Genomic DNA, 288,358 nt, shown 5'->3' on the forward strand with positions numbered 1-288,358 from the left:
TGTACAGGACTTCGTGACATCAGCTGATGTAAGAATGGCTTTAGAAATTGATTGATTGGTGTTTTTTTTATCAGTGTCAACGTCAACAGTGAAGAGGTGACTCCGGGATGCTGGCCTTCTAGGCAGAGTTGCAAAGAAAAAGCCATATCTCAGACTGGCCAATAAAAAGAAAAGATTAAGATGAAAAAAAGAACACAGACACTGGACAGAGGAACTCTGCTTAGAAGGCCAGAATCCCGGAGTCGCCTCTTCACTGTTGACGTTGAGACTGGTGTTTTGCAGGTGCTATGTAATGAATGAAGCTGCCAGTTGAGGACTTGTGAGGCGTCTGTTTCTCAAACTAGACACTCTAATGTACTTGTCCTCTTGCTCAGTTGTGCACCCGGGCCTCCCACTCCTCTTTCTGTTCTGTGAAGGGAGTAATACACAGCGTTGTACTGTACAAGATCTTCAGTTTCTTGGCAATTTCTCGCATGGAATAGCCTTCATTTCTCAGAACAAGAATAGACTGACTAGTTTCAGAATTAAGTTCTTTGTTTCTGGCCATTATGAGCCTGTAATCAAACCCACAAATGCTGATGCTCCAGATACTCAACTAGTCTAAAGAAGGCCAGTTTTATTGCTTCTTTAAATCAGAACAACAGTTTTCAGCTGTGCTAACATTAGGGTTTTCTAATGATCAATTAGCCTTTTAAAACGATAAACTTGGATTAGCTAACACAACATGCCATTGGAACATGGTCGCTGATAATGGGCCTCTGTACACCTATATAGATTATCCATAAAAATAAAACAAAATCAGCCGTTTCCAGCTACAGTAGTCATTTAATACATTAACAATGTCTACACTGTATTTCTGATCAATTTCATGTTATTTTAATGGACAAAGAATGTGCTTTTCTTTCAAAAACAAGGACATTTCTAAGTGACCCCAAACTTTTGAATGGTAGTGTCCATTTGCTTCCATCCCAGTATTTTTGTCAGCCATCTTTGCTGAAGAAAGTCTCCAGCCTTGGGTCGATTAGCGTCAAATTCATCATGGGAACCACTCAATATGATTGGTCATCGCCTAGCAGTCGCTACTGGTGATTTGCATAAAGTTGGGAAATGTTGAACTTTTTCACCGCCTCCCACGCCACGTTCGCGCCTCCCAACGGTCCCCACCCTCTAAGCTTCTCATCACTTTCCTTCCATTGAAAATGAATGGGAAGTGGTGTGTCACGTCACATTAACGTTAGCTGACGTTAATAATGGACAAACTTTGACAACAACCATGACCAGTCCAGAAATGAAGCTAGATGCAATGTCACAAAGTATTTAGCGACTACGACAAACTACACTGAAACAAATACAATAACTACAATTACCAATTTTGAACTTTTTGGTATTTTCTCCAGCTGGCCTCGACTGTTAACCAACTGACTGATTTTCACAACGACCGCTGGAAAGACAGGCACTGTGTTCGACTCGAGCAGCAGCTACCGCTGCTGGATCGTGTATTTCTTGTTCCTTTAGAGCAGTGGTTCCTAAACTTTTTATAGTCCCGTACCCCTTCAAACATTCAACCTCCAGCTTTGTACCCGCTCTAGCAACAGGGTCAGCGCAATTTCAATCATTGTAAGCCTGCCACACACACACAATCCGATACATTTATTAAACATAATAATGTGTGTGAGTTTTTGTCACAACCCGGCTTGATAATACTAATCAATAATTTTGCTCTTTATTTAGCCATCTTACATATAAAACCTTATTTGTTCATCAAAAATGGTGAATAACTCACCACAGGTTAAAGAGAAGGCTGTGCTTGAAAGGATGCAAATAAGTCTGCAATGTTGGGTTTTATTGGAGAGAGTCTCAGTCTAAAATAATTTTCCACCCACAGTCTGTGCCGGTATGTAGTTTCATGCTAGTGAGGGCCAAGAATCCACTCTCACATAGGTACGTGATTGCAAAGGGCATCCGTGTCTTAACTAGTGATGTACCGATATGACATTTGTGGCCGATACCAATATCCAATATTTTCCTTGCCAAAAAAAAACTAAACCGATAACCAATATTTAAAATGTTTGCGTCCTTTTAAACATTCTAGTTAAATAGTTAACATACATGGACGCAGCGGTCTAAGGCACTGCATCTCAGTGCAAGAGGCATCACTGCAGTCCCTGGTTCGAATCCAGGCTGTGTCACATCCGGACGTGATTGAAGTCCCATAGGGCGGAGCACAATTGGCCCAGCGCTGTCCGAGTTTTGCCCGAGTAGGCTGTCATTGTAAATAAGAATTTGTTCTTAACTGACTTGCCTAGTTAAATAAAAGGTTGCACACACACACACCAAAAAAGTTATTTTGTTGTCATTTACGTATGTCCCCATTACCAGTAAAACATAATCAAAACCTATTTCTTTCACTGACTTGCAGTGCTGTTTCGTTGTTCATTTGTTCAGTCGTTTCATTCTCAACCAGGATTTCTATGGAACGCCGTTTGGGTCTTTGCATGTCAAAAAAGATACATATCAAATAACACTTTGCTGCAGATCACAAAATAATTAAATGCCTTAATACATTTTTTACGTAGTTATTAAACATTGATTACACTATCACTCGTATTTCATATGTCACAACGATTCGTCGATACGTATGCTATGATGATGGTAAAGTTGTCTAGCGCACCTACAGTGCTGGTCATTAAAAAAAGCTAGCTAGCTCATGGATGCAAACAATGTTCTTCCCCAAAAACATAGCAAAGTGACATATCTGTTTCAGTAGCTATCGTTAGCTAGCTAACTATATAGCTAGGTGTCATCATCTAAAATAACCCTAATTTATAAGACAGTTATTTTAAGTGTGGCCGGACCCATCTATGTGAAGCTAGCCACAATAAGGATTAGCCACAAGTGGACTTTGCAGTTAGCCTTCAAAATAAAAGTATGTCATTGACAGTGATGCAAATGAATACAAATAGTATAATTATGCCATAATTGAATAGATCATGCTAAACGATGTTGGAATGTTATATAAATTCAACAAAAGACAATAATTAGTTAATTTGACAAAAATTGGTTGAAATCACAATGGATGTATTATACTTTAGAATTGCATTGGGGGCATACTTATTTCACTGTACAGCCTTACCTATGGATTGTGGATCAATGACAAGGGGTACGAGTCTACTCAGTGACACCCAGAGAACATTAGCATCGTAGCTCTTATTGCGGGACTCTGAAACAACTGAATTGAGCCACATTTATGTCAACCTATGTGTATTGAACACTATTCCAGAGGAAAAACAATACTGTGTGGATGTTTTGGAGTCTGATAACTCTGAGGACGTGGGGAAAAAATATATTGGGTATTGAGTAGACTGTTACCCCATTTCATTGATCCCCAATCCTTAGGTAAAGCTGTACAGTGCAATATGAATGTCAATACACACAAAAGGCTGTCTGGGGAGGTGATTTCACACAGTCACAGTCCCGCGATAAGAGCTACAACACTAATAATGGTGTAAACTCTTCACAGTTGTGTTCTGTGGGTGTCACCGAGTAGACTCATACCCTATTTCATTGCTTCACATTCCAACCTTGTTTAACATTATCTAGTCTAAATATGTCATGATTCCACCAATTGTAACCTTCTGCATCACTTTGAAAAGAGGTACTTTTATTTTGAAGGCAAACCACAAATTCCACTATTGTGCCTAATCCTTATTGTGGCTAGCTTCACGACACATAACCCAGTCAGGTCGAGTCTCACTAGCCAGATGAAGCTAGCTGGCTGCTTATAACGTTAGCTTTGGGCACAGGGTTAAGTAGCTGGCTAGCTATCTATTTTCATGAACTGAAGTTCAATTTCAATAGGCGAACAACAAGTGGCTACCTAGCTAATACTTACTCACAAGGATTCCTAAATCATTGCTAAGAACAGTGAAAATGACTGCAGTTTCGACTGGTCATTGTTTTCAGGCTGGTTGTATTGGTCCTAACTAGGTACCAAGCTAAAGCTAGCTAGCTACCGCAGAAGTTGCGGTCGATCAAATAATGCTTTATTACCAATGCGGTATTGTAAACACATGGTTCATGGCCTGTGTTTGCAGACTTTTTGTACAGCTTTGACAGTGCTACTGATAGTAGTGGTGGGGCTTGGCTTGCACACGCAAATTCACAACACACAACATTCTATAATAGAACTGTGTTATTTGATGTGTCAAATTAAAAGCTTATTTAACGCGCCACATAGTGTTATTTGACGTGCATCTTTTTTGACACGCAAAGACCCAAACGGCATTCCATAGTATGTCATGAAGCTAATAGCACTGATGCTACTAGTGTGTAACTACGATAGGGCAACATCTGAACAATAGCGCACTTGGTAACATTAGCGTGTACCGGTGCTCGACCAGTTGCGAAAGCCAACATCACCCACAACAGAGAACGGTTGATTGTCAAGGGCAATGAATTCCATTATCTTGGCGTTAATGGATTTCGCCTTTGAGTTGTCTCGCTAAAATGTTCTTACTCTTTCAAATGACTGCTCGACTTGTTGACTGCTCGATCCACACAGCAGACATTGTGGGCTAGGTTAGGAATGCTGTGTTGCATGTGTAGCGCTAAATGTTATGTGGTGTCATTACGTCACGTACCAATGTTATATAGGTATGCATGTCAGCTTTGATATCGGTTTTTCACATCGGCGTTAAACTAGACATCGGGCTGATACCAATGTTGGCATTTTTAGCTAATATCGGCCGATTCCGATATGTTCACCGGTATATCGTGCATCCCTAGTCTTAACAGCGCGATTTTGCCAAGGCAAGAAACTCTTGCAGCCCTATCCAGAAATCTGGCAGTGGCTTCTGATTAAATTCAAATTTTCACAGAAACGCTTGTTGCAATTTCAATGAGGCTCTCTTGTTCAGATATCGGTAAGTGGAATGGAGGCAGGGCATGAAAGGGATAATGAATCCAGTTGTTTGTGTCATCTGTTTCGGGAAAGTACCTGCGTAATTGCGCACCCAGCTCACTCAGGTGCTTCGCTATATCACATTTGACATTGTCCGTAAGCTTGAGTTCATTTGCACACAAAAAATCATACAATGATGGAAAGACCTGTGTGTTGTCCTTGTTAATGCAGACAGAAAAGAGCTCCAACTTCTTAACCATAGCCTCAATTTTGTCCCGCACATTGAACATAGTTGCGGAGAGTCCCTGTAATCCTGTAAACTTGTCTGGAGGTTAGTTAACCTCACTAGGGTAGGGGGCACTATTTTCACCTCCGGATGAAAAGCGTGCCCAAAGTAAACTGCCTGCTACTCAGGCCCAGAAGCTAGGATATGCATATAATTGGTAGATTTGGATAGAAAACACTCTAAAGTTTTCAAAACTGTTAAAATAATGTCTGTGAGTATAAAATAAGTGATATGGAGGAAAATCCATCCAGGAAGTGCCATTATTTTTAAATAGCTGTTTTTCCAATGAAAGCCTATCCACCATTTAAAGGGATAGGACCCAGATTCCATTCCCTATGGCTTCCACTACTTGTGAACAGTCTAAAGACATTGTTTCAGGTTTTTATTCTGAAAAATGAGGGAGAATGACCACTTTGAGTGAGTGGATTGTCAGAGTGTGTGCAACTGGTCGAAGGAAGTCAGGTGCAGGAGAGCAGAGATGAGTGAACAGGCACACTTTATTCAGGCAGAGGAAAACAGCCGGACGCAACTGCGTCACAACACTCTGGCGCGAGGCAAAAAGCGATAGCGCACAAATTACACGAAATGGTACAAATAACAAAACCACAGGTTACAACAATACCCGGCGCAAAACCAGCCTGTAGCGTCACACACGTAACGAACGAACAATACCACACACAGACATGGGGGGGAACAGAGGATAATATACACATAGAGTAATGAGGGGATGTAAACCAGGTGTGCGGGACAACAAGACAAAACAAATGGAAAATGAATGGTGGAGCGGCGATGGCTAGAAGATCGGTGACGTCGACCGCCGAACGCCGCCCGAACAAGGAGAGGGACCGACTTCGGCGGGAGTCGTGACGTGGGATGTCCCCAGAGCTGTTTCCTGTTTTTCTTTTATATTGACGACGCTATTGTCCGGTTGAAATATTATCGATTATTTAGGCTAAAAACAACCTGAGGATTGATTCTAAACATCGTTTGACATGTTTCTACGAACTTTACGGATACTATTTGGAATTTTCGTCTGCCTGTTGTGACTGCATTTGAGCCATTGAATTACTGAACAAAACGCGCCAACAAAATGGAGGTTTTTGGATATAAAGAGGGACTTTATCGAACAAGACAAACATTTATTGTGTAACTGGGAGTCTTGTGAGTGCAACCATATGAAGAGCATCAAAGGTAAGTGATTAATTTTATTGCCATTTCTGACTTTTGTGACTAATCTACTTGGCTGGTAACTGTATGTAATGTTTTGTGTGCTGGGCGCTGTCCTCGGATAATCGCATGGTTTGCTTTCACCGTAAAGCCTTTTTGTAATCTGACAAGGCGGCTGGATTAACAAAAAGTTACTCTTTATTTTGATGTATTACACTTGTGATTTCATGAAAGTTAAATATTTATTGTAATTTAATTTGAATTTGGCGCTCTGCAATTTCACCGGAGGTTAGCCAGGTGGGACAGTAGCGTCCCACACCCCCTAGAAAAGTTAAGTGTCCAAAGAAGGGCCAGAAGTATCCAGAATGGTGTCGTCTGTGTAAAGTTGGATCAGAGACTCACCAGAAGCAAGAGCAACATCATTGATGTATACAGAGAAGAGAGTTGGCCCGAGAATTGAACCCTGTGGCACCCCCATAGAGACTACCAGAGGTCCGGACAACAGGCCCTCTGATTTGACACACTGAACTCTATCAGAGAAGTAGTTGGTGAACCAGGCGAGGCAATCATTTGAGAAACCAAGGCTGTTGAGTCTGCCAATAAGAATGTGGTGATTGACAGAGTCAAAAGCCTTGGCCAGGTCAATGAATACAGCTGCACAGTAATGTCTCTTATCGATGGTGGTTATGATATCATTTAGGACCTTGAGCGTGGCTGCACCCATGACCAGCTCTGAAACCAGATTGCATAGCAGAGAAAGTGAGGTGGGATTCTAAATTGTCAGTAATCTGTTTGTTAACTTGGCTTTCGAAGACCTTAGAAAGACACGGTACGATAGATATATGTCTGTAGCAGTTTGCGTCTAGAGTGTCTCCCCCTTTGAAGACGGGGATGACTGCGGCAGCTTTTCAATCTTTGGGAATCTCACACGATACAAAAGCGAGGTTGAACAGGCTAGTGATAGGGGTTGCAACAATTTCGACAGATAATTTTAGAGAGAGAGGGTCCAGATTCTCTAGCCCGGCTGATTTGTAGGGGTCCAGATTTTGCAGCTCTTTCAGAACATCAGCTATCTGGATTTGGGTGAAGGAGAAATGGGGAGGCTGGGGCGAGTTGCTGTGGGGAGTGCAGGGCTGTTGACCGGGGTAGGGGGAGCCAGGTGGAAAGCATGGCCAGCCGTAGAAAAATGCTTATGGAAATTCTCAATTATAGTGGATTTATCGGTGGTGACAGAGTTTCCCATCCTCAGTGCAGTGGGCAGCTGGGAGGAGGTGCTCTTATTCTCCATGGACTTTAGTGTCCCAGAACTTTTGAGTTTGTGCTACAGGATGCAAATTTCTGCTTGAAAAAGCTAGTCTTAGCTTTCCTAACTGCCTGTATATTGGTTCCTAACCTCCCTGAAAAGTTGCATATCACGGGGGCTATTCAATGCTAATGCACAATGCCACAAAATTCAAAATGTCATGTTTTGTTTCTAAATGTCTGCGCAAGAGTGATGGTTCCCTGGAGAGAGTAACGATTAATGTGATTGGATGTTAATTATTTGACTTGGCTACCTGTATTTAACATTGTGTTGTTATTTCGATGAACACTAGATGGTTAAATTTTAGGCAGTGAAACGAGGCTACTCAGGCGAGAAAAAAACCTCACCCAATTGTATTGCCACGTTGGAAAATATAAAAGTGTACTGTTTGAAAATGTGAATTCTTTTAATTTTTTATGTGAATCACATTTTTATTTGGCGTACCCCCGACGGCATTGCCAGTTTGGGAATAAATCAAATCAAATTTCAAATCAAATGTATTTATATAGCCCTTCTTACATCAGCTGATATTTCAAAGTGCTGTACAGAAACCCAGCCTAAAACCCCAAACAGCAAGCAATGCAGGTGTAGAAGCATGGTGGCTAGGAAAAACTCCCTAGAAAGGCCAAAACCTAGGAAGAAACCTAGAGAGGAACCAGGCTATGAGGGGTGGCCAGTCCTCTTCTGGCTGTGCCGGGTGGAGATTATAACAGCACATGGCCAAGATGTTCAAATGTTCATAAATGACCAGCATGGTCAAATAATAATAATCATAGTAGTTGTCGAGGGTGCAACAAGTCAGTAACACAAGAGTAAGTGTCAGTTGGCTTTTTCATAGCCGATCTTTGAGAGTATCTCTACCGCTCCTGCTGTCTCTAGAGAGTTGAAAACAGCAGGTCTGGGACAGGTAGAACGTCCTGTGAACAGGTCAGGGTTCCAGCAGGTCTGGGACAGCAGGTCTGGGACAGGTAGCACGTCCGGTGAACAGGTCAGGGTTCCATAGCCGCAGGCAGAACAGTTGGAACTGGAGCAGCAGCACGGCCAGTTGAGCTGGGGACAGCAAGGAGTCATCAAGCCAGGTAGTCCTGAGGCATGGTCCTAGGGCTCAGGTCCTCCGAGAGAGAGAAAGAAAGAGAGAAAGAGAGAATTAGAAAGAGCATATTTAAATTCACACAGGACACCGGAAAAGACAAGACAAATACTCCAGATGTGACAGACTGAACCTAGCCCCCCGACACAAACTACTGCAGCATAAATACTGGAGGCTGAGACAGGAGGGGTCAGGAGACACTGTGGCCCCAATAACTGCTTTAGAGGTAATGCTAGCTTCCTATTAAAGATACTTCAGCAAGCTATGATGTTGGCAATTGATGATACATGTATGCTGCTATTTGCTATGTTGAAAATTACAATCACAGATTTGTAAAACAGACAGGAAATAGTAGCATCTTGGTTATGTGAGGGCTCAATCTTGAATTAAACTTTGTTTTGGTTCAGCAAAAATATGGCATGCAACCTTGGGTTATGACAAATAAACACTATGACCAAGTTACACAGTTGGTGATAGAATTATTAATTTACCCAGTTTAGATATGCCGTTTTATTTTCTTCTGTCTTCTCAGAATGGGAAGGCAGCCCATAGCTACAGGAAAATGTTCGATGTCTCACAAATATGAGGTGTGCAAAAATAATGAATGTGACATTAAGCAGACTTTTTTTCTAAAGCGGCAGTATGCATGGGTTCATTTTCAGTTTATGGCACCGGGAATCGAACCCAAAATCATGACGTTTCGAGCACCATGATTTTTTCTATTGATTGTTATGGTCGTTATTTATTTAGCTATTTTGATAGGCCATAGACTACATCTGTAATAGTTTAATAGCCTACTGCAATAATTCAACATACAGGGTTGTAGGCTGCATCACTCCTTCAGCCTAAATAGCAGATTATCAAAGGGAAGATATAGGCTAGGCCTTTGCGTTCCTCCAGGCTGCGCTCTGCGGGCTCCGGGCACGCGCCACTATTGATAGGCCTACGTTTTTAGAAAATATAATTATTATACCTCTAGGCTACAACAACACAGTGCGATGAGTAATGTATTATTATTAGTACACAAATATTGTCTAAGGTGTAAACTGCAGTGATGTAGGATCATTTGAATTAACGCTCAAACGTCATTTTGTGTTTTATGCCTGAATAAAGCCCCGATCAGCTATGGGTTTATTCTCAACAGTTTACAAAGTCCAGAAAATGACATCAGGCCACTCATATGGTGTATTTTGTCAGGATGTATCGGCGTTTAACGATAGGCCTACTATAGAAAAATAGTAGCCTATGAGAGTGAGATGTAGTCTGTCGTGGATCATGTATTCCAAGTCGTCCTAATATTCACATGGCCACCAGTATATGCCTACAAATCGTTAATGCCATTATATTAGGCCAGAATTGTCCGAAGGACTGAAATTAATAGAATTAGTGAGAGTGACGTTCCCCCAAGAAATCTGTAGTAAAATCTAATGAATTTATAGCATAGATTCTCTACGGTCCTTCTCCATGTAATAGCCTAATGGGCCGAATTTTAGCATGCAAATGACCCAGCATATTCTTGGTGAAATTATTACATTAAATCGTTTTTTTCTTTATTCTTCCATCACCTGCCTAATAGAAACCTCATATGGCCTACTTCTGAAAAAGTTAATCGGTCCAGATATGATGAAGTGTACTCAGCCCGAGTACCATTAGCCAGAACCCCAGTAGCCTAATATGATTCCGCCGGACTCGGGAAGAGCTCGGCCCGTATGAAGTCCCCCGAGTCTGAGTCGATGCCGAGTCGGAATAGGCCCGAATCCACAGTGTTGACTATCAGACCCAGAGAACACCAGCAAAGACCAAGATTGAAGTAGTCTAACACAATAGAACACTGAAAACCCATTGAAGAACTCACATGTACAGATTTACAATGTATTTATAAAAATGATCTCCATATTAATTTCAGGGTCAACACCTTGGGATTCTTGTGGCAACATCGCCATCTGGTGTATTCAAAGTGCAATTACAGCCGTCGAAGATAAGCGCAACCAAGGACAGCACTGTAGCAGACAGCGTAGGAAATTCGTTCCAGCAAAGCTTTCCTGTAGTCCAGTGTAAGCATTTTGTTCGAAGACTATTACAACGAAATTAAATTAATAAGAAATTCAGTACTTTTAAAATAGATTTCAGGCCTTCATCTAGGTAAGGACTAAAGAAGTCTTAACCATAGACCGTATATAAACCATAGACATTTAGGGTGTTTTCACACATAGGCCTCTTTAATATAACCGACCTCAGTCCTGTTTCAAGTGAACTCTGGGGTAGAAAAAAAAGGCAAAGTTCTCAGTTCTCTTTGTATTCACACCGCCCTTACCTTTGAACGAGGACTGAAACTCTTTTGCCAATGTACTTCACCTATTTTGTGGTCCGAGTCCCCTTTGCATTCACATTGCTATGTTTAGAAAGGAACCAAGATCTTTTTCCAACATTCAATCAATGCACTGTGGGTTTTTACAAAGTGCAGAACAAGCCATTCCATCAGACTGTATTATCAGACAGCTAGATATACCTTATACCTACTTACATTTTGGAAGCTAATATATTGATTGCATTTATTTCAAAAGTGACACATCATAATTGTAATCAGAAGATACTATTAACATGTAAATATTATTGGTAACAGAATAAATAGAAGAATAACTGCAGATTAAATAATGCTGTAATTGACAATTTTACAGCCAATTTAGGCTACTGCCCCTTTAAGAGCTAGAATATATTTTTTTACCATATGTTGCGATTCTTACCAAACATGTTGTCGTCTACTCACACTATTCAAACGCCACAATCGAATTAACAGTTAATGAAGCTCTCTTAGCCTATAGATCACATATTGCAAACAAATAATCTGAACTAAAATCGGAATTTTGTGGCACTAATGTGAGGGGCTATGGCAGGGGTTAATGGTGTTGCAGTAGTGTAGTGCGGGAATAATGACAAGAGAACCTGGGGAGTTTTGTGTTCACAATGACCTAAAAAAGGGAACCGGACAGCGGAATTCAAGCCAACCGAACTCAGTCAACCTCTCATGATGTTTTTCACTTAGGCTCGTTTCAGGGTCTGAGTTCCTTTGGAGTGTTCACACTGCACACAAAAAACTAAGCCAACCGCACTGAGTTCACACAAATTGTCTGTAAGGGACCATGTGATAACACCCTTAGTTAAACTGAGGACATTCATGCTGCCATGGGAGTCGCCATATATTGTTGCATAAACCATCACATACATATATCTAAACATTCGTGGACATTATGTGTAAAGAAACGAAAATATCATAATTACCTAGTGTCATAGCAGGTCTGTATTTGTTTTATAACAACAACAAAAAAAAGCAAACCACATAACTTCCGACGAGACGTCCATCACGTGAGTAGACTTGATTCACCAATCACCGCGTTATATGGACGTCACACGCAAGCAGTAAAAAAAAAAAAAACACGTGAGCTGGTTATGAAAGTTATATCACCGGGGCAAGAGAGTCGATTACTTTGTTTAACGTAAGCATTTTATTCACTTCAACGAGACAAGGGTCCTCAAAGGCAATTCAGAAAAGGGTTGGTAAGGAAATCAAGCTTGAATTTAAAGCAGTTTAAATTCAGTACGGAACTAGCTACTCATTCAACGAGGACAGCATTGTTACCTGCATTGCAACATTGTTGATGTCATGTTAGATCATATACTTATCATTATTATGTCAATTATGAATTTCCTGGTCATTGGTCTAGTTTCAAGTTACTTTGTGTAAGGCATTGTTTTTCTGTATAGTTTTGTTAGTTAAAAAATATGGCAACTGCCATCAATGGAGAATGTGACGATTCAAGATATTTATATGGATTAACTAAATACATCTGTATTAAAACTGTTGGATCTGTCTGAATTTACAGAAGTGAAACAGGGTGGTTTCTTTCTAACCATTTCCTTCCCAACCACCATGTTTCACTTCTGTAAATTCAAACAGATCCAACAGTTTTAAGACAGATTTATTTAGTTAATCCATATAAATATTTAGAATCGTCAAATTCTCCATTGATGGCAGTTGCCATATTTTTTAACTAACAAAACTATACAGAAAAACATTGCTGTGTTCCTTCGAATCTCTGTCCAGAACTTGTCTTGGGTCTTTATGCAGAGTGCACAGTTGATAAGCTCTGACTCCATCTCTTTGCAGTCAGACATGTTTGGTTCAGTGGTGGTTGGCATTGGGACGGCAGGCTTGGTGAGGATCAGGGACATGCTAGCCCCTCTGCCCTCCAGCGCAGCTGAGAAGCTCAGTGTCAAAGGCTTCATATCCAGGTGAGGCACCAAGACTCATCTCATAGTTTTTTTGGACACGCTGTGCACAGCAGTGTGTCTAGGTCCATGTGCTGGTTTTGGCAGGAACAACTGGTGTTAAAAAAACAATGGTAAAATTCGCACACTGAAATAATACCTTGATTTTAGTGCTTTTTTATTATATGTGCAGTGCAATTAACTTTGTTGCACTGCACATATTAAATAGATATATAGTCACTGTCCTGTGACCTGTACTCGGTCACAGAATCAGCAGCTCGGTCCTGCATACTGTAGCAAACAATGTGACTCTATTTCAAAGCAATTTTTCCGTAGTGAATATGACTCTGGTGTTGTCTTTCCATAGGAGGATCCTGGAGGAGCAGCAGGGAGTGAAACAAATCACTGTTGAGGATGCCCTGAGCCGGGACGACATAAAGGTGGCTTTCGTGTGCACCGAAAACGCTGCCCATGAGGAAAACATCAGGTAAAATGCTTTCTATCTCTCACTGACCACATATCTCTATTATAGTCCTCTGTGGTAGTTGTTTAGCTATCCCTTCGTCAGTTTTGTTTCTATCTGAAATGCTCGTACACAAGAGCTATATTTTCACCATGTTACAAATCACCACTAGGAGACAGCACTAGAACACGTATATTGTCTGTATCAATCCTCAGTACACTATTTTCTTTCTTTCTCAGTCCACTGAGGCTCCATCTCGGTGTAAAAACTGTACGTTAATTAACCATTCATTGAACCTGGCCCATTTACTAAACCCTCAGACAAACTGTTGGAGCTAGGAACACAAGCATTTCGCTACACCCGCAATAACATCAGCTAAATATGTGTATGTGATCAATACAATTTGATTAGATTTAACAGTTCTAGTTTATAAGCTATATATTATACAGCATTGAGACATATTGTGACACAGTAAATTCAATGTTATATTACATGTACAATCCACATAAAATCAACAGTGTAATGTTTGGATTCAATCTTGTCAGGTGAACTGTTGTGTCCTCACCTTTAGTCTAATAATTTTACCATAATTTTCAAACTTCCCTTTGAATTATTGTCACCCACTTCCCTTGAAAAACAGTTTGCCCTACAGCTAATTCTGCCAAATCAAAAGAATGTGCAAAAAACTATCAGATTTCGACAGAAATATGACTGAGACGCAAATAAAATTCAAGGAGAGGGGGTACAAAAATGGTCAGATTAATACTGCCATTGAGAAAATTCAAAATAAAACAAGACATTACCTTTTTCAAGGTCAGTCTCGCAAAAAGAAGCATTCTTGCGTTCTAACTACCCGATATTCAAAGTGCTCTGAACAAATTAAGGGAATCGTTCACAAACATTGGCACGTTCTAAGATCCGATGACAGTATCGGTAATGTGTTTTCGGACCCTCTCTTGGTCGTATTCTCGTGGGGCAGAAATCTCAGAGATCAACTGGTAAAGTCTGATTTACCACCCCAAGATGTCCCTGCACAAAGTCTATTTGCGCCCCTACTGGATGGAAACTACCAGTGTAATGGCTATGCTCAATGCAATGGCACTTATAAATGTAGATCCTTCAAACACCCCCAAACAAGGAAACAGATCCAAATCAAAGTTGTTATCACGTGCTCCACTAAGGCAGTTATTTATCTTATAACTTGTCCTTATGGTAAAAATTATGTGGGTAAAACAAAGTGCGAATTAAAAGTACGAATCTCGGAGCATCGTAGCACCATTGGGTGCAAAAACTCGACTTACCCAATTGCGGCCCACTTTTTTGGAAGCAAACCACTCGATTTTGTCCCTACGTTATATTGGCATCAAACATGTCACCCTCCCTAGGAGAGGGGGTGACCTCGACAATTTATTGTTAAAACGAGAGGCTGCCTGGATCTTTCATTTAAAGACCCCTGCTCCCTTCAGTCTCAACGTAGACTTTGACCTGAAGCCATACTTGTGATTATTGTGATTTTGCTATTGTAAATGTTTGTAGGCTTATGTAGCCAAATTGTATATATGATCGTATGCTATTAATTTAAGTTTTTTGAATGCTATTTTAATATATGAGAATGAACCAATGATATCAGGCCACACCCGGCCGTGATTACAGACACCTGTGTGTGTCCTTTGACACTATATAAACTAGTCACCCCGCAGAGTTTGTCATTATACCCTAATGAAGACAGCTTGTCTGTCGAAACGTTGGTTATTAAATTATTGCATCTGAGCTCCTAGAGTGTGCGGCTCTCCTTTAATTTTTCAAAAACCCTTTTAATTGCTACCATGCTTATGCGTCATATGCATTTCATATTTCTTCTGTAAGAAACATTTCCGTGTAGCTGTTTTGATGTACAGCACTCAAACCCTGGAGAGGACCACCAAGGCTACAGCTCTCTAATGGCTCTCTTTATGACTGCGAACTGTAGCGAAAAAACACAGAAATTGTTTTTTTTTTCTCTCTCTCACTGCTAAATGTACAGAGTGTGCAGAGATGGGCTATTAAAGAATGGAGAGTTATTTTAGGCTGGTTAATGAGGGTGTTTAGAACATGGCCATCATGTTTCACTGGTAGACAGTTCCAGGCTAATTGTCTAAATGGAACAGCAGGAACTGCCCTTCATACTGTAAAGGGAAAAAAGCCATGAAATGTTATTGAGAACAGCTTTTTCATAGAGGATACAGTGAGGGAAAAAATTATTTGATCCTCTGCTGATTTTGTATGTTTGCCCACTGACAAAGAAATGATCAGTCTATAATTTTAATGGTAGGTTTATTTGAACAGTGAGAGACAAGAATAACAACAAAAAAATCCAGAAAAACGCATGCCAAAAATGTTATAAATTGATTAGCATTTTAATGAGGTAAATAATTATTTGACCCCCTCTCAATCAGAAAGATTTCTGGCTCTCAGGTGTCTTTAATACAGGTAACGAGCTGAGATTAGGAGCACACTCTTAAAGGGAGTGCTCCTAATCTCAGTTTGCTTCTGTGGACAGTTGTCTTTTATACAGGTAACAATCAATCAATCAGATTCCAAACTCTTCACCATGGCCAAGACCAAAGAGCTCTCCAAGGATGTCAGGGACAAGATTGTAGAACTACACAAGGTTGGAATGGGCTACAAGACCATCGCCAAGCAGCTTGGTGAGAAGGTGACAACAGTTGGTGGGATTATTCGCAAATGGAAGAAACACAAAAGAACTGTCAATCTCCCTCGGCCTGGGGCTCCATGCAAGATCTCACCTCGTGGAGTTGCAATGATCATGAGAACGGTGAGGAATCAGCCCAGAACTACACGGGAGGATCTTGTCAATGATCTCAAGGCAGCTGGGACCATAGTCACCAAGAAAACAATTGGTAACACACTACGCCGTGAAGGACTGAAATCCTGCAGCGCCCGCAAGGTCCCCCTGCTCAAGAAAGCACATATACATGCCCGTCTAAAGTTTGCCAATGAACATCTGAATGATTCAGAGGACAACTGGGTGAAAGTGTTGTGGTCAGATGAGACCAAAATGGAGCTCTTTGGCATCAACTCAACTCACCGTGTTTGGAGGAGGAGGAATGCTGCCTATGACCCCAAGAACCATCCCCACCGTCAAACATGGAGGTGGAAACATTATGCTTTGGGGGTGTTTTTCTGCTAAGGGGACAGGACAACTTCACTGCATCAAAGGGACGATGGACGGGGCCATGTACCGTCAAATCTTGGGTGAGAACCTCCTTCCCTCAGCCAGGGCATTGAAAATGGGTTGTAGATGGGTATTCCAGCATGACAATGACCCAAAACACACAGCCAAGGCAACAAAGGAGTGGCTCAAGTAGAAGCACATTAAGGTCTCCAGACCTTAATCCCATAGAAAATCTGTGGAGGGAGCTGAAGGTTAGAGTTGCCAAACATCAGCCTCGAAACCTTAATGACTTGGAGAAGATCTGCAAAGAGGAGTGGGACAGAATCCCTCCTGAGATGTGTGCAAACCTGGTGGCCAACTACAAGAAACGTCTGACCTCTGTGATTGCCAACATGGGTTTTGCCACCAAGTACTAAGTCATGTTTTGCAGAGGGGTCAAATACTTATTTCCCTCATTAAAATGCAAATCAATTTATTACATTTTTGACATGCGTTTTTCAGGATTTTTGTTGTTGTTATTCTGTCTTTCACTGTTCAAATAAACCTACCATTAAAATTATAGACTGATCATTTCTTTGTCAGTGGGCAAACGTACAAAATCAGCAGGGGATCAAATACTTTTTTCCCTCACTGTACTTCATTGTCTTTATTTTGTGTCAATTTAATTTGAAGGAACATTTTGAGAAAGTTACAAGAAGTTTTAAGAGTGGTCAATGTGAAGTTTTCCCAACTCTTAGCTCGATGGGTTGTTGAATCATTGACCAATGGCTCTTTTTTTAATTTTTTATATATATATATTTTTTTTATTTCAACTTTATTTACTAGGCAAGTCGGTTAAGAACACATTCTTATTTACAATGATGGCTAAGCCCTAACCCGGACGATGCCGGGACGATTGTGCGCCGCCCTATGGGACTCCCAATCACGGGCTGGTTGTGATACAGCCTGGAATCGAACCAGGTCTGTAGTGACGCCTCTAGCACTGAGATGCAGCGCCTTATACCGCTGCGCTACTCGGGAGCCCTTGCTGGTCAGTTTGGTTTACAAAGTTACATTTCAGTTGTGCAACTCCCTAGTACAGGACAGTCTTTGAAATCGAATTTATGTTCGTTTCAAGCACTGTCTCTTGGAAACCCTTCTTGGATACTGTAAAAAAAGGAATTTCTCCTATAATATGTTTTATGTTCTAATGGACCATAGGATGTTTCTGGAAGCTGGGAAGCATGTCTGTGTGGAATATCCAATGGCCATGACACACAAAACTGCTGTGGACCTCTGGGACCTGGCTCAGGAAAAAGGTGAGCTGGACAGAATCATTGGAATATATTTTATAGAGAAGACATGGTGAAGTCTTGATGACATGGTGATGATGATGTAGTAGACGTGTATCTGTGTCAGGGTTTCCGTTTGGAAAATATGGCGCCGGACATTTGACCGGCAGCATTTTAATTGACAGGACATTTGAGGAATTTAACGGCCCCGTATGCATTGGGTGTGTAACAAGATTAGGGCGTCTACACACGGTGCTCAGAATGACAGAAATCACATTTAGATTATGGTAATTCATGTTTACACTGTACATGCAACTCACTGGACAATGAAAGAAAGTTGATTTGAAAGCCAATAGAACATAGTGGTTTCAATGGCATTGAAATTAGATTTTGGCTCAGCTACTTTGAAGCAAGGTAAGACATGCCTCATAATATGAAGTAAAACGTTCAGGTTTCACACAATTAAGTATGTTTTCAAAATGCATACTACCTCCAGCTCACATTGTAAAGTGTGATGCGCTGAAGCCTGACTACCGTTGCACATGAATGACGAATGGGAGGCGCGCTTCAATTACCAGTTGAGAAATAAAAATAGTAGCTCTTTTTAATCATGGCCATCAAAACAGTTTGTAACATGCAATTTCATTTTAGAATTGTTGCACAATGATTGGGCTTATAAAAGCACATTTTACTCCAGCAGAAACAGGAGCTGTAGCAGCAGCTCTTGCGCTGTCTGACAGACTTTCTGCTTAAACTAGGCTCTGTATCTGTATGCTGTCTGCGATAAGCATAGACCAATAAGCATGACTGGTTAAATGTATTTACATCGACTGGTATTTTTTATCAATGAATAGGATAAAAAGCATTATTTCACAATTCCATTTTTTTTCTCCCGGACAATTGGCCAGCACCAATTTTATTTATTGGCTTTTCATATTTTTGGGGGGGTGGCCAAAAGCCTGGCTATTACCGGCTAATGGAAACCCTGATCTGTGTATCTTAACAACTACTGATCACCTACGTATTTAATGTTCTATGTCTTCTATGTTCCTAGGAGTGGTCCTGCATGAGGAGCACATAGAACTCCTGACAGCTGACTTCAAGCAGCTGAAGAAGGACGTAGCAGGGAAAAGGCTGGAGGAGGGATTCCTTCACTTCACAGGTGAGACGGAGACCGGAATTGAGAATATAGCACAAATCCCAGGTGAAAACACAACCGTGATACACGAAGGCCCCAGCACTACTGATACAGACATCACCTCAATATAATATTTGCTACAGAAACTAACTGCATAGCATGTATCAAATTGATGTGCATCATCCAGGTAACAGGCTTTGGGATGAATATTTCATTCCAGAGCTTTTGATATAATGAAGGCTCCCATCAAAGCGACTTGTGAAATGTTGTTTTCATTCTCCACAGTACACTTGTTGAGGTTGATGTGAAAGAGAGCCTGCCTGTGGAGTGTGGCAGGCAGACTGGTCTCTGGTATGAAACACAGAAGGGTGTTGTTGATGAAATCTAGAGGTGTGTGTCAAATGGTACTGTATTTCCTACATAGTGCTATACTTTTGTCATTAGTAGTGCGCTACATAGGGAATAGGGTGCCATTTGGGATGTTGACTAGCTCTGTCCTATTTCATCAGAGCCTCGTCGCTGGGGAAGAAGCAAGTTAATGCATATGAATGGACTTCTCCTAAAGCACCCATGATTGAATAATAAATAATAGTTATCAACTCCACACGCTCCACATAACCTCAGATGACAGACAGTATTTTATAGCAGCTGCCTGTTGACCAAGAATGGAAGTCAGAGCTTAGTGGAGAGAATGGAGTAGTTTTTCTTAAATTTGAGTCGGGGCAGTTTTCGTAGTTCGACTGTAGGAGGCAGCAAGCGCAAAATGAAATGAATCATCTGTTGGGAGATTCACTTCAATGGTTCATTCATTTTATGCATAATGGTGACATATACTGCAACAGCACCACACCAGTTTATGTACTGTCGGAATGTGATGAAATACAAAATCAATACAAAGGGCATAATGTGTCCGGATCTTAAATGTGAGCAGAGGATGATTAACATGAGCCATTTGGATTACATGTCCCATTACAACTACTTCTGACTGTAGTTTTCCTGTGTGTCTCACAATAGGAGGTCCTCTGAAGCCGGGCTTTGGTTTCCCAGCTTTCAGTGGCATCGCCCGGCTCACCTGGCTGGTGGATCTGTTTGGAGAGCTGTCTGTCACCGCTGCCAGCATGGAGGAAGACAAGGAGAACAAGTACATGAAGATGACCGCTCAACTCATAACCAAAGAACAGAAGTATGTACTCTGTACTCCATTGGAATAATCAAGTAGTCATATCAGATATTAAGTCCTTTCACAACGTCTCAAACCTAGCTATTCTGCCAGCACAAAACGTAATTGCCTTTATTACATCTAGATATACTGGTAGTCCACGCTGAAACGTTGGGTTAACTATACTCCTCTATCTCTTCTATTATGGATTTAATACAGACCTCTCACGTGGATTGAGGAGTGGGCTCCCGGCCTGCCCAGGGCCAAAGACATCAACTTCCGCTTTGACTCATGCACCATCACCCAGCTTCCCCCAGCCACCAGGGAGCCGGTGGGTATCTTTATGCAGGACCTGGTGCTCTTCAGTCAGAAGCTGCTGGGCCAGGTGCCCCGTGACCAGCTCCATGCAGAGCGCCGCAGAGTCCTCCACTGTCTAGAGCTGGCCGACCGCATCCAGCAGCTGAGCCTGAAGGGCTCAGCCCAAGACGCCTAGTAACCAGCAGCCTACCGAGGGGCCCCAGCAGCCTACCGAGGGACCCCAGCAGTCTACCGAGGGTTGTGAAATTACAGTAACTTTCCAAAAATTCCCATGTTTTACAGAAATTTGCAACGCTTAACCTACTGGTGGATGTCCAAGCGCACAAGATCCATCCATAAGCCTTCTACAGTAAAGCTACTGTAACACGCTGTACTGTAGACATATGCTCGGCGCATCTTTGAAATGTTAAGGGATTTTATGTGTTTCAGAAACAAATTGGTTTCAGAGGCTGCATTTACACAGCAGCCTCATTCTGATATTTGTTCCACTAATTGGTCTTTTGATCTTGCCTGACGACTGAATTTTTCCACTGCTCTATGTTTGCTATATACTTCAGTCTGAGACTGCCGTCGTTGAAGTCGTTTGTGGGGACATCAAAATGAGGGGTGTTGTACAAAGCAAAGTAATAAGTGATTGGATCATCTTTAGCCAATGACACATTTTCAAAACGCCACTTTACCCACGTGTGTTCTGGCTGGGTAGATACTCCGATCCTGACTCATTGTGGAAAAGAAGCTAACATCCGTGGGTGTGGCATACTGTAGAATTTGACCTGAGCAAGGAGTTTGGGTAGCAAGGAAACGTTTGACCAATCACATCAGATCTTTTCACATCAATCTTTTTCAGAGGTGATCTGATTGGTCAAAAGATCAATTAGACATTTTTAATTTTTATTTTATTTCACCTTTATTTAAACAGGTAGGCCAGTTGAGAACAAGTTCTCATTTACAACTGCGACCTGGCCAAGATAAAGCAAAGCAGTGCGACAAAAAACAACAACACAGAGTTACACATGGGATAAACAAACGCACAGTCAACAACAATAGAAAAATCTGTATACAGTGTGTGCAAATGAAGTAAGGAGACCAATAGTGGCGAAGTAATTACAATTGAGCAATTTACATTGGAGTGATATATGTGCAGATGAGGATGTGCAAGTAGAAATACTGGTGTGCAAAAGAGCAGAAAAACAAATATGGGGATGAGGTAGGTAGTTGGTTGGATGGGCTATTTACAGATGGGCTGTGTACATCTGCAGCGATCGGTAAGCTGCTCTGACAGCTGACGCTTAAAGTTAGCGAGGGAGATAATGGGCTGCCTGTGTAAACTCAGCCTAAGGCATGTCGGCTTATTATCTTAGGGTTAGGCTGTTACTACAGACTACGCCTTAACATTGATGGAAGGTCAGTTGATATATAGTTTGATGTTTGCATTGTGTTACTTATTGAAGTTAATCTACATTACAGTTGAATATACTGTAACATTCCTCTGGTTGATCACAGCTCATGGTGCTTTATCATTGGCTGGTGTGCTTTACTTATCTCATATGACATTTTAATATTGACATGTTGTATAGCTATTGTGCGCACAGAAGTGTAAGGCAAAACAGTGACACTGATCGTTGCATTTAATTTGTATTTTTTTTATTTAACCTTTTTATTTAACCAGTCAAGTCAGTTAAGAACAAATTCTTATTTACAATGACGGCCTGCATGTTCAAATCGTTAACACCCTACAATAGGTGTTATCATTTACCTGAGGTATCATGCAATCTCAGATAGCTCAGGCAGAGGAAAGTGTGTTATTTACACCGCAACTGGAACATTGTCAGTAGACTGCAATTGACACATCTGTTTAGTTGTTTTAAAGTAGCAATCCAGCCTCCTTTTTACCTAATTTAACACCTGATTTACTTAACAAAAGGCATATCTCAATAGGTGGTCCAGGCAAGTCCTGACATAGCACAAGTGGGGGGTGGGCCTTTCCTCTTTTGTTCTCTATTGTTCCTCAAGCAAGGGGGAGGCCGATGACATCACGGATTCCCATCAGACCGACTCTTTGAATGCCCTACCCCTTGATGTTTGCAGTTGTCTAAAAAACACTATTTTGCTCTTTTTTTCTAATCTTTAGTTGGTGTACTTTATTGTATTTATACATGGACATCGCTTTTCAACAGTACAAGTTCAAAAATCACCGGAGGACATATTTCAGTGTTTGATTAAAGGGGCATTGCAGTTAACTTGATTTAGATGTTTTTGTAATGTCTGGAATTGCAGGCTGTTCAGGTGGGATGGAACTTTTGGACCGCATCATGACTTCACACCGCTTCCCTGGTTTTAGCACTAAATCATTCACTAGCTTGTTGCCTTAGTTGTAATTTGTGCAATGCGCTTCCTTTCCTTTTTCTGTTTCAAACCAGTATTTCAAGGGTCTCAAAATTAGCTGTTCACCATACAATATAAGTTTTCTACTTAATTCTGGGATGCTGACAGACTGAATTTGTGCCTTGGCCTGCTCAGTTCCCTCTCCCATTGTTATCCATTCATGTCAGTCCCATCTAATGATGTATATGTCTACCATGTCGTAAGTATTCACTACCCAGTGAATGCAGTTTGGCCACTTTAACTGTCACTAGTGTTATTAGCAATTTATATGGAGAGAAAATTACATTCTTTAACAGTTTAAGAGGGAGAATTGTACTGTTATATTGAATTATAATGCCTGAATGTTTTAATAATTTGTGTGTATTGTAACTGTGTATAATTTGCAGTTTCCCATATTAACAGGCCATATGTGTGCTTGATTGATCATCTTCCTGTTTGATTCTGGCAATGATGAAAGAAGTAGGCAACCATCAATAATAAGCATTGCAGAATCCTGCACGAGAAATATTATTGTTTTTTTCACAAGCAAATAGGTAGCTGTTGCACCCTGGCCCAGGGTCATAATACTGGTCTGATCTGCAGGCTATGGTTACCAGTCGATGGACATGAGTGTTGCTCCTGCCTGTACCATCTGCTTCTGTTTATAGACTCACAGAGTAGAGCTGATGGGGATCAGAGAGAACACTGGGTTACTCCTGAAACCGGGTAAATCCACACCAATAAGATCATTAAGCGAAAAATGAATACATTTATGAGTTACTCATTACTTTTACAAATGACAAAACCTATATTGCATTGCCTATACTGCATATGATTTGTGTGATCTAAATGTTGTGACACTGAAGTTGTGACAGTGTGGACTCATAGCCTGTCCTGGGTTTAAAAAAAGCTCAAAATGTTCAATGGTCTGCGATTGCTTTCAAGCAGTGCTTCTGTGTCCTTGATTGCAGTGTTCCTAGAGATACTGTGGGGGCGTGTCGCGTTATCATCATCTTTATGCGTGTGAAAAGAATAGGCTACGTTCTATACAATTTAATGCAAAAGATAGTGACAAACTGAACTGTGACGAAGAGATCAACTCCGATTGCTTGATGGTCTGAAGCCGTATCGACTAATGGCACCGACAGTCGACCAAACATCGGACAGTCGTGGCCGGTGGCTCACCAAACACACTATGCGGCGAGATGGACGAAAAATGATTTCTTAACATGTCTGATTAATTTTGGACTATCACGGTATTTAGGTGGAGGCTACTGCCCGTGAGCGGAGTTGACATTTCGTGAATGATGCCAGTTCTATGTGGAATCATATTTCTGTTTTGGTTAGTGGATGAGGTGAGTCTGATATTCATAGTCAGAAATTCAATTCAGTGTTAAAGTGAATAACTGTTGCCATGAGTCCTCTTTTTGTTTCCATTAAAAGGTTTAGGCCTTGGTAGGACGGGCTTCGGAACTGTCTCGTTGGTCTCTGAAATATCATAGCCTTGGGGTTTATTGAAAGTCAACAAAACAATGCGCCCTGCTGCTGCAGAAGTTGTGAGCTATTGAGAGCTATTTAGGCCTATGAACGCTAGGCATTTATGTAAGGTCACATAAATCCGTGGTATATTGAATGATATTCTGTACATAATGTATTAAAATCTATATTCTTGAAATGAAACAATATTTCGAAACTCACCATTCATTAAAGTCTTACTGGACTCATATTTACATCAGCCTGGATAATATCATATGTACCACAATTTGTTTGGCCTTGTCTTGCCTCTGACCATTTGGTTCCATCCAATAAGATACAATAAATAGATCGCACAATACCATTTTACAAAGCTGACTGCACATACAAACAGACACATGCACTCACACACACCTACAGTTCACTCATTCGAACACACACACAGGCATCTCTTCTTCTGCTAATCGTTGTTAATTGTGACAGAACTGAAGCAGTGACAAACAGCTCTTTGTGGTATTGTTTGTGAGCCCAGCTCCTCTGCTGATGACCAAAAGCAGGCTCCAGTCCTGCTCAGGGACTGCTTTGTCCCCTTGCCATGAGTGTAAATGGAAGGGACACGCTGCAATTGACCGTGGACACACATCCACCTGGCAGATCTAGGCTGGAGTTTTTCTCACAATGACTTCCATCCAATAAGGGCCGAGGCTAGCCGGCTCACCTCACAGCTCACACATGCCTTACATGGACATCAAACAAAAATGGATGCCTCATCATCATAGAAGCCAGAGCCATAGAAAATAACACAGGGGAATAGTGTGATTATGTCTGGGCAGATAGTGAGAGTCCACAGACAATTTTTCTCTAGTATCTCATTTTAGAGGCTTGTTATACATTAGGTGCTGGGCCTGGTAGGACAGAGGGTGCATTGAACTGTATGTGTGCATAGTGGGTTCTGGACTGGACTTTGCAGTCACCGGTTCACAATCATCTTGAGTTGGCCTCTGAACATAGAGCATTGCATGAAATAGAAGTTTGGTTCATCAAATATAAACGTTGCTTACAGTAAGTGATTTTTATATCACTTGTGTTAATGAAAAGCCAACCAAGTCCTGTTTGGTGGTCACATCTGGCACATCACAGAGAAATAAAACTACAAGGTATTCACATGGTTGACAAGTTTCCTACTTAAATGCCGAACACTTCATTTTCCCTCTGACTTGGCCTCTGATCTCATACCAGCAAATATAAATCAATGACTAGTTTTCTTCTTCTCATTGACAGTGCACAGCTTCCAAGAACTACTGCTGGTATTTTGAAGGAGGCTACCCCATCTATTTCATGTAAGTATACTGTACACACACATGGGTAACAAAATGATCTGGACACAGACAACATTTAATTGTAGCATACATACATTGTTAAGACATTCATATTTTACAACACATCTTCATTTAACCAGGTAAGTTGACTGAGAACACATTCTCATTTACAGCAACGACCTGGGGAATAGTTACAGGGGAGAGGAATGAGCCAATTGTAAGCTGGGGATGATTAGGTGACTGTGATGGTATGAGGGCCAGATTGGGAATTTAGCCAGGACACCGGGGTTAACACCCCTACTCTTACGATAAGTGTCATGTGATCTTTAGTGACCACAGAAAATCAGGACACCAATTTAACATCCCATCTGAAAGACAGCACCCTACACAGGGGAATGTCCCCAATCACTGCCTTGAGAATTGGGATATTTTTTTTAGACCAGAGGAAAGTGTGCCTCCTACTGGCCCTCCAACACCACCTCGAGCAGTATCTGGTCGCCCACCCAGAGACTGACCAGGACCAACGCTGCTTAGCTTCAGAAGCAAGCTAGCAGTGGGATGCAGGGTGGTATGCTGCTGATTGAACTGTTTGTGAACTTAAAGAGTGCAGTCTATTGATTCCCTCTGGCTTGTTTAAAGGCCGGTTTGTGTTTGATTAAAGAAAATGGTCCCTGGATGTGGATGAATACAGCGAGATCACCAGATTGGTAAAGTTCTAATGAGTCAATACCGGCCTATGACTGCACTTTAATAGAAGATTGATTTTGTCTGTCATTCAAATAGGATGCCGTCGAAGCGGCGAGGGGAAAGAAAGAATAAGCTGTAACTTTTCCCAATCCAATCATCAAATCCCACACAGCATCCACTGGGTTGAGAAATCACCCCGTAGAAGATCTTTGATTTCGATCTAAATCATTGAACTAATGAGCTAAGTATTAGTCTTCAGACCAAGTCTTTGAAATTATAAAGACATGTTGGCCACTAAGCTGGCCACTATGCTTTTAGAAATGCATTACAGTGGTGATACATCAGTAGGAGTTGAAGTAATGGTGGTAGAGAGAGGAGATCTTTACCGCATTGACTTTGAGATTTGGATTGCATTGCCTCTGTAAAAAAGTGCACACACAGATCTATTGAAATAGAGTATAGTGCAGACAGACTATGTGGAATTATAGTGCACTACTAGGAGACTGCTGGCTCAGCTCTATGCCCTTTCCTAGGCCCCAAATCCGACACAAGTGTAAATGGAACATTATTCCCTTTAAGAAATCTAAGAAATGAAGGTGTGGTGGAGGTGTGTTTACAAATACGCTGTAATCTGACCTTGACTTAATTCCCTCATAATTCCACCAGTTTTACCCGAGAGTAAAACATGAATAAGGTCGAGAGAACCTACCGGTTCCAAGTGGAAAATGCATCTTCTTAATTTCTTTTGATAGAAATAACAGTATTCTCCATGCACTGTAATTCACAACTTGATAAGAACTATTGAATGGAGCTAGATAAATGAGTAATTTGTTTGGATAAGGGAATTGTAAATATAAATTACACTTGTTTTAGATCTGTTTTAGAAAAAAAACACATAGGCAGTGGTGACCCGTCATTCAGGGCCTGTTTAGAGCCCTACATTTGTAGAGGGGGGGATTTTAGTTATTTGGATTTTTACGAATTATCTTTGAAAGACAGGGTCCTGAAAAAGGGACATTTATTTTTTTGCTGAGTTATATATATATATATATATATATATATATATATATATATATATAATAAACTCATATATATATAGCTAGATTTTTTTGGGGGGGGACTTTCCTGTTTTGCATGTTATTTTGGCATTAATACGTGTCACATATTTGTTTCATCCAACTCGGAATTGTACATTTGGAACTCAGGCCTCTTTTTAGAGCTACAACCTGAAGATCACTGACATCATCATGATTAAACAATTTTTTTTCTCGAGTTCCCAGTTGTCTTGAAAGCACCATGAATCCAGAGAATGGCAGACTTTGATGACAAAGTTTGATGACAAAATTTGCCCACGAAGGACCGCCGCACCACCTTCCTGTTCAAGTGAGCACAGCACAACAAGGTGAGTCCAAAAATGTCTTGTATGCTGCTGCATGAATTATGTAATATGCCAGGGAGATATGTATAATGTAGCTAAGAAAGTAATACTAAGTGTATGTTGTGTAGTAACCTGTAATTAGCCAATGTGCCTCACCCTAATAATTTGGTATATTTTCCTCTTAATTTCGCCTACTGTTCTGACTTGGTGGTGCATATGTAGCCTATAACCTGTTTTTGAGAAATGTAATCATCGAATATTGTAAGAGCTTTCATTGTCTTCTTACAGTATATGCCCCCTTTATTTATCCTACGGTTCTGACTTGGTGTACAGGGAGAACACTGTAAGAACGGCCCATGTTCTGAATTATGTTGCTGTACATTTCAAAGGTGCTGAACAAATAGTTAAATAGACTACGTCTGTCCTAGCTCGCTCATTGATGTCTTAATCGAAATTACAGATGGCCTCTTATCTGCTTGTCGTCCCCTTATGGCATAGTTTGTACATCTCATTTGTCCGTAGAAACCACATTTGTTTAAGCAAGTCAGCCATATCAGCTATGTTTTTTTTAAAAGGCAGTAAATGAGGCTGAATGAACTGTTTCGCTGCCAGTCAAGGCTCCGCTAATAGCCAGGTGTAGCAGTGGTTAGGTGTTGGGACTCTGCTGTTGGGACAGCTTTATGTAGGCCCTAACAGTTTGTGGGTACCATTTGTCACCGTTATAGTGCAATTAATGTATAGTTTAGTGTTGTGTTGTGGCTTTGCTGGCATGCATCCCACATTTTAGTTTTTTTTGGCCCCACCCGTAGCATGCGCTCCAGCAGGTATATCTCACTGGTCACCCCCAAAGCCAATTCTTCTTTTGGCCGCCTCTCCTTCCAGTTCTCTGCTGGCAATGACTGGAACGAACTGCAAAAATCACTAAAGCTGGAGACTCTTACCTCCCTCTCTAGCTTTAAGCACCAGCTGTCAGAGCAGCTCACAGATCTCCATGCAGATCTCCATGCACTGCATAGCTCATCTGTAAATTAGCCCATCCAATCTACCTCATCCCCATACTGTATTTATTTATTTATCTTGCTCCTTTGCACCCCAGCATCTCTACTTGCACATACATCTTCTGCACATTCCACCATTCCAGTGTTTAATTGCTATATTGTAATTACTTCACCACCATGGCCTATTTATTGCCTTACCTCTCTTATCCTACCTCATTTGCACATGCTGTATATAGATTTTTCTACTGTATTATTGATTGTATGTTTGTTTATTCCATGTGTAACTCTGTGTTGTTGTATGTGTCAAACTGCTTTGCTTTATCTTGGCCAAGTCGCAGTTGGAAATGAGAACTTGTTCTCAACTAGCCTACCTGGTTAAATAAATGTGAAAAAAATACAAATAAAACATGCTAAAATTGCCACTGCATGTATGCTAATTCAATCGTTATGGAGCAGAGTGCAGACCAAGCTGTACAGTTTGAACCCAACGCATGGCACAATACTTAGCTGTGTCATCACACAGTTCCATGGTTAGCGTAGGCAATAGAGGAAGATATAGCCTACTAATGTACACTATTCTCCCTATTATAATTCTATATAGACTAATCTTCCAACATTACCATGGGTTAAAGAACTGAATGTGGCAATTTTCAGAATGACTCAAACCACTGTATTTTTTTATTCATCAATATATTTCATCCCTAAAGTCTCTCCAAACCAGCATTTTTTATATGATTCATACATACATTCCTAACCCTAAAATTTGCATAAATAATCTACAAGATCTGAGTATTTTTAAATCTACTAGTTGGTGTCGAAACGGAGACGAATATGTATATATTTAGATGGCTTTCTTTCATTGATCTCTATTTTCTGAACCTATTCTCTCAATGTATTCTAGTCTGTCAACAAAATTAACGTACACCGTATTTTTATTTATTTCACCTTTATTTAACCAGGTAGGCAAGTTGAGAACAAGTTGTCATTTACAATTGCGACCTGACCAAGATAAAGCAAAGCAATTTGACACATACAACACAGAGTTACACATGGAGTAAAACAAACATACAGTCAATAATACAGGTGAAAGATAAGTCTATATACAATGTGAGCAAATGAGGTGAGATAAGGGAGGTAAAGGCAAAAAAAAGGCCATGGTGGCGAAGTACATATGATATACCAAGTAAAACACTGGAATGGTAGATTTGCAGTGGATGAAAGTGCAAAGTAGAAATAGAAATAATGGGGTGCAAAGGAGCAAAATAAATAAATACAGTAGGGGAAGCAGTAGTTGTTTGGGCTAAATTATAGATGGGCTATGTACAGGTGCAGTAATCTGTGAGCTGCTCTGACAGCTGGTGCTTAAAGCTAGTGAGGGAGATAAGTGTTTCCAGTTTCAGAGATTTTTGTAGTTTGTTCCAGTCATTGGCAGGGCTATATCTGTTCCTGGTTCTAAATTTCTTGAATGGGGCATGCTTATTTAAGATGGTGAGGAAGGCATTTAAAAAAATAACCAGGCATCCTCTACTGACGGGATGAGGTCAATATCCTTCCAGGATACCCGGGCCAGGTCGATTAGGAAGGCCTGCTCGCTGAAGTGTTTCAGGGAGCGTTTGACAGTGATGAGTGGAGGTCGTTTGACCGCTGACCCATTACAGATGCAGGCAATGAGGCAGTGATCGCTGAGATCTTGGTTGAAAACAGCAGAGGTGTATTTAGAGGGCAAGTTGGTTAGGATGATATCTATGAGGGTGCCGGTGTTTACGGCTTTGGGATGGTACCTGGTAGGTTCATTGATAATTTGTGTGAGATTGAGGGCCTCAAGCTTAGATTGTAGGATGGTGGGGTGTTAAGGATGTCCCAGTTTAGGTCACCTAGCAGCACGAGCTCTGAAGATAGATGGGGGGCAATCAGTTCACATATGGTGTCCAGAGCACAGTTGGGGGCAGAGGATGGTCTATAGCAGGCGGCAACGTTGAGACTTATTTTTAGAGAGGTGGATTTTTAAAAGTAGAAGTTCAAATTGTTTGGGTACAGACCTGGATAGTAGGACAGAACTCTAAAGGTTATCTCTGCAGTAGATTGCAACACCGCCCCCTTTGGCCATTCTATCTTGTCTGAAAATGTTGTAGTTAGGGATGGAGATTTCAGAGTTTTTGGTGGTCTTCCTAAGCCAGGATTCAGACACGGCTAGGACATCCGGGTTTAAAGGGATTTAAAGGGGTGGATTAACATAAATGTACTGAAAACCATATTGAATGAAAACGGCATGAGAAAATCTGTTGGCCAGCAAGTGGGAGAGTTTTCAGCAGTTGAATTACATTTATTCAGCGCGCGCAAGGGAACCACGCCTGCAAAGCCTGTTACACACCTTAATAAGGTAAGTCTGAATACCGATTACTGAGAAGTGCGTAAGAAAGGCATACTTTCCCAAATCGAAATCGGGCCCCTAGCGATGTGCTGCTAATGACTTGTGTAATGGATGGCCCTCAAAGGATACTTCGGGATTTTGACAATGATGTCCTTTATCTACTTCTCCAGAGTCAGAAGAACTAGTGGATACAATTTTTATGTCTCTGTGTCCAGTGCCGTGGAATATTTCTGATTCAAAGGAGCGAGACTTTGTCATTTCTTGTCATCTTTATTTAATATCGATTCATTATTGCAATGAAGCGGGTGGATTCCACACTCTGAAATGTGATGCCGAGAACTCAACGAGCAGAACCGAGCCACAGTATTTTATAGTTAAGACACATACTCCTGAATACGTGACAAACAACAGATGTCTGGAATAGTTTGTATGAATCATAAAGGTTAGGATTTGTATGTGAGAAAGAGTATCCCCCAGCAGATAGCATTTACTGTGAAGACTGTTCGAATTGTATAGAAACAAGGGTTTGGCCCCTAAGACAAGGTTCCTCCTATCAGCCGTCCAGACCAGAGACATCTCCTCCCTGGTACCTCACAGTATACAAACACCAACTCATTCTATGGAATGCAGGCTGTAGATTTTATCACCAAGGCATCATAAATCAATTGCTATCGCCAAGGCCCAGAGGCCCAACCCCAGTCCCACAGGCACAGATGAGAGTACTCATCAAACCTTATTTGATGCATAAACAGTATTATAACATCATCTTGTAATTTTTCTACCATACCAGTATGAAGGAAGTTAAGAGTATCTGCTAGAATGCTAGCAGATACCTATAAACTTCGTCATTGCACTAGTGCAGTTGTGATTTTAGCATGTAAATCTTAGTGGGGGAAAAAACAAAAATGTGGGATGCATGCCAGTAAAGCCACTACACAAGACTAAACAATACATTAATTGCACTATAACGGTGACCACAAACTGTTAGGGCCTACATAAAGCTGTCCCAACAGCAGCATTTCTGAAATGTACAGTGACAGAATTCAGAACATGGGCCGTTCTTACAGTATACTCCTTGTACAACAAGTTAGAACCTCAGGATAAATAAAGGGGGCATATAAAACAGACAATGAAAGCTCATATAATATTCAATGATTACATTGCTCTAAAACAGGTTATAGGCTACATGTGCACCACCAAGTTAGAACAGTAGGCGAAATTAAGAGGTGAAAGTAGAGCAAATTATTAGGGTGAGGCACATGGAACGCCGTTTGGTTCTTTGTGTCTCAAAAAAGATACACATCATATAACACTATTTGATGCGTTAAAGAAGCTTTTAATTTGACACGTGAAATAACACAATTATATTATTGAATGTTGTGTGTGCTGAATTTGCATGTGTGGCCACGAACGATATGTTTACAATACTGAATACTGAATTAGGGTGAGGCACATGGGCTACTAACAGCTTACTACACAACATACACTTAGTATTACTTTCTTAGCTACGGCATACAGTTGAAGTCGGAAGTTACATACACCTTAGCCAAATACATTTAAACTCAGTTTTTCACAATTCCTGACATTTAATCCTAGTAAATATACCGTGTCCTAGGTCAGTTAGGATCACCACATTATTTTAAGAATGTGAAATTTCAGAATAATAGTGGAGAGAATGATTTATTTAAGCTTTTATTTCTTTCATCACATTCCTAGTGGGTCAGAAGTTTACATACACTATATTAGTATTTGGTAGCATTGCCTTTAAATTGTGTAACTTGGGTCAAACGTTTCGGGTAGCCTCCACAAGCTTCCCACAATAAGTTGGGTGAATTTTGGCCCATTCCTCCTGAAAGTTCTGCTTACAAATTTTCTATAGGATTGAGGTCAGGGCTTTGTGATGGCCACTCCAATACCTTGACTTTGCTGTCCTTAAGCCATTTTTCCCCAAATTTGGAAGTATGCTTGGGGGCATTGTCCATTTGGAAGACCCATTTGCGACCAAGCTTTAACTTCCTGACTGATGTCTTGAGATGTTGCTTCAATATATCCACATAATTTTCCTACCTCATGATGCCATCTATTTTGTGAAATGCACCAGTCCCTCCTGCAGCAAAGCACCCCCACAACATGATGCTGCCACCCCCGTGCTTCACGGTTGGGATGGTGTTCTTCGGCTTGCAAGGCTCCCCCATTTTCCTCCAAACATAACGATGGTCATTATGGCCAAACAGTTCTATTTTTGTTTCATCAGACCAGAGGACATTTCTCCAAAAAGTACGATCTTTGTCCCCATGTGCAGTTGCAAACCGTAGTCTGGCTTTTTTATGGCGGTTTTGGAGCAGTGGCTTCTTCCTTGCTGAGCGGCCTTTTCAGGTTATGTCGATATAGGACTCGTTTTACTGTGGATATAGATACTTTTGTACCTCTTTCCTCCAACATCTTCACAAGGTCATTTGCTGTTGTTCTGGGATTGATTTGCAATTTTTGCACCAAAGTACGTTCATCTCTAGGAGACAGAACGCGTCTCCTTCCTGAGCAGTATGACGGCTGCGTGGTCCCATGGTGTTTATACTTGCGTACTATTGTTTGTACAGATGAACGCGGTACCTTCAGGCGTTTGGAAATTGCTCCCAAGGATGAACCAGACTTGTGGAGATCTACAATCCTTTTTCTGAGGTCTTGGCTGATTTCTTTTGATTTTCCCATGATGTCAAGCAAAGAGGCACCGGGTTTGAAGGTAGGCCTTGAAATACATCCACAGGTACACCTACAATTGACTCAAATGATGTCAATTAGCCTATCAGAAGCTTCTGAAGCCATGATATCATTTTCTGGAATTTTCCAAGCTGTTTAAAGGCACAGTCAACTTAGTGTATGTAAACTTCTGACCCACTGGAATTGTGATACAGTGAATTATAAATTCATCTGAATCTGGGGAAGTAAATAAAAGGTCTCATTGCCAAAATCCTGAAGTATCACTTTAATGCTGAAAGCTGGTAATTTAGCTCTTACCCTTCTAGTACGGCTTGTGTTGAAATACAGTACAAAATATTTATAGTAGGAGAGGGAGCATTTTAAATGTTGAGGAGGATTTGTCATGGAAGTGGTTTGCCGTCTATTTAGCCAGAGGATTTAACGTTCAGTGCAGCTCAGTGGATGATGAACATTTCTCTGAAATCTGTAATGATTCCATAAATAATCTCTCCTCCATGTTTAAAACTGAAGCTGCTATATGCCCTTGAATAACATCAGACACTGCTGCTCTCTGTGCAGGGTAGATCTGAAGCCTGGAACTGCCAAATCACATCTCTGCCTGACACAATTAGCCCCACCCCATCAACAGAAAAAGAAACATCACACTGTATCAAACATATTATTCTACATTAATATTTTTAACTAAGCATGAATAATTGTTAACTTTCAAAAAAAATATACAAAAATGAAATAAATGGCTACCTAAAAGTTCCAATATTTGACGTAGAAAACTTTTTGTATCTGGGTGAGGGTAGGGTGTGTGTGTGTGTGTGTGTGTGTGTGTGTGTGTGTGTGTGTGTGTGTGTGTGTGTGTGTGTGTGTGTGTGTGTGTGTGTGTGTGTGTGTGGCGCACACACAGTAGTCAAGTCACAGAGAACAATTCATCATAAGATTTCCTCTATACAGATGCTGACAATTGATCTGCAGGGGGTTCAGATAGCTATCCAATTTCAGCTCAGGGACTCAAGACAAACTGAAATGAATGGACGTGGAACTAAACTCAGTGTACCCTCAATAGTTTCTCAATATTCATCTTAGACCGCAGAGCAGTTTTCATCTGCTTGACGTGTCTATTTTACTGGGACACTTGGTATTTTTCTCAGACTTTTCCCTCAGTATTGTAAATTGTACTGTGCCTATGAGAACTGCCATTTGTTAATGTGTTTTGATAGGGATGTTGGAAGACTATACTGTTTGCACAAAAGCCTTCTCTTAGTCAGTATTCTAGATGCTGGTGATTGGAATAACCTTTTCCTCTGTGTGTGTGTGTGTGTGTGTGTGTGTGTGTGTGTGTGTGTGTGTGTGTGTGTGTGTGTGTGTGTGTGTGTATGTGTGTGTGTATATTGTAGATGCCGGTCGTATGAGAACTGTTGTGGGACGAGGTGCTGTGTCCGAGCCCTCTCCATCCAGAAACTATGGTACTTCTGGTGAGTTCCCCCAATACTAGCCTGCCAGTCTTACTTCTCTCCTCCCTCCTCTCTCTCTCTTTTTCTCAATCTTCTTTCTGTCTCGCTCTGTACTTTTCGCTCTCTCTCGCTCCCCTCTCTATCTCTCTCATCAACTTGCTCCCTGCATGTACTTGTGTGCATTTATGCATAAGACATTGGTTTGTTCATAGAGTTTATGGTCCTTTGGGAACTCCTTTGTTTCTACTTAGACCATGCCCCTCATGCGAGGGCTTCTTGCTGTAGCTTAAAATAGCTACACTGGCTCACAGTGAAATGCTTAATTGTTATGACATGATCCTAATATGCAATTCAGTCAGAAACTGCTCTCTCTCTCTCTCTCTCTCTCTCTGTGTGTGTACCACAGGAGGCTGCTGAGGGGAGGAATTCTCATAATGGCTGGAATGAAGTAAATGGAATGGTCTTCAATAACATTCCATTCACTCCGTTCCAGCCATTACTATGAGCCCATCTGTTTCAGTATGATATATTGGATAAAGTAATAAAGACAGACACCAATGTCTAGTTCAATAGCCTTGTTCATGCATTGTACAAATCCTTGCACGCGGAGTCCGGGGAACAGTCCGGCTAGTCGATTACCTATCAACTAGACTCCGTAACATCATCCTTTTCAATAGAAAGTGCAAACATAACAGCATAACATTAAATTGTTAACAATCAAGTCACAACAATTGAAAAACCATGACATTTTCTTTTTACTTCAGTTGTCATCTTCCTTTCTTTTTCTTTTTTTTTTATAAACAGAGGACAAGTTAACACAGTCTCTTGCTTACAGAGTAAGCCTGTCCGGTGGCTTGCACAGCCGACCCACCCGTGAGTAAGTATGGGCTCTGACAGGGGTAGGATTAGGGCCACGAGCTGGAGAGCTTGGTGGGGTAGAAGCCTCACCTTCAGTTGGCTCATATCTCAATTCTGCGCCTCTTACCCTTGGGCCTGGACTGTGATCCAGCTCATCTAGGTGAGTGTATGGCGTGTTCTGGTTTGTCTGCTCTGCCACGCGCAGATCCACCCGATTGCGACGATAGAGGGAGCCACCAACATCCACCAGGTAAGAATGTGGTGCAACTCTCTGTAGGCACGTGCCCAGCCTCCAAAGTCCTGTGTGGTCTCCCGGCAGCAGTTTCATCCTTATCGTTTCACCCACCTCCAGCTCTGGTAGGTCTCGAGCAGTCCGGTCGTAGAAGCACTTAGCGAGCTGCTTTCTGTGACGTAGTTTGTCCGTGACGCCAACCATGACGCAGGGCTCAAGTAGCTTGTTAGCTACGGGGATGGTAGTCTTCAGACGTCTGGACAGAAGGCGTTGTGCTGGGCTGCTGTCCATGTTTTCGGTGGGTGTGTTCCTCCACTGTAAGATCGCTTTCCACGGGTCGTTGCTGTCGCGCACGGCCCTGCTTAACAGGTTTTTTGCAATCTTGACAGCTGACTCTGCCTTGCATTTGCTTTTGGGTGTCTTGGAGAGGAGGTCACGTGGTCAAACTCCCATTCTGAGGCGAAACGCTTGAACTGTGCAGTGAATTGTGGGCCATTGTCCGTGATTACCTTGTCAGGCTGACCTTGCCTTGCAAACTGCGCCTTGCAGCGCTTTATGACCGTCTCTGCAGACAAGTCAGGGAGCAGTTCAATTTCCCAAAAGTCAGAGTAGTGGTCAACAATGAGAAGATAATCCTTTTGTCTGTGGCTGAATAAGTCCATGCTGACGATTTGCCAGGCCCTTGTGGGCAGTTCGTGTGACATCATGGTTTCCTTTTGCTGTTCATGAGCGTACTCGTTGCATGTGGTACAGTTGCTGACAAAGTCTTTAATTTCTGCTTGCATGTTTGGCCAGTATAATGTTTCACGAGCCTGGCGGTAGCATGCGTCACCTCCAACATGACTGGAGTGTATGCGGGTAAGCATCTCTGGACATAGTGATTTGGGAATAATGACCTTCTGACCTCTGAACAAGACGCCATTTTGCATGCTGATCTCATCTCGAAAGGTCCAGTATTCTCTCACTGTGAAAGGTGTCTCCTCTTTCAGGTATGGCCAACCTGCGAGTGCCATGGACTTCAGTGATTGTAGGTGTTCGTCCTTGTCAGTGTGTTGCCTGATCTGGGCTAGGCGGTGATCTGTGACGTTTAAGTAGTCTGCCTGATTGATCTGTTGAACATCTTGTTCCTGCTGTAGCGAACAGATGGCCTGCTGCTGATAGGAAGTGCCTCTGCCTGTACATTGTGCTGTTGCCCTGCTCAGTGTGTCGCTGATGTACAGTGGGGGGAAAAAGTATTTGATCCCCTGCTGATTTTGTACATTTGCCCTCTCATAAAGAAAGGATCAGTCTATAATTTTAATGGTAGGTTTATTTGAACAGTGAGAGACAGAATAACAACAAAAATATCCAGAAAAACGCATGTCACAAATGTTATAAATTGATTTGCATTTTAATGAGGGAAATAAGTATTTGACCCCCTCTCAATCAGAAAGATTTCTGGCTCCCAGGTGTCTTTTATACAGGTAAAAAGCTGAGATTAGGAGCACACTCTTAAATGAGTGCTCCTAACCGCAGCTTGTTACCTGTAAAAAAGACACCTGTCCACAGAAGCAATCAATCAATCAGATTAAAAACTCTCCACCATGGCCAAGACCAAAGAGCTCTCCAAGGATGTCAGGGACAAGATTGTAGACCTACACAAGGCTGGAATGGGCTACAAGACCATTGCCAAGCAGCTTGGTGAGAAGGTGACAACATTTGGTGCAATTATTCGCAAATGGAAGAAACACAAAAGAACTGTCAATATCCCTCGGCCTGGGGCTCCATACAAGATTTCAACTCGTGGGGTTGCAATGATCATAAGAACGGTGAGGAATCAGCCCAGAACTACACGGGAGGATCTTGTCAATGATCTCAAGGCAGCTGGGACCATAGTCACCAAGAAAACAATTGGTAACACACTACGCCGTGAAGGACTGAAATCCTGCAGAGCCCGCAAGGTCCCCCTGCTCAAGAAAGCACATATACATGCCCGTCTGAAGTTTGCCAATGAACAACTGGTGAAAGTGTTGTGGTCAGATGAGACCAAAATGGAGCTCTTTGGCATCAACTCAACTCGCTGTGTTTGGAGGAGGAGGAATGCTGCCTATGACCCCAAGAACACCATCTCCACCGTCAAACATGGAGGTGGAAACATTATGCTTTGGGGGTGTTTTTCTGCTAAGGGGACAGGACAACTTCACTGCATCAAAGGGACGATAGACGGGGCCATGTACCGTCAAATCTTGGGTGAGAACCTCCTCCCCTCAGCCAGGGCATTGAAAATGGGTCATGGATGGGTATTCCAGCATGACAATGACCCAAAACACACGGCCAAGGCAACAAAGGAGTGGCTCAAGAAGAAGCACATTAAGGTCCTGGAGTGGCCTAGCCAGTCTCCAGACCTTAATCCCATAGAAAATGTGTGGAGGGAGCTGAAGGTTCGAGTTGCCAAACGTCAGCCTCGAAACCTTAATGACTTGGAGAAGATCTGCAAAGAGGAGTGGGACAAAATCCCTCCTGAGATGTGTGCAAACTTGGTGGCCAACTTCAAGAAATGTCTGACCTCTGTGATTGCCAACAAGGGTTTTGCCACCAAGTACTAAGTCATGTTTTACAGAGGGGTCAAATACTTATTTCCCTCATTAAAATGCAAATCATTTTATAACATTTTTGACATGCGTTTTTCAGGATTTTTGTTGTTGTTGTTATTCTGTCTCTCACTGTTCAAATAAACCTACCATTAAAATTATAGACTGATCATTTCTTTGTAAGTGGGCAAACGTACAAAATCAGCAGGGGATCAAATACTTTTCCCCCCCCACTGTACATCTCTGGTCCTGGCTTGTAAATTTCCTTCAGGCTGTAGTTTTGCAGAGTCAGGAGCATGCTTTGAAGCCTCTTGGGTGCGTTGAGGAGAGGTTAGCCTTCCCTGTAGCTCAGTTGGTAGAGCATGGTGTTTGCAACGCCAGGGTTGTGGGTTCGATTCCCACGGGGGGCCAGCACAGAAAAAAAAATGTATGAAATGTATGCATTCACTACTGTAAGTCGCTCTGGATAAGAGCGTCTGCTAAATGACTAAAATGTAAAATGTAAATGTTTACTGAATATGGCAATGAGTGGTTTGTGGTCAGTTTCAGCGGTGACCAGCTCTCGACCATATAAGTAGTGATGGAATCGCTGGCAGGAGAAGACGATGCTGAGGCACTCTTTCTCAATTTGTGCATAGTTCTGTTCAGTGGGGGTGAGCGCTCTCGAGGCAAACGCAACGGGCTGGCCTTCCTGCATAAGGCAGCATCCAAGTCCCCTTTGGCTGGAGTCGCTCTGGATTGTGACAGGCTTCGTGACGTCGTAGTAGTGCAACACAGGCATGGATGAAGCCAGAGATTTCATCTCTGGCACTGCGGCCTCGTGTTTGGGTAGCCAGTGCCATGGTGTGTCTTTGTCCAGCAACCGGTGCAGAGGCTCACAGACTGCTGATAGGTGTGGCATGAACTTACCAAGATAGTTTGCAAAACCGATGAGACGCTGTACTCCTTTTGCATCAGACGGGTTTTGCATGTCGAGGATCGCTCGAAACCTTGTCTGGGTCCGGCTTCAGGCCTTTTTCCGAGAGAATGTGGCCATGGAAGTGGACGTCTTTCACCTTGAACTGCAGCTTCTTCAGGCCAAGACAAAGCTTAACTGATTGACAGCGCTCCATCAGTGCCAGGAGCTTCACATCGTGGTCGCGTTCTGCTTCTTCGTCTGTGTCACCACAGCCTACGATCAGGACATCATCGGCGATGGGTTCAATGCCCTTGAGCCCAGCCAGTAACTCGTGCTGCTTGCGTTGGTATACCTCAGGCGCCACTGAGACACCAAACGGGAGCTTGAGCCAGCGTTTCCGACCCCAGGGGGTCCAGAAGGTAGTCATGAAGCTGCTTTCTTCGTCCAGCTTGCATTAAAGGAATGCATCTCGGGCATCCACCAAGGTGAAAATCCTGGCCTTGGGAAGCTTGTAGAGGACATCCTCTAGTGTCGGCATGATGTAGTGGGATCGTTTCAGTGCTTGGTTCAGATGCTTTGGGACGATGCAGACCCTCAGCTTCTCTGGTTTTTTCACTATGACCATATTGCTGATCCAGTCAGTTGGTTCGGTCACAGATGTCATGTGGCCATTGGCCTCATACTTGTCCAGCTGGGCCTTCAGAGCCACTTTGATTGCAATGGGCACATTGCATGGAGCACACTGGACTGGAGTGATCCACTTCAAAGTGTACCTCCCCAGGCACTGATTCAACGGGCATGTTGAATACATCGTCATATCTGCTGACTAGTTGTTCTTTGGACAGGGGTCCATGCTGGACATGATCCACAATGTGCAGGTCATTTGGTACAGTGAACTGCACCAGTCCCAGGCGTTTGCATGTAGAGCCTGAGAGGAGAGGATGTTGACTAGTTTTCACAATCTCAAACTCCAGCTTGTGTTTGCGTCCCCGAATAACACATTCGGTCTCAAAGGTGCCCATGGAGCTCATTAGCTCTCCTGAGTACAGCTTTAGTCTAGTGTCGCTGGGCAATAGATGTGTCAGGTGCCAGATTGATTTTGTCTTTGTAGCTCATTACTTTGCATGTAGCACCGGAATCCAGTTAACATTGTTGTTGCTTGTTGTGTAATCGTAGTGTCACAAACCATTTCTTCCCTCTTGAGTGTACAGCCCCAATGGATTCATGCATGTAAATGTCACTTTCACTGTTCAGCTCTGAACATTGAGTGACATCATCAACACAGTGAATCTTGCCCTCACTCACCCTTCTTTTGCTTTTGAGACACACTTTTGCAAAGTGATTATTAGTTCCACAAGCTCTGCATGGTTTTCCACAGGCAGGGCAGTGCTCTTTGCCACGTGTGTGTGTGTATTCCCACAGTATTTACATGCTACGGGGCTCTCTGTGTTCACCGTTCGTGGTGAATTACTCTGCCTCGATTGGTTTTGTCTGAATGTCTGCCTAGCAACAGCGTGAACCGTATCAACGTCGGAGCGTGGGGTTTCGATTTCCATTGCTCTCATTCGCATGTCAGTGACTTCAGCAGTGCGGCACATTTCGATGGCAGTTACTAATGTTAAGCCTCTCTCAGTAGACGCCGGCGCGTATCCTCATTTGCAATTCCCAGTACTATTTTGTCACGAATCAATTCATCCTTCAATCCCCCGTATTCACAAGTGGCGGATTTTTATCTCACACGGGTTACAAAGTTGTGTACTGACTCACCCTCTTCCTGTTTGCAGCTTCCGAAAACGAACCGCTCGTAAATGACGTTTCTGGCGGGTTTGAAGTAATTCTCCAATGCATCCGATATAGCCTTTGCATCACACTGTTGTCGCGCTGTGAGGGTGAGATTGTGCCGGTAGATATGCCTGCATTCGCTGCCCATTAAACTCCTGAGAGTTGCCGCTTGTACCTCGTTGGGTTTCCCATGTAGACCGGCCGCCAGCGCATAGTCCTCGAATTCATCCCTGAAATTGTCCCAATTAGTATTCCAGTCCCCTGTGAGAACCATGGGATTTGGTGGCGGAATGTTCGCTGCCATAGCGATGGAATAGGAGATTTCTTTGCCTTCAGTCATTGAGGTAGGTAGTGATGCTAGCTAGCCAGCTAACAACAAGTTGATCAGTGTTGTGACTAGGAGTAGGAAACGGCATGTGTTCGCATATGGAACGTAACTGTGCCTATACTGTACTTAGCTACAAAAATAACAAACGTGTGGTTTTTGAGCCACTTCTGATACCATGTTTCAGTATGATATATTGGATAAAGTAATAAAGACAGACACCAATGTCTAGTTCAATAGCCTTGTTCATGCATTGTACAAATCCCTACACGCGGAGTCCGGGGAACAGTACGGCTAGTCGATTACCTATCAACTAGACTCCGTAACACCATCCTCCCCAATATAGGTGCCACCGGCCGCCTGTGGTGTGTGTGTGGGTTTCTTTACTTTACATTACAAATTTTGTTGCAGTGTCATGTACACGTTTAAAGTGGCGTTTAAATAACAAAACAAATTGACAATACAACTTTCATAACAGTTACATACCAATAAAGAGAGAGTAGCCTGCTGGCCTTACTGGGTCGGTAGGAACATTAGCCCGAGCTATTTAGGAGGGATATCACACCTGGCACAAATGATTGTCTAGTTCTGTTTTTCCTGCTGAGGGGTGCCCTATACCAGTGCCCAGAGGGGAGTAGTTCAAAGTCCGAGTACAGGGGGTGGCTTGGGTCTAAAATTATTTTTCATACTTCAGCATTGAAGTTCCTTTTGACCTCAATTTTTGGGGAGAACTGAGCAAATTTTAGGTCTTGTAAGCGGAAACTTGAACATTGTGAGATTTTTGTGCAACTCGTGGCACGCGTTTACAGTGAACACTGAGGCTGTACCCTTACAGTTTTAGACAGTAGCCAATAAGCTATTGTGGCTATTTGAGCATAATGTAGACCTACCAACAAAACCAATGGAGCAAATCTCATAAAATTTTCACATGGAAATAGCTTTCGATTTCTATGATAGGCCTACAGTAACCTATATGTAGTGTTCAATGCAGGCCTACATTGCATGAGACCTTTAAAAACGTTTTTACCTTATGAAGGGCTTGATATTAACTCATGATTTTTTACTTTGTCTTTAACACCATGGGCCAAATAGGTGACTGTAAATTGCTTTGTATTGTGTTGTATGACCAAGAAACCACTTTACAAAACAAAATGTATTATTATTACAATGTAGGTTGCTTGTTTGCATATTCAAGTCTGTCTCAAAATACTACACTGCCCCTTTAATTAAGACATACGTTTTTTACCTGACTGACTTTTCAAAGAAAACTTGAAATGTAGCATACACGTTTTGTGCTCTTGTATGAAGAAGTATCTCCCTGTTGCTGACCTATACTTATCTATAACTTGGTTAATAACTCGCTCACTAGCAATGAATAGCAACATGTGCACACGCGCTGCTGTACGCTCTGAACTGGGTGATTGAAAGACCGCTCGTGGGCTTCCCCGGCCAATAGAATACTACCCCATTGCGCTCTGGCTCTCCCTACAACAAAATCACAGACTTACTCTTGCAAAGTTTGGTTTGTTTTGGTTTGTTTAATTGAAAAGGGGCTGATATAATGTTGATCAGAGAAAAAGAAAAAACATTTATCTATATAGTGCAAACTAATGGGACGAACTCAGTGAAATTCAGTCTCGTCTCTGCGCGTCGTGGTATTTCTTCAGCGCAGCAGTCCTTCAGGAGGGAACATTGATCATGACTTTAGTTTGTTCTTCAGTTCAGTACACCAGTTTGAAAGAAATGTCCCTGTACTATATTTACACAATAAGGCATGGGGGTGTGTGGTATATGGCCAATATACCACGGCTAAGGGCTGTTCTTATGCACGACTCAACGGGGAGCCCCTGGATACAGCTCTTAGCCATGGTATATTGGCCATATACCATAAACCCCCGAGGTGCCTTATTGCTATTATGAACTGCTTACCAACGTAATTAGAGCAGTAAAAATATATATTTTTTGTCATACCTGTGGTATAACTTCTGTTATAAACTTAGTGATTCGTGCCTTGAATGCTGATTGTCTGACAGCCTTATACCAGGGGTATGGCTAAATATTTATTTTAACTGGTCTAATTATGTTGGTAACCAGTTGATAATAACAATTGTGGTATATGGCCAATAGGGCTGTAGCCAGGCACTCCTTATACACAACACAACACGAACAGCCCTTAGCCGTGGTATATTGGGCATATCCCTTTAATGACACCCAATGACAGCTCCAGGTGAGTCCCATATGCATTTCCTCCTCCTCTATTCCCTCTCCCACTCTTTCTCCTCTCACTCAATATCCCAGTCCACCTCCTCCCTTTTCTTTCTCAATACCCCACTACCACATCCTCTCTCCAGATCTTCTCTATTTTATCCCCACCCCATCAAGTTATTTCCTTTTATCTCCCACTATTCCAGACTCAGTACAGTCATTTATACATAGCAGAGTACAAACAACCTTTTCTCAGTTTACTATAATAATCTGGTCAGAAAGGACCAGTCTCTGATCTCATACAGTACAGTGATTGACTCTCTTTTTCTGGTTCTGGATCCAAAATGGCACACTAGTCCCTGTATAGTCCACTACAAATAGGGTTTGGGCCAAAAGTAGTGCACTATGAAGGGAATAGGGTGCAATTTGGGACTAACACTGGGTCGGCTTCTTGGATCCATTCTGGCTGATGTCACTCTGAACACATTCTTGCTATTTTGACACACACCCCATACCACCTCCACTCATTGACCTGGAACTATGGGTATTCCTATTTCATGTTCTGGCTCTGGAGGGAAGAAGAGTAAAATATAATAGTGCTATTATTCCATGTGTTTTCTGTGTTGAGGTTTAAAATGTGATGTATTCTAGTTCAGTGCTGCACCAAGATCTGTCCCTGAGTGGACCAATTGAAACTGAGCTGTTGGAGAGAAATGCTGCTTATTCATATTTATGCCTTTAACACGTGCTCAGATTCTGACCTCTCTCACACCAAATGTCACTCAGTTCAGCTCTCACTGTAGCAGTCAGGCAGTGTAGCAGACAAGTCTGGACGACAGTGGTATTTTCGTGAAATGCCCTGTATTGCTGACCACATTATTTACGTCAACCTTACGAAACAAAATACAGTGCGTAGATGGTGAACTACGTGAGTTTTCATTCATTTATCTACTCTCTTTGTCCTCCAGGACTGCAGCATGCAGAACTATGGGGACCCAGGAGGGCTGATCTTCACCCCTACCTTCCCCTACAGCCCCCATCCCTACCCCTCCCACTTGGCAACCCTACCCTCCTGCAACCTCCCTCCTCCACCCTATGAACAGGTGCTGCAGGCCTCAGAGAAGAGGTAACCTGGAGGAAAGACATTGGAATTAATACAATTATTTCAAACCCTTCAGAGTTCCCAACACCGCCACAACTGGCAGCAGAGCGAGTTAGAGTTCTCTGCACATCAATAGGGAAGGGTCACTATCCTACGTTTTGACTCATGAGTAAAAAGCGAGTCTGATATTGTAGACTACTAGAAATGGAATAGCATCTCTACATTAAAAACATCTCATTAAGGGACGCTTTCCCGGACCAAAAAGCATGCATGGAAGCATGCATTTAAATAGCTTTTTAGTCCGGGAATAGGCTTAATCTGTGTCTGAGAAACCAGCCCTGAAAGTAGCTTCAAATCTGTACCACAATGAATCGGTGTCAAAGTGTTTGTTTTGACGTCACCTCTCGAAGAGACTCAACAGGATCAAAACAGACATAGATCCAGAAAGAGAGGTGCTCTGTCAGTGTGTCAGCTGGAAGAGCAGCATCTGAGCACAACTCACTCAGGACACGGTATTATCGCCCACTGTCTGGTATGTGTTTAATATCACTGCCGTTGGAGCATTTAGTATCTCTAGTTGAGGCACAAGTTTACTGTAGATCAGAAGCCTGTAATGCTGTGGACATACTATAGTCATGGCAAATCAGTTTAGCTTTGTCTCTTAAAATTCATTTTGGTGCATGACTTTCCTCTATATTTTATTAAGGTAGTGTAGCCTATAATCTAATGAATTCAGGTATAGAGTGTGGTCATTGTTTCAACAACAACAACAAAAATCACAGTATCCTGAATTAACAGAGGGTAAATATATCACCAGCTTGCCTAATAAAGTGATTTAGTCTGGAAATAAATTGTGTTCCTTCCAAATATTACAAGTTAAGGTCGCTACAATGCTCTTTGCCCAGAATCCCAATGTAATATGTCTTACCACAACCTTACAGTGCTCCCTTTTCCCATTCAACAGGAATACTGATACATCATGGAAGACTTTAAACCACTAGGTGTCAGTATAATGTTCAACATGCAGCCAGCTGTGTTGCAGTATGTGCTCTGGAGGCAAGCTGCTGGGCTGTACAACACAAACCATTGATTTTCTATATCACATTAGTTCTCATTCATTTCCAATGGATTTGATCAGTTTTGATCTTCACCTATTTCCTTGAATTGTAAGTGTGCCACATTAAATCCTGGAAATGGGTGTTTTGTACACATCCTTCACACAACAGGTACAGTGCATTCGGAAGGTATTCAGACCCCTTGACTTTTTCCCCATTTTGTTACGTTACAGCCTTATTCTAAAATGGCTGAAATAATTGTTTCCCCCTCATCAATCTACACACAATACCCCATAATGAAAACAGGTTTCTACAAATGTTAGCAAATGTATATATTTTTTTAAACAGAGATACCTTATTTACATAGGTATTCAGACCCTTTGCTATGAGACTCGAAATTGAGCTCAGGTGCATCCTGTTTCTATTGAGCATTGAGATGTTTCTACAACTTGGAGTCAACCTGTGGTAAATTCAATTGATTGGACATGATTAGGAAAGGCACACACCTGTCTATATAAGCTTTTTTCAGAGAAAAAAACAAAGCCACGAGGTCAAAGGAATTGTCCGTAGAGCTCAAACAAGATTGTGTCGAGGTTCAGATCTGGGGAAGGGTACCAAAACTTTTCTGCAGCATTGAAGGTCCCCAAGAACACAGTGGCCTCAATCATTCTTAAATAGAAGAAGTTTGGAACCACCAAGACTCTTTCTAGAGCTGGCTGCCCGGCCAAACAGAGCAATCGGGGGAGAAGGGCCTTGGTCAGGGAGGTGACCAAGAACCTGATGGTCACTCTGACAGAGCTCCAGAGGTCCTCTGTGGAGATTTGATAACCTTCCAGAAGGACAACCATCTCTGCAGTATTCCATCAATCAGGCCATTATGGTAGAGCCCGGGACTTGAACCCAATTTAACATCTCTGGAGAGACCTGAAAAGCTGTGCAGCGAGGCTCCCCATCCAACCTGACAGAGCTTGAGAGGATCTGCAGAGAAGAATGGGAGAAACTCCCCAAATACAGTTGTGCAAAGCTTGCAGCGTCAAACCCAAGAAGACTCGAGGCTGGAATCGCTGCCAAAAGTGCATCAACAAAGTACTGAGTAAAGGGTCTGAGTAGTTATGTAAATGTGATATAAGGTTATTAATACATTTGCAAAACAATTCTAAAAACCTGGTATTGCTTTGTCATTATGGGGTAAAGGTATTGTGTGTAAATTGAGGGGGGGGGGCAATTTAATTAATTTTAGAATAAGGCTGTAACGTAACGTGGAAAAAGTCAAGGGGTTTGAATACCTTCTGAATGCACTGTAAATACAGAACATTAAATAACTGTAAGCCACACTCATTACAGAGAACAGTTCTCTGAATGCAGAACTAGTGAGCCGTACAGACATTACAACTGCAGGCAGGCTGACTTTCTAGAGATATAGATTTCTTAGTAAACAGCTCTACATTTGCAGCAGCAGCAGTCAGTGACTCAGAGGATTACTCCCAAACCCCTGCAGCTATTTGCATAATGCCACCAATAGCTTAATGATGCGATTACATGCCATTTACCCAGCACCCTGAATGTAATCTTCTGATTCCAAATATTTGTTCACAGTAGGAACCATCTGTATCAAAGGAATAAGACACTGTTGCATCTACAACACAACCAAGTTCAGTAGTCCATACAGCTTGTGTGCGTGCGTGCTAGTGTATGCATTTGTGTGTCTGTGTGTACCTGCACTACATGCTTTCTCTCATTCACTTTCAAAACTTACTAGAAAAATTTGCTCTAGGACTGTTTTCCAACTCCAGTCCTCGAGTCCCCCTCAACTGCACACATTTTTGTTGTAGGAGACTGACTGAGTCAACCTTGAATCTAGATCCACTGGTTCAATCTAGTTCTGTTTTCTGAGTAAGCTATAATTTTTCTTTATAAAGTACTGCTACTGTATAATTAAGAAAAGGCCCGAGGGGGTGTGGTATATGGCCAATATACCACGGTTAAGGGCTGTTCTTTAACACGACGCAACGCGGAGTGCCTGGATACAGACCTTAGTCGTAGTATATTGGCCATGTATCAAACCCCAGAGGTGCCTTATTGCTATTATAAAACGGGATACCAACATAATTAAAGCAGTAAAAGAAAGTTGTGTCATACCCGTGGTATATGGTTTGATATACCATGGCTGTCAGCCAATCAGCATTCAGGGCTCTAACCACCCAGTTTATAATACCGTTTAGAGTATAAAAATAGTCTTTACTCATGCCTTTGGACATATCTGTCAGTGCACAGTAAAAACAGTGTTCGTTCATGCGTCATCTAGTACGTATAATATTACCCAGGTTACTGAATTGGTTACTGAAAAAACAGAACTCAATGAGAAACAGCAAGATAATTGAATAATGGCACAAAATCACAACTGAAAATAGCTTGGATGGAACTTTACAAATCCTGCTGTATTGGGGAAAGGGATAACAGTATGGTAGCTTTCCAGTATGATTGGAATTGCCTAGTCTCACAAACCTCTATACAATGGGACAGTTGCTGGTTGAAAAGTGTGAATGAAAACCACCCTGCACTCTGCCAATTCAGGAACTGAATCAAACCTTGTGGCAAAAAGAGATTGAATCTCGACCCTGGGATTTTTCTCATTAGATTGGACCCCAGAGTACTAAGGGTCTGTGATGCACAGTGGGTACATGCATGGCTGCACAGATGTGGGATACAACATGGCAGAGGGAATACCAAACACATCCTTGGCTTGCATCTTACGCAACCACTCAATGTCTAGACTGCGCAGTTAAAAATGTGGGTGGCATGTACATCAAGCATTAATCACTACCATCAAAGCCTTTACGAAACACGCTGGATAAGTTGAGGAGAAATAGAGATGGTGTCATGGAGAGAGAATAATGAGAGGCAAGGACAGAGCTCCCTGAATGAACAGTGAAACAAGTGGAGTGGAAATGTAAGGCTGGTCTTTAACCACAGTGGGCTGGAGGTGAACACATGACGTGACAGGTGGATTGACTGCAAGTAAATTATTTGTCATCAAGGGGAACAGAGACCAAAGTATTTTGAAAAATAACTACGAGGTATATGTTGTTATAAAACCAGTGGAAGTAGGCCAAGGCATGGAGAACTAGAACTAACCTGAGGGGAAATCTGACTTTTCCCCAACTGTCAGAACATAACTCTCCCCAGAATGGGAATAAAGCACAAAATAGGATCCCAGAAGTGAATTACCTCTGGGAATGATCATATAACCAGAGTTTGTATCAGCACCGTTTTTTTTAAGGTGATAAATGTTTCTCCCTGCTCTCACTATTCCTACTGACCCCCATTATCATGCTCGCCAGAAATATGGCTATGAGAAAAATGACCACGACTGAAGTTAGGCTGGGAGAGAGGGAGGGATAGATTTGACTAGTTAAGTGCAGAATTATTTCAAATCAGAACTTTCGATTGATTATTTCCACCTTTTGAAAATAATCTCCCTTTTCAAATAGCATGCAGACATAGTTACATTGAACAGCTCAAATTAAATTTCTCAACATGGAATCCAATCATGCTGATATCTTCACCCTTCAAGAGTCCAATCATTGATGATAGAGTATCAAACCAGAACACACCCTCTTGGAGCCCTGTTGGCTTTGAGAAATGAAGGAACACTGCATGGACGTCTGGATAGCCAAAACTCAAGAGATGACGATGAACTGTCAAGAGATGGGTTGATGTTTGGCCAGGCCAATAGCTTCTCAGCCTGACTACAGTGAGTCAGAACAAAGGGATCTCCAGACAGACAGGGTCTACAGGGAATCTCTAGACTCTAAAGAGACCCTGATAGAGCCTCCCCATTTGCCCCTGAGTACTTATAACGTATTTACGTTCCAGACATCATAAAAAAGTTTGAACACCTGAGGGGGTCAACTGATATAGAGTGGAATAAACACTGAAACAAAACACTCCTTATGGCATACTAAATGTAGTCAAAGTCAAATGGATGCATTTACAGTACTAGAATTGTTGAATGTGCATTAGCAATAATCCCTGTGGCCATCATGTTGGTGGGGGGAACATGTAAAGGGGAAATGTGGTTGACAGAATAATTTGATAACAAAGCTATACTATTTAGATTTATAGAAAGCATTTAAATTCTAGTTTGTCTGGATACTTCAATATCTTGCAGTACAATGTGAATGACTTGAACCTGAATGACTAGTGATTTTTTTTATGTATACACTCACAGAAGATGGGTTCTTTCAAAGAGAAGAAGAAAAAAAACAAATGTGACAAGGTAAGAAAATGTGTATATATTTATTCACAAAACATCCTACTTCACTATACATGAACTTGAAATAATAGTCAATGTCCTCTGAATTCCTATGTCGAGCGCTCGTTCTTTTAAACACTTTACAACATACATGTACTTTATCTCAGGGAGGAGAAAATACGCACCTCTGAAAAGGTGTGTGGTGTAACATGACCCTCCAAACAAATGGTATATATGAAACTGTACAGGGGCTTTCTCTACAACTTGACAGGGTTCTAAAGAGATTAAAAGCATTCTTCAAATATCAACAATTCTCAAATAAGAGATTGTTCAAACCGAGCCAGTAGGACAACTTCCTAAACATATGGGCACAACAAACACCGTATATGGAGTACCACTGACAAAGAAATGTGCATTAATATTATTTCAATTAGACATTTCATAGAAATAGAATGGCAAAAGTGGAAAATAATAGTATTATGTACATTGAGGTAAATTATAATAATACAAAATTAAAAACATTGGTGTGCCGAGGAGGTATCGTTTCCATTTTTTGATTGTGTTTCAAATCAAACTTTGTTTCATTTTCTTTTCAGCAGAACATGTGGTGGGCTTTGAACATGGTTCCATATAATAGAAGTCAAACATAGGCACTGGGAGAAATAAGAAGGCTTTCTTCTGCTGGAGCCAGTATGTAATAGCACATACTGCAGCTACTTTACAGCTACTGTGCAATATGTGATAAAGATGACCAGGGAATCTTCATATTTTCCCTCAAATACTGTACGTTTCAGAATGGCTTGCTTACCAGAAGCGGTTTTTTAAATTTTATTTTATTCTGTTTCACAATCTGTACTACACAGCAGAGCTTAATACCAATTTCCAATTTTGTGGTTGCATCAGAAGCCCACTACTAAATATGTATACTTCGCTGCCTGCCTCACTGGTCTTTTTCCCCTTCTGCTAATCAGATCATCTCATTCAGTACATACTGCCGCAGGGCTCTTCTCCTTTAGCAAATGAGTGCTTGAGTTCAGGTCAATGAGAGGTGACGACCGTAATCATGTATGTGTAATGATGGCTACATACTGCATTACTGGTAATTGGGAGATTCAATTCCACTCATTGAAAATAATGGGGAGTGCTTCAGAAAGTATTCATACCCCTTGGCTTATTCCACATTTTGATGTTACAGTCCAAATTCAAAATAAGGACTTTGTTTTTTCTCACCTCCCTGACCAAAGTAATCCATTTTGAAAACAGGCTGTAACACAAAATGTGGAATAAGTCAAAGGGTATGAATACTTTCTGAAGGCACTCTACATACAGGTATAAAACACAGTACAATTCACAGCACATTTATAGATTACAGAACAATTGGGAAAGGAAATATCAAAATGTAAAACAGTTTTGACACTGGGAGGGGGCAAATGCAAGGTTCCTGGTGAAAGCTAGACTAGCAGATAATGATCATAGTTAGTGGAGTCCTTGCTGGTAAGGACTCAGAGGCTGTTTATGTTGCCGAGATAAATACCTGGATGTTTCTATGAGAGTCAGAAAAGAAAAAGGCTGCTGATGAGACAGAGGAATGACGTAGAAAATAAAATTGTTGGATTAGTCATGACAACAGTTGCATTTCTTGTTCCACTGTAAAATACTACTTTTTTTGGTTTAACATACACTGTATATCGTAGCAGCAATATCCATCACCTCAAGTCTGACAAATGTGAAAAAAACACCACATTGTTTTTCCATCCACAACACTGTTCTGTAATGACCAGTTGACCAATTATGCATTCCATGCATGGCACAATAGTTCAAGGGCGTTTTGATTTGGTTTAAGCAGGTTGATGTAAACTTGCTAAAAGACAAAAACAAATAACACAGTAGCAGATATGAATACAGCATGCACCTCCGGTTTTGCAAAAAAATAAAAATAAAAAAAGAACCCTACAGGTCAAATCTAAATGCCATGGCATTGACAAGCGTTTATCTGACCTCTCCTCACAGTACTTTATAGTCGATTATATTATTGTAGATTATATTTTTTAAATGTAATTATGCAGCAATGCTCAGAAGTGCACTTATTGCTACTGAAGCGATATGATACAATGTCTACTTCAGATGACCTACAGAATTTCCTTGACTCGTTTAATTATCCTTTCTGTGTTCTGTCCTACTGGAAAATAATAAGGGAGGTCACATGATCACATCTGTATGTTTAGCAGCATAATGAATCTCCAACTAGTAAAGTAAAATGTTCTGTCTTTCATTCATGCAACAAATGAAAGATCGACTACAGGACCTGTATAGGTCTCATGGGGCTTTCTCACTGTAAAGGTAGAGCTGTACACAAATCTAAGACATCCAAATGTACATTCTTGTTCGAAATGTTATGCCCCTAGATGTGAAAACTCATTCACATAAAAGCAATACAAATATACAGAAAATAGTGTATATAATGCAGCTCCATCAATGCTTTCCCTTAAGGATTGATTCCTACTGAGAAGATTTAAAGGTAAACTGGTATCACGGTGATGCTTAATTGTATTCATTAGTGCACATCGTAGCACTACTCGGTGGAATACAAAAACAAGAAGGTCTTATTGGATAAATCCAGGTAATCCGTTTGGTGCCTAATGAATATGACCCTGACTTCCACTGCATTTTTTTCCTATGGCAGTGGGAGGACCCATTCCTTCAGAGAACCTCCTTGATTCAGAGCACTTCATGGTTATGGTTGAAAGAATGAAGAGTGCTTTGTATAAAATAGAGGTATACTATACTGAACAAAAAGATAAATGCAACATGTAGAACATGTGAAAGTGTTGGTCGCATGTTTCATGAACTAAAATAAAAGAGCCCCTGCCCAGTCATGTGAAATCCATAGATTAGGACGTAATTAATTAATTTTAATTAACTGATTTCCTTGTATGAACTGTAACTCAGTAAAATCTTAGAAATTGTTGCATGTTGTGTTATAAGTTTGTTCAGTATATCTATCAGCTTAGGTGTACTGTATGTACACATAGAATGTACACCTGTATACACACACGAATAGAGTACAGCATACACACCCACTCCAGAGGGGGCTGGTGGGAGGAGCTATAGAAAGGACCGGCTCACTGTAATGGCTGGAATGGAATTAATGGAACGGAGCCAAACATGGTTTCCATATGTTTGATAGTTCAATTAATTCCATTCCAGCCATTACATTGAGTCTCTTCATAGCTCCTCCCACCAGCCTCCTCTGACCGACTCATATTTACACTAAGAAATACATTTACAGGTGACTGCCAAAATAAAGGAAACACCAACATAAAAGTGTCTTAACAGGGCGTTGGGCCACCATGAGTCCCAGAACAGCTTCAATGTGCCTTGGCATAGATTTTACAAGTGTCTGGAACTCTATTGGAGTGATGCGACAATATTCTTCCACGAGAAATTCCATCATTTAGTGGTTTGATGATGGGAGGTGGAAAACGCAGTCTCAGGCGCCACTCCAGAATCTCCCATAACTGTTCAATTAGGTTGAGATCTGGTCACACACACTCACAAACCCTTTAAACCCCCTATGCTCCTTTGAGACCCCTCTTTCAAAGGCAGATCTCTTCTACTAGCCATGGTAGTCAAAATAATGGGAAACTGGACATTTTTATACATAACCCCAAGCATGATGGGATGTTAATTAACTCAGGAACCACACCTATGTTAAAGTACCTGCTTTCAATATACTTTGTATTTATTCAAGTGTTTCCTTTATTTTGTCAGTTACCGGTACATAGCAATGAATAAAATACTGCATATTTCACTGCATATTTGACAAGTCTTGATAGAGGTCATATCCAGTTTTTCTTGACAAAAGTATACACAATTATGGAACTGGCATCTGTAAAATAAATGTTAAAGGTACAAAATGTTGAGTGAAAGAAATAAATGCATATGAGTAACACTCAATCCTGTTTGAATGAAATGCTTAAATAGACACATACCGCGGTACTTTGAGAAATAACCAGACAGAGGTATTTGAAAATGTATATTTTCTTTCAATGCAAGTCATTTCTTTGATTCAGAATATTTTCAATGGAATTCCTACCAGCGGTAGGAATAGTCAAGTAGTGTCTGTTGGGGGTAAGAAAAAGGGCTTGTTGCAACCAGTCAGGCAAACCGGTGGGAGGGTCAGGGGGTTGTGTCTCTGCATCCAGAGTCCAGACAGAGTATTATCCAGGTTATCCACTGGAATCAACCCATGTTTTAATGCCATATTAGAGAGCAGAGAAACAATCTCTCCAATCAGCCTTAAAGGAATGAGTCATAGAAGGGTAAACACACCCACCTGATTGTACCATCACCTCCCTCCCTCCTTCTTCAGAGAAAGAGGAGTCGAGGAGAACAGCACATAGATGGGGACCGATATTCCAGACATTCAGGTGGCGTTGTCTCTAGTTTACATCTTGATGCCTTCCTGCTGGCTGAGCTGGGACAGGGACTTCTTGATGCGCAACGCGGTGAGGCGGGCCGCCCCGTTGGAGTACCAGCACTCCCTCATGATCTTAGCCATCACCCGCAAAACCTGGGGATGGGACAGAGACAGGGGAGATGGCGTCAACATCACAGGACAGCAATTACACATCCATATTTTGTTTTGCACGTTGTTGAGCACTGAGATATACATATGGATTGGTCTAGCTGCCCCCACCAATCGTAGAGTAAACACCATGACTGCGGCAATTGCAATGTCACAATGTCATTCTTCAAGTGGAAAAAGTAATGGAATCACTGCGGTTGTGAAAGAACTCAAGAGCGAGCGAAAGAGAGAAACAGCAATAGAGAGACGCTACTCATAGACATGGTGTTGAATCTGCAACCGCAGTCTGAATTAAGACTTAAACCCCTGGTCTGCGGCCCAGCAAAGACAATGGAGACACAGAGGAGCTCCAGCGTTCTGACCTTGAAAAGGCTGGTCAGACTTACAACATCCAGGCCACAGGTCTGAATACCAATCCATTGCATCCCTATTCCTCAATCTCACGAGGGCTGCCGAAGGTCTTTGTCAGTGAGTCTCGTGTCGAATGCAGGGCTGTATTGAGCAGTATGCCCTCTGGCAGATCGGACAGGATGTTCTGCTGGTCCCCTCTTAGAGGCTTTTTTTCTTCTTTTTTTTCTCAATATTAGGTGTATTATGCATTTGACCTAACTGATTTGAACTGAACACTTTCATATTCTCATTTTAGCCAAATACATTTAAACTCAGTTTCACAATTCCTGACATTTAATCCTAGTAAAAATTCCCTGTCTTAGGTCAGTTAGGATCACCACTTTATTTTAAGAATGTGAAATGTCAGCATAATAGTTGAGAGAATGATTTATTTCAGCTTTATTTCTTTCATCACATTCCCAGTGGGTCAGAAGTTTACATATACTCAATTAGTATTTGGTAGCATTGCCTTTAAATTGTTTAACTTGGGTCAAATGTTTCAGGTAGCCTTCCACAAGCTTCCCACAATAAGTTGGGTGAATTTTGGCCCATTCCTCCTGACAGAGCTGGTGTGACAGTTAGGTTTGTAGGCCTCCTTGCTCGCACACGCTTTTTCAGTTCTGCCTACACATTTTCTACAGGATTGAGGTCAGGGCTTTGTGATGGCCACTCCAATACCTTGACTTTGTTGTCCTTAAGCCATTTTGCCACAACTTTGGAAGTATGCTTGGGGTCATTGTCCATTTGGAAGACCCATTTGCGACCAAGCTTCAACTTCCTAACTGATGCCTTGAGATGTTGTTTCCATATATCCACAATTTTCCTACCTCATGATGCCATCTATTTTGTGAAGTGCACCAGTCCCTCCTGCAGCAAAGCACCCAGATAACATGTGATCACATCCATTTTGTGAAGTGCTCCAGTCCCTCTTGCAGCAAAGCACCCCCACAACATGATGCTGCCACCCCTGTGCTTCACGGTTGGGATGGTGGTCTTTGGCTTGCAAGCCTCCCCCTTTTTCCTCCAAACATAACGATGGTCATTATGGCCAAACAGTTCAATTTTTGTTTCATCAGACCAGAGAACATTTCTCCAAAAGGTACGATCTTTCTCCCCATGTGCAGTTGCAAACCGTAGTCTGGCTTTTTTAATGGCGGTTTTGGAGCAGTGGCTTCTTCCTTGCTGAGCGGCCTTTCAGGTTATGACGATATAGGACTCGTTTTACTGTGGATATAGATACTTTTGTACCCGTTTCCTCCAGAATCTTCACAAGATCCTTTGCTGTTGTTCTGGGATTGATTTGCACTTTTCGCACCAAAGTACGTTCATCTCTAGGACACAGAACGCGTCTCCTTCCTGAGCGGTATAACGGCTACGTGGTCCCATGGTGTTTATACTTGCGTACTATTGTTTGTACAGATGAATGTGGGGCCTTCAGGCATTTGGAAATTGCTCCCAAGGATGAACCAGACTTGTGGAGATCTACAATTTTCTTTCTGAGCTCTTGGCTGATTTCTTTTGATTTTCCCATGATGTCAAGCAAAGAGGCACTGAGTTTGAAGGTAGGCCTTGAAATACATCCACAGGTACACCTCCAATTGACTCAAATGATGTCAATTAGCCTATCAGTGGGTTTGATGTTGCACTTCTTCAGCTGGTCCTTGTAGTGCTTCATCTGCCCCCATACAGACCGCCGGCCAAGATGTAGCTGGCCATACATGATCTTCCGTGGCAAGCGCTGCTGAGACATTCTAATGACATGCCAAAGCTAGCGCAGTTGGTGTTGGGTGACCATGGCCTCCATACTCTTGCAGTTGGGTCTTAGCAAGTATTTCAGTATGGGGCACACAGTGGCAGCAGGTGATTCCCAGGATGCGCTGCAGGCATCTTATGTGGAATCGCTCGAGCTGCTTGTTGTGGCATCTGTAATTGACCCAGGCTTCACAGCTGTAAAGAAGTATGGTGATGCAGATGGCAATTTGTGTGGAGGTGGAGATCCCTGTTTTGGAAGACCCTATATTTGAGTTTCCCGAAGGCAGCTGATGCTTGCTTGATCCTATTTTGAATTGAGGTTGATGATGCAGTCCTCCGAGAGTATGCTGCCCAGGTATATGAAGGACAGAACAATTGCCAGTGATTTGTGTTCAATGGTGAGGACAGGCATGGTGGATGGAGGGCTTGATCTCCATTGGCAGACCACCTGTCTTGGTGGTGTTGATAGACAGTCCCATCCTGCTAGACCCTCACAGCCGCTACAAGGATGGACTGAAGGGCTTTCAGAGTGTGGGCCACAAGAGCACAGTCATCAGCATACTGCAGCTCAAGAACCTGCTCTATCAAAATGTTGGTGTTTGCTTGGAGCCTCCTGATGTTGAATAGGTTTCCATCCAGCCTGAAGTTCACCGCAACACCGCTGCTGTCTTCAAGCTCCTTGTGGAAAAGCTGGGTGACACATAGGAGGAAGTTCCCTGCTCACAGTGTTGAAGGCCTTGGAGAGGTCGACGAAGGCCATGAAAAAGGTCCGGATGTTGTTCACGGCACTTCTCCTGGAGTTGCCGTACCGTGAATATCATGTCGACCGTACTCCTGTTCTTTCTGAAGCCGCATTGTGACTCTGGCAGCAGTTCCTCTGTGATGTTGTTCACCAGCCTGTGTAGCATCACCTTGGACAGGACCTTGCCGGCAACAGCCAGAAGGGGTATCCCCCGGCTGTTGTCGCAGATGGACTTGTCACCAATTGTTCTTATAGATGGTGACAATGTTTGCAACCCGCCGCTGTTGGGGGACGATCTCCCCATCCCAAACCTCAGTGATGTACTGGTGGAGCGTTCTGGTGCAGAAGTAACCTCCCTTCTTAAGTAGCTCTGCCGGGATGCTGTCAGCACCAGGAGTCTTGTTGTTCTTGAGGGAACAGATAGCTGATAACACCTCTTGGAAGGTTGGAAAATGGTTGAGGTCTGGAATGGGTGGACAGACAGGCAGTTCTTTCAGGATGGAGTGGTCTGTAGAAGAATGCTAATTGAGTAGTGCTTAAAAGTGGTCAGCCCACCTCATCAGGATCTGGTTTTGGTCCTTCAAGAGAGTCAGACCATCAGCTGTTTTCATGGTGGTGATTGAGCGACTTCTAGGGCCATAGATATCTTTAGTTGAGTTGTAGAAATTGTGCATGTCGTTTTTGTCTGCATAAATGTGGATTTCCTGTGCCTTATTCGTCCACCATTCATTTTTTTCAGAGCGTGCAAGATTGTTTGCACTTCCTTGCGCAATGCATGCCATTGCTTGCGAAGGATAGCAAATGTGGGACTGTTGAGAGTAGCCCTGTACGCTTTGTGCATATTGTCCAGTAAGGCTGTGATGGTGTCAGAGGCTGGGTAGAAGGCTGTTCTTAATTGCCAGTCCCACACCGTGCTTATGTTGTCCACCCGGAGGGTAACCTTTCCAGAAGAAGGTGTAACCTTCTCCCTCTTATTTCTGGGAACCTTCATCCAGGAACTTGGTCTCACTCAGGGCAGCAATGTCAATGTTGTAGCGCCTTAGTTCTGCAGCAATAAAAGCTGTTCTCCGATGGGGTCTATTGCTATTATCGCCAGTGTCCAAAAGAGGTCCGATGTTCTTTCTCACTAATTTCAGGGGAATTATTTTCTTTAGCATTTTTCGACCGCTGAGTGGAACTCCCGATAGGTGCGGTAGTCTATCCAGGATGGAGTGCGTGGGCAATTTTTAGGTCACCTTTTCTAGGCCTCTCCCCAGCTGTGGTGAGCAGTGTGGCTCCTAAATAGGGCTGCTCAGTCACACAGGGGTCTGCCGAGAGCAGCTGCCACTCAAGTCACAGCTGCTGGCAACCATAATAGCCCTGTGCCGCTGGCACTGATTAAGGGCTCCCGGTGCATTCACTCCTGCCCCCGTCACCAAACACCCCAACGTCGCCAGACTTTAGTCCGGTTTCCAGTTGATGGCTTCACCAAGGCCAGAAGTGGATACCTGCGCAAAGGAAGTTATTTAAAGTGCCGCTGAGGGTGCGCAATCCCCAACAGCACTACTTCACTGTAGGAAGGTGAAATTCCAGTGGCAAGGGGGAAACCCAGGATGACCAGAATCTTCCACAGCTGCCGGAGCCCCAGTCTGTCAGCGTCCACCTATCACGCACCACCAGCACGCTGCTTCTCTCTCAGGGTGTGCTCCCCTAGCCTTTGTCGTACCAGACTAACCCACAAGGCAGCGGGACAGTGGTTGATAGCTGCCAGGATGTGTCCACAAAGAGGTGGGCCTGTACAGATGCATCTCTGGGGCCCACAGCTGCTCCGAGATCCCCTGCCAGTTAGCCTGGAGTTTCAAGACAACCAGTAAACATGTGCCGTCGCGAGGAGGCCCGACAGGAGTCTTGGTCATGGAGAGGCTTTGTACCAACAAGGGGAGACTTGTAGTGAATTTGGGAGCGGCTTCATGCACAAGGGCTTGCCGGCGGCAGCGAGCTGTAAGCGAGAGTATGCAAGCGGGCATGCAACTAACCTCTACCTAGGCACTACTGCACTAGATGCGTCACATGCACGCTGCGGTTGCCTGCCAACACACACAAAAAAAAGAATTAACATAGATTGTTCCATTATACAATACATAGCCTACTGCATATATGCATGGCAGAAAAACATAAATCAAAACTGATTTAAGATGTCTTTGATACATAATTAATTGGTCTGGCCTTTGAGTGTGTACTGTTATTATGCATCCTGGATGGACTGGTTACCTTATGCTACGCTTCAAAATGTATATTCATGAGTCTGGGAGAAAAAGTATAGTCCTAGGCGATGCTGTTGGTTCATTGATTGTGCAGGGCAGATTACAGTTAGCCTACAATTAGTGAATTTGTTTTTGATTTTCAATAACCTGGTTATAGGGAATTTTTATATTTTCATAATTAATTGGGTGACACATTACCTTTAGCTATACAGAATCTCTCACCACCATACGTTTCCATCTCCTCCTCTCTCTCCTTTATTCCTTTCTCAAGCGTGCAGAGGGGCTGTGAACAGTTTAGTGAAATATGTTTAGTTGCGAAACGTTACTAATCGATGTTCCCAAACAGATTTCACTTGGTTCCCCAAATTAAGCACTGGGTAGCTGCAAGAACAAGGTTGGAGAGCCTATGGCAATACAGCGTTTGGGTGGAATATCACCTGTTGGGCAGCCAAAGCATACTCCTCAAACAGTGGTTGATGCAAGGAATGAAAAAAGTGTTCTTGTATTTCTTTATCAGCGGCTCATATTAAGCACATGCTCCACTATAAAACTGAAGTAGCCTACAAAATAGACCAACGTTCCATATTCGAGTGCATACAGATGACATGTATTTTCCCCCCTGCCCCTTTGATAATGGCCAATTCTAAACCTCGACAAATTTTGCATATTAGTAAAGACAAGATTAAATTGAGAGTAGTCTGATGAGAAAACAGCTGTGCAGCCTGAGGAAAGGAACAGAGTGCAAGCTTTTTTGCTGCTTTGTCAAATCATCAATAGCCTATAGTCGTACCTTGCAGCTCATATAGTGTATGTCTTGATTTCTAAGACATTCTATGGTTTGTATCATTCACAAATAAAGTTGGTCACTCTGACAGAGCTCCCGAGTACCGCTGTGGAGATGGGAGAACCTTCCAGAAGGACAACCATCTCTGCAGCACTCCACCAATCAGGCCTTTATGGTAGAGTGACCAGACGGAAGCCACTCCTCAGTAAAAGGCACAGGAGGAAACCAGGCACTGCTCATCACCTATCCAATACCATCCCTATGGTGAAGCACGGTGGTGGCAGCATCATTCTGTGGGGATGTTTTTCAATGGTAGGGAGTGTAGGGCTAGTCAAGATCGAAGGGAATGATGAACGGAGCAAAGTACCGAGAGATCCTTGATGAAAGCCTGCTCCAGAGCGTTGAGGACCACAGACTCACCTTCCAACAGGAAAATGACCTTGAGCACACAGCCAAGACAACACAGGTGTGGCTTCAGGACAAGTCTCAATGTCCTTGAGTGGCCCAGCCAGAGCCTGGGCTTGAACCCGATTGAACATCTCTGGAGAAACCTGAAAATAGCTGTGAAGCGACACTCCCCATCCAACCTGACAGAGCTTGAGAGGATCTGCAGAGAAGAACGGGAGAAACTCTCCAAATACAGATGTGCCAAGCTTTTAGCGTCATACCCAAGAAGACTTAAGGCTGTAATTGCTGCCAAAGGTGCGTCAAAAAAGTACTGAGTAAAGGGTCTGAATACCTACAGTACCAGTCAAAAGTTTGGGCAAACCTACTCATTCAAGGGTTTAATTTATTTATTTTTTCCATTTTCTACATTGTAGAATAATTGTGAAGACATCAAAACTATGAAGTAACACATATAGAATCATGTAGTAATCAAAAAAGTGTTAAACAAATAAAATATATTTTAGATTCTTCAAAGTAACCACCCTTTGCCTTGATGACAGCTTTGCACACTCTTGGCATTCTTTCAACCAGATTCATGAGGTAGTCATCTGGAAAGCTTTTCTAAGTCTTGAAGGAGTTCCCACATTTGCTGAGCACTTGTTGGCATCTTTTTCTTCTCTCTGCGGTCCAACTCATCCCAAACCATCTCAATTGGGTTGATGTCAGGTGATTGTGGAGGCCAGGTCATCTGATACAGCACTCCATCACTCTCCTTCTTGGTCAAATAACCCTTACAGTCTGGAGGTGTTTTTGGGTCATTGCCCTGTTGAAAAACAAATGATAGTCCCACTAAGCACAAACCAGATGGAATGGCTTATCACTGCAGATGCTGTGATAGCCATGCTGGTTAAGTGTGCCTTGAATTCTAAATAAATCACTGACGGTGTTACCAGCAAAGCATCTGTAAGAATATTTTAAGACATAATGCAGAGGACTAAAAGGTCAAGAGGGAATTAACGATCAATGGAAATAGTTGTTTTTCAGCAATAGGGAATTAATGAGTAATGGGTCAGAGACATGGGAGGAATTTCAGTCCGTGACTCATAGCTACATGTGGCAAGTTCTCATTGGTTCAAATTGTCTATAGATTCAGCCTGAAACAGGATACATTAGCAAAATTTTATTGCCAGGAATTAAAATTGGTCAACCACAGGCTAGGGTTGGGGGTTATAAATTACATCCTGTCCCTTTGTTCAAGGGAAGAATCAGTGAGGACAGGGAAGAAGGACCATCTACTTCCCAGCATAACAACTATGATTTGTTCTCTTTGAATAAACCTATTTTTCTCCCCCTGATTTGCTTTGGAGTCTGTGTTATTGATGAATAACATCAACTCCTAACACATCCCACACCATCACACCTCCTCCTCCATGCTTCACGGTGGGAACCACACATGCGGAGGTCATCAGTTCACCTACTCTGCGTCTCACAAAGACAAGGCGGTTGGAACCAAAAATCTGGACTCATCAGACCAAAGGAAAGATTTCCACCGGTCTAATGTCCATTGCTTGTGTTTCTTGGCCCAATCAAGTTTCCTCTTCTTATTGGTGTCCTTTAGTAGTGGTTTCTTTTCATGAAGGCCTGATTCACACAGTCTCCTCTGAACAGTTGATACTTTTTCCAACCTACACTCTGAATGTTTAAATGATGCATACAATAGTGTTCTTAAACTATGTCTATAAAAATAAAATAATGGATTAATTGTGATGGTGTATATTTAATGATTTATTAGACTTTTTTTAATGGCGATGTTCCAAAGGTGCGCATCAGCGGCTTGTATGTGTCAAGGCCTGGAGATGCGTGTTTGTTATTTAATGGTCAATTACCGTGAGACCGGCAGACTTTTGCATGACAACATTTCATGACTGCTACAGCCCCTCCCGAGACAAAAAAATAAAAAATAGTAACACAAGGCTTTATCATTGTTTTTTTTTACAGAAATGTTTGGTGATCGACTAGGAATACCTTGGAGATAAACTGGTTGGTGACCACTGGTCTAGAAAGTTGAGTGAAGTGGGCTGATATATTTCTGCGCGGTAATCCCGGGGAGCTGCGCCGCAGTCGGGGCTACTGCGCACGCAGCTTAGAGGGAACATTGCTTGTATCATTGCACATCCTGCAAATCACCAGCAGAGGGCAACAATTTTGAATCCATTTTCCCATTCACTCTATTGGTAATGCTTACCAATTGGATCACAACTGTAGAATTTGCAGAGATCCCTCTCTGGAACTTTGATATGCCCGTAGAGTATATTATGTTCAACAAAAAAATATACAAATAAATTGCATATATTCAATATTCATGCTTATTTTTAAATATTAATTTAAGAATTGTTATTGAAATCAAAATACTACTCATATTACAGTGCAAGCAGTAAAGCTTCACATGACACCAATTTTTGCTTTGTAGCACCTACATATGAAACATTATGGAGTCTTAAAAGGAGGTCATAAATATGCCAATTGATTATTTTTAGATACAAATGTCAATAATCCTTCCTCCAAAAGGACCATTCTATGGATTTACATTTTGTGAAAATCCATAAAATCATGGTATTTTTTGTGGCCTGGTTTCATGAGGAATCACTCCATGGCTCTACTATTGCCAATCTGTTAACTGCCCAACCTGCTCTCTCTCAGGATAAGGCCAAATTAGCACCTAAATACGCTTTCCAGGAACCCCTTTCCATTAGGAATGTTCCAAACAATAGGTCAAAAATACATTTTAACCATAACTTCTTATTTAACCAATAAATATTCTTCATTGACTCACACATTTTTGTCATGAAAACCGTATACCATGGGCATGACAAAACATGTATTTTTACTGCTCTAGGTTTTCAATGGGGTTCAAGTCTGGAGACTGAGTTGCCATTGCAAAATGTTGATTGTGGTCAATTAAGTTGTTTCAAGTTGTATTAGTCGTATGTATGGGATACATATGTATACACTGTCCAACAAAATCCTTACTTGCAGGTTCCTTCGACAATGCAACAATACGAAATAAAATAAACAAAGTAAAATGGCTCAGTAGAATAGAATAAACATTTTAGTATCAGTATAATACAGGAAGGCACAATTTATAATCCAATATTTTACACGCTTTGGGGACGGGGGGATTAGGGGGCAAGTGTTTAAATTGTGCAGTATTTAGCAATCATAATACGAGTCTGGTAGCAGCAGTTGTGTCACGTCTGCTCCTGCTCCTCCACGCCAGAATACTAACCACCGGTCCTGGGATTCATCATTACGCACACCTGTGAACCATTATGATTCACACCTGGACTCCATTACCTTCATTTCCTCCCCTTTATATGTCACTCTTCAGTTGGTATTGTTTTGTTGTTTTATTAAAACGTTTCACCTGCACCACGCTTCCGACTCAACGCCCCATCATTACAAGTTGTGATGTGTGTGTGTGTAGCGTACATTTATACGTACGTGGGTATGTGCTAAGGGGTGCAGAGTCAGTGTAGGTGGTCAGTCCAGTTCAAGTGTTCAGCAGTTTGATGGCTTGTAGAATGAAACTTCTCTGACCCTGTTGGTATCAGACCTCAAACTCCGATACCGTCTGCCCGATGGTAAGGGAGAGAGAACAGCTCATGGCTGGGGTTTCTAGGGTCCTCGATAGTACTGCGGGCCTTCCTCAGGTGTCCTGGATGGGTGGGAGCACGGTCCCAGTGATGTATTGGGCCATCTTCACAGCCCACTGGAGGGCCTTGCGGTCGTGGAAGGAGCAATTCCCATACCAGGTCGTGAAGCAACCGGTCAGGACCTTCGATGGTGCAGCAGTAGTATTTGGAGAGAACCTGGGTGGCATGCCGAATTTCTTCAGCCGCCTTAGGAAGTAGAAATGCTTTTGCGGCCTCTCGACAAGATTGGTTGTGTTATTGGTCCATGTCAAGTCCTCAGTGATGTGTACACCGAGGAACTTAAAACGGCAGACTCTCTACCGCAGTCCTGTTGATATGGATGGGGCCATGTTCCCTCCTCTGCTTCCTGAAGTCAATAATCAATTCCTTTGTTTTGCTGATGTTGAGGGAGTTTGTCCTGGCACTACAATGCCAGTTCACTTACTTCCTCCCTATAGGCTGACTCGTCATTGATGGTTATCAGGCCTACAATCGCGGTGTCGTCAGAAAACCTGATGGACTTGGTGTCGTGCAAAGCCACGCAGGGGTGGGTGAACAGGGAGAACAGCAGAGGGCTGAGGACACACCCCTGGGAGTCGTTGTGGAGGAGGTGTTGTTGCCAATCATCACATCCTGTGGTCTGCCTGTCTGGAACACCAGGATCCAGTTGCAGAGGGTGGTGTCCTTTTTTTAATTTTTTTTTTTTTTTAAGGCATCTCCGATCAACAGACGCATATCTGTATTCCCAGTCATGTGAAATCCATAGATTAGGGCCTAATGAATTGAATTGATTGATTTCCTTATAAGAACTGTAACTCAGTAAAATCTTGGAAATTGTTACATGTTGCGCTTCTATGAAGAGCTGGAACAAGAGTTCGTGAAGAGCTGGAACAAAAATCTGTAAACTCCTGTCCTGTCTATTAAATTTGCCCTCATGTACTGAACAAGTTTATGAATGTTGGAGGTTCATCTCCTGGATATCCCTCACTTGGGAATTACTTCTTCGACAATGGACTGTGCTTTAAGGACTCAGATAGAGGAAAACCAATAAAAAATGTAACATTTATTCAAAGTGTTGATGTCCACATGTTTCTAGTTTAGAGGCTTGGGCATCTGGTGACTGCAGTTAATCTGTCTAATCCCCTGCAAGGAGAGAGAAAGTCATCAATAATATTACAATTCATTCTACTGAACATTTATTCCTGTTTAATATGCATTTATATTGGATATGTTATCTTGTTATCACATGCCAGTATTTGTTTTGTATCCAATGCATTTAGTTTCCATTAGGATGAAGTAGCCTAGGCCTTCTAATCTAGTTAGATTGCATCATATTACCTTTCAATATTAGTTATCGACAAATATAAAAGCATGTTATCTTGAACATCTGTGTCATGTAATAATATGCAAGGGTGTGATAGTTGTATGAATTAAAAATCACAATTCAAGACTACTCATTAGAAAAAACATCAGCTCTAATGCAATATTAGCTTCACAGTGAAACTCCACTATTCTGGCTATTGATCATTCTTAAACAGTCAGTAAAATAGCTTATTTAGCTATCACAAACGATGGAGCAGCAGACCAAGCAATATGCGAGAGGAGGACCCTATACTGTAGGATAATTATTCTGGTCGGTGTCAATTTCATTCACTAACAGGTACTGAGGAGATCAATTCTGTTACTTGTTATTCGTATCAGATATTTCCATTTTGGGCTTGGTCACTGAATTGCTAGCACTAGTTGCTCACGCTGCTACAGTGGCTACAAACATCTCGCCCCTCGTCGAATGCGAATGCGTTATCACGTGATGCTGCCTTTGAATCCCTTCCCAAGTGGCAGTAACCTAATAGAAAAGATTTGGAGGTAGGCAGCTGCCTTTGGATTGGTTAAATAATAAGAGTAGGCTACGTCAACATTAGTTTCCACTCATAACAAAGTTTCAAAACGATTGCCCAGCAATGGGCGTGAACTCCTGATGCTCCGAGCCGAAGTGTGCTGATCAGACCACTGCGTTACGGCAGTTCACAATGCTCTAGCAAGCCGTACAAATATTTGATGGTGTGAGGTTCGTTGGTTTGCAGAGCCTTCCCCAAACCATAGCCCCTTAGGTATGGTACGACAGTGCATTGTATAGCCTACAAAAACCACTTCCAGTTGCCCCCAGGCGGCGATTCTAAATATATATAAAAAAAAAACATTTCTCCTGCTTCAGTATTATTTTTCTCCTGCGAAGAAATGGGTCATATTAAGATCCGGCATCTGTATGTATGCACTCACGCAGCCGAGTTGGGAAATAGCTTTCAAGATTTTTAGAATTGGTAATACTGTCAGGTGGGGGGGAAGAAAGAAAGAGAGCAGCACTGCTGAAAGAACACCAGTCCATCTATAGATTTTAAAGTGAGGAGCAGCAGAGACAGGTAGAAAGATGGGTCTTTTAGTCATCTCTCCGAATGTGTACCTGATGTGCTCATGTTAATTTAGCGAATTAGCTTTGAGTGATTTAAAACCGCACATTTTTTGCCTCTTTTCTCCAACCGCAGACAGAGTGAAACAAATAGACTGATGGGACATTTAATATTCACCAGCCTGGCCATCAATTCAGGGGTTTGCTTTACAGCTGGCCTGGGATGCCTAGGCTCTGGCAGGAGCCATTGTAACCTTGCAGGGGATGATGATCAGATTACGATGCTTTATGACTGCAAATTGGATGTAATCTAATTGTCTGTTTCCAAGCAATAAAAATTGCATCAATAAAGACAGAGAGAAAGTGGATCTGGTGATGAAGTGGGAAGGCTGCTGGCAGGAGACCAAAGAGGGAGAGTAATAGAGGAAACAAAAAAAACCAAAAAAGAGAGGGAGAGAAAGTGAGAGACAGAGGCGAGGCAGACAGTTAAGAGACTGACCAAGAAACAGAGAGAAACAAACTGATGATATTCCCAAGGGAAGCGAAGCAAGACAAGAAGCACATAGTATGTCATACCTCGCAGCTCTGCCACCTGTTGGGGATGTTGGCCCGTAGTTTCTGGTCACACACCACCCTCCTCATCTCTTCCACCGAGGGATCTGACTGGACCAGGTCATAGTAGGGCAGCTGGTAGTCCTCGTGGATACCTGGGGAGCAACAGACATGGGATGGGATTAGACACAAGGCCAATGGCAATCTAGGAACAAATTCTGACAAAGTGTTGAAAATATCAGAGAAAGGCAAATGATGACTCCAAGCCTTAGAGGGACAGACTAAACTAGAGTCAGAGTGAGTCCCACAATATATCCCAAACCTTGGGCCTTGTGTCAGTGGCAGGCTGCACTGTGTAACAGACATGAGGCTTTCAGAAATTAGCCGCGGTCCTTGGGGCCAAAACAACTCACTGTGTGATAAGAGCTAAAAGGAGCGTAGTGTTATCTCCAGTGGTGGGTAAAGTACTCATTGTCATACTTGAGTAAAAGTAAAGATACCTTAATAGGAAATGACTCAAGTAAAAGTTACCCAATAAAATACCACTTGAGTAAGTCAAAGTATTTGGTTTTAAATATACTTAAGTATTAAAAGTAAATAGAATTGCTAAGATGTACTTATGTATCAAAAGTACATTATTTTCTTTAGGAATGTAGAGAAGTAAAAGTAGGCAAAAATAAAAATAGTAAAGTAAACTACAGATACCTAAACAAAACTACTTAAGTAGTAATTTAAAGTATTTTTACTTAAGTACACTACACCACTGGTTCTCACCTCCTATTGAGCATCTCCGTGCGATCTCCCAGAACACCAGGCCCATGGCGTAGATGTCTGCCCGCTTGAACGACTCAAAATGCTTCATATTGATTGAGTCATCCAGGACTTCAGGGGCCATGTACCTGAGGAGACATTCACCAGACAGTTCTCTTTAGCCTTTCAAACACAGGGTCGACAACATGAGCTCTTTATTCACTCTTCATTCTCAAAGAGTATCCTGAGTGACCAGGGCGAACAAGTGTCCTCCCAGTTAAGAGGTACTGAATGTACTATGCTGATTTAAACATGAACGTTCTAAAGATGAATATTCTACGCTGACCTTTTCTGATCCAAAGCTCCAATGACGGTCTAAAATCTTGATTTAAACATCCCTGTACAGTCTCAGTCTATTGTCTAATCCTTTACTAGGTGATGATCTGATCAAGGCGAGCCTTGCAATGTCGTCAGGAGAGTGGGAGAGTAAAGGGCAGGAGCAAGAGAGAAGGGCTGTAGTAGGTTAGAGGTCACAAGAAAGGCCAAACCCAGACAACACTCAGGATTTTTATTAGCCCGTCACACTGTCACTGACTGCAGTGCGTTGTGGGAGGCCCGCGTGCGAGTGCACAGGTGTGTGTGTGCATGCGTGTGTTCATGTGTGTGTTCCTGCGTTGAAGGGATGGTTGGCAGACGCAGAGCAACATCAGTGAAAGGGATTGGCTGTGACATGCTCCTGCCCAATGCTTGCTAGTGTCTGCTGAGACCAGCCAAGCCTCCCAGCACTGCTCTTCACGCCCCATAATGCAACACATCACGATCAACATTCCTCCCTCACACTCCTATCCATCCCTCTGTATAGCCTTAGCTTGACGCAGGTAACCATTTTCACACCCTCATCTATTCTTTTACACATCAAATCTCATATCCTTGCTAATTCCTTTTAGCACTGGAAACCACATTGGAGTGGACACATTATTTCTGTGTTATAATTAAGAGGACAATGTACATTTGTAAGAAATGGCATTAGTGTAGCAAATAGAAGTAATGCAGGCAATATTTGAAAGACATGCTCCGGAACTCTGGTGACTACTAAGTATATTTTAAATGTGTAGTTCATACAAACATAATCTATGAGCAGAATTATTGTCGTACCTTAAAAATTCCCTAGTTTGAAAGCAAATTTTTCTGGAACCTGTGCTGCGCAATTTCCCCTACATTTCCCCCCCCCATGCGAGCCAGCCCCCTAGTGATTCGAGTCCTAGCCAATGAGTTTTGGCGCCTTGTCATTTGAGTGACGTCTAGCAAGATGCACACAGAAGAGCGAGAGAGAGCGCAATGATGTGGTGCCCATACAGTACCAGTCAAAAGTTTGGACACACCTACTCATTCAAGGGTTTTTCCTTTATTTTTACATTGTAGAATAATAGTGAAGACATCACAACTATGAAATAACACATATGGAATCATGTAACCAAGAAAAAAAAGTGTTAAACAAATCAAAATATATTTTATATATTTGAGATTCTTCAAAGTAGCCACCCTTTGCCTTGATGACAGCTTTGCACACTCTTGGCATTCTCTCAATCAGCTTCACCTGGAATGCTTTTACAACAGTCTTGAAGGACCTCAACCATCTCAATTGGGTTGAGGTTGGGTGATTGTGGAGGCCAGGTCATCTGATGCAGCACTACATCACTCTTCATCTTAGTCAAATAGCTCTTACACAGCCTGGAGGTGTTGGGACATTGTCCTGTTGAAAAACAAATTAAATCCCATCTGGTTTCCTAAATAAAATCACTGACAGTGTCACCAGCAAAGCACCCCCACACCACCTCCTCCATGCTTCACGGTGGGAACCACACATAAGGAGATCATCAGTTCACCTACTCTGCGTCTTACAAAGACACGGCGGTTGGAACCAAAAATCTCAAATTTGGACCAAAGGACAGATTTCCACCGGTCTAATGTCCATTGCTCGTGTTTCTTGGCCCAAGCAAGTCTCTTCTTCTTATTGGTGCCCTTTAGTAGTGGTTTCTTTGCAGCAATTTGACATGACGGCCTGATTTACAGTGTCCTCTAAACAGTTGATGTTGAGATGTGTCTGTTACTTGAACTTCTCCTCTGCAGCAGATATAACTCTTGGTCTTCCTTGCCTATGGTGGTTCTCATGAGAGCCAGTTTCATCATAGAGTTTGATGGTTTTTGCAACTGCACTTGAAGAAACTTTCAAAGTTCTTGACTGACCTTCATGTCTTAAAGTAATGATGGACTGTCGTTTCTCTTTGCTAATTTGAGATGTTCTTGCCATAATATGGACTTGGTCTTTAACCTCTCTTGGGTAGGGGGCAGTATTTTGACGTTTGGATGAAAAGCGTGCCCGTAGTAAGCTGCCTGCTACTCAGGCCCAGAAGATAAGATATGTATATTATTAGTAGATTTGGATAGAAAACAGCCTGAAGTTTCTAAAACTGTTTGAATGATGTCTGTGAGTATAACAGAACTGATATGACAGGCAAAAACCTGAGAAAAAATCCAACCAGGAAGTGTGGAAATCTGAGGTTTGTAGTTTTTCAAGTGATTGCCTATCTAATATACAGTATCTGTGGGGTCATTTTGCACTTCCTAAAGCTTCCACTAGATGTCAAGTATTTAGAACCTTGTTTCATGCTTCTACTGTGAATGGGGAGAGAATAAGAGCTCTTGGAATCAGATGACTGAGAAAATGACATGAGCTCAATCACGCGCATTCCAGTGAGAGTTAGGTGTGTTCCTTTTCATTTCTGAAGACAAATGAATCGTCCGGTTGGAATATAATGGAAGATTTATGATAAAAACATCCTAAAGATTGATTCTATACATCGTTTGACATGTTTCTACGAACTGTAATAGAACCTTTGACTTTTTGTCTGAACTTACTGCACGCGCACAGTGCATTTGGATTACTCGACTGAACGCACGAACAAAATGGAGGTATTTGGACATAAATATGGACTTTATCGAAACAAAACAAACATTTATTGTGGAACTGGGATTCCTAGGAGTGCATTCCGATGAAGATCATCAAAGGTAAGTGAATATTTATAATGCTATTTGTGACTTCTGTTGACTCCAAAATGGCGGGTATCTGTATGGCTTGTTTTGATGTCTGAGCGCTGTACTCAGATTATTGCAAAGTTTGCTTTCGCCGTAAAGCTTTTTTGAAATCTGACACAGCGGTTGCATGAAGGAGAAGTTTATCTATAATTCTGTGCACAACACTTGTATCTTTTATCAAAGTTTATGATGAGTGTTTCTGTAAATTGATGTGCTCATTCACCAGAAGTTTTGGAGGCAAAACATTTCTGAACATTACACGCCAATGTAACGGGATTCACACTTAAGGGATCCATAAGACATTTTAAGAAGGAAAGAAATTCCACAAATTAACTTAACCTCTATGGGCTAGGTGGGACGCTAGCGTGCCACCCGTGGTGCACTCCATCAACAGCAGGTGCATTTCAAGAGCGGCAAATTTGAATCCAAATAAATGTCAAAATTCAAATTTTTCAAACATACAACTATTTTACACCCTTTGAAAGATAAACATCTCCTTAATCTAACCACGTTTTACGATTTCAAAAAGGTTTTACGGCGAAAGCATAAATTTAGAGTATGTTAGGACAGTACATTTACAAGAGTTGTGTGTAATGTTTTGTCAAGTCAAAGACAGGGTCACCAAAACCATAAAACCAGCTAAAATGATGCACTAACCTTTTACAATCTCCATCAGATGACACTCCTAGGACATTATGTTAGACAATGCATGCATTTTTAGTTCTATCAAGTTCATATTTATATCCAAAAACAGCGTTTTACTATGGCATTGATGTTGAGGAAATCGTTTCCCTCCAATAACCGGCAGTCAAGTCAGCGTCACAAATTAAATAATTAAAATTAGAAAACATTGGTAAAATATTATATTGTCATTTAAAGAATTATAGATTTACATCTCTTGAAAGCAATCAACTTGGCAGATTTAAAAATAACCTTACTGGGAAATCACACTTTGCAATAATCTGAGCACTGCGCCCAGAAAAATACGCGTTGCGATACAGACTAGACGTCATGTTGGGGAGATCTAAAATCGAAAATACTATGGAAATAATCCATTACCTTTGATTCTCTTCATCAGATGTCACTTCCAGGTATCACAGGTCCATAACAAATGTAGTTTTGTTCAAAAAAGCTCATCATTTATGTCCAAAAATCTCCGTCTTGTTAGCACATGATCTAAGCCAGCCGGACTTCTCGTCATGAACGAGGGGAAAAAATATATTTACGTTCGTTCAAACATGTCAAACGTTGTATAGCATAAATCATTAGGGCCTTTTTTAACCAGAACATGAATAATATTCAAGGTGGACGAATGCATACTCTTTTATAACGTATTGGAACGAGGGTACCCAACATGAACTCGCGCGCCAGGTGTCTAATGGGACATCATCGTTCCATGGCTCTTGTTCGGTCAGATCTCCCTCCAGAAGACTCAAAACACTTTGTAAAGGCTGGTGACATCTAGTGGAAGCAATAGGAAGTGCCAAAATATTCCTCAGCCCCTGTGTTTTTCAATGGGATAGGTTTAAAGGTAATACAACACATCAGGTTTCCACTTCCTGTCAGAAAATGTCTCAGGGTTTTGCCTGCCAAATGAGTTCTGTTATACTCACAGACACCATTCAAACAGTTTTAGAAACTTTAGAGTGTTTTCTATCCATATATAATAAGTATATGCATATTCTAGTTACTGGGTAGGATTAGTAACCAGATTAAATCGGGTACATTTTTTTATCCAGACGTGCAAATGCTGCCCCCTAGCCCTAACAGGTTAACAAGGCACACCTGTTAATTTAAATGCATTCCAGGTGACTACCTCATGAAGCTGGTTGAGAGAATACCAAGAGTGTGCAAAGCTATCATCAAGGGAAAGGGTGGCTACTTTAAATAATTTCACATATATTTTGATTTAACACTTTTTTGGTTACTACATGATTCCATATGTGTTATTTCATAGTTTTGATGTCTTCACTATTATTCTACAATGTAGAAAATAGTAAAAATATATAAAAACCCTTGAGTGAGTAGGTGTCCAAACTTTTGACTGGTACTGTATCTGCACATGTGACATACTACACCATTTTCAGGGACCACTTTTAGCTCGTGAGCTCTAATTTCATAACTACTGGCTAAAAAGTATAAAAAAGTACCGGAGAATCTTTAAACTTCTCCCTGAGAAGAGTACTGGACCAAACAGATCAGATTTCAATCCTTTGCCAACACATGCTCCGTCTATGGAGCCGTTTAAGATTTCAGAGATAAAGCTGTATCTACTCCTCAGCACTCTCTCTCCCCCCCTTCATCACTCCTCAGCTCTCCCACTATCACCCAGAGGCATCTAATATCAACAGGCTCTATGACTAAGATGTGATTTTCCCTGAGCGCAAGCCACAGACACAGTTAATACTGACGGCACACTAGTAAGGGCATACACAGCCGTGTGGATTAAGGCATCAGAGAAAAACAATGTGACCTGCACTCAAGTAGAGTTATGGCTAATCCAAATAAGATTTCAAATGACGTTAAATATACGTCTGTGTTTCTATATGTGTTCTTGTGTTTCAAGTTTTATTACTCGTATTTACGGGATACACATGGTATACACTGTCCAATGAAATGCTTACTTGCAGGTTCCTTCAACAATGCAACAATAACAAATAAAATATAAGAATACAAACAAAGTAAATGGCTCAGTGGAATAGAATAAAACATTGTCATAAGAATAAACATTTTAGCATAAGTATAATACATGAAGGCATGTGTGTGTGTGGATGTATCACCCCAGACAATGGTTTCCCTGTGCAGTAGGGCTGTCCCTGACAACAACAAAAAATCTTGGTCGACCGAGAGTCTGTTCTTCCTTTCAAATTTTAAAATGTGTATATGGAAAAATACACACCATATGTGTTTGAATAAAATCAACTATACTGAACAAAAATATAAAAACGCAACGATTTCAAAGATTTTACTGAGTTAGTTCATAAGGAAATCAGTCAATTGAAATAAATAAATTAGGCCCTAATCAATGGGCAAGGTTTTAGCCATGGGTGGGCCTTGGAGGGCATAGGCTCACCCACTTGGCAGCCAGGCCTACCACCTGGAGGTAGGCCCTGCCAATCAGAATTCGTTTTTCTCCCAGGGCTTAATTACAGATAGAAATACTCCTCAGCATCCCCCACACAGATGATCCCCGCAGGTGAAGAAGCAGGATGTGGAGGTCCTGAGCTGTTGTGGTTACACATGGTCTGCAGTTGTGAGCATGCTTGAACATCCTGCTAAATTCTGTAAAAGGACATTGGAGGCAGCTTACGGTACAAATTAACATTCAATTCTCTGGCAACAGCGCTGGTGGACATTCCTGCAGTCAGCATGCCAATTGTACGATTCCTCAAAACACGAGACATCTGTGGCATTGCGTTTTGTGACAAAACTGCATATTTTAGAGTGGCCTTTTATTGCCCCCCAGCTCAAGGTGCACCTGTGTAATGATCATGCTATTTAACCTCACTAGGGTAGGGGGCAGCATTCAGAATTTTTGATGAAAAGTGTGCTCAAAGTAAACTTCCTGCTACTCAGGCCCAGAAGCTAGGATATGCATATAATATATTTGGATAGAAAACACTAAAGTTTCTATAACCGTTAAAATAATGTCTGTGAGTATAACAGAACTGAAATGGCAGGCGAAACCCAGAGGAAAAACCATTAAAAAAAAAAAAATTCAGCATACCACTGATTTCAATACCTGCCACTTTTATAATAGGGCGAAATCGTCCCCGATTGCAGTTCCTAGGGCTTCCACTAGATGTCAACAGTCTTTAGAAAGAGTTTCAGGCTGTTTTTCATCCAGACGTCAAAATACCGCCCCCTATCCCAAAGAAGATAAGGACAACAAAGTCAAGGTATTGGAGTGGCCATCACAAAGCCCTGACCTCAATGCTATAGAAAATGTGTGGGCAGAACTGAAAAAGTGTGTGCGAGCAAGGAGGCCTACAAAACCTGACTCAGTTACACCAGCTCTGTCAGGAGGAATGGGCCAAAATTCACCCAACTTATTGTGGGAAGCTTGTGGAAGGCTACTCGAAACGTTTGACCTAAGTTAAACAATTTAAAGGCAATGCTACCAAATACTAATTGAGCGTATGTAAAACTTCTGACCCACTGGGAATATGATGAAAGAAAGAAAAATCTGAAATAAGTCAGTCATTCTCTCCACTATTATTCTGACATTTCACATTCTTAAAATAAAGTGGTGATCCTAACTGACCTAAGACAGGGAATCTTTACTAGGATTAAATGTCAGGAATTGTGAAAAACTGAGTTTAAATGTATTTGGCTAAGGTGTATGTAAACTTCCGACTTCAACTGTGTATGTATGTATGCATGTATGTATGCATGTATGCATGTATGCATGTATGCATGTATGCATGTATGTGACACGCATACAAAAGTGTTAAACAGATGAAAATATATTTTATATGTGAGACTCAAAGTAACCACCCTTAAATTCTAACAACAATTACTGTCAGTGTCACCAGGAAACACCCCCACAACATCACACCACCTCTTCCATAATTCTCGGTGGGAACCACACATGCAGAGATCATCCGTTCACCTACTCCGCATCTCACAAAGACACGGCGGTTGGAACCAAAAATCTCAAACTTTGGACTCCACTGGTCTAATGTCCATTGCTCATGTTTCTTGGCCCAAGCAAGTCTCTTCTCAACCCAATTGGGATGGTTTGGAATGAGTTGGACCGCAGAGTGAAGGAAAAGCAGCCAACAAGTGCTCAGCATATGTGGGAACTCCTTCAAGACGGTTAGAAAAGCCTTCCAGGTGAAGCTGGTTGAAAGAATGCCAAGTGTGTACAACGCTGCCATCAAGGCAAAGGGTGGCTACTTTGAAGAATCTCAAATACATTTTGATTTGTTTAACACTTTTTGGGGGGTTTCATGATTCCATGTGTTATTTCATAGTTTGGATGTCTTCACTATTATTCTACTATGCAGAAAATAGTAAAAATAAAATAAGAGCCCTTGTACAAGTAGGTGTGTCTAAACTTTTGACTGGTAACAGTCCATTACTTTAAGACATGAAACAAACTCCAAGCGGGCAGTCATGTGCCTTCTACTGTAGAATGGCTTCCATCAAGCCACTCTACCATAAAGGCCTGATTGGTGGAGTGCTGCAGATATAGTTGTCCTTCTGGAAGGTTCTCCCATCTCCACAGATTAACTCTAGAGCTCTGTCAAAGTGACCATCGGGTTCTTGGTCACCTCCCTGACCAAGGCCCTTCTCCCCCGATTGCTCAGTTTGGCTGGGCGGACAGATTTAGGAAGATCCTTGGTGGTTCCAAACTTCATCATTCTTGAATGATGGAGGCCACTGTGTTCTTGGAGACATTTAATGCTGCAGACATTTTTTGGTACCCTTCCCCAGATCTGTGCCGCGACACAATCCTGTCTCGGAGCTCTATGGACAATTCCTTCGACCTCATGGCTTGATTTTCACTCTGACATGCACTGTCAACTGTGGAACCTTATATAGACAGGTGTGTACCTTTCCAAATCATCTCCAATCAATTGAATTTACCACAGGTGGACTCCAATCAAGTTGTAGAAACATCAAGGATTATCAATGGAAACAGGATGCACCGGAGCTCAATTTCAAGTCTCATAGTAAAGGATCTGAATACTTATGTAAATAAGGTATCTGCAAACATTTCTAAAAACCTGTTTTCGCTTTGTCATTATGGGGTATTGTGTGTAGATTGAGAAGGAAAAACATGTATTTAATCCATTTAAGAATAAAGCTGTAACGTAACAAAATGTGGAAAAAGTCAAGAGGCCTGAATACTTTCCGAATGCACTGTATATGGATGATGTATAAAGCCAGGCACATTTAACAGCTAGGCTATTGATTATAGACCTAATTATGTTGGTTTCCTCTTTCCTACATTTTCTGAAGACAATTAAGGCAAGGGCCGTTTTCTCACTCCGCTGCTGCCTCTGCTGCATTGTTCTCAAGACCAATATGCTGGTTAACCTCTTGACGGTCGCCTAGGATAGGGGGCGCCACAGCGCATTTTGAAAAAAATGTGTGCCCATTTTAAACGGCCTACTACTCAAACTCAGAAGCTAGGATATGCATATAATTAATACTTGTTGATAGAAAACACCCTAAAGTTTCTAAAACTGTTTGAATGGTGTCTGTGAGTATAACAGAACTCATATGGCAGTCAAAACCCCGAGACAGATCGAAACAGGAAGTGGAATTCTGAATTGCGAACTCAACTTCATCACATTGCCTATTAATCACACCGTGAGCTATGGTTCATTGAGCACTTCCTATTGCTTCCACTAGATGTCCCCAGTCTTTACAAAGTGATTTGAGCCTTCTACTGTGAAAACTGAATGAATGAGACGCAGTGGAACGTGGTCACACGGAGAGGGCCATCACCATTATGACGCCGGCGCCCCTGGTTACCCTCCCCTTTCGAAACGTTTTGAAACACAATGCAATCGTCCCCCTCGAATCTTATTGGCTCTCTTGTTGAAAAACGCCCTGAAGATTTATGTTATACAACGTTTGACATGTTTGAACGAACCTAAATGGGAAAAAAATGCATTTTCTCGAAATGGCTGTCCCGCGGCCGACGGAGCATTTGGATCAGCCTTCAGACGCGCTAACAAGAACAAGCTCTTGGAACATAAAGGAGTAATTTTTTAGAACGAAAATACATTTGTTGTGGACCTGGGATTCCTGGAAGTGCTTTCTGATGAAGACAACCAAAGGTAAGGGATTATTGACAATAGTATACAAGACTAGATGTGATATGCGATTGTTCCAAGATGGCGCTGACCTGTAACGTTAGCCTATTTTTCAGAGTAACGCATCCCCTTTCATCGCAAAGTATGATTACCCAGTAAAGTTAATTTTAAATCTGGCATTACAGGTGCTTTCAAGAGATATTCATCTATAAATCTTAGAATGACAATATTACATTTTAAAAAATGTTTTCGAATAGTAATTTAGTAAATTGTAGCTCTGTTTCATCGGATGCATTTGAGGGAAAATAGTTAGTCAACGTTACGCACCGATGTAAAATGCTGTTTTTATATATAAATATGAACTTTATCGAACAAAAGAATGCATGTATTGTGTAACATGATGTCCTAGGTGTGTCATCTGATGAAGATTGGCAAAGGTTAGTGCTGCATTTAGCTGTTTTTTGGTTATTTGTGATGCATGTGGTTGGTCGGAAAATGGCTATGTGGCTACTTTTACGATATACTCCTCTAACATAATCTAATGTTTTGCTTTTGCTGTAAAGCCTTTTTGAAATCGGACAACGTGGTTCGATTCAGGAGAGGTGTATCTATAAAACGATATAATTTGAAAAAAAAATAGAACAATTTTTTTCTAACATTTTGTTATGCTAATGCCGATATGATTTTTCGCTGGATGTCCGTCCCACACAGGGGTTAACGTTAATATTATGCACATATGAACATAGGAAAACAATTCAAAGGGGCACTGAAGATGTTTCAGAACCTCGGACAGCTACCGCTATCGAACGCAGGAGAAAGCACAATTGTTATAAAATAATATATTTGTGTTGTACAAATATTTTTACATAACCTGTCTTATACCCAATGTCCACCAGATGCATACATTGTTTTTGCCGGACGCCTAGCCCATATTTTCCGTACAATAAAGCAAGGCACGAGTTGAAAAAATTGAACGCATGCGGTATGCGTGCTGCTCCATTGACAATGAATGACTTCCACCGGAGCGCCATGAGTTTGATGCATCTGGTGGACATGAGGCCTTAGAGTGATGGACCGTGCCATCCTAGGGGGCTCCGCAATGGATTAGTCCACTGAGACTGGCGCATATCAGACAGGTGTCTTGCGCACCAACTGCTCGACTAAAGAAATTTAGGTCGACCAACAGCCTATCGACCAATCCTCTAAATGGAGTCAGCCCTACTGTGCAGCCAGTCACCTCTTGGTTCCCACTCTGTGATTGGGGGCGATGTCGATGGTGTCGGTGGCGGAGTCGTGGCGGACAGCCAATCCCAGGTCAGCGATGCAGCAGGTACCATTCTTCTTCACCAGGATGTTCTTAGACTTCAGGTCGCGGTGGGCGATGGCTGGTTTACCTGGGGGGAGGGGGAGATGGTAATGAGTAAAAAGAGAGGGAGGGAGAGAGAGAGAGAAGTGGAAAAGGAAAAGAGCTATACAGAGAAAGGAAAAGCTGAGTGCAGAGTAAAACCACCACATTTCATAACTATACATGTACGTTATGTGGATACATGTGCCCCATTTGATTGGTCCTCCTCACCTTGCGTGCCGACAATCTCCATGTGCAGGTGAGCCAGGCCACTGGAGGTGGACAAGGACAGCTTGATCATGCCCTCCACTGTCACCGTGTACCTGTTCAAGTAGTCAAACAGGGAGCCGTGCTCATGGTAATCTGATACCAGCCACAGCTGGGTCCACGTGCCATTATCTTCGAGGAGAGCAAGGACAGCGAGAGGGGCAGAGTGAGGAGTGTGTGAAAGAGAGAGTGAGCTACCGTATCCTATTCCACAGGGAAACACTTTACATAATGATTGCATTTACAACAGATTATCCCATCAGTGAAAGGCTGCCTGCTAGCATCCTGACAATACTGCCTGGGTCCCAGCCAAATACACAGTTCTCACTGCTTGTCAGCTGATTTAGGCATGTGTGGCTTCTACGTACACTACACACAATTAAGAGCATTATAGAAGTCATAGAAAATAGAACCAGTACTGGGTCATGCTCAGTAGGGCACACTGTAAAGTATTTTACAACAGAAAATAAAAACTTGGCCACTTATTGGACAAGTTCAGAAAGTACCTTCCTGTTTCTAAATGTTTTCTCCCTAATGAACACAACCATGGCCCAATGTGCCCTCTGACCTTTGTTGTCAGCGGCGATGAAGCCCAGGATGTTCTCATGGCGCAGCATGACCGTCTGGTAAATCTCAGCCTCGCGGAACCACGAGCGCTCCTCCCGAGATGAGAAGATCTTAACGGCCACCTCCTCTCCTCGCCAGCGGCCCCGCCACACCTCCCCGAACCTCCCCTTCCCAATGCTCTCCTGCAGGATAATAGTCCTTGCTATGGTCCTCTGCACCAGCAGGGGCAGGCCTGCAGAAGTGGATGGAGAGAGAGCACAGTTATCATGAGGCAAGGGTTTTAGGATAAGTTTGAAAGCAGTTCAGGCAGACCTTGAGTAAAAAAAACAAGCCATTAGATCCAAAATGTGTCTTTCTGTTGATGAATCCAATGTGTGCTCAAGGCCAAATTTTAAGAACATTGAGGGAGACAGATGTACAGTCGTGGCCAAAAGTTGAGAGAATGACACAAATATTAATTTTCACAAAGTCTGCTGCCTCAGTTTGTATGACGTCAATTTGCATTTACTCCAGAATGTTATGAAGAGTGATCAGACTAAAGTCCCTCTTTGCCATGCAAATGAACTGAATCCCCCAAAAACATTTCCACTACATTTCAACCCTGCCAAAAAAAGGACCAGCTGACATCATGTCAGTGATTCTCTCGTTAACACAGGTGTGAGTGTTGACGAGGACAAGCCTGGAGATCACTCTGTCATGCTGATTGAGTTCGAATAACAGACTGGAAGCCTCAAAAGGAGGGTGGCGCTTGGAATCATTGTTCTTCCTCTGTCAATCATGGTTATCTGCAAAGGAAACACGTGCCGTCATCATTGCTTTGCACAAAAAGGGCTTCGCAGGCAAGGATATTGCTACCAGTAAGATTGCACCTAAATCAACCATTTATCGGATCATCAAGAACTTAAAGGAGAGCGGTTGAATTGTTGTGAAGAAGGCTTCACGGCGCTCAAGAAAGTCCAGCAAGCGCCAGGACCGTCTCCTAAAGTTGATTCAGCTGCGGGATCGGGGCACCACCAGTACAGAGCTTGCTCAGAAATGGCAGCAGGCAGGTGTGAGTGCATCTGCACACACAGTGAGGCAAAGACTTGGAGGATGGCCTGGTGTCAAAAAGGGCAGCAAAGAAGCCACTTCTCTCCAGGAAAAACATCAGGGACAGACTGATATTCTGCAAAAAGTACAGGGATTGAACTGCTGAGGACTGGGGTAAAGTCATTTTCTCTGATGAATCCCCTTTCCGATTGTTTGGGGCATCCGGAAAAAAAGCTTGTCCGGAGAAGACAAGGTGAGCGCTACCATCAGTCCTGTGTCATGCCAACAGTAAAGCATCCTGAGACCATTAATGTGTGGGGATGCTTCTCAGCCAAGGGAGTGGGCTCACTCACAATTTTGCCTAAGAACACAGCCATGAATAAAGAATGGTACCAACACAGGAGTTGTTCAATTTGATAAACTCTTAGAGCAACTTCTCCCAACCAGCCAGGAACAGTTTGATGACGAACAATGCCTTTTCCAGCATGATGGAGCACCTTGCCATAAGGCAATAGTGATAACTAAGTGGCTCGGGGAACAAAACATCGATATTTTGGGTCCATGGCCAGGAATCTCCCCAGACCTTAATCCCATTGAGAACTTGTGGTCAATCCTCAAGAGGCGGTTGGACAAACAAAAACCCACAAATTCTGACAAACTCCAAGCATTGATTATGCAAGAATGGTCTGCCATCAGTCAGGATGTGGCCCAGAAGTTAATTGACAGCATGCCAGGGCGGATTGCAGAGGTCTTGAAAAAGAAGGGTCAACAATGCAAATATTGACTCTTTGCATCAACTTCATGTAATTGTCAATAAAAGCCTTTGACACTTATGAAATGCTTGTAATTATACTTCAGTATTCCATAGTAACATCTGACAAAAATATCTAAAGACACTGAAGCAGCAAACTTTGTGGAAATTAATATTTGTGTCATTCTCAAAACTTTTGGCCACGACTGTGCAGTAAGAAAACATCAACAGTCAGATCTGCAGATATTCTGTTTCAAAGACGTAGAACAAACAGTATCTGAGAATAGAACAAATGAACACTGTCTGAAGAGTGACGGTCTTCAATGTTCTCTCATTCTCTAATTTGGAGGTCCTCTGTCTGTCTGGTTTCATCTGGTGTATGTGTACATAAAACAATCTAGAGCGTGCTTCTGCCCACATTCCGTCTGGTCTGCATTCTTTCCATTCTCTTAAACCTGGGCATTAAAACTCAATGAGCGGAGAGAATAGCCAGCAAGTTCGTGCCAGTTCGAAGGGCAGAGAAAAACAAATACTGTCCCAACTTCGCTTCAACAGAGGGTTCATTTTTTAAGCAAACTTCCATTGCCCTAACAAGAGTTACTAAATAACTTTTAATCTCCAGTTCTATGGACAGTTAACGTAAAAGCCCTGAGGATGATGGCCACACATGAGATGTTGACACATCAAAAGGGTTGGCTGTAAGAGTGTGTGATGAGGCTATGATGATAGTTTTGACCTATGTGATTGGAAACATGAATTAGATGATATTTCTCTGATTGAATGATGGTCCTCGTCTGGTAGCAGTATGTCACAGCCTAGCCGGCTGCTAAGCTGATGTATTAATGAACACACGTCTCCTTTTCATTCACTGAATCAGTCATAGCGAAGATCATTTCCAGCAGCATATTGGCTCTCATCTCGCAAACCACTCTATTGGAATTTAACAATTGAAGAGTATTGAACAACTTCTTCAATACAACCCACTGAGTATATGAGAAACTAAGAGCTCGCAAGGTCAGTATTGCAGCTCTATGGAAACAACTTCTAAGCCTTTTCAGAACAACTTACATAAGCGGTCAGTTAATGACATTGGAAAGTGTCTACAGACAGACTTGTCCATTGGGCTGATATAACTATGACAGAAATCCTCAAAGTATCCCCCCACCTCTACATGGAATACTTTAATCAATCCTAAGGGAGATTATAACACTCCAAGGTGTGAAACCTGTATTGGTAAAGAGATGAGACGCCATTATGTTAGCTTCAGGAACATCTTGATGAAGATAAAACTGGACATATTGTACAGAGCATTATGGGTACTGTAATAGATCATGCTACACCTCTAAGCTCAGCAATCTGTTGAAAATGTATCTCCCAAAGAGTGTGATAATGTACAGTACATCAAACTACAAAACCCACCTGATCCGGAGCCGGAGGTGGTCATGTCATAGATGAGGTCTTTGAGGGTGTGGCCGTCGGCCAGGAAGGGGTGGTCCATGGTAGGGTCTTCCTCGTTGGGCACGCGGCGGTGGACAACAGAGCGGCTGTGGCACACGTAGAGCACCAGCAGCAGCACAAAGCACAGCACACACACCGGCCCTGCGATGACAGCCGCCAGGGCTACTGGGCTCAGGGGAGGCGTACGGGCTGTGGGGACTAAGAAGGGGTGGGGGGTGGGGGTGGGGGTGGGGGGGGGGTGATCCAGTCGCTGATTACTTTTTTGTATAACACCCCTCATTTTGATGTCCCCACAAACGACTTCAACAATAGGCCGTCTCAGTCTGAAGTATGTAGCAAACATAGAGCAGGGGGGAAATTATGTTTGAGTCATCAGGCAACCGGCTATCACCAATTGCAGGAAATCAGTCAGTCATACTCATTTCTGGATGTTTAGTCTGTCCATAAGAGACAGTTTCAATCAAAATAACTTCCTTACATAATACACACAGCTTTTTTGGGAGTGATAACAAAGCAGGAACTGATAGGATTCCTTTGAAAACATTGCAACAGCCTTGTTGAAACAACAAAAGCATTTCCCAATACTGGCTAGAGTTTCTCATGTTGACTTGCTGAGAGTCAGAAAAGTGTAATCTGCACACAGCGCTGAGACGTGAGAGTGATCAAATATTAAAATGGTACTTTAAGTCAGGCGCTTTCTTTTCTCAGAATAAGGGCCGTCGTGGGACTTCATTACGAAGAATCAAAACATGCTTCTGGAGCTTTTAAACCGTTCAACTGCCTGGCCACTGCCTGTCAAATCTTTCCAATATTCACAGCTGCACACATACAGAGGAAGGCTTACTAATGGCTCTGCTACTGCTGTGACACAGCTGAATGACAGTAGTGTATGGTGAGACAGAGGACATCTGCTGACTATCATACTGAAAAGGACAGCATGGAGGCAGTTTCAGACCCATGACCAAGAATGGCAGCACTGAGGTACTACTTTCTGACCACAAGAGCTAAACCTGACATCGTGTCCAGGCAGGGACATTGCCTCAGACATAAACAATATTCAGTGACATATAGGGCCAGTTTTCTTATCAAAGATTAACCCTCTAGAGTCTAAGCTGGTGGCTAATTTGATGAAACATTTGGCATTACTGCTATTAGCCCAAAGAAATGCATTGAAAAACAGATTCACTACATGGAACAACAGATAGTCAAAAAGGAAGTTTGTTCTGAAGCGTCTGTCCTATATCTGAGCGATATAAGAAAGATAGGGGAACACAGACATGAATTTAAACCCTTATTTTAGGTACTAAACTATCTCCATATATACTTCCATTCATTTTTTAAACTAGTACTGGGAACCTTCAGACAAATTTTGTGAGCAAACCAACCGGCAAGCACGTGTTTGTGAGAGTCATCTTGCCAGAGAGGTCATAATAGTTTTTAGGCCAAACCGTTCGGATGTAACAGTAGTTTTCATGAGAAGACCAATTTTTGTGATGTCTCTGTCTGACTAACACCCTTCTAGCTCTGCCACCTTTCACCGCAGATGCAGAAGGGCGATATCGGCGGATGTGGTGGATTGAGACGCATCCCATGCAAAAAAAAAACATCTCCAGCTTAAAACAGACAGATTTTGATGGGGATTCTTTTGGTCGACTGGTCAATAGGCTGTTGGTTGGCCGAGATTCTTTTAGTCGAGCAGTGGCAAATATATATTAAAAACATTTATGGCACATGAGGAGGCCGCGGGGATGGCACACCAGTATCACATTTACCTCAAATTACCATCAATTCTAATTTAAAATGTTTATTTGATTACGCTAATTTCTGTTAATGCATTCAATATATTATTATTACAGTCTTACTTTTGTCATTGTTGGAGTGGACATGTTGTTTGCAGAGTGTACAACCTAGGCTACACTTGTGAGAAAGGTTTGAGTTTATTTTTATTCTAGGAGTTGTCAATTTATTAATTGTCTTTTGTTTGGAGCGCTCCTATCAATCTTGAGTAAGCACACACACACACACACACACACCTGATTACGCATAGCAGTAGGCTTAGGCTACCTGGCTTGCGTGAAAATGTAGAGACTTATAAATACCCATTTGGGGGTCTCATACTATTTCTGATTGTCTTAACTCACCATCACTGTGTAGCTTCTCAAAGTATTTTTTTCTTTGCCTCAAACAAAGTAAACAAGGTCTGTTTTCACATCCATTGAGAATGAAAATAGTTAAACGTAGCCCATTTGAAAAATCTTTCCTGCTCTCTCCCTTTCAATAACCACTCAGAGTGAAAGGGGGAAAAAATATCATGCTCTGATTCGGTGGAATCATCATAAAATAGGCCTACCTGATTACTTCTTATCCCTTACGCGACTAGCCCACAGTTGTCTTTCCGGAGCTCACTGGCCCAGGAAATTGAGGGCCCATAATATTTTGTTAAATGTTGCAAGTTTGCTAGCACCAGCTTCAAGCCAGACAAAGTTATTAGTTAATACGTTTCAAGTTCCTTGCACACAGGCCATGCGTAGCCGATGTTATTTATAGGATATTTTCTACCTACAGGCTGCAATGTTTTTATTCGAGTGGCTTTATGTATGCTATTGTTACATATATTGGCAATGGAAGTTACTTTTAGATTTGTATAAGTTTCATTTGATAGAATTTGGATGAACCACATGACATTGATTTTGAGATATGAACACTACTATTAATTAAATGAAACTGTTCCACCAAAATGTGCACATGAAAATCCTAACTGGCACGCAGATCAGTAGAAATTATATTGTAGGAGAAGGGTTCAGACTAAAAAGCATGTTCAATGGAAATCGAATTTGCCTCGGTGTCCAGCAAGGTTTCTGTTGTGCGGCCTGACAACGTGAATTTTTACCCATATGCATTAGTATGTGTGTAACTCATTACCCACTGTGCTCAGAATGACAGAAATAACATTTAGATTATGGTAACTCATCTTAACAGAACATGCAACTTCTGTAATGAAGCAGTCAATAAAATGTCATTTTCAAACATTTGCCAAAATGCAATTCGCGGGAAAACATCATTCTAAAACAGCGCACCTGATACCAGTGCTTCCATGTGACCGAGATGATAGGCGATGCGTGAGTCAAGTTTGGGGAAGCACATTTTCACTATAAAAATGTACCTTTATTATAAAGTATTCCATGCATCATCGCATTTGCAGACTTACGTAAGATAGCCTACTATTCCTTATGTGACGAGTAAATTGGATAGTCATAGCTATAGGTTCACATTTCACAAAGCAAGCGACAAACTGAAAGAGCAGCAGAATGGCGGAAAGATTCAATTGAACGAATGCAGAGCGCAGGTGACATTTGTGCAGGTGATATACTGGTATTCTACTGTAGAATAGCGAGTGGAGGATCTTCAAACATGCTTTACAAATAATTGTGTCACCATCAGTTCTCTGCATCACTGTTTAGAGTGCGTCACACAATACCAAATCAATTCGGATAATTCTACTAACAGACTCAGATTTTTCACTTTAAAACTTCAAAACCACAAATTGGTCTCAGAGAATTTCATTATTCTGTACATGTGACCTGTTACATTTGGTAAGGTTACATATAATGTGAACGTCAAAGAATGAGAGTTCAAATCACATCATGGACAAGTTTAGCATTTTAGCAACTTTTCAATTACTTAGCATTGTTGGAGTCGGGATAAGCTTTGAACATTGAGATATTAAATAAATGATAGATCAGAAGCATAGAATGTGTTGGGTGGATGGGACATCACAGGATTGCTATAGGGGAACGGATGAACATCTGTGTATTAGGCGAAGGAGGGTTTGAGGTCAGAAGGTAAGGTTAGATCCCCTGAATGGAGTAATAAGGGTTTATTACGCTATTACCCTCTTCCTGTGGAACCATAAACTGTAAGGATTGGAGAGGAGGAGTGTCTAAAGTGGGGTATACAGTTGAAGTCGGAGGTTTACATACACTTAGGTTGGAGTCATTAAAACTTGTTTTTCAACCACTCCACAAATTTCTTGTTAACAAACTATAGTTTTGGCAAGTCGGTTAGGATATCTACTTTGTGCATGACACAAGTCATTTTTCCAACAATTGTTTACAGATTATTTCATTTATAATTCACTGTATCACAATTACAGTGGGTCAGAAGTTTACATACACTAAGTTGACTGTGCCTTTAAACAGCTTGGAAAATTCCAGAAAATGATGCCATGGCTTTAGAAGCTTCTGATAGGCTAATTGACATCCTTTGAGTGAATTGGAGGTGTACTTGTGGATGTATTTCAAGGCCTACCTTCAAACCCAGTTCCTCTTTGCTTGACATCATGGGAAAATCAAAAGAAATCAGCCAAGACTTCAGAAAAATTGTAGACCTCCACAAGTCTGTTTCATCCTTGGGAACAATTTCCAAACTCCTGAAGGTACCACGTTCATCTGTACAAACAATAGTACGCAAGTATAAACACCATGGGACCACGCAGCAGTCATGCCGCTCAGGAAGAAGTCCTAGAGATGAAGGTACTTTGGTGCAAGAAGTGCAAATCGATCCCAGAACAACAGCAAAGGACCTTGTTTCCTCCAGCATCTTCACAGGTACAAAAGTATCTATATCCACAGTAAAAACAAGTCCTATAGCGACATAACCTGAAAGGCCGCTCAGCAAGGAAGAAGCCACTGCTCCAAAACCGCCAGAAAAAAGCCAGACTACGGTTTGCAACTGCATATGGGGACAAAGATCGTACTTTTTGGAGAAATGTCCTCTGTTCTGATTAAACAAAAATAGAACTGTTTGGACATAATGACCATCGTTATGTTTGGATGAAAAAGGGGGAGGCTTGCAAGCCAAAGAACACCATCCCAACCGTAAAGCACGGGGGTGGCAGCATCATGTTGTGGGGGTGCTTTGCTGCAGGAGGGACTGGTGCACTTCACGAAATAGATGGCATTATGATGAGGGAGAATTATGTTGATATATTGAAGCAACATCAAGACATCAGTCAGGAAGTTAAAGCTTGGTCGCAAATGGGTCTTCCAAATGGACAATGACCCCAAGCATACTTCCAAAGTTGTGGCAAAATGGCTTTAGGACAACAAAGTCAAGGTATTGGAGTGGCCATCACAAAGCCCTGACCTCAATCCTATAGAAAATGTGTGGGCAGAACTGAAAAAGCATGTGAGAGCAAGGAGGCCTACAAACCTGACTCAGTTACACCAGCTCTGTCAGGAGGAATGGGCCAAAATTCACCCAACTTATTGTGGGAAGCTTGTGGAAGGCTACCCGACCCAAGTTAAACAATTTAAAGACAATGCTACCAAATACCAATTGAGTGTATGTAAACTTCTGACCCACTGGGAATGTGATGAAAGAAATAAAAGCTGAAATAAATCATCCTCTCTACTATTATTCTGACATTTGACATTCTTAAAATAAAGTGGTGATCCTAACTGACCTAAGACAGGGGATTTTTACTAGGATTACATGTCAGGAATTGTGAAAAACGGAGTTTAAATGTAAATGTATGTATGTAAATTTCCGACTTCAACTGTATATACTTATGATCAGAAATGTTTTTTTTTGTCTGAATACGGCTGTGTCGACCCTTTGGGAAGAATTAAACTTGGTTAAACTTCTCTAGTGTCCGCGAGTTATTTACTCTGAAAAATAAGAACCTAACAGCATGTAAGATAACCCTTCTAGCTAACCCCTAGCCTAGCTAATGTTAGCTAGCTAGAATTCGTAACATTTTGTACGTTTTTCTAAGTCGTGAAATATTGTATGTTTTGCAAATTCGTAACATATAAAACATTAAAATGTTTTGCAAATTATTAACATACTGTATAATAGAAATTGTAATTCATAACATATATGAAATGGGTGATGGACATCCACAAATTAATACATACCACACGAAACATAACATTTCATACTAAAATGGAGGGTCCCGAATTTATGTACTGAATAATACGAAATGCTCTGAGACCAAGTTGAAAACCAATTACTGCAAAGTTAAACAAACCAATCTAATAAAAACAAACAAATTATTTTCTATCTGAAAATGATCCAGTTTCACTCGTTTCTGGGCAAAGTAAAACAGTTCTTTCCTCCTCCATGACGAGATGTCATGTCCATGTTGGGTCATTCATTTTACACACAAGACTACATTCAACAATTTCCACTGAACACAAAAAAAAAATCGATTTACTCGAAGAACAGTGCAGATGCAAAGTTTGGTAACAGAATGACGGTTTGTGCGGTCATTTTGTTACCAAACTTTGCATCTGCACTGTTCTTCGAGTAAATGTGTTTTGTAAAAATGTATGTGGAAACTGTCAAAAGTTGTCCTTGTGCATAGAATTGTATGGTTTAACTTTGCAGTCAGTGGTTTTTGTTCGACATGTATTCTTAAGTGAAAAATCGGAGTCTCCATGTCATTGTTACCGTGTTGTTGCCCATTCATAATCCCTACTCCAAAGCATTTTTGTATATCTGAAATGATTGGGAAAGTATAAGCAATATGGTAATATGATGAGCGGTATGGTAATATGTTTGGCAACATTTTCACCATACCACTTCCTTCTATTTACTCCCTTCAGATCTACTGTACACAGTTGCACTGCAATTGCCTATGAACTAGTGGTGGATTTGGGACTGGGCATGCGAGTGTGTGAGAGATGAGACTCGAGCCATATCAGACACTTACATGTCAACGAGTAGTCGCCCGGATTGGGGTCTTTGTTACACATGTCTGTGTTGCAGCAGACAGGGACCACCCCAGTGTTCTCTGTTTTCGATGGGGCGCAGACAAATGGCCTGTCCTTAGGGATGAGGTCTGCCTCAGGTAAACACATGCTCCCCTGTGCCACCATCTTACTGCCTGACTTCACGAAGGACACAAAGCACAGGCCGTCCGTGTAGCAGGTGCTGTTACTACACCACTGGCAGTGGCACTGCAATGCTAAAGCAGGAAAGAGAGAAAGGTTGTTAGTGATTACACATAACACAGAAAAAGAAGGGACATGGGTCTTTCTATAAACTAAGGTATCCGTGAGCATTTCTTGTAGTGGACAACTGTTTGGAGCTGATACAAAGTAATTAATGACCATTTGCCTTTTTTTGTGTCAAAATATTAAGCTGTAAAAGGGGGGAACATCGATACTTTCAATATAATTCATGAGTTGAATCAAAACCTGTTTAAACAAGGGGTGGTAACATTTAAATGTTAAAAACGAAGTTGGGATCTTTAACGTTAAGAAGAAAAACAAACGCTAACCAAAAAGAACAATGTTACCCATTTAATTACAATCACATTGCAGTGATCACAAAACATTATTTTCTGTGTCATAGCGAATAGGTGAATTTGCAAGGCATGCAAGACATTGCAAGATGAAGATTACCAAAAAACATACAGTGCATTCGGAAAGTACTCAGACACTAAGCACATTTTATTACGTTACAGCCGTATTCTAAAATGGATTAAAAAAAATATAACATCTACACACAATACCCCATAATGAAAAAGCCAAAAAACAGGTTTAGAAATTTTAGCAAATTTATTTAACTTCTCTAGGGCCAGTGGGACGATTTCGTCCCACCTACGTGACAGCCAGTGGAATCCCGTGGCGCGTTATTCAAATACCTTAGAAATGCTATTACTTCAATTTCTCAAACATATGACTATTTTACACCATTTTAAAGACAAGACTCTCGTTATTCTAACCACACTGTCCGATTTCAAAAAGGCTTTACAATGAAAGCAAAACATTAGATTATGTCAGCAGAGTACCCAGCCAGAAATAATCAGACACCCATTTTTCAAGCTAGCATATAATGTCACAAAAACCCAGAAGACAGCTAAATGCAGCACTAACCTTTGATGATCTTCATCAGATGACACACCTAGGACATTATGTTATACAATACATGCATGTTTTGTTCAATCAAGTTCATATTTATATCAAAAACCAGCTTTTTACATTAGCATGTGACGTTCAGAACTAGCATACCCCCCGCAAACCTCCGGTGAATTTACTAAATTACTCACGATAAACGTTCACAAAAAACATAACAATTATTTTAAGAATTATAGATACAGAACTCCTTTGTGCAATCGAGGTGTCCGATTTTAAAATAGCTTTTCGGTGAAAGCACATTTTGCAATATTCTGAGTACATAGCCCAGCCATCACGGCTAGCTATTTAGACACCCACCAAGTTTAGCCCTGACCAAACTCAGATTTACTATTACAAATGTTTGATTACCTTTGGTGTTCTTCGTCAGAATGCACTCCCAGGACTGCTACTTCAATAACAAATGTTGGTTTGGTCCAAAATAATCCATCGTTATATCCAAATAGCGGCGTTTTGTTCGTGCGTTCAAGACACTATCCGAAGTGTAAATAAGGGTCACGAGCATGGCGCAATTCGTGACAAAAATCTTCTAAATATTCCATTACCGTACTTTGAAGCATGTCAACCGCTGTTTAAAATCCATTTTTTGGCCATTTTTCTTGTAAAAAAGCGATAATATTCCGACCGGGAATCTGCGTTTAGGTAAACAGACGAAAGAAAACAAAGCATTCTGTCGACGCGGGCACGCGCCTGAGACTCACAGTACTGTAACCAGCCACTACCCAAACGCGCTACTTTTTTTCAACCAGAGCCTGCAAAGCCACGATTCAGCTTTTTGCCGCCTTCTGAGAGCCCATGGGAGCCGTAGGAAGTGTCACGTAACAGCAGAGATCCTCTGTAATGGATAGAGATAATCAAGAAGGGCAAGAAATTGTCAGACAGGCCACTTCCTGCATGGAATCTTCTCAGGTTTTGGCCTGCTATATGAGTTCTGTTATACTCACAGACACCATTCAAACAGTTTTGGAAACTTTAGGGTGTTTTCTATCCAAAGCCAATAATTATATGCATATTCTAGTTACTGGGCAGGAGTAGTAACCAGATTAAATCGGGTACGTTTTTTATCCAGCCGTGTCAATACTGCCCCCTAGCCCTAACAGGTTAAAATAATGTCTGAGTATAACAGAACTGATATGGCAGGCGAAACCCAGAGGACAAACCATCCAAAAAAATAATAATTTCAGCCTACCACTGTTTTCAATGGCTGTCATGTTTATTATGAGGCGTAACCCTCCACGATTGCAGTTCCTAGGGCTTCCAATAGATGTCAACAGTCTTGTTCTTAGAAAAACTACAAATTGTAGCTAATTTTTCCAAGTGGCTCCCATTTTGGCTGTAGTGTTTTCATGCACGTGGATGAGAGCGCGTTCTTTGTTGTTTATCTCCGGTAAAGACAATAATGATTCTCCGTCTTAAATTCTAATTTTTATTTACGTATTAGGGTAGCTGAGGTTTGATTATAAACGCTGTTTGACTTGTTTGGAGAAGTTTATTAGTAACTTTGGGATTCATTTTGAAGGAGGGAAACCGGTGGATTATTGAATGAAGCCCGCCAGCTAAACTGAGTTTTTGGGGTTATAATTAAGGACTTTATCGAACAAAAGGACCATTTGTGATGTAGCTGGGAACTTTTGGAGTGCAAACAGAAGAAGATCTTCAAAGGTAAGGCTTTTATTCTATCGCTATTTCTGACTTTCGTGGCACAACTGCCTGGTTGAAAAATGTTTTTCATGCTTTTGTATGCGGGGCGCTGTCCTCAGATAATCGCATGGTGTGCTTTCACCGTAAAGCCGTTTTGAAAATCTGACACAGCGGCTGGATTAACAAGAAGTTAAGCTTTATTTTGATGTATGACACTTGTATTTTCATGAATGTTAAATATTTCTATTTCTGTAATTTGAATTTCGCGCTCTGCAATTTCACTGGATGTTGTCGAGGTGGGTGGCTAGCGGAACGCCTGCGAAAGAAAGATTAAACCCTTTCTCATGCTTGGAATCTTAACACATTTGGCAAAAATTGTGACAAATGTAAGGAAAGAAAGTTTGTATTTTATGAGCAGTTTGTCGTTATATCTTACTATTGAATTACACATTGAACTTGATTCTGTAAAATTCCTGAATATTGCTGTCGGACACTTTTTACATGGAGATTTGGGAAGTGCACCGTAATATTTTGTATCTCCCTATATTATAGTGTGAAAACAGTTTATGGTCATACATATCCAACATAATGTATGGATTGCAAAATCAAATGCTTTTAACCTGTTGGGGCTAGGGGGCAGTATTTGCACGGCCGGATAAAAAACGTACCCAATTTAAACTGGTTACTACTCTTGCCCAGAAATGAGAATATGCATATAATTAGTAGATTTGGATAGAAAACACTCTATTTTAAAACTGTTTGAATGGTGTCTGTGAGTATAACAGAACTCATATGGCAGGCCAAAACCTGAGAAGATTCCATACAGGAAGTGCCTTGTCTGACAATTTATTGTCCTTCTGTAGCCTCTCTATCGAAAATACAGCATCTGTGCTGTAACGTGACATTTTCTAAGGCTTCCATTGGCTCTCAGAAGGCGCCAAAAAGTGGAAAGATGTCTGCAGTCTCTGGGTTAAGTACAGCAGCTCTGTTTGTTACTGGCCTGCCTGGGGACAGTGAGACTGAGATGCGCGTTCACGAGACTTCTCAATTGTTTTTCTTTCAGTCTTTGAATGAATACAACGTCGCCCGGTTGGAATATTATCGCTATTTTGCGAGAAAAATTGCATAAAAATGTATTTCAAACAGCGTTTGACATGCTTCGAAGTACGGTAATGGAATATTTTGCCATTTTTTGTCACGAAATGCGCTCGCGCGCCACCCTTCGGATTATGACCTGAACGCACAAACAAAACGGAGCTATTTCAATATAACTATGGATTATTTGGAACCAAAACAGCATTTGTTGTTGAAGTAGAAGTCCTGGGAGTGCATTCTGACGAAGAACAGCAAAGGTAATGCAATTTTTCTTATAGTAAATCTGAGTTTGGTGAGGGCCAAACTTGCTGGGTGTCAAATTAGCTAGCCGTGATGGCCAGGCTATCTACTCAGAATATTGCAAAATGTGCTTTCGCCGAAAAGCCATTTTAAAATCTCACACCGCGATTGCATAAAGGAGTTCTGTATCTATAATTCTTAAAATAATTGTTATGCTTTTTGGGAACGTTTATCGTGAGTAATTTAGTAAATTCACCGGACGTTTTCGGTAGGTATGCTAGTTCTGAACATCACATGCTAATGTAAAAAGCTGGTTTTTGATATAAATATGAACTTGATTGAACAAAACATGCACGTATTTTATAACATAATGTCCTAGGAGTGTCATCTGATGAAGATCATCAAAGGTTAGTGCTGCATTTAGCTGTGGTTTTGGTTTTTGTGACATATATGCTTGCTTTGAAAATGGCTGTGTGATTATTTTTGGCAGGGTAGTCTCCTGACATAATCTAATGTTTTGCCATCGCTGTAAAGCCTTTTTGAAATCGGACAATGTGGTTAGATTAACGAGAGTCTTGTCTTTAAAATGGTGTAAAATAGTGATGTTTGAGAAATTGAAGTTATAGCATTTTTGAGGTAATTGTATTTCGCGCCACGCGATTCCACTGGCTGTTGACTAGCAAGCGCAAGCATCCCACCTTGCCCAGGGAGGTTAACAGAAAGAGTCACTTAACTTCTATGGGCTAGCAAACGTCCCACCCTAGTCAACAGCCAGTGGAATCGCATGGCGCGAAATACAAATACCTCAAAAATGCTATAACTTCAATTTCTCAAACATGACTATTTTACACCATTTTAAAGACAAGACTCTCGTTAATCTAACCACATTGTCCGATTTCAAAAAGGCTTTACAGCGAAAGGAAAACATTAGATTATGTCAGGAGAGTACCCTGTATTTCTGATCAATTTGATGCCATTTTAAAATGGAAAAAAATAAGAAAAAAAAGTTATTTCAAAAACAAGGACATTTCTAAGGGACCCCAAACTTTTGAACGGTAGGGTATATACAGTTGAAGTCGGAAGTTTACATACACCTTAGCCAAATACATTTAAACTCAGTTTTTCACAATTCCTGTCATTTCATCCTACTGGAATTGTGATGCCATAGAGCCAACACAATAGTATCTATTGCTATAGTAGAGACATATCCTAGCTATAATTAGTCAGTGGTTGCACGTCTAACTAACGGGAATGAAGCAAGGGTGTGAATATATCCTTTCGCTGTTTAAAGCAGGTCTTCAAATACCCAGAATTGTCTGAATAGCCTGGTAGCGTGCTGTGAGTGTATCCAGCTTACACCTGTGCAAATCCGTGTGTGTATAGCAATGGAATGAAACATCATCCAATGCCGCAAGTCATGCTGTAGATCCACCACACACCTGGAGGGTTGTGGGGTCCTGTCCAGAACAACCCCTAGCCCTTACTCCTAGACACTTGGAGATCTGAGAGGATTGAACAGGTGTAAGCGATACCGCCAAAATTCCCCCAAGCCTTTCAGAGGGTAAGGTGGAGCTCACACCATGTCACCACCCATCAATCCCTCTCAGATCTCCACAAGTGTCTCGACTCTGGGTAGTTGGGGCTAGGGGTTGTTTCTGGACATGACATGGGTATTATGGTAGTGCAGTCAGACAGTCTGGCAATGTCAAAAAATGTTAAAGGGGCAGTACAACTAAAATCGAGATTTTCATTTTTCTTATATTTCCACACAGTTTTGTATTTATATCCTTGTGGGGACCAAGTAATAGATTTTCCTAATCTTAACCCTAACTCGAAACCCTAACCATTCTGGTACCCACAAGGAAAGTTAAACCAACCCCCCACCACCACCACCACGCACACACGGGTAGGCCCGGGACGATAACGGTATCTCAATATTTTTTCCATGGCAAAAATGAAAACACGAAGCATATCGAACTCTTTGACCTTTAAAAACCTGCTGTATGTAAAATATTATGTGCTATAGCTTGGAAAATAAATGTGACTCTGGATGCAACAATCATGTTTGTTTCCAACATTAGGGCTGTTTTCCGGAAGAAGTTAAATCCGCTAAATGTTTTGTTTCCTTGCCACGATACTAACAAGTATCACGATACTGGTATCGTCCTGGCACTACAGAAGTCGAATTAACACAATTGTGAAAATTATAGTAATGCCCTTTTGTGTAAAAGCTGTAAAAAAAAAAAGAAGCCTGTTCAGGTAGGATGGAACCTTTGGCCCACATCATGCCGTGACAATGTGATCTGATTATCAAACCAAACCAAACGTTATTTGTCACATGCGCCGAATACAACAAGTGTAGAGCTTACAGTGAAATGCTTACTTACAAGCCATTAACCAACGATGCAGCTAAGAAAATACCTAAAAAATTTAAATTGAGAAAAAAGTAAGAGAAAAACAAATATTTAAAATATTTAAAGAGCAGCAGTGAATAACAATAGCGGGGCTATATACAGGGAGTACTGGTACAGAGTCAATGTGTCAATGTGCGGGGGCACCGGCGGAGGTAATTATGTACATGCAGGTAGTGTTGTTAAAGTGGCTATGCATAGATAATAACAGAGTAGTAGCAGCGTGGGGGGGAGTGCAAATAGTCTGGGTAGCCATTTGATTATCTGTTCAGGAGTCTTATGGCTTGGGAGGTAGAAGCTGTCTAGAAGCCTCTTGGACGTAGACTTGGTGCTCCGGTACCGCTTGCCATGCGGTAGCAGAGAGAACAGTCTATGACTAGCGTGGCTGGAGTCTTTGACGATTTTAAGGGCCTTTCTCTGACACCGCCTGGTATAGGAGGTCCTGGATGGCAGGAAGCTTGGCCCCAGTGATGTACTGGGCCATACGCACTACCCTCTGTAGTGCCTTGCGGTCGGAGGCTGAGCAGTTGCCATATTAGGCAGTGATGCAACCCGTTAGGATGCTCTCGTAAAATCTTTTGAGGATCTGAGGACCCATGCCAAATCTTTTCAGTCTCCTGAGGGGGAATAGGTTTTGTCATGCCCTCTTCACGACTGTCACGGTGTGCTTGGACAATGTTAGTTTGTTGTTGATGTGGACGCCAAGGAACTTGAAGCTCTCAACCGTGCTCGGTCCTCTTTTTCCTGCAGTCCACAATCATCTCCTTTGTCTTGATCACGCTGAGGGAGAGGTTGTTGTCCTTGCACCACACGGCCAGGTCTCTGACCTCCTCCCTATAGGCTGTCTCATCGTTGTCAGTGATCAGGCCTACCATTGTTGTGTCATCAGCAAACTTAATGGTGTTGGAGTTGTTCCTGGCCGTGCAGTCATGAGTGAACAGGGAGTACAGGAGGGGACTAAGCACGCACCCCTGATCTCAACACGCGCCCCCGTGTTGAGATCAGTGTGCCTGATGTGTTGTTATCTACCCTTACCACCTGGGGGCGGCCCGTCAGGAAGTCTAGGAACCAGTTGCAGAGGGAGCTGTTTAGTCCCAGGGTCCTTAGCTTAATATACCAATGACTGTTCATCTGGGTAAAGGGGTGGGCTCTAGAACAGCTTATCATCCAATCAGGGCTGTGTATGTAAATATCTTCACATTTGTTTCCTAATGCCCACATGATCAGACTGAACATTAAGGGCCAAAAGGAGGCTCAGGAAAATAAATGATTCAAAAATCAAATGTATTGGTCACATACACGTGTTTAGCAGATGTTATTGCGGGTGTAGCGAAATACTTATGCTTCTAGCTCCACCAGTACAGTAATATCTAACAGTTTCACAACATATACACAAAATACACGTAAATCTAAGTAAGGAATTGATTAAGAATATACACACGTCAGAGCGGCATTGGACTAAGATAGTGGCATAGTATAGAATATATACATATGATATGGGTGATGCAATATTTATTTAATTAGGCAAGTCAGTTAAGAACAAATTCTTATTTACAATGATGGCCTACCGGGGAACAGTGGGTTATCTGCCTTGTTCACGGGCAGAACGACAGATTTTTACCTTGTCAGCTCGGGGATTCGATCCAGCAACCTTTCGGTATCCGTATCTTGCATTACTCATTACCACAAAAGTAATGAGTAATGCAAGATACGGAGACGGAAATGAAATACTAGCCACTTTAACAAAGTGGCTAAGCTATGTCTATAGGCAGCAGCCTCTGATGTGCTGGAGATGGCTGTTTAACAGTCAGTGGTGTAGTATAGAATACAATACAGTATATACACATATGAAATGGGTGATGCAATATGTAAACACAATTTTAAATGACTAAGATACCGTAGAATAGTGTGGAGTGCAGTTTATACATATGAGATGAGTAATTCTAGATACGGAAACATTATTAAAGTGGCTAGTGATCCATTTCTAAAAGTGGCCAGTGATTCCTAATCTCTGTCTATAGGCAGCCGCCTCTGATGTGTTAATGATGGCTGTTTAGCAGTCTGATGGCCTTGAGATTGAAAAACAGCTTCTGTCTCTTGGTCCCAGCTTTGATGCATTCAAAACATATTTTGGAGTTATTTTCATTAAATAAACAGTGATTTATTAGACATACAATATTAGAAAGACTACATGGGGGCTTTAATACCTGTCAAATACTTGCTTCCTCTGTCCTAAGAAGAGTTCAATTGCATTTCCTTGATTTGTTTCATCCTCTCTCCTCAAAACCCATTGGATGAGAAGGTCAGAGGTCCTTCCCTCTCACCTTCTTATACAATGGGTTTTGAGAAGGTGAGAAGAGAGGACGTGAGGAATCGAGATTCTCCCCTTGATTCCCCACCTCCCTTTCAAAGCATATTGGGGGAGAGGAGTGAAGGTTCCTCTCCTCAGGCTACAATGTACTTTCAAGCAGAGGCAAGGAGTGGAGGAAACAGACAGAGGAAGCAAGAATGACAGCTAGTTTTCAGACAATCAATAAACATTTTGTGTGAGTCTGTGTATGATTTCATTATTATTGTAATATTTCAATGATTTTGTTGACAGAACCCATTGTATTACATATTAATACAAAAGAACGAAATAAGCATAGCCAAGTCAACACCTTAACATTTCTCTGTTTGTCCGGAATATAAACCAACCATATGAAAATTGGCATTCATTGTGCACAAAAGGTAAGGATGTTCTTTCAGAGCAGTAATTTCAGGATAAATGTGATCACAGCAGCTGTGGTTTGTAAGTAGCCTACACAATGTGGTTGATAGTGGGTTGCAACCACAGATACTACAGCACACACCGTAAATAACTGGAAAGTGTTGCTAATACTTTTACTGCAACAGGAGAGTCCAAACTCTAGAGAGTTCTTATTAGTCAGCCTTTGGTCCCATAGCTCAGGTTACACAGGAAGGTGGTGTGTGTGTGTGTGTGTGTGTGTGTGTGTGTGTGTGTGTGTGTGTGTGTGTGTGTGTGTGTGTGTGTGTGTGTGTGTGTGTGTGTGTGTGTATACACACAACAGTGGCACCATGCAGAGCTGCAGCTAACACAGGCCAGATGTAGTGGGTCCTGCAATACACTCAGCCTGCAGCGAGCTCCTGTGACCACACACACGACACCGGAGGAGCAACAGGCCAAACCGCAAAAACACCCTTGCATCAAACCACAGGCTACAATTAAAGCAGTTTGGGATAGCAGGCCGGCTAGACGGACTTCTACAGCTCTGGCTTGAAACAAGATCGGGGAGGGAGAGAGAGAGGGCGGCCATTAAAGGAACGCTAGGAGTAATGGACATCTGCTGCATTCCTAGAGAGAGAATCTTGGGGTCGGGACTTGAGTGGGAGTTGCAATGGCAGCAGTACTGCAGAGAGAGTCAGGGGAGGGAGAGTAGTTATGCGAGAGAGAATGGGCCATGGTAGAGTGGCAGTCTGATCATGTATCCTGTAGCACTGACTGAGGGATCCATCAATCCTGGGATAACTATTGTTTTAACTATGCTTTGTGGGGAAAAAAGTTACTTTGGAAGGGACTACACCTTTAATACAGATTCCAAAAAATGACTACTTTTTTAAAAGTATTTGAATACAGATCTGAGAAAGCAACTACTTTAAAAACATACAGTGCATAACCTACTTACATAAGTATTCAGACCCTTTGTTATGAGACTCAAAATTGAGCTCGAGTATATCTTGTTTCCACTTGTGGTAAATTCAATTGATTGGACATGATTTGGAAAGGCACACACCGGTCTATATAAAAAGGTCCCACAGTTGACAGTGCATGTCAGAGCAAAAACCAAGCCATGAGGTCGAAGAAATTGTCCGTAGAGCTCAGAGACAGGATTGTGTCGAGGCAAAGATCTGGGAAAGGGTACCAAAAAATGGCTGCAGCATCGAAGGTCCACAAGAACACAGTGGCCTCCATCATTCTTAAATGGAAGAAGTTTGGAACCACCAAGACTCTTCCTAGAGCTGGCTGCCCGACCAAACTGAGCAATCAGGTGAGAAGGGCCTTGGTCAGGGAGGTGACCAAGAACCCGATGGTCACTCTGACAGAGCTCTAGAGTTCCTCTGTGGAGATGGGAGAACCTTCCAGAAGGACAACCATCTCTGAGAGACTCCACTAATCAGGCCTTTATGGTAGAGTGGCCAGTCGGAAACCACTCCTCAGTAAAAGGCACATGACAGCCCACTCTGAGTTTGCCAAAAGGCACCTAAAAGGACTCGCAGACCATGAGAAATTCTCTGGTCTGATGAAACCAAGATTGAAATCCATGTAATATAGCTGACACAGTCACAATAAATCTACTATTTATTTTAGACCGGTCTAAAGAAGCATGATTTGAAGAAATTGTAGTCTATTTCAGAAGAACAGAATAGCATACTCTGAGTTGTCCTTATTTTAGGTCCTGATCTGGCTATGCCAAATGGGCTACACTAGTTCATTTAGCAGACAAGATTTGCTTCGAATTCTATGGCATTGTTTTATAGTATGAAGAATACAATGGAACAAAACTGAATAAAATATATTTTATCCAAACGATTTGAGGTAGTGCACACTATTCTGTGTTGAGCGGTCAACAAAGAAATAGGTACTCCTATATGCTTAACATAATCACTAGTTAACTACACATGGTTGATGATATTACTAGTTTATCTAACGTGTCCTGCGTTGCATATAATCGATGCGGTGCCTGTTAATTTATCATTGAATCACAGCCTACTTCGACAAACGGGTGTTGATTTAACAAACGCATCTGCGAGAAAACCACTGTCGTTGCACCAATGTACCTAACCATAAACATCAATGCCTTTCTTTAAAATCAATACACAAGTATATATTTTTAAACCTGCATATTTAGTTAATATTGCCTGCTAACATGAAATTGTGTCACATCTCTAGCGTTCATTGCACGCAGAGTCAGGTTATATACAACAGTTTGGGCCGCCTGGCCCGTTGCGAACTAATTTGCCAGAATTTCACGTAATTATGATATAACATTGAAGGTTGTGCAATGTAACAGGAATATTTAGACTTAGGGATGCCACCCGTTAGATAAAATACGGAACGGTTCCGTGTTTCACTGAAAGAAAAAAACGTTTTGTTTTCGAGATGATAGTTTCCGGATTCGACCATATTAATGACCTCAGGCCCGTATTTCTGTGTGTTCATTATATTATAATTAAGTCTATGATTTGATAGAGCAGTCTGACTGAGCAGTGGTAGGCATTCATTCAGACAGCACTTTCGTGCGTTTTGCCAGCAGCTCTACGCTGTGCTTCAAGCTGTTTATGACTTCAAGCCGGGTGGGTATAATTTCTGGAACGTTCCAACAGGAATCTGTTCCAAAAACTTTGTAAATAACAAGGTTGCCAAAAAACAACGCATACAAAGTTGTATAGCGGCAGAATAAGATACCGGGTAGGGAGTGGTCTATTTCGTTGCGTTTTTCACTCATCACGTTTATTCCGAATAATGTCTTTCCTCACTCTGGTTGCTTATGGACAAACATTAAGAATAAGCTACGTGGTGAGTTGATGCCTATTCGGCAGCTAGTTAGCTAGGTTTGTATGCGTTGCTACTTTGTATGGTTGTTGGTTGGCAACCTTTTACTTTACGTTTTTTGGAACAGATTCCTGTTGGAATGTTCCACAAATTATACCCACCCCTTCAAGCCTATCAACTCCCAAGATGAGGCTGGTGTAACCGATGTGAAATGGCTAGCTAGTTAGCGGGGTGCGCGCTAATAGCGTTTCAAATGTCACTTGCTCTGAGACTTGAAGTAGTTTTTCCCCTTGCTCTGCATGGGTAACGCTGCTTCAAGCTTGGCTGTTGTCGATGTGTTCCTGGTTCGAGCCCGGGTAGGAGTGAGGAGAGGGACGAAAGCTATACTGTTACACTGGCAATACTAAAGTGCATATAAGAATATCAAATAGTCAAAAGGTATATGAAATACAAATCGTATAGAGAGAAATAGTCCGATAATAACTACAACCTAAAATTTACCTGGGAATACTGAAGACTCATGTTAAAAGGAACCACCAGCTTTCACATGTTCCCATGTTCTGAGCAAAGCACTTAAACGTTAGCTTTCTTACATGGCACATATTGCACTTTTACCTTCTTCTCCAACACTTTGTTTTGCATTATTTAAACCAAATTGAACATGTTTCATTATTTATTTAAGGCTAAATTGATTTTATTGATGTATTATATTAAGTTAAAATAAGTGTTCATTCAGTATTGTTGTAATTGTCATTATTACAAACAAAAAAATAAAATAGACTAAAAAAAAAAATATTACAATAAAATAAGAAAAATTTAATTTTTTTAAAAGTAAGAAAATTGGCATCGGCCTTTTTTGGTCCTCCAATAATCAGTATCGGCGTTGAAAAATCAATCGGTCGACCTCTAGTATCCAATATCGCTGGCGAAGTCTGGTAAGCATGTGATCGCTCCCAGAGTGGCCAACCCACTCATGGATGTGGAGTAAGATCAGTCTGGGGATGTAGGAGTCTTTGGGAAGGATCATAGGATTCTTCAGTTCCTTAGGCATAGCAGCTTTGCTTAACCTTCCTCCCACTCTCAGAATGCCATTGTCAACAATTGGATCAAGCTTACAGATTGAGCCGCTTCCCTTGGCACATTGTCTTCCTTTCCCAACGAGTGCAATCTCTTGTTTAAAGTGCTGTATTTGCTCAAATCGAATTATGTCCCTTTCTCTGTGATGACCTAGATGAAGCAGAGACTTTCTTTTCCAAACATCAGTTTGATCCTCAATTTGTTCCTTCAGTGAGTTTGTTAACTCTTTGGACGGACTCTTTTCTTCTACACTTGTACTGTTCATGATGACATCTTTTCTCACCTCTGGATCATCGGGAGGGATGGAGCCAAGCTCCTCTGGGACTTTCAACCATTGCGTTTCTGCTTTCTCCAGGAATTCTGGTCCTTTGAGCCATCTTTTTGAGTTAAGGAAAGTTTCAACATGTAACCCTCGAAGCATTGTCAGCTGGGTTGTGTTTGGAGTTCAAATACCTCCACGGTACAGCTTTGATAGGTCACGGATTACAGCAACCCTATTAGCTACAAAGGTATGAATCTCATTGCGGATACATTTTAGCACAGACTGTCTGTGTCCAGAAAGTTGACTCCTCAAGTTCAATCTGGAGCACCAACCTTATCCTGCCAACTTGTACAGTCAATGTTGCTGCAGCAAGTTCCAGTCTGGGGATCGTCATCTGCTTGAGTGGAGTCACCCTTAGGTTTACAAACGGTATGGGGAAATCAAAGTAACTTGCAGTGCCATAGCCTTGGCTTGTGGCTTGTTCTTCTGTGGCCACAACATATAAGTTGGACTTGACTGTTTCAATCACCTCTTCATCGTACTTCTCAAAGTTGTCTTCTGCAGTCTTTCACAGTGCAACGTTTGCGCAACTTGGAGAGGATATAGCACCCGAAAAGACTGCAGAAGACAACTGTCATTCTATACTCCTCCAATCTTTTGTTTGTATCACCATCTGGCCACCATAGGAATAACAGTCTAAGTTATCTTCATGGACGCATACTTGATGGAACATTGCTGTGATGTCTGCCATCATGGCAAAGTGCTCTTGCTGAAATCCTAGCAAGATTCCGATGAGTGTGTTTGCCAGGTCATAGCCTTGAAGGAGTTCACTGTTGAGAGATGTGCCTTTATATGATGATGAGCAGTCGAAAACCACTCCTATTGTTCCTTTGAGCTTATGGTGAACACCATGGGTGTGGTATGTACCATACCTTGCCTTTCTCTCTGAGCTGCTGTTCTTGTGGTACCTACTCGGCATAACCTTAAGTTATTACCCCTTCTATGAAACCTTTGAATTTTGCAGCGTAAACTTCGTCCTTCTTAAACTTCCTGATAAGATTTAGAGTCTGCTGCTCTGCCATATCACGGTTGTTTGGCAGGACAACATCTTTGTTGTGAAAGGGCAATGAGAAGTAGTAGCGACGGTCTTTGAGGGTTATGGAGCTTGATCTCCATAAACGTACGATCCTCAGCTAACATCTCACTTTCCTATTCATACTCTCTCAGAGAAGTCATGGTTGAACTGATTTACAAGACGAACCCCCAGGTTGGCCATCACCATAGGACGTCCAGATTCCTCTGCTATGGTACAGGGGTTAAGAGGACCATTCATCACCCATCCAAAGAGTAATTTCACTGCATATGGTCTGTTGCCTTGGCTATTTATGATTTGCCAGGGTTCCATTGCCTTTGGAGCATTTACGCCAATCAGGAGTTCAACATCGGCATCAATCTCCTTCAACTGAACCTCTTTCAGGAAAGGCCACCTTTTGAGATCCCTTCTGAGTGGGAATGTTCTCTCGTCACTGGGATCTTACTCTGGGTGTAGACCTTTGGTAATGCAAGAAGTGTCGCCTTCCACGTTGCCAATCTCTAATTCAGATATCTCAAAGCTCTTGGAAGAACTCCCGTGCCCCATTGTGCATAGCAGAATTTCAGTCTCACCGCCTTTAGGTTTCAGCTGCCTCATGGGTCTCTCCGTACAAAATGTTACTGAGCTACCAGAATCGAGAAACGCATAGGTTAAACACAGACTTTTACTGCTACACCCCTCATATCCACCTTTTGAGATCTAAATCTAACTTCCTTCAATGTTGGAAGGAGGCCGCGGTCATCCCCCTCTTCAATGGGGGAGACACTCTAGACCCAAACTGTTACAGACCTATATCCAACCTGCCCTGCCTTTCTAAAGTCTTTGAAAGCCAAGTGAAAAAAACAGATCACCAACCACTTCGAATCCCACTGTACCTTCTCCGTTATGCAATCTGGTTTCCGAGCTGGTCACGGATGCACCTCAGCCATGCTCAAGGTCCTAAACAATATCATAACAACCATAAAAAAAGACAGTACTGTGCAGGCGTCTTCGTCGACCTGGCCAAGGCTTTCGACTCTGTCAATCACCGTATTCTTATCGGCAGACTCAAAAAGCCTTGGTTTCTCTAATGACTGCCTCGCCTGGTTCACCAACTACTTCTCAGATAGAGTTCAGTGTGTCAAATCGGAGGGCCTGTTATCCGGACCTCTGGTAGTATCTATGGGGGTGCCACAGGGTTCAATTCTCGGGCCAACTCTTTTCTCTGTATATATCAACGATGTCGCCCTTGCTGCGGGTGATTCTTTGATCCACCTCTACGCAGACGACACCATTCTGTACACATCTGGCCTTTCTTTGGACACTGTTAACCTCTCTGGGCTAGGCGGGACGAATTCGTCCCACCTACGTAACAGCCACTTGCAGCCTGTGGCGCGATTTTCAAAACCTTAAAAATCCTATTACTTCAATTTCTCAAACATATGACTATTTTACAGCTATTTAAAGACAAGACTCTCGTTAATCTAACCACACTGTCCGATTTCAAAAAAGGCTTTACAAAAAGGCTTTCAATACTGCCCCCTAGCCCTAACAGGTTAACCTGTTATGGCTAGGGGGCAGTATTTTCACGGCTGGATAAAAAACGTACCCGATTTAATCTGGTTACCACTCCTACCCAGTAACTAGAATATGCATATACTTATTACATATGGATAGAAAACACCCTAAAGTTTCTAAAACTGTTTGAATGGTGTCTGTGAGTATAACAGAACTCATTTGGCAGGCAAAAACCTGACAAGGTTTCATGCAGGAAGTGGCCTGTCTGACAAGGTGTCGTTCTTCTTGTCTCTGTTTATTGAAGAGTGAGGTGTCCCGTGACACTTCCTACGGCTGCCATAGGGTCTCAGAAGGCGGTAAAAAGCTGAATCGTGGCTTTGCAGGCTCTGGCTGAAAAAAAGTAGCGCGTTTGGGTAGTGGCTGGTTACAGTACTGTGAGACTCAGGCTCGTGCCCGCGTCGACCGAAAGCTTTGTTTACTTTCCTCTGTTTAGCTAAAAGGAGATTCCCGGTCGGAATATTATCGCTTTTTTACGAGAAAAATGGCATAAAAATGGATTTTAAACAGCGGTTGACATGCTTCGAAGTACGGTAATGGAATATTTAGATTTTTTTTTGTCACGAATTGCGCCATGCGCACGACCCTGATTTACCATTTCAGATAGTGTCTGGGACGCACGAACAAAACGCCGCTATTCGGATATAACGATGGATTATTTTGGACCAAACCAACATTTGTTATTGAAGTAGCAGTCCTGGGAGTGCATTCTGACGAAGACAACAAAAGGTAATCAATCTTTTATAATAGTAAATCTGATATTGGTGAGTGCTAAACTTGCCGGGTGTCTAAATAGCTAGCCCGTGATGCCTGGGCTATGTACTTAGAATATTGCAAAATGTGCTTTCACCAAAAACTCTGACATATCGAGTGCATAGAGGAGTTCTGTATCTATAATTCTTAAAATAATTGTTATGCTTTTTGTGAACGTTTATCGTGAGCAATTTGGTAAATTCACCGGCAGTGTTGGGTGGGAATGCTTGTCACATGCTAGTCACATGCTAATGTAAAAAGCTGTTTTTTGATATAAATATGAACTTGATTGAACAAAACATGCATGTATTGTATAACATAATGTCCTAGGGTTGTCATCTGATGAAGATCATCAAAGGTTAGTGCTGCATTTAGCTGTCTTCTGGGTTTTTGTGACATTATATGCTAGCTTGAAAAATGAGTGTCTGATTATTTCTGGCTTGGTACTCTGCTGACATAATCTAATGTTTTGCTTTCGTTGTAAAGCCTTTTTGAAATCGGACAGTGTGGTTAGATAAAGGAGAGTCTTATCTTTAAAATGCTGTGAAATAGTCATATGTTTGAAAAATTTACGTTTTTGTATTTTTGAGGAATTTGTAATTCGCGCCACGCCTATCATTGGATATTGGAGCAGGTGTTCCGCTAGCGGAATGTCTAGATGTAAGAGGTTAACTTCTCTAGGGTAGGGGGCACTATTTTCGCCACCGGCCCAGAAGCTAGGATCTGCATATAATTGGTAGATTTGGATGGAAAAATCTCTAAAACTGTTAAAATAATGTCTGAATATAACAGAACTGATTTGGCAGGCGAAAACCTGAGAAAAATCCATCCAGGAAGTAGGATTCTTTTATTTTTTAGGTTTTCTATTGAATGCCTTTACAGTATCCATTGACTTAGGACTCAAATTGCACTTCCTATGCCTTCCACTAGATGTCAACAGTCTTTAGAAATTGTTTCAGGCTTGTATTCTGAAAAATGAGGGAGTAAGACCAGTCTGAATGACTGGACCCTACAGTGTCACAGCTTTTTCATGCGCACGACCGAGAGCATGCCTTTCTTGTTTACCTTTTATATTGACGACGTTATTGTCCAGTTGAAATATTATCGATTATTTAGACTAAAAACAACCTTAGGATTGATTATAAAAATCGTTTGACATGTTTCTACGAACTTTATGGATACTATTTGGATTTTTGTCTGCCTATTGTGACTGCGTTTGAACCTGTGGATTACTGAAGAAAATGCGAACAACACGGAGGTTTTTGGATATAAACAAGGACTTTATCGAACAAAACAAACATTTATTGAGTAAATGGGAGTCTTGTGAGTGCACCGATATGAAGATCATCAAAGGTAAGTGATTCATTGTATCACTATTTCTGAATTGTGTAGCTCTTCTACTTGGCTGGTTACTGTTTGTAATGATTTGTCTGCTGGGCGCTGTTCTCAGATAATCGCATGGTATGCTTTTGCCGTAAAGCCTTTTTGAAATCTGACACCGTGGTTGGATTAACAAGAAGTTCATCTTTAAACCCATGTATAACACTTGTATGTTTCATGTATTTTTATAATGAGTCTTTACATTTTGGAATTTGGCGCTCTGCAATTTCACTGGATGTTGGCCAGGTGGGACGCTAACGTCCCACAGACCCTAGTGAGGTTAACAAACCTCCAAACGAACTTCAATGCCATACAACACTCCTTCCGTGGCCTCCAACTGCTCTTAAATGCATGCTTTTCAACCGATCGCTGCCTGCACCTGCCCACCCGTCTAGCATCACTACTCTGGATGGTTCCGACTTAGAACATGTGGACAACTATAAATACTTAGGTGTCTGGCTAGAGTGTAACCTCTCCTTCCAAACTCACATTAACCTCTATGGGACCGGCGGGACGAATTCGTCCCACCTACGTAACAGCCACTGCCATCCTGTGGCGCGATTTTCAAAATCTTCAAAATCATATTACTTCAATTTCTCAAACATATGACTATTTTACAGCCATTTAAAGATAAGACTCTCGTTAATCTAACCACACTGTCCGATTTCAAAAAGGCTTTACAACGAAAGCAAAACATTAGATTATGTCAGCAGAGTACCAAGCCAGAAATAATCAGACACCCATTTTTCAAGCCAGCATATAATGTCACCAAAACCCAGAAGACAGCTAAATGCAGCACTCACCTTTGATGATCTTCATCAGATGACAACCCTAGGACATTATGTTATACAATACATGCATGTTTTGTTCAATCAAGTTCATATTTATATCAAAAACCAGCTTTTTACATTAGCATGTGACGTTCAGAACTAGCATACCCCCCGCAAACTTACGGGGAATTCGCTAACATTTTACTAAATTACTCACGATAAACGTTCACAAAAAGCATAACAATTATTTTAAGAATTATAGATACAGACCTCCTCTATGCACTCGATATGTCCGATTTTAAAATAGCTTTTTGGTGAAAGCACATTTTGCAATATTCTAAGTACATAACCCAGGCATCACGGGCTCGCTATTTAGACACCCGGCAAGTTTAGCACTCACCATAATCATATTTACTATTATAAAAATGTCATTACCTTTTGTTGTCTTCGTCAGAATGCACACCCAGGACGTCTACTTCAATAACAAATGTTGGTTTGGTCCAAAATAATCCATCGTTATATCCGAATAGCGGCGTTTTGTTCGATGCGTTCCAGACACTATCCGAAATAGTAAAGAAGTGTCGCGCGCTTGGCGCAATTCCTGACAATAAAATTCAAAGTATTCAATTGCCGTACGTCGAAGCATGTCAACCGCTGTTTAAAATCAATTTTTACGTCATTTTTCTCGTAGAAAAGCGATAAAATTCCGACAGGGAATCTCCTTTTCGGCAAACAGAGGAAAAAATCCCAAAGGCGGGGCGGTCGGGGTCACGCGCATAAGCTAGTGTCTCTTGATGGGCCACTTGAGAAAGGCGATAATGTGTTTCAGCCTGGGGCTGGAATGACGACATTCTCTTTTTCCCGGGCTCTGAGAGCCTATGGACGACGTGGGAAGTGTCACGTTAGAGCAGAGATCCTTAGTAAATGATAGAGATGGCAAAGAAGTTCCAGAAATGGTCAGACAGGCCACTTCCTGTAAAGGAATCTCTCAGGTTTTGACCTGCCATTTGAGTTCTGTTATACTCACAGACACCATTCAAACAGTTTTAGAAAATTTAGGGTGTTTTCTATCCATATGTAATAAGTATATGCATATTCTAGTTACTGAGTAGGAGTGGTAACCAGATTAAATCGGGTATGTTTTTTATCCAGCCGTGTCAATGCTGCCCCCTAGCCCTAACAGGTTAAGCATCTCCAATCCAAAGTTAAATCTAGAATAGGCTTCCTATTTTGCAACAAAGCATTCTTCACTCATGCTGCCAAACATACCCTCGTAAAACTAACTATCCTGCCGATCCTTGACTTCGGCGATGTCATTTACAAAATAGCCTCCAACACTCTGGATGCAGTCTATCACAGCGCCATCCATTTTGTCACCAAAGCCCCATATACTACCCACCACAGTGACCTGTATGCTCTCGTTGGCTGGTCCTCGCTACATATTCATCGCCAAGCCCACTGGCTCCAGGTCTTTGCTAGGTAAAGCTCCGCCTTATCTCAGCTCACTGGTCACCATAGCAACACACACCCGTAGCACGTGCTCCAGCAGGTATATTTCACTGGTCATCCCCAAAGCCAACACCTGCTTTGGCCGCCTTTCCTTCCAGTTCTCTGCTGTCAATGACTGGAACGAATTGAAAAATAAATAAATAAAAAAAAATACAAAAAAATAAAATAAAAATCACTTAAGTTGGAGACTTATCTCCCTCACTAACTTTAAGCGTCAGCTGTCAGAGCAGCTTACCGATCGCTGCAGCTGTACACAGCCCATCTGTAAATAGCCCATCCAACCAACCACCTACATCATCCCCATATTTGTTTTTCTGCTCTTTTGCACACCAGTATTTATACTTGCACATCATCTGCACATATCACTCCAATGTAAATTGCGTTTACTTCGCCACTATTGGCCTATTGCCTTACCTCATTCGCACACACTGTATCCAGATTTTTCTATTGATATTGACTGTACGTTTGTTTATCCCATGTGTAACAAAACTGTTTTTGTCGCACTGCTTGGCTTGATCTTGGACAGGTCGCAGTTGTAAATGAGAACTTGTTCTCAACTGGCCTACCTGGTTAAATAAAAGGGGAAATAAATAATGAAAAAAAATGTGCAGGATAGTGGGGTGCCTCTGACAGGTCATCCTTTTTTAAAACATTCTTTGCTTAACCTCTCTGCGGTATGTGGGACGCTAGCACCTCTCTGGGGTATGTGGGACGCTAGCGCCTCTCCTTGCTTGGAAAATGGCTGTGTGGTTTTTCTTGTATAGCTGCTGTCCAAACATAATCTAATGTTATGCTTTCGCCGTAAAGCCTTTTTGAAATCGGACATTGTGGTTGGATTAACGAGAAGTGCATCTTTAAAATGGGATATAATAGTTGTATGTTTGAGAAATTTGAATTATGAGATTTTTGTTGTTTTGAATTTGCCGCCCTGCTATTTCACTGGCTGTTGAATAGTGTGTCCCGCGGGTGGGACGCTAGTGTCCCACATACCCCAGAGAGGTTAATAGCCTCTTCTGGCTTCCATATGCAGACAACTGCAGACCAGATCCTTGGGCTGACGAGAGGTGTACTGTTCCTAGAGCCTATCCTGGTGGCTGCTTGTCTTATCTTCTATGCCATGCTCAAATACATGCATAAATGGCCTAAGGTTTAGAGAATCACTGTCAAACGTAGGTATCTCCCTAACAGGGAGTGTGGCCTGTTTGTACTGTAGTACAAGGTGTTCAGCAATTTCATTCTGCCTTTGCATGACAGTAGAGAGGTTATCGTGGCTGATACCCACAGTGTTGATTCTGTGTTGATTGTTAGACCTTAATGTTGGCTGCTGAAGGGTGTGGTTTATGACTGTTTTCTGAATGGGTTTTGATGGCTTTGTCATCTGTTGTAAAATCCTTTGTAGTGGGGTCTGGTACTGCGCCTAATCCTGCTAAGTCAACAGGTGATGGTTCAGGTTCCTGGTTCTCAAAATAGGAGTTAATTCCATCTTCTTGGCTTCATAAGTGTGCTGCCACGGCATGGGATTGAGAAATTGACTCACGGAAATTGCTGCCATTTCTGTTTCCATTTTTTTTCCATTCTAACATCCAGTTGAGCTTTCTCCAGTTCCAATGCATGCTTGTCGAGCGAGAAGTGCTGCTCTCACTGCCTCAGCTTTTAGGCATGCAGAGGACCCTGAGCATGATGTAGCCTTAGAATACTTGGTTTTACTTGATATTTTTGACACATTGGAAATGCTGTCATGTAGTTCAATGAGTGGTTGTGGCTCCACTTTTCCACGTTTTTCAGGAAATGTTCATAAGTCCTCATTCTTGGTTACATTTTAGTCATTTAGCAGACGCTCTTATCCAGAGCGACTTACAGTAGTGAATGCATACATTTCATACATTCCCTTGTGGGAAGGGTCGCTGATAATAGTTATGCTCTCCTGTCACTTTTCTTCTTCCGTGATTAGCACAGATTCAAGAGCATTCTTAACTTGTTGGGGCTAGGGGGCAGTATTTGCACGGCCGGATAAAAAACGTACCCGATTTAAACTGGTTACTACTCTTGCCCAGAAACGAGAATATGCATATAATTAGGAGATTTGGACAGACAACACTCTAAAGTTTCTAAAACTGTTTGAATGGTGTCTGTGAGTATAACAGAACTCATATGGCAGGCCAAAATCTGAGAAGATTCCATGCAGGAAGTGCCCTGTCTGACAATTTGTTGTCCTTCTAGGTTCTCTTTAAAAAATACAGCATCTCTGCTGTAACGTGACATTTTCTAAGGCTTCCATTGGCTCTCAGAAGGCGCCAGAAAGTGGAATGAGAGCTCTGCAGTCTCTGGGCTAAGTACAGCAGCTCTGTTTCTTACTGGCCTGCCTGGGGACAGTGACACTGGAGATGCGCGTTCATGTGAATTCTCCATTTTGTTCTTTCAGTCTTTGAACGAATACAACGTCGCCCGGTTGGAATATTATCGCTATTTTATGAGAAAAATCGCATAAAAATTGATTTTAAACAGCGTTTGACATGCTTCGAAGTACGGTAATGGAATATTTTGAAATTTTTTGTCACGAAATGCGCCGCGCGTCACCCTTCGGATAGTTACCTGAACGCATGAACAAAACGGAGCTATTTCAATATAACTATGGATTATTTGGAACCAAAACAACATTTGTTGTTGAAGTAGAAGTCCTGGGAGTGCATTCTGACGAAGAACAGCAAAGGTAATCCAATTTTTCTTATAGTATCTCTGAGTTTACACTGAAGTTTTAGAAACTTCAGTGTTTACTATCCAAATCTACTAATTATATGCATATTCTCGTTTCTGGGCAAGAGTAGTAACCAGTTTTAAATCGGGTACGTTTTTTTATCCGGCCGTGCAAATTCTGCCCCCTAGCCCCAACAGGTTAACAGCAGCAGCGTAAAAATGGGGGGTGGAGTGGAGACAATGCAAATAGCTCTCCTGCTATCTCTCTCAGAATGACCTTCTCGATCCAAATCAGTCAGGTTTCAAGGCTGGTCATTCAACAGACTGCTCTTCTCTGTGTCACGGAGGCTCTCCGCACTGCTAAAGCTAACTCTCTCTCCTCTGCTCTCATCCTTCTAGACCCATCTGCTGCCTTTGATACTGTGAACCATCAGATCCTCCTCTCCACCCTCTCCGAGTTGGGTATCTCCGGCACGGCTCACTCTTGGATTGCGGCCTACCTGACAGGTCGCTCCTACCAGGTGGCGTGGCGGGAATCCGTCTCCGCACCACGTGCTCTCACCACTGGTGTCCCCCAGGGCTCAGTTCTAGGCCCTCTCCTATTCTCGCTATACACCAAGTCACTTGGCTCTGTCATATCCTCACATGGTCTCTCCTATCATTGCTACGCAGACGACACACAATTAATCTTCTCCTTTCCCCCTTATGATAACCAGGTGGCGAATCGCATCTCTGCATGTCTGGCAGACACATCAGTGTGGATGACGGATCACCACCTCAAGCTGAACCTTGGCAAGACGGAGCTGCTCTTCCTCCCGGGGAAGGACTGCCCTTTCCATGATCTCGCCATCACGGTGGACAACTCCATTGTGTCCTCCTCCCAGAGTGCTAAGAGCCTCGGCGTGACCCTGTACAACACCCTGTCGTTCTCCGCTAACATCAAGGCGGTGACCCAATCCTGTAGGTTCATGCTATACAACATTCGCAGAGTACGACCCTGCCTTACACAGGAAGCGGCGCAGGTCCTAATCCAGGCACTTGTCATCTCCGTCTGGATTACTGCAACTCCCTGTTGGCGGGGCTCCCTGCCTGTGCCATTAAACCCCTACAACTCATCCAGAACGCCGCAGCCCGTCTGGTGTTCAACCTTCCTAAGTTCTCTCACGTCACCCCGCTCCTCCGCACACTCCACTGGCTTCCAGTTGAAGCTCGCATCTGCTACAAGACCATGGTGCTTGCCTACGGAGCTGTGAGGGGAACAGCACCTCCGTACCTTCAGGCTCTGATCAGGCCCTACACCCAAACAAGGGCACTGCGTTCATCCACCTCTGGCCTGCTGGCCCCCCTACCGCTGCGGAAGCACAGTTCCCGCTCAGCCCAGTCAAAACTGTTCGCTGCTCTGGCACCCCAATGGTGGAACAAGCTCCCTCACGCCGCCAGGACAGCGGAGTCAATCACCACCTTCCGGAGACACCTGAAACCCCACCTCTTTAAGGAATAGGATATAGTAATCCTTCTAACCCCCCCCCCCCCCAAAAAAAAAATAATATATAGATGTACTATTGTAAAGTGGTTGTTCCACTGGATATCATAAGGTGAATGCACCAATTTGGAAGTCGCTCTGGATAAGAGCGTCTGCTAAATGAGGTAAATGTTTAGCCATTTTGATTAGCTGTTCAGGAGTCGTATGGCTTGGGGGGGGGTAGAAGCTGTTAAGAAGCTTGAGGACCCATGCCAACATCTTTTCAGTCTCCTGGGGGGGATATAGACATTGTTGTGCCGTCTTCACGACTATCTTGGTGTGTTTGGACCATGATTGTTTGTTGGTGATGTGGACGCCAAGGAACTTGAAGCTCTCAACCTGCTCCACTACAGACCTGTCGATGAGAATGCGGCGTGCTCGTTCCTCCTTTTCCTGTAGTCCACAATCATCTCCGTTGTCTTTATCACATTGAGGGAGAAGTTGTCCTGGCACCACACTGCCAGGTCTCTGACCTCCCTATAGGCTGTCTCATCATTGTCGGTGATCACCGTGTCGTCGGGAAAACTTAATGATGGTGTTGGAGTCATGCTTGGCCATGCAGTCACGGGAGTACAGGAGGGGACTGAGCACACACCCTTGAGGGGCCCCTGTGTTGAGGATCAGAGTGGCAGATGTGTTGTTACCCACCCTTAACACCTGGGGGCAGCCCGTCTGTAAGTCTAGGATACAGTTGCAGAGGGAGGTGTTAAGTCCCAGGGTCCTTAGCTGAGTGATGAGCTTTGAGGGCACTATGGTGTTGAACGCTGAGCTGTAGTCAAATGAATAACAAAACCCGAGACTTCCTTAATTTTAGATTTCATGCACCAGCTGTTACTTACAAATAGACACAGACCGCCACCCATTGTCTTACCAAAGGCAGCTGTTCCATCTTGCTGATGAACCGAAAACTCCGCCAGCTTTATGTTATCCATGTCGTCGTTCAGCCATGACTCGATGAAACATATTACAGTTATTAACATCCCGTTGATAGGAGTCTTGATCGGAGCTCATCCACTTTGTTATCCAATGATTACTGTCGGTCTTATTAGCCAACGTGCAGAGGGGGATTACTCACTCGCAGTTGGACCCTTACAAGGCACCCCAACCTATGTCCCCGATATCTCAGTCTCTTCTTCATGCAAATTACAGGGATTTGGGCCTTGTCGGGTGTCTGAAGTAAATACTTCGTGTCCGACTCGTTAAAGAAAAAATCTTTGTCCAGTAATCGCTTTCCTGATATCCAGAAGCTCTTTTCGGTCATAAGAGACGGTGGTAGAAACATTATGTACAAAATAAGTTACAAATAAGGCGAAAAAAAACAAACAATAGCACAATTGGTTAGGAGCCCGTAAAACGGCAGCCATCTCCTCCGGCGCCATCTGTAGCTCAGTTGGTAGAGCATGGTGTTTGCAACGCCAGGGTTGTGGGTTCGATTCCCACGGGGGGCCAGCACAGAAAAAAAGGAAAAAAAAAAAAAAGAATGTATGAAATTGTATGAAATGTATCCATTCACTACTGTAAGTCGCTCTTGTCTGCTAAATGACTAAAAATGTAAAAATGTAAAAAAAAAATATATATACACTGTTTATTTGCACTGCTCGACTAAAAGAATCTCGGTTGACCAACAGCCTATCGACCAAACAATTGACTAAATGGGGTCAGCCATTGATGGAATGAAAATAAACAAATCCAAGGCAGAACTATACTTTTACAATCTAGAGAGAGAAAACATGTACTGGGCACTGTACTGAGGCTGTGTACAGGTTACACAACCTGGCCTTGAAGTCATGAGGAGAACACAGCAGAATAGAGACAACCAAATAAAGAACAGGACAAATAAACAAAAACAGTTCTCTTATAGGAGATGTATTCATAGCACTCATTGGAAAAGCTCATCAGTATGGCCACAGTAATACCGTGCTCAGCAGAAGAGACCTTGGAGAGCTAAAGGGAATGAGAGGAGCAGATGATTGCGTGTTCCTTTCCCCTCAGACAGTAGCCTTGACTGTCTCAAATCTCTCTCCATCTCTCATTCAGTCCCTTCTCATATTCTGGATGCATACCTGAGGCTGTGGGGGGGGGGGTATGGCTTGACTGATTGACTGACCAACAGCAGCCCTAAGGACTAACAGTATCAGACCATCGGCACTGTTGGCTGCAACACTGGCATCGCCCTGACACAGGTTTCTATGTACCCACTACCCTGCCCCCTAGCCAGAGAGAGCAAGGCCTGCCGGGATGAAGGAACAGAACATTCCAGAAGCTATAGAGGATGATTGACAGCCACACTGGAACAGGATGACTTCTACAGCTACTAAAAATACTCCAATACACACAATGAACAAAACCTAGTAACTAGCATAAAAATCAGCAGGATTCCTATACAGCAAGACTCCTAAAAAAAACTATCCATTTCAGCCACTTCTTGCTTTTATACCAGTGTTAAAAGCCCATAAACCCAATCACAAACTGGCGGCGGAGTCCGCTAAGGCAGTTACATCTGTCGATGTGCCCTTGAGCAAGGCTCTTAAATCGTAATTGTGCCAGCTTCACTGTTGATAATGGCATACCCTGGCCATGATCCCACTCTCCAAAAGGGATCCCCGGGAGAGTTGGGATATGCAAAAAAAATTAAAATAATTTTAAAAAACACACCATTCCAATTTACACGTGTACATGTGTGAAATAGGCAAATATAAAGCAGACAAACGTATCATTATTTAATAGCCCAGAATTTACTAAAAGGCTTTTAGAGAGGAAAAGTGAATGCCAACGGCAGCAGCAGGTTAGAGCAGACAGATAGAAATGCCTGGGTTTAAGCACACAGCCAGAATAAATTATGGCGTTGAAATAGGAGAGGTAGAGAAAGGAGAGGTATGCAAGACATATCCATCAGCTGAGGGTAGAGGTAGGGTCTGCAGAGCGAAGGACCCTGTTGCTGCAGCAGCTCTCAGTCAATGGCCTTGCTGGAAAAGGCTTCTATCAGGCCCAAGTGTGCACTTCAGGGGCTATAAACAGTGGGCAATGGTCACACTAAGGACAGAGGACAAAAGCAAGGTAGAGAGCGACATGTTTCTTTATCCTCTGAGCAGTATTTACCCTAGGATTTTTTCAGCAGTGGCAAGGGTAGCAATGACATGCTAGCTGTTCACAGACTTTGTCATTGAGCCAGCGAATAGGCAGCAGAAGCTTTGAATATGTAAATGTCTGACAAGTGTACTAACTTCCTGCATATAATATATTTTGTGTTTGCCGACGTCACAACATTTATTTCCATTTAAAATGGACAATAAAATATAATGTATCCATTTGAAAGCGTGTCTTGTCAGAAAAATATATTTAAACAATTACAGCATATTTTTTGCAGTGGTGGCGACAATTTAGAGGCGATGGGCGATATCTCCTAAAAATATTTTTTTTCCTTAACGTACGGGTGATTCACATCTCGATTAAAAAAAAAAAAAGAGTTGTTCACGAAATAAGCGTTGTTGTACAATTAAAAGGACAAATGCACTGCATTTCAAACAGTCAGCAATAATCGAATGAATTCAGGGCTTGTGAAGTTATACCTAGGCTAAATCTAAGCCTTCCACAACCATAAAACCCACAAATTATTTAATTATTTAATCAAAATAGTTTAACCTGCTTTTTTTTGCAATAATCACTGATCTGGCTTTCAAGTATTTCAATGAAAATGCCCTTTGTAGTTACACATTTAACTAGAACCATGCATAATGCACATTTACTAATAATGACAAACTTTTTGTAGCAGGCATTGGGCTATAGAAAATGAACACAGGTCCCATCAACAATCTCTAAAGCCCACGTGCTAGTGATTAGCCAGCTAATCTTAATATTTCAAGTTAAACCAACTTGGATATATACGGAACAAAAATAAACGCAACATGTAAAGTGTTGGTCCCATGTTTCATGAGCTGAAATTAAACATCCCAGAAATGTTCCATATGCACAATAAGCTTATTTCTCTCCAATTTTGTGCACAAATGTGTTTACATCCCTGTTAGTGAGCCTTTTTTCTTTGCCAAATTAATCCATCCACCTGACAGGTGTGGCATATCAAGAAGCTGGTTAAACAGCATGATCATTACACAGGTGCACCTTGTGCTGGCGATAATAAAATGCCACTAAAATGTGGAGTTTTGTCACAACACAATACCACAGATGTCTCAAGTTGGGGCAGGAATTTCCAAAAGAGCTTTGAATGTTAATTTATCGACCATAAGCCACCTCCAACGTTGATTTAAAGAATTTTGCAGTACTTCCAACCGACCTCACAACCGCAGACCATGATTATGGCGTGTAGATAAGTGGTTCCCTGTAGCTCAGTTGGTAGAGCATGGTGTTTGCAACGCCAGGGTTGTGGGTTCGATTCCCACGGGGGGCCAGCACAGAAAAAAAAACAAATAAAAAAAAACAAATAAAAAAAAAATGTATGAAATTGTATGAAATGTATGCATTCACTACTGTAAGTCGCTCTGGATAAGAGCGTCTGCTAAATGACTAAAATGTAAATGTAAATGTTTGCCGATTTCAACATCGGGAACAGACTGCCCCATGGTGACGATGGGGTTATGGTATTGGCAGGCATAAGCTACAGCCACAATGAACACAAATGCATTTTATTGATTGCAATTTGAATGCACAGAGTTAGCGTAACGAGATCCTGAGGCCCATTGCCGTGCCTTTCATCCGCCGCCATCACTTCATGTTTCAGCAAGATAATGCACGGCCCCATGTTGCAAGGATCTGTACACAATTCCTGGAAGCTGAAAATATCCCAGTTCTTCCATGGCCTGCATTCTCACCATTCATGTCACCTAGGGCTGGGCGATATGGCAAATAAATTATCATGATATCTATATATTTTTTCACTCGATAACGATTATTAATCAAATAATGTTTAAAAGGTCTGCTTCAAACTCAAGAATGCCTGAACAAACCGTGATTAGAGCGTTGGGCCAGTAACCGAACGGTTGCTAGATCGAATCCCCGAGCTGACAAGGTATGAATCTGTCATTCTGCCCCTGAACAAGGCAGTTAACCCACTGTTCCCCGATAGGCCGTCATTGTAAATAAGTTGTTTTTAACTGACTTGCCTAGTTAAATAAAAAGGTTACTTTTTTTTATTATGTGAACTACACATAAAATTATACTTGAAGGAAAATTGTTCCATGTTTGTGGCCAGGGAGCACATACCTGGGGTCAATTAAATTGAGGAGCCTCTTGAAACCTTCCTTTTCGACTGTGCTAATTGGTAGCACGTCCTTAGCAATGCAATGCATAATAGCATTTGTGATGTCTTTGTCTTTTCGATGTTTGCTTGTAGGGCATAAACGCTGTCAGTGTTGACTGCGTCGGGCAAACATCCCTAGATTGGCTGGTGCTTGAGGGGCGTTTATCAATACCGTGGCACAAACTCAAACTTCCTGCATGTTCCAAAGAGTGATTTTGCTTCAATGTTGAAAAAGGTTTATCGTATTACCAGACTTCGTAGCCACCTGTCTACGGCACAATTTGCACCGAACATTGCTCTGCTCTTTTTGAAGTCCGACAAAACCAAACCACTTCCAAATGACTGAAAACAGTTTAACCCTTTAAATTCTTCGTAATTTCTGCTCCTTCTCCATGGCTATTGCTGCCACTGTTTTCACCTACGTCACTCATTTTTCGTGGTTAATAGTGGCTACTCCATCACTCGAGGTGCTAAGTGGTTTTTAGTGGGCGTATACCTCTCCACGTGCATATTGTCACTTCTCCGCACATTCCTGCTGCATCAGAGGTGAAATGGACTGCTGTACCTAATTATTCTATATCGGCATTATCGAAAATGAATCTAAATGTTTTTATATCGTTATTAAGGGAAGTAATTACCTCGATAATTATTGATATATCACCCAGCCCTAATGTCACCCATCGAACATGTTTGGGATGCTCTGGATTGATGTGTACAACAGAGTGCTCCAGTTCCCGCCACTATCCAGCAACTTTACAAAGCCATTGAAGAGGAGTGGGACAACATTCCACAATCAACTCTATGCAAAGGAGACTGACTGGTTTATATTCTTGTTCAGTGCATTTGCTAGCTAACAAGGTTGAACAGTTGAATTGATATGAACTCACTCTTCTGTCTGTCTCCAACTGTTTGAAAAGCATGTTAGTCTGTCCACTTTATTCAGGAGTTGAAATCAAGTGGACAACTTTATTTCTCAGTCATTTTCCAGAATCAATGGTCATTGATACTCTCGTTTTTGTAGTGTGTGCTCTGCATGCAATTTAAGTAGTTGAGACATAAAAAGGATATTTAGAAAAGTGAACTTCTCTATTACAGTAAAATAATGTCTCAATGTGTTTTGGTGTTCATATGACCAATACTATTGGGCCAAACCTCAAATAGCAAGTTGAAACTGCTTGTCAGAGAGGAAGATGTGATCTCTCAACATTGTTGGCGTGAAAGGCAGAGGCTTGGTGTGTGTGTAAACCATAGAGGATAACAAAGGCCAATGCATTTCTATGGGCCTATTTTTGACCTGCCTTCCTGCATTTGGGACAACGACTCCCTTTGTTAGGGCGGAGACGTGCATCTCGTCATTATATACAGATCTCTGGTGTAAATGGTAAAATGCACACAGTACCAAGGAGCGAAAGAGACGAGACCAAAAATACAACATGGAAGAACAAGCGGACATAAACACTCAAATACAGAAATAACAAAACCTTGATTCTTGCGATATTGGCAATTGGAATATCGCGCAAAAACATACATTCAAATTAATCTGATATATCGCCCAGCCCTACGGTGGGCTACCGTTGCTGAATAAATATAGGGGAAACACAGCTCTGAGTAACCTACATGTGTAATATATGTTAATTCCATTGCCTTACACTGCATCCTGAGTCCTCTTTCTCACACGCACACCATAATGCCACTGAACTACAAGCTGAGGGGATTAAGACTCGCTGGAAGTATTCTGTCACCCCTCGTCCCCATCCCCTCTAAAGCCTGGTCTCTGGGGAGAGAGGAACTCTTTTCAACAGGGCTACAGGTCAGTCAGCGATCTTGAGGGGGAGGAGAATATAGACAGGACATGGGGGAGCATCTGACCTGCCTAGTATCACAACATCCCATTTACTTTACTCTTCAAAAAACAGCCTACATTAGACGGGTTGGCTGACAACGTCACGAAAACAAATGTGTACGCTTCAAATGGGGCAGATGGCTGGGATCTACCAACAATGACAAGCTGCCATGTAGGGAATCGTAGGTGGCTCGTTTCATCTTGACACCTTGTCTTGTTTAGAGGTGTTTTGACTGATGTCATGTCTATTCTAATAAGGCAAAAAAATAAAAACAGCTAGTTAGCTAACCAACAACTGTAGCGATTTGAGAGACAACAAGTGTTCATTGTGCAAATGTATTTAATGTTTTCAATAAACATTGGAGACAAATGTTTACGTTGTCAACAATCTAAGCCAACCGTCTGTTTTGCCACAGTTGCGCACGCATACAAAGGACATACCAACCTATACCCTCATGTCCTAACCTCCAAACGCCATCATCTTTGATTCAGAGGTGACAATCAAGAATACCCATCCACACTGATAACTAGGGCTGGAAATTGCCAGGGACCTCACGATACGATATTACCACGATACTAAGGTGCCGATGTGATATGTATGGCGATTCTATAGGTATTGCGAGTTCATGTTCCAAACATATTGCTCACTACATATCTGCTGCAGAGATACGAGAGAGAGCACAAGAAACGTAGTTATGATCAGTCATGGAAATAAGTGTTAACATGTTGAAAAATACTAGAGTTTTTCTCCAGGTACAGCCGACTAGCACTAGCTAACGCTATAGCTGACCGCTCTACAGTTATCTCCGTAGTCAGGTCCAAGCTCGGCCCTGCTCCATCACCCTGATTGTAGCTCTTTTGTCCTCAAAAGATATGTGTGAGTGAGAGAGTGAGAGAGAGACCTGACTAAAGCAGATGTCTCGGGTGACCGCTCTGGTCGTGACCTGTTCTCTGCCCATTCATGACTTTAGGGACCTCAGAGTAATTGAGTATGTGTGAGCTTACTCCGACTAGCTGATGCTAGTACACAGATTGCCTAATTTAACACAAACCTAGATTGATTTTGGAGCTGGAACACAAAGTGTGCCTTCAGTGGTGTATTGGCACACACTCATACACCCACACCATTTATTGCAAATCATATCAATTGAAGTGCTCTGAAAAAAAAATCACAAACAGCCAGTGGTGTAAAACAACTAAGTACAAATACTTTGAAGTACTACTTACTTTTTTTTTGGGGGGGGGGGGGATCTGTACTTTACTATTTATCTTTATTTGAAAACTCCACTACATTCCTAAAGAAAATATGTAGATTTTACTAGGGATGTGACAAAAATTATAATCTTAACATTTAAAATGCCCATTTTGTTATCGGTTTTCAAGTTATGTAGTCTCCATTAGCCTGGCTAACATTTGCTAGTTAACTAGCTTCTCTCGGTTTGATGCAGTCAAGACAGGAACCATGTAATCAGATGAGATGATCAATAACTAGAAATAAGTTTGTCTACCAGCGCAAGTCGACTTGGTTACCATCTCTCGCCTCCTCCCTGCTCCCCTTGTCGCTCACTTTTGAGCTGCTGCTCTGCTTTGAGCCTCTCGCTCTCCCTCGTGTATTACAGCTCCGGTAAATAAAGTAGCTAAAAGATTAGCTTTTTTCTCCTCCTAACATTACAGCATTGTTTCGTTAGGTATTGGTTTAATTTGTATTTCCCTTTATGATGATCGGGACCTGTTAGTGGTAGCTTTGTGATAACTACACTGATTTTAAATTGTGTGAAAACCCAAAAAACACATTGTTCTCCAGTTAAACCCCTCCTTTTAAAAGATTACTAAAATGTAGTCTATTGCTGTGAAAAATGTTGTGTGTGACACCAAATCATGGGCTGTTGCCACCTGAAAAATTTTGTGGCACCAGTGCCACCATGGGAAAATGTGAGTCTGGAGCCCTGTCCTCGAGCCAAAAAGTTAGACCACCCTTGGACAGTAGTTTCTGTAGAAAACAATGGCTTCATAAGTATTATTGTTTTGCTTCTAGCTCAGTCATTGCATTTGAGGAAGCCAATTGTGTTGTCGGAGTCTCGAAAGAGCATTATCTGCTCCTGTATTCATATTAATATATAATTCATATAAATTGCTTTGCTCAAGGGTAAAATGATATTTTAGTTATGTGACTGTGGAATCCAAAAATGTCAACAATAGATTATGTAGGCCTACATGTTCCTCCTGTCCTTGTACACTAGTTTGAACATGTGAAACTCGATAACATTTGTCAGTTTAACTTCTTATAGGCCTAACGTACGCTAACCCCATTCCGTACAAATGTGTGCAACCACGAGGCTGCAAAGAAAACTAATGGGACTGTAGCGACATCAAAATCTGGGGTGTGAACAACGTTTCTATTCAAGCGTTGATTTTTACCTTTATTTAACTAGGCAAGTCAGTTAACTTCTCTAGGGTAGGGGGCAGTATTTTGACGTCTGGATGAAAGGCGTGCCCATAGTAAACTGCCTGCTACTCAGGCTCAGAAGGTAGGATATGCATATTATTAGTCGATTTGGAAAGAAAACACTCTGAAGTTTCTAAAACTGTTTGAATGATGTCTGTGAGTATAACAGAACTCATATGGCAGGCAAAAACCTGAGAAAAAAATCCAACCAGGAAGTGTGGAAATCTGAGGTTTGTAGTTTTTCAAGTGATTGCCTATACAGTATACAGTGTCTTAGGATTCATTTTGCACTTCCTAAGGCTTCCACTAGATGTCAACAGTCTTTAGAACCTTGTTTCATGCTTTTACTGTGAATGGGGAGAGAATGAGAGGTCCTGGAAGTAGATGACTGAGAAAATGACATGAGTTCAGTGGCGCGCCCTCACGTGAGAGTTAGCTGTGTTCCTTTTCTTTTTTGAAGACATTGGAATATTACTGAAGATTTATGATAAAAACATCCTAAAGATTGATGCTATACATCGTTTGACATGTTTCTACGAACGTAAATATAACTTTTTTTGACTTTTCGTCGTGACATTTTGCACGCGCTTCCTGCATTTGGAGTAGTGGACTAAACGCGCGAACAAAAAGGAGGTATTTGGACATAAATTACGGACTTTTTCGAACAAAACAAACATTTATTGTGGAACTGGGATTCCTGGGAGTGCATTCTGATGAAGATCAAAGGTAAGTGAATATTTATTCTGTCAATTTTGTCATTTCTGTTGACTCCAAAATGGCGGGTATCTGTATGGCTTGTTTTGATATCCGAGCGCTGTACTCAGATTGCAAAATTTGCTTTCGCTGTTTAGCTTTTTTGAAATCTGACACAGCGGTTGCATTAAGGAGAAGTGTATCTATAATTCTTTGAATAACTGTTGAATATTTTATCAACGTTTATGATGAGTATTTCTGTAAATTGATGTGCTTATTCACCTGAAGTTTTGGGAGGCAAAACATTTCTGAACATTACACACCAATGTAAAATGGGGTTTTTGGATATAAATATGAACTTTATCGAGCAAAACATGCATGTATTGTGTAACATGAAGTCCTATGAGTGCCATCTGATGAAGATCAAAGGTTAGTGATTAATTTTAGCTGTACTTCTGGTTTTTGTGACGCCTCTCCTTGCTTGGAAAATGGCTGTGTGGTTTTTCTTGTCTCGGCGCTGTCCTAACATAATCTAACGTTATGCTTTCGCCATAAAGCCTTTTTGAAATCGGACAATGTGGTTGGATTAACGAGAAGTGCATCTTTAAAATGGGATATAATAGTTGTATGTTTGAGAAATTTGAATTATGAGATTTTTGTTGTTTTGAATTTTCCGCCCTGCAATTTCACTGGCTGTTGAATAGTGTGTCCCGCGGGTGGGACCCACATACCCCATAGAGGTTAAGAACAAATTCTTATTTTCAATGACGGCCTAGGAACAGTGGGTTAACTGCCTGTTCAGGGGCAGAACGACAGATTTGTACCTTGTCAGCTCGGGGATTCGAACTTGCAACCTTTCGGTTACTAGTCCAAAGCTCTAACCTGCCGCCCCGTTGACATGGTATTGGAGAAAAGTTGAAAAAAAACGCTGTACGTTGCATCGTGACGTACAGCACGCATAAAGCAACTAATTCTGTCTTACAGCATCTCTCCACCAGGTGTAGCACTTCTCTCACCGTTTAAAAATAAGAAAGGAACAGGGTAAGGGGGGATACCTAGTCATTGTTTGCGTCATCACTGCAAGCTATCATGACTCTCAAAAGCCGCTGTTTACTTCTGAAGATCAGGTTGTTAGGGCGGTGCTAAAGTGATTCAAATGCGACACAAACCTTCAAATAGGTATGTAATGACACATTATATAAACTCTTTATAGTATTTTATTTACATTTTAGAGGCGATAAGGTGATAAGTTGGACAGATCGAGTGAAAAAAGACGTTTCCCCACACGACATCTCTCCTTCTCACTATCACGCAATAGGCTTCGCTTCCCCACCCGCCATTTTTTTTTATTTTTTAAAGACCCGACGGAGCTCATTGCCTTCTTGAATCATGCAGAGATGGGCATCATGAAGGTCTCATCAGTGATTTTGTTGGAAAGGGGAGAAATTGTGCTTTACAATGGTATTGATAAAACAGTTGATCTGGAAGTATTATGTTTTTTGGGCTCTAAAATGAAGGTCAATTGTACGGACCGATGTAAAAAAGTGCGTTAGTTGTTGGCAGCGCACGGACAGACGGACGGTCTCGATTCACAGGCAACACTGTTATGAATAAATAATCTATAATAACATGATGAAATATGTATCCAGCTGACAAACTATGTCTGCGTCCCAAATGGAATGTTTTTGCATATATGGTGAATACTTTTGATCAGGACCCATAAGTCTATGGTCAAAAGTAGTGCACTATAGGGCAGGGATATTCAATACTTAACCAGAAGTAGTCCAGGCCTCTTAAGGTTTCTGTTCTACCTGATAATGAATTGCACCCACCTGGTGTAAAATCAGTCCCTAATTAGAGGTGAAAAATGGGGGGGGCGAGGGGGGGAAGCAGTGGAACTGGCTTCGAGGTCCAGATTTAAAATTGGAGGGATATAGGGAATAGGGTGTAATTTAGGAAGTACCAGTAAGTCTGCCTGCACACTCATGTTTTTGTAAATCATCGGCGCCCAGGGAGCAGTTGTTGTTGGGGGTTAGCTGCCTTGTTCATGGGCAGAATTTTTCCACCTTGTCGGCTCAGAGTCGAACCAGCGACATTTTGGTTACTGGCCCAATGCTCTTAACCACTATACGACCTGCCGCCCTTATTACTATTAGCCTACCTATTACTCTATTACTGTGCTCAAGGTAGTTCTACACACAGAGAATAAAACCTGAATATGCAATACTATGACATTTTTTCCTCAAGAGACCAAACCCATTGAACAGAGAGAAACTAGAGCACAGCGCCTGAAAAACAGTATCAGTGTCAAACTAACCTGTCCTTCACTCTTTTTGAATATTTATAGACAGTGAAATTAAAAATATATATTTATACAGTACCACCAGTCAAGTTGACACCTACTCATTCCAGGGTTTCTTTTTATATTTTACTATTTTCTACATTGTAGAATAACGGTGAAGACCTCAAAACTAGGAAATAACCCATATGGAATCATGTAGTAACCAAAAAAAGAGTGTTAAACAACATTTCAATTAACAGGTGTGCCTTGATAAATGTAAAATGTGTGGAATTTCTTTCTTTCTGAATGCATTTGAGCCAATCCGTTGTGTTGTGACAAGGTAGGGGTGGTATACAAAAGATAGAGCTATTTGGTAAAAGACCAAGTCCATATTATTATATTACAAGAACAGCTTAAATAAGCAAAGAGAAATGACAGTCCATTACTTTAAGACATGAAGGTTCGTCAATATGGAAAATTTCAAGACCTTTGAAAGTTTCTTCAAGTGCAGTCGCAAAAACCATCAAGCGCTATGATGAAACTGGTTCTTATGAGGACCGCCACAGGAAAGGAAGACCCAGGGTTACCGCTGCTGCAGAGGATACGTTCATTAGCGTTAACTGCACCTCAGATTGCAGCCCAAATAAATGCTTCAGAGTTCAAGTAAGACATCTCAACATCAACTGTTGAGGAGACTGCGTGAATCAGGCGTTCATGGTCAAATTGCTGAAAAGAAACCACTACTAAAAGGACACCAATACGAAGAACATACTTGCTTAGGCCAAGAAACACGAGCAATGGACATTAGACTGGTGGAAATGGTCTTACGACCAAATTTGATATTTTTGGTTCCAACCGCCGTGTCTTTGTGAGATGCAGAGTAGTTGAACTTGTGAGGTGTCTACTTGACCAGGAAGGCGAGTGACCAGGAAGGCGAGTGACGAGTGCTCGCCTTCCTGGTCACCACAACACTCGCCTTCCTGGTCTACAAGTGATTAGTGCTGCGTCAGATGACCTGGCCACCACAATCACCCGACCTCAAACCAATTGAGATGGTTTGGGATGAGTTGGACCGCAGAGTGAAGGAAAAGAAACCAACAAGAGCTCAGCATGTGGGAACTCCAAGACTGTTGGAAAAACATGCTAGGTGACTACCTCTTGAAGCTGGTTGAGAGAATGCCAAGAGTGTGCAAAGCTGTCATCAAGGCAAAGGTTGGCTAATTTGAAGAATCTAAAATAGAAACTATATTTTTATTTGTTTAACACCTTTTTGGTTACTACATGATTCCATATTGTGATGTCTTCACTATTATTCTACAATGTAGAAAATAGTAAAAAAGAAAAGAAAAACCCTTGAATGAGTAAGGTGTCCAAATTTTTGACGGGTACTATCTATATATACACACACACTTATTTTATCAGCTAAATTGACAGAACACATTTTCATTTACAGCAACAACCTGGGGAATAGTTACAGGGGAGAGGAGGGGGAATGAATGAGCCAAATGGTAATCTGGGGATGATTAGGTGGCCATGACGGTATGAGGGCCATCTTGGGAATTCAGCCAGCACACTGAGGTTAACACCCCTACTCTTATGATAAGTGCCATGGGATCTTTATTAAGCACAGAATCAGGACACCCGTTTAACATCCCATCCAAAAGACGGCACACTATACCAGGCAATGTCCCCAATCACTACTTTCAGACCAGAGGAAAGAGTGCCTCCTACTGGCCCTCAAAAACCACTTCCAGCAGTATCTGGTCACCCATCTAGGGACCAACCGTGCTCAGCTTCAGAGGCAAGCCAACAGTGGGATGCAGGGTGGTATGCTGCAGGGATAAAATGTTTTATCCAGTACAGGGATAGATTATTAAATGTAATGTGGAAAGGGACACAGGGTTTCTTCTCAGCCTACCAGTGAAATAGGGGGGAGAGTTTGTGCAATTCAGCCCTCTTTACTAGAATCCAAACATCACTGCCATTGCTCTGCTAAGAAGTGTCTGACCAGTGGGGACAGGGCACTGCTTTATGTCAGATAGTGGCATAGGCTTTTTATGTGGTCTGTATATATATGCCTAGTGCCTGCATTGAATCAGAAAGCTTCACCCACTCATATAGGAAATAGAATCTCCATCTAGCCTATGGTTTGGCTTTACCAATTTCCTGTCACAGAGGACATTGAACACTTAAATAATTAATGTAAAGCAGCACTCACACATATGACGCAGTGGTATTTTCTTAAGTTTATTTCATAACCAAAGTGACAAGGATACGGCAGCCTATACAATTCACAAGAGGATGGTAAATGCTATGTGGCTGAAATATTCAATTTTTTGGGATGGCTAACAAAGCCTTTGTGAGGTCAATATGTGTCCTTGAGCTTGCTGTTATGAAAACATTATATAAATAAATAAATAAATAAATAAAACACTACCTTTCAAAAGTTTGGGGTCACTTAGATATGTCCTTGTTTTTGAAAGACATCACATTTTGTCCATTAAAATAACATAAAATTGATCAGAAATACAGTGTAGACATTGTTAATGTTGTAAATGACTATTGTAGCTGGAAACGGCTGATTCTTTTTAATGGAATATCTACGTAGGCATACAGAGGCCCATTATCAACAACCATCACGCCGGTGTTACAATGGCACGTTGTGTTAGCTAATCCAAGTTTATCATTTTAAAAGGCTAATTGATCATTAGAAAACCCTTTTGCAATTATGTTAGCACAGCTGAAAACTGTTGTTCTGATTTAAAGAAGCAATAAAACTGGCCTTCTTTAGATTAGTTGAGTATCTGGAGCATCAGCATGTTTTGGATCGATTACAGGCTCAAAATGGCCAGAAACAGAACTTTCTTCTGAAACTCAGTCTATTCTGTTCTGAGAATTGAAGGCTATTCCATGTGAGAAATTGCTAAGAAACTGAAGATCTCGAACACCGCTGTGTACTACTCCCTTCACAGAACAGCGCAAACTGTCTAGAACCAGAATAGAAAGAGTGGGAGGCCCCAGTGCACAACTGAGCAAGAGGACAAGGACATTAGTGTCTACTTTGAGAAACAGACACCTCACAAGTCCTCAACTGGCAGCTTCATTAAATAGTACCCGCAAAACACCAGTCTCAATGACAACAGTGAAGAGGCGACTCCGGGATGCTGGCCTTCTAGGCAGAGTTGCAAAGAAAAAGCCTTCTCAGATTTGCCAATAAAAAGATTAAGATGGGCAAAGGAACACAGACACTGGACAGAGGAAGTCGGCCTAGAAGGCCATCCCAGAGTCACCTCTTCACTGTTGACGTTGAGACTGGTGTTTTGCGGGTACTATTTAATGAAGCTGCAAGTTGAGGACTTGTGAGGCGTCTGTTTTTCAAACAAGACACTAATGTAGTTATCCTCTTGCTCAGTTGTGCACTGGGGCCTCCCACTCTTTCTATTCTGGTTCTAGACAGTTTGCGCTGTTCTGTGAAGGGAGTAGTACACAGCGTTGTACGAGAACTTCAGTTTCTTGGCAATTTCTTGCATGGAATAGTCTTAATTTCTCAGAACGAGAATAGACTGACGAGTTCATTAGAAAAGTTCCTTGTTTCTGGCATTTTGACCCTGTTATCGAACCCACAAATGCTGATGCTCCAGATAATCAACTAGTCTGAAGGACAGTTTTATTGCTTCTTTAAAAATCAGGACAGTTCAGTTGTGCTAACATAATTGCAAAAGGGTTTTCTAATGATCAATTAGCCTTTTAAAATTATAAACTTGGATTAGCTAACAATGTGCCACTGGAAAACAGGAGTGATGGTTGCCGATAATGGGCCTCTGTACGCCTATGTACAGTTGAGGTCGGAAGTTTACGTACACCTTAGCCAAAAACATTTAAAAACTCAGTTTCACAATTCCTGACATTTAATCCTAGTAAAAATTCCCTGTCTTAGGTCAGTTAGGATCCTCACTTTATTTTAAGAATGTGAAATGTCAGAATAATAGCAGAGAGAATGATTTATTTCAGATTTGTATTTATTTCATCACATTCCCAGTGGGTCAGAAGTTAACATAAACTGAGTGTTTAGTAGCATTGCCTTTAAATTGTTTAACTTGGGTCAAACGTATCAGGTAGCCTTCCACAAGCTTCCCACAATAAGTTGGGTGAATTTTGGCTCATTCCTCTTGACAGAGCTGGTGTAACTGAGTCAGGTTTGTAGGCCTCCTTGCGCGCACACACTTTTTCAGTTCTGCCCACAAATATCTATAGGATTGAGGTCAGGGCTTTGTAATGGCCACTCCAATATCTTGACTTTGTTGTTCTTAAGCCATTTTACACAACTATGGAAGTATGCTTAGGGTCATGGTCCATTTGGAAGACCAATTTGCGACCAAGCTTTAACTTCCTGACTCATGTCTTGAGATGTTGCTTCAATATATCCACATAATTCTCCCTCCTCATGATGCCATCTATTTTGTTAAGTGTACCAGTCCCTCCTGCAGCAAAGCACCCCCACAACATGATGCTTCCACCCCCATGCTTCACGGTTGGGATGGTGTTCTTTGGCTTGCAAGCCTCCCCCTTTCTCCTCCAAACATAACGATGGTCATTATGGCCAAACAGTTCCATTTTTGTTTCATCCGACCAGAAGACATTTCTCCAAAAAGTATGATCTTTGTCCCCATGTGCAGTTGCAAACCGTAGTCTGGCTTTTTTATGACGGTTTTGGAGCAGTGGCTTCTTCCTTGCTGAGCAGCCTTTCAGGTTATGTCGAAATAGGACTCGTTTTACTGTGGATATAGATACTTTTGTACCCGTTTCCTCCAGCATCTTCACAAGGTCATTTGCTGTTGTTCTGGGATTGATTTGCACTTTTTGCACCAAAGTATGTTCATCTCTAGGAGACAGAACGGGTCTCCTTCCTGAGCGGAATGACGGCCACGTGGCCCCATGGTGTTTATACTTGCGTACTATTGTTTGTACAGATGGACGTGGTAGCTTCAGGTGTTTGGAAATTGCTCCCAAGGATGAAACAGACTTTTGGAGGACTACAATTCTTTTTCTGATATCTTGGCTGATTTTCTTTTGATTTTCCCATGATGTCAAACAAAGAGGCACTGAGTTTGAAGGTAGGCCTTGAAATATATCCACAGGTAAACCTCCAATTGACTCAAATTATGTCAATTAGCCTATCAGAAGTTTCTAAAGCCATGACATAATTTTCTTGAATTTTCCAAGCTGGTTAAAGGCACAGTCAACTTAGTGTATGTAAACTTCTCACCCACTGGAACTGTGATAGAGTGAATTATAAGCAATTCTGTAAACAACTGTTGGAAAAATTACTTGTGTCATGCACAAAGTAGATATCCTAAACGACTTGCCCAAACTATAGTTTGTTAACAAGACATTTGTGGAGTGGTTGAAAAACGAGTTTTATTGACTCCAACCTAAGTGTATGTAAACTTCCGACTTCAACTGTAGATATTCCATAAACAAATCAGCCGTTTCCAGCTACAATAGTCATTTACAACATTAACAATGTCTACACTGTATTTCTGATCAATTTGATGTTATTTTAATGGACAAAAACAAGGACATTTCTAAGTGACTCCAAACTTTTGAACTTATATGTATTTAAGTGCTGGCCCGAGAGTTTTTATTCAATATGTGGAGAAAAAGCATTCACTCAAAGACTTTGTTTATGTGAATTATTGGTTGACAAATTACCTAAACGTTGGCTGTATGAATTGATGTGACATTTTCAATTGGTTCACAGAACCCCATCACTCTGAAGTGACAATGGTGTTTGTACACATTGTGGAATGACTGAGGAGGGTTTATCCCCCATGGTAGGCTATAGGTTTGTAAGTGACATTATGGAAATGACATATAGCCTATATGTCATTTCCAAAATGTCACTCACAGACCTATCCACATCTCTGCACAGTACACTGATATACATGGATGAAATGAGACCTAACTATATGACATTATAGCAGAAAACTAGATCATGTTTCTGATCATATCCCTGCTTTCCTCTCCTCCTGTCATCTATACCAAGAGATCCTACACAGGGATGCTAGTGCTGGTGAATCGGCTGTGTTCTGTACATTGAAGGTATGAGGGTGTGGATGAGCATCTTTCAGCTCTGCCTATCAGAGTGGACTCATGGAGCGCATCACCGTTCCCCATACAGATGGGATGCTTTGTGTCAAGAAGCGTGCTCCCTGAATGGGATTTACCCTTTTATCTAAACTGCATCTCGAATTGGATTAAAAACGTTGTGGCTTCATTAACTATGACCTTGACTCATCTCATCTCTAGGCTACATCTATCCATCCTTTATAAACGCAAATCTGTCCCTGTACGATTTTCGAATAAGACATGGCGATAATGATACTGTGTTACAATGTATGTTTGCTCTCAGAGCTTCAACAGAGAAGCTGCCAAAACTATAAACTATGTTGCCTAGGACAACTCGCGGGTTAATGTCAACGTAGGCTCCATGCGACTCCAGCAGTCATCGATACATCAGCACGCGCGTTGAATGTTTAGTAGCCTAATAATTCATTGTTATCAGCAAACACATTGTTTTAATTGATAGCCAACTACGGCTCCAATTTTCTGTATCAAACGGTCCATACGATGTTTATCTGGTAAACGTGTCGTTGGGCAGCCAGTAATTAACAATGTAACAGCGTATCTTCATTTACACTACACACGTGAGTACTAATCAATGCGCTTCAATCGGCAATTTAGCGACCTTTTAGATCATAATGTGGTCTTCGGACTAATGTCTTCTACTTTGTCTATTCGACAATTGTAGTTATCGCTATTCCATAATAATTATCTAGCACTTGTATCACATTGTAGCAAATATAAAACTGACACGTTTACAGCTTTGCTTGTCCCCCGACTCAAAACACAAGAAAGCCACGATAAACAATTATGGACAAAATTAATTTACAGCGCGCCGTGCCAAAAATTGACAAAGTAGGCTACCGAAAGAGATCAATTGTCGAGTTTCTCTCTTTTGCTCGACAACATAGGCTATGAACCACTTCAACACAACGGGACATAAATGTCTGAGCATGGCACCGCCTAAGTCCTAAACTACAGGCAACTGAGGCCATTTTCCTGTGACTTTTTATTCTCGCTCCCCCTCTCGTCTGGCCATACGCTTAACAATAAACATTCCTGACAGCTCGCATACCCCTGAGCTGCGCCATCTTTGAAAACACTATTCTTGAAAACAAAAAAACAAGTGTGAAAATGTAACTTGAGAATCACAATTCTGTATCTGAAGCCATATACGGCAGTCACCGAATCACTTACCGATGGATATCTGAACTCCCGCTCCAAGAAACAGGACCCAACATGTTAAATAAGAGCGCATTGTATCCATTGTCGCACGGAATTACTCTGGACTTGCTGTTGGTCAATCGTCAATTTCTCGCACTCAACTTCTGTAGTCTTTGCTTGGAGAAAAAAAAAATTGTGTGATTGGCCAACAACGCGAAAATACCCCGCCCACATGGGACACCCCTAACCCCTCTCTCATTACCCACCCTGTTTGATTCCATTTTGTAGCCACGTACAACGCATGCCTATCCATCCACTGCTATTTACATGTCAGGCACAGATGCCCAACCCCATCATATCCATTAGTCTAAATAATTTTAATGAGTAGCCTATTCCAATAGAAAGATTATGTATAATTATCCAGTCACATTGATGACATTAAAACCCCTAGCCCATTGGTAGCCTATTGATCAGATCAGCTTGAAAATGTATTATATAAATATATCTAAGCATGTAGCCAATGAATACACAGCATACATATCATTTATGTCAATAACTTTAAGACTTTGAAATGGTATTATGCTTTCTCCCATCCACTCCTACCACTGGTTGTATGGATCCACATACACAACTAGTATCTGACCCAGTCCCCTTCTGCCCCCCTCTACACCCTTCTCTGGGCCAGTGGCAGAAGAGATTGATGACAGCACATTCTCTCTAGTATCTGGTCTATTTGCCAACAGGCCTTGTCCTGGCGGTCCAGCATACACTGGACGCAATGCACCAAATTCCCCCCAGGCCCTCCCGCCCCAAACACAGGGGGATCAATGTGGAATGCTGCCCTTTTTAGTTGACCAACACAGTTTTCTGTTTGTTTGACTACTGAGTGAACAGAGCCTTTAGTGTGACAGAAAAACAGACCTTGCTGGGGAGATGCAAACAAACAGCATGTCACTATTTGGAGTCACTCGGCTTTCTAAGTTTAAATCCATTCACAGTCTTCCATTCATTCAAGATTTAAATTAGCACCACTTCATCAATAACACTGAATTTGAAAAACTATTCCCTGGCTTACTTTCATCCCACCAACAGAGTTACAGGATGAAAAGGTGAATGTTATGGTTAGGGGGGTGATAGAGTTTCTCCGTTATGCATTTATGTAGGAGACTGAGCTTGGTTGTGCTCTGCTTTGATAATGAGAAGACTGTGGGGGTACGGTAGATAGTGTACAGGGAGAGCACATTATCCCCTGTTGTTTGTTGTAGTTTGTCAGTGCCTTGGACAGGTGTCTTGGGTGGCAGGGTGCAAAGTAACACAAGGGCAGGTGACAGGTGGGAGTATAAATTGTCTCCACACACACACACAGGTTCTGTAATGACACAGAGCACAGTGAGGGCAGATGGTCATGAACACAGGACTCTGGATCTACCTGAAGGGACAAGACAAGAACATCCCATTAACAGCCTGAGAGAGGCCTGTAATGATGGAGAAAACAACAAACACACTGCCGTGCTGCATGAAACTGGCCTCCTTTGTCACAGGTGAAATAACGTAAGCTCCCCCTATGACTACAAGCCAATGCACTTATTAAACCTGACATGATTACTAAGGAAAAAAATAGATATTATGAGGGATGAAAGATCCAACTTGAGGGGGATGTTACTGTAAGTTTTATATTGCCCTTCCCTCTTTATGTATGAACAAAAACCTTTTCATTGAATAGATTTTATTTTCAACTCAAAAGTGCATCCTGTCCTTCATAAAGGGTCTCACAGAACTGCTGCTTTGTCTGGAGGACAATGATGTATGTACAAAGCAGCACTGTGTACTGCAAACGTCTAGGTTTTAGATTCAGGGAAACAATGAAACATTCAGAGAACCTTGTTTACAAAAGATCATTAAAATCAATATGATTAAAATGACTTCGGTCGATTAATAATTTCAAGGAGAAACACAGAAGCGTTGTATCATTGCACATACACTGTAAGAAACACCTAGTCAGAGTAATCCAGTGAGACAGATGTAATAACCAGAAATATTTCTCAAATGTCCCCAACCATAATTAAGCTGTATGAACGCTCATATCAAATTATGCTGAGTTTTTTTTATTCTTAATGATGTTCACGTCCTAGGCCCACTTTCAACAGAACAATCGGGAAAGTGACATGGTTTGCTACCACCTATTGCCCATTTGGTGTAACTGCGTTTATTTACCTACAAGATAAAATGTAATTGATTGTGTGTTGCAGAACTACACATGACATTAATAACAGAGTCTTAAAAAACAAACAAAACATTTATTCACTGAGCACCAGTCAATGAGTACAAACATTGTATTTCTCTGAATGACAGTCAAACTTTTTCTTTCCAATTTAAAAAAAGACAATCTTCCTGACTGTAAAAAAATAACCTATCACGCCTGTGAAATTAATCAACATATAAAAATACTTTGAGCTCTAGAGTTGTTACCGTTCCTATCTTTTCCCCAGCCATTAAAATATCTAGCTCTTAATTATATATTTGTTGAAAGTACATCTACAATTAGTCAATTAGTAGAATACCGTACAAAAATAACTTTCAAGTTAGATAGCACGTGCAGTGTTTCAATTTCATTTGAAAGTGAACCTATGTTTTGCTAGATTTAAGATGATGTGCTGTTACAGTATAAATAAAAATGCAAAACATAGAATTAAACTTAAATATTAAGAAAACGCTATCACTCGCAACAGAAAAACCCTTAACAATTTTCACAGACAAAAAGCCTTCATGGCTATGGAAACATCCCAAACTATTCAAATCAACTCACAGTGCATCGAAATGACTTCAAGGCCTAAAGAGGGAAAAAAGGTTTCCTTGTCCGAACTCATCCAAGTATTTCATTATACATTTTTATCAAAGAAAAATAGAAAAGACCAGTCGTCCTAATTTCATCATATCATATTGTTTTGGGGACTGATACAGTAATCCACAAAAGGTTAGAACTGTTGTTGTCTCTATGCAAACTACTCTACTGGGCACTTAATAAGACTAAATTGAGCAAGCCAACAAAAACCAACTGTGTTAATGACTACTTCAGTAGAAACAGTGTGTTAGTCGGTTGGTTGCTGATTACCAGTTCTTTGGCATTCCTTCTTCAGTCAATTTAAACACAGGGTGAATTGGAGTTATGCAGTGCTTTTGACAGAAAGCAATTTACATTATATTTACACGTTTCTTAAAGGGACAGGAAAACGTACATTAGGGACAAGTGCAAAGCGGTGATGCTGTGTTGATGGGAGGTTAATAATGAGAGGTGAATGAAGTGGGGGGAGTTTCATCTGTGATCAGTATGAAATATTGTAAAAGTGCCTCTTGTGGTCCAGCATATAGCTGCTCTTTGTTAATAGGAGACTTTGTGTGTGTGTGTGTGTGTGTGTGTGTGCGCGCGTGTGTAGGGAGGGAGTTAGTTTATTGTGTGGCCCACATGGCTGTTTGCTGTCAATGAGAGGTGTGTGTTTGCTCTTCATGAAAACATGAATGAGATATAGTTTTGTGTGTGTGTATGAGAGAGAGTGTGTATACTAGATGTGTGTGTTGAGGTTAATTAGACATTCTGTGGTCAATGTAGCTGTTCTCGATACACAGCACTACGAAGCGGTTGGAGCAGCTGCGGGTGTGTTGGCCCAGCAGTCTGCCCGTTTGGAGGAGAGAGGCCTGGCCCGTCACTGCCATGTCACCTGCCCGCCACGCCTCGCAGTAGTTAGTGGTCATACGGATGCCCACCGTGCTGGAGCCATGCCACACCAGCTTCTGAGGCCTGCGTTCACAGACAACATACACAGAGAGTTAAACACAGACCTATGACATTTTACATTTAGAGACACTCGTTTCCAGAGTGACTTAAACCAGGGTTCAACTATGTTGTATGTCTTTTAAGGGGTCAGCCAAAGCTGGTCACTAACCAAGTGGGGTCCGTCATGACGTTCCGTCCGTCAAAGGAGTAGATGGGGATTGATGGTTCCAACACACCTCCATTCCCAGAGAATATGTTCATCCAGCTGCCATAGAGCACCTCTCCCTGTGGAAAAGATACGATTAAAAGGCACATTTACAGTCACACACTTCCTGTAGTTTCAATGAATAAAATATTTCATTTAGAAAAATATAACTATACCTTAATGAGATTAGTACAACTGTCTTACCACATCATAACCAAAAAACAAAGGACCTATCAATCCATTGTTTGTGTTTTAGTTGTCATAAGAGAGAAGAACTGTACCTTGAGGTTGATGACGGGCATGCTGTAGCGATCTCCCTTCTTGACGATGGTTGCCAGGTCCTGGAGGTGTGAGGACATGAAGGCTCTGTAGGTAGAGGTGAGGCCCATGGCGCGGGCCTGCTGGTAGCACTGGAAATCTGCCCCCCGGATGCCACCCATGTCCCCAGAGAACGGAGCGTTTAGGGCCACCAGGTGCAGCTGGGAGGAAAAAAGTCAATGGACTTAGGTCAACACAGCTCAATCAAGTCCATGGTGACAATGTGCAACAGAGGTATAAACCCATTGCATATTGATTATGAAAATGAAGTCTTACCCCCGGTACTGAGTGTACTGTATGAGGTAGGACATTATAGTTGGGCATGTAGCTAGTTCCAACTAGTTCCTAAAAAAACAGAGACAATCAAAGATTGACACGCTGTGAGTAAAGAAATCTGTAATAAAACATTGATAATAGACTGAAGAGTGGCAGGTAGCACCTAGGTTAGAGCGCTGGGCCAGTAACCGAAGGTCACTGGTTCGAATACCGGAGCCGACAAGGTGACAAATCTGTTGCTGTGCCCTTGACAAGGCACTTAACCCTAATTGCTCCAGGGAAGCTGTTTGGATATGCAAAAAAACTAACATTTACATTACGCACTTGCGTGTAGCAGGACAAATAGAAGCACGCCCCAGATGTAGTGTGCAGTGTAACAACAGTGGGTGCTGTGTTACTGTAGCCACAGTACCTGCCTGTGTGGTCTGCTGCGATCTCCTGGTCTGCTCAGGGCCTGGGACAATGCAGAGGATGGGGTCTCTGCTGGGACAGGGATCAGCTCACCAAGCTGGAGAGACAGGACACTCATCACTGAATAAGCACAGGCAACATCTCATTTTCTATGCCAAAGGCTTTTAAGCAACTGAAGACATAACTGTGGGATTGTGGGACTGTAAAGGCATACAGTACCTGAACCTTGCGCCAGCCATCTCTGGCTCTAACATAGAGTTCTCCCTTGTCTGAGACGTAGGCCATGGATCCCTCTGCAGCACGGTGGCTCTCCCTCATCAGAGTGATGGTGTTCCTGTATGTGGTCACCTGGGGTGAGGAGAGAGGAAGTTCACACTGAATCATAGACAACAGACAAATCCATGGTGACAATGTGAGAACTGTATAGTGCACACGCAAACTCACACAAGTCGGTACACAAAAACACATACACACAATTCCCTGTGTGTTTACCTATGTTGACTTGGTGAGTATATAAGGAAGTACCCTACTGGTTCTCTTACCAGATTTTCATTGCCAGTAATCCCAGGAGGACCAGGAGGCCCAGGTGGGCCAGGAATACTCACAGCTGAAAAAAAGAACAGTCATACAAAAGTATAGCAGTGTACTCTAGGTCTACTAAACATACATTTGTGTATTTTATTAAATACATGTACTTAGAATTCACCCTAAACTAAAGCATGACAGCAAGGCTTAGTTTAAGATGTTGTATTTTAGTGAGCACACAGTGCACAGCTACCTGAGGCATAGACAGGGGGTCCAGCAGGGCCAGGGGGCCCCCGAGTGCCTGGTCGTCCGATGCCAGGAACCCCTGGTTCACCAGGAGCTCCAGGATGACCAGGGGCGCCAACAATGGACTCACCTTTTGGCCCCTACGTATAAAGCATATACAAAATGGGCAGAGACACTGTCATATTTACATCCAAATGTAACATACAAAAGTAAAAGCTATATCATGTATGGAAATGAGTGTCTTTTCTATTTAGCTTGACTACAGTTTGTAGTCAAGGTAAATATATACAAGGTAAATGTATACTGTACTTTGTTGATTATTTGGAGCCTGGAATTACTCACCACAAGGCCTGATCTCCCAGGAAGACCTGGTGGGCCAGGCAACCCAGCGTCACCCTTCTCTCCTTTCATTCCTTCATAGCCCACGTCCCCTTTTTCTCCCTGAGGAACACACAGTTTGGCTGAATCAGACTATTACATTTACATTTGAGTCATTATCCACAGCGACTTGCAGGAGCAATCAAGGGAACATCGACAGATTTCTTTACATAGTTGGCTCGGGGATTTGCACTAGCAACCTTTCGGTTACTGCCCAAAGTTCTTACCCATTAGCCTACCTGCCGCCCTATGACATGCATAAGAGTTTTACATAACATACATTTCCACTACTTATACAGTATTTGAGAGTTGAACCAGTAAATGTTCCTTAGAGAACTTAAGGGAAAAGACTCACCACAAAGCCTTCTGGAAGAACATCATCTGAGGAGGGAGAAGAAATCTCAGTTAATTGTCGTCTGTTGCAAACATATGTCTGAAGACACTCATGCATACAGTTTGTTATAATTAAGTGCGCTAATTGCCAATAAACAAGTTCAATGGAGGAGAACCTGCACCCTTGGCTGCATATACATACCTGGTTCTCCAGGTGTTCCAGGCAGTCCAACCTCTCGCTTTTCTCCTTTAGCACCTCTGTTTCCTCTCCTGCTACCTTTACAGAAATACAGTACAGGTGTATGAGACAACTGAGATCATCTATAAAAGTGTAAACCCTGTTCCATAGGCTGGATCGGTGATCCGATATTGTCAGTGTGAATCATTGATGACTTACCTTGTGATGATCCCCTGCTGCCATTCACCTATAACACAAGATTGTATGCTTATTGTGCTGTTATTGTGGATCAAACTTGTTGTGGAAAGATGTCACAAACAATATGGTTAATATAAAATTACAGCCAAAACCAGTTCCACATAATTCCCCCAAAATAATTACCAACAAAACAGCTTTACATCCGATACAGACAACAAGTAAAGCTGTTTCTGTCCAGTCAAAAACGTTGGGAAAATAAAATGGAGACGTGGAGATTCATTTAGGTGTTAAAACTTCCCTGCCAGCCTTGCACACACCAGTTAAACACAGAATGAGGACAAGGAGGGCGAGAGGTAGTAAGGAACTCAGTTGAATGTTCTTATTTTGGTTGGCCACCTTGAACTGCAGAGAAGTTAGAAGACGGAGAACACATATTACATTGGTTTTAAGGTCTCAGCACTGGCTGCCTGTGAGTTTTTAAATACATTTTATGATTCTTCTATTGTTTTATAAACCAATCCACAATAGTGCACCCCAATGCATGTCAGACATGTGTTTAAGGTATGTACCCAGTAGGTCCCTTAGGTCCTCTGGCACTGGCCTTTTAACTATCCCAAAACCTAAAACCAAGAGGCATGGAGAGGCAGCATTTAGTTATTATGTCCCCAGCCTGGAATAGCCTGCCAGAGAACCTGAGGGGGGATGAAACAGGACACATGTAAAATGTATCTTTAACACATATTTTTAGCTTTGCTTTTCCTTAGGGTGCTTTTTAGTGGTTCACTTTGTGTCATTCTTTCGTTTTTTTTATCTTATGTTTGTTATGTAATAAATATTTCAGCTTTTATTTTCATAGTTTTTCGTTTTTTTCCTGTAATGCACATTGAGTTGTATGAAATGTGCTGTATAACCAAAGCTTGATTTGAGGAATAACCTCTTAGCGCTCTAAAGCTGAAAACGCAACAGATAAAAACACATGCAATAGCAACATGCCGGGGGTACAGACCTTACACCATGCCCAGGATTAAAGCAACCAGATCACTCGAGGAGAAAACCTCTTTACATTTCTACTGGATTTTTACACTGTCAGCATAAAGCAGGCTGAACATTCAAAAGAGTTTCAATTCATCAATTCAGAAATGTATGTATTGAAGTCAATGTGAATATTCAGTGTGGTTGAGATGTTCCAGTCACATATAATGGGACTGTATGATGTCACATATGACCTTACGACCTGCGGAAGAGCAGGAGCCAGCTTTATGCTGTTGTGAGGACCACCACAAACCCAGGAAACGCGGAGGGAGACACAGCACAGCTGCAGACAGGAGGAAAGGAGATGGAGGGACTGCCTGTTAGGGGTAAGAGCCCACGGACTTACATGCGCTGCCCCACCCAAAGGTCCTTAAAGGTGCTCAAACACAAACTTACTGGTGTTTTGCAGAACGGTCGGGGACGGACCGGAAAAACTGTCTTTAAGATTCAGAGGGAAATTATGACATCAGACTAGTATTGATGGCGACACACTTGACAGCATCTGGATATCCAATGAAAGCGTGTACTTCATGTGTTGACATTACACCATCACTGGAGACAAACGACCGTTCATTTGTTGTTCTGTTTTGTTTGTCTCCAGTGGGTCTCGTTGCTACTGTATAACATTACTACTAAAATCAAATGTCCATTCCCATCGACAGTGCATTCTAATAATAGTAGAGAAACAGCAATGACATCAGCACATCAATTCTTACTTACAGTATACAGGCATACTGTACTTACTCCATTGAGTCCTATTACTGGTCCTGGGGGACCGGGAGGGCCAGGAAGTCCCTAAAACACAATCACATCGATCAATCAATCACAGTCAATGACACCTCACTTTTCTATTAGTTAGTTAGTTGATTGTACTATAATCCCATAAAATCACGTTTCAAGATGGCGATTCTTACTGGTTGACCAATGGCATCACCCTTGTCTCCCTTCTTCCCTGCCATTCCAGGTCGTCCCTACAGAAGAAAAAGGTAAACACTTACACAGGGCAGATTACAGTGACGGATCAAACTATCATATAATAACCAAACAAATTATAACAGTAGAGGGTTGACTAAAAACACTAACCGGTCGACCAGGGAACCCGTATTCTCCTTTTTGTCCGGTTGGTCCGATTGGTCCCTTAAAAAGAAAACATGGTATTTTTTCATAACATTTTTCCATAACAGTAGGGACCAGTTTCCCAGACACAGATTAAGCCAATTCCTGGACTAAAAAGCATGCTCAATGGAAATTCTCCATTGAAAGTACTTTTTAGTCCAGGACTAGGCTTAATCTCTGTCCGGGAAGCCGGCCTTATATGTTTACAGTTGTTTCAAACGTCTATAGCTTAGACCAATGTAACAGAGCATTGATTTAACAAGTCTTCATTCACTCACCATGATACCAGCAACTCCAGGGAACCCACGCTCACCCTGTAAACAGCACCCATACAAGGTCAGAACGCTTATCATCAGACAACCACTACCATACAATGTCCTTTGACCCTAGAGGTAGAAAGAGACGTCACCTTGATTCCTTTTGGTCCCTGAGGGCCCCTGACACCTGTCAACACAGTGCCGTCGGCAGCGATCGTGACACCAGATTCCCCCTTCGCACCCTATGATGAGGAAAGACATAGAAGATACAAAGACATGATCATCAGGTCTTGGTTAGGTTATAGAAATCCTACCCATCTGATATAAGGTCCGGAGAATATAAATGCCCTAGCATGCAAGGGCAGTTAACACTAAAGACAAGAGCTTCCTCTGAGCTTACCTTCATTCCTGGTGGACCGTGAAGACCAGGAAGCCCAATGTCACCCTTTGGTCCTCTTGGGCCCTGGGCCAAGATCACAAGAATAATTATGGACAGAAAATATAACAGTATTAGAGCATAATGTACTTACAGTATAGTAGGTGAGTCAAGATATATGTTTTATTCAGAACTATAGACTCTTCTCATTATGATAAGGATGATGTAAAGAATATTTGTTGGTCCGTCATGTGAGAAACAACCAGACGCCAAACTTGACACATTTATGAAATTGCTTATCCCAGTTAATAATAAGCAGGCACCCATTAAGGAAATGACTGTATTGATTGACGAGGAATTGAAAAATTGTATGGTTGAGAGGGATGAGGCAAAAGAAATGGCAAATAACTCTGGCTGCACAACCGATTGGCATATTGATAAATCATGTGACTAAACTGAATAAAAAGAAGAAGAAACTACACTATGAAACAAAGTATAATGACAAAGAATGATAGTAAAAAGCTTTGGAGCACCTTATGAAATTTTGGGCAAAAAGGCATACTCCGCTCCATCATTCATTGATTCAGATGACTCATTCATCATAAAACACACTGATATTGCCAACTACTTTAATAATTTTTTATTGGCAAGATTAGCAAACTTAGGCATGACATGCCAGCAACAAACACTCACACCACACATGCAAGTATATCTGACCAAATATGAAAGACAAGCATTGTAATTTTGAATTCCGTAAAGTCAGCGTGGAAGAGGTGAAAAAAGTATTGTTGTCTGTCAACAATGACAAGCCACCGAGGTCTGACAACTTGGATAAAAAATTACTGAGGATAATAGCGGACGATATTGCCACTCCTATTTGCCATATCTTCAATTTAAGACTACTAGAAGGTGTGTGACCTCAGGCCTGGAGGGAAGCAAAAGTCATTCTGCTACCTAAGAATAGTAACGCTCAAATAGCCGACCAATCAGCCTGTTACCAACCCTTAGTAAACTTTTGGAAAAAATTGTGTTTCACCAAATACAATGCTATTTTACAGTAAAGAAATTGACAACATATTTTCAGCACACTTATAGGGAAGAACATTCAACAAGCACTTACACAAATTACTGATGATTGGCTGAGAGAAATAGATGATAAAAAGATTGTGGGGGCTGTTTTGTTAGACTTCAGTGTGGCTTTTGATGTTATCGATCAGTCTGCGGCTGGAAAAATGTATGGTGTTATGGCTTTACACCCCCTGCTATATTGTGGATAAAGAGTTACCCGTCTAACAGAATACAGAGGGTGTTCTTTAATGGAAGCCTATCCAACATAATCCAGGTAGAAATAGAAAGTCCCCAGGGTAGCTGTCTAGGCCTCTTACTTTTTTCAATCTTTACTAACGACATGCCACTGGCTTTGAGTAAAGCCAGTGTGTCTATGTATGTGGATGACTCAACACTATACTCGTCAGCTACTACAGTGACTGAAATGACTGCAACACTTAAAGAGCTGCAGTTAGTTTCAGAATGGGTGGCAAGGAATAAGTTAGTCCTAAATATTTCAAAACTAAAAGCATTGAATTTGGCACAAATCATTCACTAAACCCTCAACTAAATCTTGTGATGAATAAGGTGGATATTGAGCAAGTTAAGGTGACTAAACTGCTTGGAGTAACCCTGGATTGTAAACTGTCATGGTCAAAACACATTGATACAACAGTAGCTAAGATGGGGAGAAGTCTGCACATAATAAAGCCCTGCTCTACCTACTTGACAGCACTATCAACAAGGCAGGTCCTACAGTCCCTAGTTTTGTCGCATCTGGACTACTGTTCAGTTGTGGTCAAGTGCCGCAAGAGGGACTTAGGAAAATGGCAATTGCCTCAGAACAGGGCAGCACGGCTGACCCTTAGATGTACACAGAGAGCAAACATTAACATGTCAATCTCTCCTGGCTGAAAGTGGAGGAGAGATTGATTTCATCACTACTTGTAATTGTGAGAGATATTGACATGTTGAATGCACCGAGCTGTCTGTTTGAACTACTGGCACACAGCTCAGACACCCATGCATACCCCACAAGACATGCCACAAGAGGTCTCTTCACAGTCCCCAGGTCTAGAACAGACTATGGGAGGTGCATAATACTATATAGAGCCATGACTACATGGAACTCTATTCCATATCAAGTAACTCATGCAGGTAGTAAAATTAGATTAAAAAAACAGATAAAAATACTCCTCATGGAACAACGGGGACTGTGAAGCAACACAAACATAGGCACAGACAAGTGCATACAAACACACTATAACATACGCACAATACACACACGTACCATGGATTTTTTGTTGTAGATATGTGGTAGTAGAGTAGTGGCCTGAGGGCACACACTTAATGTGTTGTGAAATCTGTTGTGAATGTATTGTAATGTTTTTTAAATTGTATAACTGCCTTAATTTTGCTGCATCCCAGAAAGAGTAGCTGCTGCCTTGGCAGAAACTAATGGGGATCCTTAATACATACAAATACCCAATTCCTTCCCATGGCAGCAAAGACTAAATTAAATCTGTAATACAGTAATTCATACATTTACAACGGATCCTGCATGCTATTTATGGGGTTATCACATAAAGAATGGAGTTGCTCTTACAGGGAATCCTGCTCTGCCAGGCTCTCCTTCAGGGCCCTGTGACATGCAACAAAACCCACATATTATTAACGCATGGAATAATACAGTAACATGTAGTGTCTATGCAGCATGTATTAGCAACCATCTCACAGAATACACACATTTCAAGGCTGTAATGTATCAACAATCTTTAGACCTGATATAATCATGGTTGAGTGTAAGTGTATACATACATTATGTAAGTAAGCTAAGCATATGCATTGTATAACCTAACTATATGCATTCTGGATCAAGTATGCATTAGGGTTGCATTAATGGTTGATTGGATGGTTAGGCTGACCCTTAGCTGAACCTAGCTCTAGTAAATAGGCATTGAGGAATTGAAAACAGGCCATTCTGGCTTCACAAATGACAGATGTGACCAGAATGAATTAATCATTTTGTCATTGCTCATGCATGACAAAACAATAAATGCAAACTGCCCTGAGGCATATTGATATGTGCCATGCTTCAGCGTCCAGCTTATTTAATGTAGAGCAGAATGGTCATTTCCACCAAAATATAATTGACTAGTTTCAGAAACACATATCAACTGAACATTGTGCTACTCACCATCGGGCCAGGGGCCCCACGGATCTGATTAAACATGCCCCCTGTGTCGTTCAGGAGGAGCTGAGGATAAATATATGGCACACTGATTACAATAGTAAATATGCTGTATCTATACTTTACATACTGTACAAACTATGAATATTTGAAAACCAAGTGGATGGCGATGAATACAATTGCAACATACATCTCAAGTTACTTCATGTAATATACGTGTGCACACCCATTTGGTTATGAATACTCATGAAGGTAATAACCCCTTAATAAACCACAACAGCTCTATTCCTGGACAATGTGTGTGTTATTTGCGAAACAGCACCCAGACAGAGGATGGGAGTTGTGAGGGGTGGACGTACATCCTGCAGATTGATGATGGGACCTGGAGAGCCGGGAGGACCAGGAGATCCAGGTACAGTGTGTCCATCAGGACCACACTCTCCCTGGAAGACACAGGACAGTTAGGATACTGTTCCCCCATGAACTCAACATGAAGGACAAGAGAGGTAATATTAATAATATGCATCTCAATCTCTCCTGGCTGAAAGTAGAGGAGAGATTCACTTCATCACTACTTGTATTTATTAGAGGTATTGACATGATGAATGCACCAAGCTGTCTGTTTGAACTACTGGCACACAGCTCGGACAACCATGCATACCCCACAAGACATGCCACCAGAGGTCTCTTCACAGTCCCCAAGTCCAGAACAGACTATGGGAGGCACACAGTACTACATAGAACCATGACTACATGGAACTCTATTCCACATCAAGTAACTGACGCAAGCAGTACAAATTAGATTAAAAAAAACTGATAAAAAAACACCTTATGGAAGAGCGGGGACTGTGAAGCAACACAAACATTGGCACAGACACATGCATACACACACACACACACACGATAACATACGCACTATACATACACATGGATTTAGTAGTGTAGATATGTGGTAGTGGTGGAGTAGGGGCCTGAGGGCACACAGTGTGTTGTGAAATCTGTGAATGTATTGTAATGCTTTTAAAATAGTATAAACTGCCTTAATTCTGCTGGACCCCAGGAAGAGTAGCTGCTGCTTTGGCAGCAGCTGCTGGGGATCCATAACAAATACAAATACAAGCCATTTTGAATAATACAACCAATGGTCTATAATGTTGTAACAGGCTTTGATGCAACCACACGGAATATATGATGAACAATAGACGAGGGTAGAAGAACAGCCCACATCAGGGTTAGTTTGGAATTGTTCTGCTGTGTAACACTAACATACCTTTGGTCCTGGATCGCCTTTGTCTCCTTTCAATCCCTGGGGAGAGACAAGTACAGAAACCATAGCGTATCAAACACCTTCATAGTAGACAGTAAGTAGATGAAAGTAAGCCGGTATGGAAATAGTGGGGGTACACTGTACTGGTAAAACATGAGACTTCAACAATTATAAAAACAAAGATGGCAAGAAAACTGTAGGCTATTAAGCCAAAATGTATCATAACTACCTGTCAGCCGCATGAAAAATGTGCGAATGGACTTGAAAACGGGTGGTATATGCTCCAAAATGCAGTGTGGTTCGACGTGAACACAAACATTTTGGCTAGGCAGAGATGACTGGCCGGGACCGACATACGCGCAGACAGCAGTGGACACATCCATTAAATCTACTTTAATCCCTGGGTTTAGCTAAGACTTAAGTTCATGGTTACTGCACGTGAGGCATGGTGTACTTTCTGGTTCAATACTGACCCTGGCGCCAGGAAGTCCAGCTAGCCCTTGGAGTCCCTCAGGGCCAGGAGCACCAGGCTCACCCTGAAAAGAGACAGAATAAAGCTGAAGACAGGATAAATTACACAGTATATGGAGACACAACCATCAATGTCCATCAATATTGTAGAAGGTGGTGTAAAACAGATGCAACCAACCTTCACTGACAACCCAGGAGCCCCATCCTTCCCATCTTCACCCTGTAGGAAACAAACAGGATATACAACTTATCAGATTTCCATGTGAACCAACATGAACAAAAATATAAACGCAACATGTAAAGTGTTGATCCCATGTTTCATGAGCTGAAATAAAAAATCCCAGAAATTGTCCATGTGCACAAAAAGCTTATTTCTCTCAAATGTTTTGCACAAATCTGTTTACATCCTGAGTGAGCATTTCTCCTTTGTCAAGATAATCCATCCACCTGACAGGTGTGGCATATCAAGAAGTTGATTAAACAGCATGATCATTACACAGGGGCACCTTGTGCTGGGGGCAATAAAAGGCCACTCTAAAATGTGCAGTTTTGTCACGTAACACAATGCCACAGATGTCTCAAGTTTTGAGGGAGCGTGCAATTGGCATAATGAATGCAGGAATGTACACCAGAGCTGTTGCCAGAGAATTTAATGTTAATTTCTCTATCATAAGCCGCCTCTAACGTCATTTTAGAGAATTTGGCCTCACAACCGCAGACTACATGTAGCCACTTTAGCCCAGGACCTCCACATCTGGCTTCTTCACCTGCGGGATCGTCTGAGACCAGCCACCCGATGAAACTGTGGGTTTGCACAACCGAAGAACTTCTGCACAAACAGTCAGAAACCATCTCAGGGTAGCTCATCTGCATGCTCGTCGTCTTCACCAGGGTCTTGACCAGTTCTGTGTCGTAACCGACTTCAGTGGGAAAATGCTCCCCTTCAATAGCCCTTGGCACATTGGAGAAGTGTGTTCTTCACAGATGAATCCCAGTTTCAACTGTACTGGGCAGATGTCAGATGGCGTGTTTTGCGTCGTGTTGGCGAGCGGTTTGCTGATGTCAAGGTTGCGAACAGAGCAATGGTGGCAACGGTGTTATGGTATGTGCAGGCATAACGCAATGACAACGGACACAATTGCATTTTATTGATGGTAATCTGAATGCACAGAGATACCGTGACAAGATCCTGAGGCACATTGTCATGCCATTCATCCGCTTCTATCACCTCATGTTTCAGCATGATAATGCATGGCCCCATGTCGCAAGGATTTGTACACAATTCCTGGAAGCTGAAAATGTCCCATTTTTAGTTAGGGCAAATCAAGTCAGAAATGTTAAAGTGGAAAATACCAACTTTAGAAGCCTTTTTAAACCTTGAATACACTAAAGTTTGCCTTTCTTGTAGTGCAGGAAATTTCCTGCCACAACAGTGAGATCAAATTAAGATCCTACACCTCTATTTCCACAACCTAGTTATTTTCATGTTTGTAATCTTACCTTTGGTCCTGCAGGACCAGGAAGACCAGGAGGTCCCTATAGAAGAGAGTACATAACAACAGTTATTCTCATGGAAACTTAAGGAGAAAGAGAATTTACAAGTACTTCAAAACTACAGGAGACACACACATACACCACTCTCATTCACCTGAGGGCCTTTGAGTCCTACGCCAAGGAGCATGTCATTCTTCCCAGACCCCTCCATGTCCTGCAAGCACCAACACACAACATTGTTGCATTCAGAATCAATAGAGACAAAACAAGACAACCGTATGATAGGAAACTGACTCAACAGTAAAATCAACAAAACAGCACCTCAACAAACAATCCTGCTCCTGGGGGTCCGGGGGGGCCAGGCAGCCCCCGAGGGCCAGTGTCGCCCCTCTTCCCCTCTGGTCCCCTCGGTCCTGTAGCTCCTGCCAACCCTAGGTCACCTGATTCACCCTGCAGGGAAGAATAGGCCCATTAAACTGACTATGAAGAACATAGTATAGTTTTGACTTACAATAAAGTAGATGTTACTGCAAGTCAACAGCATGACTAGGAATTTAGGTCTCATTGTTTGATTAATGCATTTTATAACTGATAACTGAGTTATCAGATGGTTAGAAATACCTTCGGTCCAACTAGTCCTTGTTCACCCTATGTGAGGAAGAGAGATCGGTTAAAGCTAACATGTGCAATGGAAATGGTTATAGGGGATCAAATCAGCTAAGTTCCCTTAGAAAATGCAAACAATAGGCTCCAGAGTAAGTGTCATCTTACCTTCAGGCCTTTAGGCCCTGTCGGCCCAACTTCCCCATCCAGACCAGGTTGACCCTGAAATCAACAGCAGAGAGATGTGATGTCACAACCGTCGCTCTCTGAATTTCATGCACAAACAGGTCACACAAGTGACTAGTCAACCACGACCAAGACTGTCTTGCTTTCCTTAGAGTGATAGTAGCTACCATAGATACTGTTGCAAAGATAACTTTCGAAAATTCATTTGAAAGGTTTCTCAACATAGTAATTATTCATTATTTTGTAACTTTATTGAATCCCTCAGAATTAGTTACTTTTCATCATAAATTATAATATTCCTCTGTCTCAATAGTTGTAATTTAAAAAGTATATAAATCATTGCCAGCCTGTGCCACCATTGTCCCTTTTGCCATTCCTGAAGGAACAACATGGCTCATTGACTGTAAAAAATAAAGGGCAAGCTCCATAAATGCAGTTAGTGAAAGCACGCAGGCAACTGACTTATATAAAAAGGCAGATTCTCTCCAATGTACAGTAGCTTGACCATGTTTGATGTATGAAGCACATAGCTCAAGCTTAATGTCCATCAAGGCAGTTAAAGTCAAACCTGGGTTGTTTCCCGCTAAATGAGAGGATTGGGAATGAGCATAGACCCCATGATGGTTTCATAGATGGGTAAACAATTCAAAGCAGAGGCACGTGAACATACACACACACACACACACACACACACACACACACACACACACACACACACACGAGTGGTGTACCGCAGTTTCGTGGGGGCCCCCGCAAGGTCTGAGCAAGGCCCCCCCTGTTAGAAGTTTTTTTTGGGGGGGGTTCTACACATTTTGCCATAGGCAAAGAGAAACATTTTGCAGTTTTATATCTAATCTCATGCTATTCTACACATTTTGTCATGCGGTTGAGAGAAAATTTTGCTGTTTTAAAGCTAATTCCTTGCAATTCTACACATATTATTGCCATGGGGCAGAGAGAAAACATTTTAGTTTTAATTAGCTCATTTCATGATATTCTACACATTTTGCAATGAGGGTGAGAGAATTTTGCATTTTTAAAGCAAATTTCTGTCTATTTTACACATTTTGCCATAAGGCTGAGAGAAAATGTTTCAGTTTTACAGCTAATTTCCTGTAATTCTAAACATTTTTGCCATGGCTTGTGACCTGTTCATATACAGTACCAGTCAAAAGTTTGGACACACCTACTCATTCAAGGGTTTTTCTTTATTCTTACATGAGGACCTGTGGCGGTCCTCATGAGAGCCAGTTTCATCATAGCGCTTGATGGTTTTTGCGACTGTACTTGAAGAAACTTTAAAAGTTTCCGGTTTTACTGACCTTCATGTCTTAAAGTTTTGATGGACTGTCGTTTCTCTTTGCTTATTTGAGCTGTTTTTGCCATAATAAGGACTTGGTATTTTACCAAATAGGGCTATCTTCTGTAAACCACCCCTACCTTGTCACAACACAACTGATTGGCTGAAACGCATTAAGGAGGAAAGAAATTCCACAAATGAACTTTTAACAAGGCACACCTGTTAATTGAAATACATTCCAGGTGACTACCTCATGAAGCTGGTTGAGAGAATGCCAAGAGTGTGCAAAGTTTTCATCAAGGCAAAGGGTGGCTACTTTTAAGAATCTCAAATATAAAATATATTTTGAATTGTTTAACACTTTTTTGGTTACTGCATGATTCCATATGTGTTATTTCATAGTTTTGATGTCTTCACTATTATTCTACAATGTATAAAATAGTAAAAAATTAAGAACAATTAGTAGGTGTGTCCAAACTCTTGACTGGTACTGTACATCCAGCCCCCCCCCCACTGCACAAAAGGCCCACAGAGCTTGTGGGGCCCCCAGCCTTGTGGGGCATGCTAGTGCACACACACACACACACACACACACACACACACACACACACACACACCTCATGTACAGTACATTAAAGGGGGCAGGCTGTTAGAAAACATGGTTGGAGAGAACAGTCTGCCTTTTCAAGCCTACAGGTTCAGTGAAGGAACCAGGGAAATACCTCGCCAGAACCAAGCCCAGAGCCGAACAACCCTGAGCCAAACTCAGAGCCAAACCCAGAGCCCAAGCCAGAACCACTAAACCAATCCTCATTCACCTGAAACAATAAAGGCCAGGGATAGCCAGGTCAATAACAACAGAGAGTGGAGAGGAAACCACTGTCAACTACAATGCATACACATACAGAAGAGTATAAAATAACATTTACAATACAAAATAAGAGTGGGAACATCAATAACAGTTGAAAATGGGTGGTAACAGGTGGAAACATCAATAATTAATCTTAGGGAGAACATGAGATAGACAGACAACTCACCGGAGGTCCAGGTTTCCCAACAAGGCCATATCTGCCAGGAGGACCTGGTTGCCCAGTGAACAGGCCCTCCGAGGCATTGAAGGGGCTGGTGGGTCCTGGGGGGCCAGGTTGACCTGGAGGGCCAGGAGGACCCTAGGAGAAAATCCCCAAATGATCACGTCACTATAGTGGATTGGTCTCAACTATACAGTAGGTGATCAGATGAAACAACACCACCTGTTGGATATGGGATGCCATAGCACATGTTTAACATTGAGAGATGAACACTTGTAGCCTCCTACTTCAAGCCTGATCTCGCAAGCAAGTGTAGCGAAACCTGTAGTCATGTGATGATTTATTTAAATGAAATCTTGCGAGATCAGGCTGGCAGTATGTGGCTAAAATACTCCTCCTAGAGACATTTTATTAGAGAAAAACATAACAGATAGGCTGACAGCAGAATTAACATTCTTACTCTGATCAATTCTGTGTTGTCAAGGTCTCCAAAACCAGAGCCGAGTGCATCCTCTCCATACTGCAATTCAACAGAAAACAGGCAATTAAAGACAAATCCCCATTTGATCCCCAGTTCAACCCAATGTTTTCAGGATGTTACACTGCTACCCACCGGCACGCTGTGTGATCTGAGGGGTCCGGGAGGTCCAGGGGGGCCTGGTGGCCCTGGTAGTCCTGCTCCTGGGTCCCCCTGCGCAGAAGAGAACACAGGGTACGACTAACTGCCTATCTCACACACATTGAATATACATTTTTCCTTCTAACACCTTTTATTACTGTACCTTGTCTCCTTTGACTCCAACCTCCCCTGCCAAACCTGGGAAACCTTGAGGTCCTCTCTGTCCCTGTGGGTATTGCCATAGATTCTGTCATTTTTTAAGACCTACAGTATTTATGTATGACCATGACAGAACAGTACAAATTTGACACAAGAGCAGATTTACTCACTGGATCTCCATCGTCACCCTTGCTTCCCTAAAGAAATTGAACACTCCTTTGATTTATCTTTTCAGTCTTGTCAAGTGAAGGTAATAGAAAACAATAAAACATGTACTACAATCCCAGAGTAATGGGAGATTATAATGACATAAAGCTCACCTGCTGTCCGTCCTTCCCTGGTACCCCAGGGGCCCCTGTTGGCCCTGAAGACCCCCGAGGGCCCCTGGGTCCTGGCTGGCCGTGTCCAGACCTTCTACCCTCAGAGGGAGTGGGGGGGCCAGGGGGGCCACGGGGACCAGCAGGACCCATAGGCCCAGGCTCTCCTCGCTCTCCTTTCTGTCTGTGGCTAAGAGGCCCACCCTGATGATCAGCACAAAGAGGAGAACGTTGTGTAAGAAGATGTATTAAATACTGAATCATTAATTAAGCATTTAAAGGAAATCAGGTTTTGAGGCACGTAACATCTGAGCTATTACTTACATCCCCTGACATCTCTGGCTCCTCTGTCTGGTGGGGTCCTGAGAGAGGAAGAAGAGACACCAATAGGATTAACCAATGAGGCTTCAATAATGTTAACCAGGTAGGGATATATGATGTATTCAACCAACGATATCAACCAGTGAGAGACAGATAAGAATGATCAATGCAAAGAGAAAATCCAATAACAATTGACATAGTCACCGGATGAGTTAAATCAAGAGCTCATCCGTTATTTCCCTGGACTGCCATAAGATGATTGGTTAAGATAAGTGCACTGTGAACCTGCCTTCCCCACCTCTGAGCAGCATCTCCTGATTGGCCTCTTCTGTGGGGGTCAGGTGTCCTGAGTACTCATCTAGCTCCACCTCCGGAGACTCTGTGGGCGGGGCTCGCACAGGCCCGCTCAGCATGTCCTCTGGCTGGAGGGAGAAAAAAAATGACAAGGAAGAGAGAGAGATAAAGAGTGAATGCGAGAAAGAGTAAAAAGAGAGCGAGAGAGGGAGGGGGGGTAAGTCAATTTGTAAAACAACGTTCAACTTATTTTAAATATACAGGAAACATCTAGCTATCTAAAGCATCTGGACAAGAATCAAATAAGAACAATAAGATCAGACAGCTTATGTCATATATTTATTTGTAGTAATTGGGGTCAGATTGTGGGTTGTTTAAGGGCAGAGTGATATGACTTTCTGGGGCAAGTACAGTGCTAGTGGCTAGTGGTGGGAGGATGAAAGTGAATGTAGCATACACACAGCCAGAATCTGGAGCACCCCCGGAATGGAAGAGAAAACAGACACTGTATCTGTGTTTGCTTCCTATTGACAAGGATGTGGGGGTTGGCCACATTTTCCTTATAAAACAACCACTGCTACCAGTACACATAACAGACACATCAAAGGCCAGTGCAAATACCTAATATGGGGGGAACATTAGTGTTAGGCCATAGACAAACACACTATCCAGGTTATACTTCCACACTCCCTTCCCACAGGGGGCAGCAGCAACCTTGTCCAAATGCTGAGCCTGGTTGATAAGCACACCAAGTGCTGCCAATTAAGGTGATCTTCAGTCAGTCTCCCACGGGGCAAGCCGTGAGGCTGCTGGGTTTGTTTGGTGGCCATGAGGTCTTTTGTTTGGGCATGCCTTTGGTATTTTTCCTTTTTGTACATATTTATGTTTCGTCACCATCTGAACAAATTATAATCCGCTTGGACTGGCCAACCAGGAGGTCAAGACGGAGCTGGCCCTGAACTCGGTAGGTTGCGGTCTCCTGGGCACATGCACTGCATGAAAAGCAGAGTTTCTGGGTGAAATCAGATCTGCTATATTCCCGTGAAATTTGAGGTGCATGGTCGTCGGTGTGAATTTCCTATGCATTCTTGTACACTCCCATGCACCCCTAAACATTTGTGTGATACGGGATTTTCTGGGATAGTAAATTCCCAATTATGCATTAACACGTTTCTGGACATTTTCAGACTGTGCATGTCACGTAAATGTTCAACAGCTGCAGGCGTGTGACTCTATTTTGTCATGTGGTGGAAGAGCAGCCAACTCTCAGTGTCTGCATATTTATCCTGTTTTCAGGTTTGTAACATTTATAAACATGGTTTCTTTTTCAAAATCTAGAGAAATTGTTATCAAAAATTGTGAGTTGTCTGTTCATTGATGTATAATTGAAGTGTTTTGACCGAGTGAAAATGAGTGAGCTACAGTAGCTAACTATTCTGAGTCTATATAACCAGCTTATCAGGCTCTCAGTGTGCTTCATGCAATAGCTAGAGGACTCCATTATGTCCAGGAGTGATAAGTATATATTTTCTGTCTTTATCTGTTGTGGTCTAGTATTTTCTTTTTGCTAAATAGGGCCATCTACTTTAAGTGCTGCCTGTCTTCCCAGTTGTAACGCTCGTCGTTGGAAAGAGAAGTGGACCAAGGCGCAGCGTGGTAAGTGTTCATGATTCTTTATTTTCACAACACACTCAAACAAAATAACAAAAGGCGAAAAAACGAAAGCACACAGTTGTCAGGCAACAGAATGCTAAACAGAAAATAACTTCCCACAAACACAGGTGGAAAACAGGCTGCAATCAGAGACAACGATAGACAGCTGCCTCTGATTGGGAACCACACTCGGCCAAAAACAAAGAAACAAAAAACAGACTTCCCCACCCGAGTCACACCCTGACCTAACCAAACAGAGAATAATAAGGATCTCTACGGTCAGGGCGTGACAGATCCCCCCCCCCAAAGGTGCGGACTCCGGCCGCAAACCTGAACCTATAGGAGAGGGTCCGGGTGGGCATCTCCTCTTGGTGGAGGTTCCGGACAGGGGACCGTCGCTGGAGGCTCCGCGCCGGGGACCGTCGCTGGAGTTTCCACGCCATGGATCGTGGCTGCAGGCTCCGCGCCATGGATCATCACTGGAGGCTCCGGGCCATGGATCATCACTGGAGGCTCCGGGCCATGGATCATCACTGGAGGCTCCGGGCCATGGATCATCACTGGAGGCTTCGTGCCATGGATCATCACTACAGGCTCCGGGCCATGGATTATCACTGGAGGCTTCGTGCTATGGATCATCCCTACAGGGTCCGGGCCATGGATTATCACTGGAGGCTTCGTGCTATGGATCATCCCTACAGGGTCCGGGCCATGGATTATCACTGGAGGTTCCGTGCCATGGATCGTCGCTGCAGGCTCCGCGCCATGGATCATCACTGGAGGCTCCGGGCCATGGATCATCACTGGAGGCTCCGGGCCATGGATCATCACTGGAGGCTCCGGGCCATGGATCATCACTGGAGGCTCCGGGCCATGGATCATCACTGGAGGCTCCGGGCCATGGATCATCACTGGAGGCTCCGGGCCATGGATCATCACTGGAGGCTCCGGGCCATGGATCATCACTGGAGGCTCCGGGCCATGGATCATCACTGGAGGCTTCGGGCCATGGATCATCACTGGAGGCTTCGTGCCATGGATCATCACTACAGGCTCCGGGCCATGGATTATCACTGGAGGCTTCGTGCTATGGATCATCACTACAGGGTCCGGGCCATGGATTATCACTGGAGGTTCCGTGCCATGGATCATCACTACAGGATCCTGGCCATGGATCATCACTGGAGGCTTCGTGCCATGGATCATCACTGGAGGCTTCGGACCATGGATCATCACTGGAGGCTTCGTACATGGAGCCGGAACAGGTCTCAGACTGGGGAGACGCACTGGAGGCCGGGTGCGTAGAGCAGGCACAGGGTGTACCAGGCTGGAGAGACGCACTGGAGGTCTGGGGCGTAGGGCTGGCACAACCCGTCCTGGCTGGATGCTCACTTTAGCCCGGCAAGTGCAGGGCGCTGGCACAGGACGAACTGGGCTGTGAAGGCGCACTGGCGACACAGTGCGTAGAGCTGGTGCAGAAAATACTGGGCCGTGGAGGCGCACTGGAGGTCTGGAGTGTAGGGCTGGCACAACCCGTCCTGGCTGGATGCTCACTTTAGCCCGGCAAGTGCGGGGCGCTGGCACAGGACGAACTGGGCTGTGAAGGCGCACTGGTGTAAAGCTGTGTGTAAAGCTGGCGCAGGATATCCTGGACCGAGGAGACGCACCGGAAACCAGGATCATTGAGCCGGCACAATCTGTCCTGGCTGAATGCTCACTTTAGCCCGGCAAATGCGGGGAGCTAGCAACGAGCGCACCAGGCTGTGAATGCGCACTGGAGATACGGTGCGCATCACCGCATAACACGGTGCCTGACTGGTCACATGCTCACCACGGTAAGCACGGGGAGTTGGCTCAGGTCTCAACCCTGACTCCGCCAATCTCCCCGTGTGCCCCCCAAAAATATTTTGGGGAGCTGCCTCTCGGGCTTCCGTTGTTGTGCTACTTCCTCATTTCGTCACCGTTCATCTCTTGCTGTCTCCATCTGCTCCCTTGAACGGCGATATTCCCCAATCCGTGTCCAGGGTCCTTTGCTGTCCAGGATCTCCTCCCATGTCCAACTATCCTGGCCACGCTGCTTGGTCTGTTTTTGGTGGGAGGTTCTGTAACGCTCATCGTTGGAAAGAGAAGTGGACCAAGGCGCAGCGTGGTAAGTGTTCATGATTCTTTATTTTCACAACACACTCAAACAAAATAACAAAAGGCGAAAAAACGAAAGCGCACAGTTCTGTCAGGCAACAGAATGCTAAACAGAAAATAACTTCCCACAAACACAGGTGGAAAACAGGCTGCCTAAGTATGATTCCCAATCAGAGACAACGATAGACAGCTGACTCTGATTGGGAACCACACTGGCCCAAAAACAAAGAAACAAAAAACAGACTTCCCCACCCGAGTCACACCCTGACCTAACCAAACATAGAGAGTAATAAGGATCTCTACGGTCAGGGCGTGATACCAGTAGCCTACTTGGTGTGTGAACTGCTAACTGCTCATCATTTACAGATAGTTGTTGACACATCAACCAGGATCAAGGGGCAGGACAATTTGTTACTGGTTTTGGGAATCAGTGGTTGTATAGGAGGGGGAGTGGTTTCACCTCTCCTAGGCAATCAGCAATTAGTAAACGGAGGTGTGCTCCCCACCTCTGCTAGGCAATTAGTGTTAGTTCTTCAGTCTCCCATGGTTTCTCAGCGGCAGCCGTGTAAGCGACGGTTTTGTCGCAAAACTTAGACTGTTGCCGAAACAGACTGTTCTGCCGCGTTGTTCAAGGAAGGAAAGAGAGGATGGCTCCACACCACTCTCTCACTTTACTATCTTACCTAGTTATTTACAGATTCTCATTTAGTTTTTTTGATAGCTTTGTCAACAACGTGTATGTTTTCTATACCTGTTCACACCTCTCCCTGTAGGCTTTGCAGATGCTCCCCACCCCTTGGCTGCAACCCTTCTAATTTACTGTACCCTGCGCACAACCCATGTGGAATTCCGGGTCTTTGGCAGTGTTCGGATCTGTGGTCAAGAATGGCGAGTTCATCTCAGCTTATGCTGCCCTTCAGTCCCTTGACTTTTTGGCCCTGACGGAGACATGGATCACTCCAGAGAGAGCAGCTGGAGTAACAGTGTTTTCTTCATCTGACTATGTTTTCTCTCATAGGCCAAGAACATCTGGTCGTCGCGGTGGTGGCACAGGTCTACTAATTTCTCCTAAATTCAGATTTTCTCTTTTCTCCATCTCCTCATTTGAATTCCATGCTGTCACTGTCACTTGTCCACTCAAATTTAACATAATTGTCATCTATTGCCAACCGGGTGCCCTTGGAGAGCTCCTCAATGAGCTTGACACCTTTGATAAGCTCATTTCCTGACGATGACTCAACACTTTTGTACTTGGCGACTTCAAACTCCCAACGTCTGACTTCAATTAATTTTTATTCAACTCTTTCCCCTCCTTGACTCTTGACCTCACCTTTTCCCAATCCCCTCCAACTCACAATGCAGGCAATACGCTTGACCTCATCTTTAGTAGAGGCTGCTCACCTACTAATCTCAATGCAACCCTCCTCCAGGTCTCTGATCCCTAACCACTCCGCCCCTACCCAGATGGTCATGCGCCGAAAGCAATCTTCGCTCTCTCTCCCACAAACATTATCCTCTTCTATCCTATCATCGCTCTCTTCTGCTAAATCCTTCGCCCTGCTAAATCCTTCTCCCTCCTGTCTGCTGATTCTGCCTCTTCGATCCTCCTCTCCTCCCTTTCCGCATCCTATGACACGAGCTGTCCCCTTTCCTCCCGGCTGGCTCTTAAATTGAGATGTTTTATTTATTTTTTTACAAATGACGGCTCAAATTAAGTGTATTTACATATGAACTACGCAAATTCAATGTATTTTAGAAGTTTACTTTTCATGAAAATGGTATCTTATGGTGGCATGCTAATTGCTAACTGCTAATGTTAGCTAGCTCAGCGCTAGGTGCTAGCTAGCCTACCATGTCACCCTACTAGCTAGCTTATGTTGTTGTTAGCTAGCTGTTACATTTAATACACAGGTCTATTCTAACATTTGCTTGTACAATTAGCACTGTATAAATATAGGGAAGGCGATATACTGTTGTTGCCCATATAAGGGGCGGAAGGTAGCCTAGTGGTTAGAGCGTTGGGGCCAGTAACCGGAAGGTTGCTGGACAGAATCCCCGAACTGACAAGGTAAAAATCTGTTGTTCTGCCCCTGAGCAAGGCAGTTAACCCACTTCCCCGGGTGCCGAAGACGTGGATGTCGATTAAGGCATCCCCCCCCCCACACCTCTCTGATTCAGAGCTTTAAATGCGGAGGATACATTCAGTTGGACAGCTGAGTAGGTATCCCCTTTCCTTTCCTTTCCTAATGCATGGGTGTGTCATAGCTACATACACCTAGTGAGACAAGGCTGTGTTTACACAGGAAAAAGAGTGAAACTCTCAAAGGTATGTTTAATGCCGTTTTTACACACATTTACATTTTTACGTACGATAACACGGTGATGCACCAAAACATACATTTAACCTTTGGCTTATATTCATTGCATGTTCTTGTGCCACCTATTACGAGATTGTGAGGCGGTGTGTATCTCTCAGGTTTACCTGAGAACATAGGGGACACAATCTTGGAGAAACGTGCAAAGGGTCGCCAGAGGAGAAAGCGGGTAAGCCTTTTTGTATTAGTAGCTTCTGTGTAACACTAGGTTTACTACTCCTGTATTACTCCTTGTCTTTGGAATACAAAGGTTGTATATGGCCCAATTACATGTTTCAAGTTATATATTTGAGTCTAGAAGAGTAGAATGAAAACAGATGTTGAATTCCACCCACCTGGTCTAGAGTGGCTGCTATAGCCCCTGTGGTTCCATTAATCACGGATTGCTGTACATGGTTGGAATACTAATTGCCTATGTATCATAACTGCATTGACTGTTTTACTGAAAATAACAGTAATCATGAACCACGTACATGTTTTGGCAAAAACGTCCACATGCTTGTAGCTTTGTGCACTGCCAGTATCACATGTATAACTTGTTGCATATCTTGTTTGATTATAATGATCTTTGGGTAGTTGTTGGGGGTGATACATCCAGTGCATGGAGCCAAAGGCATGTGAAGCACCTTTCAACCAGGTGGATGGAATTCACCTGTTGTCACAATAGTCCAATAATACTAATAATTTCACAAGATATCCAAAAAAATGTTGGGGGTTACTACCATCAAGGTCAGAGTGATATATGTCAAAGGTTGGAATTCCACTTTAATGTCGCTCAACCTGGGGTTGGTGGGGCTTTAAAGTAAAGTTCAGGCTTGAATTACACTGAACAAAAATATAAAGTGTTGATCCCGTGTTTCATGAGCTGAAAAAAAAAATCCCAGAAATGTTACATACGCACAAAAAGCTAATTTCTCTCAAATGTTGTGTACATCCCTGTTAGTGAGCATTTCTCTTTTGCCAAGAGAATCCATCCACCTGACAGGTGTGGCATATCAAGAAGCTGATTAAATAGCATGATCATTATACAGGTGCACCTTGTGCTGGGGACAATGAAAGCCCTCTCTAAAATGTGCAGTTTTGTCACACAACACAATGCCAAATGTCTCAGGTTGAGGGAGCGTGCCTCCTGACTGCAGGAATGTCCACCAGAGCTGTTGCCAGAGAATCTAATGATAATTCCGCTGCCACCAACGTCGTTTTAGAAAATGTGGCATTAAGTCCAACCGGCCTCACAACCACAGACCACGTGTTACCACGCCAGCCCAGAACCTCCAAACATGGACGATGCTGGGCCAATTGTGCGCCGCACTATGGGACTCCCAATCACGGCCGGATGTAATACAGCCTGGATTCGAACCAGGGACTGTAGTGACGCCTCTTGCACTGAGATGCAGTGCTTTAGACCGCTGCGGCAAACGGGAGCCCAATCTTTGAAATTGTTGCATGTTGCGTTTATATTTTGGTTCAGTATATATGAATATGCATGACTTGAGACTAATGCATTTGTTTACTGTGTTCTATTGTTTTCATAGTTTTTGCTTCTAGATGCACAGTTGAGTGCTTGCAGAGGATGAGAGAGACATTTGGACAGGAGTTAATGTTGACCTGATGAGCGATGAGGATGGCCTGCAAAACGGCAAACCAGTGTGGGTGCGCACTGCCCTGTCAAGAACTTGGAGAGGGACCAGAGTTATTTACTGACACTTGGGTGGACGGAAATGTATTGCAACTGGCGTTAAACGTGCATTGGAATTTCAAGATGTGGGTGGTCGTTTTAGGGGTTTTACTGAACCGTTTCCAGATATATGCACGCCTGTGCCTGTCCTCACACAAGTGGTCCGTTATCGGAGATATACTGGATGTGTGTACACTTTCACGCAAATTTCCCAAAACGATGTATTCGTAATTGTGCACTGGAGTGTTCCATGCAGTGATGTGCATTCAACACGGTCCTCAAATGCTGATTTCTGAAATAAATGCAAACATTCATTCAGGTTACAGACATGTAACAAGGCTTAGGACTCCTAGACTTAGCGAGTGCAACAATATTAGCAGGCTAGTTACTGGGTTTCGTAAAACTGGGTAGAGAGATAGAGGTACTGAATCTCCCTACTGGAATATGCCCCCAGTGTTCACTATTACGTACTTGTGTTTTGTACCAGTACAAATTGAAACTGATAAAACAGACAAAAGATGTTCCACTACATGTCAAGGCTTATGCAAGATACTTCCAATTAAGTCTGTCAAAGTGTTGCTCAGACAGCCACGTTCCTTGTCCAAGCCAATCTTAGTTGAGCGGATGGATGCTCTTTCTCTCACCTCTGCTCAACCAGCGTCCGTTGAGTCTCTCACTGAACACATTAATCTCTCACACCCCATGCTCACCCTTGCTGTTTCTTTTCTTCGTTTCGTGTTCTTCATCAGACCCTCTGTTTCACGGTCGTCCATCGTTTCGGCCCCACTCCCATCCCCAGAAGCCTGGAATACAAAGACATCACCATCTCTCTATCCAAACACAATATTGACACCAGTGACCTAGAAGTAGAATTTCCCTAACTACCCACTAGAGAGAAGTCTTAATTCACATAATTTAGGCGAAGAAAGGTGAGAGTAGTGGCAGATATGTACATTCAAATGGATGTGAGTGAGGGCCAGTTAAAAGTGAAAATCAACCAGTATTCCTTATTTTGAACACTAGGGGGAGCCATCTGTATGCAAAGTCAAGCCATGGATAAAAGTCCTGCCAGCCAAACGCTCAACACATTAGTCAATCATTTGTGCTGGTGAGGCCTCTAGAATGTCAGGAGCTCAAGGCTATGGATACATACATATCAATAGAACTGAATGTGTATTGTGTCAGGCTGTGGTGTGTAGACACTCACGTAGGGATCATCTTCCTCACACTGTTCCTCTGCAGCCCTGGGGTCTGATTTGATCACCAGCTGCTGGATAGAGCCCTGTACAGAAGGAGAGAAAGAGAGATATATGTGATGTATGATAAGGAGTTATTGTGCTGATATAGCTAACTTAGAGAGATATTCTGATCTGGGATAACTGGGATGTAAAATACTGGCCCCACAGTCAGTCAGTATGGAACACAGCAAACTACGACATTTACTACTGTAAAATCATGACACAATATTGCATAGAGAGACAAAGACCGACAGAACACAAGACCAAAGATAGAAAGAGTGAAATTAATCAAGGCTGCATCAAAACAAAACTCGTAGCTTTATTGTCCTGGCTGGTTTTGATGGGCCAGAGCTATCTCTTCACACACAGTTTAACCCGGCAGTATTGCCCAGCATGACAGACCACAGTGTTCTTTTGGCTCTGTGATTAACTGTGGGACCCCCTTATTCTACCGCCTTCTCTACCCCCTCCTCTCCCACCTCATTTCCCTCTCCCTCTCTCTCCCTCCCCCTCTCTCTCCCATCTCACCCCTCCTCTCCCCCTAACCCCTCTCTCTCCCCCTCCCTCACTGGCCCTTCTGCTCTGACTGACTGACTGTGGTTTGGCCCTCTCAGGCCCCTCGCCAGTCCACCACCAAATTGCCTCACAACAACAAAAGGTAAAGCTGCCCACTTTGCTGCTGTCGTCACGGAAACCACTTTCCCAAACACACACCACCACCGTCAGAACTCTCAAGGCACAGCAGCATACTACTAATAAACGTTGCCGGATGGTTCATTTAGGGGCATGGAGAAAGTCCCATTCACTTCATCATCAAGTTTTTATTAGTCATATCATGTACAGGGTACAAACGGTACACACCGTCCAAAAATAAATGCTCACTTGCAGGTTCCTTTTCAACAATGCAACAACAATTAGAAATAATAAAAGAGAAGAATACGAACATAAAGTAAATAGCTCAGTGTTTGACCTAATAGAAGCGGGCTTTAGGGGAAGTTTTGCTCTTGCTCTGACACCCAACAAAATGATTAATAGGAATATTTTCATTGGTTATATTGAACCAGCTGAATAGTTCTCTCTTCATAGATAATCAATATGAAATATCTCAATGGTCTCACTCTCCATAACTACACTAGATGACAGTCAATGTGTGGTAGCTGGGAGATATTGTTTTGACTAGACCAGACACTACTATCACCCACTTAATTCCTCAGTTAGTGAACCTCACCGTTTCTCCTCTCAGAGAAGCAACTGGAACAGACATCACAGGACACATGAAAGTGAGGACTTGAGCTGAGCAGAGCTGACCACGGGTCTGTTTATTAAACAAAGTTGATCTCTCCCTTCCTCTCTGAGAAACTGCCAGGACCTCCCATCAGGACACAGACCGACACACATCGATGGCTGTCAAATTTCAGGATGTTTGGACCGGAGTTATACAACCTTATATGAGCTGATTCTGAGAAACTGTGATCAAGTGACTATAATCCATGACCGAGCACATTCGTACATGAATCACTATATTTGATATAGCTAAACATTCTTGTTGAAATCCGATATTGTATGCTAGACAAGTGGTGCACAGCGAATCTGAAGATGTCCCAGCTGTGGAGCTTTTAGTACAGCATTTAAGACTAATTCAACACAGATGACCATTGAGTCTTTTATCATGTTAATGGAGTAATGTTCATGCTAACACAGACTGGGCAAACAGAGTAGGACTCACAATCCACACAGTGCAAGTCATTTGTGCAAAGAATTAAACACAGACACACAGAGAGAGAGAGAGCGCACAAGAGAGAGCCCAGCCCACCCAAACCCAGCACACATAAACTCACAGTAACATGGTACTGTAAAATGATCAGAAGCAACCACCAACTTACCATAAACCTCTCCAGGCCAGTCCCTCCAGCGTTGCCCACAAAGATGCCTGAGCTGGGCTCAAAGCTGAGCTGGCGGCTGCTCCTGTGGAAGGTCTCTGCTTGGAAGTCATCACAGTCCATATAGAGGCACACTTCCTGGTCCTGCACCGACAGAGTGAATATCGTCCACTTTTTGGTCATATCAGGCACCTTGAAAGACACCACCTGCTGGCTGTGTGAGGACCCCTGGCCCCCCTCGGTGTAGTACAGCTGAATCCTCTGGGTCTCGTCCTCCACGGCTGTCAGCGCCAGCCCCAGCTGCACCACCTTCTGCTGGGCATCAGTGATGGCGAACAGCACCCCTCCCTGGTTGCTGCTCGGCCTGATGGTGACGATGATGGCAAAGTCCCTGAAGAAAGGGTCGGGCATGAAGGTCTTGGTGAGGCGTCCGATGTTGGCGCCGGGACCGAAGTTGTAGGCCGGCCGGAAGCCCTCATAGCCGGTGATATAGGAGACAGAGGGAGGGAGCGGCACTCCGATCAACTCAGTCAGGTCTAAGTGGCCTGTAGAGCCATGCTCTGTAAGCAGGAGGGAAACGCGACAGAATCATGAAATCAAAACACAATGAATAGAATCACATGTATGAGCCTAAAACTGTATAGAAAACTCTGTGGCAGGTAGCCTAGCAGTTAAGAGCGTTGTGCCAGTAACCAAAAGTTCGCTGGTTCAAGTCCCCGAGCCGACTGAAAAATCTGTTGATGGGCCGTTAACACTAATTTCTCCTGTAAGTCACTCTGGATAAGAGTGTCTGCTAAATGACTAACGTAAATATAATAGATGGCTCAGTATTACTATAGATATCAGTACCATTTCCATTATCGGCATAACTCAAAATCACAATAACATCCAATGCTCTCATCAAGATATGTCACCATACTGTACGTCATCAAGTTACGTAATTTCACCACTGCAGTCAGAACCTCAGTCACTGGAACCTTTACGGAACTCCTCCTCCAGTGTCAATTAGAAGATAATATCATACATGTATGTGCTGTCACCTGACCTTGATCAGTCCCTGGGTATCATCACAATCACATGGTTGTATGCATTGAACACAAAGGTTGGGTTTTCCATACACAGATTAAGCCTAGTCCTGGACTAATAAGCACTTTCAATGGAAATTCTACATTGAACATGCTTTTTACACCTCGATCATGTGTAGTACAGACTATAGAATGTTGTAGAATGCCATAGTAATACTACAGTATTAGCCACAAAAAAACCACTAGTAAATACTACAGTATAGTACAGTCTGAAGAAATACTACAGTATACTTCAAACTATATACTGTAGTTCTTTTACTGCAGTATTCTAACTATAGTTAACTGTAAACACTACAGTATATTACAGTAAATACTACAGAATAAACTAGTGTTTTTGCAGACTTTAGTCCGCAAAAACACTACAGTGAATACTACAGTAAATTCCACAAAAACCCTACAGTGAATACTATAGTATTTTACCAAAGTATACTATTTTTTAATGTGGGTAGTACAGGTCTAGGCTCAACCTGTGTCCCGGAAACCATACCAAAGAGCGCAAGCACAGTATAGGAATAATATCTCATTCTACCATAACCAATGTCTCCCAAATCCATCTATCCTCATCACTGAGCCTAACGACCCCTTAACGAGTCAAACATTCACCTATGGCTCATTGCACTCAATTTCTTCCCCCTGTCCAGACCATAATGCCCCCCAACATAACCTACAGACACTTGCCGTAAAACCTTTCATTGGGGTTGAGGGGCCTATCATTGTGGCGTAGAGAGAGGGTTTAGCGGAGAAAGATACCGGTAGATCACATTCTCTCCATTCTCCCCCACATGCCGTTCATCTCCCTTGGCGAACACTATCACCCCAACATTCCACTGTGGTAACCTCTTGGCCATTGGTTTCACCTCAGTCTTGTCAAGTATTAACCCTCCTCTACACATCAGTGGGCCTCTCCACCCACAGACTAGACATGGTCTCTGATTGGGTCTGTAATTCATCAAATTAGCAAAGTGTAAAAAAAACATGCCAATTAGGGAGGAGGGTGGTAGTGTTTGAACATCCTCCACTCGGAACGAATGCCTCCCACAACATGCAGCCTCCCACAAACACTGACTGAGTCACACAACCCAGACTGCCACAACCAAGCCAATCTCTTAGTGGGATCAGAGAAAGATCTATCAGAAGTTCACGTAAAACAGTTTGGTAGGAATATATACAAACATACATCTGATGTCCTCAATGAGGACCCTGCCTGTTTTAGCATATCAACACAGTAATGCTAATAACGTACAGGTGAATGGTGCGAACTGTCTAAAGTTCTGTAAGTAGGTTGTCATACTGAGTGGATGTCTGGGAGAGTGAGTTACTGTTTATGGCCGGCTATAATCAAAGCTGGATCGACAGACAGACATCCTCCTTGGACAGACACATTGTGGAGAGAAACTGTCAGAGTGTAACACCTACAGTACAGCTCAGACAGAGGAATAGACAGGAGAGCCCTCATGAAACTCATGGGTTACTACAAAAGTTAACAACACATTTTATTCTGAGAGAGCTTGCAGAATGTGGACACAACTTTGTTCTCTTTGTCCAGTGATTTTCTTGGAGTCTATGTACTGAATTATTCTAGTCAGGCAAGACTGGTGCACCATCCATTTCAATTCGGAAAAAGTTGTATTGCTCCTCTCATCTCCAGCCTCTTGATATCATTCCTCCCTCCCATACCTCAGCCATCCGTCCATCCGTCCATCCCCCACTCTCTCTCACCCGACAATCCAGCCCAGCCAGGCTCTGAAACAATTCTAAACACTCCTCAGACCCTACTTTCCTCAGGTTCCAGGAAGGCTCCTGGCCCTAATCCTATTATTTTAATATCATGTGATAGGGATTTAATTTGGAAACCAAGGAGCTAGCAGGAAACCTGCTCCCCTCAACAATGCACAGCCTCAATTAGACAAGTTAAAAACACTTAGCCACGCTCAGTAATCTTGAGCAGGCTGTGAGGGAACACACTTCCTAATCCCTGTCATGATCCCACTACAAGTATCAGCTTGAGACTATTTTAACAAAAATAATGGACCACCATGAGTCTACAGCTCCACAGCTGCCACATTGTCAGGGTCTTTCGATTCCTTCAGGGGAAGTTTTTTAGAGCATTATGCTAAGTCGATGACTGAGAACTCACAGAGCATTGGTTCTATTTCATTGAAAGTGCAAGCCAAGTGTAGAACCAGTAGCAGAAGTGTTTGTTATTTAAACACAACATAAAGACTACTTTTTAGGACAGAATCCCAAACGGAAATGAAACTGGGAAAACTACATCACCCAGCACACTCCAGGTCTTCCTCGACTCCTGCACAGCACAGAATAACTCACCACGACTCTTCCACATTTTCAGAGGTCTTTTCTTAGCGTTGGGCTTGATCTCTGTTGTTCCAGCACCTGCAGGCTCCTGTGTGCTCTGTAGAGGTGTACTCTGAACAGGTGCAGTAGTGTACACCTCCGTCTGGGTCCCCACCTGGCCCACCTCTGTCCCTTCCATTGTCCAAAATACCTTGGTGGTGGTGAGGACCTCGGTGGTGGGGGGCTGTGTGGTCATCTCCTGTGCCTTCCCCCAGAGCACACTCCACCATTGGCCATGAACTGGAGCCATGAGCAGCAGCAGCAGACTGCACAGGCGCAGGACAGCCATCCTAAAAACTTAAGATGTATGTTCTCCAGTATGTTCACAGCTCAGCTCTCATGCTCCACTCTCTTCCCTGCTTCTATCTGCCCTCTCTCTTCCCTGCTTCTATCTGCCCTCTCTCTTCCCTGCTTCTATCTGCTCTCTCTCTTCCCTGCTTCTATCTGCTCTCTCTCTTCCCTGCTTCTATCTGCTCTCTCTCTTCCCTGCTTCTATCTGCTCTCTCTCTTCCCTGCTTCTAACTGCGCTCTCTCACCTGCTTCTAACTGCGCTCTCTCTCTCTCTCTCTCTCTCTCTGTTCTGCTCTGCTCTGTGATTAGCGGTGACGCCTGCTCCAGACCCCCTCAGCACCACGCAGACTTAGGTATTTCACAGGCAGCACAGCAAGAGCAGCAGCTCTACACCACGTCTGGCTCACTTCACTCTGGCTCCCATCACAGTGGGTGGGTGTGTTAAGAGGATGTAAGGGTCAGCCGTAAGCCACAGCCCCCTTCAGTAATGCCATCCCCCTCTGTATACCATTATCATCAACCCTAGTACAGCTTAAATATAGGAGCTGGTCATCAACAGTCGTTGCTTACTAAACAAACAGTTGTCAGTAAAAAAATAAAAAAATAGGGGCACCATGATATTAGCTCTGGTATTTTTTATCCTGTAGTATGTTCTCCATTTTCTTTTTAAAAAGTAAGCCAACATGTTTTCAGCACCTTTATTTCCATGACTGATCAAAATGATATTTTATTATGGCTCGCTTACGTGTTTCTGCAGCAGACATAAAGTGAGCAATATGTTTGGAGCATCAAATAGCAATATAATCGCAGTATCGAATCACAATACGTACAGAATCGTGAGAGTCGCAATAGATATCGTATCGGGACCTAAGTATCGTGATATTATCGTAATGTCGTATCGTGAGGTCCCTGGCAATTCCCAGCCCTGAAGGACATGGTGAGCACTGCCTACATGTTCCATTCCCCCGGGACAAGAGTTAGGACTACAAGACCTCAGAAGAATGCTGTAAAAAGGGCACCACAAAGGAACACAATTAAATGTAACATTAACGGTTTGAACATTTGACATATTACCTATCCTTAGTCAGTTGCATTCATGTCCATGAGAAAGCTGAATAGAACTATTGGTGTAACAATACACATAAACCACAGGAAGTTGGGGTGCTGAGCAGCACCCTCTGAAAAATGGCATGCATTGAATCGCGTGGCCTTATCGTCGCTTTCTTTTGCAAAATTACTAAGAATTAACAAACTTGTTTTCTAAAATTGTCAATTGCAAACATCATATTAAGGTGTGGGATGTTCATTGTATGACAAGAAAAAATGTGCAGATCCATTTCACTCCAGCATATAGCATAATCTGTCTGTCCACAATTCACCTGTGGGAAAATGGCGGTTCTCAACACCACACAACACAAAGAGCTGGCTGCTACTTTCCGAGAGATCGTTCATGAGGAGATTACCTCTGGCCTCGACTTGAAATGAAAACCGGTAAATGAATCACTCACTTCTAAATTGAATGCCTATTCAACTAAAGTGGAAAGTCTGGAGAAGACGGCCAATGTGACAGAGGTGTGAATCCATGACCTGGAAACAGAGCGAGCTAAGCTAGAAGGGGAAAACAATCTCCTAAAGAGAAAACAGAATCACTTGAAAATTATTCCGGTAAAATCAATGTTCGGGTTATAGGACTTGAAACTGGAGTGGAAACTGGAGTGCAACCCAACTTCCTTCATGAGCATTCTTCTCTCTGAACTGTTTGAGCAGAAGAAGCTGGGTCCCATGCTGCTAATTAATATTGCGCACCACACAGGTCCTCTATGAAACGGGTCTTGTTCTATGATTGTACAAATCCAGAGTTTTGAAGTCAAACAGTGAATTGTTCGCCTTGCAGTGGAATCCAGGGCTCTGACCTATGCGGAGAATAGGATCAGCATCTACCCAGATCGGAGTGGCGAACTGCTAAAAAAGAGGGCGACCTACAATGAGGTGAAATCCCAGCTACGCGAGCTAAATCTGAGATGCGGTTCATCCATCTGGCAAAACTCCTCTTGATCTTCCAGAATACAACAAATCAAATCAAACTTTATCACATAAGCGAATTCAACAGGTTTAGACTTTACCGTGAAATGCTTACTTACAAGCCCATAACCAACAATGCAGTTCAAGAAAGAGTTAAGAAAATATTTACCAAATAAACTAAAGGAAAAAATTATAAAAAAATAACACAAGAAAATAACAATAATGAGACTATATACAGGGATACCGGTACGGAGTCAATGTGCGAGGGTACAGGTTAGTCAAGGTAATTTGTACATGTAGGTGGGGGGGGGTGTCAATGTAAATATTCCGGTGGCCATTTGATTAATTGTTCAGCAGTCTTATGGCTTGGGGGTAGAAGCTGTTAAGGAGCCTTTTGGTCCTATACTTCGTGCTCCGGTACCGATTGCCGTGTAGTAGTAGAGATAACAGTCTATGACTTGGGTGACTGGAATCTCTGATAATTTTTTGGGCTTTCCTCTGACACAGCCTAGTATATAGGTCCTGGATGGCAGGAAGCTTGTCCCCATGTACTGGGCCGTATGCACTCCCCTCTGTAGCGCCTTACGGTCAGATGCAGAGCAGTTGCCATACCAGGCAGTAATGCAACCGGTCAGGATGCTCTCGATGGTGCAGCTGTAGAACTTTTTGAGGATCTGGGGACCCATGCCAAATCTTTGCAGTCTCTTGAGGGAGAAAAGGTATTGTTGTGCCATCTTCACGACTGTCTTTGTGTGTTTGGAGCATGATAGTTCATTGTTGATGTGGACACCAAGGAACTTGAAACTCTCGACCTGCTACACTACAGCCCTGTCGATGTCAATGGGGGCCTGTTCGGCCAGCCTTTTCCTGTAGTTCTCGATCAGCTCCTTTGTCTTGCTCACATTGAGGAAGAGGTTGTTGTCCTGGCCTCCTCCCTATAGGCCGTCTCATCATTGTCGGTAATCAGGCCTACCACTGTTGTGTCATCAGCAAACTTAGTGATGGTGTTGAAGTTGTGTGTGGGTGAACAGGGAGTACAGGAGGGGACTAAGCACGCACCCCTGAGGAGCCCAGTGTTGAGGATCAGCATGGCAGACGTGTTGTTACCTACCCTTACCACCTGGGGGCGGCCCGTCAGGAAGTCCAGGATCCAGTTGCAGAGGGAGGTGTTTAGTCCCAGGGTCCTTAGCTTAGTGATAAGCTTTGTGGGCACTATAGTATTGAACGCGGAGCTATAGTCAATGAATGGCATTCTCACATAGGTGTTCCTTTTGTCCAGGTGGGAAAGGGCAGTGTGGAGTGTGATTGAGATTGCGTCATCTGTGGATCTGTTGGGGCGGTATGCGAATTGAAGTGGGTCTACAGTATCTGGGATGATGCTGTTGATGTGAGCCATATCCAGCCTTTCAAAGAACTTCATGGCTGCAGATGTGAGTGCTATGGGTTGGTAGTCATTTAGGCAGGTTACCTTAGTGTTCTTTGGCACAGGGACTATGGTGGTCTGCTTAAAACATGTTGGTATTACAGACTCGGACAGAGAGAGGGTGAAAATGTCAGTGAAGACACTTGCCAGTTGGTCAGCGCATGCTCGCAGTACACGTCCAGGTAATCTGTCTGGCCTTGTGAATGTTGACCTGTTTAAAGGTCTAACTCACATCGGCTGCGGAGAGTGTTATCACACAGTCGTCCAGAACAGCTGGTGCTCTCAAGCATGTTTCAGTGTTATTTGCCTCGAAGCGAGCATAGAAGTGGTTTAGCTCGTCTGGTAGGCTCATGTCACTGGGCAGCTCTTGGCTGTGCTTCCCTTTGTAGTCCGTAATGGTTTGCAAGCCCTGCCACATCCGACGATCGTCGGAGCCGGTGTAGTACGATTTGATCTTAGTCCTGTATTGACGCTTTGCCTGTTTGATGGTTCGTTGGAGGGCATAGCGGGATTTCATATAAGCTTCCGGGTTAGAGTCCTGCTCCTTCAAAGGGGCAGCTCTAGCCTTTAGCTCAGTGAAGATGTTGCCTGTAATCCATGGCTTCTGGTTGGGGTCTGTACGAACAGTCACCATGGGGACGACGTCATCGATGTACTTATTGATGAAGCCATTGACTGATGTGGTGTACTCCTCAATGCCATCGGAAGAATCCTGGAATGTATTCCAGTCTGTGCTAGCAAAACAGACCACTTTTTTATTGACCGAGTCACTGGTGCTTCCTGCTTTCATTTTTGCTTGTAAGCAGGAATCAGGAGGATTGAATTATGGTCAAATTTGCCAAATGGAGGGCGAGGGAGAGCTTTGTACGTGTTTCTGTGTGTGGAGTAAAGGAGGTCTAGAGTTTTTTCCCTCTGGTTGCACATTTAACATGCTGATAGAAATGTGGTAAAATGGATTTAAGTTTCCCTGCATTAAAGTCCCCAGCCACTAGGAGCGCTGCCTCTGGATGAGCATTTTCTTGTTTGTTTATGGCGGTCTTATTTCCAGCATAGGTCTGTGGTGGTATGTAGATCGCTACTAAAAATACAGATGAAAACTCGCTTGGTAGATAGTGTGGTATACAGTTTATCATGAGATAGTCTACCTCAGGTGAGCAAAACCTCGAGACTTCCTTAGATATCGTACACCAGCGGCTGTTTACAAATATACATAGTCCGCCCCCCCTTGTCTTACCAGATGCCGCTGTTCTATCCTGCCGATACAGCATATAACCAGCCACCTGTATGTTGATAATGTCGTTGTTCAGCCACAACTCCATGAAGCATAAGATATTACAGTTTTTAATGTCCCGTTGGTACTTTAATCTTCCTCGTAGGTTGTCGATTTTATTTTCCAAGGATTGCACTTTATCTAGTAGAACAGAAGGCAGTGGAGGTTTATTTGATTGCCTACAAATTCTCAGAAGCCAGCCTGACCACCCTCTTTTTCTCCAGCTTCTCTTCATGCAAATGATGGGGATTTGGGCCTGTTCCAGGGAAAGCAGTATATTCTTCACGTCGGGCTCGTCAGAGTCGTTAAAAGGAAATAAAAGCTTCTGCCAGTTCGTGGTGAGTTATCACTGTTCTGATGTCCGGAGGTTATTTTCGGTCATTAGAGACGGTAGCAGCAATATTATGTACAAAATAAGTTTAAAAAAAAGTTACAACAACGCAAAAAAACGAACAACAGAACAGTTGGTTAGGAGCACGTAAAACATCAGCCATCTTCTCCGGCACCATGATACACATAGCCCCACATTCCTTGTGGGACTACAGCGCATTGAATTCCTAAAATGGGCAAAATATGGCAATATAAGTTGGAAACTACTTTTTGCTACTGGTACTGAGATATGGCCAGTCCCATATGGACAACTACACAATGTTTTTAAAAAAAAAGTTATTTTAGGACAGGCTATTGAATTTATCTCCCAGGGAGGCCATAATGAAATATTGTGAAGATTTTGATTATAGACTTAATTTCTTGCACATACCATCTTCTTAATTTTTTTTAAATATATATTATTGATCACTTAAATGCTTAATAAAAATGTAGGGCGGGGGGGGGGGGCTTTCTAAAATAATTAAGAACTCCTCTTCTCTCAACAGAAGAAGCCACCTCGCTGGGAGCTCAAATCTCTCTAAATGAACTCAAAAGGGAATTGGATAGCATGAATAAAGGGACGATATTTCTCCTGAGGTCTATTTAAAATGTTGGAATCAATTAGGTCCACTGTTGCTCGAAATTATTAACACAGCCGTTCACAAAGGTTAATTTGGGAGTGATGTGAATACAGCACTAATGTAACTTTCATTTAAAAAAGTTAAGGATGACAACCAGTGTTCTCACTATCGCCCCCATCTTTGATAAACACAGATATGAAACTGTTTTCCTAAATGTTGTTGTCCCGTCTCGAAACTTACCCAAATTGGTCCACACAGACCAAAGCGGGGTTTGTTAAGAAAATGTGTCCTCGGATAAACTCCGATGGCTATTACATATCGTAGATGCTTCATCAGAAACAACAGTTCCTTGGGCTGTATTATTTCTCGATGCAAAAACATATTTTGGTCTGTCTTGGAACATATGGGAATTGGCTCCATTACTATGATTAAAATACTCTATGTCAATCCCTCAGCCATAGTTATAACAGACCATATCTGCTCCGTTTAGAATCACTAGAAGCAGCAGACAAGGCAATCCAATTTCGCCTTTGCTATTTATTATCATCCACGGAACCTGGCACAGGCAATTTTTCAATCAAAGGAATAACACCAATTGACCTAGAATCTACTAATTACTTCATCTCATTATACGCAGACGATATTTTACTTTATCTAGACAATGTATCTCAATCGCTCCCAAACACATTGAAGATCAAAGATAAATTCAGCTTAATCTCAAGTTATAAAACGTACAGTATCTAACCAAATCAAGCCTTCTGCATCTCAAGACCCCGATGGAGCTCCATCTCTACTTATGGAATACCAATTGTTACCGATTCTAAATACATGGGAGTAGATATTTCCTTTTTTTAGATAAAACCATCACCAGAAACTTTAACAGAATGCTCAAATCAATTAAATCCGACCTCAATGGAATAATATCATACTTGCTTAAACCGGCAGAATATCTATTGTCAAAATAAATACAGTGCATTTGGAAAGTATTCAGACCCCTTCCCTTTTTCCACATTTTGTTATGTTACAGCCTTATTCAAAAATGTATTAAATACATGTTTTCCCTCATCAATCTACACACAATACCCCATAATGTCAAAGCAAAAACAGGTTTTTAGTAACTCTTGCAAATGTATAAAAAAACAAAACAGATACCTTATTTACATAAGTATTCAGACCCTTTGCTATGAGACTCGAAACTGAGCTCAGGTACATCCTGTTTCCATTTATCATTCTTGAGATGTTTCTACAACTTGATTGGAGTACTGTGGTAAATTCAATTGATTGGATGTGATTTGGAAAGGCACACACCTGTCTACATAAGGTACCACAGTTGACAGTGCATGTCAGAGCAAAAACCAAGCCATGATGTCGAAGTAATTGTCCGTAGAGCTCAGAGACAGGATTGTGTCAAGGCACAGATCTGGGGCAGGGTACCAAAACATGTCTGCAGCATTGAAGGTCCCTAAGAACACAGTGGCCTCCATCATTCTTAAATGGAAGACATTTGGAACCACCAAGACTCCTCCTAGTGCTGGCCACTTGGCAAAACTGGGCAATCGGTGGGGAAAGGGCCTTGATCGGGGGGAGTTGACCAAGAACCCAATGGTCACTCTGACAGAGCTCCAGAGTTCCTCTGTGGAGATGGGAGAACCTTCCAGAAGGACAACCATCTCTGCAGCCCTCCACCAATCAGGCCTTTATGTAGAGTGGCTAGACAGAAGCCACTCCTCAGTAAAAGACAGCCCTTTTGGAGTTTGCCAAAAGGCACTTAAGGACTCTCAGACCATGAGAAACAAGATTCTTGGCTTGAATGCCAAGCGTCACTTCTGGAGGAAACCTTGCACCATCCCTATGGTGAAGCAGGGTGGTGGCAGCATCAAGCTGTGGGGATGTTTTTCAGTGGCAGGGACTGGGAAACTAGTCACGATCGAGGGAAAGATGAATGGAGCAAAGTACAGAGAGATTCTTGATGAAAACCTGCTCCAGAGCTCTCAGAACCTCAGACTGGGGCGAAGGTTCACCTTCCAACAGGACAACTACCCTAAGCACACAGCCAAGACAACACAGGAGGAGCTTCGGGATTCGTGTCCTTGAGTGGCCCAGCCAGAGCCTGGACATGAACCCGATCGAACATCTCTGGAGAGACCTGAAAATAGCTGTGTAGCGACGCTCCCCATTCAGCATGACAGTGCTTGAGAGGATCTGCAGAGAAGAATGGGAGTTTCCCAAAATACAGGTGTGCTAAGCTTGTAGCTTCATATCCAAGAAGACTCAAGGCTGTAGTCGCTGCCAAAGGTGCTTCAACAAAGTACTGAGTAAAGGGTCTGAATACTTATGCAAATGTGATATTTCAGTTTTTTGTTGTAAATTTTCAAAAATGTCTAAAAACCAGTTTTTGCTTTGTCATTGTGGGGTAGTGTGTGTAGATTGAAGAAGAAAACAACAATTTAATCAATTTTAGAATAAGGCTGTGACGTAGTCAAGGATTCTGAATATTTTCCAAATGCACTGTATTGCTTCGGCTGAATTTTTGTAGTTCAATGATTCCCATGGCTCCCCCTTCTGGCAATTGGGATAAAATTCCTAGTGCGGTTTCCACTTCTTTTTTTGTTTTCGATTGTATTATTATTATTACAAAACATCTCAGCAATCAGTACATTAGGTCCCCATTGGACAGGAATCTGCCAATCAGTGGCTGTCTGACTCTGGGCACTGATTAAACATGGGAGAGTGAAAAGCTGGACTGTGACAGAGGAGAGGGGATTGCAGGGCATGGAGGAGAGGAGAAGAGCAGAGGGGCGTCTGCCAAGCCTTCACAGCTCAGTGATCAGAGGGGCCGGGCAGAAAGACATGCAGGCAGGCAGACAGGCAGGCAAAAATACAGGCAGGCAGGCAGGCATAGTGACAAAGAGAAGCCTGTTTCGCTACTCAGTACTCAGGACCCTGGTGTTGTGTGTTGAGGGGATGGGAATGGGGCCTAGGACAGGTTCTGACAGCACTGTAGGCAGCACACACACACACAGACATGGAAGATGAGGATGAGCCCACTCTGGACCAATCAAGTACCAGAAGAATACACTGTTCACATACTGCTTCAATTACAGTAACAATACCTATTCAAATGCACATTAAGATTACCAATACACAATCATCCATTGAACACCAACTGTAATTTTGATGTGCATGTTTGGATATTACAACCAGCACTTGGCATTGCATGTGCATTGTCTTAGATGTGCAACATTTCACAGCAATCCACAGTGGAGGTATGGATGGACTCCATACTAAAGAGACTAGAAACTAGTGTTTCAGTGGTCCTAATGAGAGTTGCTGGGAGAGTTGGGGCTGGAGGTTTGCTAAATGGACCAGATGATGGATGTAGTGTAATTTTAAGGAAACCCGGCAGGGAAGAAGGAAGCCCAGGTTAGCCTGCCCTGGGGTGGTAGTGTTTCATGTGAGGGGGCCCCTTATAAGTATCCCATTCTTATAGGGGCGTGATGGGCTATAGAGGGCTAGGGGCTAGGAGGCAGGCCATCAGTTGCTGTTTTAATGTTGTGAATCTATTCACACAGAGATAGTCATTTTTCATCTATATGGAATCAGTACACAAGACCTTTGACTATGTAGTACACTATATCCAAAATCCAGTAACACCTAGCACTTAATCACATGTACTATGTATAAAATAGATTCAGCACAAAGTGATTAATATGCCCACAATATAGGCTATGAACAATGATAATATAAATACTGTGCTCATAAAAAATCTAACCATGGGTTTGAATACCCCCATTCAAATCTGTAATGAATTCCTTCAAATGTACCTACTGTAAAAGCGACTGTTTAATATAACAACTAAGCTTCTTGGTAACTTCATGTGTAGATTGTTACAGGTGTAAAAGCATTCACCTTCCCTGTATGTCTACAGCTTGTACAGTGTTCATGCTTTGAAGCTGTGCTACAATAAAATGACATCAAGGACCAATCATTCATAGACAGAGAGTGGTCCTCCAGCTCCACCATGTGGTCATAAACAGAACTGCAGATGAAACTTCACTCCCTCACCAGAACACACTGCCCTGCGTACACACACTGTGCCCTAAATGCACCCCATTCCCTATGTAGTGCACAACTTTTGACCAGAACCCATAGGACTCTGGTGAAAAGTAGTGCTCTATATGGGGAATAGGGTGCCACAGCAATCCCTGTCCCTTTAAGATTGACCATAGTGATGTCACCAGAGGTCAGGTTCCTGGGAGGATTACCATCAGTGTGGAGGAGAAGAGCCAACCTGACAGAGGCCAGGCCTCACTAATCAATTAGCAAAGCGAAGGAGACTTTGCGGGTGAACAAAAACAGAACTTTGCCACATTAAATCACAATCACTGGGAAGCTCTCTTATCAAGAGTCTGACCCTTGAATGGTGTATTATTATTATGGGCAGCAGATCAAAAGCAATCTGGTTTTATCGGGGTGATTTAGTTAGACACATGGGCCCACTGGCCTATAGCTACGTTTGTAGCCAAATAAGTCTCTCTCAAAAAAGATTTGTCCCACCATGTTGACAGACAGACATGCCAATATTTTGCTTGCAAAATAATCCATTATTTGTATGCCACCATATGTTAGGATATTCAGATCCTTACTCCTTTAACTATCCTCATCAGTTGATTCTACATTTAGTTAAGCCTACATTTCATCTGAGGGCTGCCAATGTCTTAAAAAAAGTGACAAAATCCATAAGCCATAAAACTCCTAAATTGCCACATAACTTTCAAATAAGAGGGCATTACTACTAATAAAATGCTAACTTGACATAAAACCATAAAAACATCCCTTTAAATGTACAGTTAGACCAATCTAGCCTTGAAGACAAAGTATGTAGTAGGCTGTCCATATAGCAGCCAAAGTACTTATTGTGTCAGAGAAACAAACTGATTGGCAGTTCTCCCAGCCAATCCCTGTCTAGATATAAGAGCTATGGGTGGAGACCAGTGGAGAGGTAGACAGTGTTTGACTGTTCTCCACTCTGGAAGAGGTAATTATAAAGCATTTCACTTTTCAACTCTCTCTCCGCACACACACATACATACATAAGTTCACTCTCCCTCTAAGCGATCCAACTCAATGAAGCCTCTGTTGCAGATCTGTTTTCCTATGGCTAAGTTGGCCAACCCCCCCCCCCCCCCAAGTGTCATTTATGACGCATTTTCAGGTCAGGCTATCTATGGCATGTTCAGAGCAGGACATTTATTTATTTATATGTACTTATAGGGTAAGGGTACTGGTCCTCTCTGACTTGTAATAATCTGCATTAACATTATAGTTGATGATGTTTTACTGGGCGAAATACTTTGGCAAATGTGACACCAGATTACAGACACACTGTGATGATACACCACTGACTATACCCCCCTCCCCTCAAGGTGTCAAAAGCGTTCCACAGGGATGCTGTCCCATGTTGACTCCAATGCTTTCCACAGTTGTGTCAAGTTGGCTGGATGTCCTTTGGGTGGTGGACCATTCTTGATACACACATGAAAAACCCAGCACCATTATCGTTCTTGACACAAATCGGTGCGTCTGGCACCTACTACCATACCCTGTTCAAAGGCACTTCATTCTTTTGTCTTGCCCATTCAACCTCTGAATGGCACACATACACAATCCATGTCTCAATTGTCTCTAGGAGTAAAAATCCTTCTTTAACCCGTCTCCTCCCCTTCATCTACACTGATTGAAGTGGATTTAACAAATTACATCAATAAGGGATCAGAGGGGGAAGCAATGGCGGAAGCATTAGTATTTTGTGATTCTCTTGGCGCAAGTACAATTGGTGAGAATGAGTGGACGATGGTGAACAAGAGTGGAGAAAAAGGGTTAAAGTTGGAGATGAACAGCAATTTATGGTCGGGGTGCAATTCACAAGCAAGGATGTTTTTTGGTGGTAAACCGTTTGCGGTCTCGAAGATGGTGAATGACGAATTGGGTAAAGTGGAATCGGTCAGAGTGACCAGAAGCGGTATGATGTTGATTTCATGTGTGTCAAAAGCGCAAAGGGAGAAAGCTCTGTGGCTCTACAAGATGTCGACAGCTACGATTTTCAGAGTAGGGCACCGGTTAAAGGTGTTATTATTCCAGGAATGGTAGACGCACTTAGCTTGAATCGAATGATAGACGGAAAGAAGGATCAAAGCCTATCGGTTATACTGTCGTTTGATGAAGGGGTTCTCCCGACTTATGTAAAGATCATTTGGTGAGACAGTGCTGTATGTACAGAAGCCGTTTCAGTGTTACAATTGTAAAAAGTTTGGACACGTGGCAAGTGTTTGTCGAAGGAATAAATATGAAGTAGTGGAAGAAAAGTATAGCCAGTTATAATTAGTTATGCTAATGGTTTAGCAGATTCTAAAAAAAGAAGATCAGTCTTTATGTGGCTAAAAGAAATATAACATTATTAAAAAGGTTATATCAGGTATTGTTCATCCTGATCAGACAGGTTTTTTCATGGACGATACATTTAAGGTGAACACTCCTGCCTTAATAAGGGCACATATTTAAAGAGTAGCGGAATTAACAGGAAGCCTTTCTGCCAGCTGGTGAGCATTAGATGAGTTTATTTACCTCATTCTGAGACATTTTAACCTGGAGTAAAGTTGAGTGGGAGGGAGGTCAGGTTAGTTAAAGAAATACTGTAACATAATACAATATATACAAAAAAATCAAATATGATGGCATGCCAAAATAACACTGTCCTTGATCCTCAAGTGCTTAAAGTAGGAAAGGAAAGGTTGCTGATAAAGTGTCTGATACAGATTCATAATACACATCTGGGTGTATTGTTTTATAAGGACAGATAACTTTCTCGCAACACCGTTCCCACAATTAGTAGTAATGGCAATGCAAACAGACCTGTGGAGATGCATTGTATGGTCTGCTTATTTGGGTCGAACAGAGGAGAGCCAGGGCCATCTATCTGAGTCTGCCAAGGGTCCCTTCAGCACACACACACACACACACACACACACACACACACACACACACACACACACACACACACACACACACACACACACACAGGTAAGCAGAACGCAATGCCTCTGGGTCTGGTTCAGTCTTGCAGTCTGCTTTATAAAGACCATCGAGCCATTTCACTGGCTCACTCAACCAATCAGAAATCATACAGCACTGGTGACATCACGTCACAAGAGCGTGTTTTATGTGTCTGGACAGAATGGAGAGGAAAGATGGTTTGACAACATTTCGGCCACAAAGGAAAACCAAACAGCCCAGTGAAAACCTCTATTGAGTATTGTTCAGACTGAGACAGATTTGTTACAGTAGACTGGACAGTTATTCAGCAGAGTTCATTCATAAATCTCCCTGGGTAGGGAGTGAAAGAGGTCAAATTTACAGGTGAGATAACTGAGTAATGTGCCCTCAAACCATGAACTGTCACTGTGGTCATCGTCACTGTCTCTACTTTGATATCTAGATGATCTGTAGCCTGTCGGATTCACCTGTCAGTATGGTCTCACAAGAGAAGCAACTGGAGTCACCATATACTCTTTCATCTGCTTTTAGCCTCTAACAATGAGAACTTAGATTTCTTTTAGATTTAAGTGCTGCCTTCAATACGATTGATCATGCTATTCTCACTAAGAGGCTAGAAGACTTGGTTGGTCTACGGGGACAGGTTCTCAATTGGTCCAAATCATACCTCTGAGCGGTATCAATTTGTTCAGCTGGCCGATAATTCATCCCTGTTGGCGTTTTTCCTATTTTGTTGCATTACAACCTGTCATTTTTATTTGGATTTCATGTAATGGACATACCAAAATAGTCCAAATTGGTGAAGTGAAATGAAAAAATAACTTGTTTCAAAAAGAAAAAAAAAGAAGAAAAAAATAAAGAAAGTGGTGCGTGCACATGTATTCACCCCCTTCACTATGAAGCCCCGGAATAGGATCTGGTGCAACCAATTACCTCCAGAAGTCACATAATTAGTTAAATACAGTCCACCTGTGTGCAATCTTAGTGTCACATGATCTCAGTATATATATATATATATATACATACATACATATACACACACACACCTATTCTGAAAGGCCCCAGAGTCTGCAAGGTCTAAACAAGGTGCACCAAGCAAGCGGCACCATGAAGACCAAGGACCTCTCCAAACAGGTCAGGGGAAAAGTTGTGGAGAGTACAAATCAGGGTTGGGTTATAAAAAAAAATATCAGAAACTTTGAACATCCCACAGACCACCATTAAATCCATTATTAAAAATGGAAAGAATATGGCACCACAACAAACCTGCAAAGAGAGTGCCGCCCACCAAATCTCACAGACCAGGCAAGGAAGGCATTAATAAGAGGCAACAAAGAGACCAAAGATAACCCTGAAGGAGCTGCAAAGCTCCACAGCGGAGATTGGAGTATCTGTCCATAGGACCACTTTAAGCCGTACACTCCACAGAGCTGGGCTTTACGGAAGAGTGGCCAGAAAAAAGCCATGGCTTAAAGAAAAAAATAAGCAAACACGTTTGGTGTTCGCCAAAATGCATGAGGGAGACTCCCCAAACATATGGAAGAAGGTATTCTGGTCAGATGACACTAAAATTGAGCTTTTTGGCCATCAAGGAAAATGCTGTCTGGCGCAAACCCAACCCTTCTCATCACCCCAAGAACACCATCCCCACAGTGAAGCATGGTGGTGGCAGTATCATGCTGTGGGGATGTTTTTCCATCGGCAGGGACTGGAAAACTGTTCAGAATTGAAGGAATGATGGATGGCGCTAAATACAGGGAAATTCTTGAGGGAAACCTGTTTCAGTCTTCTAGAGATTTTGAGACTGGGACGGAAAATCACCTTCCAGCAGGACAATGACCCTAAGCATACTGCTATGCACACTCTAGGTTTCTGTTTTTTTGTGTTACTTCTTGTATGTTTCAAAGTGGTAGGCATGTTGTGTAAATCAAATTATACAAACCCCCCAAAAATCAATTTTAACTCCAGGTTGTAAGGCAACAAAATAGGAAAAATGCCAAGGGGGTGAATACTTTCACAAGCGACTGTATCTGACAGACATGCTCGTTCCATACAACCCAGTGAAGGCGCTCTGCTCCCAAGGAGCCGGTTTGCTTACAGTTTCTAGATGCGGAACCAAGGCGGAGGGAGGAGCGTTCTCTATTAAAGCACCTTAGTTGTGGAAGGGTTTGCCTTGTCAGGTATGAGCGGCAGACACCATTTGAGGTTTTTAAATCACTTTTTTGGGGGGGGGCTTTTAATAAGTGATTGTTTTCCACATCCTCTTTTCATGTTATTACTTAAACAATATATACATGTAAAGTGTGTTGCGATTTTAAATGCACTTTAAATAACGTTTAATTTGATTTAGTCATCATCGGACCGCACTCTGGCACTTTCATGGTGAGATGCTGCTAGACTCTAAGAGATGATCTGTGCAGCAAAAACACATCAAACAGAGCAAGAGTTCACAGATGAGACAGACGACACAACACAGCAGGCATGTCTCTCTCCTAGATGTCTCACTGGGTGGTGTTATGACTACAGGAGATAGTCATAATTCTCCACAACCAGTTTGTGCCCACTGACTAATCTCTCTATAAATCTGTATAAGATCCTTCCCATCACAGCTGTAAAATGGCCACGGCTTCCCTTTCACTGGGTGTGTTTCCACAACTTTCACAGGACAGAACAGCGGCTTACAGGGAGAGTGCTGAGTGCTCCCCATGGAGCCTCCAGGAATACTGTACTGTACATTCCCCATCATTTTTACCTCAAAGTGAACAGCTTGTGAACAACTTATCAGGACAATTTCATCAAAAAAACTATCATTTTCCTCATCGTACTCAGATAAGGTTATCATAACACACTTACAGATGTCACTTACACAAGACAGTCTTCACGTCCAAAAGTGGGTAACCGTTAGATGAGGGAGTTACTAGCCTTTTCAAATGAAGTAACCAAGGAAACCTCACACCTACAAAACAACATCAGCATATATTTGAAGCCACCAACTGTCAAATATAAAAACGGTTGAGAAGTTATGACATTCCTATGCTTGTATGAGCACATGGAAAAATATTGTATATTCATGTCAATGTTTCAAAAAGTACTAATACATGAATAGGTAGAATATTTTGTAATAAACTTTCCATTGAGTGTTTTTTCCCTTCAAAACCAAAAACGAAACATTACATTATAGCTCAGTGACACCTTTTAAAGTTGGTCTTATAACCGTCACCATTCTGCTATATATGACAATATACTGTAAGTGGAACATATTTGGACCCTTTCCAAAAAGTGGAGGGAATTTCTTAGCCCATAAAACTGAATAAGGTTTATAATGTGAATTGTTCATTTTCAAATTTATTTATAAAGCCCTTCTTACGTCAGCTGATATCTCAAAGTGCTGTACAGAAACCCAGCCTAAAACCCCAAACAGCAAGCAATGCAGGTGTAGAAGCACAGTGGCTAGGAAAAACTCCCTAGAAAGGCCAGAACCTAGGAAGAAACCTAGAGAGGAACCAGGCTCTGAGGGGTGGCCAGTCCTCTTCTGGTTGTGCCGGGTGGAGATTATAACAGAACATGGCCAAGATGTTGAAATGTTCATAGATGACCAGCAGGGTCAAATAATAATAATAATCACAGTGTTTCGATGTATTAACACGCTTCAAAAGAAAACTCCCACTGGGGACAGATCAACAGGACTGTATTAACCAAACATGAATCAATTCGTGAGGAAATGAACCAGACTAAAATCAAAATGTGAAAGGCAGTAATATTTTGCCCCACTAAAAAAAAAGTGGGTTAGGGTTAGTAAAAGTAGTCAAAGTAAAATTTCTCATTAACCAGTCATAAAGAATAATAAAACCTCAGATAGCGGTGGATTTCGTGATAAGAATATACAATCCCCGTTGTCTTTTATATCTTCATTAACAGACGTTTTGGCTAGGGTGATCATCATATTTCAAATTATGACATTCCTACACACATTCCCATATTTTAACTCAAAACTACACATTGAGAAAGAGATATTATACACGCTTTATGCATTTTTGTGTTCTAATTTGATTTGAAGCGTAGTTAACACGATATTCTCCAGAGCCACTCAATTAGACAGCAGATTGAAGAGGAACTTTGTATTTCTGAATAGCCCTTTAGAATGTGTGTTACATTGTCAGTGTAATGACAATGTAACAACCCTAGATAATAGTACAGTTCTCCCTCTATGGTAGTAACAAGAGGTAAATTTACATGAGAAGTGACCACACCAGTTCACACCCAGGTGCTGCGCTTAACCAGACCTCTGCTTCCAAGTCCACTGTGTACACACTGCCAATAGCGGATGGGGCGGAAACCAGTTCCCATCAAGCAAACATCTTATAGCAGGGTATATGAGGGCTATTTAAACCAATTAAAGAAATTAGAAATGCAATATTGGTGGGTAAATATACATGCACTCTAAAAAGTGTTTGTTTACAAGTATTGTATGTGACTCACATATTATTTTGAATACAGATGCAAATAATGCATGTCCACATTCTTGTCGAATAAGGGCAGCTCATCATATGAGCGTATAACTCAGACTCTCCCGGAGGCTGTTTACTACATGCTACTACTGTATGTCACAGGATAATCTGTGAGATGGAGAAAAAAAATCCTTCAGCTATTCACCCAATAAACCAGTTGCATTCAACTTTCAGTAGGGAGGTGAAACATGCAGCAGACACTTCCTTTCAAAAGCATCGCAGCATAGGTGGATCAATAATGTACTGTACACTAAAACTACATAAGCCTACATCTCACACCTTAAATTAACTTGTCCTCAGAAAAGATATCAAGTATATCAATTTAAGATACTGTATTTAACTAATATGACATTAAGAAGGCTATTTGATAAGAAGCTACTTTGTCTTACAATTCATTCCAAGAGAGTCAAGACATTTAAAATCCAAATGCAGCAGGTCGATAGCCTTGGCAATGTTTAGGCAAGTATTGAGTGCATCACATCAGCACTTCCAAGAAATACATCAAATAGGGCTACATTAATTATGAATACTTACATTTCAAAACGTCTTACCTTCAATGACCTGAACTGCAGGTTCAAAGTGGTACAGCAGGATGAGAAGAATAACCGAAGACCACCTGGGGAGGCTGGAGGTAAGAAAATGATGTTGCATGAGTTAGCCTGAATATTTTTTGGGCCTTTAAAATCAAGCACAGAACATTAGAAAATAAACACCCTTACCAAATAATCATTTTGGGAAAGAGATGTCAAATCCAAGCATCCAAAATTGTCCTCAACGTGCTTGGAGTTGGAATCTGCTCTCTGTCTACTTCAGACCTTTGCGTCTCCTGCCACTGAGTGCACTCTCCCTCCCTCTCTCCACTCTGTCTCTCCCTGACAGGCTGGAGTACCAATCGAACAAAGAAGACCTCAGTTCTTCAGTGAGTCACTGGCCCACAGACACGGAAATCTGACTCCTTAAAATCCCTCACTAAACCGCTGCCTTAAAATTCTTAACTTTGCCATTTGTATGGCGACTATCTGAATTTTTCCATCTCCATTATTTTATTGCATTATTACCAGCATTTGAAGTTGATGGTATGGAATATATTTTGAAATCCATCTATTAAGCTGGCTGGGGAACCTCAATAAGATTAAGCAGCTCCAAAATGTTTTAGTGAAAATTACATTTTGAGAGGGGCCGAAATTTGTTCTGACTCAATGAGAGTTGGGGAAAAGTTAAATCAACTTAAAATGACGTGTTACTGAAATTGTTCTGATTCATGAGACAAGTTACTATGGAAATAATTTCATCACAAATATGTGTAAATTATGTCAAATATTGGAAAACTTAATCGTGAACGTCTGTTCATAGCCTATACCCAACAACAGGTAGTGGCACCCTGACAGTGAAATTTAGTAATAAGGTGAAGACCTTGCAAGTGTTTGAAGTTTGGTTGTCATCAACCACTGAGGACTGCTTATGCTTTTCCGTAGACCCTGTATCATGTGACTCTCGGCACCCTGTTTAGATGCTTGTCTGCCTCAGACTCCATGAACTGGACCTACTGAAGATGGAGGTAAAGTTCCTGGTTGGCATGTTGACCACAAGGCATCTCCACAAATACCTGATTCCAATTCAGTTGATATGCAACTACACCAGATACATCCAGATCTCTACGAGTATACATTTTAAAAAGGATGTGATCTCTGAAAATTATAGTCTTTTAGCTTAGATCATTTGACATCATTGTTGGATGGTCACTGATCTAACATAATGTAATCATTTTGGATCAACTGATTTTTATTACAATACATAGTTGTTTATGACATGTTTCCAAGAAAGCTGGGGGAAGAAAACTCTCATGGAAGCATTCCTGATGGAGATTTTATGTTGTGAAGTTACAATCCACTTTGACAATTTGCCTGATTGTTATTCTAGCTGGACTCCTAACCAGTCAGCCACTCTTTCCTCTGCCCTACAAAACCACTGCACGACATACCCACACCAAAGCCAATTACATTATGTCATAACAGAACTAGTGGTATAGCCACACTGACAATAGTGAAGAGGTAATAATAAAAGATAATAAAAGCAAATAGGTTTCAATTAACAGAGTTGGTTGGCCCAGTTCAACAGTTTAAAGAGATCCAAGTGTTATTACCTCAAGCAGGGAATGGACAAGTAGAGAAAACATTGCCAGGATCCTTCTGGCCCAAAGTTACATTCAGCTCTATCTGCCTATAATAACCTTTATCTCAGCAAGCACAGAGAAGAGGCTGTGAGGCCATGCTGTTTTCAGTGAAAATGGTTGGGATGTTAACGAACTACAATTAGTAGATCTTGGAATGTAAGGGTCCCTACTCTACTTTTAAACTGAGGAGAATGCAGACAACCTGGCACATTTTTTGCCTTATTATTAGAATTGATATGCTCTTCTATCATCTAAAGACAACACCAGCCAGATACCATCTGAACTGTTGTTGTGTCTGTGAAAAATGTATCCTGAAAAATCAATAGAATGTTTTCATTTTGAGAATCAATTCTTACAATATGTTTTTAAAGAGCATGCTAGGACATCTGATTTGAAGTATTTCATTCAAGGACTAGATACACCGACAGATATTACTCCAAGTTCAGCAGGGACCTGGGTGCATTCGCATTAAAGTAGTCTCTCGCTCATATGAGATTTGGTTCTGGGTTGCCAGATTAGCATGAAAGTTACGCTTACTATACTCTTTAGGGGAACACAACAAACACTACCCTCTGCATTTCTGTGGGTTTTCTTCTCATAAGGCTTTAAAACTTGTGTCGTAATACCTGCATGAGGTTTTGAGCAGCACCGGTCTCCTCAACCTCTGTCTTCTACAACCCCATGTGTTGGGAAAGAGAGCTAGGAAATCTGAGAAATGAAAAGTGAGACTTGATTTCTTTTACATGATGGCAAGCCAGGTCCCATGCTGTACGTCCCTGCGCTTGTTTATAGGTTGTTGATTTATTGCTTTGGTAACTACGGTAACAGCTTACGTAATGAAAAAGGGAATTTTCTCAGAGAACAGCGTTTTTATTCACAGTGCTTGAAACTCATGTAAAATGTGACTTGTATGGAATGCCATATGTGGGATGTGACTGGGTTAGCTAGCAGTAAGGAGGGCTATGTCAGGACAGTGTGTGTAATGCTGATCTCACAAGCCATGGGTCAGCAATTATCATTATACCAATACCATAATCAATGATATTAATTGATCATAAGGAAAATAGACAGGTTGAATGTATGGTAAATGTGCATAGTGGATGAATGTCATGACATTTTGGCCCATTCCTCCTGACAGAGCTGGTGTAACTGAGTCAGGTTTGTAGGCCTCCTTGCTCGCACACGCTTTTTCAGTTCTGCACACACATTTTCTATAGGTTTGAGGTCAGGGCTTTGTGATGGCCACTCCAATACCTTGACTTTGTTGTCCTTAAGCCATTTTGCCACAACTTTGGAAGTATGCTTGGGATCATTGTCCATTTGGAAGACCCATTTGCGACCAAGCTTTAACTTCCTGACTGATGTCTTGAGATGTTGCTTCAATATATCCACATCATTTTCCTACCTCATGATGCCATCTATTTTGTGAAGTGCACCAGTCCCTCCTGCAGCAAAGCACCCCCACAACATGATGCTGCCACCCCCGTGCTTCACGGTTGGGCTGGTGTTCTTCGGCTTGCAAACCTCCCCCTTTTTCCTCCAAACATGACGAGGGTCATTATGGCCAAACAGTTCTATTTCTGTTTCATCAGACCAGAGGATATTTCTCCAAAAGGTACGATCTTTGTCCCCATGTGCAGTTGCAAACCGTAGTCTGGCTTTTTTATGGCGGTTTTGGAGCAGTGGATTCTTCCTTGCTGAGCAGCCTTTCAGGTTATGTCAATATAGGACTCGTTTTACTGTGGATATAGATACTTTTGTACCGGTTTCCTCCAGCATCTTCACAAGGTCCTATTGCTGTTGTTCTGGGATTGATTTGCACTTTTCTCATTAATGTACGTTCATCTCTAGGAGACAGAACGCGTCTCCTTCCTGATCAGCATGACGGCTGCGTGGTCCCATGGTGTTTATACTTGCGTACTATTGTTTGTACAGATGAACGTGGTACCTTCAGGCATTTGGAAATTGCTCCCAAGGATGAACCAGCCTTGTGGAGGTCTACAATTTATTTTCTGAGGTCTTGGCTGATTTCTTTAGATTTTCCCATGATGTTAAGCAAAGAGGCACTGAGTTGGAAGGTAGGCCTTGAAATACATCCTCAGGTACACCTCCAATTGACTCAAATTACAGTGGGGGAAAAAAGTATTTAGTCAGCCACCAATTGTGCAAGTTCTCCCACTTAAAAAGATGAGAGAGGCCTGTAATTTTCATCATAGGTACACGTCAACTATGACAGACAAAATTAGAAGAAAAAAAATCCAGAAAATCTCATTGTAGGATTTGTAATGAATTTATTTGCAAATTATGGTGGAAAATAAGTATTTGGTCACCTACAAACAAGCAAGATTTCTGGCTCTCACAGACCTGTAACTTCTTCTTTAAGAGGCTCCTCTGTCCTCCACTTGTTACCTGTATTAATGGCACCTGTTTGAACTTGTTATCAGTATAAAAGACACCTGTCCACAACCTCAAACAGTCACACTCCAAACTCCACTATGGCCAAGACCAAAGAGCTGTCAAAGGACACCAGAAACAAAATTGTAGACCTGCACCAGGCTGGGAAGACTGAATCTGCAATAGGTAAACAGCTTGGTTTGAAGAAATCAACTGTGGGAGCAATTATTAGGAAATGGAAGACATACAAGACCACTGATAATCTCCCTCGATCTGGGGCTCCACGCAAGATCTCACCCCGTGGGGTCAAAATGATCACAAGAACGGTGAGCAAAAATCCCAGAACCACACGGGGGGACCTAGTGAATGACCTGCAGAGAGCTGGGACCAAAGTAACAAAGCCTACCATCAGTAACACACTATGCCGCCAGGGACTCAAATCCTGCAGTGCCAAACGTGTCCCCCTGCTTAAGCCAGTACATATCCAGGCCCGTCTGAAGTTTGCTAGAGAGCATTTGGATGATCCAGAAGAGGATTGGGAGAATGTCATATGGTCAGATGAAACCAAAATATAACTTTTTGGTAAAATCTCAACTCGTCGTGTTTGGAGGACAAAGAATGCTGAGTTGCATCCAAAGAACACCATACCTACTGTGAAGCATGGGGGTGGAAACATCATGATTTGTGGCTGTTTTTCTGCAAAGGGACCAGGACGACTGATCCGTGTAAAGGAAAGAATGAATGGGGCCATGTATCGTGAGATTTGGAGTGAAAACCCCCTTCCATCAGCAAGGGCATTGAAGATGAAATGTGGCTGGGTCTTTCAGCATGACAATGATCCCAAACACACCGCCCGGGCAATGAAGGAGTGGCTTCGTAAGAAGCATTTCAAGGTCCTGGAGTGGCCTAGCCAGTCTCCAGATCTCAACCCCATAGAAAATCTTTGGAGGGAGCTGAAAGTCCGTGTTGCCCAGCGACAGCCCCAAAACATCACTGCTCTAGAGGAGATCTGCATGGAGGAATGGGCCAAAATACCAGCAACAGTGTGTGAAAACCTTGTGAAGACTTACAGAAAACGTTTGACCTGTGTCATTGCCAACAAAGGGTATTTAACAAAGTATTGAGATAAACTTTTGTTATTGACCAAATACTTATTTTCCACTATAATTTGCAAATAAATTCATTAAAAATCCTACAATGAGATTTTGAAAATTCTGAAAATCCTGATTTTCAGGATTTTTTTTCTCATTTTGTCTGTCATTGTTGACGTGTACCTATGATGAAAATTACAGGCCTCATCTTTTTAAGTGGGAGAACTTGCACAATTGGTGGCTGACTAAATACTTTTCCCCCCACTGTATGTCAATTAGCCTATCAGAAGCTTCTAAAGCCATGACATCATTTTCTGGAATTTTCCAAGCTGTTTAAAAGGCACTGTCAACTTATTGTATGTAAAACTTCTCACCCACTGGAATTGTGATAGATTATTTAATTTCTAATTCACTGTGTCTGTAAACAATTGTTGGAAAGATTACTTGTGTCATGCACAAAGTAGATGTCCTAACCGACTTGCCAAAACTATACTCAACAAGATAATTGTGAAGTGGTTGAAATTAGTTTTAAATGACTCCAACATAAGTGTATGTAAACTTCCGACTTCAACTGTACTGTTGAAAATCTGAGGTTGTTTTAAAGGTACAAATTCAACATACTTTTTTTGTTCTATGTTGGTTTGTCTATTGAAATTTTGGTACCATGATGACATAATCCTGTAGTTGAAATTTCACCGTCAAAACAACAGTTTATGGTTAACTTTTTTTCAAATCCAAATTGCGTTGACACATTCAATTGAAGCAACATTGATTTAACCGATCTGTGCCCAGTGGAAAAGCTCTTTAATGTAACTGTATGATCTCAAACCCATTCTGTATCCCAAATGCTAAAATCAGTCTGTTCAGTTTAGTTCTCACAGCATAATTTCTCTAAGGACGCTAAAAGCAGCCATTGAGCAAAAAGAGGATTCACCTTCCCCAGTCAGACTAAAAACAAAAAGAGGATTCCCCTTCCCCAGTCAGACTAAAAACAAAAAGAGGATTCCCCTTCCCCAGTCAGACGAAAAAACAAAATAGCACAAAACATAGTGCAAGGCTATTTAGGTCCCAAAGTAATGTGGCATAATGTTAGCAGAGGGCTAAAATGGTATTATACCACCCCCCATCATAATGTTAGCAGAAGGCTAAAATGGTATTATAACACCCCCCCATCATAATGTTAGCAGAGGGCTAAAATGGTATTATAACACCCCCCCATCATAATGTTAGCAGAGGGCTAAAATGGTATTATACCACCCCCCCATCATAATGTTAGCAGAGGGCTAAAATGGTATTAACACCCCCCCATCATAATGTTAGCAGAGGGTTAAAATGATATTAACACCCCCCCATCATAATGTTAGCAGAGGGCTAAAATGGTATTATAACACCCCCATCATAATGTTAGCAGAGGGCTAAAATGGTATTATAACACCCCCATCATAATGTTAGCAGAGGGCTAAAATGATATTAACACCCCCCATCATAATGTTAGCAGAGGGCTAAAATTATATTATAACCCCCCCCCATCATAATGTTAGCAGAGGGCTAAAATGGTATTATACCACCCCCCATCATAATGTTAGCAGAGGGCTAAAATGGTATTATAACACCCCCATCATAATGTTAGCAGAGGGCTAAAACGGTATTATACCACCCCCCATCATAATGTTAGCAAAGGGCTAAAATGGTATTATAACACCCCCATCATGCCATTTATAAGTGGGTCAAGCGTAAAATAATTGCATAAAATCTTGTGATAATATAATAATCAACCCATAAGGGGAATCAAAACACCATGGAGATCTTAGTCCTTCTGGAAGTTCCTGCCAAATCCTAATTTCCTAATTTGTCTGGTTTGTTCACGCTTCACAGTACACCCATATTCGAGAACGGTCTGTGAGGGAGGAGAGTCTTAGCGAAGGCTTCTCTGACAAGTGGCTGTACTGTCCTAATTGGGAAAACAAAAAACTTCAAACATGGCTTGCTTGATTTAAATGCTCATGTGCCTTTGGACAGAAATGCATGTTGTTAGACGCAATATACTTCCTTCTAGAACATTTGTTAGCATTTTGTCTGTGACCATTTAGTCTGGAAGGACTTACATAATAATAGTTGGTTTAACACAGTAGCTGTTTGTGCAGGGCTGTTGGGACAGTTTCAGAGGTTGTTAGGCATTGATTCCCAGCCACATGATAACAAGCCTTGCCAGTGGAAAGCACCCAAGCAGAAAAAGGACATCATGGGAAATGTAATAGGATGTGCTTCAACAGCTTCATGTTCCAATCAAATTTTATTGGTCACATACACAGGGTAAGCAGATGTTATTGCGAGTGTAGCAAAATGCTTGTGCTTCTAGTTCCAACAGTGCAGTAATATCTAACAATTCAACAACAACTACCTAATATACACAAAGGGATGGAATAAGAATATATACACTACCGTTCAAAATTTTGGGGTCATCTAGAAGTTTCATTGTTTTTGAAAGAAAAGCAATTTTTTGTCCATTTAAAATAACATCAAATTGATCAGAAATACAGTGTAGACATTGTTAATGTTGTAAATGACTACTGTAGATGGAAACGGCTGATTCTTTTATGGAATATCTACATAGGCATAAGGAGGCCCATTATCAGCAACCATCACTCCTGTGTTCCAATGACACGTTGTGTTAGCTAATCCAAGTTTATCATTTTAAAAGGCTAATTGATCATTAGAAAACCCCTTTGCAATTATGTTAGCACAGCTGAAAACAGTTGTTCTGATTAAAGAAGCAATAAAACTGGCCTTCTTTAGACTAGTTGAGTATCTGGAGCATCAGCATTTGTGGGTTCGATTACAGGCTCAAAATGGCCAGCAACAAATAACTTTCTTCTGAAACTCGTCAGTCTATTCTTGTTCTGAGAAATGAAGGCAATTCCATGCGAGAAATTTCCAAGAAACTGAAGATCCTGTACAACGCTGTGTACTACTCCCTTCACAGAAGATCAATTAGCCTTTTAAAATGATACACTTGAATTAGCTAACACAACGTGCCATTGGAAGACACGAGTGATGGTTGCTGATAACTGGCCTCTGTAGAGATTCCATTAATTTTTTATTTTTTTTTAATCAGCCGTTTCCATCTACAATAGTAATTTATATTATTAACAATGTCTACACTGTATTTCTGATCAATTTGATGTTATTTTAATGGACAGAAAATGTAATTTCTAAATGAACCCAAACTTTTGAATGGTAGTGTACATATAAATATGTGGATGAGCGATGGCATAGGCAAGATGCAATAGATATATACATATGAGATGAGTAATGCAAGATATGTAAACATTATTAAAGTGGCATTATTAGTGACTAGTGATCCATTTATTAAAGTGGCCAATGATTTCAAGTCTGTATGTAGGCAGCAGCCTCTCTGTGTTAGTGATGGCTGTTTTAACAGTCTGATGCCCTTGAGATCGAAGATGTTTTTCAGTCTCTCGGTCCCAGCTTTGATGCTCCTGTACTGACCTTGCCTTCTGGACGGCAGCGGGGTGAACAGGCAGTGGCTTGGGTGGTTGTTGTCCTTGATGATCTTTTTGGCCTTCCTGTGACATTGGGTGCTGTAGATGTCCTGGAGGGCAGGTAGTTTGAACACAGTGATGCGTTGTGCAGACCTCACTACCCTCTGGAGAGCCTTGCGGTTGTGGGCGGTGCAGTTGCCGTACCAGGCGGTCATACAGCCCGACAGGATGCTCTTGATTGTGCAAGCCTAATTTCTTCAGCCTCCTGAGTTTGAACAGGCACTGTTGCGCCGCCTTCACCACACAGTCTGTGTGGGTTGACCATTTCAGTTTGTCCGTCATGTGTACGCTGAGGAACTTAAAACATTCCACCTTCTCCATTGCTGTCCCGTCGATGTGGATTCGGGGGGGTGCTCCTTCTGCTGTTTCCTGAAGTCCACGATCATCTTTTGTTTTGCTGACATTGAGTAAGAGGTTATTTTCCTGACACCACACTCCGAGGGCCCTCACCTCCTCCCTGTAGGCTGTCTCGTCGTTGTTGGTAATCAAGCCTACCACTGTAGTGTCGTCTGCAAACTTGATGATTGAGTAGGAGGCGTGCATGGCCACGCAGTCGTGGGTGAACAGGGAGTACAGGAGGGGGCTGAGCACACACCCTTGTCAGGCCCCAGTGTTGAGGATCAGCGAAGTGGAGATGTTGTTTCCTATCTTCACCACCTGGGGGCGGCATGTCAGGAAGTCCAGGGCCGGGTTGAGAGCCAGGGGCACAAGCTTAATGATGAGCTTGGAGGGTACTATGGTGTTGAATGCTGAGCTGTAGTCAATGAACAGCATTCTTACATAGGTATTCCTCTTGTCCAGATGGGACAGAGCAGTGTGCAGCGTGAAGGCGATTGCATCGTCTGTGGACCTATTGGGGCGGTATGCAAATTGAAGTGAGTGTTGGAAAGTCTTGTCAAATGAATGTCATGACGTTATGATGGTATGATACAGGGGATGTTGGCTAAAAGTACAAACTTTGAGTGCAATACAGTTTTCCCGTCCCAATTCAATAACATCCTATTACATTTCTCCTGATAACTGACTGATCCAGTATAGTGCACACTGTTACATGAATCCAAAGCCCTTGCATTTATCAGGATTCACTGTAGGCTATGCAGTATCCAGGTACAAGTTATTCACAGTGGGAGGTCTTCACATTATCCTGATTGACATCAAGATCTTGCCAGTAAAATATTTTGCGACTTTTCTATTGTAAGCAATGCCCCATGCTGAACAAACCAGGAATAAAAAGATGAACTTGGTACAACTACAGTATATAACCCCAGACGTTACATAAATTATACACATGTCATACACATAAAGGCTGTAACAAATGCAATGAAACCTCTAGTCTGGAGTCACACATATCAAAAATGTTTATCTTTAATTTACAATCTGTAGAAAATATGATAATAGAACATTTCAGAACTTTTGTGAAACATCACAGCTGAAAAATATATGGCAAATAGAAACTGGATGGTGTTCAGAGATATATGGAAAGGGTTGAGTGGAGATGAAGGGTGGGACAAAAAATAACAAGATAACTCATGTAAAAGATACTGTGTCTGTAAAATGTACATAGGTTCATAACAGCACAGTTAAAAATATATGGCAAACAGAAATCCAACTGGATGGTCTTCAGAGATAGATGTGAGGGATTGAGGGCAGCTGAAGGATAAAAAAAACTATTACATACATACATACACACACACAGTTGAAGTCGGAAGTTTACATACACTTAGGTTGGAGTCATTAAAACTCGTTTTTCAACCACTCCACAAATTTCTTGTTAACAAACTATAGTTTTGGCAAGTCAGTTAGGTATATCTACTTGGTGGATGACAAGTCATTTTTCCAACAATTGTTTACAGACAGATAATAACACTTACAATTCACTGTATCAATATTCCAGTGGGTCAGAAGTTTACATACACTAAGTTGACTGTGCCTTTAAACAGCTTGGAAAATTCCAGAAGCTTCTGATAGGCTAATTGACATAATTTGTGTCAATTGGAGGGGTACCTGTGGATGTATTTCAAGGCCTACCTTCAAACTCAGTGCCTCTTTGCTTGACATCATGGGAAAATCAAAAGAAATCAGCCGAGACCTCAGAAAAGAAATTGTAGACCTCCATAAGTCTGGTTCATCCTTGGGAACAGTTTCCAAACGCTTGAAGGTACCACGTTCATCTCTACCATCAATAACAGGCAAGTATAAACACCATGGGACCACGCAGCCATCATACCGCTCTGGAAGGAGACGCATTCTGTCTCCTAGAGATGAACGTACTTTGGTGCGGAAAGTGCAAATCAATCCCAGAACAACAGCAAAGGACCTTGTGAAGATGCTGGAGGAAACCGGTACAAAAGTATCTATATCCACAGTAAAAAGAGTCCTATATCGACATAACCTGAAAGGCTGCTCAGCAAGGAAGAAGCCACTGCTCAAAAACCGCCATAAAAAAGCCAGACTACAGTTTGCAACTGAAAATAAGGACTAAGATGGTACTTTTTGGAGAAATATCCTCTGGTCTGATGAAACAAAAATAGAACTGTTTGACCATAATGACCATCGTTATGTTTGGAGGAAATAGGGGGAGGCTTGCAAGTCAAAGAACACCCTCCCAACCGTGATGCACAGGGGTGGAAGCATCATGTTGTGGGGGTGCTTTGCTGCAGGAGGGACTGGTGCACTTCACAAAATAGATGGCATCATGAGGTAGGAAAATTATGTGGCTATATTGAAGCAACATCTCAAGACATCAGTCAGGAAGTTGAAGCTTGGTCGCAAATGGGTCTTCCAAATGGACAATGACCCCAAGCATACTTCCAAAGTTGTGGCAAAATGGGTTAAGGACAACAAAGGTATTGGAGTAGCCATCATAAAGCCCTGACCTCAATCATATAGAACATTTGTGGGCAGAACTGAAAAAGCGTGTGAGAGCAAGGAGGCCTACAAACGGGACTCAGTTACACCAGCTCTGTCAGGAGGAATGGGCCAAAATTCACCCAACTTATTGTGGGAAGCTTGTGGAAGGCTACCCGAAACGTTTGACCAAAGTTAAACAATTTAAAGGCAATGCTACCAAATACTAATTGAGTGTATGTAAACTTCTGACCCACTGGGAATGTGATGAAAGAAATAAAAACTGAAATAAATCATTCTCTACTATTATTCTGACATTTCACATTCTTAAAATAAAGTGGTGATTCTAACTGACCTAAGACAGAGGATTTTTTTACTAGGATTGAATGTCAGGAATTGTGAAAAACTGAGTTTAAATGTATTTGGCTAAGGTGTATGTAAACTTCCGACTTCAACTCATATACACACACACACACACACACACACACACACACAAGTTTGGGACACAGCTACTCATTCAAGGGTTTTTATTTATTTTTACTATTTTCTACATTGTAGAACAATAGTGAAGACATCAAAACTATTAGGAATGCTTTTCCAACAGTCTTGAAGGAAATCCCACATATGCTGAGCACTGCTTTTCCTTCACTCAGCGGTCCAACACCCCAGACTATCTCAATTGGGTTGAGGTCGGGTGATTGTGGTGGCCAGGTCATCTGATGCAGCACTCCATCACTCTCATTGGTGAAATAGTGCATACACAGCCTGGAGGTGCGTTTTGGGTCATTGCCCTGTTGAAAAACAAATGATAGTCCCACTAAGCGCAAACCAGATGGGATGGAGTATCGCTGCAGAATGCAGTGTCACCAGCAAAGCACCCCCACACCATCACACCTCCTCCATGCTTCACGTTGGGAACCACACATGCAGAGATTATCCATTCACCTACTCTGCGTTTCACAAAGACACGGCGGTTGGAACCAAAAATCTCAAATTTGGACTTGTCATCAGACCAAAGGACAGATTTCCACCAGTCTAATGTCCATTTCTCGTGTTTCTTGGCCCAATCAAGTCTGTTCTTCTTGTTGGTGTCCTTTAGTAGTGGTTTCTTTGCAGCAATTCGACCATGAAGGCCTGATTTACGCAGTCTCCTCTAAACAGTTGATGTTGAGATGTGTGTCTGTTACTTGAACTTTGTGAAACATTTATTTGGACTGCAATCTGAGGTGCAGTTAACTCGAATGACTTATTAACTCTGGGTCTTTCTTTCCTGTGGGGGTCCTCATGAGAGCCAGTTTCATCATAGCGCTTGTTGATTTTGCGACTGCACTTGAAGAAACTTTCAAAGTTCTTGTAATTTTCTGGATTGATTGACCTTCATGTCTTACAAAGTAATGGTGGACTGTTGTTTCTCTTTGCTTATTTGAGCTGCTTTTGCCATAATATGGACTTGGTCTTTCACCAAATAGGGCTATCTTCTGTATACCACCCCTTCCTTGTCACAACATAACTGACGGTCTCAAACGCACTAGGGAAAGAAATCCCACAAATGAACTTTTAACAAGGCACACCTGTTAATTGAAACGCATTCCAGGTGACTACCTCATGAAGTTGGTTGAGAGAATGCCAAGAGTGTGCAAAGCTATCATTAAGGCAAAGGGTGGCTACTTTGAAGAATCTCAAATATAAAATATATTTTGATTTGTTTAACACACTGTTGGTTACAACATGATTCCATGTGTGTTATTTCATAGTTCCGATGTCATCACTATTATTCTACAATGTAGAAAATAGTAACATATAAAGAAAAACCCTTTTGACTGGTACTGTATAATATATCTAAAAATAAATGGGGGTTTGGAAGCCACAATCTATCTGCGATATTAAAACTGATCTACCCCCTAAAAGAAAATATATATTGACAAATTTCACCTTGTGTATAACAGAATGTTGAGACCCCGACTAAGCTCTTTTTTGTTCACAAGAGGCTGTAGGGCCCTACGCGACTGCTTATGCCCAAGGCCAGTTCTGCCAAATGGCACCCTATTCCCGATATAGTGCATTACATTTGACCAGGGCCCATAAGAGCTCTCGTCAAAAGTAGTGCACTACAGGGCAAGTGGCTCACTCAAGGGCACAACCACAGTAGGCTGCCTAACCTGGGATTTAAACACCCATCTACCATCTGGACTTACAAGCTACATCCTATGTCAGCGAGGCTAGACCATACTACATTAGAGTCCTGAGCCATGTCATCCGAGGACATCTCTATCCATCCTAATATCATTACTTATGCACTTTGTTCTACTGAAAGAATTCCTATTCCTAACGACTGACATGGAAAACCTGAACGGAAGACAATAAGAAATGGAAAGATTATCCAGAGTGCCCTCTGTTGTCCTCCAGTCAGCAGCAGTGTGTGCTTAGTCTGCTCCGCGTGTGGAGGCAGCCCCCTACTGTCCTCCTATACTACAGTATAGGGGCGACCCACTCCTCTCCTGGCACTGTGGTGGAGGCTGAGGCCCAGCCATTTGTCCGGATGACCCCGCCGGATTCTCTGAGGCTGCACCATACCCGCCCATGTCTGTTGGCGTTAGGAATAGATTGTTATCACCTCCCTGCCTCCGCCACGTACCAGCAGCACACGGTCCAGTCCATCCATAAGAACCTCCAGAAACTCCATGTCTACAGGCCATGTGGTCAAGGAGAAACAACCGCATAGACACTGACGTGGAAGAGTACTAATGGTACAGTGATTTGAAATGTCAAAAGTAATGGGGGCAATAACCTAAAAGTCTGGAATTTTATTTAGATGCAGACGCCTCAAGCAGTTCCTCATCAACAGTTCATGCCCATGTACAATGCCGTCCGTGAAAAAGTATTTCAGATTCTCTATATTTGCATATTCTTTACACTGAATGTTATCAGATCTTCAACCAAAACCAAATATTAAATAAAGGGAACCTGAGTGAACAAATAACATTTGTATACTTATTTCATTTATTTAATTAGAAAAGTTATGCAACACTAGTGCTGAGAGATTTCTAGAAATGTAGTTTTTTAACTAATTGACCAACGTCTATATACACTATACAAAAGTATGTGGACACCCCTTTGCTGACAGGTGTATAAAATCGAGCACACAGCCATGCAATCTCTATAGACAAACATTGGCTGTAGAATGGCCTTACTGAAGAGCTCAGTGACTTTCGAAGTGACACTGTCATAGAATGCCACCTTACCAACAAGTCAGTATGTCAAATGTCTGCCGTGCTAGTGATCTTTTTATGAAGTGGAAATATGTAGGAGCAACAACAGCTCAGCCGCAAAGTGGTAGGCCACACAAGCTCACAGAACGGGACCGCCGAGTGCTGTATGCGCATAAAAATCATCTGTCCTCGGTTGCAACACTCACTACCAAGTTCCAAACTGCCTCTGGAAGCAATGTCAGCACAAGAACTATTCGTCAGGAGCTTCATGAAATGGAAATCTTAACACTACAGCACACAATGACATTCTAGATGATTCTGTGCTTCCAACTTTGTTTCAGCATGACAACGCCCGTGCACAAATCTAGGTCCATACAGAAATGGTTTGTCGAGATCGGTGCGGAAGAACTTGGCTGGCCTGCACAGAGCCCTGACCTCAACCCCATCAAACACCTTTGGGATGAATTGGAATGCCGACTGCGAGTCAGGCCTAATCGCCCAACATCAGTGCCCGACCTCACTAATGCTCTTGTGGCTGAATGGAAGCAAGTACCCACAGCAATGTTCCAACATCTAGTGGAAAGCCTTCTCAGAAGAGTGGAGGCTGTTATAGCAGCAAAAGGGGGACCAACTCATATTAATGCCCATGATTTTGGAATGAGAAGTTTGACGAGCAGGTGTCCACATACTTTTGGTCATGAAGTGTAGTTTAGCACAGAAAACATGGTAATTAACTACAATGATCATAATCCATTGCGTTCCTACTTGTTCGGTCTGTCCGTTTCTTTTACACATGCTATGTTAGGTTAGTGTGGGACATAGAGAGAACAGAGAAGAATGCGAGCTCGAGAGGGATAGCGAGGAGTTGCTTCGCGAGGTATCTCTACCTGAAAAAACATGATCTGTGATTGATAGTTGGTATTCAGCGGTCATAAAAGTATGCCTTATTTATGTCTGGCAAAAATCCTGCGTTCCCCAATAAGCTCCTCATACCAACGGTCAAGCATGGTGGTGGTAGTGTGATGCTTTGGGGATGCCTTTCTCCCTCAGGACCTGGACAACTTGCCATCATTGAAGGAACCATGAATTCTGATTGTATCAGAGAATTCTACAGGACAATGTCAGGACATCCGTCTGAGCTGAAGCCCAGCTGGGTCATGCAACAAGACAATGATCCAAAACACACAAATTCTACATCAGAATGACTTAAAAGCAACAAATATAACATTGTGGAATGGCTTGGTCGAAGTCCAGACCAAAATCCAATTGAGATGTTGTAGCAGGACCTGAAACGAACAGTTCAAGCTTGAACAGTGGCAGGTAGCCTAGTGGTTTGAGCGTTGGACTAGTAACCGAAAGGTTGCAAGATCGAATCCCCAAGCTGACAAGGTAAAAATCTGTCGTTCTGCCCCTGAACAAGGCAGTTAACCCACTGTTCCTAGGCCGTCATTGAAAATAAGAATTTGTTCTTAACTGACTTGCCTAGTTAAATGGTAAAAAAAAAAAAAATAAAAAAGCCACAAATGTCGCTGAGTTAAAGCAGTTCTGCATGGAACAGTGGACCAAAATTTGAAAGACTGATCAACATCTACAGGAAGCGTTTGGTTGCAGTCATTGCAGCTTAAGGTGGCACAACCAGTTAATGAGTGTAAGGGGGTAAATACTTTTTCACACAGGTGAACTGAGTGTTGCTTAATTTTGTTTAATAAATAAATAGGTATCCAATTGTGTTATTTGTTCACTCAGGTTCCCTGTATCTAATATTATGTTTTGGTTGAAGATCTGTTAACATTCAGTGTGAAAAATTAGCAAAAATAGAGAAAATCATAAAGGGAGAAAATACTTTTCACAGCACTGTACATCAGAATAGCTTCAGTCCCTGTCAGTCTATTTATTACTGTAAGATGATACTGACTCAGACAGTGGACACTCCGTTATCCAGTTCAGAGTATACTAGTGGTTTAAAAAAAGGATACAATTCTCGTCACCACCCTTGTTTTTGGGCGGTCCAGGCATGTTCAGCAGCACCAGCTGAGCTCCCTGGGATTTGTTGACCACAACCTCATTCAACTTGACCGCGGTGTGCATCCTCCTCACGTTAGACTGGTTCCTACAAAATAACAGGTTAAACTCAAGAATAACAACTCTTACATGTCTTCTACTTGGATTGAGTCCCAAAAGGCACCCCTTTCCCTATATAATGCACTACATTTGACCGGAGCCTGACAGGCACTGGTCAAATGTAGTGCATTATATAAGGAATAGGGTGCCATTTGGGATGCATTGTATGCCTTATATCCTACTACAGGCTTCTATTATAAACATGACATCACACCTGTCATAAGCTTTCATGATGCGTGACTTGACGGTATCATGGCAAAATTGTAATCACAAAAATGTACAGTAAGCCAATTAGCTACCCTAAGTAATGTATAACAAATGCCTCCATAGACATGCTACAGTATAGCCATACTATAGATTATACTGATATAACATGGTTCAGGAGTAATGTCATGTTGATACTGCATGTAACAGTAGGCTAAACTAAATCTAGTTAAGGAATATTGTAGACAGAAGTAATTGTTGATTTGACAAGAATAATATCACGCCTCACTTACCTCTAAGCATCAAGGCATATTTGTTAGATACAGTTGAAGTCGGAAGTTTACATACACCTTAGCCAAATACATTTAAACTCAGATTTGAACAATTCCTGACATTTAATCCTAGTAAACATTCCCTGTTTTAGGTCAGTTAAGATCACCACTTTATATTAAGAATATGAAATGTCAGAATAATAGTAGAGAGAATTACTTATTTCAGCTTTTATTTCTTTCATCACATTCCCAGTGGGTCAGAAGTTTACATACACTCAATTAGTATTTAAATTGTTTAACTTGGGTCAAACGTTTCGGGTAGCCTTCCACAAGCTTCCCACAATAAGTTGGGTGAATTTTGGCCCATTCCTCCTGACAGAGCTGGTGTAACTGAGTCAGGTTTGTAGGCCTCCTTGCTCACACACGCTTTTTCAGTTCTGCCCACAAATGTTCTACATGATTGAGGTCAGGGCTTTGTGATGGCCACACCAATACCTTGACTTTGTTGTCCTTAACCCATTTTGCCACAACTTTGGAAGGATGCTTGGGGTCATTGTCCATTTGGAAGACCCATTTGCGACCAAGCTTTAACCTGTTTAGGATAGGGGGCAGTATTTTCACGGCCGGATAAAAAACGTACCCGATTTAATCTGGTTATTACTCCTGCCCAGAAACTAGAATATGCATATAATTATTTGATTTGGATAGAAAACACCCTAAAGTTTATAAAACTGTTTGAATGGTGTCTGTGAGTATAACAGAACTCATATGGCAGGCCAAAACCTGAGAAGATTCTATATGGGAAGTGTCCTGTCTGACCATCTTGGCCTTCTGTAGCCTCTTTATCAAAAATAGAGGATCTCTGCTGTAACGTGACATTTTCTAAGGCTCCCATAGGCTCTCAGGAGGCGCCAGAACGGGGAATGATAACTCTGCAGTCCCTGGGCGAAAAACAGTAGGGCTTTTGGAAAGTGGTCGTTCTGAGAACAATGACACTGGCTCGCGCGTGCATGTGAAGACTCCATTTTCTATTTTCAGTGTTTGAACGAAAACAAGGTCTTCCGGTTGGAATATTATCGCTATTTTACGAGAAAAATCGCATAAAAATTGATTTTAAACAGCGTTTGACATGCTTCGAAGTACGGTAATGGAATATTTTGAATTTTTTTGTCACGATACGCGCCGGCGCGTCACCCTTCGGATAGTGTCTTGAACGCAAGAACAAAACGCAGCTATTTGGATATAACTATGGATTATTTGGAACCAAAACAACATTGGGTGTTGAAGTAGAAGTCCTGGGAGTGCATTCTGACGAAGAACAGCAAAGGTAATCCAATTTTTCTTATAGTAAATCTGAGTTTGGTGAGTGCCAAACTTGGTGGGTGTCAAAATAGCTAGCCATGATGGCCGGGCTATCTACTCAGAATATAGCTAAATGTGCTTTCACTGAAAAGCTATTTTAAAATCGGACACAGCGATTGCATAAAGGAGTTCTGTATCTATAATTCTTAAAATAATTGTTATGTTTTTTGTGAACGTTTATCGTGAGTAATTTAGTAAATTCACCGGAAGTTTTCGGTGGGTATGCTAGTTCTGAACGTCACATGCTAATGTAAAAAGCTGTTTTTTGATATAAATATGAACTTGATTGAACAAAGCATGCATGTATTGTATAACATAATGTCCTAGGAGTGTCATCTGATGAAGATCATCAAAGGTTAGTGCTGCATTTAGCGGTGGTTTTGGTTTTTGTGACATTATATGCTAGCTTGAAAAATGGGTGTGTGATTATTTCTGGCTGGGTACTCTCCTGACATAATCTAATGTTTTGCTTTCGTTGTAAAGCCTTTTTGAAATCGGACAATGTGGTTAGATAAAGGAGAGTCTTGTCTTTAAAATGGTGTAAAATAGTCATATGTTTGAAAAATTGAAGTTTTGGGATTTTTGAGGTGTTTGTAATTCGCTCGATCATTGGATATTGGTGAGGCATTCCGCTAGCGGAACATCTGTCCCTTAACTTCCTGACTGATGTCTTGAGATGTTGTTTCAATATATCCACATACATTTTCCTACCTCAAGATGCCATCTATTTTGTAAAGTGCACCAGTCCCTCCTGCAGCAAAGCACCCCCACAACATGATGCTTCCACCCCCGTGCTTCACGGTTGGGATGGTGTTCTTCGGCTTGCAAGCCTCCCCCTTTTTCCTCTAAACATAACAATGGTCATTATGGCCAAACAGTTCTATTTTTGTTTCATCAGACCAGAGGACAAAGTACGATCTTTGTCCCCATGTGCAGTTGCAAACCGTGGTCTGGATTTATTTGAACAGTTAGAGACAGAATAACAACAAAAAAATCCAGAAAAACGCATGTCAAAAATGTTATAAATTGACTCACTGTAGGCCTTGAAATGCATCCACATGTACACCTCCAACTGACTCAAAGGATGTCAATTAGCCTATCAGAAGCTTAAAGCCATGACATCATTTTCTGGAATTTTCCAAGCTGTTTAAAGGCACAGTCAACTTAGTGTATGTAAACTTCTGACCCAATGGAATTGTGATAGTGAATTATAAGTGTTATTATCTGTCTGTAAACAATTGTTGGAAAAGTAACTTGTGTCATGCACCAAGTAGATGTCCTATCCGACTTGCCAAAACTATAGTTTGTTAACAAGAAATTTGTGGAGTGGTTGAAAAACGAGTTTTAATGATTCCAACCTAAGTGTATGTAAACTTCCGAATTCAACTGTATTTTTAGCACCAGTCAAAAGTTGACACACCTACTCATTCAAGGGTTTTACTTTATTTTTACTATTTTCTACATTGCATAATAATAGTGAAACATCAAAACTATCAAATAACACATACGGAATCATGTACTGCGGTAACCAAAAATGTGTTAAACAAATCAAAATATATTTTATATTTTGAGATTCTTCAAAGTAGCCACCACTTTGTCTTGATGACAGCTTTTCACACTCTGGCATTCTCTCAACCAGCTTCATGAGGTAGTCACCTGGAATGCATTTCAATTATCAGGTGTGCCTTGTTAGAAGTTCATTTGTGGAATTTCTTTCCTTCTTAATGTGTTTGAGCCAAACAGTTGTGTTGTGACAAGGTAGGGGTGGGTATACAGAAGATAGCCCAATTTTTGTAAAAGACCAAGTGCAGTCGCAAAAACCATCAAGCACTATTATGAAACTGTCTCTCATAACGACCTCGACAGGAATGGAAGACGCAGAGTTACCTCTGCTGCAGAGGATAAGTTCAGTAGAGTTACATGTACCTCAGATTGCAGCCCAAATAAATGCTTCACAGAGTTCAAGTAACAAGACACATCTCAACATCAACTGTTTAGAGGAGACTGCAGCAATCAGGCCTTCATGGTCAAATTGATGCAAAGAAACCACTACTAAAGGACACCAATAAAAAGAAAGACTTGCTTGGGCAGAGAAACACGAGCAATGGACATTAGACTGGTGGAAATCTGTCCTTTGGTCTGATGAGTCCAAATTTGAGATTTTTGGTTCCAACCGCCGTGTCCTTGTGAGACACAGAGTAGGTGAATGGATAATCTCTGCATGTGTGGTTCCATGTGAAGCATGGAGGAGGTGGTATGATGGTGCTTTGCTGGTGACAGCGTCAGTGATTTATTTAGAATTCAAGGCACACTTAACCAGCATGGCTACCACAGCACTCTGCAGCGATACGCCATCCCATCTGGTTTGCGCTCAGTGGTACTATTATTTGTTTTTCAACAGGACAATGACCCAAAACACACCTCCAGACTGTGTAAGGGCTATCTGACCAAGAAGGAGAGGGATGGAGTGCTGCATCAGATGACCTGGCCTCCACAATCACCCGACCTCAACCCAATTGAAATGGTTTGGGATGAGTTGGACCGCAGAGTGAAGAAAAAGCAGCCAACAAGCGCTCTGCATATGTGGGAACTCCTTCAAGACTCATGAGGAATGCATTTCTAACAATCTAGTTCAGAGAATGCCAAGAGTGTGCAAAGTTTTCATCAAGGCAAAGGATGGCTACTTTGAAGAATCTCAAATATAAAATATATTTAGATTTGTTTGGTTACTACATGATTCCATGTGTTATTTCATAGTTTTGATGTCTTCACTATTATTCTACAATGTAGAAAATAGTAAAAATAAAGAAACCTTTGAATGACTAGGTGTGTCCAAACTTTTGACTGGTACTGTATATATGCTTACCATTATAAGCATATATAAAATAGTCTAGGCAAGTTAGGCAAGGTCACACATGCTAAGTGAATTATCTTTTCCACGTAAATCAACAGAGAGTACCATACATGCTGTTAGAAGAGGAGGAGAGAAGTGAAGAAAGACACACCCCTCGTCACACACCCCTCGTCTCTCTAAGAAAAACTATAAGGTCACGACATGAGGGGGAAAAAAGGATCACACACACATACTTAAGACTAAGGGAAACTTGACTTACAGACTCTCCCACTCACTAGAAGAGAGGAAACAAAACAAAACATAGAACGACTTAGGTATGTTTATATATATATATACACACACACACACACACACACACACACACACACCTCACCATGGTTAATCACACATTTCAGACACAAATAGGGAGAACAGGGCATCAATGATGGAATACAGACTAGTCTGAACATCCTGAGAACAGAGTATAGTTCAAGTCAAGGTACATCATACTCTGTCTAGATATTTTAAGTATGTAACTGTACTGTAGCTATTGTAGCCATTATTCTATATGTGCACTAGGGAGGTGCATCTATGGATTGCGTAGTTTCTGTTGACAGTGCTAATACCATTTTCACACTACCATAACCAGGCCAGTACAGAACAGCAAGACTCAGTTCGGCTCAGTAGTGTGAAAGGGGTATGTCTGACAGTGTACTGCAGTGTGAGCCTTGGGCCTCTAGGGGAGATACTTACGGTTTCATATTGAAGAGGTCCTTCACGCCCACGTTCGGCTCGCCACGTTTACGGTTCTTCTCGGCGATCAGCTTGTCTTTGGTCCAGGTCATGTGGACATGGTGGTCGGGCGTAGCGGTAGCTGTGTCACTGAGGTTGGCGTGGGACTTAGTGCCCAGTTTAGTGATCAGCTGAGCCTGGAGGATAACACTTGTGTCACTACAGACCCAGGCAGGATGCTAAAGAAAGCGGTGCCTCCCGTCAGATAGGATCAGGAGGCTGGCACAACTATAGAATGGAGACTATGCAGAACGCATTATCGGCAAGAATGATAATGTTAATCCAAGCAATAGATCCAAAATGGATTATGGATGATATTCTCATGATTGCATTCGTTCATCTGTCTACTCCATGGAAAAGGCATGAAATATTACTGTACATTTCAATGCTTCAACGTTAAAATAACAAGGCTCCATAAAAACAATACATGACATAGAAACAAAATAAAGTGTACTATAGCAAACAATAGTAATAAAACATACTACAAATAAGTGAAGTGAAGTTGAAAAATGGAAATGATGGAAACGATTAGGAAAAATGGGATTACATTTCTACTCCAAGTTCAAGTTGGAGGTTTGGGGTTGGCGGTTTTGCCAGCGTACCAAGAACGTTGTAAGTTTTTGGTTCTAAGAAGATCTTTGTAAAAATATCTAAGTGTAATACTTGCTACAAAGTTACTGAGCCGATAACTCTCAGGTAAGTGGATGCAGGAGTAGGGTGACAAGGACACAAGAGGACCACAGCCATAGAAATCCTATAATTCAGTTCTCTTTCATTCTTTTCCCACAGCCATATTCATTCAGAGTAACGCTTGAGGGCGCTGCTTCCAGAAACGCATACAGTATTGGGGTACGCTTTTACTGGAACACCTTAGTCATTCCTTAAGATTTCCTCAAGAACTGACAAATCACAGCTATTTAAAAAAAGACTTAATAGCTGTGGCTCTGTCCATGTCAGATACAGGCATGAGGATGGGCTAGAGGGTGGAGAGGGAAGGGAGATGCTTATGGGATGTTTATGGGATGGTTCTGAGGCAGACACATCACATGGCTGCTGGGCTACCTCCTCATCCTCCTGTATGTCCATGGATTTGGACAGGCTTGGGACCTGTAGTGTGTTTGAGGCCTGTAGTGTCTCCACCACGGATGACTTCCTCTTCTCGATGGAGTTACGCGAGTCGTCTGTGATGCTCTGAATCTGAAGCCCAACCCGATGCGAGCCCAGAACATCCAACACAGCAGCAGGAAATCAGGACAGGCCAAAATGTCACAACAGTCGGTCCATATTACGAGCCACAAACAACAAGGAAGTTAAGAACTACTGTAACAGGAAGGAACACAAATATAATCTATCCCGTGTGTGAAGTGCAACCTTTGTCCCCATCTTTGATTTAAACACTGTGCATAGGCCTACTGTCAACATTCAAAGCAGTGACCAAGTGTTTGCTTGTCAATATAATTATGTTTTATCCACTATTGTACAAAAGCTGAAGAGCATATGCACATCCAGGTACTTTCTGCAGGTGCTGGAGTTGTAGGCAAACTCATGGAAAATAAAAAGGAAAATGCTGCACACTGCTGCTCATGCTCCCAGGTGATTTTATTTACAACAATGTTTTGACTTAAACCCTTTAGTTTCAAAATGTACATATTGTGTTTCTTATCCTAATTGAATATATATATATATATATATATATATATACATACACACAATATACACATATTTTGTGTGTGTACCATATTTTACTGTAAATACTGATCACCTTCCTTGTGTATGATCATGTATTTTGATACATTGAATGTTAATATTGTGAACCTATGTTATTTAATTTTACCTCCCGTTTCATTAAGTGATGTCACTGAGTACTGCCCCTACATATAGGACCTTCCACCCCCACCTGGATATGGATGCCTGATGCAGGGTCGAAATGTTGTTCCATATAAAATCACCCGGGAGCGTGAGCTGCAGTGTTCCGGCGTTTCCTTTTTGTTGTCCTCTATTGAATCAACTGGTTACACCACAAGAGGCTGCTGAGGGGAGGACGGCTCATAATAATGGAAAATGCTGCACACTGGAATGGAGTAAATGGAATGGTATCAAACACACTATACCATTCCATTGATTCCATTCCAGCCACTACTATGAACCCGTCCTCCCCAATTAAGGTACCACCAACCTCCTGTGGGTTAAACAGAACCTGACAGAGTTGAGCATCACATTACCTCTCTCTCTCGCTCGGTTCTGGACAGCTGCATCTGTTTCAGCATCTGAGAGCGCTGCTCCATCACCAGGGTCTTCTCATAGGTGAAGGCTGCAATGTCACTATCGTGCTGAGGACAGAAATGCAAAGAAACTGGCAAAAAAAAGGGGCAAAACCCTTGACAAATGGTTTCTTATTAATACTATAGCAGGTATGATTAAGTGTGAGTGCAGCTGCTTACCATCTCCACCACCTCCACTACAGCGTTGAGACGGAGGTGATACAGGAACATCTGCAGGTCCTTCTTCATCTGAATACTGTTGTCATCCATCTGAGCCACTGTGAAGATACGCATCTTACACTTCCTCCACACCTGGGGCGGACAAGGAACAGAGAGATAGAAAAAAAGGAAAGAAACTATGCGCGTCTGTAAACTGTTCTAAATGCTATAGTGCTTCAGTCCATTATCAGTTGTGGAAATTGTTTAATGGCCCCTTGCAATTAACCATTTTTTTTATCTGGCCATTATTAGAATGTAGTGCGTATATAATTGTTCTTCTTTTTTTACAAAGCAACAGTATACAGTACCCAAAGGCATATGGTGCCAATGCCACAATACCTTGTGTTGGCGCAGTAAGAAAGGCAGCAGCATGAGAAGACCTCCATCATGAACAATCCACCACACGTCTATGGTGCCCTCCCCCAGACGGTCCTGGTTGCAGGGGAACTTGTCAATGTTCTTAGCAACCAGCAGGGCCTGATGGGCTGACGTAGTCTCTCTCACTGTCTCTGTGGGATAAGGAGGATATTTACTGTACTGCTTTTATTGTTATCAGTGCAAGAAACCCATATAATTAGGCCCCACAGTTTTGACTGACTCTGGTCAAGTCATTTGGTCAGGAAAAACTCTTAACCCTGCCCATAAACATACAAAAATGTTCTCAGAACCTAAAACCAAATCTCAATAAGTAGCTAAGCTAGCTTAATTTTTCAAATGTATGTGGATGTCGTCACAAGAGGCTACTTAGTATGACATACTTTGATTCTACTTAAAATCTACTGTAGACTAGTATAGCAAACGATGGTGTATACTGTGGAGGATACTAGAGTATGGTGTGTGTACCAATGAAGTTCTTCCAGGGGTAGGAGTCCTCAGCCTGTTTCCAGCCCCCAGGCCAGGCCATGAGAACGGCGTTGTGTTTCATGCCCCCCAGCCCTGCCGACTGGATCAGGTGGGAGAAACCATCCCGCAGGTTAGAGGACACCACCACGTGGCAGAAACCTTTGGTACGCTCCGCGTGCATGACCGACTTGACGTTCTGCACCAAGAAAAGACAAGCAAACATCAGGAGAAAATATAATGAAAGAGTGAAGAGGAGGATGAATTGATGGGAAAGTGAAAATAAATACAGTTTCCAGAAATACACTTGCAAAATACCGATAGTGGGTGAAACATTTGATGCAAGAATACAGAGGTAAGAAAAAGTGAGTGAACCCTTTGGAAATACCTGGATTTCTGCATAAATTGGTCATAAAATGATCTGATCATCTAGGTCACAACAATAAACAAACACAGTCTGCTTAAACTAATAACACACAAACAATTATACGTTTTCATGTCTTTATTGAACACACTGTGTAAACATTCACAGGGCAGGGTGAAAAAAGTATGTGAACCCTTGGATTTAATAACTGGTTGACTCTCCTTTGGCAGCAATAACCTCAACCAAGCGTTTTCTGTAGTTGCAGATCCGACCTGCACAAAGGTCAGGAGGAATTTTGGACCATTCCTCTTTACAAAACTGTTTCAGTTCAGCAATATTCTTGGGATGTCTGGTGTGAACTGTTCTATTGAGGTCATGCCACAGCATCTCAATCGGGCCGAGGTCAGGACTCTCCAGTAATCGTATTTGCTTCTGTTGAAGCCATTCTGTTCTTGATTTACTTCTGTGTTTTGGGTCGTTGTCCTGTTGCATCACTCAACTTCTGTTGAGCTTCAATTGGCGGACAGATAGCTTTACATTCTCTTGATAAACTTGGGATTTCATTTTTCCGTCGATGATAGCAAGCTGTCCAGGCCCTGCAGCAGCAAAGCAGCCCCAAACCATGATGCTCCCTGCACCATACAGTTGGGTTGAGGTTTTGATGTTGGTGTGCTGTGCCTTTTTTTCTCCACACATAGTGTTTGTGTGTTCCTTCCAAACAACTCAAATGTAGTCTCATCTGTCCACAGAATATTTTGCCAGTAGCACTGTGGAACATCCAGGTTCACTTTTGACATCGGGCGTTAAACTATCGTCCGTTAAACTAACGGGCCGATACCAATGTTGGCATTTTTAGCTAATATCGGCCAATTCCGATATGTTCACTGATATATCGTGCATCCCTAGTATGTATGTATGTATGTATGTATGTATGTATGTATCCAGTGATGTTATCCTCGCAAGGGGAGGGTGCTAGAGTATGGAAAACAGGGGTGACAATCATTTTGACTGTTATCTTTCGAGATTGTTTAAAAAAGAATTAAAACAAAATCTTTCTGAGCAATTGTATTAGTATAAAATAATATACCAATTATTTTGAGCATAGAATATCACTCAGTACTTGTATTTATTTTACGCAGTCTTTTTTGCTCATATTTATCAAGGTTGCCAATAATTATGGACCTAACTGTATGTGACTGACTGCAATAAGGGCAATGGAAAAAGAGTGTATTGTCTTTTACATAAACAAATGAACTATGCTATAGTTGATTTGATTTCACGCTGCATAGCCATATAGCCTAGGCTACTAAGCACAGTAACATAATTCAAAAAATATGCTATTCTATTCTTTTGAAATACATTTTATTTGTTGCATAATGTTTTTTAAGGCCTGCCTAAATGGAAATAATAATAGATTTCTTTGTGATGGTGTATATTAAATGGACTAAGACTTAAAATAGACGCCTGCAGCATTGGTCAATTCGAATTTGTCGAGGCCCGGCTATTCTAGTTTTAAAGAATAAAAAATAGGATTTTGTGTCTGTCATATCATTAGTATTGTATCCTCTTCTACATTATTAAATTGAAGGCTGACCAACATGTCTCGTTGCCAAGGTTCATTTGAGGGTGTTTGTGAAAGAAAGTAATGCAAAAGTAATATAACGCATTACTCTGCACAAAGTCATTTTCATAAATATAGTACATATTACTCCTTACTTTCAAAGTAACGCGTTACTTTATGAAAATGACTTTGTGCAGAGTAACGTGTTACTTTGAAAGTAAGGAGTAATATGTAATATATTACTTTCCCAAGTAACAAATCCCAACAATGGATACGAATTCCCTGCCGCCATGATCATGTGATATGAGTGTCTCAGTCTCACCTGCTCTGCGCTCTTGGCCTCGGCTCCCAGGGTCATGTAGGTGCCCTCCAGCACAGAGCTGACGATGGTCAGGCCTTTCCCTGCCTTCAGCTGGGTGGTGAAGGACAGCAGACGAGGGTGTTTCACCCCCAGGTCTGAATCCAACTTCAGTAGCACCAGTAGCTGAGGCCTGGGGGGAGAGATAAGGTAAAGTACATTCAGTATATGTCAATAGATAGGCATCAGGAAAAGTCCCTAAACTAGGTCACCAGACAGAACATCAAGACAACTGTGTGTATTGTGCATCAGATCTACACTAGATTGTACAGTCTTCAAACTGACAATGCACCCCTATGTTTTGATTTCGAAGCCATTCTTGTATCTTTCACAACTAAAGCTGCCAAATAACTCTAAAATCTTGCATATATAACCTGTTTCAAATGATCCCTTTTATGCTCAACATAGCCACTTCAAATGTTCACTCGCTCTGTAATGGGAAAAATATCCTTTCTATTTTATTCAGCTAAGTTAGATTATATTTTTCTTACTATAAAATCATATAAAATAATGGCACAGGACTTATAAGCATATCTTTTCAGCTAAATGAACAAGCCTACAAATCAAATCAATGTTTATCTGTCACGTGCGTCGAATACAACAGGTGTAGACCTTACAGTGAAATGCTTACTTACAGGCTCTAACCAATAGTGCAACAAAGGTATTAGGTGAACAATAGGTAAGTAAAGAAATAAAAAGTTTTTAAAAAAGACAGTGAAAAATAACAGTAGCGACGCTATATACAGTAGCGAAGCTATAAAAGTAGCAAGGCTAGATACAGACACCGGTTAGTCAGGCTGATTGAGGTAGTATGTACATGTAGATATGGTTAAAGTGACTATGATTTTATGATGAACAGAGAGCATCAGTAGCGTAAGAGAGGGGTTGGCGTGTGGTGGGTGGTAGGACACAATGCAGATAGCCCTGTTAGCCAATGTGCGGGAGCACTGGTTGGTTGGGCCAATTGAGGTAGTATGTAGATGCATGTATAGTTAAAGTGACTATGCATATATAATAAAACAGAGAGTAGCAGCAGTGTAAAAGAGGGGTTGGGGGGGGGGCACACAATGAAAAATAGTCCAGGTAGCCATTTGATTAACTGTTTAGGAGTCTGATGGCTTGGAGGGAAAAACTGTTGAGAAGCCTTTTTGTCCGAGACTTGGCACTCCGGTACCGCTTGCCATGCGGTATCAGAGAGAACAGTCTATGACTGGGGTGGCTGGGGTCTTTTTAGGACCTTTCCTCTGACACCGTCTGGTGTAGAGTTCCTGGATGGCAGGCAGCTTAGCCCCAGTGATGTACTGGGCCGTACACACTACCCTCTATAGAGCCTTGCGGTCGGAGGCCGAGCAGTTGCCGTGCCAGGCAGTGATGCAACCAGTCAGGATGCTCTCGATGTTGCAGCTGTAGAACCTTTGAGGATCTCAGGACCCATGCCAAATCTTTTTAGTTTCCTGAGGGGGGAATAGGCTTTGTCGTGCCCTCTTCATGACGGTCCTGGTGTGTTTGGACCATTCTAGTTAGTTGGTAATGTGGACACCAAGGAACTTGAAGCTCTCAACCTGCTCCACTACAGCCCCGTCGGTGAGAATGGGGGCGTGCTCGGTCCTCCTTTTCCTGTAGTCAACAATCATCTCCTTAGTCTTGGTCACGTTAAGGGGTAGGTTGTTATTCTGGCACCACCCAGCCAGGTCTCTGACCTCCTCCCTATAGGCTGTCTCGTCGTTATTGGTGATCAGGCCAACCACTGTTGTGTCGTCAGCAAACTTAATGATGGTGTTGGAGTCGTGCCTGGCCATGCAGTCGTGGGTGAACAGGGAGTACAGGAGGGGACTGAGCATGCACCCCTGGGGGGCTCCAGTGTTGAGGATCAGCGTGGCAGAGGTGTTGCTACCTACCCTCACCACCTGGGGGCGGCCCATCAGGAAGTCCAGGATCCAGTTGCAGAGGGAGATGTTTAGTCCCAGGATCCTTAGCTTAGTGATGAGCTTCGAGGGCATTATGGTGTTGAATGCTGAGCTGTAGTCAATGAACAGCATTCGCACATAGGTGTTCCTTTTGTCCAGGTGGGAAAGGGCAGTGTGGAGTGCAATAGAGATTGCATCATCTATGGATCTGTTTGGGCGGTATGCAGTCTTCATCCTGTATTGACGCTTTGCCTGTTTGATGGCTCGTCGCAGGGCATAGCAGAATTTCTTATCAGCTTCCGGGCTGCCGCACCTTGAAAGCGGCAGCTCTACCCTTCAGCTCAGTGCGAATGTTGCCTGTAATCCATGGCTTCTGGTTGGGGTATGTACGTACAGTCACTGTGGGGACGACGTCCTCGATACACTTATTGATAAAGCCAGTGACTGATGTGGTGTACTCCTCAATGCCATCGGAAGAATACCGGAACATGTTCCAGTCTGTGATAGCAAAACAGTCCTGTAGTTTAGCATCGGCTTCATCTGACCACTTTTTTATAGACCGAGTCACTGGTGCTTCCTGCTTTAATTTTTGCTTGTAAGCAGGAATCAGGAGGATAGAGTTGTGGTTGGATTTACCAAATGGAGGGCGAGGGAGAGCTTTGTATGCGTCTCTGTGTGTGGAGTACAGGTGATCTAGAATGTTTTCCCCTCTGGTTGCCCATTTAACATGTTGACAGAAATTTGGTAAAACTGATTTAAGTTTCCCTGCATTAAAGTCTCCAGCCACTAGGAGCGCCGCCTCTGGGTGAGTGGTTTCCTGTTTGCTTATTTCCTTATACAGCTGACTGAGTGCTGTCTTAGTGCCAGCATACGTCTGTGGTGGTAAATAAACAGCCACAAAAAGTTTAGCTGAAAACTCTAGGCAAGTAGTGTGGCCTGCAATTTATCACAATATACTCTACTTCAGGCGAGCAACATCTAGAGACTTCCTTAGATTTCGTGCACCACCTGTTGTTTACAAATATGCAAAGACTGCCCCCCCTCGTCTTACCGGAATGTGCTGTTCTATCTTGCCGGTGCAGCTAGCTGAATATCCATGTCGTCATTCAGCCACGATTCCGTGAAACATAGAATATTACAGTTTTTAATGTTTCGTCGGTAGGATATTCGTGATCGTACCTTGTCTAATTTATTGTCCAATGATTGCACGTTGGCGAGTAATATTGACGGTAACGGCAGCTTTCCCACTCGCCTTCTGCAGATCCTCACGAGGCATCCCGCTCTGTGTCCTCTGTACCAGCATCTCTTCCTCTTGCAAATAACTGGGATGTTGGCCTTGTCGGGTGTTAGGAGAATGTCTTGTGCGTCCTGCTTGTTGAAGAAAAAATCTGTCTAATCCAAGGTGAGTGATCGCTGTCCTGATATCCAGAAGCTCTTTTTTGCCGTAAGATACGGTTGCAGAAACATTATGTACAAAAACAAGTTACAAATAACGGCAACAAAAAAAACACATAATAGCACAATTGGTTGGGTGCCCGTAAAGCTGCTGCCATTTCTTCCGGCGCCATTTTCTGTAAATGCCTATGGCATGGAGCATAGCCAGATAACACATGCCTACAGTAGGCCAACTCATATTCTGTTCTTCTGAAATACATTTTCTTCATATCATAATGTTCGTTTGGACCCAATTAAAATAAATGATGGATTCATTGTGATGGTGTAACTTACATTACATTTATTTGACTTTTTTTTTTTAAATGTTCCAAAGGTGTAGGTCAGCAGCTTGTGTCCATGGAGGCCAGGAGATGCTAAACGTGTTAATGTACATTTTCGGTCAATTACAGTGAGACCGTGAGACAGTCTTTTGCATGACAATAACTGTCTGACAAAATTTCATGACTCTTCGAAGAGGAAGGGTTTTATCATCACTCTACAGTCGTGGCCAAAATTTTTGAGAAGGAGACAAATATTAATTTCCACTAAGTTTGCTGCTTCAGTGTCTTTAGATATTTTTGTCAGATGTTACTATGGAATACTGAAGTATAATTACAAGCATTTCATAGGTGTCAAAGGCTTTTATTGACAATTATGCGAAGTTGATGCAAGACTCAATATTTACAGTGTTGACCCATCTTTTTCAAGACCTCTGCAATCGGCCCTGACATGCTGTCAATTAACCTCTGGGCCACATCCTGACTGATGGCAGCCCATTCTTGCATAATCAATGCTTGGAGTTTGTCAGAATTTGGGGGTTTTTGTTTGTCCAACCGCCTCTTGAGGATTGACCACAAGTTCTCAATGGGATTAAGGTCTGGGGAGTTTCCTGGCCATGGACCCAAAATATCGATGTTTTGTTCCGCGAGCCACTTAGTTATCACTTTTGCCTTTTGACAAGGTGCTCCATCATGCTGAAAATGGCATTGTTCGTCACCAAACTGTTCCTGGCAAGTTGGGAGAAGTTGCTCTCTGAGGATGTGTTGGTACCATTCTTCATTCATGGCTGTGTTCTTAGGCAAAATTGTGAGTGAGCGCACTCCCTTGGCTGAGAAGCAGCCCCACACATTAATGGTCTCAGGATGCTTTACTGTTGGCATGACACAGGACTGATGGTAGCACTCACCTTGTCTTCTCCGGACAAGATTTTTTCCAGATGCCCCAAACAATCGGAAAGGGGATTCATCAGAGAAAATGACTTTACCCCAGTCCTCAGCAGTCCAATCCCTGTACCTTTTGCAGAATATCAGTCTGTCCCTGATGTTTTTTCTGGAGAGAAGTGGCTTCTTTCCTGTCCTTCCTGACACCAGGCCATCCTCCAGAAGTTTTCGCTTCACTGTGCGTGCAGATGCCCACACACTTGCCTGCTGCCATTCCTGAGCAAGCTCTGTACTGGTGGTGCCCCAATCCCGCAGCTGAATCAACTTTAGGAGACGGTCCTGGCGCTTGCTGGACTTTCTTGGGCACCCTGAAGCCTTCATCACAACATTTGAACCGCTCTCCTTCAAGTTCTTGATGATCCGATAAATGGTTGATTTAGGTGCAATCTTACTGGCAGCAATATCCTTGCCTGTGAAGCCCTTTTTGTGCAAAGCAATGATGACGGAACGTGTTTCCTTGCAGGTAACCATGTTTAACAGAGGAATAACAATGATTCCAAGCACCACCCTCCTTTTGAAGCTTCCAGTCTGTTATTCGAACTCAATCAGCATGACAGAGTGATCTCCAGCCTTGTCCTCGTCAACACTCACACACCTGTGTTAACGAGAGAATCACTGACATGATGTAAGCCGGTCCTTTTGTGGCAGGGCTGAAATGCAGTGGAATTTTTTTGGGGGGGGATTCAGTTCATTTGCATGGCAAAGAGGGACTTTGCAATTAATTGCAATTCATCTGATCACTCTTCATAACATTCTGGAGTATATGCAAATTGCCATCATACAAACTGAGGCAGCAGACTGTGTGAAAATTAATGTGTCATTCTCAAAACTTTTGGCCACGACTGTACATTGGCCAAGGAGTCATCGCCACCCTACGCTCTACACGGTTCTCGGCCTCTCACCTCCAGTTCTTAGTGTGTGTTGGCACCTCCTCCAGGCGGATCAGAGCGTAGCGAGCAGCGTTCAGGGACAGACCTCTGATCCCGTCTCCCCACTCCTTCTCTGCCCTGAGAGGAAAGAGAGTTAAATTATACATTTTGTTTAACCTTTATAGAACTAGGCAAGTAAGTTAACCTGTTTAGGATAGGGGGCAGTATTTTCACGTCCGGATAAAAAACGTACCCGATTTAATCTGGTTATTACTCCTGCCCAGAAAGTAGAAAATGCATATAATTAGAAAACACCCTAAAGTTTCTAAAACTGTTTGAATGGTGTCTGTGAGTATAACAGAACTCATATGGCAGGCCAAAACCTGAGAAGATTCTATATGGGAAGTGCCCTCTCTGACCATTTCTTGGCCTTCTATAGCCTCTTTATCGAAAACAGAGGATCTCTGCTGTAACGTGACATTTTCTAAGACTCCCATAGACTCTCAGAAGGCGCCAGAACGTTGAATGATGACTCTGCAGTCCCTGGCTGAAAAACAGTAGCGCATTTGGATAGTGGTCGATCCGAGAACAATGAAACGGGCTCGCGCGTGCACGTGAAGAGTCCATTTTACATTTTCAGTCTTTGAACGAAAACAACGTCGCCCGGTCGGAATATTATCGCTATTTTACGAGAAAAATCGCATAAAAATTGATTTTAAACAGCGTTTGACATGCTTCGAAGTACGGTAATGGAATATTTTGAATTTTTTTGTCACGATACGCGCCGGCGCGTCACCCTTCGGATAGTGTCTTGAACGCAAGAACAAAACGCCGCTATTTGGATATAACTATGGATTATTTGGAACCAAACCAACATTTGTTGTTGAAGTAGAAGTCCTGGGAGTGCATTCTGACAAAGAACAGCAAAGGTAATCCAATTTTTCTTATAGTAAATCTGAGTTTGGTGAGTGCCAAACTTGGTGGGTGTCAAAATAGCTAGCCTGTGATGGCCGGGCTATCTACTCAGAATATTGCAAAATGTGCTTTCACCGAAAAGCTATTTTAAAATCGGACATAGCGATTGCATAAAGGAGTTCTGTATCTATAATTCTTAAAATAATTGTTATGTTTTTTGTGAACATTTATCGTGAGTAATTTAGTAAATTCACCGGAAGTGTTCGGTGGGTATGCTAGTTCTGAACGTCACATGCTAATGTAAAAAGCTGGTTTTTGATATAAATATGAACTTGATTGAACAAAACATGCATGTATTGTATAACATAATGTCCTAGGAGTGTCATCTGATGAAGATCATCAAAAGGTTAGTGCTGCATTTAGCTGTGGTTTTGGTGACATTATATGCTAGCTTGAAAAATGGGTGTGATTATTTCTGGCTGGGTACTCTCCTGACATAATCTAATGTTTTGCTTTCGTTGTAAAGCCCTTTTTGAAATCGGACAATGTGGTTAGATAAAGAAGAGTCTTGTCTTTAAAATGGTGTAAAATAGTTATATGTTTGAAAAATAGAAGTTTGGGGATTTTTGAGGACTTTGTAATTCGCGCCACGCCCTATCATTGGATATTGGAGCGGTGTTCCGCTAGCGAATTGTGCGCTGCCCTATGGGACTCCCGATCATGGCCACTTGTGATACAGCCCGGGATCGAACCAGGGTCTGTAGTGACACCTCTAGCACTGAGATGCAGTGCCTTAGAATGCGTCGCCACTCGGGAGCCCCTGAGTTCAGAGAGTGGGTTAAAAAAGGCAGGAACACTATAGGATTACAGAGATCTCACACATTAGGTCACAAAAGCAATAAACCAAACTGAAACCAATGCAATGCACCAAACTGTAACTGAAGCCAATTATAACACACAGTCCAGAACATGGGTTAAAGAAAGGGTGGGACACGTGTAGAGATGTATGATACGGTGTTATATTGTATTGTGTGGGGAACAGCCACACTACATAAAAGCTGAGTGTCACACATTTAAGTACCACAACCAATGTAATTACAATACAGTACAATGTTATTGAGCTGTAATTGGGAAACCAAACTCTTACCCTCTGTACTCAATGTACTTATAGATGCATCCTGCGATGGACATGGCTACCAGGGCATAGTACCAGGAGGAGATGAACATGAGGGAGAGACAGAGACTCATCCCCAAGAATGACAGAGTCCTGCAGGTACCAGAGAACAGGACAACAGGGGCTTAGTTTTTGGATAGGCATTAGGTCAGTGTTCCTTAGTCCTGATATTTCTTGGACACCTACTTTTATTCCATACCAACACTAACACACCTGATTTAATTAATCAAGGGCTTGATGATTAGTTGATTGGTTGAATCAGGTGGGTTAGTGCTTGGGAAAAAAAAAAAAAATCTAACTTCGTTTGTCACAAACGCTGAACAATTGTAGACCTTACCGTGAAATGCTTACTTACAAGCCCTTAACCAACAATGCAGTTCCAGAAAGAGTTAAGAAAATATTTACCAAATAAACTAAAGAAAAAAATTATAAAAAGTAACAAAATAAAAATAACGAGGCTATATACAGGGGGTACCGGTACCGAGTCAATGTGCGGGGGCATTGGTTAGTCGAGGTAATTTGTACATTTGATTAATTGTTCAGCAGTCTTTTGGGTAGGGGGTAGAAGCTGTTAAGGAGCCTTTTGGTCGTAGATGTGGCACTCTGGTACCGCTTGACATGCGGTAGCAGAGAGAACAGTCTATGACTTGAGTGACTGGAGTCTGACAATTTTTAGGGCCTTCCTCTGACACTGCCTGGTATAGAGATCCTGGATGGCAGGAAGCTTGACCTCAGTGATGTACTGGGCCGTACGCACTACCCTCTGTATCGCCTTATGGTCAGACGCCTTAGCAGTTGCCATACCAGGCAGAAATGCAACCGGTCAGGATGCTCCCCAATGGTGCAGCTGTAGAACTTTTTGTGGATCTGGGGACCCATACCAAACCTTTTCAGTCTCCTGAGGGGGGAAAGGTGTTGTTGTGCCCTCTTCACGACTGTCTTGTTGTGCTTTGACCATGTTTGTTTGTTGGTGATTTGTTGGACACCAAGGAACTTGAAACTCTCAACCCGCTCCACTACAGCCCCGTCGATGAGAATGTGGGCCTGTTCTGCCCACCTTTTCCTGTAGTCCACGATCAGCTCCTTTGTCTTGCTCACATTGGCTGTCTCATCGTTGTCGGTAATCAGGCCTACCACTGTTGTGTCGTCAGCAAACCTAATGATGGTGTTGGAGTCATGTTTGGCCACGCAGTCGTGGGTTAACAGGGAGTACAGGAGGGGACTAAGCACAAACCCTTGAGGGGCCCCCATGTTGAGGATCAGCGTGGCAGACGTGTTGTTGCCTACCCTTACCACCTGGGGGCGGCCCGTCAGGAAGTCCAGGATCCAGTTGCAGAGGGAGGTGTTTAGTCCCAGGGTCCTTAGCTTAGTGATGAGCTTTGTGGGCACTATGGTGTTGAACGCTGAGCTGTAGTCAATGAACAGCATTCTCACATTAGGTGTTCCTTTTGTCCAGGTGGGAAAGGGCAGTGTCGAGTGCGATTGAGATTGCGTCATCTGTGGATCTGTTGGGGCGGTCTGTGGATTGGAGTGGGTCTATGGTATCCGGGATGATGCTGTTGATGTGAGCCATGACCAGCCTTTCAAAGCACTTCATGGCTACCGACGTGAGTGCTACGGGGCGGTAATCATTTAGGCAGGTTACCTTTCGCTTCCTTGGGCACAGGGACTATGGTGGTCTGCTTGAAACATGTAGGTATTACAAACTTGGTCATGGAGAGGTTGAAAATGTCAGTGCAGACACTTTCCAGTTGGTCCGCGCATGATTTGAGTACACGTCCTGGTAATCCGTCTGGCCCCGCGGCTTTGTGAATGTTGACCTGTTTAAATGTCTTGCTCACATCGACTACTGAGAGCGTTATCACAGTCGTCCGGGACAGCTGGTGCTCATATGCATGCTTCAGTGTTGCTTGCGTCGAAGCGAGCATAAAAGGCATTTATCTCGACTGATAGACTTGGGTCCCTGGGCAGCTTGCAGCTGGGTTTCCCTTTGCAGTCCGTAATAGTTTGCAAGCCCTGCCACATCCGACGAGCGTCAGACCTGGTGTAGTGGGATTCAATCTTCATCCTGTATTGACGCTTTGCCTGTTTGATGCTTCATCTGAGAGCATAGCAGGATTTCCTATAAGCATTCAGATTAGTGTCCCGCTCCTTGAAAGTGGCAGCTCTAGTCTTTAGCTCGATGCGGATGTTGCCTGTAATCCATGGATTCTGGTTGGGATATGTATGTACGGTCACTGTGGGGATGACGTCGTCGATGCACTTATTGATGAAGCCGATGATGGAGGCGGTATACTCCTCAATGCCATTGGATGAATCCCGGAACATATTCCAGTCTGTGCTAGTAAAACAGTCCTGTGGCGTAGCATCCGCGTCATCTGACCACTTCCATATTGAGGGAGTCACTGATACTCCCTGCTTTAGTTTTTGCTTGGAAGCAGGAATCAGTAGGATAGAATTATGGTCAGATTTGCCAAATGGAGGGCAAGGGAGAGCTTTGTATGCGTCTCTGTGTGTGGAGTAAAGGTGGTCTATAGTTGTTTTTCCTCTGGTTGCACATGTGACATGCTAGGAGAAATTAGGTAAAACTGATTTAAGTTTCCCTGCATTAAAGTCCCCGGCCACTAGGAGTGCCGCTTCTGGATGAGCATTTTCTTGCTTGCTTATGGCCTTATACATCTTGTTGAGTGCGGTCTTAGAGCCAGCATCGGTTTGTGGTGGTAAATAGACTGCTACAAATAATATTGATGAAAACTCTTGGTACATAGTGTGGTCTACAGTGTATCATAAGGTACTCCACACCTCAGGCGTGCAATATCTAGAGATTTCTTTAATATTAGACATCGCGCACCAGCTGTTATTGACAAATAGATACACATCCCCACCCCTCGTCTTACCATCCTGCCGATGCATGGAAAATTCTGCCAGCTCTATATTATCCGTGTCATCGTTCAGCCATAACTTGGTGAAACATAAGATATTACAGTTTTTAATGTCCCGTTGGTAGGATAGTCTTGATCGTAAATCATCTACATTGTTTCCAATGATTGCACATTGGCCAATAGAACGGATGGTAGGAGGTTTACTCACGCGCCTACGAATTCTCAGAAGGCAGCCCGACCTCCTTTTTCTCCATCTTTTCTTCACGCAAATGATGGGGATTCGGAACTGTTCCCAAGAAAGCAGTATATCCTTCACGCCGGACTCGTTAAAGAAGAAATCTTCATCCAGTTCGAGGTGAGTAATTGCTGTTCTGATGTCTAGAAGGTATTTTCGGTCATAAGAGACGGTAGCAGCAACATGTACAAAATAAGTACCAAAACAAAGTAACAAAATATGCGAAAAAAGTAACAAAATAGCACAGTTGGATAGGAGCACGTAAAACGCCAGCCATCCCCTCTGGCGCCATTCTCAACAAAACCTGCACTCCTTGTGGGTCCAAAGGTCCAGAATGGAATATAATTGCATTTGGCGCTTTTGGTATGAGAAATAAACTCACCAGTGGTAAAACTTAAACCTGGGCCTCCAGTTGGGAGTGCGTAGCAGTGTCTGGACGGCACAGGCTAGGTTGACAAACAGGTAACACATCAGGAAAAACCTGCAACCCAGACCCACGGAAAGGACAAAGAAAAGTGACTTATTTTTGACCAACAGGCTTTTGAGGCAAGATTATTCACACTGAGCTAAACACTCACATTGAGAGAATGGGGGCAACAGCATCCAGTGATGCAATGAGGATTCCAATCTCACAGATACCAACAGTCATCAAGAGGGCCCAGGTAGGTTCCCCATTGGCTTTACCATGACCAAACACCTAGAGAGACAGAGACAGAACTAGCTGACGTGTTTCTGTTTTCGAGATGCAAAAGCAAGGGCAGAGTCTCTAGGACCTTCTTACCTGCAGAAAGGGTACGATCCCATCGCGTGCTATGGCCTGCAACAGGCGAGGGGCACCAGTGAGGCTCTGCAGCCCTGCCCCACAGCAGGAGAAGAAGGAGCCAATCACGATTACCCACGGAGAAGGCCATGCCAGAGTTCCAATCACCAAGTTCTTCTTAACCGAGTCCCCAAATCTGTAGCAGAAATACACACAGTTGAATGTTATACAAACACAGGTACTGTACTGTACAGGAGAGAACTAGACCAAAAGAAAGACATAAATGTGAGCACATACTGTACACATAATGAAAAACCCAGTAATAATCTTAGGCTGATTGGGACAGAACAGCTGAACACCCTATCACATGACATTGAACTTATTGGCACACAATGTTCTCTTTACAATGCTGTCCGTGTACGTGTGGTCTTTCCTTCTAAATGCGCAACAAGGGGGTATGTGTATGATGGGTATTTGATATAGAAATAATACAGAGCAGTAAAGGCTTCCGCATCAAAGTTACATAATGACATAACAGCTATTTCCAATTTGTAAATAATAATAATAGTTACTTGGAAGTACTAACTGTGGAATAATAATAATATATGTATTTTATATAGCGCTTTTCACTATAAAGATAATCACAACAACGCTTAAATAGTACTTACTTGTCTCTCAAAACGACACCCTCGATACAGGCACCAAATAGGACAACACAGGTCATGTCTGGGAGTTGTGTTTAAGATAGTAACACACACACACACACACACACACACACACACACACACACACACACACACACACACACACACACACACACACACACACACACACACACACACACACACACACACACACACTTCCCCAAGGATACAAATAAAAGAAGTGGTTGCTATGGCCAGAATGGTACCGATGGGAATCGATCTCTGGGCATCTCTCAGGTCTCCAGATCTGTTGGAGCCCGCCATGATTCCTGTGATGGAAACACACAAACCGTACTAGTCAAACGTTTGGACAAACCTACTCATTCCAGGGTTTTTCTTGATTTTTACATTGTAAAATAATAGTGAAGACATCAAAAAATACATAGTTCTTCCAAACCTCAAGTTACAGTAGCACCCCAACAATCTGCATGAGGGTGACAATCAATCAATAATGTCATGGTATGGTAGTTACATTATGTCTATGGTGCCAATATGGTCGCTATACCAACCTGTGACAGAGGGGAAGTAGATTCCCACCAGCAGAGTGAAGAAGGTGGAGATGTCATTGAAGATGTAAGGCTTGTAGATATCTCTGGAGTTATCCTGGACTGGGACAGACGACTGATTCTTCTTCTCAACCAACATCCCACTGGGCCCGTAGTCACCCCACATGTTGTCTATGGGGGACACAGAGGAGACACATTATAGTAGACTATAAAAACTGTTGATATCCAAATGTTTTGTCAATTGAGAAATAACACACACAAAAAAAAGACTAATATACTTTGATTTCCTAATTCAAACAACAGGTTGAGAAGACAAACCAAGAATTTGTATAAGGATCCCCATTAGCCTCTGCCAAGGCAGCAGCTATGGTTCCTGGGGTCCAAACAAGATTAAAGCAACTACGTCACCATATTTTTTTGATAAAACAGTACATTATATAACACATTATTAACCTACAACTCTACTATACAACATGTATAATACCAAAATACTATACCACAATAATATTACAACATTACAATGTACGTGTGTGTTAGCGTGTGTATGTGCCTGTGTGTGTGTGTGTGTGTGTGTGTGTCTTCCCAGTTTGCTTTGTTCATGATAATACTATGATAAATGATGGTATGACCATGGTAAGTGAGTAACTAGTAGTATGAATGTAGAAGGCCTGGTAACATTTGTACTGTGTAGGTCTCCACCAGGCCTATCCAGTGTAGTAACGTTCCCCAGGCAGTGGATTGTAGCTGACCTTTGATGACCCCGCTGAGCAGGCCTGGGATGCCCTGGATCTCAGTCACGTTGTTCAGGGTAAAATATTCATCACAGGTAGCGTTGAGGTGGGGGCTGCCACAGAACAGCTTCCACAGCTCGGTGGTGTACGTCACGTTCTTGATCACCTCCGTCTTCATACACTTCTCAAAGTTGTGGTTCTGCAAGGAACGGTTCCCCAGGAGACAGATTCTGTAGGAAACATACATCTATGAGGAGATCTTGTGTAAAGAATATTTTCCTTTTGGCCACTAACGGCTATAAAGAGTCTATTCATATGCGTCACACTGATATCGGGCCTATAAGATCAGATGACTGATGATGGTCCTATAAAGTGTGCCTATTACTCTGACGAGACAAACACAGGCACAAGCATTTAATTGACTAACTAGAACGCATAAATCGAACTCACGGATAGTCTGGTGGTTCTATGATGGTCTTGATGACTCCAGCGTAGATGGCCATGATGGAGAGCACCACACAGGCCAGGAAGACCAGGGCCAGCTTGTTGACATATTTGACCCCCACAAACACCACTAGAGCCATAAGTGCCAGACAGCAGGTCCCATACACACGCATGTTATTCAGCATGGCCTCCGTCTCGTCCTCCTTCTTCTCCGCCACAAACACTGCAGTGTTAGGCACGATGTACGTCTGGAACAAGAATAGGAGTCAGCTAGGACACTAGCTTTATGAAACATTGGTTGGGCCTGACCATGTGACATGTCCAGGAAAAACTCTGGGCCACTGTTATAGGCTATAACAAGGTAACAACTCCTGGAAGAGTCATGTGGTCATTAAAAACTCCTGTCTCAAAACATTGTGCATGTCCTACAGTATATCATGACCAGGCATTCTGTTTCATCCTTACCAGTAGGATTTCAATGGTACCCAGAATGTACATGGACCCAGCGAACGTGGTGCCCAGGTAGAAGCACAAGCCCACAGCCCCACCAAACTCTGGACCCAAAGACCTGGAGATCATGTAGTAGGAGCCTCCAGCTGCATGGGGCAAGAGAACAGATCCATGTAAAACGAATAGAAAATAGCAAAAAGGTATCCACAGAATCTATAGAGCATATGTAATACATTTAATAGTAAATAAACCACCAAGGTAAAACATTGACAGTACTATAGTGTTAAATAACCACGTCTCCATAAAAACACAGGTTGAGGTTTCTTATCCAAGGTGAAAATAAGTTGAAGTTGAACTGGCATTACCTGGCACTACACCATTTGTTGCAATAGCGCTCATTGATATCGCTGTCAGCATGGTCTGTAAGGGAGGAAAAAATACAAAATACTAGCATTGTTGGGTGTATGGATACAATTTCCTCAGGGAGTAAAAAATGAGATGATTAAGATCGACAGAGAATACTACAGTATAGTACCTGAAACTCCCTAAAAGAAAGAAAAGTAAATAGTCAAACTAGATGTATTGTAGACCTATATTCTTCACACCTTAGTACTCTTACATAGTTCTATAGAAAAGTACTCACACAGGTGCAGCACATGACGACAATAGCGAAGGACTCCATGATGCCAGCGGTGCCAACGATCCAGGTGAGACGCAGGAAGAGGATGACTCCCAGGATGTTCTGCATGCAGGGCAGGTACACACCGATGAAGGTGCCCATCTGAGAACGCTAGAGGTGCCAATGCAGAGGGCCAGGGAAGAGGAGAAGTAGTATTACCATGAGTCAGGTTATGGTACAGTAGGGCCTTGTAAGGTATACTGTAACGCCGCAATACAACACTGTACAATCCGGTCCAATTTGTATAATGTTTTTTTTATTTATTGAATATTAAAACATACAATCTACCTGCAGTGAAGCGGCTCAACATTTACATTACATTCAGTCATCTAATCAGAGCAGTCCACAGAAGCAACCAGGGTTAACGCCCTGCCCAAGGGCACGTCGACAGATCTTCCTCCAAGTCAAAACGGGGACCCGAACCAGCGATCTATCGGCCACCGGACCAAGCTCCCAACCACCAGGCCACCAACCCTCCAAGATCTCCCCCTCAACCATCCGAGACCCCCGTCCCTTTCCTGATGACGCCGTTTTTATTCCTCCTCCAGTTTTGAGCCTTTATATTGGGCAGACAAAACCAGTTCCTTACCTCCTCCCGCTATCTTTTCAGGGGGATGAAATTGGAATTTAACCAGCTCTGCAATCCTCATTTGAAAAAGAGAAATGCTTTGAAAAAGGTTTCATTTTAAATTAAATTGAAAATTTGACATCAATCTGCACAAAGGAAAAAAGGCCATTTTGGATTCAAGTAAAACGTTTTGTATAACTGAAGCTTTTAGAGAGAGGATTAGCGCTTTTATATTTAATAATCTCAACTAATCTAGTTCATATTCTTTATATAGATAGGCACGCTTTAGCTTGTCTGGTTTAGAAACCCAGATAAAGCGAAATATGTTTTTCTCATATGATTTGAAAAAATAATCATCAGGAGTAGCAGCGCCATAAGTAAGTGAGCAAACTGAGATTAACTAAGGAGTTAATCAGGGCAATTTTTCCATAGACAGGTATTTACCTCTCCATGGTTGAAGGATCTTGTCTATTTTTACTAGTTTTCTATTGAAATTCATTGTGGAGAGCTCATTTATATATTTTGTGATATGAATACCAAGTATATCTACTTCACCGTCAGCCCATTTTATAGGGAAACTGCAGGGTAATGTAAAAGTTGTATTTTTTAAAGATCCAAAACGTAATATGGTACACTTATCATAATTAGGTTTTAGTCCAGAGAGTCCAGAAAAGTTATCTAGATCTTTAATGAGACATTGCAGGGATCTAGCTTGCAGACTTAATATAAAACTTGAGTCATCGGCATACATGGACACTTTTGTTTTTAAGCCTCGGATTTATAATCCTCTAATGTTATTTGATTTTAATAGCTAGCATTTTGATGGCCATAAAGAATATATATGGTGTCAGCGGACCCCCTTGATTAACTCCTCTTGACAATTCAAAACTCTGAGAAGTAGCTGTTATTTACTATTTTACACCTGGGGTTGCTATACATTACTTTTACCCATTTTATAAGAGACTCACTAATATTTAAAACAGTGCATTCAGAAAGGATTCAGACCCCTTCAATTTTCCATATTTTGTTACGTTACAGCCTTATCTACACACAATACCCCATAATGACAAAGCGAAAACAGGTTTAGACATTTCGGCAAAATTATTACAAATCAAAAACTGTAATACCTTATTTACATACAGTGCCAGTCAAAAGCTTGGACACATCTACGCATTCAAGGGATTTCCTTTATTTTTACATTGTAGAATAATAGTGAAGACATCAAAACTATGAAATAACACATATGGAATCATGTAGAGAGCGAAAAGGTAATAGGTAATATATTTTGATTTGTTTATTTGACATTCTTCAAAGTAGCCACAATTTGCTTTGATGACAGCTTTGCACACTCTTGGAATTCTCTCATCAGCATCATGAGGAAGTCACATGGAATACATTTCAATTAACAGATGTGCCTTGTTAAAAGTTCATTTGTGGAATTTCTTTCCTTCTTAATGTGTTTGAGCCAATCAGTTAAATTGTGACAAGGTAGGGTTAGTATACAGAGGATAGCTTTATTTGGTAAAAAGACCAAGTCCATATTATGGCAAAAAGAGCTCAAATAAGCAAAGAGAGTCCATCATTACTTTAAGACATGAAGGTCAGTCAATGCAGACAATTTCAAGAACTTTGAAAGTTTCTTCAAGTGCAGTCGCAAAAACCATTAAGCGCTATGATGAAACTGGCTCTCATGAGGACCACCACAGGAAAGGAAGATCCAGAGTTACCTCTGCTACAAAGGATAAGTTATAAATTGTAGCTTAACCAGCATGGCTACCACAGCATTCTGCAGCGATATGCCATCCCATCTGGTATGCGCTCAGTGGGACTATAATTTGTTTATCCACAGGACAATGACCCAACACACCTCCAGGCTGTGTAAGGGCTATTTGACCAAGAAGGAAAGTGATGGAGTGCTGCATCAGATGACCTGGCCTCCACAATCACCCAATCTCAACCGAATTGAGATGGTTTGGGATGAGTTGGACCGCAGAGTGAAGGAAAAGCAGCCAACAAGTGCTCAGCATGTGTGAACTCCTTCAAGACTGTTGGAAAAGCATTCCAGGTGAAGCTGGTTGAGAGAATGCCAAGAGGGTGCAAAGCTGTCATCAAGGCAAAGGGTGGCTACTTTGAAGAATCTAAAATATATTTAGATTTATTTAACACTTTTTTGGTTACCACATGATTCCATATGTGTTATCACATGGTTTGGATGTCTTCACTATTATTCTACAATGTACAAAATAGTAAAAATAAAGAATAAACCCTTGAATGAGTAGGTGTGTCCAAGCTTTTGACAGGTACTGTAAGTATTCAGACCCTTTGCTATGAGACTTGAAATTGAGCTCAGGTGCATACTGTTTCCATTGATCATCCTTGAGATGTTTCTACAACTTGGAGTCCACCTGTGGTAAATTTAACTGATTGGACATGATTTGGAAAGGCTCACACCTGTCTAAATTAGGTCCCACAGTTGACAGTGCATGTCAGAGAAAAAACCAAGCCATGAGGTCGAAGGAATTGTCCGTAGAGCTCCGAGACATAAAAAAGTCAAGGGGTCTGAAAACTTTCCAAATGCACTGTATATAAAATCCAGTCCTACTTTATCAAAGGCCTTTTCAAAATCTGTTATAAATACCAGGCCTGGTTTCTTAGATGTTTCATGTTGTTCTATTACTTCTAGTGGTGTATGTACATTATCTCCAATGTATAATCCATGTAAAAAAACCCTCTCTGATAAGGATGAACAATACCTGGTAAAAACTTATTAATTCTGAGTGCTATGCATTTCATTAGTATTTTTCAGTATTATCATGAAAAAATTGAAGAGGCTTCCAGATCTTTATATTTGCAATCTGGGTCTTGTTTTAATAATAGTGAAACCAGACTTTCCTGCTGAGTACATGACAGAGTACCATTTCTATAGGAGTAGTTAAAACATGCTAATAAAGGAGCTTTGAGTATATCTAAAAAGGCTTGATACTTACAGTTGAAGTCAGAAGTTTACATACACCTGAGCAAAATACATTTAAACTCAGTTTCTCAATTCCTGACATTTAATCCTAGTAAAAATTCCCTGTTTTAGGTCAGTTAGGATCACCACTTTATTTTAAGAATGTGAAATGTCAGAATAATAGTAGAGAGAATGATTAATTTCAGCTTTCATTTCTTTCATCATATTCCCAGAGGGTCAGAAGTTTACATACACTCAATTAGTATTTGGTAGCATTGCCTTTAAATTGTTTAACTTGGGTCAAGCAATTCGGGTAGCCTTCCAAAAACTTCCCACAATAAGTTGGATGAATTTTGGCCCATTCCTCCTGACAGAGCTGGTGTAACCGAGTCAGGGTTTTAGGTCTCCTTGCTCGCCCATGCTTTTTCAGTTCTGCCCAAGATTTTTCTATAGGATTGGAGGTCAGGGCTTTGTGATGGACACTCCAATACCTTGACTTTGTTGTCCTTAAGCCATTTTGCAACAACTTTGGAAGTATGCTAGGGGTCATTGTCCATTTGGAAGACCCATTTGCGACCAAGCTTTAACTTCCTGACTGATGTCTTGAGATGTTGCTTCAATATATCCACATAATTTTCCTACCTCATGATGCCATCTATTTTGTGAAGTTCACCAGTCCCTCCTGCAACAAAGCACCCCCACAACATGATGCTGCCACCCCCATGCTTCACGGTTGGGATGGTGTTCTTCGGCTTGCAAGCCTCCCCCTTTTTCCTCCAAACAAAACAATGATCATTATGGCCAAACAGTTCTACTTTTGTTTCATCAGATCAGAGGACATTTCTCCAAAAAGTACGATCTTTGTCCCCATGTGCATTGCAAACTGTAGTCTGGCTTTTTTTATGGCAGTTTGGAGCAGTGGCTTCTTCCTTGCTGAGCGGCCTTTCAGGTTATGTCGACACAGAACTCGTTTTACTGTGGATATGGATACTTTTGTACCCGTTTCCTCCAGCATCTTCACAAGGTCCTTTGCTACTGTTCTGGGATTAATTTGCACTTTTCGCGCCAAAGTACATTCATCTCTAGGAGACAGAATGCGTCTCCTTCCTGAGCGGCATGATGGCTGCGTGGTCCCATGGTGTTTTTACTTGCGTACTATTGTTTGTACAGATGAACGTGGTACCTTCAGGCATTTGGAAATTGCTCCCAAGGATGAACCAGACTTGCAGAGGTCTCCAATTTATTTTATGAGGTCTTGGCGGATTTCTTTTGATTTTCCCATGATGTCAAGCAAAGAGGCACTGAGTTTGAAGGTAGGCCTTGAAATACATCCACAGGTACACCTCCAATTGACTCAAATGATGTCAATTAGCCTATCAGAAGCTTCTGAAGCAATTACATAATTTTCTGGAATTTTCCAAGCTGTTTAAAGGCACAGTCAATTTAGTGTTTGTAAACTTCTCACCCACTGGAATTGTGATACAGTGAATTATAAGTGAAATAATCTGTCTGTAAACAATTGTTGGAAAAATTACTTGTGTCATGCACAAAGTAGATGTGTTGGCGATTCAGGAAGAATTTGTTGCATTTTTCTCCATATTCTATCCAGTTTGCTTTATTTTTGTAATACATTACATTAGATCATTCTTAAATAAGTTCCTCCAGTTCTTCTGGTTTTTCCTCCAACTTGTTTTGTGTCTCTGTATTACCAATTTTATTGCCATCTACCTGTACTATTAGTTTGTATATTTCCCTGGTCTGTCTTCTTTCTTTAGACAGAAAAATGTTTTTTTTTTTACTTACAAATATTGAATTGAATGACCTCTGATGGTACATTTAAAAAGGTATCCCAAACAATAAAGGGATTTGCTGAACCTTTTTTGCACTGATAAAATACTGTTATAAATTATTAGCTAAGAAAAAATTATTCTCCAGTAGACTTGGATAAAATTCCGATATCCCCGTCCACGTGGAAATTCTGTAACAGTTACGTGGTTAAGGCCAATTAGATGATGGCCCGATTGCATTCTGCCTCCTATCCATACCTTTGATGCAAGAGAGAAAGAAACAAAGTAGTCAAGACGACTAGCTTGATTAAGTCTCCTACACAATACATCTTACAGCTGAGATTACAATTGGCGTTATTCCCCAGATAATTTTTGGTCTACAAATGTAATGTGGGCATTAAGAGTTGGCAGAATATTAACATAGCTGTACACTATTTGGTAAATGTTTATATTAAAATTGGCTCATTCGCAACCATCAAACCGTCTCATTTGGAATGCGGTCACTGGCAGCATAAAAAAACAACAATGGTGAAGTCAATGGTGTGAGGTCAGCTGCTTAACTGTGCCCTGTAGTGATATGATTCAAACCCAGTATCAGGAAACCCCATCATTTAGCTGGGTTACTCACTACACTAAACATATACAATACCGTCACATGCAAACCATACCACGCCAATCCTCCAACAAATATTCTCACCACACAAGTTGTTTTGTTTTAAGCCTGTTCCATCCCCCATCCATCTTCCTGTGTTTGTAAGTTAATTTTTACAAATATTGTCTGATAACATTATGTAAACACAACTGACAAATTTACTGCAGAATGAATGTGCGTCACAGTTTGGAATTTTGAACTTTAATAATTATATTTCTGGAGTCTATGAAGAGAGTGAACATAGGATTAAGTTTGCATTGGCATGCATTTCAGACAGTGAGTTGACAGATTTATTGCTCATACAATACATTGCAATGTGCTTTCTGCATTTAAGAAGTGGATCCTTCCTTAATCTCTCGTGGACAGACTACGTAAACATTACTGGTACTAATTACGCAAGATTCTAGATCTGGGTTAACTAAGATTAATCCTTCCTCGGTTTTCAGCCCTTTCTCAGCATTTACCCATTCATGCTCACATATAATAACAGAAAAGTATTTTAAGTTGAAAACATCATGTTGAGACCCTTGCAGTCCTTCAGAAAAATCAACAGAACGATTCAGTAAAATAATACTATATCTGTTCTGTGTGTATGTAATTCAGAAAGCAGGACGATACAAATATAACACCCAAGCACAGCGTACAGTTATTGGCTACCTTTACAATGATCTGTTTGACCTCATCACAGCCATTACAATCCATACCCTGATCACCACAGGATAAATGAACAATTTCAGTGTGTCATCCACCGGTTGATGACACAAGCGCCCCCCCCCCCCAGGTATGCCCCACAATGCAATTCAACATTCCAAAGTTACAACGCCCCTCCACTCTTTTGAGATCAGAGAACCCTGCAAAATCACACCTACAATCACATCAACAGCCCCCCCCAAAAAAAAGAAGCCGCTGCGTAAATACAGTAAAGTACATACCATATATCCCATAAGACAACACAGCCCTCTCGCAATACTGCTGTTGGTTCTCCTGTACGCCTTTTTACCAGGGTCAATGTGGCCCTTGTTCATAGACCATTCACAACCTGGAGTGGCATCTTTATGATCCACTCTTCGTCTCCAAAACCTCCCTCCCCAAGCCAATCAGATCTCCAGCAGGGAGATGTGCTGGAGTAATTGTCAGGGGGCAGAGGTATGGTTTCTGTGGCCTTGCGGTGGTGCTCTGACGCTGAAGAGCAACAGTAGGGGTATTTCTTTGGATGGGATTGGTAGCAACGGCTAGAAGGATGTGAAGGCAGCTATAGAAGAAGTTTGCTCAAGGCCTGGCATCAGTTGTAACAAAAATAAGCCTGAGAGAACTCAGCCTGTGGTCACAAGAATGCTTTATTATATTCTCAAATTCTCACTCTGTTCTCAGACGAGCTGCTGAATAGCCATCACGCTCACCAACCAAGGTTGGTTTGCATGATAATAGAGCACTTTTTTCTGATCCAAGAACAATGTCCTTGTCAAGTGGATTGAGAGTTAATACAATGTCTGTCTTCTACCGTACCTCTTTAGCAACGTCTCCCACAAAGTACCCACTGGGATGAGAACGGTCATACTGTAGTACCTTGACTGTAATCTTTGTGACCCCCTCCTCATTCTCGTACTCCTCGTGCTCAGTGACGCCCTGGGTGAGGTTGGTGTAGTTGGCCAGCTTGTTGAGGAGAGAGGACACCATGGGGTTGCTCTCAATCTCTTCCTGTCAATAAGGACACGACGACATTGAAATCAGAACACCATGGCATTGAAGACATCCAAGTATACAACAAACTAACACAACAGATGTTTGGATGATATGTAGTCTACAACAACATAATCCAGGTAAGCATTTAGCTCCCACTTTAGATTAAGTGGCATAAAATGTATGTGGTAATTAATTACATTATAATATCAAAAGCATTGACATGTGGTATACCTCAAAGAGAGCCATGTTCTTGCCATCGTAGTAGTTTTCTTGGTCGTGGTCAGTGTTGTTGATGAAAGGGCTGCTCTCTCTGGGAGTGTTATCTCCTGGGAGAGAACAGAAAACGTGATAGCGTAAGATAAAACAAACCTCTACTGTACAATGGAAAAAACGGATAGCCAAACACGCTTCAGCTCACAAAACGGGGAATCAAGTGCTCGACTGAGGGACTTCAAAATCCCCCAAAAACATTCCTTACCCCAGGATACTTCAACTGGTGACTAAGAAGGAGAATAAAGAAAAAGGAGCATTCTGTTTCTGCATAAATCTTATAGATTTATTGATGGGACAAACAAACAATAGGCTTACGTTTCAGCATGAATCACTTTCATCAGAGCCTTGAGTAGGAAAAGGGTTGGAGTCACCAATATACCCTTGCATTGGAGTGTCCCACTTGTCATGTCAATCAAACATGTCAATAATGTCAACACTGTCAGGAGTAGCAACTAAACAGGTTATTCATACAAGAGTATGAACATCATTCAAGATTCCTACATATACATTCCACTTTAATAACAAAAGAAAGAGACAAACTAAGAAAAACGCATTTACAAAAAAGATGAGAAAGAGAGCTCTGCATTCAGACCCTTTGGCTTGACGCAATCTAAGCAGTTGAGCCAAAGTGCCTTTCTCTAACAATTTCTTCACAATATTGCCCCCTCTGGAGGTAAGAGAAACTTTCTCAATTCCCCAGAATTTTAAGGTTGAGGCTGAGCCATGACTGGCACTCGCGTACAGTGGTGGAAAAAGTACTCAATTGTCATACTTCAGTAAAAGAAAAGATACTCGAGTCATTATCTATTAAGGTAAAAGTGAAAGTCACCCAAGAAAACACTACTTGAGTAAAAAAGTCTAAAAGTAATTGGTTTTAAATACACTTACAGTTAAAAATACACTTAGGTTGGAGTCATTAACCTCTTGACGGTCGCCTAGGATAGGGGGCGCTACAGCGATTTTTGAAAAAAATGTGTGCCCATTTTAAACGGCCTCCTACTCAAACTCAGAAGCTAGGATATGCATATAATTAATACTTGTGGATAGAAAACACCCTAAAGTTTATAAAACTGTTTGAATGGTGTCTGTGAGTATAACAGAACTCATATGGCAGTCAAAACCCCGAGACCGATCGTAACAGGATGTGGAATTCTGAATTGCGGACTCAACTTCATCACTTTGCCTATTAATCACACCGTGAGCAATGGTTCATTGAGCACTTCCTATTGCTTCCACTAGATGTCCCCAGTCTTTACAAAGTGGTTTGAGTCTCCTACTGTGAAAACTGACTGAATGAGACGCTGTGGAAAGTGGTCACATGAGGAGGGCCATCACCATTATGACGCCGGCGCCCCTGGCTACCCTCCCCTTTCGAAACGTTTTGAAAGACAATGCAATCGTCCCCCTTGAATCTTATTGGAGCTCTGGTTGAAAAAGGCCCTAAAGATTTATGTTATACAACGTTTGACATGTTTGAACGAACCTAAATTAAAAAAAAATGCATTTTATTGAAAGAGGAGTCCCGCAGCCGACGGAAGTTTTGGAGCAGCCTTAACCTGTTGGGTCTAGGGGGCAGCATTTGCACGTCTGGATAAAAAAAATGTACCCGATTTAATCTGGTTACTAATCCTACCCAGTAACTAGAATATGCATATACTTATTATATATGGATAGAAAACACTCTAAAGTTTCCAAAACTGTTTGAATGGTGTCTGTGAGTATAACAGAACTCATTTGGCAGGCAAAACCCTGAGACATTTTCTGACAGGAAGTGGATACCTGATGTGTTGTATTGAGTTTAAACCTATCCCATTGAAAAACACAGGGGTTTAGGAATATTTTGGCACTTCCTATTGCTTCCACTAGATGTCACCAGCCTTTACAAAGTGTTTTGAGTCTTCTGGAGGGAGATCTGACCGAACAAGAGCCATGGAACGGTGATGTCCCATTAGACACCTGGCGCGCTACTTCATGTTGGGTACCCTCGTTCCAATACGTTATAAAAGGCTATGCATTCGTCCACCTTGAATATTATTCATGTTCTGGTTAAAAAAGGCCCTAATGATTTATGCTATACAACGTTTGACATGTTTGAACGAACGGAAATATATTTTTTCCCCTCGTTCATGACGAGAAGTCCGGCTGGCTTACATCATGTGCTAACGAGACGGAGATTTTTGGACATAAATGATGAGCTTTTTTGAACAAAACTACATTCGTTATGGACCTGTGATACCTGGAAGTGACATCTGATGAAGAGAATCAAAGGTAATGGATTATTTACATAGTATTTTCGATTTTAGATCTCCCCAACATGACGTCTAGTCTGTATCGCAACGCGTATTTTTCTGGGCACAGTGCTCAGATTATTGCAAAGTGTGATTTCCCAGTAAGGTTATTTTTAAATCTGGCAAGTTGATTGCGTTCAAAAGATGTAAATCTATAATTCTTTAAATGACAATATAATATTTTACCAATGTTTTCTAATTTTAATTATTTAATTTGTGACGCTGACTTGACTGCCGGTTATTGGAGGGAAACGATTTCCTCAACATCAATGCCATAGTAAAACGCTGTTTTTGTATATAAATATGAACTTGATAGAACTAAAAATGCATGCATTGTCTAACATAATGTCCTAGGAGTGTCATCTGATGGAGATTGTAAAAGGTTAGTGTATCATTTTAGCTGGTTTTATGGTTTTGGTGACCCTGTCTTTGACTTGACAAAACATTACACACAACTCTTGTAAATGTACTGTCCTAACATACTCTAAATTTATGCTTTCGCCGTAAAACCTTTTTGAAATCGTAAAACGTGGTTAGATTAAGGAGATGTTTATCTTTCAAATGGTGTAACATAGTTGTATTTTTGAAAAATTTGAATTTTGACATTTATTTGGATTCAAATTTGCCGCTCTTGAAATGCACCTGCTGTTGATGGAGTGCACCACGGGTGGCACGCTAGCGTCCCACCTAGCCCCAAGAGGTTAAGAAAGCGCTAACAAGAACAAGCTATTGGGACGTAAAGGATTAACTTTTTCAATCTATGGATTTCACATGACTGGCAAGATATCCTTAAAAAAAACTGGCCTCACAAATGGGCCTCAGGATCTCGTCACGGTATTTCTGTGCATTCAAATTGCCATCGATAAAATGCAATTGTGTTCGCTGTCCGTAGCTTACGCCTGCCCATACCATAGCCCCACCGCCACCATGGGGCACTCTGTTCACAACATTGACATCAGGAAACCGCTTGCCCACAAATCTACATACACATGCTCTGCAGCTGTGAGGCCGTTTGGATGTACTGCCAAATTCTCTAAAACAACGTTGGAGGCGGCTTATGGTAGAGCAATAAACATTCAAATCTCAGGCAACAGCTCTGGTGGACATTCCTGCAGTCAGCATGCCAATTGCACACTCCCTCAAAACTTGAGACATCTGCGGCATTGTGCTGTGTGACAAAACTGCACATTTTACAGTGGTCTTTTATTGTCCCCAGCACAAGGTGCACCGGTGTAATGATTAGTGCTGACCCCAATTAGTCGACTGGTCGATTGTTTGGTTGTTAGGCTGTTGGTCGACCGAGATTGTTTTAGTCGAGCAGTAACAAATATATATTTGCGCCCATCTCAGTGAACTAATCCCTTGTGGAAGCCTAGACTAAAAGCCAATTTATGCTTGATCCGAAAATGTGGTTGGAGCCTCCATATGGAGAGTGTGACACAATTGCGGAGCCTCCAGAGGCATGCAAAGGCCAAATCGAGCTCCATACCGCATCGACATGCGCTTTCCAGATTTTTAAACAATGCACAGGCCTCTGTATAGCTCCGCATTGACATGATTGGTTGACTGTAGGTGGGGGCGGTACATCCTGGAGAAAACACAAACTCACTTCCTTGACAAACGCTCTGCACTGCTCCGCAAAGTGCAAGAAGTATGAATGCCCCGACTTCTGCTGAGGCCGTATCACCGTAAATGCTGCATGGCCAATGCAGATGTAGGATTGACCACGCGCTACAGATGCACAATGCACTTCTCTCTCCAGAATGCGGTCTCTCCTGCCAATTTTTGCACATTCATTGTTTCATAACTTCATTGTGTGAATTGTTAGTGTTATTTCAATTCTCCATTACATATATCACCAGTAGTACATTTACTGTTCATTCCTAATCTACAATGTTGGTTACTTTGGTTACAGTCATTTCTGTTAATGCATTCAGTATTATTATTCCAGGACTCCCATTATCATTTCAGGAGTGGATAAACTGTAGCATAGGTTGTGCACTCTGGAAAATGTTGCAAGAAACAAGTTTTGGTTAATTTCACTCCATTTATGAGTTTTGTCAATTTAGCGAATTGTCTTTTGTTTGAGCGCTCCTGTTAATGTTGAGTAAGGACACACACGCATAGAAGTAGGCCGAAAGGCTACATGGCCTGCGCGCAAATGTAGGCATACAGTGAGAAAGTATTCAGACCCCTTGACTTTTTCCACATTTTGTTACGTTACAGCTTTTCTCTAAAACTGATTTGCTCAATCTTAACACAATACACCATAAAACAGGTTGAGAAATTGTTGCTTATTTTTAAAAAAACTTAAATTATAGATGCACGATATAAAAATCAGTAAGCATATCGGAATAGGCCGATATTAGCTAAAAATGCCAACATCGGCCCGATGTCTAGTTTATCAGCGATGTGCAAAACCGATGTCAAAGCTGACGTGCATACCAATATAACGTAGATAGATGATGTAATGACGCCACGACAAATACAGCGCTACACATGCAACACAGCATTCCTAACCTAGCCCACGTCTGCTGTGTGGATCTATTTTGAAGTTCCAAAGGAAGATAACAAAAAGGCCATATGCAACATTTGTATCTTTCAATACCACAAAACCCATACGGTTAAATCTTGCAAAAGTACTTTACTACCCACACAGACAGTGTGCTGAAGCAGGCGTAACAGCGCCTCTTCAACCCCAGGAGGCTAAAGAAATTGGGCTTGTCACCCAAAACTCTGACAAACTTTTACAGATGCACAATTTAAAGCATCCTGTAGAGCTGTATCACGGCCTGGTATGGCAACTGTACCACTCGCAACCGCAAGGCTCTCTAGTGGGTGGTGCGGTCTGCCCAACGCGTCACCCAGGGCACACTGCCTGCCCTCCAGGACATCTACAGTACCCGATGTCACAGGAAGGCCAAAAAGATCATCAAGGACATCAACCACCTGAGCCACTGCCTGTTCACCCCGCTATCATCCAGAAGGCGAGGTCAGTACAGGTACATCAAAGCTGGGACCGAGAGACTGAGAAAGAGCTTCTATCTCAAGGTCATCAGACCGTTAAATTCTGTTAAATAGCCATCACAAGCACATTAGAGGCTGCTGCCTATAGGCATAGACCAGAAATCACTGGCCACTTTAAGGAATGGAACACTAGTCACTTTAATAATGTTTACATATTTTGCATTACTCATCTCATATGTATATACTGTATTCTATACATCTTAGTCCGTTCCGCTCTGAAATCGCCCGTCCATATGTATATAGTCTTAATTCATTCATACTTAGATGTGTGTATATGTTGGGTAATTTGTTAGATATTTCTGCACTGTCGGAGCTAGAAGCACAAGCATTTCGCTACACCTGCAATAACATGTTAATCACTTGTATGTGACCAATAAAATTTGATTTGATTTACTAGAGGCTGTGAACAAGCGATTCGGTGGCATTCTCTCTGAGCCTCTTTACTGTGTTGCCAGCACGCTCGATGCTAGGTACAAGGACCGCTACTTTGATGCAGACAAAAAAAACAGGGTTTACGTGAAATGTTAGACACAGCTGGACAATATGGAAACAGACACAGTGACAGTGCATACCGAGGAAGAGGACCCACGACAGAAGAGGCCACGAGCTGAAACTTCACTGCTAGACATGTATAATGAAATCCTGGTTGAGAATTAAACGACTGAACAAATGCACAACTAAACAGCACAGAAAGTAAGTGAAAGAAATAGGTTTTGTTTATGTTTTACTGGTAATGGGGACATACGTAAATGCCAACAAAATCATTTTTGGGGTCAGCGTGTGTGTTTTTCAACTGTTTAACTGTACTAAAATGTTTTTAAAAAAGGTAGCTAAAATTTTAAATATCGGTATCAGATTTTTTTGACAAGGAAAATATTGGATATCGGTATTGGCCAAAAAAAGTTCATATCGATGCATCCCTAACAGAAATACCTAATTTACATAAATATTCAGACCCTTTGCGATGAAACTCGAAATTGAGCTCCGGTGCATCCTGTTTCCATTGATCATCCTTGAGATGTTTCTACAACTTGATTGGAGTCCACTTGTGGTAAATTCAATTGATTGTACAGGATTTGGAAAGGTACACACCTGTCTATTTAAGGTCCCACAGTTGACAGTACATGCCAGAGCAAAAACCAAGGCATGAGGTCAAAGGAATTGTCTGTAGAGCACCAAGACAGGATTGTGTCAAGGCACAGATCTGGTGAAGGGTACCAAAACATTTCTGCAGCATTGAATGTTCCCAAGAAGACAGCGGCCTCCATCATTCTTAAATGGAAGAAGTTTGGAACCACCAAGACTCTTCACAGAGCTGGCCACCCAGCCAAACTGAGCAATCAGGGGAGAAGGGCCTTGTCAGGGAGGTGACCAAGAACCCGATGGTCACTCTGACAGAGCTCCTCTGTGGAGATGGGAGAAACTTCCAGAAGAACAACCATCTCTGCAGCACTCCACCAATCAGGCCTTCGTGGTTGAGTGGCCAGACAGAAGCCACTCCTCAGTAAAAAGCACATGACAGCCTGCTTGGAGTTTGCCAAAAGGCACCTAAAGACTCTCAGCCCATGAGAAACAAGATTCTCTGGTTTGATGAAACCAAGATTTAACTCTGGCCTGAATGCCAAGTGTCACATTGGGAGGAGACCTGGCTCCATCCCTACAGTGAAGCATGGTGGTGGCAGCATCATGCTGTGGGGATGTCTTTCAGCGGCAGGGACTCGGAGAGCGCTCAGGAACTGGGTTGAAGGTTCCCCTTCCAACAGGACAACTACCCTAAGCACACAGCCAAGACAATATAGGAATGGCTTTGGGACAAGTCTCTGAATGACTTTGAGTGGCCCAGCCAGAGCCCAGACTTGAACCCGATCGAACATCTCTGGAGAGAAGAATGGGAGAAACTCCGCAAATACAGGTGTGCCAAGCTTGCAGCGGCATACGCAAGAAGACTCGAGGCTGTAATCGCTGCCAATGGTGCTTTAACAAAGTACTGAGTAAAGGGTCTGAATAATTATGTAAATGTAATATTTCCATTTTGTATTTTTAATAAATGTGCTAAAATGTCTAAAAATCGGTTTTCGCTTTGTCATTATGGGTTATCGTGTGTAGATTGATGAGGGGAAAAAAACAATAACACATTTTAGAAAAAGGCTGTAACGTAATTTTGGGGGGGAAAAGTCAATGGGTTCGAATACACTGTATAAATGTGCCTATTTGGGGATCAGATGGTATTTCTGATTGGCTTAATGCATCACCTCAAACACCAAGCAAACAAAGTCTGTTTTTACATCCATTGAGAATTACAATAGTTCCTCAATGCATTTGAAAAATATTTCCAGCTCTCTACCTTTCGATAACCACTTACGTGAAAGGGAAAAACATCACACACTGATCCAGTGGAAAGGTTTTAAAATAGGCCTACCTGATTACTTATCAGTGCTTGACTTGGACTGAAATGGGTTTTGGTACTCATTTTGGATGCTGGTACTGTTTATATTTGGGTGCAGGAGCTCCACAATACTATATTCTATAAAGAGAAACAGGAGCTCAAGTAGTAGAAAATCTGTGGTGCTGGTACTCAGCTCCAGTGAGCTCCTGCCCAAGTCAAGCACTGCTTCTTATCCCTTGCAGAAATAGCCTACAGCTCTGTCTGTCCCGAGCTCACTGGAGCAGGAAACTCCGAGGGCCTAGAATATTTTATACAATGTTGCATGTTTGCTTGGACAATCTTCAGGGCTGGACCCAAGTTAATACAATGTTTCAAGTTCATTGCATAGAGGCCATGTGTAGCCAATGTGATTTATAGGACATTTATTTTTATCAGGATATTTTCTACCTGCAATGTTTTTATTTGTTGGCTTTATGTAGGCTATTTTGAATAGTATTTTATTTATTTTTTACTATCCAAAACATACAATATACGTGCAGTGAAGCCGCGCAACAACTATACCACACCAGTCATCCAACAGACTCCCATTCAGAGCAACACACAGAAGCATCCAGGGTCAATGCCCTGCTCAAGGGCACGTCGACATATCTCCCACAAGGCCAAAAACGGGGACCCGAACCCTCCAAGATCCCCCCACAGTTCCCCAAGAGCTGCCCCTCAACCATCTGAGACCCCTCCCACAATCCCAAAGGATATTTATTTTTTTACATGTTTTTTAATCCCCCCCCCCCATGCACCAACAAAATTAACTAAAGAGAAAAAAGAAAAAGGAAAACAGAAACAACAACACAAAAAAAATAAAAATAAGGACATCAAGGACAACCAAAATCATAACAGCAAGGCCAACTGTATATGTTTGATTGCATGTCTGGCAGTATTAACGTGTGTGTGTCCGTGTATGTGTGTATTGAATGAGAGTGTGTGTATATGCATGTGTACAAACACCTGCACGGCATCAGCCTCAGGCAAACCGGCATTAGCTGTAAAAACACTGCCCCTCAGTATCATTCAAACGTACATTTTATTATATATTTTTTTTTTTTTTTTTTTTCTTTGACCAGCATTCAATCTCCCACCCATCAACTCCACTCCCACTTGTCTCCAATTCCACATCCCAACCATCAGCCCCTCCCACCTATCTCTGCTGGCCACCCTCTTCGGATTTCTACACGACATACACTACCATTCAAAAATTTGGGGCCACATACATTTAAAAAAAAAAAGACATTTCTAAGAAAAACATGCTGGCCTTCTAGGCAGAGTTCCTCTGTCCAGTGTCTGTGTTATTTTGCCCACCTTAATCTTTCATTTTTATTGGCCAGTCTGAGATATGTCTTTTTCTTTGCAACTCTGCCTAGAAGGCCAGCATCCCGGAGTCGCCTCTTCACTGTTGTCATTGAGACTGGTGTTTTGCGGGTACTATACTAATGAAGCTGCCAGTTGAGGACTTGTGAGGAGTCTGTTTCTCAAACTAGACACTAATGTACTTGTCCTCTTGCTCAGTTGTGCACAGGGGCCTCCCACTCTTTCTATTCTGGTTAAAGCCAGTTTGCGCTGTTCTGTGAAGGGAGTAATTAATTTTTTTATTTCACCTTTATTTAACCTGTTATGGCTAGGGGGCAGTATTTTCACGGCCGGATAAAAAACGTACCCGATATAATCTGATTATTACTCCTGCCCAGAAACAAGAATATGCATATAATTGTTAGCTTTGGATAGAAAACACTCCAACGTTTCTAAAACTGTTTGAATGGTGTCTGTGAGTATAACAGAACTCATTTGGCAGGCCAAAACCTGAGAAGATTCTGTACAGGAAGTACCCTGTCTGACCATTTCTTGGCCTTCTTGATTATCTCTATCCAAAACAGGGGATCTCTGCTGTTACGTGACACTTCCTACGGCTCCCATGGGCTCTCAGAAGGCGTCAAAAAGCTGAATCGTGGCTTTGCAGGCTCTGGCTGAAAAACAGTAGCGCGTTTGGATAGTGGCCGGTCACAGTACTATGAGACTCAGGCTCGTGCACGAGGGGATCCCATGCTTTTATTTTCTCTCTCTTTGTACGTAAACACGCTTTCCCAGTCGGAATATTATCGCTTTTTTACGAGAAAAATGGCATAAAAATTGATTTTAAACAGCGGTTGACATGCTTCGAAGTACGGTAATGGAATATTTAAACATTTTTTGTCACGAAATGCGTCGTGCGCGTGACCCTTATTTACACTTCGGATAGTGTCTTGAACGCACGAACAAAACACCGCTATTTGGATACAACTATGGATTATTTTGAACCAAACCAACATTTGTTATTGAAGTAGCAGTCCTGGGAGTGCATTCTGACGAAGAACACCAAAGTTAATCAAACTTTTCTAATAGTAAATCGGAGTTTGGTCAGGGCTAAACTTGGTGGGTGTCTAAATAGCTAGCCTGTGATGGCCGGGCTATCGACTCAGAATATTGCAAAATGTGCTTTCACCGAAAAGCCATTTTAAAATCGGACACCTCGATTGCACAAAGGAGTTCTGTATCTATAATTCTTAAAATAATTGTCATGTTTTTTGTGAACGTTTATCGTGAGTAAATTAGTAAATTCACCGGAGGTTTGCGGGGGGTATGCTAGTTCTGAACGTCACATGCTAATGTAAAAAGCTGGTTTTTGATATAAATATGAACTTGATTGAACAAAACATGCATGTATTGTATAACATAATGTCCTAGGCGTGTCATCTGATGAAGATCATCAAAGGTTAGTGCTGCATTTAGCTGTGGTTTTGTTTTTTGTGACATTATATGCTAGCTTGAAAATTGTATTTCTGGCTGGGTACTCTGCTGACATAATCTAATGTTTTGCTTTCGCTGTAAAGCCTTTTTGAAAATCGGACAGTGTGGTTAGATAAAGGAGAGTCTCGTCTTTAAAATGCTGTAAAATAGTCATATGTTTGAAAAATGGAAGTTTTTGTATTTTTTAGGAATTTGTAATTCGCGCCACGCCTATCATTGGATATTGGAGCAGGTGTTCCGCTAGCGGAACGTCTAGATGTAAGAGGTTAAGTTCTCTTCCCCTGAGTTTTTTTTATTCATGTGATGTTAGAATGTTCTCTCATTTCCAGAATGTGATTGTTACGCAACAGTATATTTAATCCGCGCTGCCCTCAAACCAAGACACGCATCCTGTTTTTATTTATAGGCTGTTTTCAACTTGTCAATTTCAAATTATTTTCTAACAAGTTTTCTTATTTTCTAACAGTTTGAATTGTGGTGTGGTCCGCCTCCTCATTCATTCACAAAAAAAGTAGTCATTTTTACAGACCAATTAATTCTTTTGACATTTGTGACCCGGACAAAATTCCCCAAGCACTTCCCAATTGTTAGTGCAGTTCAAGTCTCCAGACATTTGCGCATCTCCCGTCCTGTACACCCGTGTTCACATTTTCCGTCTGTTGTCCGCATCGCAGTCATAGTCGTTTTCATTACCAATAATAACTTTGGAAATGTGTGCGTTTCTATCAAAGTAAGTGCCTTATTACGTTATAATAGTTCTGCATGTCATGTTATGTCGTTTCCACTGTAGCATAATATTTGTGTGTATATTCCTTATAACCGCGGACACGAGAGGTAACGTTACTCATTTCATAACCTTTATGGTGTTATACTCAATGCCTTAGTAGCTAGCTACATTCTTATATTAGCTCTGGAAAACAATGCTAATTGCATCAGAGAAGTATTAGTTTGTGTTGAATTTTGTGATGAGATAGATGTTCTTCTGCATTTTTGTTTTATTATTTCACTACCACACCATGTTTAACTGTGTTCGATCTTGTCTATCCACATTGTCTCAAGAGGACCACAATGGAAATAAGTCCCAGACTTTGTGTGTTATCCTTGATGATTTTACTCATGTGCATGTATGGCTTTTTCAAGTTGTGTGTGCTTGTTTTTTAAAAATGGTCGCTTTAATAAACTAAACTTTGAAGCTACTCTGGCCTTATGACTCCCAAGTGGCGCAGCTGTCTAAGGCACAGCATCTCAGTGCTAGAGGCGTCACTACAGACACCCTGGTTCAAATCCAGGCTGTGTTTCTATCAAAGTGAGTGTCTTATTACGTTATAATAGTTTCTGTATGTGATTTGCATGTGAACTGTATGTCCAATTACAAAAAATCCCTTGTTCAGTAATCATGTCACCTGTTAGTTGGCAGTGAACTATGTGGCCATTGAGGGATGCGTCGATCAGATGGAAAAATATCTTCTTATACCACTTGGTTGTGTGCATTCCACAAAGCTGTTTATCATGTCCGCCTTATCCACTGCCCCCATTTTGAGGTTATAGTCAAGCACGCATTCTGGTTTGATGTTTCTCTCTCCCATCAGGTGGTCCACCTTCCCTGTGGCCGACATGGTTGCTGTATGGACAGTGGAGAGGACATTGATGTCTCGTTTGTCATGCCACTTTACTGCCAGCTGTTGACCGTTCTCCTTCAACTCCACCTCCCCTCTCTGCATCCAAATGCAGACATCCCCTTCCTGTTTGACCGGACTGTGCCACAGGCCCCTGTGCTGTTGGAGAGCAGATGCTGGAAGAGTGTGGGACTGCTGTAACAATTGTCCACATACAAAGTGTGACCCTTGCTGAGATGAGGAGCCAGCATGGTCATCACCACGGACCCGGACACCCCAAGTCCCTCATACTCATCAATGCTAGGTCCTTGTATGGCACAAAGACTCAACCAAATGCTATTGTCAGGCTGGCAAGAACATTTCTTATTTTGTATAACGGGTAATTTAGGATGGCAGTAGCATTGTTGACGAAATGCAGGCATCGCAGCAGAACTAGGAAGCAATCTTGGGAAAAGAGGGTGGCAAAGAAGGGAGTTGCAAACATAGGATCTCTGCTCTAGTATTCTCTTAGGGAGTTCTTCTTTACTATCCCCATGAGGACTGTCACCAGGAAGGTATACATTTCACTAATTGTGGTTGTCCCCCCATTCCTGGCTCTCTCTTCTCCTGTAGCTCCAAGGCATAGCGATTGGTCTCCTCTACTATGTCTCCCACCAGCTCCTCTGTCAGAAACAACTTGAAGCACTCTGCCTCAGATGGAAATGTCAAGGGGTGTTGCACTCCAGACTGGGACTCATCAAAGCAAACAGCAGGGCCAGGAGGGGTGAAATGGCTGGTGGCCTCCCGGCTACCACAGAACTCCTGTACTTCATCCACTGTCGGTCTGCTACCATCACCACCAGCATCTTCAAAGGGAACTGGGACTTTGTCAGTGGACAAGGAGTCCTCAGATTCAGGGTTCTCAATGGCTGGGGGGCAGCTCCTCACTGTCACTGTCAGAATCTGATTCTTGACTTTCATACTCAGACTCATTGTCAGAATTTTTTTTAAATCTCCAGAATTTCCACATGCGAGTTGTCTCCTTTTGAAAGTCACTGCTAATGCTACAGCTTAGCTCACTAGCAACATGCATAAACAACAACAACACTGAATGGCTCAGAGTGGGAGTGAGAGGTACGTGAATGACTGCCCGCACGCGCCACTTGAATCAATAAATCACTATCAGAAAATGTTTTGTGTGGTAATTGATATATTTTATGTTTTATTCACGTTTTCAAGTCCCGGTGATAAATCATGCATTCCAATTCTTCTTATTATGTGTGTAAAATACTTTTATGAAGGTTGTACTGATTATGATGAGCTAAGCTAATTCCAGCTATGTGTGGAGCCATGTTTGTTGACATACAATGCATTCTGGGTTTCTAGATCTCTGGTCTGTCGGACCAAAGATGCTATAACAAAATGAGGTGAGTAAGGGTCCACTCATTTTTTGAGAACTTCAGGAAGTGAATGGTGGGGTGTGAACGATGGTAGACGACACACCCCTTCAACACGCATACTATAAAATAGACCAAACTCATGGCGGCGCGCTGAAACTAATCATCGTTGGATTACTTTCGATTTCTAGAAAGTGTTTTACTCTATTTCGATCAATGGTGAGCTCACCCGTGATGTGATTAATTATACATAGTAATTGCTATTAGCTAATTCATATTCTACTTTATGTCAGCCAAGCGTTATAAAAATATGACTGCTTGTGTTGCGTCAGTATTTCCTCATTTAGCGTTAGGACAAATTTAGGCTACATTTTTCCGGTTTGGATTATTGTGTTATGCTATAGATACAATGTTCAGATATTCACATAACTATCCAAAAATAAAAACGCTCACATTCCGGACATAACTTTGTAAGGACTGTGTTTGTGTAAATAGTTTCTGAAAAAACAGTGGCCAGCTCAAATGCTGATTGTTGCGTCATTCGAAACTGGCCATTCTAAATAAGCGTTCTAATCACACAGGTGTGATCGTACGCTTCAGGGACCACTGTAGAATGATCACACCTGTGTGATGGTACGTGTGAAAGGGTTAATGAATAGCGGTTTTGTTTTAATCAAAAATAACAAACCGAGTGTTTTCCAGCATACAGTGTTCAGCTGCGCACTCTGATGACGTATCCACTCGGATTTTTTACATAGTTGGCAAAGGCAATAGGAGTTATTTTAGGTTAGCATCATTTTCATTTAGATCTAGATCGAATTATGATTGACCACATGACAATGATTGAGACATGAAGACGTTACTATAAATTAAATGAAAGTTTCACGAAAATGAGCATATGCAAATCATAACTGGCACGCAGATCGGTAGAAATGGTAAGATAAATTGGCATTCCAAAGTTGCCGATTTCTCATGTAGCCTATTACCGGAAACGTCTGGAGAATAATGGCAGAATCTGCTAAAGCCAGCAGGAGCGGGAATGGAATAGTTGGGTCAGGTTGTTTTTTTTTATTCTGATTATCTAGATCTCTGGCACCCTCTTCAGGCATTTGTCTTATTTCATCAAACCGTAAGCTTAAAGAATCAGACAAGCTCAATGCATATGTTTGATTTTATTAAAAACACAGTGTGACTGTATATGGAAAAATACATAGTCAAAAATGTAGACCAATCGATTGGTCGAAAGAACAGGCGACTTTTGGTTTACTAAGATTTGTTTTTAGTTGGGGTCAGCCCTATTAATGATCATACTGTTTAATCAGCTTCCTGATATGCTACAGCTGTCAGGTTGATGGATTATCTTGGCAAAGGAGAAATGCTCACGAACAAGGATGTAAACGAATTTATGCACAAATTCTGAGATAAACTTTTTGTGCATATGGAATACTTCTGGGATCTTTTATTTCGTCTCAGTAAATATGGGACCGACACTTTACGTGTTGCGTTCATATTTTTGTAGCTGTAAAACTGTACATTTTTCCTCTACGCCCCATGGCAAAATGAGTAGAATTGCATGCAATTAGTTAAATGTTCTCTCTGCCCCATGGAAAAATGTGCAGACTTGCAGGAAATTAACTACAAAAATTCAGAAAATAAAGATAAATCGCTGTCACGAGAAGGGCCGCTAAAATGTTTTGCTTGCAAGGGGTGGATGGATGCTGGTACGCAGACCCACAAGCCACTGTGGCTCCTCATCGTGATTGCCCCGATCAAAGTTAGATAGCGGGAGAGGGCTTCTAGGCCTCCTGCATAGGGGATGTTTGTATAAAGAATTTGAACATCCATAGTTACAAGTATGTCATTAGATTCAACTTTGACATTCTCAAGGATCTTTAGCACATCATTGGTGTCGCCCAAGAATGCTGGGAGGGGAGGAACCAACTTTTTTTATGAAAAAATAAATAAAAAACCTACAAAATTGGGATAGGGGTTCCGTGAGGCTATCATTTTACTATATGCCTCAGTGGAGGGTCAGACAGTTTCTTAGGTAGGCCATAGTAAACTGCACATTCTGGGTGATGAGGAAATCTCTCATTTTCAGTAATCCAACCATGGACTAAAGCACTTAATATATGCATCAATGTTAATCTCAATACAATCTGTAGGGTTTGCACGTAAGGGGACATTTAATTCTCTATTGTTCAAATGACTCATAATGGCCATGTGATACTGTTCATAACTTTGTACCACAACAGTGCCACCCTTATCAGCAGGGCAAACTACAAGATTACAGTGATTTTGTAGACCTTTGAGCGCTACAACCTCTTCTGCAATGAGGTTACCTTTGGAGTATTTATGCTTACTGGCAACTTCTCTAAGGCAATAGAAGGACAAAGATTGGTGAAAGGACTTATTTTTCAAAGGGTTAGGAATTCTCACTCCCTGATTGGTTTCAATATCAGTATTCACCTGATTTCAAAAAACAGTGTCACTGACTCAAAACAGAGGTGAAGAAATGCTTAAATGCAGTTGTCTAGAGAATCTGAACGTTTGTCTTTTGAATCACTATGGATTTCCTGGGAGTTTCTTCCACTTGACCAAAGCACTTAACATTTTCAGTCATACTTGTCTTAGGAAACAACCAATATTCCGTTGTTCACTTTGCCCTGCTACAGGTCAATAAATCATCTCCAGAGTTTTGTTGATTGTCATTGCCATGTGTCCTGTGGGATTTTGTGCCTTTGTCTGTGCTACGAAGGCTGAAAAAGCAGCACTGTCTGTAACCTTCAGGACGTCAGATGACCTTCCCCTCTCAGATTACCATATGTACTCAGTTCTGCTCCAGTGTGTCAGCACCAGCGGTGCCTTTGAAGAATTCTGTGGCTGTTTACAGCAACAGACGTCTCACTGTTTAACTGCCAAAGAGCTGATCTCTGTTTAAATAATCTGATATGAAATCAGGAATAGAACAAGAGCAGCATTGCACACTAGAGAATTCCCACCCCTGTAGCTGAGTAAATGTTATGACAGGCAACCTGCTGGTAGCACACACAAAGCTACTGGAATCAGAGTAACCAATGCCATCATGTGTACCGGATGAGGCTGCTGATGACACTGGTCAATGAGACTGACACTAAGGTCTGCACTGTAGACATCCTGTACAGTATGATAATCAAAAGGTCAAATTAGCTTGAAACAACTTTCTCTTTGCGATAATGTTATTTTCCCATGATTGCTCCCCCAACTGTCTAAGACGAGAGGTGCTCACCAGTGTTTTGTCATACTACTAAGGAAATTGCGTCTAATGTCATCATAATGAACCATCTAATTATAAAGTGCAGCCTAGTATTCAAAACTAAGAGCAGACACTGTTCCATAAAGGAGGTTCGCAATGATGCCATTTATCAACACAATGCATCATCCATTTCCATTACAGACTTCCTTGTAAATTAGATGTGATGCTACATCCCAAGAGAGTTTCAATGAAAAGAGCACCATTTCTCAATCATTGGAGTCTCTTCATTCCTTTCAAGCCATAGTTAGTTTGCCCTACAGTAGTCTACCACAGTCGCTGTGTCTAACAACATAAGTTTGGCAAAGCGAGACTAACACACTACAGACAATAGACACCCAGCCTATTGTAAAATGTGCTGGCTGAGGAAAGCAAGGCAGTTTTCCAAAGAGAAGACAAGGGCAGTGGTTGAACCATCCATCACCATGTACTGGCTGTCTGCTCTGTTCATTACACACACACACACACAGGGAATGCATAGGAATCAGTTGTATCAGACTACAGCGATACATTAGACAATGGGGATCTGACACTGTGTAGAGAAGAGAGGTGGACAGGTTCAGGTTCATGCATTCAATCTGGGAGATAATCCTCGTGATTGACATTAGTTCCATTGACAGATATGAACAGCACTGAACCTGCAGTAGTAGTACTTGGCAAATTGCCGATGGCTTAAGTGAATAACTTCAAGGTAAGAATCTCAGAAACTAGGAATATCTTAACTCCTATGTACACAAAATAAATACAAAAACGTGGCTGATTTAACATACATTTTCAATATTTAAAGTCCCATGAAAGTTTACCAAATGCCGAAAAATCCCTCCCCACAACGACATCAGGTAGTTTGCTAACAAGGAACTAGAGTAAGTGAAGCATTGCACCCTCTATGATAATAAATGACAATGAGATCTACTTATAACTTGTTAAGCCTCCACAGTGGAAGCTGCCTAACACACCTGAGCCTAAAGGTAAGATGCACAGACAGAGATATGAAATCCCTATATTTAACCCTGGGTCATCCCAGCACCACAGATTAACGACTACAATACACAAGGACAGACAACACATACCTGTACATACAGTAAGTACATCATGATGGCTTAACCATCACTTCCACAACAAGAGAAACATCTGTGGTAATGAACAAACGTCTTACTACAGACCAGACGAATGTGCAAATATGTCTAGCCTGATTATTTCCTAACGGTTCATCACACAGAAGAGCTCACCTGATTGTCTTGAACCCTCCCCATGCTCCATGCTAGTGGGGAGGTAATGCTGGAGTCCCACAACTCTCTTCCAGTATGCTACTGCAAACCTCAGAGTTACAGACCTCAGTCTGCTCTGCCTAGTCCCACTTTCATGGAGTTGACTTCAAATTGGTGTAACACAGCACTATATGAATATTTGCCTATCTGTTCTGCAATAGGGAGCTTGGCAGCTTTGGTTCAGGTAGTAGACAGGCAGGTATCTATGTCTGCAGTGCTCTGGGAATCAGCTGCTCCAGCCCTGTAAGTTGTGGACATCCCAACTCTGTCCTGTTACCGTCCTGTCCAGTCTGGGCACTCTGTCGGAGGCAGTGGAGCAGCATCAGCCCTTGAGCTCCTGACCCCTCATCCACTCACTGGAGGGAGGGGTAGAGGATGCAGCTTTAAAGCTGCAATATGTAACTTTTGGGGCGACCCGACCAAATTCACATAGAAAGGGGTGTTATGGATCTGTCATTCTCACTGAAAGCAAGTCTAAGAAGCGGTAGATCTGTTCAATATGCGCTATTGCTATACTTCCCGTTCTTAAGATTTGTTTTTGCGTCTAACTTTCAGGTTTGTACACCAGCTTCAAACAGCTGAAAATACAATATATTTGGTTACGGAAAATGTATTTCACAGCGATTTAGATGGTACAATGATTCTATACACTACAGTTGCGTGTTTTGTCACAAACTGAAATTAGGCGAACTATTAGAATTTTAGCAGCCAGGAAATGGCGGAGCGATTTCTGCATTGAGCATCATTAAGTTATTGAAGGTGAGCTACTGCGCCTGTCTGCACCCTGAAACACAGATTAATGATCTTACAGTGCATTCCCCTACACACACATACACACACACACAACACACGCAGCTATTAGCTTACCATAAAACTTGTGTACACAGTATGCAGCTTGCAAAAATTCTCAAACATGTCCAGAACAAATTCAAGGAAACGTACAGTATTCTACAGGGACATGACTGCATGGAACTCCCTTACATCTCATATAGCGCAAGTGAAAAGCAAACATGGTTTCAAAAAACAAATAAATCTAAACCTCACGGCATAACTCCCCCGTGTGACCTACTTGTTATGTGTATGTACTGACATGTATACTGAACTGAGTTACAGTTAACCTGTTGGGGGTAGGGGGCAGTATTTGCACGGCCGGATAAAAAAACGTACCCGATTTAATCTGCTTATTACTACTGTCCAGAAACTAGAATATGCATATAATTATTGGCGTTTGTATAGAAAACATCCTAAAGTTTCTAAAACTGTTTGAATGGTGTCTGTGAGTATAACAGAACTCATATGGCAGGCAAAAACCTGAGAAGATCCTTACAGGAAGTGACCTGTCTGACAAGTTCTTATTCTTCTTGGCTCTCTTTAATGAAAACTGAGGATCTTTGCTGTAACGTGACACTTCCTACGGCTCCCATAGGCTCTCAGAAGGCGGGAAAAAGCTGAATGATGTAATTCCAGCCACTGGCTGAAAAACATTAGCGCTTTTGGTAAGTGCTCTATCAGAGGACAATGGGACGGATGCGCGTGCACGAGTCGACCCCATGTTTTTATTGACATGCTTCGAAATACGGTAATGGAATATTTAGAATTTTTTTGTCACGAAATGCGTCGTGCGCATCAACCTTCTTTACCATTCGGATAGTGTCTTGAACGCACGAACAAAACAGAGGATATTTGAACATAACTATGGATTATTTTGAACCAAACCTACATTTGTTATTGAAGTAGAAGTCCTGGGAGTGCATTCTGACGAAGAACAGCAAAGGTAATAACATTTTTCTTATAGTAAATCTGACTTTGGTGAGGGCTAAACTTGGTGGGTGTCTAAATAGCTAGCCCTGTGATGCCGGGCTATCTACTGAGAATATTGCAAAATGTGCTTTCACCGAAAAGCTATTTTAAAATCGGACATAGCGAGTGCATAGAGGAGTTCTGTATCTATAATTCTTAAAATAATTGTTATGTTTTTTGTGAACGTTTATCGTGAGTAATTTAGTAAATTCACCGGAAGTTTGCGGGGGGTATGCTAGTTCTGAACGTCACATGCTAATGTAAAAATCTGGTTTTTGATATAAATATTAACTTGATTGAACAAAACATGCATGTATTGTATAACATAATGTCCTAGGGTTGTCATCTGATGAAGATCAAAGGTTAGTGCTGCATTTAGCTGTGGTTTGGGTTTATGTGACATTATATGCTAGCTTGAAAAATGGGTGTCTGATTATTTCTGGCTGGGTACTCTGCTGACATAATCTAATGTTTTGCTTTCGTTGTAAAGCCTTTTTGAAATCGGACAGTGTGGTTAGATTAACGAGAGTCTTGTCTTTAAAATGGTGTAAAATAGTCATATGTTTGAGAAATTGAAGTAATAGCATTTCTAAGGTATTTGAATAACGCGCCACGGGATTCAACTGGCTGTTGAGTAGGTGGGACGATTTCGTCCCGCCGACCCTAGAGAGGTTAATATAACGAAATCAGTCAATTGAAATAAATGCATCAGGCCCTAATCTATGGATTTCACATGACTGGGAATACAGATATGCATCTGTTGGTCACAGATAGCGGTGTGGATCAGAAAACCAGTCAGTTTCTGCTGTGACCACTAGAGGTCGACCGATTATGAATTTTCAACGCCGATACCGATTATTGGAGGCCCAAAAAAGGCTAGCATATAATGTCACATAAACCCAAACCACAGCTAATCGCCCGATTTTTTTGCCGCTTTTTATTTGAAATAATGACAATTACAACAATACTGAATGAACACTTATTTTAACTTAATATAATACATCAATAAAATCTATTTAGCCTCAAATAAATAATGAAACATGTCCAATTTGGTTTAAATAATGCAAATACAAAGTGTTGGAGAAGAAAGTAAAAGTGCAATATGTGCCATGTAAAAAAGCTAACGATTAAGTTCCTTGCTCAGAACATGAGAACATATGAAAGCTGGTGGTTCCTTTTAACATGAGTCTTCAATATTCCCAGGTAAGAAGTTTTAGGTTGTAGTTATTACAGGAATTATAGGACTATTTCTCTCTATACGATTTGTATTTCATATACCTTTGACTACTGGATGTTCTTATAGGCACTTTAGTATTGCCAGTGTAACAGTATAGTGTAACAGCGCACACCCGCTAACTAGCTAGCCATTTCACATCGGTTACACCAGCCTAATCTTGGGAGTTGACAAGCTTGAAGTCATAAACAGCGCAATGCATTGCGAAGGGCTGCTGGCAAACACACGAAAGTGCTGTTTGAATGAACGCTTACGAGCCTGCTGCTGCCTACCGTCGCTCAGTCAGACTGCTCTATCAAATCATAGACTTAATTCTAACATAATAACACACAGAAATACGAGCCTTAGGTCATTAATATGGTCGAATCCGTAAACTATCATCTCGAAAACAAAACGTTTTTCTTGTCAGTGAAATACGGAACTGTTCCGTATTTTATCTAACGGGTGGCATCCCTAAGTCTAAATATTCCTGTTACATTGCACAACCTTCAATGTTATGTCATAATTACGTAAAACTCTGGCAAATTAGTTCGCAACAAGCCAGGCGGCCCAAACTGTTGTATATACCCTGACTCTGCGTGCAATGAACGCAAAATGACACAATTTCACCTGGTTAATATTGCCTGCTTACCTGGATTTCTTTTAGCTAAATATGCAGGTTTAAAAATATATACTTCAGTGTATTGATTTTAAGAAAGGCATTGATGTTTATGGTTAGGTACAATCGTGCAACGATTGTGCTTTTTTCGCAAATGCGCTTTTGTTAAATCATCCCGTTTGTCGAAGTCGGCTGTCTTTGTTAGGAAGAAATAGTCTTCACAGTTCGCAACGAGCCAGGCGGCCCAAACTGCTGCATATACCCTGACTCTGTTTGCAAGAGAAGTGACACATTTTCCCTAGTTAAAAGAAATTCATGTTTGCAGACAATATTAACTAAATATGCAGGTTTAAAAATATATACACTTGTGTATTGACTTTAAGAAAGGCATTGATGTTTATGGTTGGAGCAACGTGTACCTAAGCGATTATATGCAACGCAGGACAGGCTAGATAAAATTGTAATATCATCAACCATGTGTAGTTAACTAGTGATTATGATTGATTGATTGGTTTTTTATAAGATAAGTTTAATGCTAGCTAGCAACTTACCTTGGCTTTTTACTGCATTCGCGTAACAGGCAGGCTCCTCGTGGAGTGCAATGTAAAGCAGGTGGTTAGAGCGTTGGACTAGTTAACGGTAAGGTTGCAAGATTGAATCCCCGAGCTGACAAGGTAAAAATCTGTCGTTCTGCCCCTGAACAAGGTAGTTAACCCACCGTTCCTAGGCCGTCATTGAAAATAAGAATGTGTTCTTAACTGACTTGCCTAGTTAAATAAAGGTCTAAAACTTGAAATCGGCCCTAATTAAAATCGGCCATTCCGATTAATCGGTCGACCTCTAGTGACCACCATTTTCCTCCTGCAGCGCGACACATCTCCTTCGCATAGAGTTGGTTGTGGCCTGTGGAACGTTGTCCCAGTCCTATTTGTAACTTTTGTATTGATTTTGGCCCTTTGTTCTCCCAATTTCAATTACGATCTTGTATCATCGCTGCAACTCCCCAACGGGCTCGGGAGAGGCGAAGGTTGAGTCATGCGTCCTCCGAAACATGACCCGCCAAACCGCACTTCTTAACACCCGCCCGCTTAACCCGGAAGCCAGCTGCACCAATGTGTCGGAGGAAACACCGTTCAACTGACGACCAACGTCAGCCTGCAGGCGCCCGAGCCACCACAAGGAGTCAACAGAGCGCGATGAGCCAAGTAAAGTGGAGGCTGCTGAGGGGAGAATGGCTCATAATAATGGCCGGAACAGAGCAAATGGAATGGCACCAAACACTTGAAAACCATGTGTTTGATGAAATTGATACCATTCCACTCCAGTTATTACCACAAGCCCATTCTCCCCAATTAAGGTGCATTATCATGCTGAAACATGAAGAGATGGTGGCGGCTGAACGGCACGACAATGGGACTCAAGATCTCGTCATCTCTGTACATTCAAATAGCCATCGATAAAATGCAATTGTGTTCGCTGTCTGTAGCTTATGTCTGCTCATACTACCAACGCCACGCCAACGCCGCTCGCCCACACGACGCCATATACATGGTCTGCGGTTGTGAGGCCGGTTGGATGTACTGCCAATTTCTCTAAAACAACATGGTAGAGAAATGAACATTCTTGCAACAGCTCTCGTGGACATTCCTGCAGTCGGCATGCTAATTGCTTGCCAAAAAACTTGAGACATCTGTGGCATTGTGTTGTGTTACAAAAATGTACATTTTAGAGTTGCCTTTTGTTGTCCCCAGCACAAGATGCACCTGTGTAATGATCATGGTGTTAAATCAGCTTCCTGATACGTCACACCTGTCAAGTGGATGGATTATCTTGGCAAAGGAGAAATGCTTACAAACAGGGATGTTGTCACAACTTCCGCCGAAGTCGGTTCCTCTCCTTGTTCGGGCGGCGTTCGGCGTCACCGGTCTTCAAGCCATCGCCGATCCACTTTTCATTTTTCCATTTCTTTTGTCTTGTTTTCCCACACACCTGGTTTACATTCCCTAATTATTTGACGTGTATTTAACCCTCTGTTCCCCCCATGTCTGTGTGTGGAATTGTTTGTTGTTTCGTGTATGTGCACGTTAGACTGGTTTGCGCTGGGTTATGTCAACCCGTATTGTGTTTAGTGTTCTTCGTGCCGTGTATTGTTCGCCGAAATAAAAGGCTCCGTTTTCTACCCAAATTCTGCTCTCCTGAGCCTGACTCCCTTACAGCCAGTTATGCATACCTAACAGATGTAATCAAATTTGTGCACAAAATTTGAGAGCAATAACCTTTTGGGCATATGGAAAATTTCTAGGATCTTTCATTTCAGCTCATGAAAAATAGGACCAACACTTTAGTGCCAGTCAAAAGTTTGGACACACCTACTCAGTCAACGTTTTTTCTTTATTTTTAATATTTTCTACATTGTAATAGTGAAGAAATCAAAACCATGAAATAACACATATGGAATCATGTAGTACCCAACAAAAATTGTTAAACAAATCAAAATATAATATTAGATTCTTCAAAGTAGCAACCTTTTGCCTTGATGACAGCTCTGCACACTATTAGCACTCTCAACCAGCTTCACCTGGAATGCTTTTCCAACATTCTTGAAGGAGTTACCGCTTATGCTGAACACTTGTTGGCTGCTTTTCCTTCACTCTGCGGTGCAACTCATCCCAAACCATCTCAATTGGGTTGAGGTCGGGTGATTATGGAGGCCAGGTCATCTGATGCAGCACTCCATCCCTCTCCTTCTTGTTCAAATAGCCCTTACAAAGCCTGGAGGTGTGTTTTGGGTCATTGTCCTGTTGAAAAACAAGTGATAGTGAGACTAAGTGCAAACCAGATGGGATGGTGTATCGCTGCAGAATGCTGTGGTAGCCATGATGGCTGTGTGTGCATTGAATTCTAAATAAATCACATACAGAGTCACCAGCAAAGCACCCCCACACATCACACCTCTTCCTCCATGCTTCACGTGGGAACCACACATGCAGAGATCATCCGTTCACCTACTCTGCCTCTCACAAAGACACGGCGGTTACAACCAAAAATCTCAAATTTGGACTTGACAGACCAAAGTAAAGATTTCCACCAGTCTAATGTCCATTTCTTGTGTTTCTCTGCCCAAGCAAGTCTCTTCTTATTATTGGTGTCCTTTAGTAGTGGTTTCTTTGCAGCAAATCGACCATGAAGGCCTGATTCATGCAGTCTCCACTGAACAGTTGATGTTGAGATGTGTCTGTTACTTGAACTCTGTGAAGCATTTATTTGGGCTGCAATTTCTGAGGCTGGTAACTCTAACGAACTTATCCTCTGCAGCAGAGGTAACTCTGGGTCTTCCTTTCCTGTGACGGTCCTCATGAGAGCCAGTTTATTCATAGCGCTTTGATGGTTTTTGCGACTGCACTTGAATAAATGTTCAAAGTTCTTGAAGAGTTCTGCAATAACTGACCTTTATGTCTTAAAGTAATGGAATGTAATTTCACTTCTCTTATTTGAGCTGTTCTTGCCATAATATGGACTTGGTCTTTTACCAAATAGGGCTATCTTCTGTATACCACCACTATCTTGTCACAACACAACTGACTGGCTCAAAGGAAATTCCACAAATTAACTATTAACAAGGTGCACCTGATAATTGAAATGCATTCCAGGTGACTACCTCACGAAGCTGGTTGACAGAATGCCAAGAGTGTGCAAAGCTGTCATCAAAGCAAAGGGTGCCTACTTTGAAGAATCTCAAATATAAATATATTTTGATTTGTTTAACACTTTTTTGGTTCCTACATGAGTCCATATGTGTTATTTCATAGTTTTGATGCCTTCACTAAAAATAAAGAAAAACCCAGGAATGAGGAGGTGTCCAAACTTTTGACTGGTACTATATGTGTAACTGATATACGCAAACACACACAAGCACCACATGTTAATGTTTTTTAATTTATGTTTGTAAATTGCAAAGTCTGTCTAATGTATTTTTTGTTATGTGTCGAATCCCAGGAAAGCTAGCTGTCACCACTGTTGTCGGGTAATGGGGATCCTAACATACTGCTCAAAAAAATAAAGGGAACACTAAAAATAACACATCCTAGATCTGAATGAATTAAATAATCTTATTAAATACTTTTTTCTTTACATAGTTGAATGTGCTGACAACAAAATCACACAAAAATAATCAATGGAAATCCAATTTATCAACCCATGGAGGTCTGGATTTGGAGACACACTCAAAATTAAAGTGGAAAACCACACTACAGGCTGATCCAACTTTGATGTAATGTCCTTAAAACAAGTCAAAATGAGGCTCAGTAGTGTGTGTGGCCTCCACGTGCCTGTATGACCTCCCTACAACGCCAGGGCATGCTCCTGATGAGGTGGCGGATGGTCTCCTGAGGGATCTCCTCCCAGACCTGGACTAAAGCATCCGCCAACTCCTGAACAGTCTGTGGTGCAACGTGGCGTTGGTGGATGGAGCGAGACATGATGTCCCAGATGTGCTCAATTGGATTCAGGTCTGGGGAACGGGCGGGCCAGTCCATAGCATCAATGCCTTCCTCTTGCAGGAACTGCTGACACTCCAGCCACATGAGGTCTAGCATTGTCTTGCATTAGGAGGAACCCAGGGCCAACTTCACCAGCATATGGTCTCACAAGGGGTCTGAGGATCTCATCTCGGTACCTAATGGCAGTCAGGCTACCTCTGGCGAGCACATTTTTCAAAAAAAAAAAAACATGGAGGGCTGTGCAGCCCCCCAAAGAAATGCCACCCCACACCATGACTGACCCGTCGCCAAACCGGTCATGCTGGAGGATGTTGCAGGCAGCAGAACGTTCTCCACGGCGTCTCCAGACTCTGTCACGCTGTCATGTGCTCAGTGTGAACCTGCTTTCATCTGTGAAGAGCACAGGGCGCCAGTGGCGAATTTGCCAATCTTGGTGTTCTCTGGCAAATGCCAAACGTCCTGCACGGTGTTGGGCTGTAAGCACAACACCCACCTGTGGACGTCGGGCCCTCATACCACCCTCATAGAGTTTGTTTCTGACCGTTTCAGCAGACACATGCACATTTGTGGCCTGCTGGAGGTCATTTTGCAGAGCTCTGGCAGTGCTCCTCCTGCTCCTCCTTGCACAAAGGCGGAAGTAGCGGTCCTGCTGCTGGGTTGTTGCCCTCCTACAGCCTCATCCACGTCTCCTGATGTACTGGCCTGTCTCCTGGTAGCGCCTCCATGCTCTGGACACTACGCTGACAGACACAGCAAACCTTCTTGCCATAGCTCGCATTGATGTGCCATACTGGATGAGCTGCACTACCTGAGCCACTTGTGTGGGTTGTAGACTCCGTCTCACGCTACCACTAGAAAGCACCGCCAGCACTCAAAAGTTCCCAAAACATCAGCCAGGAAGCATAGGAACTGAGAAGTGGTCTGTGGTCACCACCTGCAGAACCACTCCTTTATTGGGGGTGTCTTGCTAATTGCCTATAATTTCCACCTGTTGTCTATTCCATTTGCACAACAGCATGTGAAATGTATTGTCAATCAGTGTTGCTTCCTAAGTGGACAGTTTGATTTCACAGGAGTGTGATTGACTTGGAGTTACATTGTGTTGTTTAAGTGTTCCCTTTATTTTTTTTGAGCAGTGTATAATCCTAGAGTCTTGTGCACTTTCTACATTTAACAGCTCAAGGGGAAATAATTATGGAGTAGCTAAGAGAGATGACATGAAGGAATATTCCGTCCCTATCCCATTCCTCTGGAAAGTAAAACGTGCCATCCACACCAAACCAAACAGCGAAGTCAAACTGCTGAGTTGTTGTCTGGCATCAAAATAACATGGACCTGAATGGCCTCTGATGGTGACATTGAAAGGTCTGCCTTGGTGATGACCAGCACATCTGATGTCATATTTCACATTACACAGCACACTATTAGATTGGGTACTACTTATGTTTCAATATAAAGCTTTATCCCACACTATTCCATGCTATGTAGAGCCTTGCCACAAGATGTCCCTGTTTCACAAGAGCTCTAATTCAAGCATTCAGAATGAAAGCTTATTGAACAATCTTTAGAGCCAGCTTGATCAGACAGTTAGACAAACTTCTTCCATTAACCAACAGAACTTGCACTAAACTATCCATGAATAAATAGTGGCTGAAAAAGTCAGGGAGAGTGAGCACTTGTGACGATATGGACTGCAGCCAGCCAGCACCATCACTTGGGCTTCTAGTTCTCAAAAGGTGTAATTTCTCCTCTTAGCTGATAATTCTCAACTCCATGATATGTACATCACATCTCAATGGAGTTGAGTGGCAATAAGATTTGGGGGAGTCTACCTCAGACTACATCGAGTTGGTATCAATCAATTCTTTAATGCGTACCTTGTACCAATGTTTGTCCTGTGTAAAGGATTTATTTTCTTTGAGTGTTACAATCTGTTGTTTTTGATAAAAATATTGCATTCTGTGCTCCTTCTGTGTTAAATAATGGCTCCCTTGGTGGAGGTCGCATAAAAAAAATAACGTCTTTGCACAGGACAACCATACAGTAAGTACAAAGTACGCATTAAAGAATGGACATTTTTACAAGTATCGACTGATACCAACTCAATGTAGTGGGAGGTAGTCTACACTCCGCCAAAACTCTTCGGCACTCAACTCCATTGTATTGTGGAGTTGAGAATGCTCAGCTATTGTCCTCTAGGCCCATTAATAACCAATTAATGAACTAAACCATTAGTGCTTAAAATTAATATGACTTTACAATTTATTATTTATCTGTCTGTGTTCTTTAGGGTGTGTAACATCTACAAATCCAAGTCCTCCTATGTATAGACAATCCATAGTCAACTTGTGTTTTAAGTGGACTACCACATCCTGGTAATCTGTCTGGCCCTGCAGCATTGTAAGACAATTAAACAGGTCAACATTCACATCGGCTACGGAGAGTGTGATCACACAGTCGTCCGGAACAGTTGGTGCTCTCATGCATGTTTCAGTGTTACTTGCCTCGAAGCGAGCATAGAAGTAGTCTAGCTCGTCTGGTAGGCTCGTGTCACTGGGCAGCTCTCGGCTGTGTGTCCCTTTGTAGTCTGTAATGGTTTGCAAGCCCAGCCACATCCGACGAGCATCGGATCCGGTGTAGTAGGATTCAATCTTAGTCCTGTATTGACGCTTTGCCTGTTTGATGGTTCGTCGGAGGGTATAGTGGGATTTCTTATAAGCTTCTGGGTTAGAGTCACGCTCCTTGAAAGCGGCAGCTCTAGCCTTTAGCTCAGTGTGGATGTTGCCTGTAATCCATGGCTTCTGGTTGGGGTATGTACGTACGGTCACTGTCATCGATGCACTTATTGATGAAGCCAGTGACTGATGTGGTGTACTCCTAAATGCCAATGGAAGAATCCCGGAACATATTCCAGTCTGTGCTAGCAAAACAGTCCTGTAGCTTAGCATCTGCTTCATCTGACCACTTTCTTATTGACCGAGTCACTTGTGCTTCCTGCTTTAATTTTTGCTTAGAAGCAGGAAGACAGAATTATGGTCAGATTTGCCAAATGGAGGGCGAGGGAGAGCTTTGTACGCGTCTCTGTGTGTGGAGTAAAGGTGGTATAGAGTTTTTTCCCCCCCTCTGCACATGTAACATGCTGGTAGAGATTAAGTAGAACGGATTTGAGTTTCCCTGCATTAAAGTCCCCGGCCACTAGGAGCACCGCCTCTGGATGAGTGTTTTCCTGTTTTCTTATGGCCGTATACAGCTCATTGAGTGCGGTCTTAGTGCCAGCATCGGTCTGCGGTGGTATATAGACAGCTATGAAAAATATAGATGTAAACTCTCTTGGTAAATAGTTTGGTTTACAGCTTATCATGAGATACTCTACCTCAGGCGAGCAAAACCTCAAGAATTCCTTAGATTTTTTGCAGCAGCTGTTGTTTACAAATATACATTAGACAAGGGGCTCTATCCTGCCGAAAAAGCATAAAACCTGCCAGCTGTATGTTAATCATGTCGTCGTTCAGCCACGACTCGGTGAAACATAAGATATTACAGTTAATGTCCCGTTGGTTAGATATATGTGCTCGTAGTTTGTCTATTTTACTATCGATTAATTGAATGTTGACTAATAGGACCGATGGAAAAGGTAGATTACACTCTCTGCGACGGATCCTTACAAGGCACCCAGACCTTCGTCCACGATATCTCTGTCTTTTCCTCCTGCGAATGACTGGGACGAGGGCTAGGTCGGACATACTAAGTAAATCCTTCCCGTACGACTTGTTTAAGAAGAATTCCTCCAGTACGGGGTAAGTAATGGCTGCCATGATATCAACAAGCTCTTTTCAGTCATAAGACATGGTGGCAGAAACATTATGTACGAAATAAGTTACAAATAACGCAACAAAAAAAAAAAACACACACATTAGCACAATTGGTTACAGAATCATAAAACAGCAGCCATCTCCTTCGGCACCATTATTATGATGAATGAGCTTCTTCAGCTACACATAGCCTCTCTTTCTAGATGAGCCCGTGCGCAATCCGCTATTCCTCTTATCTTGGAGTCCCAAAAGCCTATTTAGATAACTGTTTGATGCTACAATGAAAATTAAAAAAAATTGTTGTCGAGGACGTTTGCTAGGAAGCCATCAATGTGCATGATATCTAACAAAGTGCAGTGAGGGTAGTAAAAAAATATGAAATGTGGATAATAAAAACAACTTTTTCAAATCATCCTAGAGGTTCATCCTGATCAGATTTTCTATTTCTTTACACCATTAGAAAGAGTAGATTCTAAGGTTGTTGTTTTTTTAATCAGGGCATGGGCTCCGTTTAAAAAAATATCACTTTTTGCACGCATAACATGGGTTCCACATAGGGTGGGGACGGTATCCAGATTTTCATATCGTCCTTCTCTTATCCCTAGATTTACAGTATTAATAGCTTAGTACACAAGGGGGTGCCAAAAAAAACCAACATTGGGAATCTATTACCATAATGCTAACAAAATTAGCACAAGTAATAGAGAATTTCCATGGAGTATGCTAGCTAAATATGCTAATGAAAGCAAACAAAAAAAATGAATTGCAGGACAAGACAGGCAATCCAGCTCGCAAAGTTATACATATACAGTGCCTTCGGAAAGTATTCAGACCCCTTGACTTTTTCCACATTTTGTAAGGTTACAGCCTTATTCAAAAATGTATGACAATGATGAGGGGGGAGGGGAACAATCTACACACAATACCCCATAAATATTTACAAAGCAGATAAAGGACATTTTTGCTAATTCATTAAACATAAAAAAGTATGCAGACCCTTTACTAAGTACTTTGTTGAAGCACCTTTGGCAGCGATTACAGCTTTGAGTCTCCTTGGGTATGACACTACACGCTTGGCAAGCCTGTATTTGGGGAATTTCTCACATTCTTCTCTGCAGATCCTCTCAAGCTCTGTCAGGTTAGATGGGGAGCGTTGCTGCATAGATATTTTCAGGTCTCTCCAGAGATGTACGATCAGGTTCATCCCCACAGCATGATGCTGCCACCACCATGCTTCACCGTTGGGATGGTGCCAGGTTTCCTCCAGATGTGATGCTTGACATTCAGGCCAAAGAGTTCAATCTTGGTTTCATCAGACCAGAGAATCTTGTTTCTCATGGTCAGAGTCCTTTGGGTGCCTTTTGGCAAACTCCAAGCGGGCTATCATGTGCCTTTTACTGAGGAGTGGTTTCCGTCTGGCCACTCTAGCATAAAGGCCTGATTGGTGGAGTGCTGCAGAGATGTTTGTCCTTCTTGAAGGTTCTCCCATCTCCACAGAGGAATGCTGGAGCTCTGTCAGTGACCATCGGTTTCTTGGTCACCTCCCTGACCAAGGCCCTCCCCTGATTGCTCAGGTTGGCTGGGCAGCCAGCTCTAGGAAGAGTCTTGGTGGTTCCAAACTTCTTCCATTTAAGAATGTTGGAGGCCACTGTGTTCTTGGGGACCTTCAATGCTGCAGACATTTTGTGTTACCCTTCCCCAGATCTGTGCCTCGACACAACCCTGTCTCCGAGCTCTACAGACAATTCCTTCGACCTCATGGCTTGGTTTTTGCGCTGACATGCATTGTCAACTGTGCGACCTTATATAGACAGGTGTGTGCCTTTCCAAATCATGTCCAATCAATTGAAAACCTATTTTCACTTTATCATTATTGGGTATTGTGTGTAGAATGCTGAGGATTTTTAAAAAAAAATTTATCCATTTTAGAATAAGGTTGTAACACAACAAAATGTGGAAAAAGTCAATGTGTCTGAATACTTTCTGAAGGCAATGTATAGTCAAGAGCTACCAAATGTCATTTTTACTGAGTTTGGACATTTACAAGCGAAAGTGAATGAGATACATTGGGCAAATGAACAAAGTGTTGACACATGCTTGTCTGAAGGAAGAACAGTACTGGCTCTGGAGCAGCATGTGTACATGCTGTGTCTGTGAAGTCTGGTGTCACTAAGGCATTGGGCCTCCCTGCTTTGCTCGGGAGAAGATGAGGGAGGAGCAGACAGGCAGCGAACAGAGAGGAGAAAAAACAGGGATCAGTCTGCAGTGGCAGCTGTACAGATAAATCATCCAAAATGCTTCTCAAACACGGCAGAAAGCGCTTCACAATATAATGCACCGTTACTTTATTAATTCAGCCACATACTTAAATAACTAGCAAGTTAAACTTAGGGGTCGCATTAACACAGCATTCTTTGTTTTTCACGCAGGAAAAAAATAAAACACACAAGAAAAATCTTGCTGCGTTTTATAAATGCAGATCTAAATTGCATCTCATTGTAATTTCAGCTCAGCATCAGACACATTTTGCGCTTCAGTTGCACTTCTCTACTCGGATGAGAATTCACGAACTGGCACTGGATCAGCAGACAGGTTCCTTCTCGACAATGCAACAATAAGAAATAATAAAATATAACAATATGAACACTGCCTGTTATTAGGCATAAATAATGCACATGCTGCTGTGAGCTGTCCCATGCCACTCAGTCATTTAATCATCTTCAATTCATTTACAGTAGCCTACAATGACGCAAGTCATTTCCGTTTCACTCACGCATATTAATCAATGGACCTTTATATTGGAATAAATGTTAGGGCCCCATGAGCAAAGTAAAAAAAAAAAAAAGGATGACTGACAGTCTGAGCCTGTTTTTCCTGAATGAAAGAACAATTAGAAAAAAAAGTAGAGAGCTTTCAAGCATTACAAACATCCTTTTCCTGAAAGGAGGATAGCTTCTGTGTAAAAAGGGGTCCAAACTTTCCATTTGCGTCATGATCATTTGACATACTGTGCACCACAAATCATCCAGGATATGAACCTGGAGGGGAAGGAGATGGTGGGAAATGTAACACTAGGGCCTAGGCAACAAAACAGCAGGCAGGCAACAAACATCCCCTCTATAGACTATTTTTCTCTGTGGTTCTTCTCTCTGGTCCAAGCACATGAGATACAGCTACAAGATACAGCAGCGCAGACTATGTCTACAGTAAATGATAACCTAATCATTGACATAACGTAAGAAAGAACACACAGGTCACACTGACATTCCCTGCTCTGACATAGTTGACGATGGTATCATGTAACACCATGCAGAAGACTACAATATCATAACAACTATGTTCAATTACTGTAAACAAGATGCTGTATATCCAACCTGGGATCACTCAGAAAAAATGACTATGTCATCAACCCAGAAGGAGAAGGTAAAACAAAATGAGAGCACCATTGTCATGAAAGGCTATGCGAATTACAGTAGCATTGAACGTTAAATGCCATCACATGCATATGCATACAGCATGGCACGGCATAGGACTTTGTGTTGGGGCTCTGTTTGGTGCTCTTATTGTGACAGGCAGTGACAAAGTTGAACGCCCTGAGGGTATACTTATTGAGAAAGACAGTAGGCCAGGCCTACACATTCTTTACAAGCTTGCGGATGGGTTGGGCGTTGGCCTGTGGTACTCTGTGAACAGGATTTCAACAGTCTCATGAGTCACTGTGTTGAAGTCACTCTCCACAGAATAAGGAGAAATTATCTGCAGACTACGGAAACAACAGATCTTGCTTAAATTAATAGGAGAATCACATTGTAAACAAACTGAGGTTAGCTTGAATGTAACCACATGGGCCCCTGGGTCTTCTCTCTTCTAGGAACACAGACACAGCAAAACAGATCTGCACAACAGATGGTAATCTCATCCTAGTCCCAAGGGAGGGAAGTCTGACCTTTTATTGCTTCTGCCAATGGGGGAGGTAGTTTTCAGAAAAAAAATGAAGCAAAGTTAAGTCAAAATGATTAGCATGTAGCCTACCATGATACTGTTGCTCAAATCTGGGCAGCCTAAATGTCAAAACAGCAAGTAAGCCTAACTCTACCTCATTCATAAACAATTATGAATGACAGTGCCAACTATCGTTTCTCACACTGCCTCAGACTCTGGCTCACTGAATTAAATGAACAGAGAATCCATTATTTATAAAAAGATCTGTCGCCAGTGTTTTGTGGAGGGGGCACACTGACTGGACCGGGCAAGAGTACCCCCCCCCCCCATTCTCCCTAGTAAGTGGTTCCGCCCAAAGTGCATGGAGCAAAGAGATGCCTAGGGAGGACTTTATAAACTCTAGTCTAGTGCAGTGGTTCTCAAACTGGGGGGGGGGGGGAGGGGCCTTTTAGGGGACCAAAAAGTTTGATAACCACTGCTCTGGTATGTGTAGTACCTTCAGTGGAGGAGGAGAGTGTAGAGCAGTGGTCACCAACCTTTGAGTCAAGATCAACTTGAGTCAAAATTCAAGCCAAAAATACATTTAAAAAATGTAAGCATATGCAACATTAAAAACAGTACTGTAGCAATAAGGTTTGTGTAGTAGGCTATAGGACCAATACATTATCACCGCATATTGACTTTGCTTGAATTGCCCTGCCAATGCATTGTTGTTCTGACATTTTTTATTAAAAGAATTGAGATAGGATATATGACCACACCAGTAATAGATCTGTTGTTGTATTACTTGTGAGTCACAGCTGAGTGAGCATACATTTAAAACATTTGCTTTTTATTTTACTGGGCTGATGGTGCATGCATCTGATGGTCAGTCTCAGTGGAGGGAGAGAGCAGCAGGCTGAGGGTCCGCCTCTGAGCATCCCTCCGCACTCCCTTACCTCCACTGACCAAAAAGGAGCACCGTCTTCCAGCTGATGGTGAAACTCGAGTCTCACCACATTATTTCTGCCTCATGCACAAATTCATGTTGTTACTCCTATGAACAGAGAAAGTTACATTTTTCTTGATATTAAAAAAGACCCAAGCCCTAATAATAACAACAATGCAAGCCTACCGATACTTTCCTACTCATTCATTATGCTGCAGTGCTTGTTGTAGCGTGAGTGGAAGAAGGAAGAACGCACATTTTATGGCTTATATAGCCTAAGTGTTGAATAAAAAAAAAAAGTATTGACAGTGCTGAGTAAGAACTTAAACATGAACTCACTCATAAAAACAGCAGCTCTTTACTGTATTCGTTGACAGTCTCTCTCAAGTTTTGAAATCTCACAATATCAACTTTGCTGTAGCTTTTATTTATTTTTTATTTGTTTACGCCTGCTACGTTACTACAGACAAATCTGAGCAATCCGATTGGCCAGTGGTAGACCTATAGTGTACTTGATTTGCTCTACAGGACTGCTGGGAAGGCGGATTTGTACTTTCAGACACATGAAATGGTTTTAAAGTCAGAACACTTAGACCTACTCGGCACACAGGGCAGCTGAATCGGGATCACCTACCGTAAAAAGCAGGAGACAAATTTAAAAAAACAGCAACGCAAAGGCTTTATTGTTGGGGGTTTTTTTACCCCAAAAATTGGTGATTGACTAGAAATGCCTTGGAGATCAACTGATCGGTTGGTGACTACTGGAGTAGAGTGACACAGTCTTTGATTTGATTTTAGCTGCCGGTAACGGGAAGGACTAGCAGGAGGTATGTTTGTAAATGAATTTGATCAAGCCATGTAGCCTATTGATTCCTTCTTGATGAATAAATAAAACAAAAATGTTTTGTTGTTTCTCTGTAATACTAGCCACCAATGTTCCCTGAAATTTCAGGTCTGTTGAGTGCAAACTCGAATGTGGGAAAATTCTTTGCAACTTCCACACTGAGGCTGTACCTGCTTTATGTTACAGTTTTATCAGTGACCAAGTAGGCTACTGTGGCTATTTGATCATAACATAGGCCTACAAGAGAGGCCCACCATCAAAAACAATGGAGAAAATGCATCCCATAACATTTTAACATGGAAATAGCAGATCTGTCATTCAGTAGCAGCCAATGTGTGGTGTTCAATGTAGGCCTACATTCCATGAGACTTAAAAAAACAAAACATGCAGGACTTGACATTAACCTGCTTATCCACGTGTCCTTCAGACACAGAAGTGACTGAAAATGGTGTTGTTTGATGCAAGAAACCACATTACAAAATAAAATGCATTATTATTTCAATACCATTATTACAGAGATTCAGACAAATTAGGCTACCCTCTGCCTATTGGCTACTTAGCTTATTCAAGTCTGTGTCAAAATACAACATTGCCCCTTTAAGACACAAAAAGTTATTTACCTGACTAGCATTTCAAAGATGTCTAGAAATGTACACATTTTGTGCTCTTCCGGGAAGCAATCACTACCCTATTGCTGACTAATGATCTATAACTGGGCTAATAACTAACTAGCAAAGGATATGAACAAAATGTGCAGACGTGACTTTGATCTCAAAACAAGCACATCTACTCACGACCACAGCTGTAAAGACAGACCCATATATGGCAATGGTCTATTTGCATTTATGCCTACTGCAGCTCTGATTGGTTATGCTGCACCAGTCTGTATAGAGTACTGGCTGAGTCGTGCGTGTCAATCCAATAGAATTCTACTCTGATGCGTTCTGCCTACAACAAAATCTCTCACATAGTTCCTTTTGTTACGATATGTTGCATTGAAAGTGGCTAATATTGCATTGATTCGATCAGAATGTCCACAGTAAAAGTAAAAAGGGAAACGTTGAAAACTCTAGAAAGGGAAAACTCTAGAAAGTTGAGTGAAATTCAATCTCGTGCTTCTCTCCATGGGGGAGCTGCCAGGCAGTCTCGGGGCAAGCTAGCCTAACTATCTTTACATATAATTAGGCATAATGATTACGTCTCTAGATTGTAGGAAAAAGCTGTTTCAGGCGTTTAAAATAATGGGTGCATGACGCCCCTGAATAGAAATACAGGTTTTATGAGTTTATTGATGTTAAGTTATGACAAAACAAAAAAACCTTTATGGGCTGTATATTTAGTGCATTGCAGGGAGAGAGACCCACGATGCTGTGATACCTGACTGTCTAAGCAGTCCATTTGGGAAAACTTTGTTTATACTGGATGTATTGTGTGGGGACAGCAGTGTGCGAGTACAGGTACTGTAGGCATAAGAACAAAGCGGAGAGCACATGACGTAACACAGATATAATAGCTGGAAATGAGTGAAGCCTTCCTACTGCTGATAACAGCCCAATAATGACCACAGACCAAAGCCTGCCCTGCCCTTACGTGTTCTGTGTGACTCATACTAGTGTTGCACTGTATATCAAAACTTCAGTACTTTTGATAAAAAATAAGTAAATAAATAGGTACTAGAATTTGTTAGTTTCGGTACGTCTGTCAAATGTGTCTCACGTGATCAAGTCTGTCTATCAGCGTAACCCCTTTATAGCATGAAGAGAAAAGTGCCTGCTCCACTTACTCATTCATTGCTAGAGCTGTTACTCATTCATCGCTATAAGCTCCCCACCACCCACATGCTGCACAGAAATTAGCACACTTAGATAATACAACATTGCGTGTAGAAATGTTTAAACTGTTCATTACTGTTCGCAAAACAATGTCCACACAGGCTAAAACCAGTGGTGTAAAGTACACTGAACAAAAATATAAACGCAACATGTAAAGTGCTGGTCCCATGTTTCATTAGCTGAAATAGAAGACAAAAGGGTATCTCTCTCAAATGTTGTGCAAAAATGTGTTTACATCCCTGTTAGTGGGCATATTAGCCTTTGTAAAGATAACCCATGCACCTGACAGGTGTGGCATATTAAGAAGCTGATAAAACAGCATGATCATTACACAAGTGCACTTTGTGCTGGGGACAATAAAAGGCCACTAAAATGTGCAGTTTTGTCACACAACACAATGACACCGATGTCTCAAGTTGAGTGAGTGTGCAATTGGCTCTCAAGTGGGTGGGCCTATGCCTTCCCAGGCCCATCCATGGCTGCGCCCCTGCCCAGTCTTGTGGAATCCATAGATTAGGGCCTAATGAATTTATTTAAATTGACTGATTTCCTTATACGAACTGTAACACAGCAAAATCTTTGACATATTTGCATGTTGAGTTTATATTTTTGTTCTGTATACTTAAGTAAAAATACTTTAAAGTACTACTTAAGTTGTTTTTAGGGATATCTGTACTTGACTATTTACAGTGGGGAGAACAAGTATTTGATAACCTGCAAAATCGGCAGTGTTTCCTACTTACAAAGCATGTAGAGGTCTGTAATTTTTATCATAGGTACACTTCAACTGTGAGAGACGGAATCTAAAACAAAAATCCAGAAAATCACATTGTATGATTTTTAAGTAATTAATTTGCATTTCTGGACAATTTCTATTAAGACAGCTTTACTTTTACTCACGTATGACAATCGAGTGACTTTTTAATTATAGGCTAACTTTCATTGCTAGCTTACAGCTGAAGAAACATCAATTCACTACCCTAGTACTTTGTTTGCAAACCATAACGCAAAATATGCTGACTTCAAAGCTGATTGTCAAAAAAACTTTATTAATTAACTTAGTTAACACCAAGACCTCATTCACTTCTTCGTCTCCCTCGCCACCCATCTGGTTTCCACTAGATTCCATAGCCACATTCTGCCTTGCTAATGAAGTAAATACTTTCTTAAAAAGAGACAGCGCACATTTTTGCAAAATGTGACATTCCAATAAATTAAGGGAAAGTTAGAAATTAATTGTGGTGGTCCAAAAAAGGGGAACGCTGTCAAACTTCTTTTTTTTTTAATTGCTTTGAGGGTTGTGTTTTTATTTTTTTATTTTTTTTATTGGGCACAGGAGAGGGCAGTGGGTTTTACTATATAATTTCTTCCATTCTAGCTCCATTTCTTCATATGCTTTCATGCGCCGCCCCTATATCAAGGTGTTTTGGTACTTCCCTTATGCACTACGCTTTTCTGCGTGCTAACTATACCACAGGTCAATATAGTCTACCAGTCTATCCTGCCCTCTATCCACCATTCAGTGACAATAGTGGTAGGTGGATAATTTATCCAGATCTGCAATATGCTAATTAGCAATCATACGACACAAAATGACTCAAAGCTGCACCAATTTTCGAAATAAGCAGAAGGGCCAGGTGTATCATCGCGCATGAAAGAACAGTGAGACACGCACCTTAAAAAGCTCCGCTATTGATCTTGCTTAAGGACAATACAATCATCCTACCTAGACTAGCCTACAACACCACATTGCAATGAATAATTGCATTATTATTGTCAAGTGAGTACAAAATTCTACTCAAGGCTGTAAACTGCAGTGAAAATGTATATTGAATAACAGCGCATAAGCCCTGTGATTTTAATATGTAATTCCATTTGTATCAGTTGTGGGTCTACTCTCCACAGTTTATAAGGTCCAGAAAGGCACAGTAGCAGGCCAGTCTGGCTGTATTTTAAGTTCTAATACTGAGATGTACTGTCTGTTGCGGATCATCATTCTCCCAAGTCGTCCTATAATACAGTGCCTTCAGAAACAATTCACACACCTTTTTCTTTTTCAAAATGTTGTGTCACAGCCAATAGCGGTGCGTGGGTAAAATCACTGGGGAAGCCAGAAAAAAGCCATATTACAACCTAAGTGTTGTGATAATTGCATTGTTTGCTCTATAACCTGTTAGTTCATATGCCTCGTGATATATAGGCCTAAAGGCTCAGACAATAGTGGAAGAATAAATTCAACCACACCTTTGTTTTATCACAAAACCAGATGGCAAACTCTATCTGGTTTAGTCCACAAAGCATATTGCATGAAACAGAGAGTTACATGACCCACAGCATGGTCAAGCAAGCTGATGTTTCCGACATTTTCAGACTACTAAACAACTATTGATTTAGAACCACAGAGAGTTACCGAAAGTAGCAAAGAAAACAGGGGCCTCTATTCCAGCACCATTTCAACTTCAACATCAAATCACCTTTGCTTAGTCTAATACAGTGATAACTAAAAGATACCAAAAACGATTTAGTCCATTCTACGTAAGCTAAGCATTAGTTCTACTGTGTGTGTGTGTGTGTGTGTGTGTGTGTGTGTGTGTGTGTGTGTGTGTGTGTGTGTGTGTGTGTGTGTGTGTGTGTGTGTGTGTACACGTTCGTGCAAGTAGAAAAATATGCTGACTAACCCTACTTGTAGAGAAACGCTAATGCCATCCTCCTCTCATGTTGATGAAAAACAGTCATACTGTACACACTTAAATTTATTTTTCGTAGCTGTTTACATACCACCACAGACGGAGGCTGGCACTAAGACAGCATTGAATGAGCTGTATTCCGCCATAAGCAAACAAGAAAACACTCACCCAGATGTGGCGCTCCTAGTAGCCGGGAACTTTAATGCAGGGAAACAAATACATTTTACCTAATTTCTATCAGCATGTTAAATGTGCAACCAGAGGGAAAAAAAAAAAAAAACTCTGGACCACCTTTACTCCACACACAGAGACGCATACAAAGCTCTCCCTCACCCTCCATTTGGCAAATCTTACCATAATTCTATCCTCCTGATTCCTGCTTCCAAACAAACATTAAAGCAGGAAGCACAAGTGACGAGATCAATTTTTTTTTTTTAAGTGGTCAGATGAAGCAGATGCTAAGCTACAGGACTATTTGCAAGGACTGGAATATGTTCCGGGATTCCTCCGATGGCATTGAGGAGTACACCAGTCATTGGCTTCATCAATAAATGCATCGATGACGACGTCCCCAAAGTGACCATACGTACATACCCCAACCAGAAGCCATGGATTACAGGCAACATCCGCACTGAGCTAAAGGCTAGAGCTGCCGCTTTCAAGGAGCGTGACTCTAACCCGGAAGCTTATAAGAAATCCTGCTATGTCCTCCGACGAACCATCAAACAGGAAAAGCATCAATACAGGACTAAGATCGAGTCGTACAACACCGGCGCCGATGCTCGTCGGACGTGGCAGGGCTTGCAAACCATTACAGACTACAAAGGGAAGCACAGCCGAGAGCTGCCCAGTGACACGAGCCTACCAGAAGAGCTGAACTACTTCTATGCTAGCTTCGAGGCAAATAACACAAACATGCATGAGAGCGCCAGCTGTTCCGGAAGACCTATAAACAGGTCAACAGTCACAAGGCCGCAGGGCCAGACGGATTACCAGGACGTGTACTGCCAGCATGCGCTGACCAACTAGCAAGTGTCTTCACTGACATTTTCAACCTCTCCCTGTCCGAGTCTGTAATAACAACATGTTTCAAGCACACCACCATAGTGCCTGTGCCCAAGAACACTAAGGTAACCTGCCTAAATGACTACCGACCCATAGCACTCACATCTGTAGCCATGAACTGCTTTGAAAGGCTGGTCATGGCTCACATCAACACCATTATCCCAGAAACCCTAGACCCACTCCAATCTGCATACCACCCTAACAGATCCACAAATGGTGCAATCTCTATTGCACTCCACACTGCCCTTTTCCAACTGGACAAAAGGAACACCTATGTGAGAATGCTATTCATTGACTACAGCTCAGCATTCAAAACCATAGTGCCCTCAAAGCTCATCACTAAGCTAAGGACCCTGGGACTAAACACCTCCCTCTGCAACTCAATCCTGGATTCCCTGACGGGCCGCCCCCAGGTGGTAAGGGTAGGTAACAACACATCCGCCGCGCTGATCCTCAACATGGGGGCCCCTCAGGGGTGCTTGCTCTGTCCCCTCCTGTACTCTCTGTTCACTCATGGCTGCACGGCCAGGCACGACTCCAACACCATCATTAAGTTTGCCAATGACTCGAAAGTGGTAGGCCTGATCGCCGACAATGACGAGATCTCCCAATAGGCTGAGTTCAGAGACCTGGCCGTGTGGTGCCATGACAACAACCTCTCCATCAACGTGATCAAGACAAAGGAGATGACTGTGGACTACAGGAAAAGAAGGACCGAGCACCCCCATTCTCATCGACGGGGCTGTAGTGGAGTAGGTTGAGAGCTTCAAGTTCCTTGGTGTCCACATGAACAAACAAACATGGTCCAAGCACAACAAGACAGTCGTGAAGGGGACACAACAAAACCTATTTCCCCTCAGGAGACTGAAAAGATTTGGCATGGGTCCTCAGATCCTCAAAAGGTTCTACAGCTGCACCATCAAGAGCATCACTGCCTGGTATGGCAACTGCTCGGACTGAGACCGCAAGGCACAACAGAAGGTAGTGCGTATGGCCCAGTACATCACTGGGCCAAGCTTCCTGCCATCCAGGACCTCTATACCAGGCGGTGTCAGAAGAATGCCCTAAAAATTGTCAAAGACTCCAGCCTCCCTAGTCATAGATTGTTCGCTCTGCTACCGCACTGCAAGCGGTACCAGAGTGCCATGTCTAGGTCCAAGAGGCTTCTAAACAGCTTCTACCCCCAAGCCATAATACTCTTGAACATATAATGAAATGGCTACCCAGACTATTTGCATTGCCCCCCCCCTCTTCCTTTACACTGCTGCTACTACTCTCTGTTATTATCTATGCATAGTCACTTTAATAACTACCTCCATGTACATATTACCTCAACTAACCGGTGCCCCCGCACATTGACTCTGTACCGTTACCCCCCTGTATATAGTCTCGCAATTGTTATTTTACTGCTGCTCTTTAATTACTTTTTATTTTTATTTCTTATTATTAGCCGTATTTTTTTTAAACTGCATTGTTGGTTAGGGACTCATAAGTAAGTATTTCACTGTAAGGTCTACACATGTTGTATTCTGCGCATGACTAATAACATTTGATTTGATTATATTTGTTGTCCTAGGCTACCTGGCTAAAATGCTTGCTCGTTAGACTAAGCCTGGCTTCCCTTGGCATCCATGAATACACACCACTAGTTTCAGACTTAATCAATTTAAAATTAAATTGAGTTTGTCACTGGCCAACACACAATATCCCATAGTGTCAGTATTTTCACGGCCGGATAAAAAACCGTAACCTATTTAATCTGGTTATTACTCCTGCCCAGAAACTAGAATATGCATATAATTATTTGATTTGGATAGAAAACACCCTAAAGTTTCTAAAACTGTTTGAATGGTGTCTGTGAGTATAACAGAACTCATATGGCAGGCCAAAACCTGAGAAGATTCTATATGGGAAGTGCCCTGTCTGACCATTTCTTGGCCTTCTACAGCCTCTTTATCAAAAATAGAGGATCTCTGCTGTAACGTGACATTTTCTAAGGCTCCCATAGGCTCTCAGAAGGCGCCAGAACGTTGAATGATAACTCTGCAGTCCCTGGGCGAAAAACAGTAGGGGTTTTGGAAAGTGTTCGTTCTGATAACAATGACACTGGCGAGCGCGTGCATGTGACGACTCCATTTTCTATTTTCAGTGTTTGAACGGATACAACGTCTCCCGGTTGGAATATTATCGCTATTTTACGAGAAAAATCGCATAAAAATTGATTTTAAACAGCGTTTGACATGCTTCGAAGTACGGTAATGGAATATTTTGAATTTTTTTGTCACGATACGCGCCGGCGCGTCACCCTTCGGATAGTGTCTTGAACGCAAGAACAAAACGCAGCTATTTGGATATAACTATGGATTATTTGGAACCAAAACAATATTGGGTGTTGAAGTAGAAGTCCTGGGAATGCCATTACTTCAATTTCTCAAACATATGACTATTTTACACCATTTTAAAGACAAGACTCTCGTTAATCTAACCACACTGTCCGATTTCAAAAAGGCTTTACAACGAAAGCAAAACATTAGATTATGTCAGCAGAGTACCCAGCCAGAAATAATCAGACACCAATTTTTCAAGCTAGCATATAATGTCACAAAAACCCAGAAGACAGCTAAATGCAGCACTAACCTTTGATGATCTTCATCAGATGACACAGCTAGGACATTATGTTATACAATACATGCATGTTTTGTTCAATCAAGTTCATATTTATATCAAAAACCAGCTTTTTACATTAGCATGTGACGTTCAGAACTAGCATACCCACCGCAAACCTCCGGTGAATTTACTAAATTACTCACGATAAACGTTCACAAAAAACATAACAATTATTTTAAGAATTATAGATACAGAACTCCTTTGTGCAATCGAGGTGTCAGATTTTAAAATAGCTTTTCGGTGAAAGCACATTTTGCAATATTCTGAGTACATAGCCAAGCCATCACGGCTAGCTATTTAGACACCCACCAAGTTTAGCCCTGACCAAACTCCGATTAATATTACAAAAGTTTGATTACCTTTGGTGTTCTTCGTCAGAATGCACTCCCAGGACTGCTACTTCAATAACAAATGTTGGTTTGGTCCAAAATAATCCATCGTTATATCCAAATATCGGCGTTTTGTTCGTGCGTTCAAGACACTATCCGAAGTGTAAATAAGGGTCACAAGCATGGCGCATTTCGTGACAATTTCTTTTATTAATATTCCATTACCGTACTTCGAAGCATGTCAACCGCTGTTTAAAATCCATTTTTATGCCGTTTTTCTCATAAAAAAGCGATAATATTCCGACCGGGAATCTGCGTTTAGGTAAACAGACGAAAGAAAACAAAGCATGAGGTCGACTCGGGCACGCGCCTGAGTCTCACAGTACTGTAACCAGCCACTACCCAAACGCTCTACTTTTTTTTTTTCAGCCAGAGCCTGCAAAGCCACGATTCAGCTTTTTGCCGCCTTCTGAGAGCCCATGGGAGCCGTAGGAAGTGTCACGTAACAGCAGAGATCCTCTGTAATGGATAGAGATAATCAAGAAGGGAAAGAAATTGTCAGACAGGGCACTTCCTGCATGGAATCTTCTCAGGTTTTGGCCTGCCAAATGAGTTCTGTTATACTCACAGACACCATTCAAACAGTTTTAGAAACTTGAGTGTTTTCTATCCAAAGCTAATAATTATATGCATATTCTAGTTTCTGGGCAGGAGTAGTAACCAGATTAAATCGGGTACGTTTTTTATCCGGCCGTGTCAATACTGCCCCCTAGCCCTAACAGGTTAAAGTAATGGACTATAATTTCTCATTTGAGCTGTTCTTGCCATAATATTGACTTGGTCTTTTACCAAATAGGGCTATCTTCTGTATACCCCTACCTTGTCACAAAACAACTGATTGGCTCAAACACATTAAGAAGGAAAGAAATTACACAAATTAACTTAAGGCACACCTGTTAATTTAAATGCATTCCAGGTGACTATCTCAAGCAACTGGTTGAGAGAATGCATAGGGTGGCTATTTGAAGAATCTTTGTTTAACACTATCTTGGTTACTACATGATTCCATGTGTGTTATTTCATAGTTTTGATGTCTTCACTATTATTCTACAACGTAGAAAACAGTAAAAAAATAAACAAAAAGCCTTGAATGTGTAGGTGTTCTAAAACTTTTGAACGGAATGTACACACACACGAACCCCCCCCCGGCGGCCCCAACCTGCCTCCGCCCCCCCCTAAGAAAAAAAAAGCATCAAATTTAAATAAATAACAAATACTACACTAGAATATACACAGCAAAGTAATGTGCTAATACAACACCATAAAGTAAGCATTTTACATCACATCAAAGAGTTTAGAGATTTCTGTGAAAATATTTTTTACTTTGGGGAGGGGGTGCATTTATTTTATGACACCTTAGGTTGGACCAGCGCTAACCAAAGATTATATGTTATATTGACAAGATAGCCGAGTGACCACTAACAATGGAAATACATGTCCCCAAAGACTGAAGGCAGGCGAGATGAAGTGGGACCATTCTAGCCAATGAGAGGGCAGATACTAGAGGTCGACCGATTAATCGGAATGGCCGATTTCAAGTTTTCATAATCGGAAATCGGTATTTTTGGACGCCGTTTATCTTTTTTTTTTTTTTGACCTTTATTTAACTACGCAAGTCAGTTAAGAACACATTCTTATTTTCAATGACGGCCTAGTAACGGTGGGTTAACTGTCTTGTTCAGGGGCAGAACGGCAGATTTTTACCTTGTCAGCTCAGGGATTCAATCTTGCAACCTTACGGTTAACTAGTCCAACTCTCTAACCACCTGCTTTACATTGCACTCCACGAGGATCCTGCCTGTTACGCGAATGCAGTAAGAAGCCAAGGTAAGTTGCTAGCTAGCATTAATCTTATAAAACACAATCAATCATAATCACTAGTTAACTACACATGGTTAATGATATTACTAGTTTATCTAGCCTGTCCTGCGTTGCATATAATTGCTTAGGTACACGTTGCTCCAACCATAAACATCAATGCCTTTCTTAAAATCAATACACAGAAGTATATACACTGCTCAAAAAAATAAAGGGAACACTTAAACAACACAATGTAACTCCAAGTCAATCACACTTCTGTGAAATCAAACTGTCCACTTAGGAAGCAAAACTGATTGACAATAAATTTCACATGCTGTTGTGAAAATGGAATAGACAACAGGTGGAAATTATAGGCAATTAGCAAGACACCCCCAATAAAGGAGTGGTTCTGCAGGTGGGGACCACAGACCACTTCTCAGTTCCTATGCTTCCTGGCTGATGTTTTGGTCACTTTTGAATGCTGGCGGTGCGTTCACTCTAGTGGTAGCATGAGACGGAGTCTACAACCCACACAAGTGGCTCAGGCAGTGCAGCTCATCCAGGATGGCACATCAATGCGAGCTGTGGCAAGAAGGTTTGCTGTGTCTGTCAGTGTAGTGTCCAGAGCATGGAGGCGCTACCAGGAGACAGGCCAGTACATCAGGAGACGTGGAGGAGGCCGTAGGAGGGCAACAGCCCAGCAGCAGGACCGCTACCTCCGCCTTTGTGCAAGGAGGAGCAGGAGAAGCACTGCCAGAGCCCTGCAAAATGACCTCCAGCAGGCCACAAATGTGCATGTGTCTGCTCAAACGGTCAGAAACAGACTCCATGAGGGTGGTATGAGGGCCCGACGTCCACAGGTGGGGGTTGTGCTTACAGCCCAACACCGTGCAGGACGTTTGGCATTTGCCAGAGAACACCAAGATTGGCAAATTCGCCACTGGCGCCCTGTGCTCTTCACAGATGAAGCAGGTTCACACTGAGCACATGTGACAGACGTGACAGAGTCTGGAGACGCCGTGGAGAACGTTCTGCTGCCTGCAACATCCTCCAGCATGACCAGTTTGGCGGTGGGTCAGTCATGGTGTGGGGTGGCATTTCTTTGGGGGGCCGCACAGCCCTCCATGTGCTCACCAGAGGTAGCCTGACTGCCATTAGGTACCAAGATGAGATCCTCAGACCCCTTGTAAGACCATATGCTGGTGCGGTTGGCCCTGGGTTCCTCCTAATACAAGACAATGTTAGACCTCATGTGGCTGGAGTGTGTCAGCAGTTCCTGCAAGAGGAAGGCATTGATGTAATGGAATGGCCCGCCCGTTCCCCAGACCTGAATCCAATTGAGCACATCTGGGACATCATGTCTCGCTCCATCCATCCACCAACGCCACGTTACACCACAGACTGTCCAGGAGTTGGCGGATGCTTTAGTCCAGGTCTGGGAGGAGATCCCTCAGGAGACCATCCGCCACCTCATCAGGAGCATGCCCAGGCGTTGTAGGGAGGTCATACAGGCACGTGGAGGCCACACACACTACTGAGCCTCATTTTGACTTGTTTTAAGGACATTACATCAAAGTTGGATCAGCCTGTAGTGTGGTTTTCCACTTTAATTTTGACTGTGACTCCAAATCCAGACCTCCATGGGTTGATAAATTGGATTTCCATTGATTATTTTTGTGTGATTTTGTTGTCAGCACATTCAACTATGTAAAGAAAACTGTATTTAATAAGATTATTTCTTTCATTCAGATCTAGGATGTGTTGTTTAAGTGTTCCCTTTATTTTTTTGAGCAGTATATTTTTAAACCTGCATATTTAGCTAAAAGAAATCCAGGTTAGCAGGCAATATTAACCAGGTGAAATTGTGTCATTTTGCGTTCATTGCACGCAGAGTCAGGGTATTTGCAACAGCTTGGGCCGCCTGGTTCGTTGCGAACTAATTTGCCAGAATTTTACGTAATTATGACATAACATTGAAGGTTGTGCAATGTAACAGGAATATTTAGACTTAGGGATGCCACCCGTTAGATAAAATACGGAACGGTTCCGTATTTCACTGACAGGAAAAACGTTTATTTTCCGGATTCGACTATATTAACCTCTCTAGGGTCGGTGGGACGAAATCGTCCCACCTACGTAACAGCCAGTGGATTCCTGTGGCGCGTTATTCAAATACCTTAGAAATCCTATTACTTCAATTTCTCAAACATATGACTATTTTACACCATTTTAAAGACAAGACTCTCGTTAATCTAACCACACTGTCCGATTTCAAAAAGGCTTTACAACGAAAGCAAAACATTAGATTATGTCAGCAGAGTACCCAGCCAGAAATAATGAGACACCCATTTTTCAAGCTAGCATATAATGTCACATAAACCCAAACCACAGCTAAATGCAGCACTAAACTTTGATGATCTTCATCAGATGACACACCTAGGACATTATGTTATACAATACATGCATGTTTTGTTCAATCAAGTTCATATTTATATCAAAAACCAGCTTTTTACATTAGCATGTGACGTTCAGAACTAGCATACCCCCCGCAAACTTCCGGTGAATTTACTAAATTACTCACGATAAACGTTCACAAAAAACATAACAATTATTTTAA

The 288,358-nt window shown here is 42.1% G+C and overlaps 5 protein-coding genes across 13 annotated transcripts in view; 2 read left to right on the top strand and 3 right to left on the bottom strand.

Moving 5' to 3' along the window:
- Positions 1-12,145: 12,145 nt before the first annotated feature.
- On the top strand, positions 12,146-24,630 carry LOC106599287 (biliverdin reductase A). 3 transcript variants are annotated; one of them, XM_014190446.2, is made up of 7 exons: positions 12,146-12,240; positions 12,912-13,036; positions 13,380-13,499; positions 17,851-17,948; positions 18,976-19,083; positions 20,074-20,242; positions 20,438-24,630. In XM_014190446.2, the coding sequence occupies exons 2-7, from the start codon at positions 12,918-12,920 to the stop codon at positions 20,709-20,711; spliced, it is 888 nt and encodes a 295-aa protein (XP_014045921.1). In that variant the 5' UTR covers positions 12,146-12,240; positions 12,912-12,917; the 3' UTR covers positions 20,712-24,630. The 3 variants fall into 3 exon arrangements, with proteins under 3 accessions (XP_014045921.1, XP_014045918.1, XP_014045919.1); XM_014190443.2 differs by having other exon boundaries at positions 12,171-12,301; XM_014190444.2 differs by having other exon boundaries at positions 12,174-12,297.
- A 3,029-nt stretch (positions 24,631-27,659) lies between these two features.
- Positions 27,660-46,105, top strand: ecop (EGFR-coamplified and overexpressed protein). The gene is made up of 3 exons (NM_001146409.1): positions 27,660-27,781; positions 35,233-35,310; positions 45,128-46,105. The coding sequence occupies exons 1-3, from the start codon at positions 27,702-27,704 to the stop codon at positions 45,165-45,167; spliced, it is 198 nt and encodes a 65-aa protein (NP_001139881.1). The 5' UTR covers positions 27,660-27,701; the 3' UTR covers positions 45,168-46,105.
- Positions 46,106-50,596: 4,491 nt separating this feature from the next.
- Positions 50,597-135,613, bottom strand: LOC106599285 (TGF-beta receptor type-1). 2 transcript variants are annotated; one of them, XM_014190439.2, is made up of 9 exons: positions 135,456-135,613; positions 90,857-91,111; positions 84,103-84,339; positions 80,905-81,135; positions 80,301-80,468; positions 79,962-80,118; positions 68,883-69,007; positions 68,133-68,263; positions 50,597-55,144 (listed from the first exon to the last, which is right to left on the bottom strand). In XM_014190439.2, the coding sequence occupies exons 1-9, from the start codon at positions 135,523-135,525 to the stop codon at positions 55,019-55,021; spliced, it is 1,500 nt and encodes a 499-aa protein (XP_014045914.1). In that variant the 5' UTR covers positions 135,526-135,613; the 3' UTR covers positions 50,597-55,018. The 2 variants fall into 2 exon arrangements, with proteins under 2 accessions (XP_014045914.1, XP_014045916.1); XM_014190441.2 differs by lacking the exon at positions 50,597-55,144 and adding an exon at positions 65,905-66,292.
- A 2,086-nt stretch (positions 135,614-137,699) lies between these two features.
- LOC106599284 (collagen alpha-1(XVIII) chain) lies at positions 137,700-189,149 on the bottom strand. 4 transcript variants are annotated; one of them, XM_045714691.1, is made up of 44 exons: positions 188,983-189,149; positions 188,815-188,888; positions 167,310-167,866; positions 165,396-165,470; positions 164,899-164,991; positions 156,348-156,471; positions 156,053-156,090; positions 155,732-155,932; positions 155,582-155,608; positions 155,416-155,478; positions 155,247-155,324; positions 155,094-155,153; positions 154,640-154,771; positions 154,325-154,420; positions 152,285-152,338; positions 152,135-152,161; positions 151,835-151,963; positions 151,668-151,727; positions 151,520-151,555; positions 150,198-150,239; positions 150,022-150,084; positions 149,552-149,587; positions 148,641-148,724; positions 148,288-148,347; positions 147,697-147,732; positions 145,068-145,130; positions 144,820-144,909; positions 144,689-144,724; positions 144,378-144,431; positions 144,209-144,265; positions 144,039-144,089; positions 143,691-143,732; positions 142,284-142,311; positions 142,089-142,163; positions 141,909-141,934; positions 141,518-141,616; positions 141,183-141,315; positions 140,947-141,011; positions 140,624-140,752; positions 140,406-140,501; positions 139,994-140,062; positions 139,681-139,878; positions 139,364-139,479; positions 137,700-139,218 (listed from the first exon to the last, which is right to left on the bottom strand). In XM_045714691.1, exons 1-44 carry the CDS (start codon positions 188,991-188,993, stop codon positions 139,002-139,004), a joined length of 3,900 nt encoding a protein of 1,299 aa, XP_045570647.1. In that variant the 5' UTR covers positions 188,994-189,149; the 3' UTR covers positions 137,700-139,001. The 4 variants fall into 4 exon arrangements, with proteins under 4 accessions (XP_045570647.1, XP_014045910.2, XP_045570646.1 ...); XM_014190435.2 differs by lacking the exons at positions 188,815-188,888; positions 188,983-189,149 and adding an exon at positions 170,720-171,449; XM_045714690.1 differs by lacking the exons at positions 154,325-154,420; positions 188,815-188,888; positions 188,983-189,149 and adding an exon at positions 170,720-171,449.
- A 12,445-nt stretch (positions 189,150-201,594) lies between these two features.
- LOC106599281 (solute carrier family 12 member 7) overlaps positions 201,595-288,358 on the bottom strand; it is a 93,053-nt gene continuing 6,289 nt past the window's right edge. Inside the window, exons 1-26 of one of the 3 annotated variants that reach the window (XM_045714692.1) lie at positions 257,606-257,878; positions 239,512-239,606; positions 239,164-239,295; positions 231,602-231,748; positions 231,324-231,378; positions 230,974-231,104; positions 230,515-230,756; positions 230,083-230,294; positions 229,337-229,504; positions 228,998-229,096; positions 228,792-228,849; positions 228,145-228,319; positions 227,942-228,060; positions 227,746-227,844; positions 224,220-224,339; positions 222,191-222,295; positions 216,692-216,860; positions 214,448-214,643; positions 213,944-214,113; positions 213,566-213,697; positions 213,347-213,454; positions 212,187-212,321; positions 211,086-211,261; positions 210,613-210,627; positions 205,517-205,650; positions 201,595-203,016 (exon numbers count right to left, since the gene is read on the bottom strand). In XM_045714692.1, the coding sequence (XP_045570648.1) occupies positions 202,925-203,016; positions 205,517-205,650; positions 210,613-210,627; positions 211,086-211,261; positions 212,187-212,321; positions 213,347-213,454; positions 213,566-213,697; positions 213,944-214,113; positions 214,448-214,643; positions 216,692-216,860; positions 222,191-222,295; positions 224,220-224,339; positions 227,746-227,844; positions 227,942-228,060; positions 228,145-228,319; positions 228,792-228,849; positions 228,998-229,096; positions 229,337-229,504; positions 230,083-230,294; positions 230,515-230,756; positions 230,974-231,104; positions 231,324-231,378; positions 231,602-231,748; positions 239,164-239,295; positions 239,512-239,606; positions 257,606-257,636 (3,315 nt within the window). In that variant the 5' untranslated portion in view covers positions 257,637-257,878 and the 3' untranslated portion in view covers positions 201,595-202,924. Of the gene's footprint in view, positions 203,017-205,516; positions 205,651-210,612; positions 210,628-211,085; positions 211,262-212,186; positions 212,322-213,346; positions 213,455-213,565; positions 213,698-213,943; positions 214,114-214,447; positions 214,644-216,691; positions 216,861-222,190; positions 222,296-224,219; positions 224,340-227,745; positions 227,845-227,941; positions 228,061-228,144; positions 228,320-228,791; positions 228,850-228,997; positions 229,097-229,336; positions 229,505-230,082; positions 230,295-230,514; positions 230,757-230,973; positions 231,105-231,323; positions 231,379-231,601; positions 231,749-239,163; positions 239,296-239,511; positions 239,607-257,605; positions 257,879-288,358 lie in introns of those variants that run through there. The other 2 variants (XM_014190430.2, XM_014190432.2) reach the window with 2 other exon arrangements.

The sequence above is a fragment of the Salmo salar genome, chromosome ssa03 (genome assembly GCF_905237065.1).
Source record: "Salmo salar chromosome ssa03, Ssal_v3.1, whole genome shotgun sequence".
Lineage (NCBI taxonomy): Eukaryota > Metazoa > Chordata > Actinopteri > Salmoniformes > Salmonidae > Salmo > Salmo salar.

Excerpts from the sequence above, each read along its gene's own strand:
- LOC106599287 (XM_014190446.2), top strand. The coding sequence starts at position 12,918 with ATGTTTGGTTCAGTGGTGGTTGGCATTGGGACGGCAGGCTTGGTGAGG. Across the intron at positions 13,500-17,850 it reads GCCCATGAGGAAAACATCAG|GATGTTTCTGGAAGCTGGGA; the intron begins GTAAAATGCTTT and ends AATGGACCATAG. Across the intron at positions 17,949-18,975 it reads GGACCTGGCTCAGGAAAAAG|GAGTGGTCCTGCATGAGGAG; the intron begins GTGAGCTGGACA and ends CTATGTTCCTAG.
- LOC106599284 (XM_014190435.2), bottom strand. The coding sequence starts at position 171,035 with ATGGCTGTCCTGCGCCTGTGCAGTCTGCTGCTGCTGCTCATGGCTCCA. Across the intron at positions 155,154-155,246 it reads TCAGATCACACAGCGTGCCG|TATGGAGAGGATGCACTCGG; the intron begins GTGGGTAGCAGT and ends GTTGAATTGCAG. Across the intron at positions 151,964-152,134 it reads AAGGACTAGTTGGACCGAAG|GGTGAATCAGGTGACCTAGG; the intron begins GTATTTCTAACC and ends TCTTCCCTGCAG.
- LOC106599285 (XM_014190439.2), bottom strand. The coding sequence starts at position 135,525 with ATGGATACAATGCGCTCTTATTTAACATGTTGGGTCCTGTTTCTTGGA. Across the intron at positions 80,119-80,300 it reads GGAGATTGTCGGCACGCAAG|GTAAACCAGCCATCGCCCAC; the intron begins GTGAGGAGGACC and ends CCCTCCCCCCAG. Across the intron at positions 68,264-68,882 it reads ACGGAGATGCTCAATAGGAG|GTATCCACGAGGACTACCAG; the intron begins GTGAGAACCAGT and ends GTTGCTCCCCAG.
- ecop (NM_001146409.1), top strand. The coding sequence starts at position 27,702 with ATGACAAAGTTTGATGACAAAATTTGCCCACGAAGGACCGCCGCACCA. Across the intron at positions 27,782-35,232 it reads AGTGAGCACAGCACAACAAG|ATGCCGGTCGTATGAGAACT; the intron begins GTGAGTCCAAAA and ends TGTATATTGTAG. Across the intron at positions 35,311-45,127 it reads CAGAAACTATGGTACTTCTG|GACTGCAGCATGCAGAACTA; the intron begins GTGAGTTCCCCC and ends TTTGTCCTCCAG.